Source organism: Callospermophilus lateralis, chromosome 20, assembly GCF_048772815.1.
Source record: "Callospermophilus lateralis isolate mCalLat2 chromosome 20, mCalLat2.hap1, whole genome shotgun sequence".
In the NCBI taxonomy this organism is placed as follows: domain Eukaryota; kingdom Metazoa; phylum Chordata; class Mammalia; order Rodentia; family Sciuridae; genus Callospermophilus; species Callospermophilus lateralis.
In genome coordinates this window covers 19,040,928-19,323,725 of record NC_135324.1, presented here as the reverse complement: position 1 = coordinate 19,323,725, position 282,798 = coordinate 19,040,928, and the positions used below count along the sequence as shown (strand labels likewise).

At 51.6% G+C, this 282,798-nt stretch overlaps 3 protein-coding genes across 9 annotated transcripts in view; all 3 read left to right on the top strand.

Moving 5' to 3' along the window:
- Window positions 1-2,503, top strand: part of Tmf1 (TATA element modulatory factor 1) — a 24,321-nt gene extending 21,818 nt beyond the window's left edge. Inside the window, exon 17 of the mRNA XM_076841049.1 lies at window positions 40-2,503. Coding sequence (XP_076697164.1) covers window positions 40-183 — 144 coding nt within the window. The 3' untranslated portion in view covers window positions 184-2,503. The remainder of the gene's footprint in view (window positions 1-39) is intronic.
- A 5,969-nt stretch (window positions 2,504-8,472) lies between these two features.
- Window positions 8,473-38,861, top strand: Eogt (EGF domain specific O-linked N-acetylglucosamine transferase). Of its 4 annotated transcripts, none has more exons than XM_076841127.1 (20): window positions 8,473-8,654; window positions 9,708-9,909; window positions 10,475-10,528; window positions 11,393-11,473; window positions 12,531-12,754; window positions 13,772-13,863; window positions 14,388-14,496; window positions 17,131-17,225; window positions 17,836-17,940; window positions 20,071-20,177; window positions 22,567-22,670; window positions 27,071-27,163; window positions 27,472-27,543; window positions 27,627-27,713; window positions 28,740-28,808; window positions 32,034-32,095; window positions 33,310-33,429; window positions 34,700-34,802; window positions 36,847-36,942; window positions 38,788-38,861. In XM_076841127.1, the coding sequence occupies exons 5-20, from the start codon at window positions 12,545-12,547 to the stop codon at window positions 38,839-38,841; spliced, it is 1,578 nt and encodes a 525-aa protein (XP_076697242.1). In that variant the 5' UTR covers window positions 8,473-8,654; window positions 9,708-9,909; window positions 10,475-10,528; window positions 11,393-11,473; window positions 12,531-12,544; the 3' UTR covers window positions 38,842-38,861. The 4 variants fall into 4 exon arrangements, with proteins under 4 accessions (XP_076697242.1, XP_076697241.1, XP_076697244.1 ...); XM_076841126.2 differs by lacking the exon at window positions 8,473-8,654 and adding an exon at window positions 9,009-9,089; XM_076841128.1 differs by lacking the exon at window positions 8,473-8,654 and adding an exon at window positions 9,209-9,549.
- A 44,681-nt stretch (window positions 38,862-83,542) lies between these two features.
- Window positions 83,543-261,936, top strand: Mitf (melanocyte inducing transcription factor). 4 transcript variants are annotated; one of them, XM_076841123.1, is made up of 10 exons: window positions 83,543-83,769; window positions 186,769-187,015; window positions 237,579-237,806; window positions 238,756-238,839; window positions 240,734-240,829; window positions 246,459-246,576; window positions 248,668-248,724; window positions 250,976-251,051; window positions 254,230-254,377; window positions 258,379-261,936. In XM_076841123.1, exons 1-10 carry the CDS (start codon window positions 83,666-83,668, stop codon window positions 258,775-258,777), a joined length of 1,557 nt encoding a protein of 518 aa, XP_076697238.1. In that variant the 5' UTR covers window positions 83,543-83,665; the 3' UTR covers window positions 258,778-261,936. The 4 variants fall into 4 exon arrangements, with proteins under 4 accessions (XP_076697238.1, XP_076697236.1, XP_076697237.1 ...); XM_076841121.1 differs by having other exon boundaries at window positions 248,650-248,724; XM_076841122.1 differs by having other exon boundaries at window positions 186,766-187,015.
- Window positions 261,937-282,798: the final 20,862 nt, after the last annotated feature.

Sequence of the window (282,798 nt, the reverse complement as noted above, 5' to 3'; positions counted from 1 at the left end):
CTGTACAGTTATTTTAAAAATTACAAACATATTTTTCAGGATTTGGATCAAAGGTACAACACTATTCTGCAGATGTATGGAGAAAAAGCAGAAGAAGCAGAAGAACTTCGATTAGATCTTGAAGATGTGAAAAATATGTATAAAACTCAAATAGACGAACTTTTGAGACAAAGGCTCAGTTAACTTCTGAAAATTGAATTCCCATCAAACTGAATGTAAACGTTTACTATCTAAATGTAGACTTCCAATAAATTCTTTTGTAGAATTAGGAAATGGAACTTCTGTAGAGTGCAAAAATTTTTTTAAAAACTGTTTTACAGTATGTAGTAATATTTGCAGTTAAATTATTTTATGCAATATTTGAACTTTATTTTTGAAACTATTCTTTAAAGATTTTATTTTTAAAGGCATTTGGCTTTTTTTCCCCTTTTTCCTTTTTCTTTGTTTGCCTGGAATAGCACAGAGATTTAGTACTTTATGTATTGCAGTATGGCCAGGGAAGGAGAATGGTGTTCATATATTATTGTAGATATATAACTAATTGTATCTATGCTTTATATGTTTGTATATATTGAGAACATTTAAAAAGTAATATTAACAAACCAAAACTTTGAAATCTTTCACACTTAAATATTCAACACCTGATTATTACTTGTGAAAATGTTTTAATTAAGTGTTAAAGGAAAAAAGTTATTAAACCTGTGGTTATTAAATTTTAAACTAATTTTTTTCTTTAAAAGTCACACTGACACTGTCTGAAATTTAAAGTGAATGATTTAAACTTTCAAACTTTTTTTTGTGGTACTGGGGATTGAACCCAGGAACACTGAGCCATATCCCAAGCCCCTTTTATATTTTCTTTTGAGACTGGGTCTTGCTAGGTCTTGCTAGGTTGGCCTCTAATTGCGGTCTTTCTGCCCCAGCCTCCCCAGTAGCTGTGATTATAGGTGTGCATCACCCCACCCAGCTTGATTTTTTTTTTTTTTTAATTGAAAACTTACTTCACCCAGCTTCTACACAATTAAGTGTGAACAAATTCTGGCACCTCTTGGTACCTATCCATAGAAAATTGTATATATTTAATTTATCTAGGCATAATCTGATAATGGAAAATTTTGCTTACAACCGTCTGGTGGCATCAGTTAAGACTTAAGTGATTTTGGAGAGGTGTTATTTTACTACCCTTTGAAAAGAACCAAAAGTAATAAAATTATTAACATAATTTACTCTCTAAAAATTGCTGGTTTACATTTTGTAAAGCCATATTTTTGGCACATTGAAAATGAATGATATTATAATGAAATAGAATAATTACAGGACTTGAATAAGGCATTTATGAGTTTGTGAAATTCGTTTTTTTTTTCCTAAAGCTTTAAGCAAACAGAAGTGGGTGGATCTGCTGCAGAGACCTGCTGTGCCCTCTTCAGACGTTGTTTTGTTCTGAAGCTCACTGGCTCGTGTTCTAGACCTTTGGAACACTTTGACCCCTTCTGTGGCAGGAAGTGACGGAGCTCCTCCGCAGCTTCCCTCCTCAGCTGGGGCTGCTCTCTGGGGCTTCAGTCGCCCACAGTGAACCACAATCCAAAAACCCAGATGGAAAAGTGAGTGAGAAGCAGCTTGTTGTGTTAAATGACGTCTTTTGTGAGTGGCACGATGAAACCTGCTGCTTGTGTCCTCCTGAGGACTCGACTCATGCCTTTGGGCAGTGTGTTCACTCTGGTGGGTGGTCCCTAGTGGCCACTTTGTTGGCTCCTGCGGTGCCGCAGTGCCTGTGTTCAGCTGACGCTTGCTTTACTCAATGGCCCCCAGGCCCTGGATAGTGGGGCTGACAGGGGGTGTGTCCAGGAGAAGCTGGGAGTGCTTCCCGAGAGCGGGAGGTGTAGATCTGTGACTGTCTGTGGTGCTAGGCTTCCACCGGGGGTCTCGACCATCCCCCTGGATAAAGTGGGATCACTGTCCTCGCAGATGAACACTAATCTTCAGCTACATTTTAAACATTCGCACTTGAGAACGCAGCCCCCGTGAGCCATGCTGAAGAACTGGAGAGCTCTTCAGGCCGATGCGGGTGACCTCGTTTCTGTTCTTTTTGTATTCAAACTATTTCTGTCACTGGATCTGTGATTTATAGCATTAATAAATATCCTTTTGGTGCAAGTTACATTCATTAGGCTAATTTTCTGTATTTTGGTGGTAAAAAGCAGTCTAATAGCTTTTTGTGAGCTTTTTTTTAATAGTCTGGGGTCTGATGACATGATTTCTAGCAAGAAGTAGAGTGCAGAATTAGAAGATACAGGAAACATAATTTGTAAAATTCTTGTGGAGTGTTTGAAACCAAGAGCTTAGGAATTATCAAGTCGGTCTTTAATATATACGATATAAGAATATTCATTAGTTAAAAAATAAACCATTGCAGAGAAAGGATTAAAATAAAACTCCTATGCTTTTCAACTTAATAGTATCAAATATTTTTTAATCCTTATTAATAAAATCAGGTCACTTAAAATTTTGAAGTGTTCTCAACTGTGTCTTTGTGGTTTTCTTTTCTTTTTTTTTTTGCTACCCCGGATTGAACACAGAGGACTTAAGCACTGAGCCACATCCCGAGCCCTTTTTATTTTAAATTTTGAGACAGGGTCTTGCTAAGTTGCTGAGGCTAGTCTTGATATTCCTATCCTCCTGCCTTAGCCTCCTGAGCTTCTGGGAAAACAGGCACATGCCATCCGGCTCAACTCAGCTTTAAAATGACAAGTAGCTGCTTAAGTCTCTGTATAGCACTACTATTTATCTACAAATTAATAGCTGCTATTCACACTGAATCTTATTGATACATACCTAAGTTGAGAAGGGATATTAAGTCCATTTCTTGAGAAAGCCTCCAGGAGGCAGCAGAATGTCTTACATGTTGGTTGCCAGATTTTGTTTGTCATGAGAACTTCTCTGTATTCTAGTGAAATGAGAGTCATATCTAAATTGACAAAAGTAGTTTGCAAATAGAGGTTTCTGTTCTTAAAAGCAAACGGGCACAACAGCAGCGTAGAAGAGGCCTGGGCTCGTCCCTGAGCGTATGGACAGGTCAGCAGACTGCAGCCTCTTTCCAGCCCCGAAGGCCTCTCCCCGACAAGGGGTGCCAAACCCTGGGATTCGGGTGTTCTGAGTATGGACGGTTTCTGACCTAGGGAATTCAGGAGCTTTTGCAGTTGAGTAAATGAAAAGAATATTCAGGAAAAATTTTTCCTCGTGATCCCTCACTTTGTCATTAGATTTATTAACTAAAAGTTGTATTTGAACATTTACTAAAAGCCTATGATTATGGTACTTAGAAAATAGCAGGAAAAAAAAAAAAGAGAAAGTGACTGATGACTTTAGATATTTCATCTGTGTTCTAATTGTTGTTCATTTCCATAAAAACAACAATTGAACTAATTGTCCTTATTCTAGGTCAGTTTTCAACTCTAAGAACTTCAGTCACATGTTTTGTAGAGGATTAAAAGTATGGCTGAAACTACAGAGGAACATAGTTAACAGTACTGAGTACTAGTCAGTGAAGATGGCATTGGTTTATGAAGATCATATTACTTGGGAACTCATGTTTTAAGGAAATAAGTATAAGGCCGAATTTTCTTTGAGTTACTCTGAATAATGAGACATGCCTGAAGATTTTCTGCTGTGTCTGTATTCAGGAACAGCAGAAAACATGTGTCCTCTGTGCCTCAGTTCATATTGCTCTGTCATGAAGCTCTGCAACTTCAAAGTGCTTTTTATGTCATGCTGAGTGAAATAAGCCAATCCTCAAAAACCAAAGTCCGAGTGTTTGCTCTGCAGATGCTAACTCACTCCAAGGGTGGGGAAGCTAGTGAAGACTCAGTTACTTTAGATGAGGTGGAGGGGAGTGAAGGGAGTGAAGGGAGGGTAGGGGCCTGGGGATAGGAAAGACAGACAGATGAGTCAGACATTATTACCCTATAAATACATTCTGTTGCATGTATACATCACATTTTCTCTTATCTGTTCCCCTATCTATGGACATTTGGTTGTTGACCTTTCTTGGTATTATTTCTAGTGCTGCAGAGTTGGTGAGATTGCTAATCTCTCTTCTATTCCAGATTCTATTTTCAGTTATCTTGGATAAATACTGAGAAGTGTAATTGCTGATCATATAGTAGCTGTATTTCTAAAATTTTTTAGTATATTCCATATTATTTTTCATGATTAGCTGTACCATTTTGAGTAGCTGTTGCCACATTTATCCCTTGCACCTTCTAGCAAACCAGATCCTCTTGCAAGATAGAATGGAAATTAAACTCTCTCTTCTCAGTACTTAAATAATTTTCCTCAGAAAACTCAAAATGCTCCAGTAATCTGCAGTTGTGATACAAAAAATTTACTCTTGGAGCTGTCTGGAATTCCCCTATACTCCCCCAAAGAGAGCTCAAAGTTTAATATTTTAACCTCAAGTAATACTAAGCAAGAAGTAATGAGAGGTTTTCTGTTGCTATAATATTAAAAGTTCTTCCTTCCTTGATGGATCTTGTTGAATGAGGTGTTCCATTTTTGTCTTTCCAAATTATAATCTTAATTTTTAAAACATACAGCATTCAGAAATCTATGTTCAGATGATAGTAGGAAACAGTATTGCATTTCCCCAAGCGCTGCAGGAAATGCACTTAGGTAGGACAACCCTTAGCCACTGCTCTGAAACCCGCATGTCTATGTTTGCCATCAGGTGGACTTTGGTGACAAGCTCTGACCTGCAGAGCTTGGGCCCGCTACGTCATGCCCTCAGTGTGCATGTGCATGCATTTTGCTACAGAAGTGCCGTGTGAGGCCATGGGGGTGTGACCTGGGTGGGGCTCAGTGGGGGGGGGTAGTAAATGGTATACAGCCGTATTCCATAAAAAAAAAATGGAGGAATATATATGGTGCCAAGAATTTTAGGGAAGGAATTACGTGCCTGCAGTTCATCTTTAAACCAACATTTGAAAGTTGGTACCTTTGTCACCCCCAATTCTTTTTTTTTTCAATGAAAAAAAGGTCAAGTAACTTGCTTAAAGTCTTATGGCAAGTAAATCACAAAGATGGGATTCAAATATGTGCTGTTGGTTCCATCCCAAATCCGGGCTTTGATGGGCCCATAACTGTGTGTGATGCTTCTCAGTGTTTTGCTCTAAAATCTGAAGCAGAGAGATAAACTATAGCACAAGGTCAACTTCCGCCAAATTTTATTCCCTTAAATCTTCAGTAGTTTGAAGTTGTGACTGAATCGGCTGCACGGGAGAACCGAAGCTATGTTCCCCTGAAGCTGTCCCAGGTGCCTGGGGGTAGCCGTGAACGGCAGCGGGCTTCTGATGCAATCGTGAGAAGTTGGATCACACAAAGTTTCAAACACGAATGTCCAAGTATTCAGTAGCTCTGGCCCATCCTGTTTCATTCACACCCCAGTGGGCGTCCGTTTCAGCCTTACACATATTTTGAGCAAGTTTCAAACATAATTGGGTTGGTTATATTTACATATGTTCCCTAAATTCTAAGGACTTAAAAAAATCACATCATCATACCTGAAAAACTAATTCTTAATATTGAATACTCAGTCAATGCTCATATTTCCCAAGTTGTCTAAAATCATTTTTTAAAGTTCATTTTTGAATCAAGATGCAAAGAAGACTTGCTCATTGAGGTTGTTGCTCTGTGTCTTGAATCTAAACTCATGGTCTCTCCCTCTCCCTCTGTTTCTACCTATTAGTAGAAGCACCTGAGTCCTTTGTTCTTTTTTCCTGAAGAACTCGAGTTCCCTGCATCTGGATTGTTGCTGGTTGTGTGTGTGATCTATGTGTTCGGTCTCCTCTACCTGGATCTAGAGGCCACTGTTACTTGACTGAGTGCTTCATTAGGTAGAAGTGTGCTATTCCAGCAGCACATGAATGGCATGGAATCCTGTCCTTCCGGTGACCACTCCAAAATCTGTGACTTTACGGAGTCTGTAGGGTGGAGTGCTGTTTTGCCATTCCCTTCCCATCTTCACAGCCTGCATGTCATTGTAAAAAGGGACACTCCACATCAACCATGCCATCACAATTCACTTAGAAAGGGTAGGGTTCTTCTTTGTTTAGGGTCGGTTGTCTTATGTCATCAAAGGTGGACAGGGCAGACTTTGGCCTGTGTGGCTGGTTGGCTGTGTCTTCTTCAGTATGATTATTTGAAGATAGCTGGGCTTCAGTCCACAACAGTTAATATGCGGATGATGATACATCTTGTCCTGGGACTGTTGGCAGATGGCTCCTCCCTTGCCTGATACTTTCATTGCTTCCCTGCGTCCTGAAGTGGGATGCTTCCAGCTCTTCTGCCCACTTCCTTCCCAGACCCAAGATCATCCTTTTTTTTTTTTTTTTTTTTTTTGGGGGGGGGGGTGTTTGCATTTCTTTTAGTGGGAAATGGTTTGTAGAGATCACAGCCTTGGAATAACAGGTGCCTTTTCTGCGGAGTACTTTACACTTAGGCCTTTGTAATGTGGTTCTGGGAGACACTGGTTTTCATGAAAACTTTCATAGAAAAAGTAAGTCTTCCCATTGAGACTCCCAAGCGAGATCCAGAACTACAGGATGCTTACATGTCCTCATCAAGCTTTCCTCTATATTGCAGGCCCAAACTTGAGCTTCAAGGGTACCACCTTGATACACCTACTGGGTTTATTCCACAACACCAACGTTGCCACCAACAGTTTAATTACTAAAGAGTCCACACGGTTTTTGTGATTCCTCCAGTCTGGAGGATTCAATCCACTAAGGATGTAGAAATCACATTTCAGAGTTGCTTGGGGTAGTTCTCTGTCTGGCAGGCCACAACCCTGAAGCGTTTAGATACAGCTGATTAATTTCTCCATCAATTTTCAAGATTGCTTTTTAAAACTGTGTTTTATAATGTCACATATTCACATGGTCCCAAGGCCACGTGTAAATAAGGGTATTCAGTGACGCTGCCTTGTATGTGGGCCTGTCCTATATCCCTTCCTTTCCCTACTGGTGATCACCTTGACTAGTGCTTGTCCCTCTGTGAAATGATAGCAGGTACAGGTGTGTGTGTGTGTGTGTGTGTGTGTGTGTGTGTGTTCGCCTCTTTCCTAGGTGCGTGCAGGTTACACTCCCTTGTACCCTCAGCGACACCTGGCAGTGCGTGGACCCATCCCTCAGTCCTCACACCTGTGCAGCTCTGCCTTGTGTTGTGAAGACCAGATGCTCTAGTTTGGATCTGCAGTGTCCCTCAGAGGCCTGTGGGCCAGAGGCTTGGTGCTAGCATGGTGCTTAGAGAGGAAGTGGAAACTAAGGCAGGGGGGTATGATGGGTCCCCAGCCTTGTCCCCTCCCCTCACTTCCCAGCCATGGTTGACTGGCTTTGCTCTCCCCACCCTGATTGGCTGCCTCACCACAGGTCCCACAGCAGCTAGGCCAATCAGCCATGAACTGAAACCTTCAAAATTGTGAGCCCAAATAAACCTTTTGTCTTTACACCTTGGTTATCTTAGGAATTTGTTACAGTAACAGAAAGTTGACACCATAGTTTCAACCAGTCTCCTATTGGTGGACATTCGAAATTATGTTAGATGTAAACTTGCAGAAAAGTTAGAAATTAAATGTTAACATTGATTTTGGGGGGTAAAATGCAATGTTGAGAATGGGTGTCATAGTAACATAGAATTCAGTCTCATGTTTTAAAAGCTTTATCATGTTTCCTCTAAGTCTGAGTGACCATTCAATATGTAGCCATTAAATATAGCACGATGTAGATATCACAGTAATTCGATTGGTTTGTGTATTTTTGCAATTAGACTAATCTATTTTTAGAAATGTTTCCTAGGTATTCATACACACGTTTTAACTGTACATCACTCTAGTGTAAAAGTGGCTTGTTTACAATGATTTATTTAGAATGAACTCACAGGAAAGCCACATTTCCTGTAATGACTAAAATAGCAGGGTAGCCAACAGGCTGAGAAAGCATTTTTTTAAAGAATTGCAGTCCTGGACTGGGGGTGTGGCTCAAAAACAAAAGAAAACCAAAATTACTGGCCTGGCACCAAAACAAAATTACTGTTCTTATTGATGTGGGTAGGCAGAGTATGAAATAATGAAGTAGTAGTTCTCCTTGGTGTTGGGGATTGAACCCAGGGTCTTATGCATGCAAGGCAAGCACCCTACCACTGAGCTATGTCCCCAGCCCCCAGAGACTCTTCCTAACATGAAGGAGAAATGGATCGCCACTTGTAAAGTGTTTTAGAATAATGCCTGGCACATGTTAAATACTATATATGCTTTTGCTATTATTTGAAAAAAGAAAGAGCTCAGCATCCTAAATTCCTGATTTAGCACAGTACTAACGGAACTCTTAGGCCTCTGGGATCACGTTACCTAACACTAGTGACTTTACGTCTGGGCGTGTTTATTTTTGCCGCGTCAACTTCATTTAGTGGGTCCAGGTTGAGTCAGCGCTCAATGGTCCACTTCACCGAGCTCCGGGGGCGCGGTGCCAGGAGCAGAAGGCCGCGGGGCTGGGCCTTCCAGCAACCGGGGAGGGTATAAGTAAGCAGTGGCCCCTGAAATAAAAGACGGAACCTGCAAAACGAGCTTCAGGAGCAGCTCTGGACTCGCTGCCGACGGGCAGCAGGTGAGAGCACCCTGGGGACGCGCCTGGGCTCCTGGCCTCACCCCGGGAGCGGCTGGGTCAGCGGCGGGCGGTCTCCGCGTGGAGCCCGCGAGGGAAGGAGGGACTCCGTGCACCTGGAAGGGCGCGAAGCCCAGGTCGTCCTCCAGCCGGGGCCCAGAGCCCGGGAGCGCGCCGCCGGGCCGAGCTGGGGCCAGGGCGCGGCAGGGGCCGGCCGGGCGGTGGCACTGGCCTCCGCTGGGGGGAGTGCGGCCCGCGCGGGCCCCGCCGGGTGGGTCGCGGGTTCCCCCCCCCGCGTCCGCGCCCCGCGGCCCCGCCCGCCGCCTGCTCCCGGGCGCCCCCTGGCCCCGCGGCGCACCGAGGTTTCCGGCGAGCGCGGTGGCGGGTGTGGCGACTCCCTCCTCCCCGCGGCCCCGGTCGCCGTCTCCGCGGCGCCAGGTGGGCCTCTCCGCGACCCCCGAGCTGCGCCCGCGCTCTGCGCTGCCCGGCCGCGGCCTCCGGGAGGGCCGAGCCTCCGCGCGCCTCCCCATTCCCTGCCGCAGGGACGGCGGCGGGCACCCCTCCTGGCCCGCCCGTTCCGCGCCTGGCCTCTCGGGCGCCGGCTGGGGCGCGCAGGGCCCCGGATCACGCGGGCCGCCGGCTGCGCGCAGTCGGCCGTGTTTCCCAGGCCCTCCCGGGTGCGCCCGGGTCCCCGGGTGGCGGCGCCCAGGCGGTCCCGGGAGAGCCTGGCCGGGGTCGCCAACAGGGCGCAGTGTCTGCGCGGCTCCAGGGCGCTGGCTGCCGGCCCGCCAGACTGGGGAGGGGGCTGGTGTCGTGGCAGACAGCTGGGGGACCCCGTCCGGGCCGCCAAGCCCTTTCTGAGCCCGGCTCATACCCACCGCGGGACTTGGCGACACAGGTGGGGACCCGGCAATTGGGAGTCCTTGCATCTCAGTTGCATCTGGCTCAGAGCTCTGTCACAGAGCGCTGCTGTGTCGCCACTGTGGCTCCGTCCCTCCCAGGTTTCATCTCTCTTGTCATTTGTTAGATTTCGCCGTTTTCCCTCTCTGCTTCTAGGCCTGTGGAAGTCCCACCAAGGGACCGGGAGGTGGAGGAGGCCAGCCCTGCTGGCTGGAGATAGGCAGCACAGCTCCCAAGGCTGCCCACTGCTGGACCCCCTGGACCATCCTCCTGCACAGCCAGGCACATGCAAGAGGACAGACCCCAGAAAGACTGCTTTCACACACCCGAAGCCGCCACCATTCAGTTTAAGCCAGGGGTAGGTTTCCCATCTGCCTCTTTACATTTTCCCTAAAATCTAAATGCCCAAGTGTTACTTTTCTCCTGGGGTGGGGTTCACGTAGGGCCAGAGCTCCCTCAAGACAATGGACTTACATAACCACAGCTCAGACCTGGATCAAGACATTGAATGATTTTGTTACCCCAAGGGCCAGGCAAAGGGTAGGATAGCCTGTCCACACACCTCCAGGCCACTGGCAGCTCTGCAGAGAGGGGGACGTGTTTGCCCTGCTGAGGGATGACCTCTCTTGGCCTGTACCATCCATGGCTGTGCAAAGTGGGCAGTCACCTTCCTGCTCAACAGCCCACTTTGCTGGCCAGGTCCCTATATTGAGAGCTGGGCCTTGGGCTTGCTTTGAGACCTGCGGCTTTTAGGGACGAAAAGAGAGACTGTCCGGAGCTGGGCTTCCTGGCTAAGCCTCGTGAATTATTTTCTCTCCTTATATTTCCTTTCCATCTGGTCATCTCCCAAACATCAAAGTCTACGTTGGCATGCTCTTGAGGTGATGTTTTTTGTCTGTCTGTTTGTTTGTTTTTTCCAACAGGGTTTAGAGACCCGAGACATCAACAACTTCTGGGTGGTTCTGAGGATTCAAGAGGTAAGTAGCTTCAGTATAAGTCAAGTCATTGTTTCTGTCGCCACATCTTCTTAAGTTGTATAAAATCCCAACAGCAAACGTCATTTCGGATCAGATTTACAACAGGCAAGCACCTGTTCTTCAGGGCTGCCTAGATGAAGACCCCTGCGTTTTCCGTTCTCCGGGGAGGAGGGATGTCTTGGTGGGGGCCCGATGTGCACTCTGACCCCTTGGCCCTGAAGCTCCAGGTGTGTGGACCTCAGCAGCGTAGGCTAGAGGCCTGGAGTCAGTGGAGGCTGATTTGAAAGCTCTGTGGTCCTGTCCCCCCCAACCCCTACTGAGGAGCATGCGGCAGGTTATGGCTCCCTCTGATGGCAGGGCCCTTAAAAAACCACAGAAACCAGAACAATGGGGCAAAGAGGCCTCTGAAGGAGCTGAGAGTGGAGCGCTCACGCCTGGGTTTGTGCAGGAGGTGTTTGAGATCTGCCCCTCCTGGGGGCTGAGTCACTCAGGAGGCTTTGTGACCAGGTCGTGTTCCACAGTGTTACGGCTTTAAGGCCAGCGTGAGTCTGGGGCAGACCGCTCGGTTTCTCTCCTGCTGTTCCCAAGGCATGCCACTCCCAACCGCTGACCTCTGTCCCTGCTGGAAGGTGGGCTCGGGATGTCACCGCCCTTGCTGTTCCCAAGGGACTCCTAAAGTGGGTCTGACTTCCGCCCTGTGCTCTTGGGGTGACTCCTCGTCCCCAGACACTTCCCTAGCACTCCGTACCGCTCCCTATCCTGTCTCGAATGCTCACAGAGCTCTTGTTTTGTTCCGGGTGCATGATCCACCTGTCAACACAGCGGCCCTGTGAAAGAATGCTCCCTGTTATTTTTATTTTACAGGTGGGAACGTGGAGGCCCAGAGAGGTTGAGCAACTTGCTCACCAGGGAGCTACAGCCTGGGGTTCAGGCCCAGGTGACGAGGTCAGTGTTCATGTTCCTGTGCTGTGCGGCTGCCGTATTACCACATTACCTTACTCAGGAGTCAGCTTGGTGGTTTTCGTCAATGAAGTCCTGTTGGAACACAGCCACACTCAGTCCCTCATGATTCTGTGGCTGCCTTCTCAACAGAGGCGCTGTTGAGGTGCTGCCTCGGAAATCCTGCACCCAGCAGAGCCGGAAACGTGTGCTTTCTTCTTTTGAAGAGGTAGTCTGGGGCCCCTGGCCTCATCTGCAGCCCTGTTTTCATCTGGAATGCCTCTCCACTCAGTGGTCTCTCTCTTTGGCCCTAGGGTACAAGCTATGAGAGCACTGGTCTCTCTTGCCCAGTGTAGCTTGGTCTGGGGGAAGTTTTCAGTGTTCTCTTTTTTCCCTTCAAGATTTGGTAATTCTATTCTGTAAAATAAATCAACCATAGTCAACAGGGGAAAGAACATACAGATCTTCTTAGGTGCTAATCAGCACGGCCTCTGAGCCCCAAAAGGGCTGAACCTCGTGTGGAGCTAACAGGGGCGTGGGGTTGGGCTTCTGGGGTGGGGGACGTGGAGCCCCAGGGCTGCGGGGGAGGCTGAGCAGCTATCGAGGGTGGCCTTGCTGTGCAGGCCTCTCCCAGCCATCTGTGTTGATCCCTGCCAGGGGCCAGGCAGCAGACCCACGCAAGCTTAGCACTCCTAGACCCAAAGGGGAGTGGTGGGTTGGAAAGCCGGGACCTGCCTCCGCGTCTCCTGAGGAGGCTGTGCACCCTTCTCTTTACGACAGGACAGCTTCTCAGACTCTGCAGGGGTCTGCAATTTCTCTGACTATCCAACCCTACGTATGTCAAATTAATGTATTTGGGATGTGATGTTCTCCTCTCCCTTTGTGCGTAGCGAGCTCCTACCACGAGGCCGGGCACAGGGCAGGTGTTCAGTGAGCATTTGGCAAATGAGCTTCACTCAGTGATGCAGCGAAGAACGCTGTGATGGCGCTCACTTAGCGCTGGACCTTTTCTTTGGCTCTTCAAGGAAACTTCCTCACGGAGATGGGTTTGTTTTCCGCCTAGGTTGGGAGGCTGCTATGTTAATGCTGCTTGTCTTTGGAGCGTTACTGCGTGAAGTCTCCCTGAGAGGTCAAGATGGGGCTGCCCCCGAGGCCCACAGGGCGCCGGGTGAGCCCCTGTTCGACTACGCCAGCCTCCGCCTGCACCAGGAGCACATTCCCCGCTTCTTGCACAGCAACAGGCACATCGCCACCCTCTGCAAGAAGGACGCACACTGCCCATTAAAGGTAGGCATTAGGCGTCACCCGTTCTGCAAGGTCGGGGTTTGGGCTGGCTTCCTAATTCTGCTGTAACGGTGTGAAACTGAAGGTCGGATTCTGACTCTTGGATGTGCCAGTTACTGCGCCGGTTCATCCCACCACACTTCTGAGTGAACTGAACTTGTCTGAAAACCATGTCCATGCACAGGAGTGACCGTTAGTGTCTAAGCCGCTGCTAAAACGGCACCCAGTCCTGTCTGCACACTCTATAAATGAAGCAAATCAGCTTTTAGGCAGAGAAGAACATTCATCCCAAGTAAAGAATTCGCACCTCTTCCTTTTTCAAGGGCACTTAAGAGGTCCCTTGGCGCTGAATTTCAGTAATCGCTCCTCAGCCTCTCTCCCCAAGCAAGACTCTGAGGTTGGAAAGGCCTCAAATAGGGGCCCATTAAGACGTCTCAGAGGGCCTTGGAGATCAAAGCTGGGCACCAGGAGACGCTTCCTTTCCCACATGCTGGTGCAGGAAGCACATGAAAAGGCAGTTCCTGGAATCCAACCAGCGCTGCTCCTGGCGCCTTGCAGAGGAACCTGGCCCTGCAGCCCTTTCCGTGTCCCTCCGGGGCCTCAAGGGTGTGACCTTGGGACCTTGGGGGTTTCTGCTGACCTTGATTGATGAGCGAAGTTCCTGCTCCATTCAAGTTAGCTGTGCTTCTTTTAGTAACAGAAATTCCAGTGCGCGCATCTGCTCGGTTTGCCCGCTGAGAAAGCCCATCTTTGAAGCCAGAATTTAAAGACATTCTAAATCAAATGGTCTTTGGTGGTCTAGCTAAAGAGCTTGGACGTTTGGCTAGGACAGACACAGGCGTGATTAAGGCAGCCACTGAGAAGCGAGACTGCTCGTCTCGGAATTTACTCTGGGAACATGAATCCTAGGGTAAAATACGACAGTTCTGTACAGGTGTGTTTTGTGAAGGGAAAAATCTGAGCGTTCCCTCTAAGTGCCAGAAAGGAGACCCGTCTAAGTGTGCGTGTTTCCTGTCGCAGGAGCACTTGGAAAACCTGAACTACTGCTGGGGTTACGAGAAGTCCTGCCAGCCAGCGTTCAGGTTTGGTTACCCCGTTTGCAGCCTGGGATGGTAAGTTCCCCCAGGGAATAGATACCCTGCTCCCCGTGATACTCCTGCTCTCTGGGCAGGGCCTGCCAGTACCCTGCTTGCCAGCGAGGCGTTTTGACTTAGATAGTCATTCTTTAGGTATTAGTTTGCCAGTCCGGTCTTGTACTCAACTGACTGTCTTCACACTGGGTGGGGATATCGGTCACTTCCTCTGGCAGAGGGAGAGAGCAGTGCGTGGCCCTGGACAGCACCTCCCCAGGGTAGGCAGGGGAGACAACGGAGAGCTTCCCCGGGATTCTGCAAGAAGCTTCCCGTTAGGGTGAGGTGGGTAGGGTGCTGTCTCTCCTCCTGAGCCCATGAGTCTGTGAATAGCTTCTGCTGGTAGCTTCACCTACAGAGGAGTAGTTACGGGGAAATGATGATAGTATATGCCAAAAAAAAAAAAGAATCAAAGTAAAGCAGATTTCTACAACTTAATGTTTAGACAGAGAACTCCAGCCCAGAAAGAGGTGAAGGGGGAAAAGCAGCTTTTCTTTTGCAAACAGGATGGACAGCGTGGAGGCGGCCCAGGACTTGTTCTGGAAGCAGGCCGACTTCGGGTTTGCCAGGGAGCGGCTGGAGGAGGTGCGCGAGCTGTGCCGGCCCGAGAGCACGGTAGGCGCCTGGCCGTCCCCCGCACCAGCGTGCTTCATGTTACTATCAGTCGTCAATATGGCATTGATCCGGTTGGAATGTAAACACAAGAGAAGTGGCACCATCCAAGGAATCCCCTTCTCTTTGTAGACTTGGGGTTTTATTAGCATCCCCAAAGGCGGGATTCTGTCTCCTTCAGAAGCCCTGTTCTCCTTTCACATGTAGGTCAGATAGGTATATTTTGAGGCAGTTAAAATAGTTTTAGGTTCAGAATCTCCTCCCACCACATATGCTGAAGAAGAGACACTGGTGTCTTTACAGATCCCTTCTCAGGCTGGGCTCTGAGGCACACCCTGTAATCCCGGCAATTTAGGAGGCTGAGGCAGGAGGATCACAAGTTCAAGGCCAGCCTTAGCAACTTAGCAAGACCCTGCCTCAAAATTAAAAAAAAAAATATATATATATATATAAGTAAAACGACTGGGGACATGCATCAGTGGTAAAGTGCCCCTGAGTTAGATCCCCAGTACCAAAAAAAAAAAAAAATAAAAGGTCCCTTCTCAGGTCATCTGGGGCAGAGGATACACCCGGTCCAGGCTTCTCTTTGCTGGACAGTTTGCAGCGAGCTCTCCGGAACGCTGTCCAGTTGTCTCACCAGTGCTGCAGCAGACAGGCAGAGCAGAGACACTGAACCGCTTTCCTAGAACAGAGAACAGGGTCTTCAAAGCAGTTAAGCGGCTTCCTGAGCCCTCAAGCCGCCTTCGAGATTACAGAATTCAAGGGCAGCTGGTTTTCCCGTGTATTTTCCTCCATTCCACAGCACACCCCCGTGGGGAGGTCAGGAGGTGGTGTTGCGTGGCGAGAACAAAGTCGACTCCTGATCACAGAGTTCAGGTCCTGACTTGGATGGACAGGGCACTCGGCCGTTGGAGTTTGTCTCCTCGGCCTTAAAGCCATGCCAGTTTTGTAGCTTGTAGGGAGGATGAAATGAGGTTCTGCTTATAAAATTGCTCAGTGCAGGGCCTGGCTCCCCACAAAAGGCTTGGTGTTATTTTCAAGGTCGATGGTATTGTGACCGTTTACTGCGGAGGTCCCCTATTCCCTAGAATCTAATGGTCCTGAATCCTGGCTTGGGGGCCTCTGTCACCTCCAGGAGTCTGGCAAACGAGAAAAATTGATTCACAAGCTGAATACACGCTCTCTAGTGCTGTTGGGGTGTCCTTGACGAGAGCTGTTGGCAGTTATGCAGAGGGAGGGAGGCCCGGAGTTGGGAGGCTGGGCCCTCAGCTAGACTGCTGCCGGCACCTGCAACAGGCATCTGGCTGACGTCACCACAGTGGCTGGGGCTGGCGGGTGAGGAGGAGAGGGCCGGGGAGGAGCCCGGCCCACCCCGCACAGCTCTCAGGGCCGCTGTGGAATGCCTTCCATGTGCCTGTGCTGAGTGTGATCCCCGTCCTAGTTTGGGGCCGCTGTGATACCCTAGCTTGGTGGCCCACAGCTGCAGTCCAGAGGCAGGAAGTCCAAGGCGAGGAGCCTGGTGCTGTCGGGTTTCCGTCAGGGTCCTCTTCCAGCGTGCAGAGAGCTGCCCATCTCTGTACCCTCGTCTGGTGCAAAGAGGGTGAGGTCCCTTTCAGAAGGGCACTAACCACGCTCACAAGAGGCCCCGCCTGCTAGTCCGTCACGCCGAGGGTTGGGAGATGGAGTCTTGCAGACAGGAACGAGACACCAGTCCCCTGGAATCTTGGGCTCACTGCAGGTTGCAGAACTCCTCGCAGGTCCTGATCAGGGCCCTGTGCTCATGACAAGTTTTAGGAGAAATAACACATCAGCGTTTGCATCTGCAAATAAAACCCAGAGCGGAACCATTGCAAGGTGCTCCCTCCTTCAGCCCAGACCGGTGGCGGGGGGGGGGGGGGGGGGGGGGGGGGGGCAGGAGCGGGCTGTGGCAGCTGACTCCGCAGCTCCTTCATTCAGCTTTTGGGAGGATGATCTCTGTCATCTACTCAGAGCAGCGAATGTAAGGGATGTATAAAAACCCGCGTAAGGAACCTTATTAAATCGTCGTCACTGGGTGTCTCCTGTGTGTGTGTGTGTCTGTGTGTGTGTGTGTGTGTGTGCACTTTTTGTTTGATCTGGCTCGCTGGGAGAATGCTCTTCTCCATACCTATGGGCCGCATTGGTTCCGAGCCCTTCTTTCTGGGTACTGAACTGAACCGCGTGAACAGCTCAGCTGTGACATCTGAGGCCATGCCGAGAGCCTCTGCAGGTTCTGCACAGGAACCGCACCCCGGGAGCTGGTGTGGTCCCTGCGGCCAGGCTGGGAGGAGGGATCCTCAGACACGCAGCTCCGCGCCCTTCCTCCCTCTGTCCTGTGGGGACACCTGCCATCGACACGTCCAGCCCGTTTGGCGAGTCCTCAAAATGGTCATGCTAACGGCCAGGCATGGGGGCCACACCTGTCATCCCAGCTGGTGGGGAGACTGAGGCAGGAGGGTCGTAAGTTCAAGACCAGCCTTAGCAATGTAGCCAGCCTGTCTCAAAATAAGAAAATAGAAAGGGCTGGGGATTAACTCATGGTAGAATGAGCATCCCAGTACCCCCCCCCCAAAAAAAAAAGTCAAAGTTGTGTTTTTCTTTTTCTCGACCTTATTTCAGAGCGACTCCAGTCTGATGTGCTCTCGTTACCTTCAATACTGCAGAGCAACCAACCTCTACCTTGACTTCAGAAGCATCCAGAGAGATGAGGAAAGGTAGGTAGAAGGTGCTTGTAGACGTTCTGAGAGGTCTTGGGTCGGGACTGTCTGGGACTCGCTTCACAGGGAAAGGGTCAGGCTGGGTGGCAGGTGAGGCAGGGATGCTGCACACGGGTCTTGATTTGATCACGGTGGGAATTAGGCACCTGGAGACCCTCATGGGATCCTACTACTTCTGCATGGGTTGTTTTTCTTTTTTTTTTTTTCTTTTCTGCGGTGCTAGAGCAGCCAAGCAAGTGTCTGCCACTGAGTTACACCCTCAGCCCGGCTTTTGCCAGCTGTCCTAAATTTTCTATCATAAATTCAGTCACATCTCACCAAGTGGTGGGGATGCATTCTGAGAAACACACCCCTAGGCGGGTTGATGGCTGTGCAGACGCGGTAGTGTCCGCACAAACAGGCAGCCAGGCTGCCACTCTAGTCTTAAGAGCCCCGTCATCGGTGTGGGTGCTCCTTGACGGGAATGTCATTGCACCAGCACGTGGCGTAGATTCTCATGGACAATGAATTTTGAAATTGGCAATTGCTTTTACTCACAACTCATGGGCTTGAGTCTTGAAAAAGTTTTCTAAACTCAGTTTTTTTTTTTTTTTTTCCTTTACACTAGATTCAAGGAAGATTTTTTCCGGAAAGGTGAAATTGGAGGACACTGTGAACTTGACTCGCAGTTGTTGCTGTCTGAAGGTCAACGCAAAAGCCCTCTGCAGTCTTGGTAACGTGATTTTTTTTTTTTTTTTTTTTTTTAAAAAACACTTGTCTCTAAAATGTTTGCCTTTACTTTGGAAACTGGCAGATTTCAAAAATATCACTTAATTTGTAGATGATTTCAAGTTGTGCTACTGAATTTGCACAGGCCTGAGCTGCTGAGGAGTGATGGTTACAGAAAAATCCTCGGTTGCATCTGCATCAAATATATATGCTGATAGAATAATAGAAAGTAAAGGGAAAGTCACTCAGAAGTGAATTTTATTCACTCATAATTGCTGCATACATTTGGGGGAACACATTTTCTTAAAAATGCACATGCTTTGGAATTTGTCACTGCATGCACAAAGGGGGTACAGTGTGGTTTGAAAGAGTGTACTCACCTCGTGACCTCTCTCCAGGCCCTGGCCCCTGAAGGGTAAACGCTGCCCTGACTTCTACGCTTCTTATTTTGAAGCATTTTCAGATTCATGAAAGTTTAAAAATTAAGCAGGGAGCCCCCGTTGGGCCGTTGCCCCACTTCCTGTAGCAATGACATCTCAGGTGGCACAGCACAAGGGTCAGAGCCAGGAACCTGGCATTGCCACAGGGCTACTCCCTGCACACACGTGGATTCACCAGGCTAAGCAAAGTTGTGCACTGTAAATGTGTGTCGCTGTCTAGGGACCTGTGGCCACCACGGTCAGGAGTGGGATGTTCCTCATTCGGACAACCCCGGGCTCCACCTCAGGGCCACGGAGGCTGCTCTTACTGACAGTCAGCTTTTGTGGTAGAGCATTCATGCTGGCACTCCCCAGAGCGTAACGGGGGCCTGTGTGGTGTTCTGCAGTCTGCAGCCAAGTTCCTCCTGTGACTTAGCAGGTTTGTGCAGTAGGTGGCTCCCAGGTTCCGTTCCTGGTACATTTTGGTGTCTGACTTCATGTAGAGGTGCCCCGGGTATCACTGGGTTAGTATCTCTTGCTCCGTAGCACTTCCTTCCAAAACCTCCCGAGGGCGAACAAATGATCCCCAAACCTAGCAACTTACCCCAGTGAACACTTCCTACTGAGATAGAGCTGCTTCTGAGAGCAGGACTGGGAGCAGCTTGGGGTGTCCCACGAGGTCAAGCTGTTGGCCAGGGCTGTAGCCATCTGGGACTCAGCTGGCCTCCACAGTCCGCTGCTGAGCTCTCTCGGGTTGTGGCAAGCCTCAGCTGCTCTCTGGCTCTTGGCCAGAGGATTCAGTCTTCACCCTGTGGGTCTGTCCCAGAGACAGAGACCCACTCTGTGGGTCTGCTACCCACGGAGCACCAGCGGCTTCCTAGGTCCCAGAGGGGCTTCGGGCCCCAGGATGGAAGCCACAGTGTTTGTCCACCTGGATCTCAGAAGGAGGAGCTCTTGCTTCCGCTGTGTCCTGGGTGAGCCCCTGAGCCACCCCACTCTCCAGGTGGGGAGTAACCTCCACCCCTTCAGCGGGGAGGCTGGAGGGGAATCCTGCTTTTTTTCTGCACTGTGTTTTTAAAGGACCTGTTTGCTGTGAGACGTGATCTCAAGGGACAGGAGGACCCAAGGCTCTTCCTGTTCACGGTGAACGTCTCCTGCCTCCTGCCTGGGACTGTCTTTTGTTTGCAATCAGGAAATGACTTCTGAGAAATAGAGTTTCCACGTTTCAGGGGAGCTGAGCTGTGTCTGCTGTCTTTCTGGGTGCTAGGTGATTTGGGGAATTGGATCTCTCAGAATTCTAGAAGCCTCCTCTGGGAGTCTCTCTGCCCGTTCTTCTCTTTGAGCCTCCTAAGCTACTGCAAATCCTGCTGATCTTCCAACTACTGCACTGGTAGATGATTTAGCCAGCTTCATGTGTAGGGCCATTCTTTGAGTGGTAGGTTCCCGGTTTAACCTCCATTGAACTGAATTTTAAAATCATCTGATTCCTGTTTCAGTGTTAAAGCTGATGCTGATTATATGGATGTCTTCCTGGGTACTAGGTGATTTTTGGAATCTGATCTCTTTTAATAGGTCTGAAAAGCTGCTTGTTGCCATAAGAAGGCTTCTAAACACTAGAAACAGGAGCTACCCAGTGAACAGATCCTAAGTTAAGATGTTGCAATAGGGAGTTTGGAAGAATCCTTTAGAAATTATATCCCAATTCATAATTCCAGGTTTGCTGAGCTACGAACCTATACTCAGCTCAACTTCAGACCCATAGAAGATGGTAAATGTGACATTGTAATTGAAAAACCAACGTATTTCATGAAATTAGATGCAGGTAAGAAGTTAATTTTTCTGTAACTTAAATAATGACTAATGCAGCCTTGATCTGTTTTTGATATATGTATGTAGTCATTTTCTGTGAAGTTTTAAAAAGCAATGGGACTAGTGGTGGATTTGCTTTTTGCTTCTTACTCTGAAGTCAATGAACTAGTTTGACTTTCCTGTTACTTTACACTTTTTGGTATTCTAGAAGAAACCCTCACATTTATACCAAGTGACTCATTCAAAAATCACAAGACGTCGGCGTACTTTCACGTCTGTAACTAAATTCACCCCATCTGGATTCTCAATCTCCTGACTTAGATTGTGGGTTTTTTTGGTGATTGTTGCTGGTGGGTTTTTTGGTTTGTTTTTTTTGTTTTGGGGATTGAACCCAGAGTTACTGAATACTCAGCCACATTCCCAGTCCCTTTGCATTTTTTTATTTTGAGTCAGGGGGGCTTCTAAATCACATAGGGCCTCGCTACATTGCTGAGGCTGGCTTTGAACTTGCGATCCTCCTGCCTCAGCCTCCCGAGGGGTTGGGATTACAGGCGTGTGCCACCATTCCCAGCTGGATTATGTTTTATTACCCTTTTTTTTTTTTTTAAATATAGAGGCCAAGGATGTACCGTGAGTCAAGGAGAAATGTCCATAACCCCCCACCCCGTCAAACTTTCTAATATCGTTTCCATGACTAAAGTGACCTTAAGATTCTTTTAGAAGTTACCGCTGCAGTGTGTTTGGGGGCAGAGGGAGCACTAGCATTCTTTTCCCATTTATGTCTGCTGGCCTGCGTCTCAGCTGGCACGCGTCACTTTGACCTGGTGAGCTGGTTGCCCTGGAGAGGAGAAGCACAGGCCCTAGTCCTGTCTCTGTTCTCCACACTGGGTCCTGGGGACTCTCACAAGAGGCAGGGCACATGGTGAGGCGTGGAGAGCCCGTCCGTGAGTTTTCCCGTCTCTGCCTGCACACGCCGTGATTCTGATGTTACAAAGCCTTAGATTCTGCCATCCGGCAAGTTTGGGTTTTTTTTGAAATAAGAGCAAGTAAGTATGCCACGTTCGAAGTACTGGCTCAGTGAAACAAGGCCAAGACACACCTGGCCTGCCTGGGGAGGAGGGGCGTGTGAGCTGCAGGATGGTGGGGCTCTGTGCAGAGCTGGGAGCTGGGAGGGACAGGCTGAGCAGGCATGTGCCTCTGCTGTCCTCACCGCAGCCTCACACTCCGCCCTCCTTTCTATCCCCTCCACTCTTAGCCGGGGAGGATGAGCGTGGGGTAGCAGGTGAGGCCCTGGGCACGTTTTCCCAGGGTACAGCCTGAGTCTGCCCTCATCCACACGTCCTCCTTGGACCGAGCACTGTCCCTGCATGCTCCGTCCCTCCATCCATGTCCAGAACTCCCTAAGTGTCACCCGGGAGCTAATGTGGCTGTGTGGATGACCCGGGGGAGGGGCACGCATTCTTCCAGAACTTTATTTTTCTTGTTAATTTGAAAATATGCCCTTTGCCAAAATTTTTCTGGGTTAAAAAAAAAAAAAAATGAGCCTTTCCAAACATCCTCCAAGATGCTAGGTTGCAAAGAACTTAATAACTTGCTCTTATTGTCTGGCACACGATGTTGTCATTCACTGCGGAAATGAACTCAGAAAGTTGTCCGGCTTCTGCTCCCGAGACTCCCTGTTTTCCTTTCACCCGGCTTTTTCCTTCCTTGAACCTGCATGTCTTAGATGCCCCTCCTTGGGACGCCACCCCCTGTTGATTGGCAGGATTCAGGTTGAGTGCTGGGTGCTGCACACCCACATCACGAGGTTTTTAATGACTGGCATGAGAACTCGCAGGGGGTGGCAGCTGCAGCCCCTCCACTGTGCCCTAGTGGGCCCTGGCTGGCTGAAGGTCTCACTCTGTGCCAGACTCGGGGATGGACACTTGGAGGTGCCTCCACTTTGGATTCTTGGGGCAAAGCAGGAGCTCAGGCTTAGCTGTTCCCGTTTCCAGCGGAGAAGCCACGCTGGGCCCCTGTGAGCCCTGAGTGGACTGCCCAGCACTGTGCGCCTTTAGCTGGAGCATCCCGGGTCACCTCCTCTCAGCAGGAGCTGGCTCGTGTTTTCCCAGCAATAGTGTGGGCAGTAATCAAGCAGGGCAGAAGGGACAAGAACGGAACCTACCAAAATGCCAGTTGTCCCCCTCACCACCCGTACAGCTGGGAATGTGTCCTGCTGAACTGACGTTTTCAAGAAGTGATCAGAAAGAATAAGGGTTAGTCTTTGTGTTCCTGGTTCCTGACCTGTTTGCTTCCCCCACTTATGTCAACTCCAAGTCCATCCCAGGGCTGGGGACCGGGTGGAGGTGGCTTCCTGCTTGTGCTTGAGGGCTGGTTGAGGTGGACGTCTTTCCGTACACCAGGTATCAACATGTACCACCACTTCTGCGACTTCGTCAATCTCTACATCACCCAGCACGTGAACAACTCCTTCAGCACGGACGTGTACATCGTGATGTGGGACACTGTAAGTACCCGGGTGTGCTCCGCCTTCACCCTGCCACTCAGGATGTGACCCGAGGCAGAACTTCCCCACACAGACGTAACTCTGTCCCCACGTACGTGTGCAGCACACGTACACAGCCTAGTAGCTTGGGCACACTTGACGGTGATGGTGGCATCTGCAGGGGAGGTTGCCCACACCAGGGAGTTGCCCACACCAGGGAGTTGCCCACACCATGGGGGGTCCTCTGTGGTTCAGCTGAGCATCCTGACTCCTGTCCTAGATGCTCATGCCCCCAGGATGATGTTGCAGGCGGGTGGCGGCCTGCTGGCTGGCGGGCCAGCACCTGGCATCTCTTGGAGGGAGTCACAGCAGCCCACACAGCACGGCCCAGGTGCACGGAGGCCAAGTCCCACCTGGGGCAGGTACCACTGCCACGGCTGAGGAGCCTCGAGGCCCAGGGGCCAATACCACCAGGAACAGCTGCATTGGCAAGACCCCCAGATCCCTGCAGGACCATGCCCAGTGCCAAGAGTCACGGTGCCAGGGAAGCCTAAGCCTGGCTCCTCAGCCCAGTGCAGCCCCCTGCCGAGTGTCTTTTTAAATCAGGAGAACTGTTGTCTAGAAACCTCACTGCTGCGGGCCATTGTCATTCCCAGAGGGCACTGGACACATGGTTCCCTGCAGACAAGGAAGAGCCCGGGTCACAGGGCTCCTCTGTGGCTGAGGGGAGGTTGTGACCATGGCCCCCAGACCTTTGCTGGAGTCCGTGGGAGCGGGCACTGTGCCCCAGGGCCTGCGCTCCCCTTTCCTGCTCCCCCACATACGCTCTCTCTGTGTCCAGCGTTGCTGCCCCGCCCCCCATCCATTTCCTGGAAAGGTCTCTGAGCACAGGAAGTCGGTCCCTTCCTGTCTTCTTCCGGTGCGAGTGCTCGCAGGGCGGCCAGGACATCCGTCAGAGGGCCTGCATGGCTCGGCAGGCGGTTTGGCCCTTTACAACAGGACACCTGCCATCCTTGCCTGCCCTCCTCCCCCGTGGACGAGGGACTGCGGTTTCCAGAGGAAGGGAGGCCCGGCCGGCAGGGAGTGCTGGAAGGTGCACGGCCAGCGAGGGGCCAGGGCTCCACTGTGGCTTGGAACCCCCTGGGTGCCTTGTTGCCTTCCTGTGCAGTATGGAAGGACCCACGAGTCCACAGCAAGCTTCCCCCGCACTTTCCAGAGGCTTCCGTTGCGTCTCTCGTGTCTCCCTGGGTGGCCTCGGGCAAGCTGAGCCAGGCTCTGCACCTGGCCTTCTGTGTGCCCGCTGGGGTGGGACGAGGCATGTGGCCATGGGAAGATCATAGCCACCTGGTCTCTGGACACACGAGGTCGGGGCAGTCTGGCCCTGACTGGTGTGGACGGGCAGGGCAGGCGAAGCCACTGGCCTGGGTGGCTGTCCTGGTGTCACCTTCCTTCTCCACTGCCCCGGCATCCGTCACCATCTGTGCTGTCAGTCAAGGGTGCCGCAGTCTCTAGCTGGGCACAAATCAAGAGTCTCCACACAGCTTGTAGATTCAAACAGCAATTCTTTATTCCCGAACTCACACTGGCCGTCTACAAACACGTTCTGGGGGAATCCACGTTCTCTGCCCAAATCCACTCTCCCAAATCCACACTCTGCCCAAATCCACTCTCTCCCAAATCCACTCTCTGCCCCAATCCACTCCGCATGGGCTTCTGTCTCCCAAAATATATTGTCTGACCCTAAGCACTCAAGAGGAACTCAGCAGCAGGATACGCCCTATTCCAAAAGAGGAACACCCTAATCTCCTATTACTAAACCACCCTATTCTAAAGGGGGAACACCCTAATCTCCTATTATGCTAAACCGCCCTATTCTAAAGGGGGAACACCCTAAACACGGATCCTGCCCTGGTCCTTGAGCAAGGTCACCTTTCAGAAGTCCTTCCACTAGACAGCATGGGAGTAAGCTGGCAAGGAATTTGTCATACCTACTTGGCTGATGGCTCCCAGCACAAGGGCCCTTGCTCATGGCTTGGGATGTCCACATGGGCAGCAGGCAGCCGCTAGTCACTCCAGAGTCCAGGCTGCGGGAGCTTCAGGGCAGGTGTGGGGAGCAGAGGGTCTTGTGGGTGCTGAGCTCCTCTGTGCTGGCCGGGCCTTAGGGAAGCAGTGTGTGACCCGCTGTGACCTGCCTCCTCCAGGTGGACGGTATTGCCAGAGCCGGTGCTGACGGCCTCTGGGGAGTCCTCTGCCGTGGACAGGGAGGTGGCTGTAGTTGCTGGTCGGACCTTGGTGACACTTCACATGCCGCCACCAGGTGGCCCATGGGGCCTTCTGGCTCCTGCTTGTCCAGTCCAGCAGTTCAGTGGCTCCCTTCAGGCACACACAGAGGCACTGTCCTCCAGACGCCTCTCTGGGGACACTGACGGGCGCTGGCCTCTCACAGACTAGGAGGTTTGCTATTTCTCTGCACCTGTGAAAGTCACAGAGGGGTGTGGGTCTCAAAAGTCTCCCTCTCCATGTCCACGGTCCCCCAGGGGACGGCAGTTGGCCTGTGAGTGAGTCCCTGGCAGGACTCTGCCTTATTCAATCAATGGGGAGAAGTTCAGTGGTGACGTGTGACGCACGACTGGATCAGCCAGGGTCACTGCAGGTGAGTTGGGCGGCTGCTAAGTGACCACACAGAGACAGGACAGACCTTTCTTGGGGTTCAGTGACGGTTCCTCGACCTCAGCTCCCACAAAGGAGGCAAGAGAGGCAGCAAAGGAGGGAGCTCACCTGAAGCCCTCCTATTTATTAGGGGGAAGACATTTGAGGAAGTGCCACCCAAATAAGGCAAGGGGTCATGTTTCAGGGGGTGGCTTGGCGATGTCTTGGGGTCAGCAGATTGACCTCTTAGGAGGCCACACCCATGTCACATGCTGTGTGGGATCACAGGCAGAGCAAGAGACAAGGACACACATGTCACATGGCCCAGTCAGAGCAGCACGTCAGTCCAGTCCCCTCGTGTGCTCAAACGTGCGCAGCTCACACACACGGCCCAGGCTGGCTCGCCACAGTGACGTGCCTTGTGTGTGTGTGTGTTTTTAACACCCAAAACCCAACAACCCAATTCAGTAATAAATGGGCAAATGAACTAAACAGGCACCTCCCAAAAGAAAAAAAAATGAGTAACAAAAATGTAAAAGAAACCTTCAGCATCCCTAGGAATCTGGGAAATACAAATCAAAACTATACCGTGACTCCGTCTCACTCCAGCCAGAAAGGCATCCATCAAGAATACAGACCACAGTAAAACCTGGAGAGGATACGGGTCAAAAGAACACCCCCCACTGTTGGTGGAACGATAAACTAGCACAACCACCATGGAAATTGGTCTGGAGGCTCCTTTAAAGACTAGGTGTGGAGCCACCACGCGACCCAGCCATAACACTCCTCGGTATTTATCCCAAAGAATTAGCTGGGCATGGCATATGCCCAGCAGCTCAGGAGGCTGAGGCAGGAGGATCTTGAATTCAGAGCCAGGTTTAGCGACAGCAAGGTGCTAAGCAACTCAGTGAGACCCTGACTCTAAATAAAATACAAAATAGGGCTGAAGATGTGGCTCAGTGGGTGAGTGCACCTGAGTTCAATTCCCGGTGACTGCCCCCCAAAAAGAACCAAAGTCATCCTACTACAGAGATCCATGCAGACCCATGTCTATAGCAGCACGATTCATAGTAGCCAAACCATGGCACCAGCCAGGTGTCCATCAACGGATGCATAAACAAAGGAAATGGGGTCTATACACACGATGCAGTTCCACCCAGACATAATGAAGAAGGAAATCCTGCCAACCAATCCTGAAAAGTAAGGGGAGACCGGTGTGTGCCATACTTGGGTTTAATATTGATGTGATTTCTGTTTTAGTCGGGTTCATCACTGCTGTGACCAAAAGACCTGACAAGAACAATGTTAGAGGAGGGAAAGTTTATTTGGGGCATTGTATTTTTGACTTTAGGGTTTTGGAACCCTTTCTCGCTATGACGTGTCTGTAAAGCATGATGCTGTCTCTGACAGTCTTTGCTCATGGAGCGGGGGAGCATGCATACAGATGGTGCCATGTCTGTGCTGAGTGCATCTGTGGCACACGTAGACGTGGCACAGAACACCCCACAGCAGCTGTGGTTTCGGAGACGTGCGAATGCAGGCTGGGGGTGAGCAGAGCTGTTGGCAGCTGCCATGCAGCTGAGAGGAGGTCTGTCCTTCCCGTGCAGCGTGGCTCGGCCCCTGTGCGGCTCTGCTTGTCCTGTGTGCGTGTGTGTGGCTTGTCTGGGATCCCAGCGTGACTCTGTACCAACGGGCAAAGTCGGGTTTTGCAGCCATCTTGAGAAGCCGGCCGTGCCCTTCGCTGACCCTCCCCTGTCCTGTTCCTCTCCCAGAGCTCCTCTGGATACAGGGACCTGTTCTCCGAGACCTGGAAGGCCTTCACGGACTACAACGTCATACACCTGAAGACCTACGACTCCAAAAGGGTACGGGAAGCCTCTCTGTGAATAGCTGTGGCCTGCAGATACGTCATGGGAGTCTCTGTGAGCGCCTACCGTTGGCTTCTCATGTCTCGGTCTCTTTTGTTGTAACTAGAGTTCTTCTTGTTCCATTGACCATATACTTGTGCAAGCCTTTTTATTTTTTGTGACTTTTCAAAAAAAAAAAAAACGTGAATTGTATTCTCTTGGGAATAGCTTGCTGTACAAAGTATTTTGATGCAATAACGGAGATGAGCTTTCCAAGATGACGGGGCTCTCTGTTCTCTTGCCCTTTATCGGGTCTTCCTTCTCAGGTGTGCTTCAGGGACGCCGTGTTCTCGCTGCTGCCCCGCATGCGGTACGGGCTCTTCTACAACACCCCGCTGGTAAGTGCTGCGGGCGGCAGGTGCGCAGCGCAGAGCCCCTGGGCCCTCGAAGGCGCTCAGCCTGCCTCCTGTGCTCCCCCTAGATCTCCGGCTGCCAGCACACGGGGCTGTTCAGGGCCTTCTCCCAGCACCTGCTCCACAGACTGCACATCAGGCAAGAGGGCCCCCAGGTAAGGGTGCGTTCCCTGTGGGTCCTGGGGGAGGCCTGACCTTTCCGTCCCAGTGAAAAGCAACAAGGCCTTGGCGGGGGAAGAAGGACCAGGAGACGGTGTAGCCTGGGCTGGGGTTTCAGATGGGGCCGTGTGATTGTGGGCGTCAGCAAATGTCCACAAAGAGCTGCCCCTTGCACACCTCCTCCCCTGTTGTGTCCCCTTCGGTGGCCACATCTCCCACCTTCTCCTGGATCCCCTGTACACACACACACACACACACACACACACACACACACACACACACGACCCCGGCCAGAAGCCCACGCTGCCGACCCAGAGCCCAGCCGCGGTGTCGGGAACAGATGGGTCTTGGTGGCTGAGGTAGAGGTGTCTGTGGTGACTTTGAACTGACACAGCACGACGGTGCGTATTTGGGGGCACGTTGTGATATTTAGATACATGATACGAAGTGTGATGCTCAAGGGAGAGAATGGGGCACGCCCTCCGTCTCTCCCAGGCGCTATGTCCTGGAGTGTTCTGGTCCTGTCTCCCGGCACGTAGCGATGGCCTCTGTCAAGCCTGGTCACTGCATTGCTGCAGAGTGCTGGAACTTAGTCCTCCTCTTAGCTCGGTTTAGTACCTGCTAACCCACCCTTCTCGTCCTGCCTGCCCTCCCCACTTCCCAGCCTCCGGCGTCCCCTGTTCTATCCCTGCTTCTGGAGATCAGCTTCCTAGCCCACGTGGTGCCTGTCTCTGGACCTCGCTGTGCGCATTTCTTCCATTTTCATCTACTTTGTCCTCTGTGGCAGGGGGACATTTCTTCTTATGGCTGAGTCACATTCCACCGTGTAGACATGGCGCTTGTGCTCCTCCAGGGGACACGCTTGTGGTCCCCGAGAGCCAGGTGGGGAGTCCAGCCAAACGTGCACTGTCCTGGGGGCGTCCTGGTCGGGTTTCTCCTGTGGAAACCGCATCTTAGGTCCAGGTGTCCACCGTCCATCCAGACACATGTGCCATTACTTTCCATTCTCGTTTTGACTACAGGACGGAAAACTTCGAGTCACCATTCTCTCCCGGAGCACAGGATATCGCAGAATACTGAACCAAGATGAGGTCAGTTTCCCATGTGCTTGTTTAAGATCCTCCCACGGGATTCACCGCCTGACCAGTGACCGCTGTGTTTCCACATGGCTTGAGAATCTTCGGTTTGAAACTCTGCTGTCAGGGTCTTGGACATCTTGACGCCTGTCCAGGTTTAGTTGCTGGACTTGACTGGTGGGTGGAAGTCCCCACACCACCTCTGCCCGGGCCAGCTTGCCGTGCTGCGAGTGTCCCTGAGCCCTGGCTGAGCCAGGAGGGCAGCAGCGCTGGAGTCCTGCTGCCACACCACAGCCGCAGTGGCAGCTGTCGCCCTCCAGGAGAGCCAGTGGCAGTTTGCAGGGTGTCTCTGGGAGATGGTTGATGGCGTGTGGCAATGCTGTGGCCCTGGCAGCAGATACAGGTGCAGAGTCTCTGTCCACTTCTGGGACTGGCTTAGGAATTGCTCGCCTCTTGGCATCCCAGTCCCTTTCCGCAGCTCAGGTCACGAAACTGTCTTTCTCCTCAGTGAGGTGGCCGCGTCAGGCCTGTAGAGCTGCGGGCCCCGAGGGTAGCCAAGGGTAGCCGCCAGAGTGCAGCGTGGGCCACACTGTGGAGGGCTGGAGGCAGCTCAGGGCAGGTCTGGGTTCCATCCCAGCCCACACAGGAAACCCGCTGAGCAGCTGCTGAGCCAGGCTTTCAGCAATATAGGGAGGGTCCCTGCCCCGTGGAGCTGGATAGACAGACGAGGAACAGGCAGGTCAGCCTGTGGGGGGACCTCAGGAGCCGGAGTGTGTGCAGGAAGCTCTGCAGGTGCTGGGTGGAGACCAGGAGGTGTGAAGGGAAACGTGGAGAGGGGCCGCCCGTGAGGAGCCTTCATCAGAGTGGAGTCCTGCCAGGGAAAGCCCTCCCGGGCAGAGGTGGGGTGCTCCGGTGGAACAGGCTTCTGTTGTTCTGGAAATGGGGACAACCTAACGTGGCTGCAGCATCTCCAGGGAGCTGGGGATATCAGAGGAGCTCAGCGGGGTGTGGTGCGGCCTGTGGGCCAAGGTCAGGACCTGGACTTTGTTCCAGTGTGAGTTGAGAGCCCTGAGCAGGGTGTGGTGGGCAGGATAGCTTCCCCTGTCCCTCTGCCTTGTGCTCAGCCCTGGGTCCTATGAATAGGGCGGGTGACACGGTGAGGGCTGTTGCAGCAGCAGGTGGACTCAGCGTCCCGGTGCTGCCTTGGAATAGGAAGGCCACCTGGATCCCTCACTGGGCAGCTATCCCAGATGGCCTGGAACTCTGTCCACCGTCCACCACAACCTCTGCCCCTGCCCGGGGAGCTCTTCCCTTGGCTGGGTTCACATCTCAGCTTATCTGTCCTTGCAGGGGAAGAGGAGGAGGGAGAAGGCCAGGGAGGGGAGGAGGATTAGGGAGGCTCAGGGGTGCTGGCTGTGAAGGTGGGGGAAGGGCCTAAGCCTCAGCCATGGAAGGTTCCAGGCGCTGGGGAGGGGAGTCTCCCATAGGGACAGAGCTGTGGAAGGGTGCACTGTGCTGTTTAAGCTCTGGATTCCTAGTGACTTCTTACAGCTCCGGGTAGAAGACAAACACACCCCAGATACACGGTGGCTTATGTAGCCGCGAGTCACTCTGGTGCCAGTCACTCTGGCTGCAGTCACTCTGGCTGTGGGAGTGTGTGCGGGAGCTGGATAGGAGCTGGATAGCAGCTGCAGCCCGGGGAGGGAGGGTGAGTTCCAGAGCCAGGCCCCGGGTGCCGACGGAGAGGTGTGGAGAGCCGAGTGTGGCCCCCAGGCTCTCAGCTTGAGCAGGAAAGTGGGACTGAAGCAGAAGACATTTGGGAAGACCAGGGGGCAGACTTTGATGGATAAAGTATTGACATGGGTCAATCTGCTGTGAGCAGGATGTTCCTGGGGGTCCAGGGGCTGTTGGGAGAGAGGACCAGGTGTGTGAGGGGCTGGGGTTCTCCGTCAGAGGAGCGTGTGCTGGGTAAGAGCCCGGGTTCTGGGGGCAGAAGTCCCAGACTTGAGTTTGGCCCTGCGTTTGCCAGCCGGGAGAGCCTGAGGAAGTTAACTCTCATTTATAAATGGGCTTCGTCTTCATGGTATTTACTGATTTTTTCCTTTCCTTTTTAATTTATTTTTATTTTTTGGTGCTGGGAATTGAAGCCACAGGTTCTTTACTACAGAGCAATATCCCTCACTTAGTTACTTAGACTGACCTTGAACTTGGGATCCTCCTGTCTCGGCCTCTCAAATTGCTGGGATTACAGGCGTGCACCCCTGGGCTGTGCTAGGCTTCGGTGTGATTTTTGTGAGAATTAAGTAAAATGACTTAAAGTACTTACAAATGCCTGCATAGCTGCTTGGGGTGGCACATGCCTATAATCTCAGTGACTTGGGAGGCTGAGGCAGGAGGATCCTGATTTCAAGGCCAGTCTCAGCAACTTGGGGGAGACCTTATCTCAAAATTTTGAAAAAGGGGGTAGGGATATGAAAGAATGGTAAAATACCCCTGGGTTCAATCCCCAGCACCACAAAAAACAAACCCAAAACAAATGCCTGCCCATCAATGCGTTTTTGAAACCTTGGTTTACAGTACTGGTGGTTCTGGGTGCTGAACCCTGGGCCTCCTGCCTGCTGGGCAAGCTCTCCCCACGGAGCCAAGCCAGCTGTCTGGCGCCCTGTAAATGCTGACACTGCTGTGGGTGTCACTTGTGCCCCAAGGCCACGTGACACAGTGCAGAAATCACTGGACGGCGCGACCCACCGCGTTGGGTCACTGTGGCTGCTGGGACCGAGAGAACCCTGGCCACGTTTTGGATACACGTCAATCATGCTTCCACACTTTTTCCACCAAAACATCAGTATTTCCAGAGCCTGGGCTCCAGGATGTCACTGATGATTGGTTCTGAAATGAGACGGTGGGAAGAAAACCAGCAGAATGTCTGGAACATTGTAGGTGGCGGCTAATGCTGTAGCGGTGGGTGGTGCTGTGCGGCATTTGCCCGTGCTGAGCACCTGTGCCCCGGGGCGGACTCCTTTCAGCCTCAGACAAAGCTCTACGCTGGGGTTGGGGGTGGGCGAGGGTGTTCAGAGGGTGGAGTCAGGATTAGAACTCTCCTGAGTTCCGAACAGTGGCCCCGAAGGATACTTCTCACCTGAAGGATGCCACGTGCAAAAGCAAGAAGCTTCAAAACCAATGGAGGAAAGCTAGAAGGGAAGGAGGGAGAAAAGTCCCCACTGTTTTCCGTTTTTCCAGCTCGCCAATAAACTGAGGACCGTGCCTAGGTTTGAAGTCCGCCTTGTGGATTACAAGTACGGGTAAGTGGCAGCCCCGCGTGGCACACGCTGTCCCCCGGCTGTGGTGATGGAGAGCCCTATTCCAGGGGAGCCGTTAGCGCTCGGAGGCCTGGACGGGGTGTCAGACCCCAGTGTGAACACAGGCATGGAGGTGTGGAGATGGTCAGGGCACAGGGCACCTCTGTGTGGCCTCCTGGGCTTACGTTGTGACACCACGGTGTTATCCAGGAGAAGTGCAGATCCAGGTTTTCATGTGGCATTTCTCACTCAGAGCTTCATGGTTATGTAGCTGGGTCCATCCCCGTTACATAGTTTTGAAGGAACTGAAAATGCTGATGTTAAGGCTGATGTTTGGCTCAAAATTTTGAGAAAGTGTCTCCCCAAGTTGCTGAGGCCGATCTTGAAATCAGCGGCTTTGGGCTGATGTCTGGCTCAGAGTTTGCACATCCGTCGGTGTTGAAAGAATGCACATGTGACTTCATGTGCGAGGTGTGTAATTGGATCTATTCCCAGGTGAAGTGTCAGGTGTGCCTCCAGCAAAGGCCGGAGGGTGCGCTGGTGGAATCCGAGGGCATTTCCGTGGTCCAGAGGGCACAGAGGAACTCGCATCACACAAGGGGAAATTCATTTTCGTTTTTAGAGAGCCCTCTTCTTACCCTGAGGCAGTTTTAGTTTGCTGATGCATAACCCTCCTAACGTGTTTTTCATGGTAACGGGAGCAGGCTCAGGCTCACAGCCTCGCCCTGCAATACCATCTACCTGGGTGTGAAGGATGCTTTTTTGATTATATCCATTTATATAGTTTTGTTGATGTCATGCATCACTTGTTTTCTGCATAAGGTAGCTAACAAGGTTCTTTTTAGAAATGAAAGTCCAAAAAGACCAGTGAGGGGTGGGGTTGTGGCTCCATGGTAGAGCACTTGCCTAGCATGCAGGAGGCACTGGGTTCGACCCCCAGCACCACAGAAAAGTAAATAAATAAAGACATTGTGTGCGTCTACAGCTAAAAACATATTTAAAAAATAAAAAGACAAGCGTACTTAGAATAATGTTGAATTATTAGGAAATTAAGTTGTTGATTACAAGAGTATGCTTGAAATTGGCAAAAAGAAAAAGAGAAAATGGAGGGGTGGAGTGTGACTTCAGTCAGGAATGGCACGTGTACAAACGTTCCCTGGAGCCCCAGCCCAGGGCTCCTCCCTGCTCCTCACCCTCTTGTGTTCGGCACGTTACAGAAAGTTCGCGTTCTTGGATCAACTGAGGTTCACGCACAACACCGACATATTCATTGGGATGCACGGAGCAGGTCTCACCCACCTGCTGTTCCTCCCGGACTGGGCTGTCGTGTTCGAACTGTGAGTATTGGGGCTTCTGGGGGGTGGCTACTGCTGACTGTCACTCTGAGCGTCACAGGGTCTTCCCAGGCACCTGGTGCCTTGCGGGAGTCTGGGAGGTCCTCGGCAGCCTGGCGGTGCGCCTCTGAGCAGCTCACCTGCTCACCCCGGCTCGCTCCCCAGGGTGACCCCAGTTTCCCTCCTGCCTGCCTCTCCCACTGCGAGCGTCTCCAGCCGTCAGCATAATGACTGTGTTGAGAGAACCTGAAGCTGAGGATGCACGGCTTTAGTTGGTCGAGCGCTGACTCAGCCTGTGCGGGGCCTGGGTTGCGTCCACAGCACTGGAAAGATTTTACAAAAGAGGGAATCTGTATGTCTCCTGCACGACCCAGCCCTCGCCTGCCGCTTCCTCTAGTGCTCGCTGGCTACCTGCTCAGGAAGTCCAGGCCACGGAGAAAATGCTTGTCAGGGCGTGCCTGTACCTCGGTGGTCACCTTGGGGCATGGTCTTCCCTCCCACAATGTGGTCAGCACCATGTCCCATCTTTGCTTCCAAACACTCTAACAGCAATCCCGGTTATTTTATTTCTCCTCTGCGTATCTGAATATCTTGGTGGAATGGCTTCATTTTTAAAATGAAGTGACTCGTTATTTAAACAGGAGGCTCTGATTTAAGAACCTTGTCATAAACTTCCAGTGCTCTGCGAGACTGTGTGTTGGAGAGGTCTCCAGATGGGGGTGAGTTCGATAGCAATGCATCTCTCCTAGTGGGGGCAGCAGGATGGAAGACGGGAGGAAGGAGAGGAACGTCACCAAGGAAAGGTGGACGTTGGCGCCCTGAGCCTGGCATCAGGCTCCACGTCCTGCCTTGGCTAGCTGGCTGCCTGACCTGGGGTCTTCCACCTGTGCAAAGACGTAACCTGTTTCAAGACAGAGTCAAGTTCACAGGCAGTGGGTCCCACTGAATAAGGCCAGTCCCCTCCGCCCCTTGATCTTACTCTGCTTTGTAAAGGTTAAGGCAAGCTTCTGAGAATTTATTTATTGAGTTCCTTGTTTTGTTGTTTGTGCTGGAGATCAAACCCCAGGCCTGGTGCATCCTAAGCAAGCACTCCACCACTGAACTACAGCCCCAACTCGGAGAATTTTAAAAATATCATCTTTTTCAATGTTGCTGTTTACAAAAGCTTTTACAAGAGCGTATTTGGGTGCTACATGTCTTTTCCACATAGAATTGTGGACTGGGCAAATAAACCCTGGACAAAGCCTGGTGTCGTGACACCTTGTGTCCCCAGATACAACTGTGAAGATGAACGCTGTTACTTAGACCTGGCCCGGCTGAGAGGCATCCACTACATCACTTGGCAAAAGATGGACAAAATCTTTCGTCCGGAGAAGGTAAGATCTATCATTTTATTTTATTATTATTTTTTAAATGAATTCATTTATTTATTGTAATTAGGTATATATGACAGCAGAATGCATTTGGATTAATTCTACATAGTTGTACCATGACTTTTCATTTCTCTGGTTGTACATGATGTAGCGTCGCACCGTATGTGTAGTCATACATGTACCTAGGGTAATGGTGCCATCTCATTCCTCCATCTTGCTGCTCCCATACCCCTTCCTCCCCTCCCTCCCGTTTGCCCAATCACAGTTCCTCCATTTTTCCCATGCCCCCAGCCATTATGGATCACTATTTATTTATCACAGAGAACATTCGACCTTTGGTTTTTTGGGATTGGCTCAGTTTGTACTTAGCATGATATTTTCCAACTCCATCCATTTACCTGTAAATGCCATGATTTTATTCTCTTTTGATTCTGAGTAATATTCCATTGTGTATATATGCCACAGTTTCTTTATCCATTCATCTACTGAAGGACATCTAGGTTGGCTCCACAGTTTAGCTATTGTGAATTGAGCTGCTATAAACATTGATGTGGCTGTGTCCCTGTAGTGTGCTGTTTTTAAGTCCTTTGGGTATAGACCGAGGAGAGGGATAGCTGGGTCAAATGGTGGTTCCATTCCAAGTTTTCTGAGGAATCTCCATACTGCTTTCCAGAGTGGTTGAACCAATTTGCAGTCCCACCAGCAATGTATGAGTGTGCCTTTTCCCCCACATCCTCACCAACACTTATTGTTGTTTGTATTCTTGATAGCTGCCATTCTCAGTGGCATGAGATGACATCTTAGAGTAGTTTTGATTTGTGTTTCTCTAATCATTACAGATGTTGAACATTTTTTCATATATTTGTTGATCGAATGTGTATCTTCTGAGAAGTGTCTGTTTGGCTTCTTAGCCCATTTATTAATAGGATTGTTTGTTTTTTTGGTGTTAAGGTTTTTGAGTTCTTTATATATCCTGGAGATTAGTGCTCTTTCTGACACACATGTGGCAAAAATTTGCTCCCCAAATGCAGGCTCTCTATTCACCTCACTGATTGTTTCTTTTGCTGAGAAGAAGTTTTTCGGTTTGAGTCCACCCCATTTATTGATTCTTGATTTTATTTCTTATGCTTTAGGAGTCTTGTTAAGGGAGTCAGGGCCTGATCTGATGTAATGAAAATCTGGGCCTACTTTTTCCTCTATTATCCTCAGGATCTTTGTTCTAATTCCTAGGTCCTTGATCCACTTTGAGTTGAGTTTTGTGCATGGTGAGAGATAGAAGTTTAGTTCCATTTTGCTGCATATGGACTTCCAGTTTTCCTACCACCATTTGTTGAAGAGGCTGTCTTTTCTCTAATGTATTGTTTTTGGCTCCTTCGTCTAGTCTGAGATAACTATTTATGTGGGTTTGTCTCTGTGTCCTCTATTCTGTACCGTTTGGTCCACATGTCTATTTTGGTGCCAATACCATGCCATTTTTGTTACTATTACTTTGTAGCATAGTTTAAGTTGTGGTATTGTGATGCCTCCTGCTTCACTCATATCATTTTAAACAGTCTAAAGTGTCTGCCTATTAAAGCGGAGTGATCATCGAATGGCAATACAAAGATAAGACTGTTCTTCTCCAACTAGTGAGTTATCATATAGGACCTTGGCAAACTGGATAAAGTTCTAATATCTCTAAGACAGTTTTATGAAATCTGGGCAGAGAAAGGTCGAGTGGATCAGCACAGCAGGAATCAGCAGCTGGTCCTCTGCTGTTTTGGGAAGTAGATTTTACCAGGAGTGGCCACGCTTGTGCTTGTGTTGTTTATGTCACCCATATCTGCCTGGGCGCTCAGTGGAGAGCTGAGTGACAGACTGGGAACCTATGGTCACACGGTCAGCAGGTGGAAAATGTTGATTGCCACTGGACCTTTCTAGAGTTTGCCGACCTCGGATGTGTAGCCTCAGTGGAAAGAGCTGCCTTGGCTAAAGTCCAGTACTTCCCTGGGTGTGAGGAAAGCCCACCCTCAGTAGTTTGTGGATCTGTGTTCTCTTGTTCCCACAGAGTGACCACCCAACTCTGTCTGATCATGAGAAGTTTAACAACTACTCTTTCGACGCAGAGGAATTCTTGCGCCTTGTCCTTCAGGCTGCCGACCAGGTACTGCAACACCCCAAGTGGCCCTTTAGGAAGTCTCACGACGAGTTATGAGGGCGTCGGGTCTGTGGGCAAGAAGAGGTTCTGCCCAGCTCCCACACCCGGCACACCACCTGGCAACACAGCGCCACGGGACCTTTTCCAGGCCAAACTACTTCCAGGACGTTTTGTGTTTTCTAGTCTTTGTTTCATGTGTTTGTTGTGTCACGGCTACAACAGCAATAACTTTGCACTGAAAAATGGACTTTTTTATAGTTTAAAACTGGGTGATTGAGCTTTCTTCTTAGGGATACCAAAGTTTTCAACTTTCTCAGCTTTAAAAACTTGTAACTGTTTTTGTAAAATTTCTTATGACCTGTTGGTATGTGGGCAATTCAAGAATGGCTCCTTTGCTTGCCGTTATCTGTTCATAACGCTGTCAGGAAAGGACACACACACACACACACGCATGCACACACATCGTGATTTTCAGTGCCAGGCTACAGGAGTGTCTTGCAGATCAGTGTCCAGCCCACTCCAGGCTGTGGGCATTGAGCACCTGAGCGAAACCTGCCACTGTGTTAACAGGTCCGCAGACATTGCATATTGCAGTTACGTTTTCCTCAAACGTTAACAACTCTGTGATAAACCCAATCAGTCCCTTGTGGCTGGTTTGCACTGACTCCTGTGGCTGCGGAGAGCGTCATGTTGAATTTGCAGGGAAAGAGTGGTCTCCACCGTGCAGGTATCTGTGGCTGCATAAGAGAGCACATCTACTTAAATCAGCAGCAAGTGTTCCTGTCTGTACAGATTTCAGTGGCCAAACAGAGAGGTTTTTTCCCCTAACAAAATAAGACAATAAAAAGGTAGACATGTGAATTATCCAATCAAATGAAATCCATAAAAAAAAAAAAAAAGTGACATCGATGAAAAAGAATACCAAAATGAAGTTCAACTCCAGGAACCAACTCATTACTTCCTGTTCATGAACTATAAATCTAGCCGTGAGAAGCTGTGGACTTTTTTTTTTTTGCACCGCAGAATGTGAAGTTCACATTGAAGAACCCTTGAGTCATCTAATTGGAGAGTAGTCACTTCTGTTTTTTAAAGTGGGGATTAGCAAATTACAGCAAAATGAAAGAATGTTTTTAAAATTTTTAGAGTTGTTAAAAAAAAAAAAAAAAAGAACATGCAACGGAGAAGTGATGTTCCAGACAAAATGTCTGTATCTAGAACTTGACAGAAGTTTGCTGACGTTTCCTTCAAAGAACTAGCACAAGCTTCTAGAGTAGTGCTATGTACTAAGAGAAGAAGACAGTGCATCACTCTGGGGAAAGCTCCGATTTGACTCTGAAATTCTATAAAAGGAACGACGGCATTATGCATTTTTAAATGACAGGTATTGCCCCAGTTGCTGGTGCGGGACAGAGTCCCCACATGGGAGGACTCGGGTGCCCTGCACCAGGCCCTGCTGTGCCCGCGTCAGGAAGGTAGAGACCTCTGAAATTGAAGTGTCACCATTTATCTTCTTACCTGCTTTTACAACACGTGGAAATGGGGCTCCCCAGACTATTGAGAATTTCAGAAATCTAGCACGATTTCACAGTAAAACTATTTGAATATTTAGCATTTAGAATACATTTTATACCAACAAGAATGTCCGTTTGACACTTTCGTTATGGAATTCGATCAGACTTTTAGGTGGGACCAAAGAAGGTCTTCAAGTTGTTATAATATTTAAAATGTCAAGTCTGATTTTTTTTTTTTTAAGACTTTGAAAGGGATGCATTTCATTGTCCATTTTGGGTATGGCTTTGGAATAAATTTTCTTATATTTCAATTAAATGGCTGAACCATTTTCATTTTCAGGGTTTCCTGTGTCTGAATGTTATCGACTGGCTTCTTCAACCTGGTAGTTGGTAGAATCTAAAAATTAAGGTGCTCACTGATGAAGAATTCAGCTTAATCGAATATTATACCTTACGTTTATTTCCTAGCTTTTTATTTGATGCTTTCGGTAAATGTGGATGGAGCCACTGCCGGGTCCTAGCGCCTGATGTAGGTTCTGGGGGAGGAGACAGATGGGGACAGCATAAGTACAACAGGGTGCCCGGCCCTGATGCGGGCGCGGAGGAGACCACAGCCAGAGAGGGCGGCGGAATCTGGGCTGAAGCTGGCCCTGCACACGGAAGAAGGGTCGGCGAGGTCCTCCTTGAAGATGTCACGTGGCAGTTCTGGGCGGAGGCGCAGAAGGGAGCAGTGCGGAACCCTAGGCAGAGAACATTCAGGAAGCCACACGTGCGTGGCCCTGGGGCAGCAGCAGCAGCTGCGGGGCCAGCTGAGGGGAGGTGACGGGAGCAGAGGCTGAGGCTCCCCTCAGTTGGTTCTGATTAACCCTTGGAGAGATCTGGACCAAGGGTGAAGACCCAGCTCTCCTAGCCACAGGGCGACTCCAGCCCCTGCTGGGAATGGGCTGTAGGGAGTCCTCTGGTCACTGCTGCCATGGTGGGTGGTGTGCTAGGAGGTGCTCGGGATCAACACCATGGGGAGCTGGGTGGGGGGACTTGGGCGGGGCGGTGATTGAGCTATGGAGCAGGCCCAGGTGAGCCTGTGGGGCCATCATCCACTCTGCAGTCCTTCCAAGGCCCCCAGGAGGCAGGGATGCCCACATCAAGAGGTCACAGATCAGGCCCTCTGCAGAGAGCCCTGCAGCGTTGGGCAGGGCACCTGCCTTCAACTGATTATGGGTCTGCCCTGGGGCCCATCAGCAGGCAGCATTCACTTACAGGGGCCTCTGCCCTACAAATGAGCCTCTGTCCTGATGGACCCTCCTGGTCTCCTACAATCTGGAGCAGGGCACATGAGAAGGCCCGGCCCCGCCCCTCTAGCAACTCCGCCCCTCTCGCAAACCCCGCCCCTCTCACAAACCCCACCTCTCTTGCAATCCCCGCCCCTCTCGCAATCACCGCTCCTCTGAAAATCCCCGCCCCTCTCGCAATCCCCGCCCCTCTCGCAATCCCCGCCCCTCTGGAAATCCCCGCCCCTCTCGCAATCCCCGCCTCTCTCACAATCCCCGCCCCTCTGGAAATCCCCGCCCCTCTCACAAACCCCACCTCTCTCGCAATCCCCGCCCCTCTGGAAATCCCCACCCCTCTGGAAATCCCCGCCCCTCTCGCAATCCCCGCCCCTCTGGAAATCCCCACCCCTTTGGAAATCCCCGCCCCTCTCACAATCCCCGCCCCTCTGGAAATCCCCAGCCCTCTGGAAATCCCCGCCCCTCTGGAAATCCCTGCCCCTCTGGAAATCCCCGCCCCTCTCGCAATCCCCGCCCCTCTGGAAATCCCCGCCCCTCTGGTAATCCCAGCCCCTCTGGAAATCCCCAGCCCTTTGGAAATCCCCACCCCTCTGGAAATCCCCGCCCCTCTGGAAATCCCCAGCCCTCTCGCAATCCCCAGCCCTCTGGAAATCCCCAGCCCTCTGGAAATCCCCGCCCCTCTCGCAATCCCCGCCCCTCTCGCAATCCCCGCCCCTCTGGAAATCCCCGCCCCTCTGGTAATCCCAGCCCCTCTGGAAATCCCCAGCCCTTTGGAAATCCCCACCCCTCTGGAAATCCCCAGCCCTCTCGCAATCCCCAGCCCTCTGGAAATCCCCAGCCCTCTGGAAATCCCCGCCCCTCTGGAAAGCCCCGCCCCTCTGGAAATCCCCGCCCCTCTCGCAATCCCCGCCCCTCTCGCAATCCCCGCCCCTCTGGAAATCCACACCCCTCTGGAAATCCCCGCCCCTCTGGAAATCCCCGCCCCTCTGGAAATCCCCGCCCCTCTGGAAATCCCCGCCCCTCTCGCAATCCCCGCCCCTCTGGAAATCCCCGCCCCTCTGGTAATCCCAGCCCCTCTGGAAATCCCCAGCCCTTTGGAAATCCCCACCCCTCTGGAAATCCCCGCCCCTCTGGAAATCCCCAGCCCTCTCGCAATCCCCAGCCCTCTGGAAATCCCCAGCCCTCTGGAAATCCCCGCCCCTCTGGAAATCCCCGCCCCTCTCGCAATCCCCGCCCCTCTGGAAATCCCCGCCCCTCTGGTAATCCCAGCCCCTCTGGAAATCCCCAGCCCTTTGGAAATCCCCAGCCCTCTGGAAATCCCCGCCCCTCTGGAAATCCCCGCCCCTCTGGAAATCCCCAGCCCTCTGGAAATCCCCAGCCCTCTGGAAATCCCCGCCCCTCTGGAAATCCCCGCCCCTCTGGAAAGCCCCGCCACTCTCACAATCCCCGCCCCTCTGGAAATCCCCGCCCCTCTGGTAATCCCCGCCCCTCTGGAAATCCCCAGCCCTCTGGAAATCCCCGCCCCTCTGGAAATCCCCGCCCCTCTGGAAATCCCCGCCCCTCTCGCAATCCCCGCCCCTCTCTCAGTCCCCGCCCCTCTGGAAAGCCCCGCCCCTCAAGCAATCCCCGCCCCTCTGGAAATCCCCGCCCCTCTCGCAGTCCCCGCCCCTCTGGAAATCCCCGCCCCTCTGGAAATCCCCACCCCTCTGGAAATCCCCACCCCTCTGGAAATCCCCGCCCCTCTGGAAAGCTCCGCCCCTCTCGCAATCCCCGCCCCTCTGGAAATCCCCGCCCCTCTCACAATCCCCGCCCCTCTGGAAATCCCCGCCCCTCTCGCAGTCCCCACCCCTCTGGAAATCCCCGCCCCTCTCACAATCCCCGCCCCTCTGGAAATCCCCGCCCCTCTCGCAGTCCCCGCCCCTCTGGAAAGCCCCGCCCCTCTTGCAATCCCCACCCCTCTGGAAATCCCCGCCCCTCTCGCAGTCCCCGCCCCTCTGGAAAGCCCCGCCCCTCTCGCAATCCCCGCCCCTCTGGAAATCCCCGCCCCTCTCGCAGTCCCCGCCCCTCTGGAAATCCCCACCCCTCTCGCAATCCCCGCCCCTCTCGCAATCCCCACCCCTCTGGAAATCCCCGCCCCTCTCGCAGTCCCCGCCCCTCTGGAAAGCCCCGCCCCTCTCGCAATCCCCGCCCCTCTGGAAATCCCTGCCCCTCTCGCAGTCCCCGCCCCTCTGGAAATCCCCGCCCCTCTTGCAATCCCCGCCCCTCTCGCAGTCCCCACCCCTCTGGAAATCCCCGCCCCTCTCGCAGTCCCCGCCCCTCTGGAAATCCCCGCCCCTCTGGAAATCCCCGCCCCTCTCGCAGTCCCCGCCCGGCTCCTCCTTGGCCATCGAGGCCTCACGGAAGGTCCAGACGCGCCAACACACTTGGCACAGCCTGTGGAACAGGCGCGGGAGCCGAGAAAGCTGAGGCCTCGCTGTCCGAGCCGTGGACGGCCCCTGCCGCCTCTGTTCCAGGCCTCTGGTGACCTCCTGGCCTCCCTGGGGGCACCCTTGGGAGCTGCCTGAGGAGGCCTGGCCGTGGGCCTGCGCCCAGCGCTCTGGTGCCCGTGATGGAGCGGCGGAGAGCACCAGGTGGGTGAGGCTGTGGCACCCGTCAGGCGGGGACCCGCGTGGGCACTGGGTGTGGAGGGACCAGTGGTCCAGGCCGGGCTCTGCTGCCCCTGCCCCGTAGCTCTCCCCCTGCCTCTCCTCACGGCGAGGCCACCAGGAGCTGGGCAGGGCGGGGCATCGGACCTGCGCCCCAGAGTCCCCAGTGGAGGCGTCCTGGGGAGGGCATAGTGGGCTGAGTCCCCACAGTTGCCACCGTTGTTCCTTCAGGTCTGCAGACAGGACGCTCCGTCCTTTGTGTGTCTCAGGCTCCGGTTCATGGTTAGGGTCAGGGTCAGGGTCAGCTTTGTCAAAGCAAGAAAGGTCAGAAGGTGGATAGGAGCTTGTCAGTGGAGACCCAGCCGCCGCCCCCCAGTGCCCTCTAGACAAGGTGACACCTGGAGCCACTACTGGCCCCACCCTGCTAGCCTGACTGGTGGGTTAAGATGGTCACCCTTGGGTGTGTACACCCAAATCCAAGCAGGACACTGGGAGGTGAGGGCATGGGCCAGGCCACAGACTCCTGGTGGTCAAGGTCATGGAGGGACATGGAGCACCTGGGAGGAGGGTCCATGGGGCAAGCACAGGAGAGGGTGCCCAGGCTCTCCCCTCCCAGCTGCCAGTCTTCCCTGGCCAGGTACTCTAGGTTGGCAGGCTGGAGGGGTGGGGAGATGGCCCTGGGGACAGCCAGCTGCAGAACAAAGGCAAGGGTGGCCGGCACAGCCGCAGCCCAGTGGCTCCCAGAGGAAGCTGATGAGGGCTGGAAGTACCCCCAATTTGAGAGATGGACAGGGAATGAGCTGTGGCTGAGCCCCTTCCAAGTGCCCTCCCCCAACGTCACTTTCCCCTCCTGTCCCAGAGGACCCATATGGCAGACTCCTTTTCCAGATGTGGTGAAAAATCCCCACAAACCCTCATGCACCCACTTGCACTGGGTCCCGTTGTTATTTTTCTAATTTACAAAACTTTGTAATGTGGTTTCTGGTTTCTCCCAAGGGTCATTACTTGCAAGTCAGGAGAGCCCTGGAGAACTGTCTAAGCAGTGGCCCCAGACGAAGGGACAGGAAGTTCTTGGGGGGACCCCCCCCCTCATTCCTGCTGGAGAGACCTGTCCAGGCCCACAGAGGCGGGCACACTCCTGCATGCGCAGGACAAGCCGCCCTTTTTCATGCTCCCCAGGATCACAGATGGCAGGAGGACCATAGGTGGGGTGGGAATTCAGCATGATAAGGAGATTACAGAGAGCAAAGTTGACTCTGGGTGACCCAGAAGAGGGCCTGGGTGGCTTTGGTTTAGGCTGGCTCTTCCAGGCCTTCTCTGAAGAGCCTTGTGAGTAAAGAGGAGACGGCTCCAAGGGCCGCGAGCAGGGCACAGGCCAGCCCAGGTGCTTCCAAGTCCTCGCCTGCAGCTGCCACTGTGCAGAGTGTTTCCTGGTGGGGGCCAGGTGGGGCGCCTGGCCTAGACTTCTGGGTCCCTTCCTCTTTGGCTGTTCTAACGGAGCCCTCTATCAGTGTTAGAAGGAAGTTTCCCCTCTTCACTGGTTTCCCCCATGGGCTTAGTGAGGTCAGCTTGGGGGACTCTTGGGAAAGGCTTTGCCTCAGAGGGCGGGTGCTTCCCTCCATCAGTCCCGATATCCGGCCTGAGAGGGCTGCGCTGAACCTCTGTGAGGAGAGGGAGAACGTGGAGGAGCCTCCTGTCCCCAGGGCTGTCGGTGAGGCAGAGGAATTCACCTTCATGTCTTGCTTCCAGGACCGTCCAGTTGCCACCCAGTGACAGGACATCTGGCTCAGTGGTCTCCTGGTCTCCATGCTCAAGGCCCCTTCGACCCATTTCCAGCGGTTGCAGACCAGCACTTCCGTGAAGTACCGTAGAAGTGAGTAGCTAGATAAATGAGGTTCGAAGGAAGCCAAGGACTCACGGTCCAGGCCTGTGGTCATGTGCTGGTCCTGTGGCCCTGAGAGCTGCTGTGATGCTTCCAGAGGTCGAGCTTGGACCTCTGTCCTGAGCCAGCAGGAGGCTGTCATGGTGTGGACCAGCAGCAGCTCAGCCCCAGGGGAGGAGCAGCCCTCTCCCCTCATCTGGGGGCCTCCTGCAGGCTGTGGGCCAGGGCTTAGAGGGTGCTGCCCCTCCTGAGCAAAAGTATAACAGGACTTCCTGTGGGAGGGTCACATTTGTGATTTGCTCCCATCCTCTGGGCCTACTCCTTGTGCTACGGTACAATCAGTTATTCACTCAATAAACATTCTCTGAGTACCTACTGTGTACCAGGTCCTCTCCTGGATGCAGGGATCATCAGGGATGATGATGGTTCATATCTGGGACTCTAGGGACGGTACCTGTACATCGGTCAGGCAATGGCAGATGGCTTCAGTCCACATGGAAAAAGTTAAATGGGAGTACCCGTATCCTGGGGGTCTGTAGAGGTGGGGGAGATGGCAGGCACAGTCCCAGTGAGGGGTGACAGTTGGGAAGAGGCCAAGGGACAGGTCCTGTGGTCCTCAGAGGAGCAGCATCCCATGCAGGGCAGGTCCTGCGAAGCTCCTGGGGCTGTAGTGGCCACGGGGTGTCCAGGGCTTAGCAGGTGCTGCTGTGAAGAGCTGGGCAGTCAGTCTTCTGGTTTACAGAGTCATATGTCGTTTGTCACAGCTGCTCAACGCTATCACTGTCATTTAAAACCAGGCGTGGACACAGCTGAGGCCAGGTGTGGGTGCACTGTGTAGTGCTTAGTGGACGTGGAAACAGGATGCCACACGTTTTCACTGTGAGGAAGCCGTGTCCTTTGCTGACTCTCTGCCATTTTGAGTGACAGCTTAGGAGCTTGGCTCTGCAAAGACAGGAGGGAGCCCCGTTTGGCCCACAGGCTGTAGTGTGCACCCCATCTGCAGAGGGCTGCAAAGGCGGCCGGGGAGAGGGCAGGAGAGCAGCTGGGGACGGGCCACAGAGAGAGGGGCCTGCCCGTCATCCTGGGGGCCACCCCGCAGCTCTGTGGGATCCATATCCTGGGCAATGCTGCCTGGATTTTCAGAGCCAGGGTGATTCTGAGCAGTGGACATCACCCAGGGGGGTTTCCAGGACACTAGCTGTGTCTGAGTGAGCGTCCAGAGGCTGCTTCCAGGCCCGCTCCTAAGGTCACTGTGTAGCTTCAGAGAAATCCTTTCCTTCTCTGGGCTTCTGCCTTCTCACCCACAGGAGGAGGCACTGGGGGAGGGGCTGCAGGAGCCTCGCAGCTCTGACAGGCTGCCATTGCTCACTTGTCTCCAGCTCAGTCTGAACTTCAGCACCATGGACAGCGAGCAGGCACTCCCAGGGTGCTGCTGACCTGAGCTGAGCCCACAAACCTGAGGCTTGACCCTTCTCACTCTGTGGCTGCCAAGGGCACCTGGGCAGAGGTTCTGGGCACTTTGTGTCTGGTAGGTTCCCCTGGGGTTGACCAAAGCTGCTAACACCGCCAAAAACCTCCACATGTAGCCCCAGGTCTCCCGCCTGCATCAGTGAGGCTTGGGCCTCTGAGAGGGAGGTGTGGGCGATAGACACATGGAGGACGAGAGGAAATGGAAGGCTCATCCCCTGTCCCAGGGTCAGTGGTCCGTGGGTCCCAGGAAGAGAAAACACTCTGGTGTCTTGAGGTGGGGCATGAGCTTATTTATGAGGGATCTCTAATTTTTTCACGTAAGCACCCGGTGCTACGAATCTTCCTCTTAGAACTGCTTTCATATTGCCCCATAGGTTTTGATAGGCTGTATTTCTATTTTTGCTTGTTTCTAGGAATTTCTTGATTTCTATTCTCATTTCTTCTTTAATTCATTCTTCATTAAGAGTATTGTTCAGTCTCCATGTATTTATATGATTTTTATTACTTGCTGATTTCTGGTGTCGTTCCATTTTGATCTGATAGGATACATGGGCTTATATTGATTTTTTTTAAATTTGCCAAGATTTGCTTTGTGGCCTAGAATATAATCTATTTTGGAAAAAATCTCCATGTGCTGCTGAGAAGGTGGCAAATTCAGCTGTTTGGGGGTGAAATATTCTGTGGATGTCTGTTAATTCCACTTGATTTATAGTGTCATTTAGGTTGGAAGTATCTTTATTGATTTTATGTTTTGATAACCTATTGGTGATAAGGATGTGTTGAAATCACTCAGTGTTATTGTGTTGGAGTTTACCTGGGATCTAATGTCATGAGTATTTCTGATTAGATGACATTTGAGACATACGTACTTACTATTATGATAGCTTCTTGTTGGATTGTTTCCTTTACCAAGATGCGGTGACCATCTTTTCTGATTAATTTTTGCTTAAAGTCTCCTTTGTCATATGTGAAAATAGCTACCCTGCTTATTTTGGAGGTCCTTATAAATGGAACAATTTTTCCGTCCTTTTACTTTCATCCTGTGGTATCTTTAATCTATGAGTCTCTTGTAAATAGCATATAGTTGGATCTTGTTTTTTGATAATTTTTGTTATCATTTTTTTTTGTTTTCTGCTGATCTGTGTCTTAATTGGGGAGTTGAGACCACTAACATTCAGCATTTTTATGGATATGTGTATGTGGCTTCCTACCATTTTGGTTTTTTGCTATGTTTTATCTTGATTTTCACTTAGTGGGTTATTCTTCTATTGAACTTCCTCTATGAACTTTGGGAATTGTTTTTTAGTTCCTCTGTGTGCAGTTTATCTTGGAGCATTCTTTGTAGTGCTGGATTGGTACTCATGCATTCTTTTAGTTTATTCTTGTTATGGAAAGCTTTTATTTCCCTTTTGAATTTGAAACTGAGTTGTGCTGGGTATAACCAGCATTGGATATTTTAATAATCAGTAACCTTGGCTGCTGGTGGTTTTCTTTTAGGCTTGAAATGTCTCATTCCAGGCCTTCCTTGATTTTAGGGTCTGAATTGAGAAATCAGATGTGAGTCTTATTGGTTTGCCCCTAAATGTGACCTCATGTTTCTCTCTTGCAACTTTTAAAATTCTTTCCTTATTTTTACATTAGGTATTTGATTATGAAATGTCTTGGACAGCTTTTCGTTTGACTGGGTCTATTTGGGATCTGGTGACCTTCTTGTATGTGGTTGCCTGTCTCAGTTTTCTGTAACTATCTTATTGAAAAGGTTCTTTTTACCATTAACTTGCAGCTCTGTGTTCTCTTCTATTCTCAAGTTGGGTACTTTAATGTTGTCAGAGTTTTTATATTTTCTGGTCATGTTCTATTATTTTCCCCTTTTTTACATTCTGTGTACACAAGTTCATATGCCCTGTCTTCAAGGCCTGAAGTGATTTCTTCAAGGGCTGAGGTTGTATTTTTACACAATCTAATCTGTTAGTGATGCTTTCAAGTCAACTTTTAAATTGGCTGATTCTGTCTTTCATTTCCAGGAGTTCTCATTGTCTTCTTTTCACTGTTTCTATTTATTTATTAAATAAATACAAACCTCTCCTGCCTCTGTTGTCTTAATTCCTTCCTTGGATCTTCTTTTAGTTCACTGACTATTTTAACAATCCGTTTTTCATGCCATTTTGGGGGGATCGTGTACACTTTGATATCAGTGTGGCCACTTGTTGGGCGACTGTGGATTGGGGAGGAGGTCTGCCTGCCTGCTTCCTCTTGCTTTCAGAGGTCTTGGACTCGCACATCAGTCGAGCTGGGTTCCCCTTTCCTCTTTTGCACCTACGTCCTTTTGTGTGGGATTATCTTATCTGTTCTGAGACTTCTCTCTGTTTTTGATGTGTGAGTCGAAGCCACAGGTGGGACCTGAGATCACTTCCTTGGGTCCTGGTGGCTAGTTTGGGGCTTTGGTCTCTCCAGTTCTTTGAGTTGGAGTAATGTCAGGGCTCAGGTGGGGTTCGATGGTGTGAGGGGTGAGATTCGCTGTTGCTTGGTTGAGATGTGGGTATTTCTGAGCTGCAGGAGTTCTGTGATCTTGAAGGGTCCCAATGTCTTCACAGCCCCTCTTGGAGGGGGTGTCAGGAAAGTCAGTAAAAGAAGTCAGCTTTACGTAAATGTCTGGAGTCCTCTGTGACATCTGTAACACTATGTGCCATCTATATAGGAACGGTAGGCTCAGCATCGAATAGTACCCAAGATTAAAACAAAAACAAAAATATGAACTAGATCAGGAATTCAACAGCAGGAGCAGGTGTCTACTATGTTGTCTAGCATATTAATGACCACCCCAACTTCAATGGGGTGGGAATTGCAGTCTAATCATTAGTTTTGGTTTTTGTCTCTTCCATTCTTTGTATTAAAGTATAGCTGAAGCCTGAGCATCACTAGTTTGTGTGTGGAACAAGGCACACTGTCTTTTGGTTGGATTTAGGTCAACAGCATGATCTATATAACCTGTGAACTGTTAGTGTCCCTGTAGGTTCACCTTTAACAGAACAGGGTGAACCAAACACTAGCAATAACCACTGCAAATAATACACAGCGTTGAAGTAAATACCAGATCCTACCATGAGCTCTTCAACATTAGTTACCACCAAAGAACAGGAATGGGAGGACCAGCAAGCGTCAACAGTAAAAATGATAACCATGAAGGAGATCTGACTTCAAAGTATACAGCAGGTGTCACCTGTATCCTCTGCAGCAGGAATGATTGCATTGGCACCAATGGTGGGGCAGGAATTCGATAAGCCAATTACTTCTGAAAAATGGCAAAATATAGTTGATTAGGAGAAAAGAAAATGTGTTAGGAAGTTAGGAAAGAGTACACCATTTCCAAAAGTGAACAGAGAAAATGCCGAAGAGACCTAGCAGGTGATGTTTATAAGGAAGGAGGGGAAGTACAGAAGCAGTAGAATATTGGGAGAGAGGAAGAGAGAACATTGAAATTTGGCTGTTAGCAGGAGAAGACAAGAGAGAAAGAGAAATGAGAAATAAACCAATGAAAATAATACAAACCCAAACCCAAATATGCACACCAAAAAACTCAAACCCTCAAAAGACAAGGCAAGCTGAGCACAGTGGCGCATGCCTGTAATCCCAGCGGCTCAGGAGGCTGAGGCAGGAGGGTCTCAAGTTCAAAGTCAGCCTTGGCAACCGTGAGGCACTGAGCAACTCAGTGAGACCCTGTCTCTAAATAAAATAGAGAACAGGGCTGGGGATGGGGCTCAGTGGGTGAGTGCCCTTGAGTTCAATGCCCAGTACCGCCCCCTGCCCCCCAAAAAAAAGAACTAAGAAAAAATAAAAAGACAAGGAAAAATAACTACATTACAACATGCTAAAAATGAGAAAAAAGAAGCAGGTGGTCACTGTCCACGCCCGCCGTTCTCTCCAGTTCTCCCTAAGTCGCGTCCTGATGGAGCAAGGGCCAGGGTGGGATCTTGACCCTTCCTGCCTGCATGAGGCTCCTGAGCTGCCCGTTGGAGCGGCCCAGGATTGAAGCCGTTTGACAGACTGGGCTTCGCTTCTCACCAGTGTGAGGTGGGATGGGCTGGGACGCACCGTGGGCCTTTGTCCACAAGGACCAGTTCCGTGCACTCTCAGGGGAAGGCTTGTGCTGAGTTCTGTGAGGGGAGTCCAGCAGGTGGCGCTGCGGTCTCATCAGGCCTGGGGGCATTGATGGGCAGCGGCGTCTTTGCAGGGATCAGATCAACCCGCTCCTCAGGCTAGACCGTAGCCCGTCTCTGGTCATCGTAGTGGGATCTAAGTCTGATCTAGGGCTTTAACAGGTTCCCCACTGCTGTGATAAAGTGCTTGGGATGATCTGCTCACCAGGAGGAAAGGTTAGGACTGAGAATGTATGGTTGGTGCCTACCACCCACAGGGCCCTGGCTTCAATTACCAGCAGCAAAAAATTAACAAGAGAGAGGTTTGTTTGGGATCGCAGAGTCAGAGGTGCCAGCCCAGGACTTATTGGCCCCGTTGCTTTGGGCCCGGGTAGGAGCTAGTGCTGGAGGAAGGCTGCTGCCTCACAGAGGCTGGGAAGCAGGAGAGAGACAGGAAGGGGGTTGGGATGCCACCCTGTGTGTGCCCTGGTGGCCTACGGCCTCTCAGCAGGCCTGTCTTAAAGGTTCCCACTGCCAAGCTGAGGACTAGCCTTCAGCACAGGGCTTGGGACCTCCCAGACCCAAGCCGCAGCATTGGTCTGATGGATGTGACGTGGCTCCTTCATCCACTGAGCCTGTGACTTGCAGGGTGCTGGTTCCTGCCCTCAGAGCTGACCCAGTGGGACATGACATATTGTTCATCACCCAAAAGACCAACAGCACCGAAAACCATTGAGATGCCTCCGTGTTGGGGTGTGTTTAGGATTTTCCTGATTCCTACGGAGCTCAGTTCCGGGCTTCTTGTCCACTTGTAATTCCTTTTGGGTGAATTCACTCTCCAGATCCCCCTGTGCACTTTTCCATCAGATTTTATTATCATTGATTTAGAAGCTGGACTTCCTGATTGTGGATATGACTCCTGCTTACTTATATATGTTCCACATACTTTCTCCCCACAGACCCTTTCTCCCACATGTCCTATATTTTTATTTCATGCTTTGGATTTAAATGTATAGGGGTGCGTGTTTGTTTTCCTAAACATACATACTGGGCTTCCCTCACCCTTTAATTTCAACACGCACGGATTCTATTCTGATTTGAAATGCTACCTGCGCTGTAGTAAATGCTCATATTTATGATGAAATTCACGTTAGATTTTCAAGTTTCACGTGTCTGTGGTCCCACCGTTGGGCTCGGTGCTGGGCTGTGGCTGTGTGACCATGCCTGCCCACAGCACCCTGCTTGCACATGTAGGGCTTTAAAGTACACCTTGATGAGTTTGCCAGGACTGCCTCTGAGCTCTGTTGTCCAAATTGGCTCTTCTGGCATGTTTGTTTATTTATCTCTGTGACATTTAAAAAGTGCCGTGAGAAACCTTGCAGGGTTGGGCGTGGTGGTGCACAGCTGTAATCCCAGCGGCTCGGGAGGCTGAGGCAGGAGGATCGCAGAGTCAGCTTCAGCAACTTAGTGAGGCTGTCAGCAATTTAGCAAGACTCTGTCTCTAAATAAAATACAGAAAAAAAAGGGCTGGGGATGTGGCTCAGTGGTTAAATGCCCTGGTGTTCAATCCTTGGTACAAAAAAAAAAAAAAAAAAAAAAAATCTTGCAGGGACTTGGTTGGAATGGCATTTTTCATCTTTAAAAAACCCAGCTCTCCTCCCCCATGCATGTGGGACAACTCTTCCTTCCTCCAGCCTTTACTGACATGACACGTGTCCATTTAGGCATTTTGAACTGGAGGTGCCGGTGGGTGCTGGCATTCACCTCTGGGCACCTGGCGTTCAAGGAACAAGGGGGGCCAGCAGCCTGGCAGGGGGAGTGTGAGTTGGGAATCTCAGTGAGCAGCAGGTGCACAGGAGCCCAACTGGGGGCAGAGGCAGAATGCTGGTGCCCTTGGAGGCTGCTGTGGTGGCCCCTGGGTGTTCCCGGTGGGGTGTGAGGGCCTCTGCCCGAGCTGCTGCCTGAGGTTAGAGACCAGTGGAGTGGGCTCTGAGCTGCAGCCCGCTGTCCTTGGCCGAGGCCTGAGCAGCCAGGAGGCCCTGAATTCTGCAGGGCAGGGGAGTCAGCACCGCAGCAGGGCAGGGGTGGTCCTGAGGGAGTGGGGTGCAGGGCAGGGCTGGGGCCTGTCTTTCCTGGAGGGAAAGGCAGTGGGCAGACTGAAGGGCAGCAGACAGAGCAGGTGGCAGGCTCACCCCCAAGGCGAGCACGGTGGCCTGGTGAAGAGCGGGGAGAGCTGTCCTCAGGGTCCCTCCCTCTCAGGTCTGATTTCTGCCCAGCAGTGGCAGCCTGTGCTGTGGGGCTCCTGGCCAGCAGCTGCCTGCTGCTCGCTGGGAGCCCCTGGACTTGGCAGCCGCCCTCCATACCCTTCCTTGTGGTCTTGCCCTGTGCACCCAGGCCAGTTCCCTCTGCCCTCTCCCAGGCCCCACAGCCTGCTCTCAGCTCTCCCTGGGTGCTCAGTTCCTGGAGATGGGAGCTGTGACCACCTGTGGTGCAGTACGGGGCTCAGGCGTCTGCAGCAGGTTGGGGGAGACTGCTGGGTCCTCATGGCCCCGGCTGGCCCCCCTGTAGGCCCCAGGGAGCCTTGCCTCCACCTCTCTCCCCTCTGCTCACATAGAAGCAGAACCCTTCGGCCATAGACTCTAGAAATCCTCTCTCTGCTGACATCTGACACTGTTCCCTCAGTCTTTAGACACTTACTGACCAGAGGTGCAGACGGGCACGCAGGCCTGAGCCGACTCTAGAGAGGGCAGACACACAGTGGGGCAGGACTCGGCTGTGAGCCCAGACCTATGTCTTCAGCCTCTCCTGGCCTGTCTCAGTCCACCTGGGCTGCTGTGACCAAGTGCCACTCGGGGCTTGTCAACAGTAGACCTCGGTTTGTCCTACTTCTGAAGGCTGCAGGGCTGAGACCAGGGGTCCAGGGGTCAGGACCATCAGGCCGTGGCTGCCGATGGCTTCTCTCTCTCTGTGTCCTCCCTTAGCCCTGAGTGGGAGAGGGGCAGTTCTGGGATCTCCCTTCCAGGGCACTGACCCCTTCTGGGAGACTCCTCCCTCCTGACCGGTCGTAACGCCATCACCTTGTGGTCAAGATTTCACCCTGTGGACTTGGGGCCACCGCCATCTAGGGCACAGCCATGCCACTCACAGGCACAGTCCTGCTCTCCCTTCCCGCCCCAGGGTCACCATTTTGCCTGTGGATGGCAGAGTGCGTGTGGGCACAGGGAGTCCGTCCTTTCTCTCTCCTTTTCCTTTCTCACTTCCCCAGGATGGTGTCTGCTCCTGGAAGCTGGGACCTGGCCCTTCCTGTGCTGCCCTCTGGGGCTCCCCCTTCTTTCTTCCTCCTCCTCTTCCTCCTCCTCCTCTTTCTGATCTGCATGCTGATTGGTGCTTCAAAGCTGGGGGTCAGCCTGGGAAACATTGCCATGCCCACTGCAGCCTGCCTGGGAGACCTCACCAACCCACAGATAGGAAGGGCTCCAAGAAGCAGGGGACTTGGGCTAGGCCCCCGGAGGCTGACTGGGCACTCAGGCACCCAGCTGTGGCATTCAGACTGGGCACCGTTCCCATAGGAAGGAAGCGAGGGTGTGGCACAGTATAATTCATCAATGCCATTTATAAAAGATTCAGGTGGCCCAGAAATGGGATGATACCTATTTTGTGCCAAGTAATACCTGCTTCCGTAGGATCCAGAGAACCCAGTTAGCTGACGTGTTCAGATATGACAATTCAACCTTATGTTCCTGGCCCTTCCCCAGTGGTCAGGCTGGAAGTTTGCTTCCCAGGAATCCCTCGGGACGGGGCAAACCAGGAAGGCAGTGACCCTACCCAGAAGGGCCCCACCAGGAACCATCTCCACGAGTGTGCAAGGGGCCTCTCGTTACCGTTCACACACACACGCCCCTGGCCTGTCCACTCAGGTCTCAGGGTACCCCAGCCCCTTCCTCTCCCAGGGAGCACTGGGCCTCAGTGCCCACCCTCCCTGCTGCTCCGCTGAGGGGACGAGAGCCGAGCTATAAATGAAGTGGATAAGTGGTGAATTTGAGGAAGAGGCCAACGGCGTGTGCAGGAGGAGAGGGAAGGAGAGAAAGGATGATAAGGACATGATCGTCTCTGAAAGAAGAAACAAAGAGGAAAGGGCTTCAGCCATGTGGTGGAAAGGGCTTTATTTTTGGAGGAAGGAAAGTCTTGGTGGACAAAGTCGGGTGGCCGTGAATTTGGCTCTGGTTCCATCCCCCGAGGGCTCTGGACCCTGGGAGAAGCTCTGCATCTGGGTGTCCCTCCCCATGAAGCGGGAACAGCGAGTCCTGTGCGGCCCACGGCAGAGGTTGCCGTGAAGAGGCAGCACCTCACCCGCTGCACCGCTGTGGGACATGTGGCAGATCTGTGGTCACTGAAGTCCTGTGCGGGAAACACCTCACAGGGAGCTGGCATGGCTCTCCCCCTCACCCAGGGAGACTGTTGACAGAGAAGCCAGGAGCCCACCACAGGCCACTGCACTGGGCTCTCCAAGAGTAGGACCCAGGCACGCCATTGCCCCGAGTTCACCCAGAGAATCGGGGGGCAAACCTTCCAGACTCGGGCACCGAGGGCCAGGACGCTGTTGGACAGCAGGGGGCGCCACTCACTCAACAATGCAGACGGGGGCCCTGGGGCGTGCAGCCTAGAAGGAAAACGGGGCCCAGTGGCCATCAAGCCCCACTGGAAACCGTCAGGAAGGGCCCCTGGTGGCAGAAGGGCGTGCAGTTTCTGCTCGGCATCGGAACTTTCCCCACACGTTATTTCTTTTAATTGTGTCTTCTGCAGGTGACATTCACAGAAGACGAGCCATTTTGGAGTCTGCAGCTCAGTGAGTGTCCATAGGGCTGCGTGACCGTCCCTCTGAAGCCGCATGCGGGTGGCCTTTAGTGAAACTCTGGATGTTCAAGGCATCAAATGCTTGTCATGCGCATTTCAAGCGGCAGAAGGGAGGCTTGGAGAGCTCAGGGGTTTGGCCAAGATTGGATGATGAGTGTCACAGCTCGGGCCAACCCAGGCCGGCCACCCAAGTCCCGCCCCGTGCGTGAGCAGAGGGGCCCCCCAAGTCCCTGTCTTCATGGTGAACATGCAAACAGAGCTTAGGACTTGGCACTTTAAGTTCAAAACTTTTGTCTATATAAATCCACAGAGTTGATTCCAGACCTCTCCCTGCCACTTCTTGTCCCCTGCTGCCCCTGTATCCGAAGCCATGACAATCCCATGTCCCCAGGCCCTGTCTGCTGACTCAAGTGGAGCAAACACACCCTCAGACAGGGTGCCACATCATGTCACCCAGGTGGAACGTGTTCACCAGGAGCTTGGACTGGACACAGCAAAGGGCCAATAGGCTGTCCAGGACCCAGGAGGACACAGTCACTCTGCTCCCAGGGCCTGCTCCTAGGAGGCTGGAAGGCCCAGGTCCTCGGCATTGTCTAGGAGCAGGAGAGGAGCAAGGGAAGCATGTGGGGAGATGATTACTCGGCCAGCAAACCAGGACAGAGCCCGCCGGGGGACGCGGCCGGCCAGGCGGATGTCGGGTGAGGCCGCTGCAGAACTGAGCAGAGGGTTAGAGGTAAGAGAGGGCACTTGAGAAAGAGGGGCGGCCACGTCACGTGACCCTTCCAACCCCAGCCTTTAGCCTGTACCCGGCCAGTCGAGTGCGACTGAGATGGCTGTAAAAGAAGATCCATCTTGAAGCAAAATCTAAATGGAAATCAGATGACTTAGAAGAAGAGCCAGCAGATGACTCACAGAAATACCCCTTGAAAGGGAAAGTGAGCAGAAAAACAGAGAGGCATCCAAGTCAAACACACGGCCTCGTCCAGGGTCTGGCCCCGCCGAAGGCTTCCCGGGACCTGTCAAGTCAGAGACTCGGGACAGTCACAAATGCTGCTTCCAGCACGGCCTGGACGCTCGGAGGGGAGGCCAGGCAGAGGGGTGTGTGTGTGTGTGTGTGTGTGTGTGTGTGTGTGTGTGCGTGTGCACATGTGTGTGCAGAGCTGAGCAAGGAAAACGTGCAGCTGCCCCAAGCTCAGCAGAGGACTTCCAGCTCCTGGCCTCCCCAGTCCTCAGTCCGTCTGCCTGCCGGGCCTCCTGGGCTCCTGCAGCGTGGAGAACACCAGGCCTGTGAGGGGCAGAGAGTAAACACCACCTGCTTCTCGCTGCAGGTGCTGCAGGGGTGGAAGGAGACCCAGCGTGGTGTTGGGAGCAGGAGGGAGGGAGGAGTACTGAGTGCAGGAGTACTGAGTGCTCTTGAGGCCTGGGTTGCGAGTCCGCTTTTCCCTTTCTATCTAGTATGAAGGAGGAGGAAGACTCTCAGAATCTTAAAGGCCTGGACTTGAAGCTGAGTGTTTCCCTGGGTGGCTGAGGGACTCTGGGCACCCAGCTCTTGGTCTTAGTTTCCCTGTGGGTAGGGGAATGGAAAGACTTGTCTTGGTGTTCACGAAGGCGGGAGTTTCAGGGGGACTCAGTACATGAGCCCAGTAAATGTCAGTCCCGTGATAGAAGAGGCGTGGTGACAGGCCCGGAAGACTCCATGCTTGTCAGAGTCCAGCGGAAGTTCGTGGGCAGTCTTTTGCCCTAGCCTCAGCGGAGACGCCCCCTCGGCCTGTCCACCTCCCTGCACCCTCCTGTGTTCAGCGGCAGCTGTGGTTGGATTTGCCACAGCCGTGATTCAGACACCGGAATGGCTCTGCTCTCCGACGTAGGACTTTCTCCAACACGGTGGAGGTGGCCCCACTTCCAGCAGGAAGAGCCTAGGCAGGAAGGGAAGGAGGCCGGGACACCCCAGAGACAATCTCCACCACAGGAGGTCACAACAGGCCGAGGCTCCCTGTCCCGGCCCCTCTGAGGCTCCCAGTGTGACGGAGCCCCAGCTGCCCAAGGCTGTGACCCGGGTGCTCTGCACCTGTTCCTACTCTCACCCCCTCTGTCTTACTCTTCCCCCTCCCTCCTCCTGTTTCCTGGGTCCCCCAAACCACTTGTGCCCACGTCCCTGTCTCAGGCTCTGCTTTGGAGAAGCCCACATAAGACGCACCTTGGTTCCTGGTCTCAGGTCAGGAGCTCTCCTGGCTTTGCATTCTGCCTTCCGCTCCTAGAGCGGTGAGTGTCTCACCCCAGGAGGTCACAGAACAAGGGCTCCCGCGTGCTGAGCTGGCAGAGGTGCCGGTGACGCACACAGGGGAAGGTAATACAGGTCTGGTATAACCACCTTGAGAAAGAGACCTTTCCCCTGAAGGCAGTGTGAGGTTCCATCCGTGGGGTGCAAGCATGCTACCTGTTCCTTCTCTGCGGAGAGAGCAAAGGGAACAGAGCTGGATTCCAGATGGGATCATGTTGAAGGCCAGATGGGACCCACCGGGGTCTGAGCCGCTTCACCACGCACAGGAGGAAGGTCCTTGCTAGACGGCTCCTGGCAGAGCCCCTCAGCCAGCTTCTAGGGGTGCCGAGGTGGGGGTGCAGCATTGATTGCAGGTGGGCTGAAGAGCTACAGAGGAGAACATTTAGGAAGAGGAGACGGGGAGGCTGGGGTGGGCAGGGGGAGGCTATGCAGGGGCACGTCATCTGGGACGAGGCCTGGCTTGGGGACGTCTAATGAAGTGATCAGGACATTTATGCTGGGAGTTAATGCCCCTTTCATGGCCTGGGCCACACAGTGGCCTGAGGTCAGCAGCTCTGGGACCTTTTCTTATTTAAGACTTTTTGTGTTGCTGGAACAAAATACCTGATATTGGCTCAATTATAAAGCAGAGAGGTTTATTTGGCCTACAGTCGTGGAGACTGGAGGGTCCAAACTCATGGCACCAGCATCCTGGCAAGGAAGCCCTGGCTGTACCGTGACGTGGCCGAGGAGCAGGATGGGAGCTGGCGAAGGCCCAAAGAGGCCAAGCCCTGGGTGTTGGCCTCTTTTGCTGTAGGAACCAGCTCAGTCCTGCACGATCAAGCTGCAACGGAGATCAGTGTTAACCCATCCACCAGGAGGGTCTGCTCCTGCTCGAGGCGGGAGGGGACTCGGGATGCTAAAGTGACGCTTCTCGGAGAGACTCAGGTGATTTCAGGGAGAACACGACAGGGCAGGGTCTTCACCACCAGAGCCATCCAGAGGACCTGGGACCTGTCCGCGGTGGAGACCTTGGAGGGGTGAGATTGACAGGAGGCGTTATTGGGGGGGCTCCTGTGTAAACACGATGAACTGCGGAGCAGCCTTACCTGAGATTTACAGTCCCTCCCAGATGCTTGGAAAAGCTGTGGGTCCCCAAGGACCAGTGGGAGGAAGCTCTCGTTTAATTATCTGAAATTATTAAGATCACCACTTAGTGGTGAATGATGGCTTCCTATTGGACCCTCAGAAGTGCTTACTTGTACTTAGAGAGTAATTTGCTCCAGCTTTATAAATAAACCTGGACACTGCCTGAGTCCCTTTTTAAAAACCCCAGCGGGAATACGCTCCTAAGACGACTGCATCAGTGCCTGCACAGTTCTCAGAGGAGCAGTGCGTCTCTACCCCAGCCTGTGGAATTAGTGTTATAATGCTCACCTCTGGGGGTTGGTGAGGCCAAGCGGTGATAACGAGCCACCGGCTGAAGAGCAGACTGTTCCCCGTGCTTTGTGCGCATCAACTCCTTATCCTTCAACAACTCTCTGAGGCCAGAACTATCGTAATCCATAAATGGGGAGACTGAAGCACAGAGAGGTTAAGGAACTTGTCTCAGTCACACAGCCCGTAAGGAACTGACGTGGGATTTGGCCCAAACTGCCTGCCTTTGCAGAGCTCACATCCCAGGAAGCAAGGAGGAGGTCAAATTGGTAAAGATGGTGTGTAATAGAATCCATAGGTGGCAAAAGCCGGTGGTTAGAGCAGGAGAGAATGCTGAGATGATAGCTCATTGGTCATGCCAGGTGGTAGGGTCTCAGGAACGTGGAAAGCTGAAGGAACAGTGTTCTAAAGATTAGGAAAGGACCTGAGGACTGGTACCCCACTCAAGGGGCGCATCCACCGGCTGCCTGTGCCCTGGGTGGGGAGCATGGGGTGGTGAGAGCCTAGCAGGTGGCTTAGGGGGTGTCTGAGGAATCTGCAGCCAGGTACTTGGCCACAGCCTTCTCAACTCCACAACTTGAAGGGCAGAAAGCACCTGTGACACAAAGAGCCACCCATAGGAAGCTCTGAAGGAACCAGTGAGATAGATGCTTGAACGTTTCACCCTGTACGAGACCCCAGGACCCTTGAACAACCCAACGAGTGGAACTGTATTCCCCATGGTCAGGCCTGATGTGGGCAGCAGCTGGATGTAGTTGATTTTTCTAAAGGAAGGAATGGAGGGTACGTGAAGCATGATCTGCTCTGAGCTGATACATTCTGAAGCTGGTGAGAATTATGTGGAGGGTCGTGGTATAGCTTCACTGCTTTTGCCTCTGTTCATGCTAAGTCTCTTTAGAGGGATATGTTTTGATATTTCCTGCACACCTGAGATTGTGATTGTGCCTTTCTGACCTGCAGCAAAAACCAAAAGGAATGCAATCAAGAGCTTCGCGTGTTCTATTAAAAAAAAAATAGAAACAAACGATCGTTAAATACATATCAACACCTGGAGCTAACATCTGGGCACGGGGGAGGCCCCTGGTCTTCACAGCTAGTGCTCACGTCGGCCCCGAGGGCTCCAGGCACCTCGTCCTGAGTTGCACAACTCACCCAAGACTCCGGAAGACAGAGGTTATTACACTTATTTTTCAACATAAAACATGAAAACAGGTTGTGATTTCCCCCAATTCCCAGAGAAAGCCGCAGGGAGCCAGGAGTCAAGTCTCTGGAAAGCGCGTGTGCGGCTGCCTTCGAGAGCAGCCCCGGAGGGCCTGGCAGCACAGCGCGGGAGTCCTGGCCTGGGAGTCCTGGCTGAGCTTGCCCCGGTGCCACGGAGGTTGAACGTCTAGCGGCTGATTGGAAACGGATTCCATCAGCGCCACATCCTATGATTCTCCCTCCCCAGGTTTCCTTATTGCAGTTAAAGGCAAACATCTCAGAGCGAAGCCCGTTTGCAGAGGTCCAGGGAATGGAGAGAGCTGAAGGGACATTTAGGAGCCACACCGGTGGCCTGGGAGGCCCTGAAGACCTGGTGGCCACCTTCCTTCATGCTGTCAAACCTGCACCAGGGGTCTCCCCACGCCCCCGGCTGCGAGGAAGGAGGAAGAGAGGAATTCCACCTGCGGAAGCCCCTCCCAGGGCTGAGCCAGTGGCCCGAGGGTTTGGGCTTGGAGCCTCACGGCTTGTCCTGTCCCTCCCTCCTCCCTCCCCCATGCCATCTAAACGTGGGGAGGGGGAGGTGCGTGGCTCCCTGGATCCTCTCCGCTGGGCTCTCCTCCTGGAAGGGGTCGCCTCCCTGGGCTTGCGGAGGAGTGTCTGCATCTGGTCTTTAATCTCTAGAAACGTCCTTGAAGGGAAGGGTGCGCCCTGTCCCGTGGGCTGCCATGGTCAGGGGCTTGTCCTGATGAGCTGTGTAGTCAGGTCCCAGATGAGGTCCACTTCGCCGCTTCCCCCGCCCCTTTCTGTACCTGCTCCTTGCAAAACCCCACCCACATCATTTTCAGAAGGGACGAGGGATGGGCAGCGATCATGCTTGTCTTTAACTTGCTTTACGTTCTAGAGCCGTGGGTTAAGAGGGGGCCTCGTGATTACACTTGGAGTCGTGTTATGGCTGGGACACAGAAACGCCCGTTAGCACAGGAAATGTTCAGAGTCGAGACGATCAGATCGTGAGAGCAGTAACCCAATCAGTAAATTAATCCACTGGATGGACTGAAATTTGAGAGCCACTACTCTCTGGGTGGTAATTGTGGGCAGATGGGTGCAGTTGGGGGCTTCAGGGAACTGGGGTGCCTTTGGGGTGTGCATGTTGGACACGGCTCCTCTCTCTTTCTCTCTGCTTCCTGGTGCCATGTCCGGGGCTGCCTTCCTCTCTAGTCCCTTCCTCCATGATGCTGTGCCTCACCTTGGGTCCAGAGCAGCGGGTTGTCCTGCCGCAGGAACGAACCTCTGAATCCACCAAGTCCAAATAGACTTTTCCTGCTCCACGTAGTTCTTGTTGGTGTTTTGGTCACAGCAACCTAAAGCTGACTCACTGAGGCTGAGCTGAGAGCAGCCCCTCCGGGCAGAGGGAAGGGGCACTTGGGCTTGGTTCCAGGGGCATGTGGTCTGCTCGGGACACGCGCCCCGAAGCTGTCAGCAGTCCACTGTGCGGTTGTCACTTATTAGTACACACCTGCTCTCCCAGGACAAGCATTGCGTCATGGTGCTGGCCCCCTGGAATAGATGCCCTCTTGTCCCATTTTATGGAGGAAAGAATGGAGACCCAGAGGGCCTGTGGACGTCCCCCTTGGCACAGCCCTGCACGTGGTGACTTGGGATCTGAGCCTGCGTCCAGGGCCCGGGGTTCCGCACTGAGAGCTGGAGAGCTCCACATGCTGGGCCAGCACAGCCCTCACGGTGCCCTTGTGGGACGTGGCTTGTGGCCTTGCAGCGAGGACCATAAGGGGGGTGGGCAGGAGCAAGTCCCCGTCCCAGGGTGGAGCGTGGGTGCTCTAGATGGCAGCACTACGGAAGGCTACATTGGCTCTCTGCTGTTCTGGGCGCCTGATGATAAACCTTAACAGGAATGAAATGAGAATCCTTGGGATTTTGGTGTGAGCTGGAAAATCAAAGGCAAGTGAAAGCAGGTCTTCAGTCCAGACACGAGGCCCCTGAGCCATCGAGCCGAGTGCACACGCGCTCATTCACACCTCACGCTCCACGGCAACGCCCTGCTCCTGATTCTCCGAGTCCTGAGGGGCTGGTTTACCTGGCCAAGCTTTCACCGAGACCCAAGGTCTTCTTTTCAAATTGTCGCTGACGTCACACCTCCAGAGGATGTTTTAATTGATCCGCGTCCGGGTGTATCATGGAGGTAAAAACGAAGAGCTGTATTTCTTCCTTTCTCACCTTTCTAGTGCAACTCTCAAGTACGAATATAGACTGAGGTGTCGCGGCTGTTATAATGACCCACTTTTCCACCTGGGCTCAGATTAGCGCGTTCACAGGAGCGACCCACGGGCTGTGGTCCAGCCTGGAGCCCTTCACTGCTGATTCTGCAAAGCAGCCAAAACTCAGTCACCCCACCTGAGTCTGCCGGGCCGCCTCCCCTGTGCTGCAGGGGTGTCCGAGGGACAATATGGACATGCTTGCTCTCCTGTATTTGCAGTGGAGTTGCAGAGGCCAAAGGGGAGAAGTCCTGCCATAGGCAATCTGTCCCTCAGAGCCCGTCAGCACCTCGGGATCAGGACCCTCTTAGGCAGGAACGCTGGAACTCCACCGAGGGCAGGGTGGAGGGTTTGTTATAATTGTAGGAGCAGATGCAGAACGTAGGAGTGGATCCTGGAACTGCAAAATGCTAGCACAGCCTTGTCTAGAGCCAAGGGTCCAGCTGAGAACCCACTGTCCTCCTCCGTTATTACTTCCTCGTACTCCAGCTCGCTCGAAACCCCAGGCCACATGGCAGGAAAGCCACACGGGGCACCAAAGTTGATCCTTCCTCTGTTCAGAAGAAAAGATGAGCATGCTCTGGGTTTCCTGAGTCCGAATTCCAAGCCTCAGGACTGATGAGCCCAGCTTGATTTATATGCTCAGCCCCGAGCCAAGCCTCTGTGGCCAGGAGGCCAGGTCACATTGCACAGATGTCGCTGCGGGAACTCTAACCATGTGGGTCGGGGGTTGGGCCGGTGCCAGGAAGGGGGCTACGTAGAAAGCCCTATATGTGCTCCTACACGGGCAGTGTGGTCTCATCAGCAGGAATGCTCGCGGGCTGCAGAGAGCTCAGACGGGAAACCACGTCACTAACCTCAGGGCCCGTGTCTGGGGGCCGTCCCAGGGCGGATCAGAGCTGAACCACTTCAGGGCTCTGAGCAGGCCTTGGAGAGGCTCTTGGGCTTCTCCTCAAGGTCACGAGACATCTGCTGTAGACTTCAGGGTTCCACTCTGTCCTCTTCCAAAGGCCTGGGGGCCTGTGTGAGAGCCCTCCTTGTGTCTCTCCCTTATCACGGGAACGCTCTTACCCAGAGCCCCGGGGTGGCAGTGGCCAGTACTGGGTCATAAGCACAAGACTAGCTTCCAGGGAGCCTGGAAAAGGAAGTGTCTGGAGGATTCAGGCTTCAGGATAGGAGGCAACCAAGAGATAAGAGGCTGAGCCTCAGCTGTTGAGAAGCCAACCTAAAGTCAGAAACACCAGTCCACTGCCACGAAGGCGCCTGGACCTGGGCATCCAACCAGACCTTCTGAGCCAGACGAAGATGCAGCCCCTGAGCACTGGAGATGTGGCCAGTGCCTGAGATTCTGAATTTTAAATATTTGTTAATTTTAACTAAGCTAAATTTAAATGGGCACACAAGGCTATTGATTACCATATTGGACAGGGAAAAATTGTAGCTAATGTCCTCTTGGAGGTCAGGGACAGAGCAGGGACATTGCTATGGGCCAGAACCTTCTGAGAGCCTTCATGAAGGATGAGGAGCTTGGCATGGATTTGAGGAGACGTGTGGCTGGGAACTTTCCTCAGAGGGTAGAGCAGAAGGAGATGCCGGCCATTCTCACCTGAGGAGGTGCTAGTCATCAGGTGAGCAGAAGTAGGTTTTTATGGAAGAGTGGTCGGTGCTGAGAGGGAAGGAATTTCATCACCAGCTTCGACTGCGGGCAGCAGGCAACTTCCATTGTTAAGAGGAGGGTGATGTCAGAAGTGGTACCCAGGATTTAACCTGGTGATGGGGAGGAGCATGGGGAGACGGCGATGAATTCAGTTATGGTCGTCTTTGTCATGTCGGGGCACACGTGGAGGCGATTTTGTTGCTCATTGGGGCAAATGGACGAACCAGGCTCTGGCCAGGGGTGAGCCTCCAGGGAGAGACTCTGCTTCCACCAAAACACCCTCTATGGAGGGTCACTTTCTTCTCCACCTGATACTCCTTCAGCACGGTCATGGTCACCTGCTCACAGCCAGGACCCTCTGGATTACACCGGACATGGAGTACACAGCACAGGGAGGAAGCAGAACAACACGCTTTACAGAGGAGATCGAAGGGGACTGGGAACTGGTCAGAGGTCATTGCAGTACATACCGAGGTGACTACTCCTGAATTCCGAGAATGGTGTGCAGAGATAAAGATGCCAATGAGAAGTTGTCCCCAGGGGACCCGGTGACGTCAGCCCATGCCAGGTGAGAGCTGGGTCCTGTGATGAGCTCACTGCCCCACACCTCTGGCTCTCAGGCTCTTGCATGGCCCCTCCCACATTGGCTGGGCTTAGTCAGGTGACTTGTTTGGCCAAGGAGACCTGAACATGCAGCTGAGGCTGGATGTGTTTGTGTGCATGCACCCACCCACGGCGCTCTGGCCTCTTGGGACCAGCTACCACGCTGTGAGGAAGCGCAGGCTAGACCGCTGATTGCAGAGAGGCGGTGGACAGAGAGTGGCAGGATGTGACCGCCATCTTGCTACAGTCCCAGCCTGACTCCTAGCTGAACGTAGGTACAGGAGTGACCTCAACAGAAGACCCACTGAGCCAAGCTCACCCCAAACATTGATGAGAAATAACAAATCTCACCGCTGTTTGAAGCCAGTGTGCTTTGTCAGGCCCAATGGATAATGGAAAACATATCCAAATGAAACGTTCAATAGGTCCTTGGTGATAATGACCAGAGCTCAGCCTAGATATCCTAGCCTTAGAGAGGATCTTGCCACACATGCATGTGCCACGGTTTGAGTGTGTCCCCCAAGGCTTGGTCCCCTTACAGTTTGAGTGTGTCCCCCAAGGCTCAGTCCTCAGTGTAATGGTGTGTGTGTGTGGGGAGGATGGAGCTTTTAAGAAGTGGGGTCCAGAGAAAGGTCACAGGTCTTAGGGGCTCCACTTCTAAGAGTGGATCAATGCTGTCTTGTGGGGTGGGTTGCATCTGGCAGGACTGTGTTAGATGGCTCAGAGTGCTCAAGAGATCCAGAGTGGATAATAGGAGAGAACGGACACGGACAGGAAGCCCAGTGGAGAGGGAATGGACCCTGGGATCCTACGGGGCCGACTTGAACTTCAGCGGTATCAGTTACAAGCTGTGCAACTTCAGAAAGTTACCAAGACACACAGGGAGTAGGAGAAGGAAAATGACTCAGAGACGTAAAGCCGGAGGGAGCCCATGAGAGAGACAGAAAAGAACCACGTTAGACCCCGTCTTCCTGAACAAATAGGACAGAGATTTCAAAGGAAGACCAAGTCAGCGTCACGGCAGTGAACAGGTATCGTTTAGGGTTAGGGTTTGCGTGTTTATTAAATCCGCAGGAATCGGCCCAGGCAACGTTAGTAGGGAAATCTTTGAAGAGAAGGATCAGGCTGCTGTGACTGATTGAGACCCAACGGAGGAAAGGAGATAAGGCAGTGTCCCGAGGTCTCCTCTGCCCTTTGTAATGTCAGCTGAGAGCCTGGTGGTTAAAAACAACAGAGAGGCTGAAACTTCCTGTGGTCGGGCGTCAGCTTCGAGCAGAACCAGCAGAAGGAGGGACCATGTGGAGAAAACAGGGCGCATTGTCCACGTTGTCCTGTTGGGAGGAGTGAAACCTCAGGATCTAATTCTCCAAAGTCATTTCTCTCTGGAGAGACAAACAACTCAATACTGAAAAGAAACAGTGTTTTGGAACATTGCAAAACACCCAATAAAACCAAGAGCTCCAAAAGCCGTCATCAGCTAGGCAGAGGTCTCCCACTCCGTTCCCAGGGCTGGCAGGAGATGAGGCCAGTCCTCCCAGGAGGGGATCCCACGGCGACAGCCCTAAAGTTTGTGTCTATGTTTTCCTGCCTATTCTTCATTCTTTGGTTTGTTTTGGTCCTGGGGATTGACAGAGTTGCTTACCCACTGAGCCACATCCCCAGCCCTTTTTGTATTTTATTTAGAGACAGGGTCTCACTGAGTTGCTTATCACCTCACTAAGCTGCTGAGGCCGGCTTTGAACTCATGATCCTCCTGCCTCAGTCTCCTGAGCTGCTGGGAGCTGCTGGGATTACAGGGGTGCACCACCGGCCCATCTCACCCTTCGGGTCCATCAGCACCCCGCTGTCACTCCATATGTTTCAGGAGAATTGATTTTACTTCCCCTCCAGCCTCTACTTCAGGAGTGGAGGGAGTCCACAGAGCGTCACCTCTGGTGGCAACAGTGGTTAGTTCGGAGTTGGGTACGTATCCTGAGCCAAGCTAATCGGACCAAATCAATGCTCATTCCACATTTTTCATGGATCCCTGACAGAGATAGGCTCTCTTTCCTGGGGACATAGATGAAAGATGATGGGTGCTTGGGGCAGCCAGATGTCAGCACTGACAGAGAACTTGCCTAGGAGTATGCAGCAGGCACATCGTCTCTGCTCACGGGTGCCGTTGTGCCTGAGCTCTGCAGCTGCACAGACCAGCAGACATCTTTTCTTGTCGGCAGGCGTGGTGGTGCACACCTGTAATCCCAGTGGCTCAGGAGCCTGAGGCAGGAGAATAGAGTTCAAAGCCAGCCTCAGAAAATTAGTATGGCCCTCAGCCATTCAGTGGGACCCCATCTCTAAATAAAATATAAAAACAGCCAGGATGTGGCTCAGTGGTGAGTGCTCCTGAGTTCCATCCCTGGTATCCACCCCCCCCCCCCAAAAAAAAAAAAAAAAGACTTTTCTTGCTGAGGCCAGTCTTGCCAAGCTCCGGCACCTCTGGGGACTCACCTGAACCCAAGACTGGTCAGCTAGGAGGAGAGCACCAAGGCCCAGCCCACCTGCCTGCCCCACAGGGCTGCCTCCTGGCCCAGCCTCCAGGTGTGGTCAAGAGAGCTCCTCTAGCTCCCAGTGCAGCAGCCGGGGGTGAGGCCGAGGCGAGAGCGCGCCAAGGCAGTGTGTGAGCTTCAGGGCTCAAGACTAAGGAGGACCCTGACGGCTCCCTGCAGGAAAGGAGGGGACACCAGTGGGTTGGGTTCCTGAGCCACACGGGATCCAGGAAGGTACCTTTTCAGTGACGCAGGAACTGCTCTCCCGCGAGGTGTGGGTTTGCTCCCAGAGCGTGATTTTCACCTTGGCATGTCGTCTTGCCTGCGACAGTCAGGGTGTGGACTGTACTCCAGAGGCTGGGTGTCAAAGGCCACTGGGAGGCTGTGGGGCCTTTAGGAGGTGGGACCTAGGGGTGATCTTCAGGCCACTAGGCTTGTGCCCTCAACATGGCCCATCCCCTTCCCCTTCTGCCTTTTGGCATTGAGCGGACTGGCTTTGCTCTTGGACAAGCTCCCTGCCATGAGGAGCTGCCTCACTACAGGCTCAGAGCAATGGGACCAGTCCTTGGTGGACTGAACCCTCCAGAACCGTGAGCCCAGACAAACCTTTTCTCTCCCTAAGTTGTTTCCCTCAGGTGTCCGTTACAGCGATGGAGGCTGACTGGCACCAGGGTGGCACAAAGGCGTGTTCTTCCAGCAGGTCCTTGGTGGTTGTACATCTTCCTCAGCCTTTATTTGGAAGCTGCCAGAGAATAAGCCAAGAAAAAGGGAGACGTGAGAGATGGGGAAACAGAGGGTGTCGTCTGGAAGGTTAGCCGGGGGTCAAGCCTCGAATGCAACCGTGCAGCAAGCTCAGAACAGTCAGCCCAGATAGGGTCAGGAGGACAGGGAGGGCTGCAGGAGCCAAGAAAATTGATAATAACAACCACAGTAGGCAAAGCGCCTGTTAACACCAGCAGAAATGGGTTTGTACACGAAAGGAGGCGTGCTTATACCAGGCTGAGGGATATTTGCAGTCATAAAAATGAAGACACAGACTAAGGTTCAGGGGAACAAAGAACTGTGTCGGAGTGCGGAGAAGAGGAACACGGTGGTGGGATGAGCCCTCGGTAGCGCGCAGTGAGGTCGGTGGGCACCTCGAACGGGTAAGGCGAGAAATGGCAGTATGTGTGCGATTTTAGAAATGGGAAAGTAAATAGTGGAGGAGGGCTGGAGAGTTCAGGGAGGGGTGCTTCTGGGGCCGGCAGTAGGCACATTATAAACCTTCAATGACTGCCTGTGTTAGACGTGCAAAGACACGCACATGCGTTCCTCTAATAAATATTTTAACAACTTAGTTAGAAAGTTTGTGGAAAAACATGGTCTGCAGTGCATGACAGGGGAAGTGGGAGGACCAAGCTGCTGAGCCAGAACCTGCAGGCCTTCCCTAGGGCAGGAATGGTGGCAAAGGGATGAACCTGCTGGAACCTCTGTACGTGGCGCACCACCTCCTGCTCAGGGCCTGCGACAGGTTAGGGTGACAAGGGCGGGTGCTGCCATCTCTTCTCCCATAGCCACTGTGCCAGCGGCAGATGGTGTCTGTGGCTGTCTTACACCAGTAGCTATGTCAGGTCACAGTGTCTCTCATGGCACAAGGAGGAGGAGTGGCAGCACCTTTGCTAGAACCCTGGTGTCCCTAGAAGCCTCAAGAGGAGATTGAGAGCTGTGTTGCCAGGACAGTGGGTCAATTCCACAGGGCTCTTCCAGTTCTGAGACTCCTCAGAGAACCGGCATCCAGCCTCCTGTAAGATTCCACTTATCCTGTATTAGTCTGGGCCCTTTGAGAAGCTCGCTAGGACAGGATTAGAAGTGCAGTCATTTATGGCTCTGAGAGGAAAATGGAGAGGCTGGGAGAGCCATCAGACCCCACTACAAATCTGCCTCAGTGCTGGAGAGAGGGAAGGTCCTGGTGCAGTTCTAAGGAAGTTCTGCAAGGCCATTGGGCAGTCCTCAAACTCATGTCACCCTCCAGAGGAATTCTGTGCCTCCCAGAAACAGGCTGCCTTAGTACCGGCTCTGCCTCCTCACTGGTGATAGGCCTTGGCTGAGTGCAGAGATGTGCTACAGAGCATGGAGCCGGGGACCTTAGTCCACTGTGCTCCCTGCAGTGGGAGGCTGCAGCTTACCTTTCCAGGGTGGCCACATCCCACCTGGGGAAATCAAGAGTTGAGCAGGTCTCAGACCAGCTGGTGGAACTAGAGAGCTAAAATCACGGGTGTGACCACAGGGTGACAGGGCAAGACTGGGAAGCTGGAGAGTGGGCCAGGCAGGGCCAGACCTCAGGCAGCAGCAGACAGACTGGTGTTTTGTTTGTGTACCTGCCAACATATTGTGATGACCATGGGCAGAGCTGCATGAGGAGAGAGAGCTGAATAAAGACCTCCAATGGGGAGAGCTGTGGGGGAGAGCTCGGGGGGAGAGCTGGGCAGGGAGAGCTAGAAAGAAAGAGCTGGGCAGGGAGAGCTACATAGGGAGAGGTGCACAGGGAGAGCTATCTGGGGGACAGCTGTGCAGGGAGATCTGGGCTGGGGGAGCTGTCTGGGGAGAAGTGTGCAGAGAAGGCTGTCTGGGGAGAGCTGCACAGAGAGAGCTGCACAGGTAGACCTGCATGGGGAGAGCTGGATGGAGACAGTTCCATGGAGAGAGCTGTCTGGGGAGACCTGGAGAGTAACAAATTTGTTAACCTGAATTTGGTGATAAAAAGAAGGAATTTGAACCAAGAGCTAGAAGGACCCTCGAGGACTCCAGAGCACTGACCCAGCAGGTTCTGTTCTCTTCAATGGCTCAGATGGATCTGATTGAATTGGTGATCACAAGAAGCTACAGTTAGTGACTGTTCCAGCAACACAAACTGTGAGTGAGACCCACTGGGCATTTGTTCTTATGTGGTGAGCATTCAAAGCAGTTCTTGACCCTTGGTGCTTGCACTGGTTTAGCTTTCACAAACTAGCTAGCACATGTGCAGACACACCCAGTGAGCACTCCCAGGCACATCGGACATTTGTACAAATAGCCAGAGAAATGCAGTTCCTTCTTCCGGTTCTTTCAGAGCAGCAGATATTTGCTCCCAATGTTAGACAGTGTACTTTCTGACTCTCGTTACCGCTTTCCCCAAATTCATGACATAACTGACTTCCTATTTTGAGCTCCTCTGTGGCGTGGTGGTTTCAGAGCTGGGCGGTCCTGCTCACTAAGATGAGTAGAGGCATCATGTTCCCGTTGGGGTCAACTTTGTTCATTTAGATACATCCATGGATGCATCCCAAAGCAGGCGGGTGCCACTGACGCAGTTGTCAAAACAGAGACTCCGCACAGCAGCCCCGTGTGACTGCGAGACCACTGACGATTCTGCCCTGCAGCTCCATGTGCTGGGAGTTGTGTCTTCCTGCTTTCACGCCCCAGTGTCTGAGCCATAGCACAGGATGGTTCCAAGGCTGGTCTGTGTATGCTAATTAGTTAAGCACCCCAACTCTATCTCCCAAATGTGCAGCCCACAGGAGCGATGAGGAAACTGCACAGGAGAAGTTACCCGAGGTCACGCCGTGAGTCACGGGGTCACATCAGAGCAGAGCTCCTGGCCGGTTCTGTGCCTCTGTGTCTGATCACACGTTCAATATGCTCCCACGCCACCCTGCCAGCAGTGGTCTCCGCCACGTCCAGGCCCTACCATCCATCAGCGTCCTTGGCAGAAGAGTCGTCGCTGTCATCCGAGTTCTGAGTGAAGTTCGAACGACTCTGTCACTGATGATTAAATGGCACCACATGGTTTTGCTGTTGTTTTATGGTTCTGCCTTCTGAAAGTAAAAAATAATACAGAAACGATGTTCTATCTCCCACCTGGGTGATCATGGTAAAATACTTACCTGACAATCTTACCTGTTTGTAGAGAAGAACTCTGCTGTCAAAGAGTGGCTTGCCGAGCAACCAAAAGTACTGGGAAGAGCTCTCTAAATGACAAACTCTGTGCTGGTCCCTGAGATGCTGGCTGGCCTCCCAGGTAACCTGACTTCTGCAAGGCTGTGTGTCAGGTGCCCTGGCCACCCACCTCGTTAGCACTAAGGAACGTCTGGGGAACCCGCTGGCCACGTTCCCATCTCATGTAGCACCCCAAGGACACGCACACACACCATGTTGGGATTTCTAGATTATTTCCCTCCCCAGGGAGTTGTTTCTTCATGCTTCCTTTGGACTCTATTCCCAATTCTGTTGAAATAAAAGGTGACTGTGCTGGTGACGTGTTGCACTGGAGAGGAGAATTTTGCATCTGAGTGAAAAGGGTGGTGCTCGGTCTAAAGCTAAAACAAGAAGGGAGAAGATTTGGCAGAACTCAGCTCCTGAAGCTCTTGTATCACTGTAACCCGTGAATGTGAGCAGTTCAACAAGTGCCTCTTACTCCTTCCTCTTATCCGATGATCCCTCCTGACGTTCTCCCCGTGGGGTTGGCCTTAGCTGTTTGAAGGTGACCCCCACTACCAGAGCAGGGAGAAAGCCAAGCTGAACTCCCCCCCTCACCCAGGCAGCTATTTTATGGTTCATCTTTAGTGTTCAGAAAAAATATGTAAAGACGTTAATGTATTCATCTGAGGAGTTTTTTTTTTAATTATTCATGAGAAAATCAAGAAATCAAATAACATTTTACTATAGGAAGTATCGTGGGGAGAAAGGAACACTCTTCTGTTTTTCTTTTAGAAGGTGCATTGACAACGTCTGCCCTCACATGCTCGCACCCTCACACAGCTGAGCTAGCTTCTTGGGTACCAACCTTGCACACGCATACTCCCTCTCACATCCTTGTCCTCCCACATGCCCACAATCCTCAGACACCACTTATCCCTGAGTAAAATGGCCTCCCAATCAGAAAGTCCCGTTGAGAGGTGCACATGAGAGGTGGATTTCTGTTAACACCCTCCCTCCCATCTCTTCCATCCTTCATCTCAGTATGGACACATAGGTTCTTCCTTTGCTCTGGGGTTTCTTGTTCCGTTGCTCAGGTTGTGTGCCTTGGCCACTGGGGACCCTTTCAGGTTGTCATCTGTCTCCCCTGAAGACTCACCTCTGGATGAACTTAGGTGTTGGGACAGTGTCATCTTTGAGTCTGCAGAAGGGAAGGTGCCTTATCCATAGATGTCATTGGGCTGGGAGCTGCAAGTCCAAATATACTTCTGAGTTGATGGATGCTCTAGTGTGTGGCTGCATGTCCTTGTGCGGCCTTCCAGCAAGAGGCCTTTAGATCCTTCTGGAGCAAGCCAAGATCTTTCCTATAAAACGAAGCCATATTTCCACTAATTCAAGAGACTACATGACATGTTGGTCTTGCTCCCTTGACAGAGACTCTTATGCACACTGAGGTGAGCCTTCTGTGGCCTGCTCCCTGCTCCGCATCCACCACTGTCTGCATGTCTGCCAGAGCTGCTGACCCCAGGCTCTTCTGGAGGGACAAGGGTACTGGGGGCTGTCCCCACAGGTGAAGAAGCAGAGGGTGACTGTGTTTGAGACAGATTGAATTCCCAAGCCCAGGTTCCCCTTCTCTACAGTGGAGATAGCAAGTCAAATGGCTTTACCACAGTGTTAGTGCCCAGCGGATCCCAGCTCCTGTTGTGTCCAGCCCCTCCTTGGCCTTGGCTGAGGAGACATGAGAGAGTGAAACCCGTGGACACCCTAGCCAAGCATCCTGTGACAGGAGGGCACAACCCAGACGCTCTCTCAGAAATATGACTGGAGATTACCAAGAGGGGAAGACGATGCTTTCAGAACGGGAGCTGGGAGGTGGACCTAGAGAAGCCACTGGGAGCCACAGGCAAGGTCGCTGTAGCCCACGTCCACCGCCCTGACCACTACCCTCGGTGGCCACTGCTCCGTCTCTCCAGCTTACTCATCTGTCTATATAATGCTCTTACTTTTGGCTTTTGAGCGTGTGTGTTGTGTTTGTCCCTGTGTTATGTTCGGTTCAGACAAAACTGTCCCTGTGATTCCAGGCAGCTCAAAGGGAAGACCCTTAATAGAGGGGACTGGTTATGCAGACGCAGAAAGAGCTCAAAATGAATCAGGGGATAAGAGATTACCAGCAGCATCAGGGAGCTGGTGACGGCCCCAGGGCTGGGGAGAGAAGACAGAAGTCACCAAAGCCCAGCATGTCACCAAGAGGCGAGTCACCAGGGCTGAGAGGAGAGGGGCTGTCCTGCAGAAAGGGAGCCACAGAGGTACTTCACGAGGTAGAGAGCGAGGTGCTCCTCCCAGGCTTCAGGTTGCACCCGTGTCTTCCATTGGCCAAACCTCCTGAAAGCCAGAGGCCGCGGGGCCTGAGGATGGAGGACCCAGGAGGGGAGCTGGGGGCAGAGAGGCTCACAGCCAGCAGGGCCCAGCCACAGAAGCACCTGGGGGGCGCTGTGTGACATCTGCTGGAGATGGTGGAAGCAGGATCCGTCAGCCAGACAGGTCTTACATCTCCGGAGTATGACTGTCTCTTTGAAGATGGTAGCCGTATGGAGAGGAGCGCTGGACTCCCGCAGTCAGGTTCAAGAGAACAGTAAAAGGACATTCTAAACTCAGAGAACTCCACTGCTCAGGTCTAAGGTTTCACAGCTGCCACCGGATGACTCGGAAGATGTCCAGGGTTTTGCTTTGGCCAATCTTGATCAGCAATGTGATCAGCCTGCTCTCCAGGATCTGGAGGGAGGGTCAGAGGAGCTACCTGGGAACTGATACGGGTAACTGCACCTGAGAGGGACTCGTCTGCATTTTTAATCTGGAGGATACTCTACAGCATTCAAATAAGCATCTGCACAGGACCCAGATTGGAGATAGGTTCTGAATTTTGATCATATTTTACGCAATTGCCTTTACCACCCTCCCAGTCACTCTGGGGTGTGTGTGCATGTAGGATCACATCTTAATTAACATATCAAAGCAATCGAAAAATCAAAGTCGGTCCTGACATCCTAGACTACATTTATTCATCCTGGCAGCCTCAGGACTTGTATCCACTTGCAGATGCTACTATTGTATCTATTGTATCCAGTTGCAGGTGTTACTGTTGCCTCCATGTAGATGTTACTATCCTATCTACTTGTAGATGTGAATGTTGCTTCACCTGTAGAACACTACTGGACACCACTTTGCCATTTCTGTTTCTTTCTTTCTTACTTTTTTTTTTTTTTTGTACCAGATATTGAACCCAGGGGTGCTTAACCAACGAGCAACAGCACCAGCACTTAAAAAAAATATTTTATTTAGAGACAGGGTTCACTAAGTTGCTTAGGACCTTGCTAAATTGCTGAGACTGGCTTGAACTTGCAATCCTCCTGCCTCAGCCTCCCGAGCCGCTGGGATTACAGGCGTGCACCACTGTGTCTGGCACGCTTTGCTATTTCTGATGCTTTGTGCAGAGTTGGATTTCCACAAGGCTGACTATTAACATTCTGTTATTTCTGAAACCAACTAGTGAAATGATCTGGATCTCAGCATCTGAAATTACTGCAGGAGTGCATTCCAAACCTCATATTGACTCTTCCTGACACCTGTACAGTTGCATGTACTTTGCCTCAAGGAGTTCACCTATGGCATTATTATTATTATTATTATTTTGGGGGGGCAGGGTACTGTGGATTGAACTCAGGGGCCCTCAACCACTGAGCCACATTCCCAGCCCTGTTTAGTATTTTTGTATTTATGAGTTGCTTAGTTCCTTGCTTTTGCAGAGGCTGGTTTTGAACTCATGATCCTCCCATCTCAGCCCCGAGCCACTGGGATTACAGGTGTGCACCACTGTGCCCAGCAGCATATTTATTTTTAAACAAAGTTTTGCAAGAACTATCCTCTTTCTGACAAATCAGAGACTTCCTGAATGTTGGGCTGAGCATCTCACTGGATGTCCGTGGAGCCCGGGATCACCATAGTCTTGGACTTCATTGCTGGCAAGGTATTCATAATTTGTCCATTTCATACATCTGACTCCAGAAGTCACTCTTTGTTGTACAGATGTCATCCGATCTGCATTTTTAGGTGAAATCAATCCAGCCACGTGGGTGTAGGTCCACCTCGTTTTAGAAGGCCGTGAGGATGACCCCAGTTCTCCACCTTCTTGTCCCACTGCCTGCTCCTGAGCCATGGCTCATTTTCACACCTTCAGTCAGTGAGCCAGGCTCAGGAGCAGAATCCTAGTGGGGCCCCTGCCAGACCCAGCGGATCCTCTTTCTCCATATGCACCCAGGATCACACCCCAGACAGCTGTGTTCCTACACTTGACTTCATCTCATATCAGAAGGACAAGGGTGGCCAGGCACATGACCCACTAGATGCCAATCCATTTCCTTCTCCCTAGAATGAGTTCGGAACCCGAAAAACTTCTCACTGGGGTTGGCTTGATGCGCTAGACCAAGGAGTCTATGTAGCAATTTTGGCCAAGGGTAAGAAGTTCTGGAGCCATCAAATGTCAAGAGAGGAAAGATCAAAGCAGATATGGGGAGAAAGGCCAAGAAGAAAGAAATCCAGTTGAGACTTTGTAAACCCTTTCGTCATCTTCCCTTTCCCTGTCACCCCTGTTCCAGCCTGTGGTAAACACCTTCCTACCTGCTGTTTCTATGAAACCAGCTCTTTCCTGTTCTATGTATAAGTAAGATCATGCAGCATTCATCTTTCTGTGCCTGACACATTCAGCTTAGCACAATGTCCTCCAGTGCCCTCTATGTTGTCATGGATGACAGGGTTTTGCTCTTTTTTAAAACCTGAATAGTTTTCCACTTTACATACATACATGCCACACTGTGTCCATTTGTCTGCTGATAGACACTTAAGTTGCTTCTGTGTCTTAGCTACTCTGAATAGTGGACTTGGGAGTGCTGATGTCTCTTCTGGGTACTGATTTCATTTCCTTTGGATAAATACCCAGAAGTGGGGTTGCTGGATCATATGCTAATTCTCCCTGAGTGTTCCGAGGAATCTCCAGTTTTCCAAAATGACTGCACTTATTTACATTTCCACCCACTCTGCACAGGGGTTCTTCTTTATACATCCCTGCCAACATCTTGCATCTTCTGGACACAGCAGTTCTAACAGGTATAAGGTGACATCTCGTTGTGGTTTGGATTTGCATTCCCTGATGATTAAAGATGTTGAGCATTTCAAAAAGTATTTTCTAATCACAAGAATATATTATTGTACTTCTTAACATTTTATTGAATTTATTTTAACTGATGTGTAAAAACATAAAAATTATACAAAATAATGGGGTATCTTGTAACATTTGAATATGAGTACATTGTATAATGTTTAAACCAGGTTAAACATATCAATTTCATCAAATATTTATCCTTTTTTACCACATGCACATAAGATAGAGCACTAATCTCTAGGATATATAAAGAACTTAAAAATCTTAACACCAAAAAGTCAAATAACCCAATCAATAAATGGGCCAAGGAACTGAACAGAGACTTCTCAGAAAATGATATACAATCAATCAAAAAATATGAAAAAAAGTTCAACATCTCTAGCGACTGGAGAAATGCAAATCAAAACAACTCTAAGGTTTCATCTCACTCCGGTCATAATGTCAGCTATGAAGAATACAAACCACAGGCTGGGGTTGTGGCTCAGTGGTAGGGCCGTTGCCTAGCACATGCGAAGCGCTGGGTTCCATCCTCAGCACCACATAAAAATAAATAAAGATATTGTGTCCATCTACAAATAAAAAATATTTTGAAAAATAAATAAATATAGGCTCATGGAATACAAAATAGTTTGCAACTGGCTTTAATCTAGCAGCACATCCTGGATGCACAAACCTCTCTTTGTTTTCCAGCCAGGAAACAATGACCCAACGTTAAGAACGAGCATCTGTTGGACAAGTCATGGGCCTCTCACTGCTGAGCAAGAAGGTCTCTCTGCTTCAAGAATTTTATGTCCTGTTGAGGTAGGTGCCTGGTTCCTGGTTCGTCACGGTTGTGGGAACTTAGCGAGACGTTTTGGCCTCATGGGTCCTGTGTAAGCATTTGTGTTTTCCTTTTCAACAGCAAAGCATAAAGCCATGTTTGGCTGTACCTGTGGATCCAATGCTAATGGTACTAGGATTTTTGGTGTGCAAGCAACAAACCCCAATTCTCACCTAAGTCGGAGGAAGGAAGGAAATGGAAGAATGTTGTGTAGTTTAGAGAGCAGAAGGAGTAGCGGAACAGCCTGCCGGGGCAGGAGCCAGGGTCCTTGGCTGATTCTGCAGCAGGAGCTCCTGGGCCCACTCGCTGGGGCTGCTCCTGATACCTCAGCCCCACCAGCCTTCCTGGAGGGCGGGGGGGTCCCAGTAGGAGGTGCTTACTGGTCCGGCTCAGTCAGCAGCTCTCCTCCTTGACAGGAGGGACCTGGGCAGGGGTTGATTGACAGCCTCACCAGCATCACCTGGCATGGGGTGGGGCCTTCCCCACAGGCACTGGGAGGCCAAGGGAGCTGAACAGTCAGAAATGAGGGCTTATTGCTGAGCTGTCTCCTCCTTTCGCTCCCTCTCCCCGTCTTTCTCTTTCCTTCCAGTAGGAATTTGCTGAATTTTCTGCTTCTCTTCTGCCTGACAGCCAATGGCAGGCACTGTTCAGCAGAGCTGATGGAGTCTCAGTGCCAGAGGGTTTCCGAGCTGATGGTACCTCTGAGCAGAGCGAGGGGCCAGACCTCCACCCGCAGCCTTTAAATGGTGGAGATCATCGCGTGCCCTTCATGTTTTCTGAGCTGCAAACTGGAAACTCCCAAATGTCCATGTAGCACTGCTTGTAGCAAGGAAGGAGTGGGGACAAGGGAGATGACCAAGAAGGGACTGTCCAGTCGCAGCACAGCCCTATCACCCAGGGACTCAGCCCTTTTGTTTGGTTTTGTGTCTTTAATGACACAGAGCTTACAGACACAGAGGGGAGGCAAGGGCTCTCTTTCTAGGAAAATGCACATACGTTTCTCATAAAACCCTCATAAATATTTCGTTCTTTGCAGATTCAGGAGGAGTTAACTGTGGATCCAGGGGTCATTTGTTAGCATTTTACACAACTTTTGACATGATGGAATCGTGTGTGATGCAATCATTAAGAATGAGTATATTTTAAACGTGAAAAGCTGTTCAAAATATGTGGAGAAAAACAGTCCCAGAACCTGGCCTATGGTATTCTCCCTTTCAGAAGAATGGAACTCTCTCTCCTCTCTCTCTTTCCCCCTCTCCGTGTGTGTACATATGTGTGTTAACTTTAGGAGCAAGTTTAAACTACTGACCCCAAGATACTAAAAGTGTTTTTCTTTGGTAGGTCAATTGCAACTTTTTTTTTTCTTTATTGTAGCATTCCCAATTCTTCAAAAGCCAATATATTATTTGGGAAATTCTTAAAAAGATACAGGGAGGGCTGGGGATGTGGCTCAAAGCGGTAGCGCGCTCGCCTGGTATGCGTGCGGCCGGGGTTTGATCCTCAACACCACATACAAACAAAGATGTTGTGTCCGCCGATAACTAAAAAATAAATATTAAAATTCTCTCTCTCTCTCTCCCTCTCTCACTCTCTCTTTAAAAAAAAAAAGATACAGGGAAATATATGCTCTGATTGATTATTGTTCAGCCTCTTTAATCTTATTTTTGGAGATGTGATTGACACAGAAAAAACTGTACGTGTTTATTGTGTACAATTTTGTAGACTTGGAGATGCATACACACCTGTCGGTCAGTTTCTTTAATTCCTGTTGCAAGGGGCCCTGCTGGCTTCTGCTGCCCTTCTCTCTCAGGGCACTTTGAATACATTCCTTTCTGCTGAAATCCATCGACTTGTTTCTCCAAAAGTACAAGTTCACTCAGGCTTCTGTATCTTCCTCAGGTCTTTTTTTTTTTTGGAATGATATGCCTTTCCATCTAGTATCATCCCTAGTGGTAAACCATCTAAAAATCGGTATGCTAGTTTCTTCTCTCTTTTCTTTCTCACTTGAATTTTTTTTTTTTTTTTTGATCATGGAAATGTCCCCAACTTACACGCAAGAGATGACTGCAGTGACTTCCTGTAACCCATCTTACAATTTCAGCAGTTGATCATTTAAAAAAAAAATTAAATTGTTGATCAACCTTTATTTATTTATATGTGATGCTGAGAATCGAACCCTGTGCCTTGGACATGCCAGGCAGGTGCAGTTCCGCTGAGCCCCAGCCCTGTCTTTTATTTTTCAACTTTCTTTTCAGTGATTTTTTGGGAATAGAAAGAAAAGAGTGATTCAATGACAACTCCAAGACATCCCATCATCTCACCCATAAATATTTCATCAAGATAGCGACATTTGGGCTGGGGATGTGGCTCAAGCGGTAGCGCACTCGCCTGGCATGCATGCGGCCCGGGTTCGATCCTCAGCACCACATACAAACAAAGATGTTGTGTCTGCCGATAACTAAAAAATAAATATTAAAATTCTCTCTCTCTCTCTCTCCCTCTCTCAATCTCTCTTTAAAAAACAAAAAAGATAGACATTTACTGAGTATCATTCACTGTGTGCAGTCCATATCCAAACTCTCTCTTTTCCTCAGCGTGAGATTTTATAACTGGTTTACTTGAATGAGGCTCCACATACATTTCCACCTAATGTACTTAAGAACTATGTCTCTCTTTTCCCCCAAATTTACCATTTATTGATACATAATTCACATACCCAATAGACCTCTTAAGTCTCCTTCAGCCTGTAGCAATTCTTGTTTTTCCTTACTTCATGCTATTAATTTTTAAAAATTATCATTGTTATTATTATTGCAGAATTTCTGGATGTCTTGTAGAATTTCCAGATCTCTGGTCAACTGACTGCATTCTTTGGTGCCAGTATCCTGTTCCTCTCACTCATTCTTTTCCTGTGAATTGGAGGTTATACCTAGGGGCTTGATTACATTCAATTTTCATGGGACTTAGGTTTCTCCCCTCTCCTTTTCTTTCTTTTTTTGGAAGATCTAGCTTAGTCACATTTCCAGGAATTCTTCCTCACCACCCACCCTCAGGGGCTAGTGTTGCTCTTTTCCTGGACACGAGCAGAGTTACCTGTCTTTGTGGTGCATTACATTATGCCTTTCCTGTTTCTTTTCTGTTTCTTTTTCTTGGTGCATATTAATTATTCAGAATGGTGGGTGTCACTGTGGACTATTGGTACATGCACATAAATAATGTGATCAACTTTGCTCTTTGGTAACTCCCCTTAACCTCCCTTCCTCTCTTTTCCTGAACCACTTACTCTATTCTAATGATCTCTCATCTACTTGAAAGACACCCCAGCTTTCTTCCCTAGTTTTTATATATAAGAAAATCACACAACACTTGTCTTTGGATCTAGTTTTCTTCACTTCATGTGATACTCTCCAGTTCCACCCATTTTCCTGAAGATGACAGCATTTCATTCTTCTTGGTGGTTGAATAAACTCCATGGTGTGTGTGTGTGTGTGTGTGTGTGTGTGTGTACCTCTTTTCTTTATCCACTTACCTGCTTATTGGCACCTGGGTGGGTTCCGTAACTTGTGCTGTGATAAACATGCCCATTCCTATTTCTAAAAAGGCAGGAGCCCTGTCCCCAATACAGACACCATACACATGTCATTGCCTAGCGTACACTGCCTGGCACAGGTAGGTGCTTTATAGAGAATCCTGAGCTCCGTGGACGTGAGGGGACAACCATAGTCCAGCGATCAGCTGCTTAGCTCTGCTGTTCTCTGTGAGGCTTCTCACTGTGCCGTCCGTCTCAGCTCCTCACTGTGAGCTCAGGAGGGCAGGGATGAAGGGAAGTTCATTTTTGTAGCTGGAGTGCGTAACACAATGCCATACTCACACCTAGCACCTGTTCAAGGCACAGTGACCTGGAGTCCCTTGTTCATCCGTCCCTGCAGAGTTGCTAGGAGCGCCAAGAGGAGGTTTCATGATAAGTGTACATGAAATGTTAAAGGTGGAATATTAATAATGATAACTGTAGTTCATTCCTCTCACACCTAACAATCACAGCCCTCGGTTACAGTGTACAGAACTCTTGATGCATCCCCTGTTTCTAGAAGGGGTATCTGCTCTCAGCTTTTAACTCAGAGAAATCACAGAGAATGTCCATCAAGTAGCCAACTTTTGTTATGGGATCAAGGTCTGGCAGCCTGTAGGATGTTATCCACCTACAGGAGCAATGGCTTCTTAGGGTGATGATACAGGGGCTGGGGTCACATGCCCACTCCCATGGGAGGCACATGGCTGCTGTAATGCATAATCCTGGGAGGTTTTTCTGAACAAGAACCGGATGAGACTGATGAAGAGGATCAGGGGAAAATAGCTCTCCATGTGAACCTCAAAGCAACCTCAGCTCAGGGCTCTGTGCCCTCAGGTCTCTCTGGAAGCTGCACTTGGCTGGAGGCAAGTTTGGGAGTGCTGGCTTTCCTGACGGGTCCCTCCACCCCCCCACAGTTGAGGCTGATCCCTATGTCTGGCAGGTGACTGGTGTAATGCATAGCATAATGAAGTGTTTCATTGGAGTTTGAAAACGTTATCATCCTCGGTTCTAGCATGGGGTCTGTGACAGTCTTCAAAAGGTCAAAGGACCAGCATTTTGCTTAAGTTTGTGTTTTCTAAGAAGAGGGTCTGTAGCTTTTCTTGGATTAAAGAGCTTCTGGTCTGAGCCAAGAAACTAAGAAGACTCCAGTGTCCCTCCTCCACCTAACGCTGGACAACAGTTTGTTATTGTGCAAGAAGTTTAGTGTCTCTGGCCCACACTCCTTAAATGTCTGTAATAGCTCAGTTTTAGTCAGATTTTTTTTATAGCTGTGACCAAAAGACCCGACAAGAATAATTGTGGTGCATTGCATGACTTTATTTGTGGTTCATGGTTTCAGAGGTCTCTGTGCATAGACGGGCAACTCCATTGCTCTGGGCCTGAGGCGGAGCAGATCATCATGGCTACAGGAAGTGGAGGAGGAAAGCAGCCCAGGACAGGCAATCAGGAAGCAGAGAGAGCTCTGCTCACCAGGGACAGAATATAAACCTGCAGCTACACCCCGGTCATTCACCTCCTTCAGCCATACCCCACCTGCCTGCATCACCACCCAGTTAATCCCTGTGGGCAGATCAATGCACAGATCAGGCTACAGCTCTCATAATCCAATCATTTCACCTCTGAACCTTCTTGGATTGTTTCAGACCTGAGCTTTTGGGAGGTCACCTCACATCTAAACCCTAACAAGCTCCAAGTTATGCAGACCCATCCTCCCCCCCCAAACACCTAGATGGCGGGCAAGCAGAAGAGTTGAGGAGGCAAGACCGCTCACTCCCTCCCGCTCTCCTCTTCCTCTGGAGGGAAGCAACCCTTCTTCACTTCTGACATCTGATTTCCAGTGGTTTCTCTGTCAAGGAATAGCCTGCTGCCCTTAGGGGGGCTTCTGATATTCTGTCCTAGGGTTGCCATAGTGCTGTTAGAGTAAGGGACCTAGAGGGAGGGTTTAGAGGACTACATTTTATTATGGGATTTTGGCAATTGCTATTGCAATAGAGCGAGTGAGTCTCCTGTACTTTTCCTATTCTTACAGAGAGCCTCAGCTCTAAAATCAACCCATCCCTTGGGAGACATTTTTCTGGTGTGAAATTAAAATGCTTTATTTCACAAAACCGGCACCTCCTAGGATATCATCTTCTTAGAGTCTTCTCCTAGGCTAGGCATTTCGTTTATTACTTCTGGAAGGACTAACACAGAGATGTTAGTGGGGAAAAAAAACTATCTTCAAGATCAAATTAAAAAACAAGAAGAGGATAGCCATTGAGAAGATTTTTATTATTATTATAAATCACTCTCACATCTGACCTTGCAGCACCTTCTAAAACAGACTTCCCAATCTCCTCTTCTGTAGATGAGGACTCCGGGTCTTCTAGGAATCAACCGGCGTCCCTGAGGGGCAGGGCACTCAGAAGGACCGCTGATGTCAACGCTGAGCCTTTTCTACCTCCAAACGCTACCCTCTGGCTCTGTCCCGCCATCCAGAAGGCTCTGACTCAAGACGTTTTTTATAAAAGGAAGACATTTCCTGGAACTAATCGGAGGGCGAGGCTGTAAGTACCAAGGAGCTGAAGCCGAGTCTTTTATTCTACTACCTGAGCGCTGGGAAGCTCAGAAGGGGCACGACAGCCTCCTTCCAACTCCCAGCCGACTGAGAAATTGAAAGCAGACGCTAAGGACGTCGTTTTGTAACTTCGTGCCTTTTAAAATCGACGGGCTCTTTAAAGCGCTGCTTCAGATTAGAGGTGGCTGTCGGATAAGGCGGGGAAAGAGCCGCTCGGCTGAATGTTGTCCTAAAAGCCCACACTGGGTTGGTTCCAGAAAAGCGACGCGCAGGAACAACTTCTCCAACTGTGTTTTCATTCCGCAGTGAAGAAAGTTCTGACCCTGAGCTCCAACCCGAGGACAAGCTGACAATGTCGCAGCATCCCAGAGACGCGCGAAGACCGCTAGGAAGTCCTTTAAGTTGAAGACAGACGTGCATGCGGAAAGTTTCCAGGACCCAAACCCTTCGCTATTTTCTTTTTAAGACGAGGTCCCGGCGCGCCCTAGCAGCTGTGCACCCCGGAGGAGGGGCGACGGCGAGGGCGAAGGCGCAGGACGAGTTCGCTCTTATTAATATTAAACAGCCGGGTCTACCCTTGAAGCAAGTGGGGAGAGGCGGCGAGCGCTCCTGACATTGACAGTGAGTCCAAACAGGAGTGGCGCTGGCGGAGCCCACCACGTGGCCTCCCGCCGGGCCTTCTGGGAGCTGTAGTTTTCCGGGGAGCCGCGGCCGGGGCGAGCTGGGGTGCCCCGCGCCGGCGGACTACAGGTCCCAGGCGCCCGGGCCGGGAGCGCGGACTCGGCCGGGCGGGCTGCGCGGCGCTGCGCGGGGCGCGCGGCGGGACCCGGCCACCACCTCCCTGGGCGCCCCGCTTTGCCCTCGATCGGAGCGGCGCGGGGCCGCGAAGCCGGAGCCATGCAGTCGGAATCGGGGATCGTGCCGGATTTCGAAGTCGGGGAGGAGTTTCACGAAGAGCCCAAAACCTACTACGAACTCAAAAGTCAGCCCCTGAAGAGCAGGTGAGGGTGACAGCTGGACGGGGCGCGGTGGCGGCCGGGGCCGCGCCTCCACCCGGGGCGAGGAGGGCTGGCTCCCGCGTTTGGGACAAGGACCCCGTGCCCTTGCGCGGTCTGCCCCGCGGGCTGCGGGCGCTGCGGGCGGCGCACCTTCGGAGTGGGAGGGAGCGCCCGGGGCCGGGCCGCTGTCCAGGCGCGGGGACCCTGCTTGGAGGTGCGCGGCGGGGACTGGTGGGGGCTGGGGAGCGCCCGGCGCCGGGTGGGGGAGGAGCGCCGGCGGGATCGCTGACCAGGTGCGATGGGGGGCAGTTTTGACTGCGCCACTTTGCTCAAGATCCCAATGGGATCGGAGAGGGAAAGCTGGGGTGGCCGGTGAGCGACGTTCCACGGAGGCCATCAGCTCGCCTGCAGCCTCCTCTTAGAAGTCCTGCCCCTTTGGGAACACCGGCCTCTGGCGGACTCCAGGTGCGGTCCCCGCCCGCCGCTCACCTGCTGTCGCTGCACGCGCTGGCGGGAGGGGCGGGGCGTGTCCCCTGGCCAGGTGCAGCTGGGGCCGGCCCGCGGACCGGGTCTCCTGGGGCAGGGGCGGGCCGCTGCGCGGTGGGGGGCGTTTACCCGAGCGGGTTCCACTTGGCCGCGGCGAGTGGTTTTTTGGCTGAGGACTTCCGAAACTTCTCGGGAGAGGCGCGCAGCCGCTCCCCATCCGGCCCACCCCCCAGCGCCCACCCCTGGCTGCCTCCATCCCCACCAGTCTGGCGGAGTTGGCGGGGCTTCTTCCGTTCTTTCCCTACTGTGGACACTCGGAGTGTTCCCTAAGAGCTGGTGATCACTTGGGGCTGTGACCGAGCGAATGGTTTATTTCTAGCCCTCTCCGTTGTGGGATTGATAAGGCTGTGACGGCGAGCCATCAGGTCACAGTAGGGCGCCCTCTGAGTCTGCCCTGCCCCTGGGGATGACCGGGGCCTGGGTGAGGGGCCCAGATGACAGGGGCAATGAGGGCAGTGGAGTCAGCGGGAGGTGGACCAAGGCTGCCTCTGGAGAGAACCTCATGGAGAGGGGAGCCAGGTGCCATTCCTTCAGGGGGTGGCAGGACAGTCCACTTAGGGAAGGGGATCTGGGAGGACAGGCAGCTGCCCTTGCAGAGACAGCCTGCTGGCAGATGCTTAATGCAAATTGGAAGGAGGTCTCCTGTGCAGTTAGAGGCATGAAGCAGCCTTCAGTTGGTGGATTCTCTGCATAATGGCTATTTTGTGTGGGAGCTTAGATTGTGTGTGTTGGGGGCTGGGGGCTTTGCATAATATTGTGTAAGGGGTATTGTTGGTCATTCTCATTGGGGCTTTATCTGCATTCGCTGAAGGGACCAGTGTTTTACTGAGCGGTCATGCTTACATGGCCAGAATGAGGGAGCGGGCGTGTGTGAGTCCTGAAAGACAGGAATTGGCCGGACTGTTGGGAACATTTTTGATGGTAGCTGATACATAACATTAAATGAGTTCGAGGGAGTGAGGAAAATACCATCTGGAAAAACCCAGATGAGTGCCCGTAATGCTCCCGTTTAAGAATTTGGGCCTGTTCTTTCTTAGAGTCAGCAAAAATTCCTTGCCAGGGTGCACATTCTGGGTAGCTGGCTACCCTGCACGCGTGAGGAGAGGTGCGGGACGTGGGAAGTAGCGGATTCTCACATCACTGATGGAAACAGGTGTGGGACACAACGGTATGGAGAAGGAAGACTAAATTTAAAAAGGTTGTTGGAAAACTTGTCTGGGGAGCAGACTCATGCTTCTAAATAAGCCGGTTAAATAAAATCTGTGAATGAATGCGCGGTCTCCGCATCTGTTGCGCGACTGGGACACCTACGCGTTCCTCTGGGTCCTCCCTTGCTCTTGCCTTACCTCTTTGCTAGGGCACCTGGCTGCTTCTATGTCCTGGCTGGACAAGCTACAGTTCGAGGGTTAAGACTGCTGTGGCTGGATCACCTGCCCATCGTGTTCTCCAGATGGCCCCTTGGAGTTGACGATCAGTCTAGAATCTGTCCAACAGGTGGAACCACCGCCATCAGCCTCTGCCTGGGTCACTGCAGAGGTCTGGCAGGTCACCTGCCTTCCGCTGTGACACTTTCAATGAGTCTTTATTTTAGCAGTCACAATGTCACTGTTGAAACCAATTTTCAACCAGGGATGAGTCTTACCCTTACCTCCAGGGAGCAGCTGTGGGCCTCTGGAGACATCTGGGATGGTCACTGTGGAAGGGGGTTGTTATTGGCCTTTAGCAGGCAGGGGTGGCGCTGCTGTTATCCATTCTGTGTGCACAGGATGGCCCTCCCACAAGGACGTATCATCTGGCCCCCAAATGTTGATAAAGCTGAGGTGGAGAAATCCTGGGTCCAAACTCAAGCCTGACCTTGTCATTCACTGCTCAAAACCTGCCACCATGGTTCCTAGATTTTCTCAGTAAACTCAAAGTCTTTAAAATGCCATAGGGTGGCCTACATGGTCAGGCTGCCTGTCCACCCTGACCTGCTGTCTTGCTGCTCTCTTAGGGCTCCTCATCTTCCACCATTCTGGCCTGCAAGCTCTTCCTGGGGCACTCCAGGGCCTTCCTATATCACGCTTGCCTTTGCCTGGACTGTCTTTGTCCAAGCCTCACTCCCCCCAGCCTCAGACACTCCCCGGTTCCCATCGCACCGAGGGTGTGGCCTTCTGGGCCACAGAGCCCACAATGCCATCCCTCTCAACTCAGTCTCCCCGCCCTCTGTTTTTTCCATGTACTTGTAACCTACTGTATAATTTTCCAATAAGTAATGTTTATTATTTGTCTCCACGCTAGACCGCCAGCTTCAAGGAGCAGGATTTCTCTCTTCCTGTCTGACTGTTGGGTTCTCAGGGCCCAGAATGGTTTCTTGAGCTCAGTGCTCTGATATTTTGGGCCCAATCACTCTTTTGTGGTGAGGGCTGTCCTGTGGACGGCTTGGCGCTCAGTGACATCTTTGGCTTCCTCCTGATGGAGGCCAGCAGTGCCTCCTCCGCCAGATGTGACAACCAAAAGTGACTGCAGAGTGGCCCAAAGTCACCTCCACTTTAGAACTGCTGATATAGGATAATACCTGGCAATGAATATTGTTGAGTGTACGTGGCCTTCCTTGGTATCCCCCATGGGGCAAGGTATTTGGTTTCTGTTTTTGCATTCAACAGGGTGTTCTTTTTTTAAAAAGATGCCACCAAAGCATGCTCCAAAGAAGAACTTATGTGTTCTTCACAGAGGCTTAAGTGAAGATATTCTCATCTATCAAGAGGAGAGACACAGACCCTTCCTAACTCAGACCTCCTTGAATTTAGAAATGAGAGATTGTTGGGTTTAGGTTCTCGGAACCCCCTTTGGGTCACGTGGATTGGCCGTGCTGAGCTGGAGGGAGATGCTTACTCTGAGAAATGTTCTAGAGAAGAGTCTTTTGCACTTTGGTTCCTCTCACAGGGCAGAGGAGAAATGTCAGAGTGAACCCAGAATTCCTACACTGGCCCTAGTCATGCCAGGGACACAACCGTGGGGCCATGGTTGAACTCCCACAAGCAAGAGAACTCTGGGTCTTTGGATGGAAGGACATCTTCAGATGTGCAGCCCCGTCTCCGGGCCCTTCCGCTTGATTTTCCTGGTGCAGAGGTCTGTGGCTTTGTAATGGCTAATGCCCTCTTCCTGGGCAGGCTTCAGAATTGGCTTAGTCAAATTCCAGCTTCTTCTTGAGTTGGTAGTACTGTTTTAAACAGCTGTTAATGAACTTCCTGCAAATTACAAGTGGAAAGTAAGTGAGTGTTGGGTTGGTGCTGCCAGGACAGGGTACAGCAGTGGTCCCCAGGTGCTGATTCACAGAGCGGTAGGTGCTGTTTGCATGAGGGTCAGGTCACAGACGTATTTGGGCAGAAGGCCACTATTCTTAATGCTGAGGTTTCCCTTTCTGTGTTCACCCTTTTATGAAATAATGATCCAGTCTTGGAAAAACACAACTTCACTTTCAGTCTTTTATTGGTTGCTGAAAGTTTTCTTGATTTTTTTTTTTTTTTCTGGTCTGCCCATCTGCAGGGAACTGTCAGCAGGGAGATCAGAAGCTGAGTTCCGGCTGTCTCTGCCTGTCCAGTCAGGCAGGGGGATGACCTTTAATCTTAGCATCCTCATCTGGCAAATGGGGGTCTGCTTCTTCAGTGATCTTGAGAGCAATACTATGACTTTCACAATTTGGGGAAATTATTACCTACCCAGGTGCCCAGCTCATAGTCAGTGCTCAGAAAACGTTAGCAGATGTGGTTTTTTTTTATTATTATTACTTAGTGAGCTCCGACATTCTGGACTGTGTTTGTTTTTGGTTGACTGTGGCTAGCTTCTCTAAGGCCAGTATGGTTATGCAATAAAATCCCCTCAATTCAGCAAATTTATGTTTTTGCTTTCCGTCTAATGAAGTTTTCAGATATTTTTTTTTTTCACATTTTATAATTTTGACCAAGTCTGTAAAAATTCCTTTATGCTGGTTAAAAAGAAAAAAGAAAACCTAACAATTATGATATCAACACACAATTCATATTCAGCACATAACTTTTCAAGTCCTAGCTCATGGAAATTAATACAAATAATGATGACTAACATTTATTTAGTAGGCTTTGTGTGCCAGGCCTGTTCTGTTTTTAATTACATAAAACATATTTAGTGTTTGCAAAACTTGCGTGAGGTGCTAATAGGAAACAAAAACAACAAGGGTACTAATTTTAATTTAGAAGTGGGTAACACCCCGCGCTCTGGTCCCCTGGCTGTGTTAAACACCGACTGTGTGATTGTGCAGAGCTGGACGACGTGTCGCGCGGTTCCTTCTCCAAGCTTTTAGTGGGTGGGGGACAGAACCCATGGACCCAGCTAGCCAAAGGAGCCAGTGTGGGCTGGGGGCGGGGGCAGATGGCATCAGCAAGGGGGACTCACTAGAGGAAGAGAAGGGGCATTCGAGACCTTCTTCAGTCTCAAGTGTGAGCCCCCTAGGAGGCTAAGCCCAGACTGCAGGTGGCAAGGCTGGATGCTCGCGGGCAGGCGGGTTTAGGGGGAGCCACGCTCCAGGGTTGTGGCCTTGGCTTTGCCACTGGTCACTACCTCTCTGTCCAGAGGCTTGGCCTCTTGGTGGGTCACCGTCTTTACTGGCAAAATGGGATCAATAGAGCCCATCTTCTTAGGCTTGGATTTGAAAATGAGGCTCAGTGTGACATCTAGCACTTTTGGTAAATGATGCCAGTTCTTTCTTTTCCAGTAAGATGTCACTGTGATGGTGATTTTTCCCTCTTCCTAACAGTAACTGAAACAGAATCATGTAGCCAAACAGAGAGGACCAAGGTGCTCCAGCCTGCAGGGGTTCCCATCTTATCATGCAGATTAGTTTTGTCTGATGAGATGGAGCACTTGATCAAAGTGGGACCCTGAGTATTGGTTCAGTGTGTTACTGGAGATTTCCTCCTCCCAGGGACGGCTATTTATAGGGCTTCTTAAAGCGTGTGTATGTTTGGTTTCCTTTGAGTTCTGCACTGCAGTCTGTACAGGCTGATGTTTATATCTGCTCCAGTTGTGCAAGAAGTGGAAAATATCCTTTTTTTAGAACAGGTCACATGTGCTTACTGTCAGGAATAGGACCTCAGTGTAAAAAAATGTATCTTGGGACAAATCAAAGTTACTAAATTTCTCCCCCCAACCGCTTTGTTTCAGAACTGGCAGTATTAGGATAAATAATAGGGGAAAAAAAACCCATCAAAACAAAACACCACCAAACCCTTGGCTACTTGTGTGTGTGTGTGTGTGTGTGTGTGTGTGTGTGTGTGATCTTGCAAGGACAACAAGCCAGGGTTTCATCTTTTGTGTCTGTGTGTGAGTGGTGGTTAAGTATAAAATGAACTTTACTATTAGATTTGGTAAGTCCGAATGAACTTAAAAAATATGTTTGACTCTACTCCAAGTTTGCAATTTTTGGAGAAAATAGTCTAGAAGGCAGATCAGAGGTATTAAATGCAGTCCTCAGAGGCTTTAGCATAAAGACGTGTTTGTAGTTTGTCAGAAGGCCCCTGTGAGCCCAGGGATCGAGGTGCCCTACCCAGGAGGGAGCCTGCATCCTTGTCAGGGCAGAGGAGGATGAGAGGGTTGGCGGGAGGAGGTCTGGGCTCTCCATCCGCTCTCCATCGGCAGGCGTTTCAGGAGACCAGGTTTGGCTTCTCAGTGTCAAGTTCGTTTCTCAGGTGGTTTCTTTCTTTTTTCTTTTTTTGCTGGGGATGATCCAGGGCCTCCCGTGTGCTAGGTGAGCAGCCCCCCCTAAGCCACGTCCCCAGCCCCTCAGGCCGTTTCTTAAGCTTGACTTTCTGATTTCTTTGTCGTTCTCTCCTCTCCCTCTTGGGCCCCTGAAGCATGCCATGGAGAAGGAACAGGTAGAACCTTGGGGTGTTCCTGGGACACACCTGTCCTGAGACTTGGAGGCATGAGGCTCCCTTCTTCCCTGGGGGCTCCTGCAGCCTCTGCTCCAGCTGTTACAGGTGGTGGCCCGTCAGAGCTGGAGGTGGACTCTGTGCAGGCAAGAGGGATGGTGCTTTGGAGGAGCAGGACTAAGGGAGAGAAGGCGGCACAGGGTGCAGATGGTACCCGAGGCCAGGGGCACCCGCAGTGCCCTCTCCAAGTTGCTTTTCAGCCTCCCCTCAAGCACTCCCCGTAGAAGCAGTGACTTTGAGGTCAGAAAGGCCCGTGTGTTTGCTTTCCTCCTTCGCTCCCTCCTTAGAACAGTGACTGGCAGGCAGCGCTGAGGTTAGGTGCCTTGCTGGCCACAGGAAACCCAGTGGCAACTGGGCAGGCTTCTGTCAGCATGCGCTTCCCACCAGGCCGCGGGCACCTCCGTGTCAGTCATGAGCCAGAGAAATGCACGAGATCATGTTTGAAGGCTTTGAAAACTAAGCAGGGTGTTCTTGGTAGAGTGGACTGAGAAAGGGGCCAGACGATCAGCAAGGCCGTGGTGAAGATGTGGTCTGAGGCCAGACCCGCATGCGAGGCAGAAAGACACAGACCCTGGCCCTGCTGTTCATTAGCTCTGTGACTTTAGACAAGTTGCCCAACCTCTCTGATGCCAGCACCTGTTCCCTCTTCTCGGGGTGGTAACTGCCTTGCAAGGCCGCTGAGAAGATAGCAGGGAATGTACCTAAAGCAGCTCCCTTAGGTGGACACTGCGTAGGTGTCCCGCGGGACCACGGGACTGCCTTAGGGAGGTGTGAGTAGTGTTGGCAGCTTGGCTGAGTGTCTCCTAATGTCAGGTGAGTCAGAGTCCACGCTTGTTTCTGCAGAACCAACCCTGGGTCTCCGTGTTTTCATTATCCTTCCTTCCCTCCAAAGCCGTCGTGCCCAGGGCCCTCCCTGCCTCTCCACTGGGGTCATGACTGGCCACGCCTAGCCCAGGGATGGTCTTCACGCTGGATTTTTTCTTCTGGGGGGTGAGGGAGTGGTCCAAGGGACCGGGTGCAGCAGCAAACCCAAGATGGCTTCCACCCAGCGCCCATGCCCACCGGGGCATCTGGTGGAGAGCACCTGATTCCTGTCCCTGGCCTCAGCCCTGGACATGCTTCGCGTCCTCCCTGGCAAGAGTGCCAGCGTGGGAGCAGAAACGAAAGAAGAAGTGCTCCTCCCACACGGCAGCCCAGCACCGCCCACCTGGTCTCCACGGGTGGTGGGCTGTGCGGTGGAGGCAGCCTCTCCGAGCTGCGGTTGAAAGCACTTGGACCCCACTAGCTGTCTTGTCTGGCTCCCCGACCCGCAGCACGGTAGCTCTCCTGGATTGTGTGAGATCCACGCTGAGCGAATGACGGGTCTGGAGAAGCGCTGTAGGGTCCTGTCCTTCTGTGAGAAGTGGCCGCTCATTGAGCAACTTCAGGGAGGCCTCTGTGGCCTTCACTGTCCCCACCCACTCCTTTCCCCAAGGGGCATGACTCGATGAGTCACTCACCCAAGGTCCTCTGACCCATGTGGTCAGTTGTCCCATCTGATTGGGGGCAGCATCAGAAAGTGCTGGGCCCCATGGTCAGTGCTGCATTGCGTGTCCCTGTAGAGGGCATTCCCTTGCAGCAGGACTTGCCTCAGTGGGAAGAAGACGCGGGGCAGAGAAGGCTCACCTAGCGTGGGGGGTCCTGCATGAAGTCATGCAACGTCGGAGGGACAGGAATACTGCTCACTTGGGCGCCTTCGCTGTGACATGTTCCTAATGACTAATGGGTTCTAAGAAGCACATTTTCAAAACGCACATTGCATAGTTGGAGATTTGACCCCTGGTGGAAGGAGATGCACCTGGGTTCCTCTGGCAAGGAAGAGGCCTCTCCCAAATTGGTGGGGACGGCGCTCTGAAGTCAAGTCCTTGAACCAGCTCGCAGGTGTGTCCGTCCGTGGTCAGGTTGTACTAATGGCCTCGCTGTCAGAAGGAGCAGCTTTATTATTGTTTTTCTTCTTTAGCATTGGAGGCTTTTCAGCAAGGGGCGAGAGTGTGATGCCACCCTTAGCTCTGCTCTGTGGCCGGACCTGCAGAGCAGAACTGTCCAAACCTAGGCCATCGACACCCTGGCCCTTTGCAGCCAGTTCCTGATGCCTGTGGCCGAGAATGACCACGGATAAACATTCAGACGGTGTTGGCTGGTTAGGGTCATTTACTGGCCAGGGAAGAGCATGACACTGACTGTGTGCTCTTGCAACTTCTATTTATTTATTTTTGAAGGCAGGGTTTGTAGTAGCGCATGTGAAGCAATCCCTGAAAGTATAAGCAATCAGCTGGCGTGATTCCTGCTGACACTCCAAATGAAAACGCGCCCGTGTGCAGGGAGGTTCACGTGCAGACACCTCGGGGAAGGGGGGGGGGACCAGGTCGGGCGCTGGCTGATGGTGTGCCCAGCAGTCAGAGTGCAGACTTTTTGGAACCAGACTGTGCATCGTCAGGGCTCAGTCATTTCCCTCGGTCATCCCCTAATCATGCTTTTATCTAGGTGGGTGCCGGATGAGTCAATGCTCAGCCATAGCACCTCGGAATGCACCTCGGAATGCACCTCGGAATGCAGCTCCAGTGACAGTGACCATTTAGAAATGAATGAGGGGGCCACCCTCCTTGCTGGGTCCCAGGGTCAGCGTCACTAAGATGCATGATTTACCGGGAGCCAAGTAGCAAGGCCGCCCCCTGGGGTCTGTTTTTGGGGTGGAGATCTCTCCCTGCTGCCCCCCTCTCCCGTCTTGGTCACCGGTACCTGACGTCTTTCTAAGTGGTTCTTGTTGGCCGCCGGTTCTTCCTGGCGTAGCTCTCCGAGTGGACGCTTCTATTTCTCCTGTTGATAATCTCTTTTCCAAATTCTTGTCACATGCCTTTCACATGCCTTTCCAGCCCGCGCGGTTCAGTCCCGCGGCCCCAGGAGTGAGGAACTTGTCACAGGGTTGGTTACAGGGAGGGTCACCCTGGCAAGGCACAGCGAACCCCTGGACTTGCCTGGCTGCTGCCCTGATGACTTATGCGGACCTGGTTAACTTACTTTCTAGAGAGAACTTTCCTTTTTTAAAAAATTGTAACCAGCAGGCAGCTCTTATCCACGGTCGCTGATGGCCTCTGGTCTGACAGTACCCACCACACTCGGTTCTTTTTACGAAGCGAATGCACTGTGGAGATGTGGGATTTGTGGCTCAAGCAGGACGGCTGTGATCCTCAGACTCGAGTGCCACAGGGGCTTCTGGGACTGACTCAGGAGGTCCCAGGTCAGGGCTGAGGATCTGCACTTCTGACAGGCGTCTCTCTGTGGGCCTGGAGTGGTCACACCCGGAAACCATGGCTCCCAGGTGCTGCTCAAAGAACTCGAAGCAGAAAGCATTGTCAAGATGTGGGATGTCAGACATGTGTATTCAGGCCGTCCCGCCGGAGGGAGGTGGCAGAATACTCGAGCTGACCAGGTTTGATCAGAAAAGGAATCTGTTGGTTAAATCACAAAATGCCAAGGACGGGGACAGCTCGGATCCCCAAGGTGGGGTCTGTTTCTGGAAGCGTGACCTCGGAGGGACCCTCTCCACCAGGACTCTGCCGGGGTGAAGCCCGAGCCGACGGCAGTCACCTGACTGGAAGACAGGGTGGAGAAACAGGGAGACGGCGGTTTGGGTCCCTCCGCACGGACCAAATTGTTTTTCACAAAATTTCTGCTGAATAAAATTTGAAATACGACTGTCAGCCTGTTTTCCCGTCTTTAATGAATTCCAGACCGTCTGTGGAGTGTGGGAGCTTCCAAAACAGAGGGGCGGGACGGCTGCCATCGGCCGATTCCCTCTGGCACGTGAGTTGTCCGTCCGTCCCTCTGTTCCGGGGCAGACTCTGGGAGGGAGGGGCAGGGTCAGCGCTGGGAGAGACCCCTTATCTGCCACCCGCCTGCTGGGCTTCTCCAGAGGGGAGACGCTGGTCGCCTCTGTGGCTGGCTAGGGGTCCCCAGCCATCTCTGAACTTCAGACTGATGGTCACTCCAGCTGGGCCACCTCGCTGTGTGTCTTCAGTGGCTTGTTCTTGGGTCCTCTGTTTGGACACAGGGCTAGCAGGGCATCAGGGGTGGGCATGGGATCCTGGATCTAGGGCAGGCATCCTGATTAAAGGAAATGTGGTGCAGCGCTCGGCCGAGGCCGGTTCAGGGATCCCTGGTTCCAGTGACTGTCCTATCCATGTCACCAGTCAGGTGTTTGACTTGAAATGGATTTTAAAGACCACTTGGGCAGCGTAACCCAGAGGGAATGACTCGAAGGCAGTGGGCAGCCAAAGAAGAGGATCCCCAGGAGCGCGGGGGCCTGCCTACCCCCGGCTGGACAGTCTGAGCAGGACCTTTGAGCTGAAGTGCCTCCCATGGTGGCAGGATGCCTGGGAGGGAGGTGTTCAGGGCGCCTGGGCCTCCTCCGCGCGTCCTGATGGAGGTGCTCTCTCTCATCACGATGCAGATGTGGCTGGGGGCGCCTAACGAGAGGCACCAAGTGGGGTGCACAAGGCCCGCGGAGCTCACGGCGTTGCTGTCCCGTGTGCGCCCTAACTGCCTGGCTCAGCTCTGGACGCCAGGGACTGCTGTGTTGAGTGTGACCTTCATCTGACACCAGCCCAGAGGCCCTGGGCACTCCAGCTGCCGGATCCGGGTGCCTGGGCCCTTCTGGGACCTCCCTGGGTAACAGCAAGGGTGGCCATTTAGGAGACTAGAATCTGAGCTTTGAGCCCCCACCCCCGGCAGATGGGACGGTTTCTTTTGCTTGACTGTCACAAGTTTCCCTGTAAACACCTGTGGTTAGGCTCCTTGCTGGCAAAAGAGGACGGGACGGTGACCTGAGTGTGACCAGGTCCCGGGGGGTGCTTCTGGGCATTGCGCCTCTCTCTGGATGCCTTCCTGGGCACAGCGTGGGCCTGTGGCGTGACAGCAGGTGCTGAGTCAGCCTCCGGCTCCAGGACTCCAGCGGGTGGAGAGGCCCTGCCTGTGATGGGGATGCGGTGGCCGCTGCTGCTGCTGCTGCGCTTTGCTTCCTGGGCTGCGTCACTTGGGAGTTCCTCTGCTGTTGGCATCGGGAGGCCCGTTAGGTAGAGGACGTGGTCAGTGCTCCTCACAGCCCCGCGGCTCTGTGCAGCACTGCTGGCTCCCGTGCCGGTCACTGTGAAGTCCCCAAGAGTCCCTGCACTCTCCCCTGCTTCAGCTAGCCCCAGCCGCACGGTTGGTTCCGGTGCGCGTGGGGTGTTCGCAGCACGTTTTCAGACCCTCTGAAGCACGGGTTGTAGCCCAGCACTCCCTGGCCCACGTCCCCAGCCATCGAGTGCGGTCTGCACAGGTACGGGAACGGATCCTGCCGAGGCGCGTGGACACGGGTTGGGTTCTGGAGGCAGCTCTCTCAGAATCGTGCACCCTCTGTTCAGCCTACGAGTGGTCCCAGCTCCTCATGGTGCAGTAGGTCCCATTCTGAAGGTCCTACAGAAGGACAGTGACAGTATTCCTTTTTCACGTGATGGAAGTAAACAAACAGTGCAGCCAGAGACCCTCAGGCTAGGTGCTGCAGGGTGAGCACCTTCGGGTGTCTGGAGAGGCCCTGGGCACAGGAGAGGGTGGGCCACCTGCAGGGTCTGGTGGGAGAGTGGGCTCCCAGCTCTAGGTCCGCTGTGCAGCTGGGCCTTGGGAGTCAGGAGCCACACTGGGGTGGACCAGCCACGGGGGGCGGGGGAAGAGGCACTGGGAAGCTCTCAGGGTCAGGTGTGCTTCTTGGGCATGTAACTCGGTGGTGTGGAGAGATCTGCCTCTTTCCTCTCCTTTTTCAGAGTCATGTTTTGGGGATTATTTGTAGTATCCTCTGGCAGACTCAGTTTGCCCTGTGAGGTGCAATGCTATTTGAGATTTACTGAACATGCGAAGTCAGGAGACAGAGGTGAACAAGAAGGGTGAGCCCGAACCTCTTACCACCCTTGGTAAATGGGTGACTGCTGAGTGATGATCACATCACGGAAGGACAGGGAGGCGTTTGGGGGAGGGGAAAAGAGCCAGTTTGAGGGTCATATCAGCTATCAGGAGAAATAAATATATTTAAACTGATGTTCACTGAAGTTAACCTCTAGCGGTTACTTCACTTGGAGGCTTCATATGGAAAATCACGTATATTTTAAGAAAGATCCAGGCAGTCATTGTAGCATACACCTGTAATCCCAATAGCTTGGGAGGCTGAGGCAGGAGGATGGCAAGTTTAAGGCCAGCCTTGACAACTTGGCGAGCCATAAGAAACTCAGTGAGACTCTGTCTCCAACTAGAAAAATAAAAACAGGGCCTGGGGATATGGCATTCCGGGGCTCAATCCCTGGTACCCCAAACCAACCAACCCAACAACCAACCCCCAAAACAAAACAAAAAGAAATGTCAAGCGTGAGTTAGTAGGGGTGACGGTCGCTGAGCTGCTGTCTGGGCCCACTGCAGACACCGGGTCAGTGGGCCTCGAGCCAGCGCTTCGAGGGAGTCCAAGGCCGGCCTCCGTGTCCCTGTGGTCACGGCATCTGTGTCGGCTGGTCAGTGCAAGGCTTTGCTCCCTGTGTGTCTGTTTAAAGGTACCACTGACCATGCTGCCTCGGGGCCTCCTCACTCACCGCTGCCCACTCGTCCTCAAGCCTGCGTCTTCCGCACAGGAGCCGCCTCAGCCTTCGGACGCTCAGCTCTGTGCTGGGGCCTTAGGACTAGTGGAGTCCCCATGAGAAACACTCAAGTGCAGAAAACGTGTCCTCAGATCACCTGTGAAGAGAGCGCTCGGGCTCGGGACACCCCGAGCACCCTCTGGGGAGACCGCCGCTGTCTTCCTGGACCTCAGCTGGGCACGCACCTGGCTCTCCATGCCCCGCTGACCTGCGGGGTCCACCATCAACCGAAAACGCTGCAGGTGTTGGGTTTTGGACTTTGCAGGTTCATGTGAGCAAGTAGGTGAATTTGCAGACGGGGAATCTGTGAATAGTGAAAGTTGACTGTATTAATTTTTTTTGTTTTGTTTTGGCAGCTATATTTTTGTAGCTATTCTTTCCCTGGTCTAAAAAGCTCACTCACTGGGAAGAACGTTTTAAAACACGTGTGCTCAGACATTGTGGATCAAACATGAAGCCACGGGAAGACAGCTCTTCCAGGAACCTGACCTCACATTTTTACCCATTTAGAATCCAGGGGAAGCAGAGGATGGCTCAGGAATCCCGCTTGGGCAGTTTCGAGGTCCCCAGGTGTGGCTCACTCATGGTCTAGAGTTTAGAGGTGGTGGCCTGGCTTCCCCGGGGACGGCAGCTTAGCCCTTCAGAGTCCCCGTGGTGAACGTCCCCAGAGCCATGTTAGGAGTGCTTGGAATTCTGCGGGAGGAGGAGATTGTTTTCAGTGGCCACTTCAGGTGGCAGAGGACACAGATCACACAGCTTAATAGCAACAAAGAAAACACAGGAGTCACCACCGTGATGACAGCATCAGCGCCTGGCGTTTCTAAGGCCCTGGTCACAGGTGTCCCTGGATCAGCGCTGCCGACGGCCCTCTGGGTTCTCAGGTCTCCCTGGGTGGTACCAAGAGGGCTCTGCTGGGCGTGTGTCTGTGTCCCTGGTCTGTCCTGGCCTTGGGGTGTCGAAGACTCCTGTGTAGTCTCTTTCACACTTTTTTCTATTAGAAAAGTCAAGAAACTGAACGGCAGAAATGACAGGTTCACAGCTGCCCCTCTCCACCATGCGGTGGGGGCCTCCGTGGGGGGCGGTTCAGAGGCAGGGGCAGGGAGGGGGCCACCCCGAGGACGCCTGGTGTTGACCATGGAATGAGGAGCACACTGTATTTCCCATGAAGTAAAGACAATGGATTCAGGGTGTGGTGGAGCCTTCGAATCCAAAGTAAATAGAGCTGTCTGTTGAAGATGCTCGCGGCCTGCCTGGCTGCCGGGCCCTTGGTTTCCAAAGCTGTTTCTGATGAAGGAAGCGAGACGACGGGGAGACGGGTTGAGAACTCTCCAAGGGAGGTAGCAGAGGATGAGCTGGTGGGTGCCCGGTTGTTTCCAAGCACAGGGTGTGTCCCTGTGGGTTCTCCTCAGTCCTCATTAAAGATCTCTGAATGTCTCTACCAGCGACTCTGGGCTGTCCCGTCTACCCACCTCCCTCTCCTTTGCTCAGTTGTCTTCTCCGAGGTCCGCCGGACCTGGACTTGATGATTGCTTTTCTTGTGGGTCTTCCTGAGTCGCGGCCAGTGGGTTCCAGTTTGGACTGTTTATCTTTGCTGTGCCAGGGCTCTTGAATCAACGCAAGGTTGTGTAAGGAGGCATAATTGGTCTTGACATGCGGCTGTTCGGAGCGTTAGTCACCGCAGAGCACGGAGTTAAATGTTTTCAATCAAGGGCTGTCATGATCTCGCAGAGAGGAGGAAGTGATAAAGATCCTGGTGGATGGCCTTCACGGTGAGCCCTGCGCTCAGAGGGTCCCACAGCGACGGGTTAGATCCCTGGAATAAATGTCACGCCTCCTTCCTCCTCGCGGGAGAGGAGAAAGACCAACGATAAAAATGAAAAAGGACCCAGTTCTCATTCAGACCAAGAAACACCACTTACAGAGGAACACAATATCTTTATTTTATTTACTTATCTCTTTGTTTATTTTTTTGTGGTGCTGAGGATTGAACCCAGTGCCCCTAGGCAAGCCCTCCACCACTGAGCTATGGCCCCAGCCCAAGAAACGCATAATGTGAGCCAAGTTTCCTGTACCTCTGCTACTGACCCCTTATCTCCCGTGTGTCTGTGACTCCCTGGGAGGTGTCATCCTCAACAGGGACTCCTGGGCTGAGCCGTAAGCGGGACCAAAGCCTCAGCCCTGTGACCGCCCTCCTTGGCGTGCCACCTGGGAGTTCTTGGCCACGCTATCAGAGGGCCAGCAGGGCTCTCTTGAGCACAGAGCAGGTCTTTACCTATGGGGTTGGTTTTATGGAGAGTTTTGGGGAGCATGACTCATAGGGAAACTATGTGCCTGCTGCTTGGGTTTCTCCCCAGACGTCTCCACGGCCAGTGACGGAATCCCCACCTCTCCACGTCTCCGGGCCCCTGAAGATGTTGGAGGTAGGCTGATTCTTGCTGCGGTGGGCAGTGGGCACTGGGGTGTTGTCTAGATGCATGTTGGTGGTCACTTCCGACACCCGAGGAGCTGCCTTCTTCCCGGGCTTGAGGCTGGGCTGGAGAGTCCCTCTCCTGCTCCCTCGCCAGCAGGCTTGGGTCTGAGAACCGCAGAGCGGCACACCTTTCCTTTCCTAGAGGGCGTCCCGACAAGGGTGCTCTTCATTGTCAGAACTAAGTACGCCACCGACGGCGTCATTTTGTCCTCCCTCATGGTATCTTGTACGTATCGGTCATCATTTCCATCTTCTCACTCTTGGTGACGTTTCCGGGGCTGGAGGATTTGGGGAGCGGAGACCCAGTTCCAGCAGATGCTTTGCACCTTTTCCTTGAAGGGATCCTGGGAGCTCCTCCCCTGCTCTGTGAGGTGCTGGATTGATCTGCTGTCATTTTTCACAGAATCTGCAGATAAGGAGGCAGTTTGAGCGGCAGCCAGGTAGCCTGTTGATGTGGAGTCTGCTGTACCTTTCATGATTACCATCATTAGCACCGCCCTCCTCCCTGGCTGGATTCCCTGTCATTTTAAGTAGGCAGCAATTACTGGTTTGCTAAAGAAGCCTGCTCCTGCTGCCAAGGAGCCTATTAATTATCACTCCATCTCTAATTCAGCCTTCCTGGTGTTGAGAGGGGTGTGTAGCGTGTGGCAGAGCGGCCGCGATCGCATCTCTGCAACCATCTCCCTTCCGAGCCGCTCCAGTGGACTCCATGTCGAGGCAGAGGGCCCAGGAGGCCCTGGTGAGTGCGTTCGACTGTTTTCTGTTGGTCAGGCCTGGCGTGGCCATCTCTCCCTTTGATTCTGACCCTAGCACAAGCTCACGGTTGGCCTTTGTGGTGGGCACTCAGCCCTATTTCCGAAGTGTCTCTGAACTAAAATGGGACACCTGGAAAGTACACGTGGTTTGGACCCGGCTTGTTTTCCCTGCTTGTGCCGAGGAGCCCTTGGAATTGACCTGCGTCTGTCTTCAAGAAGGAAAAGCAGAGGATGGCCAGTGGGACCAGCGGAAGGGGGTCGTGCGGCACCTTTTCATTTTTAGCGTGTTGGTGTTTATTTGACGCTGGCCCTGCTCCTCACGGTCCAGGGATGGCGACGTTGCCCTGCTGTGTGCATCCTTGTTCGGTCCCTTGTGGGCACTTTCTGGGGGTTCCCTGGGTCTCTTGATGGGGTTTGGAGAGCTTGCACTTCTCCTCCACTGGGCGTGTGGTTCTTGGCAGCGCTGGTACGTGGAGGGCAGACGCCATCTCTGCAGGGCTCCGTGTGCTCGCCCGACCTGCGCCTCCCGTGCCTCTCCCCCTCGCCCCGGGGTTCTTTCCCCTCTTGGGTGATTCTGCACTTGTACTTCTCCCACCCCGGCCGGCTCCGCCAGGAGTGCTGATGTCACCCACTTTCTTACATGACAGCTGGTGGGGATTTACAGAAATCGTAAAGTACACCACTTCCTCCTCTGGCTGTTTTCTGGACTGATTCCTGCTCTTTTGAGTTTGGTGGGAGGATGAAGATTTGGGGAGAATTTCCTTGTCTCGAAGCCCGTGAAACACTTTTCCTTTCTCTGTTGCTCTTCCAGGTTTGGTGCTTGGGACGACGCTGGTGACCGCGGGCTTTCTCGCCCGTGCCTTGCCCTTTGGACTGTCTTCTCTCCTGGGTGAAGGCTTTTCAGTGCTTCCCTTAAATAAGTTTCCTTATATAGAAGAGTTTTACTGGTCTTTGGCCAGCTCAGGGGGTTACCTATAGGGTTGGTCTTGGGGAGAGTTTGGTTTCATGGAGAGTTTTGAGGCCCTTCTGAATCCAGTGCCCAGCTCCCTGCACTCACTGGGATGAGGTGAAGCGTTCTGATTCATTCATACCAATTGTTTTGAGAGCCCTGGGCTCCCTGAGGAATGCCTCACTGGCCCCCCCCGTTCTCGCGTAGCATCCAGGTGCTGTTTGTGACGGTCTTGATGGCTCGGCCCTGGCAAACGCGGGCTTCTCTGCATTTCCACTCCTGGCTCCGGCTGGTGGAAGCTGGGCCCCGGGCTTTCCCATCTCTTGCCTTGTGGGGTGGGTGGTGGCCCGGGAACCTGGTCCTGGGGCGCGTGGGCAGCCACCTGGACGAGCCCTGCTCAGTGCTGTGATCCGCAGTCCCGCGGGAGCAGGGATGGGCAGGGTTCAGCGTTTGTTCTTTCCCGGGTGGCGTTTTGCTTATTTTGTGTGTTTGGAAAAAGCAGCATATTCAAACTGCTGAGTCTCTCTTTTCCCTGGAATGGAAACCATTTGGACTATTTCAATGAGTTTTAGCTAAGATTTGTTGGTTCACAGTATTGGTTTTGTTTTCTGGTGTCCTGTTTAGAATAAGGCCAGAATGTGTCTTTTTCCTTTATGGAAATAAGGGCTACTCGGTGCCGTGGCATTTAGGAAACCAGCGTGAACTGGGGAAATCATATGTTTGCCCCACAGAGTCTAAATAGAGAGTCTTTAGTGAAAATGATAGACATATAAATATTTCCATCTTGGGTCATTTACTTTGAAACACTCTTTTTTTCCCGACTAAAGTATTTTAAGATTTTAGAGCAATAACATTCCCTATTTAAAAACATAAATTAACTATTAATTAATTTCTTTCACATTTTAAAAGAGGACAACATTATTGAAGGGAAGCATCGTGGGCCATATCGGTCCCCAGGATGCACGGTGGCGGTGGCAGGTCCTCTGCTTTTGTCGTCCACGATGGATGGACTCACTGTAGCCTCCGGGCCAAGGTTTGGATGAGGAATGGAAATAGAATCCCCTTATTGTTAGCACCGTGAAGTGTGGAGTCAGGTGTTTGAGGATGTGTTGCCATTGTTTGACCCCCTGGGACTTGGCGCTGTGGGGTCTGTGCGCACGTAGCCCTCACTTGGCTCTAACGTTGCGATGGTGAGTGGTCCGAGATTTGGAATGGCCTTGCTATCCAGAAAATAGTTCAGATAGCCCTGTGGTGTTGATTGAAAGTCTTTTCAAAGTTTGGAGAAATAGCATAAAAAGGGGAAAGAAAGAAAAAGAGTTGGTCAAATTGTTTGGGATGAGCTATTTTTTAAAGTTTGGATAGTTGTCTAGGTAGTGTCTCTAGCATAAGAAAATGGGAGAAAATGGGAGGTTAGTGGCAGAGGGAAGGTGGGACAGGGAAGCACATCATGAGGTCCTGAGAGGGCCTGTGGCCAGGCCTCGGTCAGCAGCATGTGCCACCAGGGGTGTCTGTGAATGTCTCTGTTCATAAGTTTGTTTTTTTTTTTTTGGTACCAGGGATTGAACCCGGGAGCACTTGACCACTGAGCCCCATCCCCAGCCCTGTTTTGATTTTATTTAAAGACAGGGTCTTTCTGAGGATGGCTTTGAACTTGAGATCCTCCTGCCTCAGCTTCCCGAGCCTTTGGGATTACAGGCGTGTGCCACCACTCCTGGCTCCGTTCCTCATTGTATCCCAGCGGCTAGCGCGGGCTAGATCTTGCATTTCCTCAGTAAATGTCAAGGGAATGAGTGAGTGTGTTGGGAGGCCTGGGTGCAGGCCCCACTGGGCCACCCACTGTAGGTAGCAGGCTGTGAACTCTCCCTTTATCAGGAATCTGTCTCTTACTGTTTCCAGTGAAGGGTGGGGACGAGGCCCGGGAGAGTGGTGGCCTCTGCTGCTCCCTCCAGGGGCTGCCCACGGTGGACGGTGACTGGCCCCCAGGCCTGGCCCTTGTGAATTCAGTGCCCAGCTCCCTGCACTCACCAAGGATGCAGTAGTGGAGCTGGTCTGTGAGGTCCCTTCCCATCTCCCTTCCTCTCTGCTTTTTGATACCACAAGTCCAAGTGCGCGATGCTCCGTGAAGCTCCTTGGTCAGCAGGTGGTCAGTTAAACAGAAGCAGTGCTGGGCGCACGCACCAACAGGTTTTCTGGTGCACTCAGCACATGTGGGTAGAACTCAGTGAGTGGGTCCAGACAGAATCTTCCCGCCAAGAAATGATGTCACATGCCGTTTTCCACTCTTGCCCTCTGAAGCAGATGACCACCGAACATCCACTGTGCGACGGACACTGCGCTGGTGGCAGGCCACCAGCCCCTAGGATGTGGCTGTACCTTCTGGTAACTCACAGTGACAAGAACGTGGGCCTGGACCTCTCCTTGTTCCTTTAGGACCCAAAGACGGAGGGGTCAGTCCTGAGGGACCCAGGGAGTAGCAGAGTCCCCAGGAAGTGAGCTCTGCTGAAAGACCACTGCCCGGCGAGGGAGAGGAGGCACACGGAGGAACATGGCTGGGCACGAGGAGTGTGGCCGGCCTCATGCACAGTGGTAGTGCTCTGGCGGCCAACTGCAGAGTGGATTGGAGGGTGGCCAGACCTGGTGTCCAGAGGCCAGCTGGGATGGTGCTGATGAGTGTCTGTGAGAACACACACTGCAGCCTGGAGCTAGGCTGTGACCTTGGTCACAGGTTCCAAGGGCAGTGAGGGTGACAGGCTGTGCGCACGTTGTTTGCCGGTGACAAGTGATGCTCACTCGTTCAGCCCTCGAGCCGTGAGGTCTCCCTGTACCAAGCACCTGGGGAACGTGGGGACTGACCTGGTCCCTGCTCTCGGGAGCCTCTGCTCTGAGTGGCCCCAGTGAGGCAAGCCGTCAGTGGTGGATGCAGGGTACTCTCTGAGGCGAGAAGCACAACTCCAATGCCCACCCTGCCCCAGACCGTCCCTGTGCAGACTTACAGTCCGACACGTACTCGCTGTGCCCCGGGGTGTGTGCTGTGGGATCAAGGTAGTAGGCAGGTGAGCCTCAGGTCCACGCGAGCGCTGGGCACATCCATGTGCACGCTTGGCAGTTTAAAACCAGCCCTGTCCCCTGCAGAGGTGGACGAGCACCTGTAGTCGGGCAGAGGGGCTCTGCTGCAGGGAAGGCTCCAGGTACCCTCCTGTTTCCTGAACTCGGACGCCCTTCGTGGAGGAAGGAAAGATCCCTGGGCGCGGAACGGGATCTTGAGGCTGGCTCTGGGGGCTGCTGCTCCTTGGCCTTCATGCCTGTGCCCCAGGTTGTGCTGGTGCTTGGACTCACGTCCAGGAGCAGGATGGACGGACATGGGATAGGTGGCATAGAGCACAGAGATGCTTGGGTGAAGAGAGGTCAGTAACAACCTCTTCCCCTGTCCCCCATCTGGCTCAGAATCACCTGTGGGGTCAGCGGCGAATCCAGGAATCCAGCTGGACGGTCTGGAAAGCCAGTCCAGGGGGAGCCCCCGGCTCCAGCATGGCTGCTGGCCTTGCGGGGGAGGGGTGTGTGTGCACTTTGTCCATTTTGGTTGGCTGGAAGGGGCAGGGGACTGCTGGGGCTGGAACTCTGGAGTCAGATGCCCTGGGTTCGAGTCCCAGTGGCCCTGATTAGTGGCTGTGTGACTTTGGGTGAATGCTAGGTTTCTCTTTTTCTTCACCTGTCAAGTGAGTGCCCCATGGGAGGGCTCTGTTAGATGACCGGCCTGCGTCTGTGCCTCTGCACACTTGCTCTGTGGCATTGGGCAGCTTGTTCTCTACGTCTTAACTTCCTTATCTGTGAGAGAGTAATGATGGTCACTGTCATCGTCCCCACCTTGGAAGGGTGAGTGAAGACTTAGCTGAGGTCGTGTGCACGGAGGGATTGGCCGGCACTCTGTCCCTGGCTGTCCGCTCTGCCTGTCATCCGGACACCGAGCTTTCTGAAACGCTCTGCAATGCTATGTGATTACTCCTCTGTTCTTTTCAAAAGCTACTGCTTCACCAGATACATTTGTTGCTACGTGTTTGTTTTTAAAAAATCTGATGACTCACAGGTGCAGAGGAGCACACCTGTAATCCCAGCCGCTCGGGAGACTGAGGCAGGAGGCTTGTGAGTTCAAGGCCAGCCTCAGCAACTTAGGGAGGCACTAAGCAACTCAATGAGACCCTGTCTGAAAATAAAATATAAAAAGGGCTGGAATGTGGCTCAGTGGTAGAGCACCCCTGGGTTCCATCCATGGTATAAACAAAACAAAACTCACCCCCGTCTCAATTCTCAATGAGTTTTTGGGATTGGAGTACATTTGCCAGACAAAATACTGAATGTCCATTCAAGTTCCAATTTCTGATAAAGAATAGGTTTGTACTAAATATTAGACCAAATAATTATTCTTTGTTTGCCATAGTTTAAATCTACCTGGCCTCCTATCCTGTTTATCTGGCCCCTAGATCAGGAGTAGAACAGCCCTGTGTTCTCATTTTTTCTCAGTTACCCGTGCCTGAATGCTCACAGGACTCCCGAGCACGTATCTGAAGAGCTACAGGCTAGTGTGTCCTGGAGCTCTGCCTCCCCATCCTTCAGCCCTGAGAGGGCCGTGGACCATCAGGCTGAGCTGATGTTGTCACCTGGGTGCGTAGCGTGACGTGGCTGGCGATTCTGAAATGTCCCATGTTGCTTCTGCCCAGAGGGCACTGCGAACAATGACACATTCATGGCTAGGTGTGCATTCCAGAGAATCCCCAAAACCTCATCATCCTGGAAGGAAATTACCTCATCGCTCTGCAAGTCGGCTACCGGGCAGGGCTGTTCCTGTGGTCGGCCTGGTTTTCCAGGTAGGATATAAACACGTTGAGTGGTTGGGTTAATAACTTGGAGCGATTTCATTGTACTTAGAATTCAAATCAATTTTTGAGTAGATTTTTTTTTTTTTTTTTTTAAACTGCTTGACTGTTTGGAGGCTTTGAAAGAATTGTATTTCAATGCACTCGGTGTTCACTGAGCATCTGCGGCGCACACTGCGAGAGAGAGTTAAAAGTGTGCTTCATGCCCTCAGAAACCTTCTTGGTTCTTGGAGCACCCAGAACAGGAACGGCGGGGCAGCAGGCACGGTCGGCGAGGGCAGTGTCCAGGCGGGTAAAGCCGGGTCCAAATGGCGCATGCATGTGAGAGGCGGTCGGCTTGGGGGCTCTGGAGTAGAGGGAATGGGCTTTGGCGAAGTGGCCCCGAGTGCAGTAGGCGTGGATTCTTAGAAGTGGCTTCTTGGAGGACAGTATTTGAGGAAACCATGCAAAGGTCAGGGTGATTTCATTTGGAAAGTGAAACGTTCTAGGCGTAGGCTACCAAGAGCAAAGACCTGGAAGTGGCCCCATTTTGAAAGCAACCCGTGACTGAGACGTGACAGGAGTCCATAGGACACCCCCGGTCACTGCCCACCACCTCTTCTCCCGCGTGCGCCTGTTTATGGTGTCGATTTACAGTTGGAAACTTTACGAGGGTGGGGCTGGGTGCATTCTCTGTTGGTTTCCTAAATGTCCATCACACACCTGCTGTCGCTACCCATGTGATGGCCGGAGGGACTGGGGCGATATTAGGGACTGACTCAGGTCAGCTGAGGTCACTGTAATTCAATCTGAGTTTTCTTTTCCCTTTTTTTTTTTTTTTTTTATCTCTTTGAAAAGAACACTTGCAGTGATCTCTGACTCAAGTTGGGCAGAATCAACAGCATAATTCCACCACAAGCTCTTGACCTTGAGCCCTTGCTGCCGTGACATTGAGAGCCAGGGCGCGAAGCCGTTGGGTTCACGGTTGTATTCGCAGAGCTTAGCCCAGCTCTAGACCAGACCCCTCCGGCCCAGCCAGGCGGTGCATAGACACTCGGCAATTACATGACTCCGTGCGTGAAAGCATCGACGGTGAAGGGGCAGACTTTGGGGTTCCCCCCGCGACTGGTGTTGGGCGTCTGTGCCCACCTTCCCAAGGTCAACAGCTGCACAGGGCTTGGCATACCACCGGGCATTCAGAATAGGCGAGTCTTGGGACTCCAGCATACCTGGACCCGTGGCCTGTGAGACTTTATTCAGGTTGTCTTTGTGTAAACGAAGACTCGGAGATGTCAGCATTCTTGAACTGGTGTGGGCTTGATCTATTGGGCTATGACTGATCAGGCTTATGTGGCTAGAGTGGCCTTTTCATTTCTTCTCTTTCCCAAAGTGAGCTCCCATGCCTTTCAGATCCCCCCAGTTCTGTTCATTCAGAAGGAGTCGGGCAGGCGTGGCTTGTCCTAGCAGAGTTCATAGCGCTCTGTCTGCTTTGCAGAATGGAACAGTTGGGTGGGTGGGGGGGGTGGATGAAATGGAAAGTAAGTGTGAATTTCTCTAGAAGGAGGAGAAAGCTTTCCTAACTCCATAAAAAATAAAAACAGGGCTGGGGTTGTGGCTCGGTGGCAGAGCGCTTGCCTCGCATGCGTGAGGGTTCGATCCTCAGCACCCCATAAAATAAATAAGCGAGGGTGAAGATATTGTGTCCATCTACACCTAAAAAGCACCAAGAAAGAAAGAAAAGCAGCAGTGGGCTTTCTTTCTAAAATGAAATGCCCCCAGGTGGCTTTTCCTGGGTCGGCGTGTTTGATTCGCAGGGAGGGTGTGCGACACTGTGCTGTGTGCGTGGTGACGCTGACTCCCGCAGGTGAGCTCAGAGGGGCACACGGGCAGTCACACCCTGAATCACATGAACTGAACCCTCGAAGGAGTCGGGAAATCTGATGCGGACCATTTCCCAGCCACTTGTGATCCAGGAGAAATAAAATCAGGAGATGGGGAGTGAGACCCAGTGGCCGACCCTTCATCTTCCCCGTGGTGGTACAGGTTGGCTGTGTGACCTTTGGTGACAAGTTAGCTTCTCCCAGCCCTGAATTGGAGATCAGCTCGGGTTTCAGGTGGTGACGTCGAGTGTCCCCTGTCCAGCTGCAGACGTTGCCGCTACTAGGTCGGCGGGTAGCAGAGGAGGCTGACTCCAGAGGGGACCTGCAGCTTGTAGGCTGGGCTGTGCTTGGTTGGTCACTTGACCCGGCCAGGGTTGAGTTTCCTCATAGGTAGATGGAGTGGGAACACCATTGCCGCGTGCGGTGGCCGTGTGCACTACGGAGTTGGTCCTCTAGGAGCACCTCGCATCCCGAGTGCCCCCACGTGGGTGCCGCTGTGACGTAGAAGCCCGAGTCACAGGGGCAGGGGCTCTGGGCTCGTAAGCGGGGCCGTTGCCACACGCCCAGCCACGAGGGAGTTTCAACTTCTCTGAGCCTCCGTGCCCTCTCTTCCCTAGTCGCAGTGGCAGGTTCTGTGAGAAGTCGGTGGGACGGTGCCTCTGCAGACTGCTTTACCCAGGACGCCGCAGCGACTCATAGCAGGGACACGGTGGGGACCTGCCTTCAATCACAGCCCTTTCCTCGATGTCCGATTCCACTGCGGGTACGCACGCCTCCGTCTCCTGTAGAATCCCGCTCTGGGGTGGTGTCCTCACGCTGTATGGAACTGAGTGTGATGAACAGGTGAAAAGTAGGGGCGAGGGGTGCGGTCACTGGTGGCGTACGTACCTACTGGGATCTTTTCCCCAACTGGAAAACATCCAAAGTCTCACAATCACGTGTGCATGGCCTTAGAGGTCACAGAAGGTCAAAGCCGGGGTTGACGTTAGGTGGAGGTTATGTCCATAGAAAATGACTAACAGGGACCAATAGGAGCTGAAATTTCTAAAATACGGGGAGCAGAGGGCTGTTCAGGTCGCCTGTTTCCTTCTGTGACTGGGACTGTGCTCACAGGGCGGTTCTGATGTGGCTTGAACCTCGGGCAGCGGGTCCCACCTGGGAGGGATGCTCCCCGGCCCCAGGAGCGAATCTGGCTTCCAGCAGTTTCCACTTCACTGGGGTCACTGTGGCTGCCGTCTCCGCACTCAGGCCTTTTGTTGTTTTCAACGCGTCTTCAATTTCAGCTCCTTTTTTTTCTTCTTTTTTTTTAAGAGGGCAGTGTAGGAAAACCCAGTGACCCCACAGGGCTCTCAGTGGTGAGAAGCAGGCTTTGACCAGCCTTCCACGGGGAGCCCCATGTGGAAGGAAGGTGGGCTTTGGAGGCCGGTCACAGGCGTGGAGCGGGTTAAGGAGGACGGTGGACTCCCGTGGGTGCTTCCGGGAGTCCACTGGGGTGAGGTCACTGTGGCGAGGCCACTGAGAATGGCATAGTGCTGAGCAGAGGGGACACCACCGAGGACTTTCCTGGTCCTCGAGGAGGTGGAGAGACGGGGTGGACCTGACGGGTGCCTTGCACTCGGGGCGTACGGGTGCAGCAGCAGGACAGGCCCTGGTCAGGGTGGAGTTGGTCTGTTAACCTGGTTTGCATTTGCCCGTGCGAACCCTCATAGCTGACTAACCCTTGTCCACACCAGCAGGGACATTAACTGGTGGCTCCCTGGTGTCAGAACCAGCCCCTCAGCCGCTGCTCCCGAGGCTTGTCACCTCATGGTCACCATACGGCTGCTGCTCCTCCAGGCATCACATCCACTTTGAGAAGAGGGGAAAGGAAAAGGAGGTGAAGCCTGTAGCAGAAAAGCACAGACCTCCCTGGAAGCCCTGCTCAGGCAGCTCCTCGCATCTCATCACCTAGAATAGCCTCAGGTCATCTCCTGGACCGACATGTCGCTGCCCAAGCAAATTGTGATTCTGTGTGTGCAGTCGGTGTGCGTGGTTCAGCCGGGCCTCCGCTGAGGGCTGGAGGGTGGCCATCTGGATGAGGACCTCCCCTGGGCACATTTTCCCTCCATTCTGCAGTGACCTCCGGGCCTTAACGTAGGGACCGTGTGTTTAACTCTGTGCTTTTCTCCGATACCTGAAAACACACGCAGCTTGGTCACCTTTAAAATGTGTAAATATGTGTTCTTTTCCACCCCGACTGAAGTTCCAACCTGGAATATACACTTGGTCTCGAATTTACTCCAAATCTTCCTTATTCTTGAATTCTTGGGGGTGGGGGGAGCTCTCTAAGTTGAGAGCAGATGTGGAAAATTCCACTTGGTGCTCTCCAGCTGATACGCCAGTCAGGGCGCAAGGCCTGATGGAAAAGGCCACGGCCTCTGTGGCTTTTGTCTCAGGAAGGGTGTAATTATTCCGTGTTGAGAACTAGAGAAGGGAGATGTTTGTTCATTCTTTTTGAAGGTAACATTATTCAGGGAATTATAAGATGCAAATGTTTGCCCTCTGCTGCGGTTCAGTTCAGGATGCGCTCACCACCTAATAGATGTGGGATTTCTGTTAGGGATTGCTGTAGCTGAGAGTGGATCTGAAGATAAGTAATGTCCCTTCCCTGCAGTTGAGCAGCAGAGATTTTGCAAAGAGCCTGGCATCTATGCTGTGTGATCCTGAGAGCATTCTTTAACCTCTCTGATATGCTTGGGATGAGACAGGAGATTTTTTTTTTTTTTGTACTGGGGATTGAACTCAGGGGCACTTGACTACTGAGCCCCATCCCCAGCCCTATTTTGTATTTTATTTAGAGACAGGGTCTCACTGTGTTGCTTAGCACCTCGCTGTTGCTGAGGCTGGCTTTGAACTCAGGATCCTCCTGCCTCAGCCTCCCAAGCCGCGGGGATTACAGGTGTGCACCACAGTGCCCGGCAGGAGTTACCCTTATGGCCTGGCATTTACACATGCAAAAGTACCTTGGAAATAAGGGTGGCTGGGGCGGACCAAAGGACCCAGGGAGATATGGTGGGTGCAGACCAGGGAGGATCAGCTTCTGCTGGAAGATGGTCCGGGGACGGGTGAGAGGTCCATGGGGCCATGAGGTGACCTTTGGGGTAACTGTGAGCAGCGCCAGGCTGAGCAGGTGCACGGAGCGTGTGTGACGGCTTCAGGGGTTTACTGTTTCCCAACAGGACTTGAAAGTGTGAGTGAGCTAGGTTTGTTCTGGAGGTGATGGGGCGCAACTTCAGACTCCCCCCAACATTCACAGACATTCAGTTTCAGTAGAAGTGGAATTTATGGGTCAAAGATTGCAAACCTTTAACATTTCCACGGATGTATAAACACAGACTTCTCCTGCTGAGACACTGTGGATGCACATGACTCCTAAGAAATACTGAGTCGTCTGCGTCCCCTTTACCTGGTGTCCCCAGTGGGTCAATGGATGGTGGCATCACAGCTGGGAAGTCACTGAGACTCTGGGGGAGCCCGTGGCTGTGTGAGCTGGTCCACTCCAGTGTGGTCTGGGGGGGAGAGCGTGGGGAGGAGCGTGGACACTTGGCGATGGCGCTGGGGTTTGAGGTGGTCACAGTGGACCTGCCAAGCACAGAGGGTGACGAGAGCAGAGAGCGCTTGTGCAGGGGCCCAGCCAGCAGGAGTCGAAGGACACCGCTCCATCTGACAGATGCATGAGACCTAGCAGAGTCCAGGTGCCGTGGCCAGGGCAGGTGGGCAGGTGGACGCTCCAGGAGGCTGGAGAGCGCGAGCCCTGCGTGGAGTGATGGTTGGCATTACCGCGTGGGCAGGCGGCCAGCGTGCCTGCTGTGTTGATTCTGCACAGACAGGAATCTAGTTGTTATGTGAGGTCTCTCAGCTTTTAACTGTTGCCGAACACAGAGGTGACACAAGACAGGAGCCATCTCGTGCTCCTCGGGGGCGACATTCTCCTCCGCGGTTCCCACGCTCTCTCCTGGGCGGATGCTCAGGGGCGTCTCAGTTGTCTCTGCGGCCTCACCAGTTGCCCTGCAAACTTCGTGGTGTGACCCAATAACTGCTTGACCTCCCAAAGGTCAGAGAGTTGGCTGGGCTCAGCTGGCCGGTTCTTCTGCTGGCCTAGCTTGGGCTCCCCGGGGCCCTTGTTAGACGTGAGCATGGGGCTGGGGATGTCCGAGGTCTGCCTTGGGGCCTCTGTGTGGTTCCAGGAGCTCTCGTGGCCTCTGCATGTGGCCTCTGCAGCTGGCTGGCTGGACCGGTGGCCCGGAGTTCCCGGAGGGAGGGTTTCAACAGGGGACACCTAAAGGGGACCTGCCAGCCTCTTCAAGACAGGGACCCGGGTTGCCACCGCACCACTCTCGCCACGTCTGCTTTGGTAGAACAGATGGCCCGGGTCCACCACGGGAGGGGACCCATGGGGGTGGGAACCCTGGGAGGCTGGGTCATCGGCCACCTGGGCCGGAGTCAAGACGTGCAGATGTGGGAGGTGCTGAGGTCCAGGGCGGTCCAGGGCGGTGAGGAAGATGAGCCAAGCTGCTCTGCCTTTGGAGGCTGCGTAATGCTGCCTTTTATAAAACCAGTAACAGTGACCCTGGGAAAACGTCGTCTTTTCTCTTTTTTTTTTTTTTTAAACAGTGGCCTCCGTTGGGAGCATAATTCATCTCTATTATTTGGTTTCTAGTCTTTTGAAAAACCACTCTCACTGAGGGCGACGACGCTCTGCCTTGGTCGTGGGGAGGACATGCCCTCAAGGATGTGGCCGGGCGGCTGCTGCTGCTGGGTCCACAGGCGTCTTTTCAGCAGAGGCCCCTCCCATAAAGTCTGTGGAGTCACCACGGGTCTTCATGGGCCGGCGCGGATGCCGTCCGCGTACCCCTACCATGTCCTCTGGGTCCTCCTTCTCTAAGAACTGGCTGCGGAAATGGCAGGGCACCGCCCAGAGTGGGCATGCAGAGCCCGAAGTCCAGGAACTGTTAAGGGTTTGGAGATGACCCCAGCAGGGCTGAGAGCAGCCGGGGCCCTGGTGGCTGCACGGTGTCGCGCACTCAAAGCCAGCCCTGCTGAGACCCTGGAACATGTGTGCGAGAAGCTGTGGCAGAACGTGTCCTTTGCAGTTGACGGCCACTGGCTTTGATCAAATTCTCATTCGCTTTTGACACTCAAAAACTTTCAGGGCCACCGCTGAGATGGACAGATCAGAAAGGGTCAGCCCAACCACTGCCACAGACCCTGCAGACGCCGGTCTCAGCTTCCCGCTGTTGGGCCCTTCTGAAGTCCAGCAGGGCCCTGCAGGAGGAGGGCAGCACGTTCCCTGTGGGCTTCACATGCACACAAAGCCCAGTTCCTCCTCCCGCTGAGCTGTTTCTGAAGCCTCCAGAATGCACTGGTGGTCTTCACTGGAGGCCTGCTAAGTTCACACGTGATAGACACCAGCACAGTTCACTTATGGTCAGGATCTGGGAGTCCACATCACGAGAAAGTGATTGGTGGACTCCAGACAGGTTTGGCATATTGCACAACTTCAGCGACCGTGTTCGGATCACCGTCTGCAGGTGGCAGCCCCTGAGGTGTGCAGTGCACAGCCCGAGCAGCAGTACCCGGAGGCCCAGCCCTGTGAGATACTCGCTGTGTTGTAATAACTTATAGAGGTGTTTGTGGAACTGATTTTTAATAATACAGAGCCACTTTGAATTACCTATTTGGGTTCCTCACCCGTAGCATCATAAGCTCTTATTTTTTTTTATCGTGTCTGTCAATCGGTACACGCGAGGCCAAATTACCCTCACACCCACACACCTGACCCTTTTAATAGAATAATAGCAGCTAACCTTTATTGAATGCTTATGATGTGTGAAGCCCTCTGCGTGCGCTATCTAATTTTATCTCCACAACAACCCCATTAGTTACTGTTGTTCTTCCATTTAGCGGATGAGAATGCCTAGATGAGCCCTGGTTGCATGACTTACCCTCAGTCACACAGCTAATTAAGTGACAAGCTGGGACTGGAGCCCAGGGCCGGCTCATTTCCACACCCAGCAGCGTGGCGAGTGTGTACCGTGCCTTTCTGGGGTGCTTGCACGTGGCGGAGTTCACTGTCCGAGCTTGTGACCATGGCCTGTCTGGCTGAGGGTCACTGCCCTGCACCGTGACCGCTCCCTGGGGTCCTGGGCGCTCTTCCCGGTGACCACCAGTCCTCGCACAAGTCTGGGTCTCCTTTTCGCCATCCGCCTGAGGGAGTCCGGGAACGTTCACTCTGCGTTCACTGAGCAGTCACCCTGGGGGTCCGGGCTGCCTGGGGTTGGCAGGTCCCGGGGGACAGACTCCAGCGTGGTGTCTCGGCACAGATGAGAACAAGGCCCTGAGCAACACCCCCCGACTCCCTGCTGGTGACGAGGCCACCGCTCGCCGCCGACCTGCGGAGGAGGAGGGAGGACGCTCCTGGGCCAGCTCCTGGGCCTCGATCCTCCTCCCAGGTAGCGAGGGACATTGGCTTTCCCGTCAGCGGCATCCCCCAGATTCCCACGTGAGAGCGGTGGCTCCTCCTCCTGGCATGGAACACGCTGGTTTGGAAGCAGAGACCGGGGGGTCCTCTGCACGGGGCTGGGAGTTCTCGTCTCTCCTGCCCACGGGTGCAGCGTTGACTTCCAGCACTGGGACAAGCCCGTCTGCTGATCTGGGCTCTTCACGGCTCGTCCTTCACGGTGGACAAGCCAGAAGCAGGGCGAGGTTGTGTGTTGGAGCCCTGCAGCCAATTAGTTTAAAAAAAAGTGTGTGTGTGTGTGTGTGTGTGTGTGTGTGTGTGTGTGGTCTGAAGCCGAGTGTCACGGAGGACAGCTTAACACACACCTGTCAAGTCACCCGCGAGGGCACTTACCCATGTGGACTGAGGTTTAGGGACTCTGATGCTCTCCTCGTCCCCGGGGTCTGGGTTGCTCCGCTCCCCTGTGCCTTGGGTGGCTCCAGCACCATTTGGGAACTGCTTGGGGATGTGCCAGCAGGAGGAGGGGGATTCGATTTCTCTGGGTCCTCCGTGATCATTTCCCGCTGCCCGTCTCCCCCACCTCCCCACCTTCAGGTGTGTCGAGGGAACTCTTCAGTGTGCCTCTGTGACTAGTGCTGCCTGCTGTCCACCAGAGCTGTGCGTTAGCTGTGCCCCGTGGGCTCCCATCTTTTCCTTGTGGTGGGCACCGAGGGAGACCCTGGAAGGTCCGTCTTTTACGATGCCCACTGTTCTCCGTGGCAGGCGCAGGGAGGAGCAGCCTGCTGTGTGTCCTGTCCCCGGGATGCACCATGACATTCTCTGCTGGGGGGTGGGCATTGCGCCGACGACGCAGGTCAGCGACTTATTATCCCTCTTTACTGCAAATCACAGAATTTAGTGCAAACATTTGTGAAGTTTGTAGGGGCTGCTTTTGGGAGAAACAGGGAGCAGAATTCTTTAAGAAATCATTTGGAGGCTCTTCAGGGACCTTAGAGTAGGTTTCTTGGTACAGAGAGTGGCCACAAAGTGGGGGACTTAGTAGGTTCATAAAAATGCCAAGGTTTTAACCTCAGCGATGGATCCCGCTTTCCTCCTTCTCCTTAGAGAAATCCCTTTGGGGAGAAAGCTGACCTGGACACCGTGTCCTGGTGCAGCCCTGGTGAATAGCTAGTGGGGTGTGGAGAGGTGGGGATCATGCAGGTGCTCTGGGGGGGCTCTCCCTTGTGGTCTGTCATCCAGAGCACAATTTGGGAGGCAGGTCCGTCTTGGGAAGGACTTTCCTAAGGTCGGAGAGCGATTCCAGGATTGCACAGTAAAGGAGTCACATATTGTGGTGAGTCCCTCTGAGGCACTGTCTCCGTGGCGGGTGGTCACCGGAGACGCCCAGGTACACCGCAGGACCCCGTTTGGGCATCTGGTCTGGCTCGTCAGGGCTCTGGAGCTGCCTGGCTGGGGTTGGCTCGGGCTGCTTGAAGTGGGGGGTGCCTGCTCTCTTAGTCACAGGGCTGCACCAACCCTCATCTTCCTGCGTGTCTCCAGGGAAGCTCGGTGCAGGCCGAGAGGCTCTGGCTGTGGAGCTGGGTGTCCTGTGAGGGGCTGGAGCATCTCAGGAGGGCTGAGCAGGGCGAGCGAGTGCAGCCGTGAGTCACGGGCGTGCTGGCATCGCGTCCCAAAATAGCAGCAGCAGCAGCAACTTATTAGCAGTAACTAGCATTTATGGACAACGCTTCCAGCGTGCGAAGTGCCTTCCGTGCATTATCTCATTTAAGTGGGAACAGCCCCAGGAGCTGGGGCTACCTGTATGTCAGCTTTCAGTTGTCATCTCAAGGTCGTGGGGTCGCTAAGAAGGAGAGGGGCCCCCCTCGGGTCTCTGGGGGGGGGTGCCTGCTCGGGGCACCCCAGCACCTTCTCCCTACCTGAGTGCGCTTTGCTACTGGCTTTTTTTTTTTTCCTTAAAGTGACCTTGCCATCAGTTTTCACCTGGTGATTTAGGCTCCAGTGACCCAAGATTTTCTTTTCTCACTTTTCTGAGTCGAGGTTCCGAGTGAGAAGGAAATTCAGTGTGGAGCACTCGTCTTTGCGTGTCTGGCCTGAGATCACGCCCCCCGCCCACCATTGCACAGAGGGAAAGCAGGGATCTCAAGCCTGCCATCAGCTCCTCAGGAGGCCGAGGCAGGGGGACGGTGGGTTTGAGGTCAGCCTGGGCAACTTGGTGCGAGACCTTGTATCTAAAAAAAAATAAATAAGAAGAATCTTAGGAGGCAGAAGATTGGAGGGTTGGGCAGGAAAAATAGACAGGTGGACACACCCAGGGTGATACCTGCCTTCCTGGGAGAGAAGATGAGTGTGATTTAAGAACGCAGGTCAGAGGTCAGCTGGGTCATAATCAGTGCCATGGCTGTCTGTAGGAAGAAAGAGCTTCCGGAATCACATGAGTTTGCAGACTGTCGTTTTTTTTTCTAACTCCCTTTTGGGGAACGACAAAAGCCCTGTCACTTACGGAGCGCCTCCTGTGGCACCTGAAGCACTGTGTGGGTCCTGCCACCACGTGGGGGGCTCGTCTTCCTCCCCAGGTCGTGGATGAGGGACCCCGTGCTGCCGTGTGCAGGAGGGGAGCTTCCAGACGTGGACGATGGTCTGCCAGGGCAGTCCTGGTGACCCACGCCGAGCCGGGCCTGGGCCGCGGGCCCTCTTCTGAAAGTCCTTTGCGTGAGTTCACACTCGCTGACGTGACCCGGCCCAGGTTGCAGTGTGACCGGCCGGCGGAGGCTCTGACGTGTCCGGCCGGCCGTGAACCTTTCTCTTTCCCCGTGTGGCTCACCGTGTTTGGCTGCAGATTCTCCTGTGCTTTTAGAGGAAGGGAGAGTGTCCCCGGGTGCCTTTGGGGACATGCCAAACAATAGAATCGGTTCCTCTGACTGCTCTCTCGGGCACATTTTGGGGACACAAGCTATTTCCAGAACAGAGGAGGGGCTCCCTGAGGGTCCGGCTCCGTCCAGCAGTTGCCTGGTGCTGACCTGGGTCCTTAGGGTGGCACTGAGGATGGGCAGCTGTTCCCGAGCAACTTGACTGTCATCTCAGAGAAGACTGTGGAAGCCATGCATCCAAATGTTTGGGGCCGGAGTCTCCCCACCCCAAATACTTCTGGGACATACCTCTTGGAAGTGTGTGTATTGGGTAAAAATCCATTGAGCTCCAAATGAAAACCTCCATGTGAAATAGCAAGGGAGACTGATTGGCTCATTTAGGTGACGAGTCTGGGTCTTTTGGCGTTAGTTTCAGGGTTGGTTTGATCCAGAAGTCTAGAGTTTTTGGAATGGACCTGGTTTCTGATCCAGTCCACTCTGTCTTTTTGGTGTCTTGTCACTTTTAGACTCTTTTGTTTTTTGGTGCTGGGGATGGAACCCAGGGGTGCGTAAGCCCTGAGCCACATCCTCAGCCCTTTTTAATATTTTATTTACAGACGGGGTCTTGCTGAGTTGTTTAGGGCCTCGCCAAGTTGCTGAGGCTGGCTTTGAGCTCATGATCCTCCCGCCTCAGCTTCTGGGATCACAGGCGTGTGCCGCCACACCCGCACCTTTAGGCTCCTGTCGATTCCACGGCATGTCAGGATGTCACTCCCAGGGCGACTTATTCCCCCTCCACACTGGGGACAAGCAGGAGAGGTTGGGAGACTGTGGCTGATTTCTGCAGGCTCTCTTCCCGCTGGCCCTCTGGCTAGACTCAGGTCATCTTCCCACTCGGGAGCTGATGCCTCCAATGAGGAGAGGGCTTTAGGCTGAAGTGGGTTGCGGTGGGTGCCACGTCCAGAGTCTAAGGGGGAGTACGCCTCAGCAGTACTGGATCCTAGAAAGAGATGTGGTTTCCAGCACAATCAAGGCCAGGTACAGATTTAGGTAACCGAGACCTGGGCACAGTGATGTGTTTTCCCTGAGTCACTCACGTCAGCAGTTGGGTGTGAAACTGGGTTTTCAGTGAATCCAAGACTCCACCAGCTGAACCTGCTACAGGGCTTGTCTCAAGCTCCTCTCAGTTTCTTACTAGTATAAGCCACTAAGAGCCAAAGGAGGGGTTCTCCTCCCGTTAGCGGGTGGCAAAGTCTCTGTTTTGGTTGTGAATTTGTGAAGCATTACATTGCATGTGTATCTGGCCAGCGGTTTTCTTTTCCGAATGCCTTTTGGGTGAGTGGACCTGAGGTTTCATGAGAGCAGTATAACTTACCCCCACAGTCTGTCTGTCTCTCTCTCTCTCTCTCTCTCTCTCTCTCTCTCTTACTGATCTCAGTATGATTTTCTTTGCTTCTGACACTGGGCTTCAGGCCTTAATAAATAAGTGACATGTTTCTGAATGGATCTCCTAAATGTCTGACGTTACCTTTTCTACAAAACTTACACCACTAATAAAAATAAAATAGCTGTTATTGAAAGGCGTGGACAGCAGGGGTGGGGGGAGGTGCCTGGGCTGCTGGGTGCTGACTGTGGTCACCGGGTGCAGGCACCCTATCTGTATTGCTGTCCCTTGTCACATCAGCCCTGTGAGGGTGCAGTCGATGCCTCTGTTTAGAAGGGAAAACTGAGGGTAATAGGGTGTGCAAGCGTGCATCGGCAGAAAGCTGCAGAGCCAAAACCTGGGCCCCAGTTTCTCTCATCTGCCGTCCCCCTGGCTGGCAGAGCCAGGATGTTAGAGTTTGTCTCACCCAGTGTTAGGTTTAAAATTTCCAGGAAGCTGCATCATGTCCGAGGTCTTTCTGAAGCTAACACTTCTATGTTCAAGTGGTATTTAGGGATTGGAAGAGTGCTTACCAGCTCGGAGCTTGGAAATTCCTAACCTGGGGATCTCACCATGAAAATCTGTGTTTTCTAGAATAGACAAAAACAATTTTGAAAAAGAAGAACAGGTTGGAAAAGTTGGAGGACACACTTTCCTGATTTCAGAACGTCTCACAGAGCTCCAGCCATCAGACAGCGGGGTACCGACATCGAGGCACCACAGGATGGAGGAGAGAGCTGGGGACCAGCCCTGGCCTAGGTGGTCAGAGGACCCTGGACTAGGCTCCATCAGGAAAGGGTGGCGACTTCAGCCAGCAGCGTTGTGCAGACTACCTCCACACACCAAGAACGAAGCTAGCTCCTTACTCTAACCAGACACAAAGGTGGACTTGAAATGGGTTAGAGACTCCAGTATGACCCCAAACTATAAAAACCCTAGATAAAACGTCAGGGGAAAGGGTCCTGCTGTTGGAGTTGGCAGTGAATCTTGGATAGGGTATCCCAGGGAAAATGCATAAATGGGACACGTGTGCATCAAAGGACGATCACCCAGATGCAGCCGCAGCGTGCAGAATCCCATCCCGTAGGGTGATCCAGAATACAGGAGGAACCCCTCCCTCTCCACAGCAAAACAGCCAGGAAGGCCATCAGAACCACGGGCTCCAACAGGCCTTGCATAGATGCGTCTCCAGAGATGATGCAGGAGAGGCCACAAGGGTATCGAGCTGTTGGACATCACTACTCCTTAGAGCAACGCGCGTCCAAACCACAGTGAGGTATCGCCTCACGTCCATCAGGGAGACTGTGATGTTTTTAAAAAGGAAGATCATGAATGTGGGTGAGGATGTGGAGAGGTCGGAGCCCATGTGAGCGGCTGGTGGGTCTCAGAGCTCGTGAAACTGCTGTGGCAACCAGCGTGAGGCTTCCTCAAAAATTAAAAACAGAACTGCCGTGTGACTCAGCAGCCTCCCTTCTGGGTGTGCGTCCAACGGAGTCGAAACGGGGTCTCGCGGGGATGTCTGCACACCCCTGCAGTTGACAGCTGTTCACAGCTGCAGGGGCTGGGACCAACCCCGACGTCCACCAGCCGATGAAGACGAGCAGAAGGCGGTGTGTACCGTGGCCGTGACTCAGCCTTTAAAAGTTTGGAAATCTCGCCACAGGCTACGACCTGGATGAATTTCCAACCATTGTGCCGAGTGAAATAAGCCAGTCACCAAGAGACAAACCCAGGCTTGGCCCTCTGGCGTTCCCCAGTTGGGGCAGGCGCTGGACAGGGAGGAGTTTCAGTTTTGCAAGATGAAAAGCTCTGGGAGATCCGCTTCACAGCGGTATCCAGGTATTGACCCTCACCGAACTATATGCTGAAAGTGCTTAACAGGGTGATTTTTGTGTTCTGTGTTTTCTTAGCACAGTTTTAGAAATTTTGCATCTGCCTCCTGGCACGCATCGTCTTACTGCAGTTGCAGACTCCGTGCCCACACATGAGGCTCACAGCTACGTGTGAACGGACCTACACTGGCTGTCCACCAGACAGGGAATAGGGCTCCATGTCTTTAAAACCGTCGGAGCTCCCTCATCAAAGCCCCGTATCTAGCTTCTTGTGGAAAGCTGGAGAATCTGGAATCTGGAAACCTCTAGTCTGTCCAGCCACCCAAAGGCCGGAGCTGGAGAGCGGGGTGGGCAGGGCTGGAGCGTCCAGCTCTCTCTTCCTCCTGTCTCCTGCCTAGCCCAGGACTTCCTCACGTAGGTCAGCTTCCTGGCCATGGCATGTGCAGGTTTGACGTACCAAACTCCAGAACTCCCATGTCTCCGATAGTACTGCACCACGCTGGTGGTCACCCTGCTGTCCCACACTCCCTCTTCCTGAGTCACTAGGCTGCAGGTGCCTGCTCAGTGCTGGATCTTTGAGTCCTGACCCCTGGCTTTCTATAGGGGCAAATATAGCTCCAATGCCCTTTTTTTCTCTGCCATTTGGCAGGCAGCAAACGTTGTCCTGTGGGTCACGTTCTAAATATAGATGTGTTAAGTTTCAAATGTGGAAGCGTTCAATGGGTCTCTAGCCAGTGTGCTAATCAGGGGAGGTGCTGTGATTGGCGTCCGTCCCTCCCATCCCCAGGATTGTGAAATGCGGCCTCTGCCGCTGTGATTCACCCTGTGATGAAAGAAACCTCACCCCCTGAAGAGCTCTGAGTTGTTTTTCTTCTTGCAAGGGTGGTGCTGGTGGTCCCCGGAGCGACGCCGCTTAGAAAAGACAAATAAAGACAAATACGGGTTCCTAAGTGTACTTTACTGGTGCTGGATTAATAGCCTGGTGATAAATCATGGTTTTGCAAGCAAAAACAAATCATGTTTTGTGCTTTTTTTTTTTTTTTTTTTTTCTTTTTTAAATGCGCAAGCTGTCCGATAATGCCTGTCTGTAGAAAGGGATCCAGAGACCCAAGGGGCTGCTGCCTCTCTGGAAAGTTAAGTAGGGTCCCTCCTGCCAAGCACAGGAACTTTGGCTGTTTGAAAATTCAGATTGGCTCCATTTTGACGAATCTTGTATCTTTTACATCTTAACGTTCTGTTGCTTTCTGAGATAGGACGGGTGGCATCTGGTGCAAGTGGACACAAATACTGCAAGTGCTGGTCATGCAGCTTTCAAAGCCGCCCGCCCTGTGATATAAGCGTGTGCATTCAGGGGCTCTGCAGGAAGCCTTGCCCGACAGCCTGGGCTGGGCCTGTCTCATTTGTGCAGTAGAACTTGGAACGTGCAGTTTCACACTTTGAATGATAGTGAACAGCAGCAGAGGAGGCCTTGGTTTCTAGGAACAAAGGTTTTGGGGGAACGTTCTGGAAATGGTGCATGGCTAGTTAAGGTCCCTGTGCCCCGAGAGCGGCTGCTCGAGTCCTTATCTAAGCTTGCTGTGAGCGAGGCTGCCGTCAGGCACAGCGAGTGTCTCTGTTTTAGAAGAGACGGGACCCTGGTTGGAGGTGTCCACCCCAGTGCAGGATCTCAGAGATGGACTGTGGATGGAGAACGAGAACCGAGCAGGCCCTGCTGGGCAGGCTGTGCTGCCCACGGAAGGGCCCACGGGAGGGCCAGAGCAAACCCCGTGCCAGATGTCGGGAGCTGCTCTCCCCGAGTTCCATGTCTCTGCTTTTCTCCATTAAACTGGTCAACAGCAGCACTCGCTGGTAAAAACGGGAACAGCAGCCCCTGCAGCAGTCACGTGCTCCATGTTCTCCCCTTATCTTCTATGATTCCTGGGCTCTTTCCCTTCCTCCCTGAGCACTTGATAAGGGATGTACAGGTACATATATATTTTGGGCACTAGGGATTGAATCTAGGGGTGCTTAACCACTGAGCCACCTCCACAGCACTTTCAATTTTTTATTTAGAGACAGGGTCTTGCTGAGTTGCTGAGGCTGACCTCAAATTTGCAGTCCTCCTGCCTCGGCCTCCCAAGCTACTGGGATTACAAGCGTGGGCCACTGTGCCTGGTGATAAGGTTTTTTAATTTAATTTAATTTAATTTTTATTCTCTCTCATCCCCAATTCTACCCTTGTAAAGAAATCCATCTTTTAACAGCTCAGTCTGCAGCCAGCAATTCCTTTTGCACCCTCGTGGGCTAGGTGTCTAGACACATTCATCTGTTTAAATTGTTATAAAAGTGGACTCAGGCTGTGGACAACGTCCTGTAGCGTCCTATTCTCCGGTCATTACCTGTTTTGTGGGTGTCTTTCCAAAGAGGCCCATTGAGCTCCAAACCACTTTACGTAATGGTCTATTTGGATCACTCCAGAGTGTGAGTCGATCAGAGCCTATTCACATAATCCCTCATTGATTGATTGGCAGTGTTTACATTTCTCCTCCCACTAAAGTGAATCCCGCTGCAGGTTTTAACCAGCTTTTAAAGGCCCTCACTTACCCCTGTGGGGAGTTTGGAGGAGGCTTGAAGAGCTTTTTGTGTTTCATTTTGCTTTTGTTTTTGACCTGACAGTTTCATCTTGATTTTTCTGCTGAGGTCTCTAGCTTTTCTGATTTGCTGATTTCCCTCTTGGAATCTCCGTGGTTGGGCCGTCTGTGCTCTCCTGCGGAATTCCTCAGCCTCTGCGCTGCTGGCACACTGGGCCAGGTCGTCTTTCCTTGTGGGTGGCTGTCCCAGCATCCTGGGCTTCTCTCCACTGCCCAGCGTGTCCCTCCATCCCCTCCAGGTGTGAAGACCAGAGTTGTCCCCTGCACTGCAAAATGTTCCCTGGGGAGATGCCCCCAGCTGAGAACCTGTGCACGAGGTGTGTGCAGAAGGTATTGAAAATCCAGGTGTGCGGGCAGGAAGTGGTTTTCTTATATTTTCACCCCGTTTGATAGCATGAGCCCAGGGCCACACAGTGGTCACACACAGCATGAAGATGCTTGGGTCAAAGGTGGACCACGTGTCTGACAGTGGGCCCGGAGGACAGTGTTGGCCAGGGTACGCTGGAGCCACCTTCGTTGCGTGAGTGTGCTCTGTGACAGTCGCAGGGCATGGTCACCTGGAGATGTGTTCTCAGAGCGCCGCCCTGTCCTTGAGCAGCCTGTGGCTGTGCCGCAGTGAATCTCAGGGCTGTGACCCCGTGGAGTCTCAAGCCGGCTCCCGGGTCCATGCTGGCCCAGGAGTGTCCTTCTGTTCCTGACACTGTGTGCCTGGACGGGGCAGCACCGGTGCACGTAGAGCCATGGATGTGAGACGCGATTCCATCGTCGTAACGGAACCTTTTCCTCCTGGTAAGGTCTGTGCGATTGACAGGTACCCGTCCTGCCAGGGCAGGCTGTGTGGGCAAGTGCGCGGGAGGTGAAGGCACCAGGTAGCCCCTGCGTCTGGCCCTCAGTGCAGTGGCCCCACCTGCGAGGACCCCGGGGTCTGTCCTTGTCACGTGCTGGGCTGTTTGTGTCTGCACATCTCCTCACACTTCCCAGCAGGCTGTTCGGGGTGTGAGTAAGACAGGCTGAGCCCACGCGGGCATCCGGCCTTCAACCAGAAACACGACCCTCAGTAGAGTCTTGGGATCCGGCTTTGCCGAAGTCAGAGGCGTGGAGTCTTGACCGGTGCCTTTCCCAGGCAGGTGGCTGGGAGGACCACTGGGCTGTGAGGGCTGGACAGGCCTCTGCCATCACGGCAGGCTGGGACGCCGCAGTCAGCTGCCCTCCTTGGTTGCCCTGGGGTGGGGGCTGGCTCAGCAAGGTCAGGGGCGAACGAGGAAATTCACGTGTTTCAAAGAACAGCAGTGAATTGGAGGTCTGTGCCCTTGTAATCTGTTAATTCGCGTGTGCGTTCCCACCCAAGGAGCTACTGCCAAGGTCAGGAGTTACGGGTTCTGGGCACCATCAGTCCCCCAGAAGCACCTCCTAAAGGAACTCCCAGCCTGGGGGTTCCCGACTGTGCCTGGCCACTGCTGGGCTCTGTCCTTTGAGACCCAGTTCTTCCTTTGGATAGTCCACCTGTGGGGGCTCTTGTGTGCTGCAGCTGTAGACAGTGAGGGCTCCCTGATCCTGTGTGCAGAGGCCACGTGTGTGGGCACGGCCACGTTGGAAAGTACCTCTGCTCCATGCTTAGCGTTTAGGTCTTCCCCGTCTGGGGCCTTGGCCGCCCCAGATACCCTATGCTCATTTTCAGTACGTGGGTGGTCTGTGCGGGGAGTGGAGTGGTCCACGTCCTGTCTTGTTAGCTTTATTCTCAGATGTTTGAATTTTTTAGTGCTGTTGTTAATAGATTTTTTCCTTCCCCATTTTCAACTGTGAGTTTCAGTATATTTTAATAGATGTCATGTAGCGTGCATTAAAATGAGCATTGCCTCTTGAAGTCTATGTGGAACACTTTGAGCTTTAAAAAACAAAATATTATGATCGCTTTTCATATTATAAAGGGATCACGTTTAGTTTTTAAAAGACTTTTTTTTCTCATACAGAGTTAACATCAAATCTCATTTCAAGTGCACGTACTTAAAATTATGGGGGTACAGTGCACGTTTTTAGAAGGTCTGTGATTTCTCTTATGTTTTGTTCATGTGGGGGCCACACCATGTTTTGTAGAACATTTTATTTATATCATAAATAAAATCCACAGGTGTGACAAAATATTAAGTGGGGAGTAAACTTTTCATGCCATGGATGTCCCGCGACGTGATGTGACACATGCCATCTTCTACAGACGGCCCTGAAACAAAGCCCAGCATAGACTGACTTGTTACTGGGCCACATCTGTTGCCTTGACAACAAAGCAAACATTGCAGCATCCCTGGGCAGATGCCAGCCACAGAGCTGTGCCCTCCGGATCACGTGGCGAGACAGAGGCACCAGACATCCCCATGGAGCGAAGGCTCCCCAAGGTCCTGCTTTGTAGGAGGCTTGCAGAGTAGGCTTCTCTCCCAACATCCAGGCTCCAGCAGGGGCTGGTGTGGTAGGTTGAGAACCTGTTGTAATAGCCACGTGCAGGAACTTGCACTGTATTTTAGTCCAAACGACACACCTCTGATTATTTGTCTTTCTTCAAACCAACTCGAGGCCGCAGGTGCTTGCTTGGGAAAGCGCATTATATATCCCTGATGCAGTTGCTGAAGTTTGGAGAGCTGCAGGGCACCTCGGATACCAATGTTTCTGCGCAGGGAGCTTTGTTTTGCTTTTAAATCCGTGTTCTCGTGTATCGTACGTTTTCAGAGAGGCGTTTCCCCACCCCGAGTGCACCAGTCACAAGTCATGTCGTTGGTGGTTTGCTTTACGACAGCATCAACTTTTATGCCAAGGATCACTCATTAAATATTCCTGGAGAAGGGATAGATTTCAGGAAAAATGAAAGATCCTTTTGGCTGGTTAGGAAGGATTTTCTGTTTTGGTCGGCTCAGCAGGGGAAATTGAGAGCAAAAAATGTGGTTGCTGCCTGAACCTTTTCAAGTGGGGTAGGCATGATGGTGGGGTCCTTAGGGGTTCAGGTAGCCCTTCCTGACCTCCTGCTTCCCGGAGTCTCACAGCCTGCAATGGTCCTCCGTGGTAGGAACTGGCTGGTGTCTGTTCTCAGTCTTGATCTTGACATTACCGCGACTTGGATCACACATTCCTGAACAGTGACAGTCCCCACAGAGCTGAAGACTCATTTCTTGGGTCCGTTTTGGTGGAACTGACGCTTTTCCTCTGTAACCTGGGCTCTCCATATCTTCATGGGCTGTCAGCCGTGTGGTAACGCAGAGAGATACAGATCAAGGGCTCCAGGGCTGCGGGCCGGAGATTACAGCGCGAGTACAAATGGTTGGTTGCAGAAGCGACGTTCGTTTTAGATTCCTGCCGAGGGCTTTGAACTGGTCACAGATAGAGCGGGGACTCCTAGCTTCTAGTTATTTGTCATCCAAATTCAAGAGCAGAAACCATTTACATCTTTCCTGGCTTCGGTGGGTCTGAGTTCCTGTTCTGACTTGCCCTGCTGGGAGCCTGGCTGTGCCGGGTTCCTGCCTGTAACGGACCTGGTGATGACTGGACTCCCCATCCGTGAAGAAGGGTTGCTGCTCCCCTAGAGCTCAGTTCTGGGAGAATTCAAGGCCATTTGATAGAAAAGCACCCAGCGCAGTTCCTGGCTCCATCGTAGCATGAATTAGGGGACCCCGGTGGACAGACTTAGCGGGCAGACTTGGTTCGATTTCTGCGTGCGCACGTGCCAGCTTCACGGTGCCAGGCCAGTGATGTAGATCACTTAACCTCCGAGTCTTGGTTTCCTTACAAGCAAAACGGGGATGATCCTATGTGTCATTCAGCATTGTTGTGGGGGAGATGAGAATGTGTTTAAATACAATGTATCATTCTTGGCATCCAATAAGCATTCAGCAAATGAAAGCTACTGCTATGGCGTTTCTTCTTCTTGCTGTTTCTATCCTGATTTTACTGACATCCACGTGCCGGTATTTTTGCTCCTATTCCCACAGCCCGGCCTCTCTCCTCTCCCTGGATTATTACAGTGGCCTCTGACTTGTCTTCCCGTGCTAGTAGGAGATACCTCCTGGTTTGGCCTTGGCCACCTTCCCCAGTCTCCCAATTGCCTCTGTAGGATGTTTTCTGGACCTGAGTCACAGAGGGGCTTCATTCATCCCTAATATACGTGTCTTGCCCTCCAGACTCAGACCTGCTGTCCTGGGAGGGAGGTAGGCTAGGTGCAGGGCAGCAGAGGTGACACCCGTGGGGATGGCCATGGTCATTCTGCACCCCTTGTTTGGGGGTTGCTTCACTATTGGCTGCTAATCATCCCACCACCTAGAGAGCCCCTGCCCTGGGTGGTCCATGCCCATGACTGGCCCCTTCTCAGGTATCTTGTGATTGGCCCCATAAACATTACCAAAGTGAGAGATCCCACGAGCCCCGAGTGGCACCTGGGTAGGAGGACGTTGGGGTTGTAGGTGGGTCTTGCAGGTGTCACTGGGTCTTCCGTGCTCCTCGGCTGCTCGGGTACACGTGGGCGCAGGTGTCTCTGCCAGGATCTGAGTGAGGTCGGGCACCGGATCCCCTGTGGGAGCCGCCCTGTTTGTCTTTCCACAAGCCCTGATGTTTATTTGCAGTTGTATTTTTTGAGGGAAGTTCTCTTTACTTCTAGAAGTCCTTTGAGAAACCAGTCTGCACTGGTCTGTGTCTTAAAGGCTTTTGGAACTGAGGCTAATGGTTAGGAAGGAAGAGTCCCTGTTGGACACCGCCGAGCTCTGTGGTTTGCCTTTAGTAATTGTTTTGGTACGAAACGGTCTGCTTGGATTTGTGGGAAGTATCACGAAGTACCTAATTTCCCTCAAAAAACATGTCAGACTTATAAAAAGAACTGGGTTTAGTTAAGCAACTCATTTTTTAAAAAAATATTTTTTGGTTGCAGACGAACACAATACCTTTATTTTATTTATTTAGGTGGTGCTGGGGACGGCACCCTGTGCCTCTAGGCATACGAGGCAAGCGCCCTACCACTGAGCTACAGCCACAGCTCAGGCAACTCCTTTTTCTAAAAGCGCGTCTGTTCTGGCGGAGGCTCCTTTCATGACCGAGAGCAGGTGTGCGTGTGCCCCCCGCAGCCCTGCAGAGGACCAGCGAGGCCCTGGTTTTCCGTGTGTCCCTGGAAAGGACCTAGAACTGCTCTTGCAGTTTTATTTTCACCAACTGTGTTGATCCGAGGTCTCACAGTGACTTTACTAACCACAGAGCTTCCCGCGGCGAAGAAGGGGCGGGCCGTGGGTTTGCGGACGGGAAGTCCCTTTCTCAGAATGCTGTGTTCATCCTGGATGAGCCAGGCTGGTTTTTCCAATGTTATTTCTCATTTCTGTTCTCATCTAAATAAAGAGACCCCGTGGGGCCGGGGTGGAGGCTCAGTGGCAGAGCACTCGCCTGGCATGTGTGAGGCACTAGATTCCATCCTCAACACCACGTAAAAATAAATACATAGAATAAAGGTATTGTGACCGTCTGCGTATAAATTTATATATAGATTATAACATGTAATATACAAGTCTCGTATACATATGAGACTCCATGTGGCAGGTTTTCTCCCTGCTGTGCTTACGTCGGCTCACCACCAGGTTTCGTGGCCCTTCTCATGTGGTCTGAACCACTTAAGTAGCTTACGTCCGTACGCACCAAGGAGGAGGTTCGTGTTTCGGTCCACAGGACAGCCAACTCCGCTGAGCTTCCTGAAGTCCTCAAACTTGGTCAAGCTTTGCTAAGACAGATGCCGAAGTCCCCTCCCCTCCTCTAGCTCTTTCATGCCCAGCATTTAATATATTTTTGTGGTTAAATCTCTTTAACACTCTACATGTGCACTGAGTGTCACTCTGATGTTGACTCTTTTTGTTTTTTTTAAACTCGGATTTAAGAACGTGTAAGTGCACAAGTGCAGTTGAGTTTATAGTTTCAAAGTGGATTGATTTCGTAGCCATGGAGGGTTGCTATTCGATCCTGATACCTCTGACCTCAACTTTTTTTTTTTTTTTTTTTGGTACCAGGGATTGAACTCAGGGGCACTTGACCACTAAGCCACATCCCCAGCTGTTTTTTATAGTGTTTTATTTAGAGACAGGGTCTCACTGAGTTGCTGAGCGCCTTGCCCTTGCTGAGGCTGGCTTTGAACTCGCCATCCTCCTGCCTCAGCCTCCCGAGCTGCTGTGACCACAGAGGTGTTCCAGTGCACCTGGCTGCCCTCAACTTTTTGTTCTGTTTTCCGAGGGCCTCTGTGGGCTCTGAGAGGGGCCCCGGGGCATCCCTGGGGAGGGATTCTGAGATGGAGGAGGACACGGGCGTTGGCTGTCTCATGGCCGATCAGCATGACGCCACCTTAGACTTCAGCAGCTGGCACAGTGTCCCTGGAACTGTAGTTGGTGTGCAGTGCCTTCGTTCTGCCCGGCAGAGCAGGAGGGCACCTGGATGGGAGGGGCGGGTCAGCCTCTCCGGTGCAGATGTGTGGCTGAGGGTCCTGCACTGTTTTTCAAACGAGGCTCGTCATTTTCTGGGTGTGCTGAGGATACAGATGTTGGAGGGCTCATTGCTGACTCTTCAGGTTCGTTCTGTTTAATAAGAAAAACTGAGTCATAATTTTGTCTCGTTGCTCTTTAATGAACTTGTAATTTGGTTTTTCCGACTTAGCTAAGCAATTCAAACCAGAAACACAGTGTGCCTGTGCCACACGTTTCTCAGCCTCCTCTCCATGTCTTTTCCAGTTTTTTCTTTTTTCGTTCTTGATTAAATGGAACCTAGAATAACTAGAATTTTAAAGTACACCGTATTTTGATGGTCACTTGCAGTTTTAGATAAGGTTTTCATGGTAACTGGATGGTTTCAAGCTGCTCCACACATCCCTATAGTGCTGGTGGAGGAAGAGCGGAGGCCCCCGGCCCCCCGCCGGCCCCCAGCTTCTGATGAGGCACCGTCACCGTGGCCTTCCGCTCTCTGGGTTTCTTGGAGAAGAAGGTTGTGGTCCTGTGTCTTTGTTTCTTGTCACCTTACTCTGGGCCATCGGGCAGGGAGAGTGTCGTGTTATTCACCATGGTTCAGGAGAGGCAGTAAGACGCATGTTTAGAAGAATCCACATGGAGTTGTTATCACTGAACCCATGTCATGTGGACCTGTTCCCTGAAAATCTACTTTGCAAAGAAAATTTTAGATGCCGGATGTCTTAGCAGCCCTGAAGGCATTTCTTACATCGAGTGGTTCATTTTACTATTCTCTTAACACACTTAAAAAAAAAAAATCGGGTATTTATTTGCAAACAAGAAAGATCTTGAACTTTGGAGGTCAAGAATCAGCTTATAATTTGCAGATAAGGATCTTTTCCCAGAAAAACACTTAGCCCATTATAGGTATGTGCTGGTGACCACAAGACTCACGGGCTTTAGGGGTGGGTCCTTGAGCCCATAGGCTAAGGGCCCACGTGCAGCGGCCCCCCTTAGTTTTTAGACTGGATTTGTGGCCATGTCCGAGGAGGACGATTGTTGCGGGGGACATGAGACAGAAGCGTCAGGTGTAGGGGGAGGCAAATGCTCTCTGCCGAGGCTTCTCTATAAATAGCAGGATTCTGAGAGTTGAAAGATGCAGCTCTTTTACTTAAAACCTGGTGAGCCTCCGAACTTGTAATCAAAACCGCAATTATTGTTAGTTCGGCTCCGTGTGTAATTAAGACAGGAAAAAAATACCAGCCAGCACGATGAGCAATGTGAGGAAACTCTGAGGCTCTGCTTCCTGGTGGCGAGGTTGACACACCCACCCCGTCTCCTCCGCGGCTGCAGATCCTTATCTGGCTGTGGAGCCTGTTGGGAGTCCTCGGCCCAAAGAGAAACAGCCCCAGTGGGTGCCTGTCTAGTCTTGGGGAGGCCCTGCCAGTGCGGAGTCTCTCCTGTGTTGCCTGGTGGTCACATGGCTCCGCTGCTGTTGAGAGCTCCCACGCCCCGTGCACAGCTCTCTGGAGCCGTGGTACCGACACCTCCTAACTTGGGAGCGCTCAAAAGCTGCCCGCTGGCCTTGGGCAACCTGAGGACCTCCTCCTCCTGCAGTCTGACTCCTGGGGAATGCAGAGGTGTAGTCCCAGAAGGGCTGGCCTGAGCCCTTGCTGCTTGCAAGGATTAAGGATCCAACGTCAAAGGTCCAGGGCAGATTCACCAACGGTGCTTACCTCACGTTTCCCTTCTCAGAGAGGGGTGTTCACAGAGACCTGTGTGAGGGGGAGCCAGCTGATCAGTGGAGGGCAGTTCCTTTCTTCTCACCCTGTGGTTAAGGCAGGGCCCTTCTTCCTGAGCTTCTGTGGTGGACAAGCCACTTTGATTCCCTCATTTGGGTCAGGGTTCTCTCTCCCGCCTCTGACCTCATGGAGGCAGTTAATCTTCCAGTGACCCACTTAGGAGCCCAGTGCTTCTCTGGAGCACCCTTTTGACCTCCGTCTGCATATCTGGTCGCTAAGCTCAGTGATGCTGAGTGCCCGTCGAATGAGTCGACTTTACATTTGATGGCGTTCTGTTTAGTGATTGGGTGTGTTAGAAAGGTTGGGAAGCTGCTCGGAGAGTCTCTGGAATTTTGGGTACCAGGGATGGGACCCAGGGGCACTTAACCACTGAGCCACATCCCCAGTCCTTTTATTTTTTATTTAGAGACAGGGTCTCCCTTTGTTGCTTATTGCTTATTGCTAAATTGCTGAGGTTGGCTTCGAACCTATGATCCTCCTACCTCAGCCTCCTGAGCCGCTGGGATTACTGGCATGAAATTTTTTCTTGATATGAATATATATAAATAAAATCCGTGTCCTGTTCCTGGACTTCCTTCTCCTGAGTAATGCAGTCTACCTGGACTGACCACTTAACATAGTTGCCGTGGGCAGCGATCCTGGGGATTCAGTGGGAACTTAAACTCGGGTAACCGTCCACACTGAGTGCAGCTGGATCCTTTGAGAGTCAGACGGAGCAGTCTTCACCTTCCCTCTGGGGGAGCTGAGGAGGCTGGGAAGCGGGATGAGCGGCACCCTCGCTGAAACAGACACGGCGTCTGTCCTCGTCCACCTGCCAGTCTGTGGAGGAGGCCGTGGTTGACACGATCACAGGACAGTGAGCCTCCATTCACAGCTGGAGGAGAAACGGTACGGACCACGCGGTTGTGGGTGAGGGAGAGTCCTCCTAAGAGGCTGAAGTTGGCGTCGATGACTCCAAGAGAACCCGGGGCACAGAGCAGAAGGGAAAATCAGGTGTGAGAAGCTGTGGGGTGGGAGGCAGTAGGCTGTGCTCCAGGAACCCCGAGCAGCCAGAGACTTGGGCCACTCCATGTGGAAGGTGGGTGGGGGGTGGCCAGGGGCTGGGAGTCCACCCTTGCAGGACTTGACTGCCTGGCGAGGACTCAGCTCCTCCCCTAGGGGCAGTGGGGAGCCCTGAGGGACTCCAGGGTGGGGTGCCTGTGGGGATTAGCAGGGATGGCGCCTAGTGTCAGAGTTGCTGTTGTGCTGGGATGTGGAGCAGGGGTCGGGCAGAGATGGGTGCAGCAGGGTGGGACGGGGGACAAGGGTCAATCTGGGGCTCGCGCTGTGTGCGCTGAGGGGAGCAGGCAGCACAGGCCCCAGGTGCCCGTGGAGGGGACGATGGCTCTTCAATCCCCCGCAGCAGCAGCTGGCTGCAGCGTGGTCCCAGCCAGGGCCGCCTGGCTTCTCCCCTGACCTGTCCTGCTCGGCCTGCGGGACTGCCTCACTAAGTTGGAGGCCAGCCTGGGCAACATCGCAAGACCCCATCTTAAAAAAAAGGAGCAGAGACCCTCCTACCTTCCACGGGTTTCCCTTCACCACTTTTGCTTAGTCTTTATTCCTGACTAATTATGGAACTTCTGCCCTGGGTTATTCACGGAGATTCAGCTTCCGGTAGCCTTCCTTTTTGATTGAGAGGAGACGAGGAAGGACCATGTTGGAAATTTCATCTTTTGCCTTCTGTCTCAGCGCCTTCTGTATTTTTTATTTGTGCTGGTATTCGTTGTAAGCAGTTTGCTGAGCTCCTCCATCCTGAGCCTGGCACTGATGGGCCAGGAGTACAGGGTCTTACTGATGAAGAGCTATGCCCAGGTTTTGCCATCTTGTTGCAGGATTCGGGAACGGGAATGGCAGGCCGTGTTCGGGGGTGATGGTCTGGTTCCTGCTTTGCCGATTCACTCCTTTACTAAGCCTTGAGTCACAGTTGATGTTAGATGTGATTAATTTGTTCTGTTCAGTTCCTGAGGCCTTTGATAATGAATTGGGCATGGCAAACCGTGCTTGCCGTAAAAGACGTTCCTGGATTATTGAACAACAGGAGACTTGGCAGCCCAAAGATTTATTTGGTGGCACTAGGCTTTAGTTTTTGAAATTAAAAAGTAGAGCTGGTATTCACAACGACTTGTTAAAATTCAGTACAGGTAATTGAACCCAGGACCTTGTGCATGCTGGACAAGCGCTCTGTCACTGGTCACCAAGACTTTTCTTTTTTAAATTTTTTAACTTCTTTTTTCTTCTTAGTTGAAGATGGATGTAATACCATTATATGTTTTAATGTGGTGCTGAGGATCAGACCCAGTGTCTCACATATGGTAGGCAAGTGCTCTGCCACTGAGCCACAACCCCTGCCCCAGAAGAACTTTTCACAGTTGTGATCTGTGATGGAAAGATCAGTTTTGATTTAATTCCTAGAAAAGACATGTAGTTACAACATTATCTGTATGATAGGTAGGGCAAGCATCATGTTGCGTGAGTTCTTTTGGAGTCTTTTGTAGGATTTCCTTATGAATGAGGATTTTTAAGTTTTGGGGTACCAGGGATTGAATCCAGGGGCCCTTGAACAGTGAGCCATAATCCCCAGCCCTATTTTGTATTTTATTTAGAGACAGGGTCTCACTGAGTAGCTTAGTACCTTGTTTTTGCTGAGACAGGCTTTGAACTTGTGATCCTCCTTCCTCAGCCTCCAGAGCCACTGGGATTAGAGGCATGGATTTTTAAGCTAATGCTTGCTTAGCCAAGGGCCACCATGAGGGAAGTGTGAGATCTTCCGCTTGCACCTTAGACAGGTATTTGTTTAGCTCCTGCAACGTGCAAGCCAGGTGCGGGACATTTGCACATGACAGAGGCAGAGCCAAGTTCCTGCTCCCAGGGAGCTTACAACCTACCTAGTGTTTGTGAAGCATGCAATAGATGATCAATAAACGGCAGCTCTGTCACCACCTATACTGTGACAGGTGCTGGTCATCTAAAATGTGCTCTGAGATGGTTTGGGAACTTTGTATGAACGCAGGGATGTTGGCATCTTCTGCACATCAATTTTGAATTTTTACAGCAGAGGTTGTCACTCCCGACCGCACAGTAGGATGACCTAGGGGCTTTGAAAACACTGAAATTCCCAGCATACTCGGCTGCCCTCAGAGATTTGACTGGAGCTGGGGCACTGGAGTGTCTTTAAAGGCTCCCGGGAGGCTCTGATGGGTAGCCGGGGTGGGGACTCACTGCTGTAAAGGTGGGGTCTTTCCCAAGCACTTACACGTGGTGGGTAAGGGATAGATTTGCTGTTCAACACCAAGGAGCAGAGCTGGTGTGGGAGAAGAGCTGTTCCGTCAGCCAGGGGTCCAGCAAGTGTGATGGGTTTCAGAACAACCCGTGCCTTCGGAGATCTAGCGGACGGGCTGTGACATCAAGGCTATGGTCCATGTCCGTCACCTTAGCAAGGCACTTTACAACGCACAACTCGGTGTTCACTCTGTGAGATAAGGGTCTGGCTAACTGTGGTGAGTGGACCCACCAGCACCAGTGTCCTGCTGTTGTGCCTTGCTGCATGAATGGTCTGTTAGCAGGATGGCCCTGGGCTCTGCTGCCTTGTCCTCCTGCCCCACAGCTGGGTCAGATGAGTGATAGCCATTTGGCCAGGGCCTGCCACCCTGTCAGCTGGCCAGCGCACAGCTAACTCATCCTGAGCGAAGGACGGTGAGGCCCCTCTCACTGGCCTGGTCCCAGCTCTCATCCCAGGGGCCCGGTGGCACTGAGCTCCTGTCCACGGGCAGCTGTGGGGTTGCCTGCTGGTTTTCCACCGTTTCTCCTTCCTCTCTCTCCCTCCTGTGCTTTCTGCCCTCTGGCCACCCTGAATGCTCCTGGGATAAGCCAGTAGAAGCTTTTCAGCAAGCAGCGGGCAGCACCAGAAATAGACCCGGGTCCCCAGGAGAAGAGAAGTCGAGCAGTTTTGGAAGGAATGGGTGGAGAAGGTCCTGGCTCTGTCCCACAAGGACTCTTGCCCTCATCCAGGGTTGCTGGGAATGGGTGGTGCCACCCCCCAGGCATGGTGCAAGGAGAAGCAGACCCTGTGATAGAGATGCTTTGAGGAGGCGGGGCGCGGTGGGGAGGGGGAGCATGGAGCGGGTGTTCAGAGACCGCCCATTGGGACGTTTGCTCTCCACATCAGAGTGTGGGGTCTCCAAGCCTGCTGTGTGTGTGCAGCCCCCCTAAATGAACGCTGCTTTACATTGCCTGAGTTTTCTCCCCGTGGTTATTATTTTATTCTCACAATTTGTAATTATTTGCTACCTGGATTACCTCAGTCATTCAACATGTATTTTTAGAAATAGTCCCATTTTTTAAAGAGGGTGTGCTGAAAATATGGGTAACCGAGCTCTGTGTACTAAGAGTTAGGGATTGAGTGACTGTTTCTCTCTGTGTTCGGTGAAGAGCAAGAATTGGGTCATGCATGGAAATGATCTGATCGGCTGGTCTCGTCCTCCTCTGGCGCGTCCTAAAATCGCTCTGCCATCTCCCACTCGCTGGATTGAGCAGGCAGCGGGTGTCAGGAGTTTCGGACTGAGGGAAATTGGCCCTGCAGCCAGAGACGCTTCGTATCTGGACTCCACGAAGCCTGACTCAGGCAGGGTTTTCTATTCCTGGATGTCACTCTTGAAGATGAAGATGTCACTCTTCCCAGACAGTCGGCGAGCCTGGGGAAAGATAAGGCAGAATTGAAGGAAGATGGGGTCTGTCGGGAGGCAGGATGCGCAGAAGCTTCCTGCGCCTCTCTCCCTGGTGCACCTGCACCTCCCTGCTGGAGTGGGCTGGGTTCCCACACCTTGTCATTCTCCCTCCCAAAGACACTCCTAAGTTGACCTGATGTGAGGCACAAGCACAGGGGTTCTGATAGCTTTTACTGCTGCAAAGACCTAGGACAATCTCCCTTGCTTTCCAAATTGCTCTGTTTATTAATGGAAAGACAGACCACCTCTGCTGCTCCTGCATGTGACCTTGGACCATGCTGGGGTTTGGGTATGAAGTGTCCCGTGAAATGCCCACTTGGTGGACGCATGATATCCAGTGTAGCAGGGTTCAGAGGTGGAATGATGAGCTATGGGAGCTGGAACCCCAGCCGTGGAGTAATCCATTGGATGGATGGATCATTTAAATGGATCACTGGGTGGTAGGTATTGGGGGTGGGGTGTTGCTGGGGAGGTAGGTCAGTGTGGCCGTGCCTTTGGGGAGTTTATTTCGTCCCTGTCTCCTTGGTTTCAGACTCTGCTTTCTGGCCATGAGCTGAGCAGCTGTCCTCCACCACGCCCTTCCGCCATGAGGTTCTGTCTCACCTCCGGCCCAGAGCAATGGAGTCGGCCGACCATGGACATACACCTTGTCTCATCTAGAGTTCCTGACAGGTGTTTTGGTCACGGCAATGTAAAACTGACTAATTCAGACCACAAATCTCTTGAATAATCACAAGTTTTTTGGAGTTACCCAGATCCCATATATCTGAGATCTCCTTAAAAGGTATAAAGTTTACCATTTTCGGTATAAAGTATGAATGGACTATACAATGCTGTTCTTTCCCAAAACTAGCAAGTCAAGTAGAATTTATTGAATTATGTTCAGTGGAAAATCAGTATTTTTAAAAAGATGGTGTTTTTAGTTGGTGTTATGAACAAAAAGTGAGCGTGGTCAAGGATCTTGGAAGTCCAAGTCAGGCTCCGCTAGGCATGAGAGGTACACTAGTCCTTTGTCTTGTGGGTGACCGTTAGGAACTACAGAAGCTGAATGGAGAGCCACTGAGCCCTGAAGGGTCCTGGAAGAGAGCGGGTGCTCACTGGCAAGGTGGTTCCCTATTTCACTGACCTCCTGCCCGTGGGAAATGGTGGTTTGGTCGGCTCATAGAAGCTGGGAAGAGTTACACACCATTGGTCAGGTCACTGTGTCCGCGGGCAGCTTCTTGGTTTCCCTCCTAAAGAGCCAATTCTCCACCCCTGAACATCTTCAAAATGTGACGAGCTGTGTTGGCCTGGGCTTGTGGTGTGTTCTGTAAGGTCCCGCCTAGAGCTGGTGGGCTGGATCGATCCATTCATTCACGGACTTTTTCTCATTCCGTGTTTTCAATCTCTTGATTTCATTGCCTCTTCCCCCCACTTGTTTTGGCATGGTCTGAAATCTTGACGTCTTTGTACACCAAAGCAGTGAGCCGGTTCTAATCTACTTCTGGATACAGAGCACGGTGAAGGTTTCTGGGTCTCTGCTGCCTGGGGAGTCACATAGGGTCCACGGATTCTCCCAGAACAGCCCGTGGTGACTCCTGCAAAGCCTGGCCAACCTGGGACACTCACCAGGAGGGATATATTTTCAGTGTGAGCTGCCGAGTATCAGGACTTGGATTCCAGTTTTTCATGTTAGGTGGAATAAAAGATTTTACTATGTTAGGAGGTCAAGGTGCTGTGAGTCTTGTGATAGTAGATTGTCACAGGTGTGGTAGGGCCATGGGGAACATGGATGCTCTTCCTCTGTGGTCACCTGAGAGGCTTCCTAAGGTGGACAGAATAGTTGGTGCTTGTTCTGCAGCTATTCCTATAACAGTCCCAGTGACTGTGTTCCAAAGGCCACCTGAGGAATGGCCCTCGTCTTGCATGGACTTACTGTATTTTTCTTCTCTTTGGTCTTTTGGTATACCCAATGGGTTTTATGATTTTGAAAGCCTATTGCCCACTCAAATAGTCCTAATGTATTTATTCTAAAAAGCATTAGAAGTTGCAATACATTGTGTACAGTAGGTCCCCCGGGGGTGAAGCTTTAAAATACTCAGAAACCACCATATGCACCCAATGGGTGTGTGTGAGAGCACAGTGAACTTGGTTTGGAAAGATATATTGAGTTCAGAAAAACAGTCATTTTTTAAAAAGAGACAGGGGAGGGAGAACAGGCAAGACCACAGATGATCTCACATCAAATCCGTGATTTCTTATTTCTGGATGACTTTTTAAAATCTGAGCGGGCAGACCTGGGTCCTTGTTCTTCTCTGTCTGTGTTTTCCTGCAAGCTGGACATGTAGCTCATGGACAAGTCCAAGGACCATTTCGCACACGTTGGGGGAGGGGTTGAAGCTCTGGGCTTCAGTGCGTTTTCCACGTTACATCTTGTCACCTCCTTGGGGATGTTTTCAGGAACGTGACCATCATGCCCCGCCTTGCATCTCATCTGGGCCAGGTCGGAGTGTGTCCCTGTGCATGGTGCCCCGGGACAGCTCTCCCACATGGACCTATCTGCAGTAGTTACCATTAGGATAAAAGTTGACTGGTGTCCAGCTGAGTTTGGGTTTTGGAAATTGAGGTGCAGAATCTTTCCCCTGCAGCTGTCTTCCATAAATGCCAACTGCTCTTCTTTAAGCAGGTCAAGTGTTAAAGTCCCCCATGGCTCCTCCTCACCAGGGCAGAGTCCTCCTTCTTTCCTGTGGCTCCTGCACGGTGGTCACTCGGGTCTGAACCTTGGCATCCTCGTGGAGCTCCACACGTCCCCTACTGTGTGCCTCACACAGTTCTCCAACATGCCCGACGGTATCCCTCTGTTCTCTCCCCCCCATCCCTCCCATCTGCCGGGAAGCCCCCCTGTTGCCCTAGTAACCTAGACATTACATAGCTGTCGAGAGAGTAGATGAATGAAGTGCGCTTTGGGCTTTCCCTCCATACATCCTCACTGGATGCTTAAAACCATTTCGTGGAAGACACCCGATTGGGAAAACAAGACTCTTACAGATATTTTTATGAATGGTTTCATAAAATATTCAGAGCATTTGGGGCCACCGGTATCTTTTAAAATCAGAGAAGTGAGGAGTTTTCTGGGACCAGGGAAGTAACTTGAGATTGATTCCATGGTGTTCGTAAGTTAATTTTCTTGTTGAAATAAATTAATTAAAAATGTAGTTGCACGTGGACAGGGCGTCTGAGCAGCCCCGGGTGTGTAAGTGGAAAGTGGTGTCCTCCACCCCAGTCTTACCTGATGGATAGGTTAACATTGTGTTTATGTGGATCAATCCTACCATGCTAGGAGGAGCAGCCACACTGGCTGAGCTGGGGTGGGCTGGGAATGAGGGCTCACACCAGGTGAACCGTGTTTTAAATGTGCCATCTGAGGGGCACGGCATCCCTCCAGTGTGAGCTGTTTCCTGCAACCTTCGTCCTCACAGGCCCGTCCCCCAGAGAGGCTCAACCTTGCCTCTCCTCCTTCCAAAGACAGCAGCTCAAAAGCCATGCTAATTTAAGCCCTGCTCACTGTCTGGTTGCTGCACCTGGGAGAAGGGAGGTTCAGGAGTTCAGAGGCGGAAACTGCTTAGGCAGGGGAATGTGCTGCTGTGGTTGCAGGTCTGGGCTGGGAGCCGTGACTTGTGGATTTCCAGTGTGACAGATGGGCCTCATGTGGCTGGGTCCCAGTGCCAGGCCCAGCCCGTCCAAGAAGCTGACAAATTTCTCCGGGAGTCGTCTTCTCCTGAAGGTGGCCTTGCTCCTGCCGCTAGCACTTTCTGTGTTGGAAGAGGGAGCTCAGAGAAACCTAGGTGAGGTTTCCAGCACAGTGACCCCGGCTACATGTGCGTCTTGAACCCTGGAACCTCAGCCGGCCCCAGTCAACCGGGACTCTAAGTGTGAAATCCACGTCTCATGCAGATGTTGAGTAGGAACAAAATGTGAAATGGCTTATTAATAACTCTCAACGTGGGTCAGTGTTGAAGTGATATTTTGACATGTTAGCTTAAACACAATAATAAAATGGATTCTACCTATCTTGGTTTCTTCCTTCTTTACTCCTGTAAAATTCAGCCAGACCGACCTAGCTCATTTTATGTCTGTTGGACATGCTGCTATGGACTCTCCCAGAACCATGCATGGAACATTTCCAAATTACACTTTGATTTTTGAGTATTTATCTTGAAAAAAAAAATCGGGTCCGATATGGAATTGAACCCTTGGAATGTGTCAGTCAGTCTCTTAGTAACTGGCAGCTTCAATGTAGCAACAGAAACAAGAGTGGGATTTTTTTCCCAGTTGTAAAAAATATTCTAGAAACTAAAAGCTTTGCAAAGCTCAGAACTCACTCTCATTGTATTATTTTTAAACTCTGTTCTAAGTTTCTGCCAGTTGCTGCCAGGACGAAAATATTCTGGTGTCTGGTCAAACTTCTTTGCAAACCCAAGGGATGTGAGAGAATTGGCAGAGGAGGAGATCAATGTGGTCGGGATCCGTGGACAGAGAGGGCAAATGTGCAGGGCTTGGGGGGCCTTCGGCCACTATGGTGTGGTGCTGTGGTGTGGGGCCACCCTGCACCCTCACTCTGGGAAGCAGCACGTCAAGACCCCCCCTGGAGAAGCTCTGCTTTTGTGCAGTAAAGGAAAAGCAGAAATACAGAAAAGGAACGTGTGGAAGGCCACTTCTGCCTCCAGTTGTATTGTTCAGCATGTTCTTTTCTGTGTGTGGGATGGTGGGCGTGCGTGTGTGTGTGCGTGTGTGTGTGTGTGTGTGTGTGTGTGTGTGTGTGCTTGGAAAAAAAAAAAAAACTTAAATGGGGTTTTCCACCACTTTTTTTTTTTTTCTTTCAGCGAGTTGTAGGATATTTTCCAATCCTACATTTTCCAGTAATCTGAGTTCCAAACTCACAGCAATGGGGTACTTTTTTTTTTTTTTTTTTTTTTGTCAAAGGTGAGTCAAAAACCAGGAGCCTGGTTTTTGAATGCTGCCTGTCACACGGCGCTGGGTGTCCTTAAATAATAATAATAATAGCCAGGAGTTCATTTTTTCCCTTGGGTGGTCGGAGGGTTGGGGCTGCCCGGCTCCCGCCCGTTGCTGAGGCCCGGAGCTCAGAAGCGTGGCTGGGGTGCACTGTGTGGAAAATGCACTCGGGAGGGAGCGCTGGCTAAACGGGTTATAAATAGCATCTGCCTGACGAGGCTGGAATTTTCTCAGCTTCTGGAGACATCGAAGCCTTTGTTTTGTGGGTCGCTGCCCTCCCCCACCCCAGGCTTGAGTCACACATAGAACCTGAAAAACTAATGAGGTTGCTGAAACTTGAAGTGGAGCTGGCCGGCCGTGTGGAAGTGGGTTCAGGTGGCCCCTGCACCGCAGTCCTACCTGCGCACTTGGCATCCACCGGCCCAGCCCTGGGGTTTGCTTTTTTCCTTCCCTAGGCTCCAATGAGACCAAAGTTGAAGAGACGTGTGCAGACATCAAGGTTACTATCAGGATCCCGACTTCTTCATTTAAGTAGGGAAAAGTACCCTATTCAAAAACTCCAAAGGTCAAGCTGGTTTCTCGTGAGAGGGTGCATCCCTCTCTCTCTGTCTTATAAACATGGTTTCTGCATCTCATCTCTATGATGGTGTGAAAGTCTAACCTGCGTCTGGCCTGCTGCCTGTTGGAGCACAGCTCTGAACGAAGCTGAGCTAGCTGGCCCTGGCGTAGGACAGGCTCCTGTGCGGTGCCTGCTCTCAGATGTGTAAGCAAAGGTGTTGTTCCTTTCTTGGATTGTCTTCATTCACCCAACCAATATTTCTCGTTCCTTCCTGCTACTCTCATAGGTGCTGGGGAGATAAAGTTTAGAAATCTCCACCTTCAGGGAGCTTATGTTCCTTTGGAGGAAAAAGACTGGATCTAACCAAGGCAAACAGAAACCGAGCTCCCGGAGGAGGCCCATCTGCTGAGTGTGAGGCGGAGGATACCGGGGTGGGGGCTGTGTGTCTCAGCCTGTCCTTCCCCCTGGGGCCGTGCTGCGGAATGGTGACTAAGTCATTTTCCAGGTTTTGACCCCACACACCCACACAACACAGAGCCCTTGCCTTTCCTAGTCACTTCCTCATTTTCTGATTTTTTTTTTTTTCGTTTTCAAGGTCGCCTTGTGCACCCCCGGCCTGCTGCGGACCTGGGGTTGGTTCATGGGTCTCCTTCCTTCTCTTTCCAAGAGTCGGTCTGCGCTCCTCCGCTGAAGCCCTTGGGGAGGGCGTGTGGTTGCATCTGAGCTGTGGTTGTGGTCTCAGCCGAAGCTGCTCCAGCACAATACCGTGGACTGTGTGGTGTGGACAGGAGACGCTGACTCCTCACAGTGCCGATGACTGGCAGGCTAGGGCTCAGGGTGCCACCGGTGTGATTCCCCTGGGGTCTCTCTTCCAGCGTTTCCACCTCCCGGCTGGTCCTCCCCTGGGGGCAGCAGATCTCTGTGCCCTCCTCTTCCAATGAGGATGCTGATCCCACTTGAGGGCCCACCCTCGTGACCTCAGCTCTATCTGATGACCTCCTGAAGGCCCCGGGCCCAGACACCGTCATGCTGGGGGTGGGGGCGTCCACTTGGGAATTGCGGGAGGACGTGAGCACCGTCTTCTGCGCTTTTCTTTTTCTTCTGTAAATATGGGCTTTGGTTATTTCACTTCTTTTAGAAGCAGGGTCTTTCCCCAGACCTCATCTTCTCTAAAAAGCCAGCGTTTTGTGGACTGCACTGAAGTGAGAGCAAACGTTCCCTTCTTCCTCTGGGGTCCTTTGAAGCACTCTCAGGCCACCGGTCCTGCCTTCCTAGGCACACCGAGTGGCCCACTGTGATTTCTTTGGTGACTCAGAATATGCCCTGGAGCCTGTGTTTTGGCTAGTAGAGTGGCCACAGTGTGGACAGAGGCCATGGCTGCATATCATAAGGGGGCCTGAAATCATCCCGTTTCCCAACAGTTACCACATTCATGTGAATGCCTAAGCAAAGGTCAGAACGGGAGGAGCCACTGTTATTTGTGGCTCAGTAAGAGGTTTGATATTCAAAGTCTGTTGGCCTTTGTCAAAGCCTGGTCCCGCCAATGGCTGGGCCAGACCAGGAGCCATCCAGAGAGAGACACCAGCGGAAAGAAGATGATCTGGAGGTACCTGCGAAAGCCCCACTCTCCACAGGGGGCAGTTCTGTTGTTCCCGCTGTGTCTCAGCAGGAGTTTCCGCTGCTCTGAACCAGCTTCATAACCAGGGGAGTCTCACAAGAGCATGTCAATAGCTGGGGCCTGGCGGGAGGCAGGCCTTGGGGTTGGCTGTGATGGCTTGCTGGGTACGTATGGTGACCACTGTGGTCTCAGGTCCAAGTTCAGCCCTGTCGCCTGTTCTGTGGAAGTGGACTTGGGCCCTTCCGTGGCGTGGAGTCAAGTCCTATCAAGGACAGGTGCTGCAGAGGCTGGAGGAGGAGGGGGCTCCTTCCTGCAGCTGGTGGGCATGCTCACCTGGCTTCTGCCACATTCCAGTTCATAATTTCATGTAGTAAAATTCCATCTTCGAGCTACAGTGTGCTCTGCGCTTCTGGCTAGCCCCGGGCAGGGTCCCATCAACAGAATCAGGTTCTGTCTTGCATTGTGTGATAGTTGGCTGTCACTGTAATAAACACCTGAGGTAAATAGACTTAGAGGGAGAAGAGGTTTATTTTTGTTCACAGTTTAGAAGCTTTAGCCCATGAGTGACTGGTCTCATTGCTTTGGACCCACGGTGGCACATGGCAGGCGGAGAGCATGGTGGAGCTGGGAACAAAAGGGCAGAAAGAACAGACTGGGTTCCCCAATTGCCTTCCAGGACCTGCCCCCAAGGGACCTAAAACCTCCCATTAGGCCTCACCTCTTCAAGGTCCCACCACCTCCTAATCGAGCCTTTAAAATATGGCTTTTGCAAGACGTTTCAGGTTCAAACCTGGCGCTTTGCAAGATGCGTGTGGGCAGAGGAGGGGCCCAGTGGGCTGGAGTAGAGGAGATGGAAGAAGAATGTCTGCTGCCCAGATCTGGGTCAGCAGGGGACCAGGATGGTCTGAAAGCTTGCAGGGGCCTGGGGTGCAGGAGCATGGCTCTGAAGTCCCTATAGCAACACCTCCCCCAGCTTTCATCTGGCAAGCTGACCGTTCTGCGCTGCCTGGGGGCTCCAGGAGCCATGGACCAGCTGCTGGACCAGCCGATGAGTGGCCCTTCAGCGCTGGGGCCTGGCTGCAGAGCCACAGGCACTACATAGATAATCACAAGCTGTCGAGGGACGCGTCCAGCCTGGCTTCCTTCTGCCCTGCATCTTGTGATAAGGCCCCATTGGTTAGTCTTGGTTCCTCTTTCTGTGTGAATCCCTCTGCAGCAGGGGCTGGGCAATTGTGAGACCCAGACAGAAAGAACAGGTCAGGAGGAGGTGCTTGGAGGGTCACCTGGCTTCAGGTAACCACAGGTGAGGCCAGGTGCCTTGCTCCCAAGAGTGTGCACCTCATTAGACACAAACACAGAGGTGGGCTCTCTGACCCCCATTCATTAACTCTCTAATGGTGGATTTCTTTCTTTTTTTTTTAATATTTGTTTTTTAGTTATAGGTGGACCCATTTTTTTTTTTTCATTTCTACGTGGTGCTGAGTATCAAATCCAGTGCCTCATGTGTGCTAGGTGAGCGCTCCACCGCTGAGCCCCAGCCCTAGCCCAATGGTGGATTTCTTACACTTGTATTATATGCACCCTGGGAAAATGTACTACGTGTTCTATTAAAGAATAGTTGACTCTAAATACACAATAGTGAAGGGGAACTGCTTCGCGTGGCTGCGTTGTGGTTTGGAACAGTATGATGTGTGCAGAGATGGAGGCACAGGTCGTGGGGGGACAGTGGGACGAACTGCTGCAAGCTGCACTCAGACGAGCCAGCTCAGCCCCGGGTCAGTGAGCTGATCACCGTTGCTGCTGCCCAGGTGCCTCCTTCCTGTGCCCTGTAGTCACTAGCCCTCCCTGGGGACCCAGCACCTGACTCCTAACAGCGTATGCAGGCTGTTAGGATGTCTGCAGTCAGGATGTCCAACCTGCAGGTCATCTCCAGAGCCTGCACCTGTGGCCGTGATGATGTTGACACCCGTGCAGTGCCCTGTGGGGGCTGGGTCCACTTGTGGTCAGTGCTGTGTACTCCTTCGCCATGACAGTGTTGGGATCTCTATCCATTCTGCTGTTGGTGGGCATGTGGGGACGTCGCGAGTTGGGAGCTCTTAATAATAACGAGGCTCTAAGCACTTGTTACAATTGTGTTTAAATTCTTGAAGATTAGGAGATGGCAAAGGGACAGGTCACAGGCACCAGCTGAGAGCTGGACAGAGAACACACCCACCGTGTGATCTTGGTCTGGTTCTGCTTGTCCCCAACCTGTCCCCTTATTTGTAATGCACACACTGATTCTGGTCTTCATGGCTTTAGGAAAAAATGGGGTGAGATGATGGGTGCTCTGCCTAGTGCCGGACACAATCACTCAGAGAATGCAAGTCGCCGTTATTTTATAATTTGAAATACTGTGGGTCGTTGCGAGGCGTCACTGTGGTTCACCGTGTCCTGTTGCTGGTGCAGTCTCCCTTTTGGCCTGTGCAAGGAGGCTGGATCCTCACACCCCCTCGCGTCCCCACCCATGGCTGCCTGTCGCATTCAAGCTGTGGGGATGGATTGCACGGGGAGGCTGGGAGGGCTGTCCGTCCTCCTGGGTTCTCCTCCCAGGTCTTGCCGTGGGCACCGTGTTCTCATTTGCCGTCAGGCTCTCTTGGTTCTCCTCCACGTCGCCCGGTGAGCCAAGCCCTGGGAGTAAGGGATTTGGGCAGTGTATTTTGGAGGTTTGTGTTCCCTAGTGACCTGTGTGTCACACTTGTGGAAATATGGAATCAGGCATTGGGCTCTGCTGGCAGGACCCCTCAGTCACTGTAGAGATGACAGTGAGAACTCAGCTCTGGGACTCGCAGCTTGGCTGGTGTCCCTCTGTGCTGCCACTTCCCAGCTCTTGTCTTCTTCACTTCCCAAGGGCCGCAGTGTTAGCTGGCCCGTCTGCGCCTCTCCAGGGCAGTCATCCTGGCTGAGGCCCACAGGGTGCGCTCCCTGTTTTGTTATTGTGCGCCTAGGTATGTATGCGACATCTGTTTACATGTACCAGGGATCACAGCTTACAATGTGCATATGATTCATGTGTAAGAGGTGCATATTACATAGTACACATGTAAGTATGTGTGTGGGCATGTGATTTCTTGGTCTTCATGTCGTTTACACGAGATGGCAAATTTGCTGTACGTAGGCTGTATAGACCTGGGTGTCGGTCAGTGGTGCAGGCCCCTGAGGACCTCCTGCTCACTAGAAGCACACCTGGGCATCCCTGACGGGCAGCTCGTGACACCTGGGGGTCCAGAGCTGCTCTGGTCATCCAGCAGTCGTTTGGTCCTCCTGCCAGGCATGGGCTGGAGGCTCTGTGGGCTCCAGGGGGCAGCCTGAAGCCTGGCTCTAGGAAATCTGTGTTACCAGCGCCATCTAGAACATCCTGGCCCTCCAGTGGTTGTCCCCAAGTGACCACTACTGGCTCTGGGCTGCAGGTAAGCAAGCCCTTCAGCCTTGAGGGCCCTCTCTGTAGCACTTGGCGCTGGGCTTACGGGGCTTTGACGAGAGACGATGGGATTGTGTGTGTGCGGTTGCAAAGGTGGTATTTTAGGATGCAGAATAATTTAAGAAGATTGGCTAGCATCGTTTGTCGATAGGCAGCTGTTGTCATAATAACCCGGGATGGCCTGTATTGCCCTTAGTGTGGTCAGTCAGTTTTACGTAGGGATCACATTTAATCAGATTTTACCTAGGCTGTGTAGGACGGCTTTCGTGTGGATTATGTCAGCTCACCCAAGATAAGGAAACCAGTGGCAGCCTAAGTCTGCGTCATCTTAGTGGATTAAACATAACAACAACAAAACCTCACCATGCCGGCTCAGACAAAAAAACACGTTTCTGCAGAGCTGCAGGCACATAGGTGGAGGAGGTGGATATGTGGAGACTGTATTCTGTAATAGATGGATGTAAAATCCCCGTGGTCTTTAGATAGAATGGTTCTGATGGTGATTGTTCTGCTCAGGGGACAACCTGTCATCAGTGGCAACGTGACCCTGACTTCTACTGTGACATCTGGGAGGATTTGGAGGGAGGCACAGATCTGGGCCAACACCTCCCCGGGATCTGACACTGTCGCACGCTGGGACTTGTTCCCTGGTGCTTTGCCTGAGTCAGAGAGAAATTCTGCAGGAAGCAGAACTCTTTTTTTTTTTTTTTTTCTCATTATCAGATATAGAGCAAAGACATGGGCGACTGGATCGAATAACAGACTCTCCAGGGTGTGGTGTGGTGTGAGTGTGTGTGTGCGTGAGAGAGTGTGTGTGCATGTGTGACTGTGTGAGTGTGTGTCTAAGTGTGTGAGCTGGAGTGTGTGTGCGAGAGTGTGTGATCTAGAGTGCCCCTCTAAGGGTGCCCACGACTGGACTGGATCGTGAACTTTGAAACCTGAACGGAAACGGGGTTGGAAATACTGTAGCCGTCGGACAAAGGAATCGTAGCTCTGCTGAGTCTAATCCCATGAACCTGGGCTTGCCCACCGCGTGTCTCTCTGAGCATCTGCTTGGGTTCTTACTTCAGTTGGCTAAGGATTCACTTTTGTGCAAGCGCAGGACAGTGATGGATGTGGAGTTAGCCGAGAGGCCCTGGTGAGCATGTGCACTTCCGGGACAGCCACGGGCCACCCCTGACATTCCCCAGGATGACTTACGATGTGAAGCACTGCCTTGCGGGTTGCCCTGAGCTTTCTTACCCATGCCCTCTGACCTTTCTGTCTATTCAGTTGTGACATTTTGGACCACTTGCTTCCTAGACAGACTTTCAAAGAATGAATTCTTTGGATTTATTCATTGTTTCAGTTACTGATTAAGCATCGACTTTGTGCCAGTCTCTACGTTAAGCACTGAGAATCTAGCAGTGACAAAACAGTGATCCTGTCACTCCCTTAGCTAATAGAAAAGAATCCACACGTATAAGTATGTCCGTGCATGCTCACAGACATGCAGTCACAAACCGTGAGCTGGAGATTGCCTCCTGTGTTCCTGGGGTCCCCTGGGGCCACTCACACATGCATTGCTCTGTCCTGTGGTGGTGGGCATGTCGTGATGCTGTCCTGCTTCTGAGTGCTGTGGCTGACAGTCCCAGGTGACCCTGGCAGGTGGCCTGCCTTGCAGCCACTGATGCTTGAAGATGGCCTCCCCAGTTGGTGGTGACAGGAGCCTCAGGCTTGAGGGACCGTAGTGACCATTGCCCTGGATCCATGTTCCCTTTTGGGATGACACAGGAGCATTAGAGACCCAGTGTGCTCTTGGGGTCCCCTGGAGGGCCTGGGCCTTCCATGGGACGACGTTCTAATCCTGAGCATCTAGACGGGTGTCAGAGGGGTCAGATGGTATCGAGTGTGTGAGGGCTTTTCTGGGCCCAGGGCCCCTTACTTTCATCAGGTGCGACTGAAGCGGCACCCCCTTTCTCCACAGAAAAGTCTTAACAGGCTTCTCCAGAATTCTTCACCATGGCTGATTTTAGGACTGTAAGCGAAAGAGTCTCTGCAAAAGAGTCCAATGTAGATAAACTTCCTATTTTCGTGTCACCCTGTTTTACTTGGCCACTGGCCGGGAAGAAATCAGCACTCCGGGTGCTGGACACCCCCTGGCTGGACAGCCCCTTACTAGTTTTTCACAAACATATCCAGTGTAGTAGTCTGTAGAAATGTGTAAACCAGGCCTCTGGCCTTGAGCTGGGCTTCACAGAGATGTCTACATTTCTAAGATAAGAGGAGTTACCACTGGGCTCCATGGTAACAGCTGGCGGGGGGAGGAGAGAGAGGGGAGAAGATGCTCCCGCTTCTCAGGTGTGGTCCTTGGAGGGTTAACTTGCCCAGAACAGTGACAGAAAAAGCTGCTTTTATGTGAACTTCTGCAGCTGTGAGCTTCTGAGCCCCTCCCCTTACACGCTGGGTGTAAAACTCTGAAACTCCCTGAACTCGGGGTTCAGGGGATTGATTGATTACAGCAGAAGCTGTGCCCCCTGAACCTGGCTGCAGCCAAATACAACTGTTTCCTCTGTCTTCGGTGCCTTGCGTCGTCTGTCCCTACCACACTACAGGTGGTTCACGGCCCCCCAGGTTGAAGAGCCCCTGTGTGGTGGCCCAGTGAGCCTTCTGCAGTCAGGCCCGGCCCCAGCCTGGGCTCACCTCCTGTCCCCCCTTGCGCGTCCTGGCTGCCGCTAGCCTGGCTTTCCCGTTACTGCTCCAGCGTCCCCCACCATCCCACTGGGGTGCTCGGCACCTGGGCGCCCAGCCTGCTGCCCTCCCACAGCTCAGCACCTGCCTCCTCCCAGCCTTGCTCACGAGGCACCTCTGGGCCTCCCCGCCCTCTCCGCCTCCCTCTCCTGCCCCGACTTGGCCCCCTGAAGCTTCTTGACCCCACAACTCAGTTATTTATCAAGCTTATCCTTCCCACTCCCCTCCCTCCCTGGTGCTTCCTGGAAGTGGGGATTCTCGCCGTGCTCACTGCTGCGTCCCCGCACCACGAACAGCGCCTGGCACGCGGCGGAAGGTCTGTGGGAGCTGCCTATGGGAACACTGAGGTCCCTTCATCCCTTCCAGAGCGGGTGGCCTGGAACCCACATCTGGCTGATTTAGATGAGATGCCTCCATCCCTCGCTGGTCATCGTGTCCTGACACTCAGGCCTCGTGCTGCTGTACGTTGGCCTTTGACGGGTCTCTCTGTTCTTCCTCCGGTTTCCAGTGTTCCCCGCCGGCCTTTTCTTCTGTTTTGAGTGATTTTGTCTGTGTGGTCTCGCTGGACCCTGGACTCTGGGGCTTCTCAGGTGAGACAGCGGGCAGGTGTCCGGGTGTCCAGCGCGAGGTAGGCACACAGCGGAGGGCTGACAACCGCTGACAACTCCTAGGCCCCCGTTGCAGTCACTGGTGATGTCCCAGGTGGTCGTGCAGGAGTGGGGCTCTGCGGAAAACTCCTGAGACCCTCTTGGTCCTCCCTCCTTTTCTGTGCTGGGTGGCCGCGGCTTTCTCCCCTGCCACGCAAAAAACCAGACAAGACGGTCCCAACGCAGACGCCGCCCTCTGCTGTGTGCCGGGACGTCGGCAGTCACCTCTTCTGCACTTCCTGTTTGAGTAGCTGGCACTGGGTCCCTTGCCCGGGTCCTCGAGGTGTATTGCATCACGCTGTCCATTTCTGGTGAAGGAGAGGCCTTGGGGCGGGCATTTCAAGGTGTTCTCTTGTGAATTTCTGGGTGTCCAGGTTGTTTGCCGGCCTTTTACCCCCCGCTGCCAGTGTGAGAAACGTCCTGGATCCCACAGTGGACCTGTCTGGACAGTGTGTGCAGGAGGACTGTTGAAGTCACCTGGCGGGAGCCGAGCTCTAGAGAGGCCAACCTGGGGCTGAGTGCATCAGGGAGGGGCTGCCCAGCCAGCAGGGAGGGAGGGACGTTAGGGGAAATGGCAGGAGCAGTACCCGCAGGAGCCAGAGCCAGGGTGGTGCTCAGGGTGTCCGACTGCCCAGCCCCCCAAAGCCCTGAGCTGGTTGGCGTGTCCTTGGGCAGAGCTTGGTGTTCCTGTCCTCCTGGGCCGTCCACTCCTGCTCCATGAGCAGTGCTGCCGAGGCCTCCTGAGTGAACACAGTACTTTCACCCTGGTGTGTCTTGGGATCTCCATGGGCCAGGCATCTGGGACGCTGGACTGGGCACTTCGGGCTCCGAGTCTCATGAGGTTGTGGCAGATGGTGAAGAGGCCACAATTTCAGGACGAGGACATCATTGGTGGGTTAATTGACACCCCTTGTTATCATCCTCCTCCAGGGCAGGGGACAGGGCTGGACTGGGGTAAGGGACGTGAGGCCTCCAGCCAGGGCCACGCAGGTGCTGGCCCTGCCGCAGAGTGACATCAGTGTCTGCTGAGCTCGTGTGGGTGGGAGGCTGGCGTGACTCTGCATTCCCTTTAGTGACTCTGACTTCGAGGTTGACTTCCTAGACAGGTGTCACCTTAGCTCCTCTGACATGGATCCTACCGCCCACTTCCTCACTCCATTGAGACTCCGTGGACTCCCTTGGGTGTTTCTCCCTTGTCACCTTTCTTCCCCACCCCAGCACTGAGCTGAAGGTGTGCCACCCTGTATCCCACCTCTCTCCTGCCTCCTGTGCACCCAGGAGGGGTGCCCCGTGAGGTCTGCATACCAGTGGACTTTGAATCACAGATAAAACAATACTTCTCCCTATCGCAGGAATGAAACCTTAAAAATTACAAATCTATCCCAAATATGGGGCCAGCTTGCATCGAAAAGTTATCTGTGGTTTCTCTAAAACTCAGATTTTAACTGTGCGTCTGGTAGTTTTTCTGGCTGGATCAAGAAATCCTCGGGCCTGTTATTTTGCAGCATGTGAGGCACACTGTAGGAGCTCCATAAATGTTGGATGAAGAAAACGGTGAATAAATGTTCCTTTCCCCTGAGCGGCTTTGCAAGCTGGGTCTTCTCATTCTGCAGACCTGTTGATCCAATTCTCCAACAAGGTTGCCCGTGGCCCAGGCCAGATTGTCCCGCACCAGAGGACAGGGTTTGGAAAGCCGCCCCTCATCTCCTGGTGGCTTCCTGTGTTCTCACTACTCTGTGCTGCCTGTCTGTCCTCCTGTGGCTCTCAGGTGTGTCAACCGAAGCCTGAACTCTCCCAGGAAAAGCTGAAAGAGAGTTCTCGGAGGTGCTTCGGGTCCCCGGAAGACCAGATGGAGTCTGAGCCGTGAGGAGCCAGGCACCCGTGTGGGGTAGAGCTGATCTTCCCCTCCAGACCTGTGGCCTCTGCGCTCAGGCCAGGCTGTCCTGGTGGGCAGCACCCGAGGCCACGTCTCTACCCTAGCTGCCAGGGAGCCTCAAGGGTGACATGTGACTTCTGCAGTTGAAGCTCTCTCTGAATTCGTAAGACCTCAACTTCCCACCAAGTGTCTTAGGACCTGCGGGGTGGCCTAAGGAGGGCACTCGGTGCCACCCGTGCACTCTGGTGGTGCAGTGCCCACAGAAGCTTCCAGGTGGGCCCTTGCCCTCCGCCTCGTCTGGGAGCTGCGCTTGCGTTTGCACCTCCGTGTCCGCAGGGTGCTGAGCCCGCCCTCCTGGGCCTCTCGGTGCAACAAGCAGAGAGGAGCCTGTTCTCGGGGAGGGGGCTGCACCAGTGCCTTTGATTCTATTCACGGATACGGCCAGAGTTTCCCATTAAGAACGTTTAGAATAAAACAGTCTCAACACTGGACAAATATCTGAGAAAACTCCCTCGTCTACAGTCTGAGATCCAAGTCTTGAACGTCGAAGGGTGAATATTTTTTTTCTGATACCTCATTGGGCAGAAATCCCTGACCCGAAATGACACGAGGCTATTTACAGCCTTCATTCCAGCAGTTAGTTGAATATTCATATATTTCCTGGCAGGAGTATCGATATACTTGGTTATGAGCTGTTGCTCTGCTCTCAAGGGGGATGGCATACTGTCCGTGACCTGCTGTCTCTATGAAATCTGGAAAATTCTGATGTGCAAGACTCATCCATCCCCAAGGGTTTTTTTTTTTTTTTGACGTTTGTGTGTGTGTGTGTGTGTGTGCACATGCATGTGTGTTTACATATTTGCATATACATATATAGCAAGTTCTAGAAGACTACATCCAAAACTGTCAACAGTGATTACTTTTAAAAGAAAGGATTGATGCGGAGACAGAAATTGATTTATGCATCACAGTCCTCAGCATTTCTGATAATTGTTGTGATAAAACAGTTGCCTTTTTCCCATGGAAGGAGATAGGATGGGGTCGGGGGAAATCTGACTGCCCTGGAGGAAGTAGTGGTAATGCTAACAGATGGTGTGTGGCTAGGCCTTGCTGAGCATATCAGCTCCACGTTGTTCACTACTGACACGGACCCAGAAAAAGTTAGGCGCACCGCAGCCAGCCGGCTGCCTTTGGCACGTGCCGGACTGGCAGGGAATTCACGTCAGGAAGGCACTGGTTTTTGCTAAAAGAAATCCACGGCGGCGTCCAGCAGCGTGGTGGGTGAGTGGAGCCGCTCCTGTGGGTGATGGGCCCGACAGCCCATGAAGCCTGAGGATTACTCACCGCCCTGCTTTTGCAGAAGTCCTTCACAAAAGGCAGAGGCGAGCGTAGTCACTGGGGCTAGCAGGTGGACAGCAGAGTGAGCCCAGCGAGGACCGGGAGTGTTGGGCGTAGCTCTTCCTCGACTCTCAGCAGGCTGCTCTTCTTTCCGAGTTAGCCTCCGGGATGGCCTCCCAGGGTAAGTCTGATTTTGCCGTCGGGGGCTTGACGTGTTCGTGGCAGAGGAGGTCTGACCAGCTGACGCCTGAGTGCGGAGTGGACTTGTGAAGGGTGCTGTGAAGGTCATCTGCAAGCCCACGCACAAGTGGCTGGTGTGTGGAGCACAGTGGACTGGACCAGAGCCCTGCCTGGCCCTCTTCTGTTTAAGAGGAGGTTTCTGGTCGGTGAGTGTGGCGCAGCCTGGGTGGCTGTCATCACGGCTTCATGACCTGTCATGATGGTTTCCAGCTGAACATTTCCTGATTATTATTATTATTATTTTTGCACTGAGGCAGTGACATGTGTCAGTCAATGTGAAGTTTATTTTCTCCTCTTTATTTATTTATTTTTTTTAAAACTTTTTTCAGTTGTAGATGGACATGGTACCTTTATTTTACTTATTTATTTCTACATGGTGCTGAGGATCCAACCCAGGGCCTCACGTGCTAGACAGTCTCTCTACCACGGGGCTTCTACCCCAGCCCCAGCCCCTGTCCCCTTTTTAAAAAGAGACTTTATAAAACTTTGAGCTCTGGGATCCTTCTCTCGATTCTGACTTCAGAGAAATGTTGGTGCTTGAATTCAGGAAAAGTGAGGGCTTTCCAAGCTCTTACACGTGAGCTTTGTCGTAATTGCTCCTCAAATTTTGAAAATGCCACTCCTTCCCCACTGGCTGTTGAATGCCCCCTTTTATTAGCATGACTTTGGGAACAAAGTCATGTGTTTTTTCTTTTTTCTTTTTTTTTTTAAGTCTAACCATGACTGCTTTGAAAGGCGGATTTCACTCCGTGGCCCCTGCTTCTCTTCCTGGGTCCAGGACCGTCCAGGGCCTTCCCTTGTGTCTGCTGGGCATGGGGCCCTGCTGCGTCTCGTCAGCCCCGGGCTGGCTGTTCTCCCTCACTCTTCCCCTCCAGCTCTGGGAGGTCACTGCAAGAGGCAGGGCACAGCCGCAGCTCACGGCTGATCCAAGACGGGGGGTGACATCTATGTGGGGCCCGGCAGGGCCCTCACCTCCAGATTTCCATTCAGTAATGTTCAGGACCCTCGAAAGAGAACATGGATCTGCCCTCTGCGCAGACCCACATCAGGAACGATTGAAGTATACACAAATGTTAAATGAAAAAAAAAATCACATTATACCTTTAAAAATGAAGACGCTTAGGTCCTTGGCGCACAGATCTCCCATAGAAATATCTGTGCCCTCTGGAGTCTGCAGCCACGGGCCATGGAGCTGGAGGGCAGGCTGGCCGGTCTTTCTGGACCATCGGCAGTTCTCGGGTATTTGTAAAAGCAGCTGAGATGCCACAGTCAAGGCTTGGGGAGTTGTGCTGCCATATGCAGGGGCCTGCTGTGGAGGAGACTGTGAGATGAGATACCAGGCGGCAGAGACGGCTGCCTGCTGGGGTGGACGCACACCACAGCCCTGGGCCCTGCTTCTGTCCTCCTGGGGACACTGGTCTTCGGCCCTCTGCTGTGAGGTGCTTGACAGCTTCCCTCAAACCCAGCCTTTTAAGGAATGGCCCTGCAGGTGCAGGAAGGTGAATGGCCCAGGTGTTTGAGGCGAGTTGCTGCAGGGCCAGCGGGCACCCTGCGTCCACCACAGCACAGCCCAGGAAAGTGCTCTTATCTCCCATCTGGAAACGGTCAGAACAGGACAGTTAGGGTGTTGCTTGTTTTTAAGTAACATGAAGGAAGCGGCAAGACTTGGTGGATGTCAGGGATTGAGTGGTACCAGGAGGTGTGACCTTGGACCTTACCAGGCGGCCCTTTCCCTAAAGAGAAGGGGAAATCGGTGATTTCAGAGCAAATAATTCTGTGGAGGAGCGATCCAGCCTGTGGTGAGGTGGTCCTCTTGCCCACATTTCTTCTTGTTTCTCAGCTTCTCATTGAGCAGTGAGAGGCTGGGACCCCAAGCTGTGTGCTGCTCCTTGGGGACCTCACTTTGCAGAGAGAGTGATAGATGTGGTTCACATGTTGGAAGAGAAAGTTCAAGATTGGTCTTAAGTGCACACACACAGTACGTAAACAGATATGGGTCTATCTGGGCATGATGTGCCTGTGTGTCTGTATATACCCTGCACATAATTCACTAAACACAAATCCATACTCACAAAACAATCTTAAAATAACTCAGCTGAAAGAAAAAGGAGGCAGTTTTCATGACAATGAAATGTGCGTTTACTACCCTCTATTCAAATACAGCTTTGTTGGCCTAGTTAATTTTGGTGGCGTCATATTTGAAAAGGTGGCAGCTGAAAGAGCAGAAGGTAATTCTTGAAGCTGTAATTTGCAGGAGACCGATGATAATACAAGGCCATTTTCTTTTCGGAATGTGCTATTTATATAATTCATATTTTTAACAAATCTTAAGAACCGGAATGAAAATAGTAATTAATCTTAAGGGTGAGAAATGTTGCAGCTCTGCTAAATTTGGAAGCTGCACAAAATCCTCTTGGTAATTAAGCCCAGTCTGTTGAGTATTGTCATTTGTGTGTCCCAGAGCACAGAGCTCAGCAGATAGCACATGCTCAGTTAAGGCCCAGGGACCGCGTCCGTTGATAACACTTTGCTTTTTGTCTCAGAAAAGCACCCTGAATGTGGAAGTAACGGGTCAACTGTAAAATCAAGTTAGGAGAAGCAGGCTGGGTGGGGTAGTGTGAAGTGCACGGGCAGGTATTCCCAGATTATGGAAAAGAGACTCAAGGGACAGCACCCAGACATTGGCATGTGTGATGACGAGTGACGCATTTTTTTGTCTGCATTAATTTTCTACAGCGAGCTAGTTCATTGCTTGGAGCATGATATGTTAAGGTTGATGTAACTGTTAAAACTCCAGTTAATGAATTTTCAGTACATAGGCTGCACATTTACTAAGGTGTGTAACGTCCCCTCACATCTAGTGGCTTTGAGCGGAACTTACAGCCCAGCCAGATTCATTTTTTAAAAACAACATTTCATGTCGATTCCCAGTCTAGGCAATTCTGCTACCCCTCAGCGTGTTTCTTAAAATCGACCACAGGGGGTAGAGGAGAAACGGGATCGAGAGCACTGTATGGAAAAAATCTGAAAAAAGAAACGATGGGAACCTAATAGAAACAGTGGGCAGTTTTGCACGTGTTAAACGGCTGTGTGATGTACCGACGTGGTCAGCTGGGTGCTTTGCCTTGAATACGCCCAGGAGGGTGCTCCTCGGGGTGGCCTTAGGAGGACTGCAGCTCGTGAGCCGTGGAGAAGTAGGAGGAGGAAGGAAGCGTCTCTGGAGCTGGCCTGGCCGTAGCGCTGGATGGGACGTAGTGGGCGTGGTGCCCAGCACATGTGACCGTGAGGAATGGGTGGGTGGGTGCACCCAGGGTGTCTAGTGGGCACAGTCATGTGTCAGCACAGCAGCCTCCGTGGGGTGATGCCCAAGTTGTTCCCTAAAAACTGCACTGGGACAAATCTGTGTTTCTTAAGTGGCCTTGTGGCGGAAGGGGGCACAGAGACAGGTGAAGTACGGCTGTCCATGTCCCAGGTGTGTCAGGAGCTCAGTGTGGAGCCAGTGTCCCTGTTCCACCCCCAGCAGGTCCATGGAGGATGTGAAGCTGGTCCCCCTTTGTTGTGACCGGGGACAGATGTGGGACAGTACTCCTCCCGTGGAGGCTGTGTATTCTTCCTTGGCAGCCGACCAGAGGCACCAAGTTCCTAATCGTCCACAGCTTGCAGTTCCATTGCCAGATGGACTGTCCAGTAAAGCCAGTGGCCTTGAACTTGGAGCATCCTAGGTCCTGGTCAGGGAGTCCACCCTTGAACGTAGGCTCAATAGTTACTGGATGCTGCTGCGAGAAACCCTAGTTACAGACGGAGCTCAGCCTGAAGCAAAGGGCTCGGTCCATTTCTCTGGACCTCTGCGACAGCGAGGGAGGACGGATCTGTCATGCCCAAAGGAATTTTCCAGGAAGGAAATGCTTCAGGAAGGTAGGAGAAGGACACCCATCCAAAGGGCCCGTCGGCTGAGGTCCATTCCTGAGGCCATTCAGACCAGCGGGAGAAATCTGTCCCGCTAGATTTTGATAGGCCTGAGCGTTTGTGTCCCCGGAGCCCCAGCAGTGGCGTGTGCTAAGTCACCTCAGTGCTCATGAACCCTGGCTGTGGGGGTGCCCGTCTTGTGGGTGTCGCAGGGCCCTCTTTATGAAGACCAGGGGGAAGTGTCTCTGGTTTCAGTACCACAGATGACGGCTCCTGCACAGCTCTGGGTTTCTGTCTTATGGACACACTTAGTCACGGTCTGATCATACCTTCTTCCTCTTCATGGCCACAGATGTGTTTGCTTCCAACCCTGCTTTTTTTTTTTTTTTTTTTTTAAATTTAAACCAAGAGAAAACCCACTTGCCAACGTGTGTGTGCTTGAATTACCAGCATCTGCTGAAGGGGTGGATCTGGACACAGTGGGGTCCCATGTTTCCACGGCAACCGTGGGATCCAATGGCGAGGTGCCGCCATTTTCCTAGCCTCTGTTCAGGCTCTTTTGCTCTTTCCCCTTGCCCTCCTGAGCTTTGGAGACGGTGAATTCTAAGCCTGTGGCCTTGGCTTGATCTCTGAGACTCACTGCATCTGGTTTTCTGAGATTCCTCCTAGCAGGACCCCCTCCTTGGCTTCTGATGACATGTGGGTGCTCAACACTGGTTCCACAGCCTCACCAGGCAGGCGGCCATGTGCTGGTGACACCACCCTCTTGCCTGCCTCCCCCTCCCTGTCCCCCTGTGAGGAGCATATGCCTCTCCTTGTCCTGGGCTGTTGGGTTTCTGCCTGCTGGTTCTGTTACATGGGGACTGGAACTCACGTGCCACTCGGCCTCCTGTGCCACCTGCCCTCTGCAGGAGAACAAGCCTACAGCTGAGAGGTGGGGGAGGGGATTGAGGGGACCCTGCGTGTGCCTTTCATGTGGCACCTTTGTATCGAGGGGCTGTAGTTTGAAGGTGGCGAGATTTCTCTAGACAGCAGAGACGCGGATACCCTGGTGGCCTCCCAGGGAAGGGGAAACGGCGGTTTCTCCCGAGTCTGTTTTTCCATAGCCGACTTCATGGCAAAGTCACTCTGGCCGAGATGGGCTGGCCCAGGGACGCTGGAAAGAGCCAGGGCTTTGTGAACACTGTGTCTGTCACCAGGGCTGAGGAATCAAAACAAGACCTTTGTCACACGTTTCCTCCAGCGCTCGTGGAGGATTCCAGTGGGTTCCGTTCATGTCACCTCTGAGGTCACGTGAGGAGTTTAAAGAAGCTACTCGTCAGGGCCTGGTGATGAAGAAGATGGAGGGGCGTAGGTTGTACGTTTCTCTGTCCTTGGCAGTCTTGTGCCTGGCTGGTTCCACAGGGGAGCTGGTGAGAGAAGCCTTCTGGAACGTTCCCATCAAGACGCGGTCATGATGGTAGAAGTGGTGACCTCTGTGCAGCTCCTAACTGCAGCCCCTTCTCACTCCGGAGCAGCCAGCCCAGGGCTATCGCTGCCTGCCTCTAGAGTATGCTTGTCACATCTTTGGGTGATTCATGAGACTGCATGGTAATATGGAAATGCATAGGGACAATATTTTGAAAGTCAGCTTTTTGCACCAGGACTTAACTGGGCAAAGATCCTCCCAGAATGCCTTACATCTAAGAAGATAGCTGGAGGGCCCTAACATACCTCGAGGTGTCGGGTGCTGCTGTTCTGCAGGTGAGGCCATGGTTAACGTCAGGGTGTGGTGATGATAAAGTTAATATGTATTAGCCAGGTGGGGTGGTGTATGTCTGTGATTCTAAGTGCTTGGGAGGCTGAGGCAGGAGGATCACAAGTTCAAGGCCAGCCTCAGCAACTTAGTGAGGCCCTGAGCAATTCAGCAAGACAAAAATAAATAGTAAATAAAATAAAAACTAAACAGGGCTGGGGATGTGGCTCAGTGGGCACCCCCTGGGTTCCGTCCCCAGGCTGCATGTCTGTGCCAAGCGTCCTTCTCACCATGTCTCATGGCCTCTGGGGATGGACAGTTCTCATCCTGGCTTTGCACGTGAGGAAGCTGAAGGTCCAAGGGGCGGGACAGCTTCCCTCTGGGTGCCCAGCTAGTGACCGAGAAGAGGTGCTTACCTTCGCACCTGTTCTCCGCGACCCCAGGGCCTGGGCTGGGTCCCCTCATTCCCAGCACGTCCTGGCAGAGGTGGGAAGCTCGTACCTGGTGTCTCCAGCTTTCTGCAGCAGGACTGTCATCGCCCACCCGTGCCCGCCTTGGTGGCCAGTGCACCTCGGCGGCCTTGCGCTCAGGACGTCCCCTGGGCTTTCTCTGAGGCCCTCAGGGCACAGTTTCACTCTGTCCAACCCCGTGGGTTTATCCTCAGCTCTTGGGATTCCAGACTCCTCTCCCCTGGGCCAAGCAGTCACCTGAGTGTGTCTTCGCCTCTGTGAGTCCTCTCCGGGAAGAGTCTGCGGTTTTCATACGATGCCCAGGGCAGTACTGGACAGCAAAGTTGAAGATATTATTGTTGATAGGATTCTTCTCCTTTCCCCAAATCACAAGAACCTGGAGGGAAAGAGCGTCTCTTCCTCTTGCTCCTTTCCCTGGGTGAATACAGTGATGTCTCTGGGGGTGTCGGGATGAAGGAAGGAACTTCCGACGGGGTTGCAGGACCTGGGGTGGGGAAGGTGCACCCAGATCCAGCCTGTACCGTGGATGGAGGTCCCGCTTTGCAGACCCTCTGCCAGTGGCGTCATCTCTCCGAGCCCCTTGTTCTCTGTGGTCAGTGAGCATCCTCACAGTGTCCCAGGGTTGCTGTTGAGAACTAGAATAAGGCGTTGCCCGCGAGCTGCTCAGCGTGGGTCACATAGATGCAGGCTGTTCCTGGCTGCCCTGGTGATGATACGCAAGGACCTTTGAAACGGGCCAAGGGAAGCAGGTCTCACAGTTTTCCTTGTGACTATGGTAGAGGTACCCAACCTTCAGAGGGAAAGGAGAGCGTTCATGCACTCTGGGTCTCAGGTCAGGACCACCCGCGGTCCACCCAGCAGGTGCTGGGCAGCTCTCTCTCTGAAGTGGTGGCCTTTGACATCCTTTCTGGTGGCTTCTCCTAGGCCCCAGCTGGCTGGGGTTCCACAGACGGTCACCTAAAACGCCAGCTAATGGAAATTTTGTGATGTGGGCACTTTGCCCCAGAGGGTTTAGACATATGCTTTTTGTGTTTAAATCAACAGAAAAAAGTGCAGCTAAAGCTGGCCTCGTGGGTGATTGTTGAAGTGGCACTTTCTTGGCGTGTTCTCCGAACCCCTGCACCGGGCCCTCCCTCTCCCTCCTCTGTGTGTCCCAGGTTCATACAGCAGGTCAGACAGAAGGCAGGGACCGGCTGGGCACCATCGTCCATTTACCCAGTGAGGATGAGGGGACATACAGGCTCTTCATCAGGGCCCAGCCAGAGTGCACACTGGCAAGGAGCAACGTTGAAACGCACCTGGTGACTTCTGACCTCTGGCCCATCAATGTGCACTAAATATGGAAAAGGTGGCCCGTGGTTCCTGACCACAGGGCACACTGAGCCGGACCTGAGTGACGAAAGAGAGGACTCACACTGTTCTCATTTTTCTTTTCTTTCTTTTTTTTTAAAAAATTTAAAGCTTCTGCTGTTTATCAGTGGTAACTCTGACCTTGGCTGAGTCACTTGCAAATATTCTTTGAAAACAAAATCCTGAAAATGGACAGCACCTTTCTTCAGAATCACCCAGACTTGGAAACAGCCCGACTTCCACTGGAGGGAAGATGAGCTGTGGCGGGTTGTGTAACAGACGCTGGTCGGCTGTGAGTGTGAGCAGCCTCTGAGGCCTGCAGCTGTGACGGGGTCTCAGGACACTTGCTGTGGTGTGGCGGGGGGCGACCTAAAGCCTGGGTGCTGTGGGATTCCCTTGGCACAGCGTTCCAGGAAAGCAGAGCTCCAGGCCCCGGAAGCTGCTCAGTGGGGTCTGGGCGTGTTGGGGACCCGCAGTTTCCCTCTTGCCCCTAGTGGTGGTCACATGACTCTGCATTTCAAAGCATACTACCTTGGGCCCCCAAAGAGGAATTTTATGTTTATAAATAAAAACAACATAAAAGGGGCCATAGTATCCACCCAGCACTATCACAGACAGAGAAACGTTGCTTTGTAAGGATGAGGACAGAACCCCAGAGAGGTCATGCGGACCCCATGGATATTTATGGGCTACCTGCAACCCTGCAGTGCTTCACGGAGCATCTCCTGGGAAATCCCGACCCCTGCACTCCGTGCCCTGACCTCTCCTCGGTGAAGGTGCACAAGCAGCCGTACGGTCATCATAAGGTTATCGTTGTATTGTGGACTGCCAGCAGATGAGGGACTGTCCAGCTGGGATTTGGGAAGATTATTAAGGCAGCGAGGAATGTTTGTCAAGGAATGGTCTTGAAGAGTGGCGGTCCTCAGTGTGTGTGTGTGTGTGTGTGTACGTACATATCTACTTTTAACTGAAGTAGCGCAATCCTGCAGAGCAGTGCGCAGATCTCACACACGCTGCCCGGTGGGTGCTCACCACCGATCAGCTCCTTTGTGAGAGATGGGGGTTGTAGCACCAGGGCTACCTCCTCTGCACAGGGTGGCTGCCCAGGCCTCCTGCACCCTGGGTGGGTCATGCCTGGGCTTTATTCAAGCCAACAGAATCACGGGGCCCGTTCTCACACCTGGATTCGTCTGTAGGGTGCCATGTTGAGCTGCACCCTTTCTTGTTTCACATGTTAGCAGTTCCTTCTCCCTGAACGTTGCCTTCTGTCCTTAACAAGCATCTGATGTGGCCACAGGTGCTCTGATCTGAGCGGCGTCACCCTGCATGTCACAGCTGCTTGCTTTCCGTACACCTTTCGGTTCCACATGTGCACCCCCAGAGGTGGGATGAGTCGGTTGCCAGGCGTGCTCACACCGAGCCTCGGCAGGCAGGGCAAGCCGTTTCCCAGAAGTCTTTGCACGGGCGTATACACCTGGCGGCGGCGTGTGGTGTTCAGCCCTGCCCCTCACTGACGTTGGGCATGCAGCGCTCCTGCGTTGACTGACGAGTGTGCGGCTTTCTGCACAGAAGGGGTGCTGTGTGCCAAGTGTACTCGAGGCTGGAGAGTGATCCAGACAAGGGTGTGAGCTAGAATTGGGACACCAAAACGGGCAAGTCCAGGGAGGACACATGGCCCCTGATTGCATTGGACATTCTTTCACTGTTGATTGATAAGCCATTGATTCTCCTCAAGTAGTTGCCTGAGAACAGCAAGCCCCTGCCTTATGGAGCGTTCTCTGAGGGGTGGACTGGGGGAAGCACAGAGCCGGGGCCACAGGGGAACTGCGTCAGGTGACCGTGAGGACAGAGGAGGTGTGGTGACAGATGGGACGTGACAGCACCTGCTCCTTGGAGGGCCAGGGCAGGAAAAGTGAGGGACCCGGCCCTGGTGGTTCCAGAGCGGTCATGACCGCATCAGCTCTGTCCTTGCTGTGCTGTTACACCTTGAGTCTCCAGCTCTCCTCCCTTCCCTCCCGTTCCTTATTTTTAAGGCTTCTCATTAGTAAACTCTTCTTAAGTATGGGAAACCATCGATAAGCTCTTCACTCCCCGAGGTGACCACCACCTGAATTCTGTACTAATCATGCTATTGCTTTTCGTTAGTCTACCATCCAGGGACACGTCCCCAAATTGTGCCTGGGACCACATGGCAATGCCGTGTGCTTTGCCCTCCGTCGCCCACGCCACGTGGGCCACTCACGCTCACTGCTGTGCCGAGGTCCCCAGCTGATGACCTGTTTTCTCTTAACCTCTAACCTCTTGACACACTGAACTGAGCACTACAGTGGACAGTAGAGTCTAGCACATCTGCGTACCGCATCCCACAGACTTGGAGGGTGTCTAGTGAACTCACCGAGACTCTTGGCTCATAACTTAACACTTAAAAGGCCTCAGGCACTGACCCCTGCTCTGGAGCAGCCCAGCAAGAGGAGTGTAGCTGGCCCTCCTGGTCCAGGCCCCAGCCCCTCCCTAGGAAATCCCAGCTGAGAGTCTCCCAGCTGACAGGTGGGGCCGGCTCCACGCTGACTTCAGAGACTGCGTGGCTTTGTTTTATCAGAGACATTCTCGTGGCTGTTAGCCTGTCACTGCAATAGAGCGGCCGCTATTTCTGGGCCGCCTTTAATCTTGTGTCCACTGATGGGATCTGACGCAGTCCTGGTTTCTCTCCATCGCTGCATCCCTTATTTTGCTTATTTTAAAGAGCCCGTGTTGTTCTTCTCTAAAGACATCACAGGTGGAGACTTATAAGGACTCGGGGCCCCTTTGGTTTTCAAATTGGAGATGTGCCTACTTGACATATAGAGCTTTCTATTGTGGCACTAATGACATTTGGGGTCAGGCAGTCCTTGCGGGGGCCGTCTGGAGCACTCTAGGATACTTAACATCATCCCTGGCGTCGACTCTCAAAAGGCCAGCAACACCCACCTCCCCAACTGCAAATATCAAAACTGTCTCCCGCACCGTCTGATGGCCCTAGGGACAGAGCTGACCCTGGCTGAGAATCAGTGCTGTGAAATCTAAGCGTTCCGTGACAGGCATCAGCTGCTGTGACTGAGAGAGTCCAGGCCCCAGCCTTCCTCCCACTTCCACACGGCCCCCTCCCAGCGGCCCCCTCCCAGCGTGGACGGTGGGTGTTTTCTTTTGCCTTTGGCGGTGGACTTTCCTTGGTGCTGGAGATCAGCCTCTCCTGTTATGAGGGCCTTGGTGGTTTTCCTCTGTGCCAGGCCCAGGTCTGAGTTCTTTCTCATGGATCACAGGTTCACAGCTAGCCCACTTGCCAATCTTTCCCTAAACGCCCTGTGAGCTTGGAGGTGGTCTTTACTTCACAGGCCTGGAGAGATCACCAAGCTCAAAGCACTTCCTTTCTTTTTTATTTTTTAGTCGATGGACACAATATCTTTATTTATTTATATTTATGTTGGTGCTGAGGATCGAACCCAGGGCCCCACTCTTGCTAGGCAAGTGCTCTACCACTGAGCCCCAGCCACAGCCCCTCAAAGCACTTTCTAATTGCTTCCATTCTCCTTATGGGAAGGGGAAAAACATGCATATTTTTGCATTGTTGGCTTAAATTCTATAATAAATGTGTTAATAAATCAAAGTAAAAACTGCCAGTGAATGATGTGCCTATTAGAAACACATTTTATAGCATTATTGATACTTTGACATAAATTTGGGTTAAAGAGTGTTAGAAGAAAATAGGCAGAATTAGGTAAAATGACTGGAAGTTTGAGCTTTGGAATGGAAATGTAATACATTTGAATTAAAATATATTCATATAACTACCAAGTTATTGCCCCTGAGTATAACTAATGCAAACTCACTACATGTGTGTGGATCCCAAAGCATTATGATTGGCTCCACCTAGTGTGGAAAGTATTATATAGCTGGCCAAAAACAGGACGAAGAATCTCTGTTGGTACTCCATGAAACTAGAAGAAACCAAAGCACAGCAAAACTGAGCCGCTGGTCACTCTGTGCCCCAGAAGGTGACACCTCTGGGGACATCACCTCAGTGGGGAGAGGCCTCCCCGCAGGTTGAAGTGCCTGCCTCGGGCACTGACCCCTGCTCTGGAGCAGCCCAGCAAGAGGAGTGCAGCTGGCCCTCCTGGTCCAGCCCCGGCCCCTCCCTAGGGAATCCCAGCTGAGAGTCTCCCAGCTGACAGGTGGGGCCGCTCCACGCTGACTTCAGAGACTGCGTGGCTTTGTTTTATCAGAGACATTCTGAAAAAGAACGGCCGCTATTTCTGGGCCGCCTTTAATCTTGTGTCCACTGATGGGACCTGACGCAGTCCTGGTTTCTCTCCATCGCTGCATCCCGTATTTTGCTTATTTTAAAGAGCCCGTGTTGTTCTTCTCTAAAGACATCTCAGGTGGAGGGACATGTAACAGGAGCACAGTGGAGTGGGGGGCCTCGGAGGGGCGTCCCAGGGAGCAGCCCGGGAGGGGCTCCAGTTTCTTGGTAGCAGAGGCCAGCGTTGAGCATCTGGGGGTACTCTCATCAGAGTACCCTGAGATGAAGGAACCCTAACAGCCTTTCACCCTGGGGCTCCCTGGTGCCTTAACATGGGCTGGTTTGAGCCCTTCCTGATTCCCACACTTCCCCAAAGAGTTCCAGGTTTGCCCCTTTTCGACGAAGGCCATCACACCCCAGGACTCCCCGAGACCCAGCTTCCCCTCCAAAGCCTGTCTGAGTGATTCTTTTTGGAGTAAGTCCTCACTTCTTCTTAACAAGTATAAACTGCGCTGATGTTTTTTTTTTTTTTTCCTTCCTTATAATCTCACGTTGTCTTGGTCTGTTTTCTAGCCTGATTAGATTATTTGAGGATATCGATTCTGCTTCATGTTTCTCTCTAGTGAGTGCCATTCACTTAACTCGGCTTGGCGGAAACCTTTAGGGAAGCCTGCTGGATTCTCTGTTTGGTTTTAAAAGTCAGATCCTGGTCACAGGTGGCTAGAAAGAGGGCCAAGGTCATTAACTAAACCGTTCAACACTGGCAAGCACTCGTTGAACGTCGTCTTGGTGTGGAATTGTACCAGCTGAAGGGCGAAGGGGTGACCGAGGCAGCACGGCTCACCTTCGAGGACCTCAGGGTCCAGCATGGGGAGAGAGTGCAGGCATCGAGGCGCCTCCCCACGAGCTAGTCAGTTGGAATGCGTTGGCCTTTGTGATGGCCGGGTAGTGGCTTGAGCTTGACACAGAGCGCCGTCCTACAGTAGGAGACAGTAGGCTACAGGTCTTCATGTTTGCACGGGGTGATGGCCTCACGCCCCACCGTCCCTTAGTCACTATATTTAAATAAGAGGATCAATAAGCAACAGGTGTGATACGCAGATTGAGGCACATTTAGGGTGTGGCAATATGACGAGGGACTCTCCATGTTCCTTGGCTTCTCCTTCCCCTTGTAAAAAGGAGGCAGAGACATGATCTCATTGCCTTTTCAAATATTCAGGTTTCCAAAGACGCACCTAGAAAGGAAACCGCACTGGGGCTGACCTGGCATGAGGAGCCAGACAGCATGGTTGTCCCCGGGAGCGACCTTCTGGTGGCAGAGGTGGCAAACCCTTGCAGTTTCCACGTTGTCTGTTTGAATTAGTGGTCCGAGCCGTCAGCTACCCCAAACATTCCTGCTAAGAACGAGAGGTCTGCGGTTCATCATAGACGTGTCTTAAACACACGCAGCACTGCCTAGGTACAGTAGATGCTCACTTATGAATGTTGGGTGAATGGTTTCTTTTTTTTTTTTTTATGTTGTTTAGTTTTCAATGGATCTTTAATTTTTATTTATTTATATGTGGTGCTGAGAATCGAACCCAGTGCCTCACACATGCTAGGCAAGTGCTCTACCATAGCCCCAGCCCCCAAGTAAAGGGTTTTTAATGACTTTTCTATTTTGTATTCATGGTTTTCTGCTTAGAAATAAACCGCTAATTTTTTGTTATGAGCAGCTAGATAAGCCCGCAACGGAGTGCTCATTACTCTACCTGTATCTCCTGGCCTGTGACGTCTGGAAGTTAATTCATACTTAGTGTTACAGGGAGAATTGGACAGCTTTCTTAGTTTTTCAGGATATGGGACTTGATATTGAAAGCAAAGATGTCACTTATCTTGTCTATTACTTTGTGGGAGTATTACTGGAAATCGCATCGACTACTGTATAAAATATCAGTTATTTCAACTTTTACTATGAACACAAATATCCACTTTGATTATAGGCAGGACTCCTGGAGTGTGAATTAGGCCCAGAAAGCTAATGTGCGTGGAGCTCATGGTGACTGATTGGATCTAATCAACAGACAGGAAGGATTTTTGTGCAGATACGACTTTTCTCGTCTTTAAATCCTGTTGGCTCAGCATAGCTGAAACAGGATGTCATTACTGTGAGAGTATTTGAATGCTTCGAATGTTTGGGAAATTTGGCTATTAATGCAGATTAGCATGAGGTGATCTACTGAGCATGGAGAGGTTTGATTTATTCCAGTTTCCTTACTCAAATGCATGATTTCCTGCTTGACCCTAGGTTGTTCACATAGTAGATATATGAATTAAAAACACAGTTGACACCTTGAACCAACACAGAAGGTCCCTGTACTAGACATCTTTTTTTTTTTTTTTTTTCCAGCTAAGAAAACCATTGAAAGGCAAAGTTTATTATCAGAAGTCAAGATGGCACCATCTTGGTGTTTAGTTATCCACTATGAACATGTCTGCCCATTTGTCTCAACCTTTCCTGAACTTGCATGCATTTGAGACCCGTGGAGCCCCTTCAGATACCAGGGTTCAGCTCCCAGTTGCCCTAGAACTGGGAGTGCTCTGAGGCTGGGCGGCTGAGTTTGCTTTGCCTGACGGAGTTCTAGAATAGTCCTCGTAACTGGCGTTGCCGTGATGGGTGCTGCTTTTCAGCCTGTGCCAAGTGCTTCTCAAACCTTACGCCAGCCAGCCGTCACGTTGGTCTGTGAAGTGGGTCATCTTAATGCTTTGTGCTGTAGGCGCAGATCCTGAGACCCTGAGGTTAGACCTGTCCCAGGTAAGACCGGGATTGGTGTGGTGTGTTCACACGCACACACGCACGCACGTCTACAGTGGACCACCCTCTGTCTTCTTCAGTTGGAGACAGGTGTAAGTTTGCATCCACTGGGGAGACATTACTGTCGTTCAAACCTCACAGTGGGCCTCCTCTGTGGGTTTGAGCCCCTGCCCAGGATGCTCACCACACCTGTGCAAATCGAGTCCTAGCACTGTGGAGGCTCCCCCAGCACCTGAGCAGTGGCATCTGGCCTGCAAGATACCTCTGCAGTGCGGCTCCCTTCCTGGCCCACGGGTGGGGCGTCACAGCTTGACGGTGGGGACGTGTTCCGATAGATGTGCTGAGGCCATGCTGCAGCGTGGGGTCACGGAGCACACTTGAGCAAACCCGGCTGGTAGAGGCCGAACGCTCAGTGTGCCCTCTGCGTATGGAGGAGAGCTGCGGAAGCCTGAGTCACAGGAGGCTGTTGTCAGGGTGCAGGGCCCACTGTGTTGGAGTGAGCTCTCTCCTCGCTGCTAGGGACTGAACCCCGGGGCGCTTTACCTCTGAGCATGTCCCTAGCCCCTTTACTTTTTATTTTGAGCCAGGGTCTTGCTAAGTTGCTTAGGGTGTCATTGATTTGCTGAGGCTGGCCTTGAACTTCCTCCTGCCTCAGCCTCCCAAGAAGCTGGGAACACAGACGGGCACCTCCCCTTTGCCTAGGCGCACTGTTCTGGACGTAGGAGGGAACTCTAATAATAAGCAGTCCGTGTTGACAGAACCTAAACCAGTCACACAGTCCCTCACGATCAGGTCTTAGAACTGTGCATGTGTGTGTTTTCACATGACTGGCAGCACCGGGGGGGGCACGTCACACCAGCCCATTGCACACGTGGCCACTGCCTTCCGCCCTGATGCTGTGACGGCTGCGCGGTCCCCAGGTGGGGAGAACCGTTGACCTCTGCTCCATCTCGAGGGATGACCATCTGTGCTCTTGGGTCAGCTGAAGTGTCCTTGTTTGGCCCATGACTATTTAGTTTATGACTGAGACTAGACTATGTGGCTGACGGAGTTGCCCTTGCCTCCTTACCTCCGCCCCTTTCTCCCTCTCCTCCTCGAGCTATAAAGGACTCCGTGGCCTTTGAACTGCTGGTCCTCAGTGCCCCTTAGGTGCCAGTACAGGAAGGGCGGACCCGTCTTCCTCAGCAGCCAGGACCCAGCCAGGTGGCTACTTCCGGGTGTAGCGCCGAGTGGTGTCTGCCTCCTGCCCGGAATGAGCACCCAGGCCACAGACGCAGACGGTGACGATGACGGTGCCCTTCTCTGTTTTGCTCCTGACCCCTCTTGGAGGAAAGACAGAGATGTCGCACGGCTACTGGTGCCTTGATTTTTCATTATATTTAAAGTTACAAACAAAGAACCTGAAATGCACATTTTTCTTTTTAAATGGGTTAGGGGTTAGGGAAAATACTGCAGTTTTCAAGTTCCAAAGTGGAAGGTGGGCTGCGTTGTGACCTGTGCTGTGGGCAGCTCTGCTCTTCCCCACCCCTCCCACACACTGGCGACAGCCTTATCTTTTCATCTTTATTTACCTTGATAAGGAAAGCAAATCGCCTTTTTACTAAATTTCCCCTTTGGAGAGATTGTCGAAGCAGCGTCCTCTCCACCGGCCTTGTGCTGTCTCACCTACTTGGCTCCCGCTGCAGATTGTGGCCTGCTGATTGCCAATCCCGGTTGACATTCACTAACAGCAGAGAGCCCTCTGAATCTCCTCCGAGGCGGGGGTGAGCAAGTCTAGGTGAACCCTGAGAGTCTGTCGGAGAGCTCGAGGTAGGGGATTATTCTGTTGTATTACTTTTTTTTTTATGTGCAAGAATATAATGATTACAGTAAAGTTTTTCAATTAATGAAAGAAACACGAAAAATAAACCACATAGAAAAGAAGGTAAACTTTTTTTACTTACATTAATCAAAAAATAAAAATATTGCAATATCATGGAAGGAGACTCACGTTTGCTCTCCAAAATAATCTTCAGTGAAGCTGTGATAATCAAGTGGATTTTGTTAAAACAATAGCAACGTAACAACGATATAAGTGACCTTCTATGAACTGACTTTTCCTCTTGCAAACACTCGCTTTAGCTTTGCGGGAAATTTGAAGACGGTGGTCTGGAAGCCGTGACTATTTCCGGGTAAGGTTAGAGATCCCTCTTGTTTATTGTCATCCAACGTTGGCACTGTAAGTCTGGCAGATTCTTCTCTGGGGACATCTGTGGTGTCTGTGGTTGACTTTCGAGGTGCCTGTAGGTCTGGGGCTAATAGGTTCACAGTCCTGCTTCATGATCTGTCCATGGACAAGAAACCACCTAGTGATGGGCTGGGCAGGCCTCAGTCCTTTGGCTCTGGATCCGCTGTGGGCTCTACCAGGCTGTGGATGCTGAGCACCCTCAGCCAAGAGTGGATGTCCTGTTGCTGAAGAGCAGGGTGGCCTCGTAAGCACAGAATGTGGCCCTTGGCCATGCAGAAGCAGCACCATCCCACGGCGGCTTGCGGTACAGAAGCCCCCTCAGGGAAGAAGCTTACGCTCTAGAGTTCTTTCACATGAAAAAGTTTTTCTCGGGGCTTGGACCTTATGATTCCAGGAGAACCTCTGCTTTTATAGAGCCGAGAAAGGTCCACATGATTCACAGGTGAGTCAGGATACCTCCACCTTCTCGTCACTCAGGGGAGTGGTGCTGGGAGAACTCTGGGACTTTGTTTTCTTAGTTGGAAAACAGCCGTAGGAACCCTCGAGCCAAGGTACTGTTGTGTACACCTCTCCCTCAGTCATTGCTTGAACATTCCTTCACTTCAGACAGAGTCAGAGACAGCCTCCTTGTGGACTGTACTTTTATTCTCAGGGTAGATTTTCTCTCCGGCTTGTTGCGTAAGCATATGAACATTTCTTTAGGAACGTCCCAAGTCGGTTTTCCTGGGGGATCTCAGTCTCTTCTGCATATCCTTTTCAACCTCCGTGGGCTTCTCTGCGTAACAGGAGCAAGCAGCTCTTTCAGAGGGTGCCTTGATACCGCTCTTGCAGGGAGATCTCTTCTTGGTAGGAGAAAAGAATCTTAAGAAATCAAGACGAGAGAAAAACATGATCCAGTGGGACTTGAGAGTTATGTCTTCAGGTGGCCACTTGTAGTAGACACTTCAGGTGGTCACTTGTGGTCATTACAAGTGTCCTTCAGTCATGCTGCGACAGTTTCAAGTTGGAACGGTGGGACCAGTTCTTACCCACGCACCCCGCCATGAAAATGAGCTGCGTCGGCCACTGAAAAGCCTCCCAGGAGTACAGCTGCAGGTGCCCTTCCTGAGGCACTAAATGCCATGCCCAGATTACACTGTGCTGACCTCCCTGGCCTAGCTCTCACCCGTCCGTCCATCGCCCCCCACCCACATAGCCCTTGAGCTCTGACCAGACACCAGCCACTGCTGAGGGGCTGAGGACCAGGAGTCCTGCCCTCTCAGGACGGAAGACAACAGAGTTAGCAAATGCAAGATTACAGGTTGGAGTGAGCGCTGTGAAGGAAGCACAGGCAGCGGGGCCGGCCGGGGAGTCCCTCTGGGGACTGGACGCCTCCTCTGCAGATGTGGGCCCTGGAGACCTCATCTGTAGAGGCTGCCGGAGGAGCCACCAGGGAGGGTTGTTGTGGAGGCTGGGGGCCCAGGCTCCCTGCCCACTCAGCAGGACCTGTGGGTTGCTCTGCTCGAGGCACTGAGAACGGTACCTGTCACCCGCTGGGTGAGTGTACAGACGTTTGAGTTGAGGGGCCTCTGGTAGCCGCAGACTTTCCCAGACTCAAGCATGGTGGTGGCAAGATGTGGGGAGAGGACCCGTGTCGGCCGGGGCAGGTGCTGCTCTGCCTCATCCCGAGGCTTTCTCTGCTCAAAGCAGGTCCAGGGTGGTCCCCAGTGGACCCTTGAACAAGCCAGAAAACACATCTGACTTCTTTATCCTACAACTCACTTGTTCCAATAAGTGGAGCTGGCATTCTGGACTCTTGCTGTCCACTCATGAAGAGAGCATTCTCAGAGAAGAGACTGTGTGTGCCTACATCTATTGTGATGTTATATTTCGTATCAGTGGCTCCCAAGTTAGACTCTTGTGAAGTCCTTTGCGAAACACAGAATCCCTCACCAGGCCCGTGGAGGATCTCACTCACTCACTTGTTGGGGAAAGATCCTGAAGCTGATGCTCTTAGGATCCGCTCACTTGTTTCCAGGGCAAGGCAAGGGGAAGGCTTCCCAGGTCAGGGAGCCTCAGCTGGGAGAGTCTGCAGCTGTCCAGCCTGGGCGGGGCCCCCTGGGCTGTGTGTAGGAGGCGGTCCCGGGCCAGTGGGGCGTCCAGCGTGTGGCGGTGCTGGATGGCAACCTTTGTCAGGCTAGTGAGGAGAGGCAGGACTTCCCTGAGAAAACCAATGGCCATTGAAAGAAAAGTCAGAAGGAAGTGGTGTGCTTCTCAGGGCGGTAGGACGTTCCCTGCCCTTCAGATAAGAGTTCTGAGGTATGATAAAGGGTAGCCGTGCTTTTCTTCAGCTGCGTTTTGCACAGGACAGTAGGTAAAACCTCTCATCTCTTTTCTGACCCCTTCAAAATAGAGATGGAGGTTTTCCTCCCAAAAAGATTCCAATTTAGCTTCCCAAGAAAATGTTGGCCATCCCTTGAACGGTTGATATTTTAAAATTCCATTTTAGGTAAGTTCGGCTTTTACAGGGTCAGTGAGAATTCTTGGGACTGTGGTTTAGTCACTGCAGTTTAGGATGGGAGTAGTGATTAAGATTGGAAATGCATCGAAGCACAGGTGATATCTATGTTCGGATTTGTTTTATTATTATTTTTAAATATCATCCCCACCCTTCCCCCCACATACTATCAATTCTTTGCTTTAAGTTTAAGGTTTGGGTGAGTGTGTGTGCGCGTGTGTGTGTGCATGCGCGCATCCATCCACACTCACGTGTGTGTACAAACTTGGGGTACATGTGTGGGCAGAGGAAATGGGCACGTGGACTTGTTACACACGGGAGCTCGATGTGTCTTAGAGATACCTGTGGGCGGCTTCTCCCTCCAGGGAGGGAGCAGAGACCCAATGGCCATGGTCACTGGTGGTGTGGACACTGGTGGAGTGATTGTGAACATTTGTGCTTCGTCTTCAGAAGGAGGCAGTGTGCACAGCACTCCGTGAACTTTGCAGAGGGTGGCAGGTGACATAAGGTGACATACGGTGTGTATGTCATTGCTGTGTCCCAGAAGAGTCCTAAGGGACACTAGTGCCTTCCGGATCTTTCTCAAATGCCACTATTAATTGAAACATGCCCCTTAAAAGTATTGTAACTTCAACATGCATGTCAGTGGTCAGTGGACATCTGCCTTGGGTGGTGGAGAATCGAGAAAAGAGCCAGGCGGTGGCTGGCAGCACTCCCACCACGTGTGCCACGTGGCTGGAATTGATACCACTGGTTTCGTGGTCAACCTTTGAGAGCCCATGGAGGGCACAGATTTTCCCGTGAGTAAGCATGTCATAAATCAGTTTCCACTCTAAAACGTCCCCAAGTGCTTTGTAAGTTAATGCGACCTCCAGTAGTGCCCGGGCTCTTGCAAGTCCAGCTGGCTCTTGCAAGTCTTGCTGGGATGATTCCATCCTCTTGATTTCCTGCACGTATATGCACTCTCTCAGGACCGTTGCAGTTTATTCTGTCTCCTATCTGGTTCTCAGCAGAGCTGCCAGAGAGAACTTTCTAGAAACTCAATGCTGTGCCCACCGCTCCCCTGCTTACAGCTTCTTGATGGTTTCCTCTTATCTTGGAGCAATGTCAGTGCTCTTTCCCTGCCCATGGGGTCTTGTGGGTCTGGCCCTAGATGCTGCTTCGGTCCAGATACCAAGACGTCCCTCGCTGTGTCCTCCAAACACGGGGCCCTCCTGCTGCCTTCCCACCTGGGGATTCTAACTGTGCTGCTATCACCTGGAAGACTCTTCCCACCCCAGTGCTGAGATCTCAGCCCAGGTTCCTGCGAGGGAGGCCCTCTGAGTTTTCGTTTTCCGCTCGACAGTCATACTCACATTCATACTCTTGGTCTTATGGAGTTATTGAATTGTTTCCCACATTCAGGGCTGAAAACTCGGAAGCGTTTACACAGCACCTGGGGCATAGCAGGTGTTGCGTAAAAATCTACCAAACCAAAGAATGAATGAAGGAACAAGGAATGAAGACAATCTGTTTGGCTGATAACACTGGCTGGGTAGTTCCTGTTATGAAGGGGAATTTGAAAGGACAGTTTCGTGGCCCTGCGGAATCAGAGTTGGGTGATAGCTCCTGGGGACCGCACTGTTCTCCTCTCCTTCAGGTTGGAGATGGGCTCCCAGGCCTGGGCAGGTGGAGGAAGTTGCCCAGGATGCACAGCTAGTCATCCCCAGATGTCCTTGTTCTGACCTTTGAATGGTGGGTAGGGAGAAACACACACCTTCTCACAACCCTGAGAGGCATCTCTGGTGTGCTGCGTCTGTAGGAGCCACATAAATATTTGATATTATCGATGTTGTCATGTCTGCATTTTAAAGGTTTTTTTTGTTTTGTTTTGTTTTTGTTTTTTTGAGAACATGTATTGCTGTTTTTTCCTCTTGTATACCAGTGCGCCCAGAGTCAGACAAGACGACGGTCTCGGGCTCCACAGACTCGGGGCTGGAGGTGTGTGGGTGCTGAAAGAGGGTGCCCATAGTCAGACGCACCTTGTGTTTTACTGCCACCAGAGCCAGGCAAGGGCGGCCCTCCCTCCTCTCCTGGGGTGTGGGGGTGAGGAATGCTGCCTGTCAGCAGGAGGGCATGCCCAGCCTCCCCGCTGCAGAAATGCTCATGCCTAGATGCAGCACGCCAGAGCTGGGTGCTGAATTGATGCCTGGCATCTCCCAGGTGAGAGGCTGGGGAGCCACCCGCCCTCCCTCCTAGATGCTGTGCGTCCATTAAGTGTTAAAAATTCACCGGCATGTGAAATCACCCCTCCTTTCAAGTTCTTTAATAAAGGGCAGCCCCCCGCAGGCCTGAACCGGTACCTGAGCTGGGGAGGCTAGCTCAGCCCCCCGCTGTGCTCCGGGGCTGCAGGATGGCTGTCTGGGGGTGCCTGGGTCCTGGAGGAGCCCCCTTTTGCAGGGTGAGGCTGCACTTTTGTCCTGCAGGTACTGTAGGTACTGGATTAAACAGGTCTGCTTTTGCAGACAGACACCAGGCACCGTTCTAGCGTGGAGCTGTGTTTGGATTGGAGTTTCCAGGGCCTTATCAGGAGCCACCCCTAGTGACACAGCCAGTGCCAGAACTAACTTTGACTTTCACTCTTCGCCAAGGGCTTGCAGAACACCTTAAAGGAGAAAAGATGGAGGCGCTTAGATTTCAGATGTTCATGCCATGCTCCTTTGAAAGCTTCTACCTGTAAGTCAAGTTTCCTTCTGGAGATGATCCCGGGCTGCTTTGAAGGAGCGATTGCCTTTTCCTTCTGGGGGAAGGGGGAGTCAGAGGGAATCATAAACACGGGAGCCGACACTCTGGCTGTGTCTGGGATCGGCTGCAGCCATAACTGGAGGGTGGACATGACATGGGCGAGTACTCATTTGGGGTGGGGGGCGTGGGGGGTGGAAGTTCTAGCCAGTGTCTTTGCCTTCTTGTTTAAGACAGAATATTGATCTTAAATCCATAGATGACAAAAACTGAGGGCTTGAGGCACCTGAGTTAGATTAGAGCTTGATTTCTGATGACAGGCAGACTGCAGCCCAGCTTTGGGCTGAACAGGAGAGAATTCTCTTCTGGGTACAGCTTGCTGGCAGTGACAGTTCTCAAAACTGTCAAATCCTCTGTAAGCCCTTTGGATTTTGGTCTTCTTCTCTCTCTCTCTCTCTCTTTTTCCCCACCTTGATTATGGAATAGCCATAGTTCTGCATTGATAAACATCTCATTTGTATTTTGGGATATTGATTTTTTTTTTTTTTTTTTTTTTTGGTTTTCTTTGAGGGGAAAGCAAAACATCCAGACATCAGTCTTCCGCCTGGCCTGTAAACGTAGAGCAGGTATGAAATTTGAAGTTTTAGAGAAATGCTGAAGCAGAGCCATACTAAGTGGGTGACCCCCACCCCCCAACCCCTGCACCCCCCTTTAGCATTTACTTTCACTATTTGGTGATAAGATTTGAAAACAATGCTCAAGCGGTGTCCCTAAGTGAATAGGCATTCAAGCAAATCGATGTATGCAAAACCCACCTCTGGGGCTTAATAATTATTCACTGAGCGTTCCTGGGTCATGGGAGAGGTTCTGCTGTAGCCAGGGAGGCCCTGTGCTCAGCAGCTTGTGAAGGTGTGTTTCAAGGCGGCAGGAGTAGTGGAAAAACACTAGATGTGGCAGAACTATTTTTAGCATTTGATTCTTAAAAATAAAACCCCCATCAATGTATGTGTGGGCTAACGTCCATCAGTGTCAGTAGATAGACTTTAAGAGGCCTCCTAAAAGGTAGTTTAAAAAGTGGTTTCTAATTTCTTGTGCTTCTATTTTTGCTGAAGTTGGCTTTTATAGATACTCTTGTCTGTATTTTTTTTTATTCTGTGTCATTAAAACAGTTAATTGCTCATCTCTCTAAAATGACACAGCATTTTGTGAGCAAAGTCTATGTAATTAGGCATTTAAAATGTCATTATGCTAGAAATTTTATACATCTCTGCCTTAGAAATCAGATAATAGCTGGGGAGATGACGTCTACTTTTGTGATTCACCTCCTGCAGGAATGTTTTCTAGAACTTAGTACCTTTTTCTCCTTCTTCTTCTTTCTTTTAACATTTCTTTAGTTGCACGATACCTTTACTTTATTTTTATGCAGTGCTGAGGCTCAAACCCAGTGCCTTACATGTGCGAGCTGAGCGCTCTGCCACTGAGCCACAGCCTCAGTGCCCTGAGGACCTTTCTTTAGTACTAATTTTGAGCCAGTTAATGAGTGGTACCGTCAGATGAAACTTACCCATTCTGAGGCAGCATAAAGACAGTAGTAAGGCCAAACCTGAATTTATACCCAAACTAATTCTTGATTCTGATTTTTTTTTTTTCCTCAGTTAACTGAAATATTTGCCACAGGAGCATTGCCTCCCGTGGGAACCCCCGAATGCAGTTCCCAGCAAGGCGCGTCTCACAGAGCGGCGCTCTGAGCTGTTGCCCATGAACTTTCTGAGCAGGGCCCACTCTGCCCATTAATTGTCTGTTTTGTGTTTTCCTCTGGGAAAGCAAAGCCACACCGTGGTGGAACGCCCTTTGAAAACCCTAGGATGTTCAGGCACCTCTTGAGGAACTGAAGCACGTTGTCAAAGGACTCCTCGTCTCACTCTTACTGACCACGCAGTCGGGGGCTCCTTCCCCAGCATCTTCCCTGTGGCAACACCACGGGCTTTCTGACCCCTGCTCTGCAGAAGGGGGAGCTAGGGTTTGGCCAGGTAAACTCTGCTGTCAGTCACAAAGCTAAGAAATGTGGGGTCAGCTTAGCTGCCACCCAGACACCCCAGACCCAGGGCTTGTTCTCCTACCTGTTATGTGTATATCAAGCACTTTCTTTGAAATACTGTGCGAATCCGAATGTCTTCCTCTGCTTTTCTACTGAGTGAATTGCTGCCCTCCCCATCCTCTGATGAACAAGGGGACATGACTCCTCTGGATGGCCCAGTTCTTCTCTGTCAGGTGGCATCTCCTGAGGCAAGTTCACCACCAATTTTAAGGAAACTGTTTGGGGAAGGAGAAAATCCCTTTTAAATAAAGGCCCGTGGGTTGGTTGTGAGATCTGTCCTGGTTTTGGAAGTCTTAAGAGTATGTGCGGGACCAGTTCCTCCTAGGGTTAAGGGAACAGGTGGAACCCTGGGGCTGAGTTCCGTCAGTGGATGAGGCCAGTTTGCTTCTTGCCAGAAGGGACCCTAAAACTGTCATTGGACTCTATGGGGTGGCATACTTGTTAGAACAGAGACACCAAATTCACTCACTGAACCAATGTTTATTTTATGTGACTGTGTGCTGGGGATCCATGACCTGATAAAACATGTGAATACCTCTGCCCTCACTGGAGCTGGCTCCACTTGGTCACGAAGGGCCGGTACCTGCCACCTTCCCCCTGCAGGCGGGCCCTCACCCTCATGGTCCACTCTGGCCAGATCTAAGGAGACCAGACAGCTAGTACTAAAAGATGGGTGTACCACATGACATCTCTCCTTAAACCTCATTGGCAAGACTTAGGAGCAAGTTTCACTCCCGGAAAACTGGGAAATATTGTGCGTGGCATTGTACCTAGATAGAATCAGGAGGAGACAGGAAAAGGAGGACTATGGGTGGGTATCCCTAATCTGAAAATATGCAGTCTGAAACTTTTGGGGCACTGACATGATGTCATGAGTGCACAACCCACAAGACCTCTCGGGATAGATGCCGGCCAAAACGCAGGTGCAGTAAAGATGTCCTACAAAGTTGCCTTCAGGTTCTTTGCGTAGGGTGTTCATGAAGCACACCTAGATGGCACGTTTAGATTTGGGTCCCCTCCCCAAGATGTCTCACTGTGCATCGGCACATGTTCTGACATTCGAAGCTTCTGAAATCCAAAACACTTCCGGATAAACATTTTGGATAAAGGACACTCGGGCTTTGAGCATGTGCACCACGGATCTTAGGATGAGATTTTATCATCCTGGTTCACAACTACCGATGCTTTCTAAAGTGTCACCGAAGGCAGCCAGGGTGGCCCAGGGCCTATCACACTGGCCTTTCTGAGTCAGCCTCCAGGGTTGCTCTGGGTCATCAGAGCTCCAGGTAGGATTAGACCCAGAGGCAGAATATCGTCCAAACATTGTGTCCCTTCTTCAGTTTATAGGATGGTTCCTTGTATTTGTTCTGAGACCCAGAAGATTCCAGACTTAGCTTCTATCAGTTTTCCCAGCTGTAGTGTAAAGGGAGCTGTTTTACCCTAGTAGTGGCACCCAGAGACCCAGGCTGCCTCTTACTGGGTGTCCCAGCTCCAGTCACTCCCTCATCAGTACATCCCTATGACGGGGCATGGCTGCTAATGCTCCTTGCCCAGCCTGCTTTCCCGGTCTGGAGGCAGAAGGAGCGCCTCATCTGATGATCAGAGACAGGAAGCCCGGTCCCTCCGTCCTCCCTCCCTCCCTCCCTCCCTTCCTTCCTTCCTTCCTTCTTCAGGGGCACTTGTCCACTGATCCACACCCTATTTTGAATCTTAGAGACAGGGTCTCACTGAATTGCTTTCCACTTCCCCGTTGCTGAGTCTGGCTTTGAACTTTCCATCCTCCTGCCTCAGCCTCCCCAGTGCTGGGATGACAGGCGAGCCCTGGGAAGTCTGGTTCTTTAAGGTGGAACGGGCACTTTCCTGAAGAAGTGGGATTGTGTGGGGGCAGGGATGCATAATGTGGGCTCGCCCTAAGTCCTGCCTGCTCTTGGTAAGGTTGCCTCCTAGGCCCTAAAGGTGCACCTGTTTCCAGCTCTTTAAATCAGAATTTGCACTTTCCTCTGGATTTCAACACAGTCGCAAACCTTGCCCCTGGGTGGGTATGCCCTAGACATGCAGCCCTCGATGGGAACCTGAAGCCTTTGGATCTTCTCCAGGCTGTTACAATGTTTCCTGGCTGCCCCAGGACTCGGGTCATGATCCCAGCAGGGGTAGAGGGGCTTTCTGCAGTTACAAGGTTTCTCCTAATCATTGCACTCATGCAGAATTCTATCACTAAATTGTCCCAGTTGGGATTTTTTTTTTAAATGCTCTTTGAAGAAATATCGCAGGTGGGGCATCTTGCCATGCTGTAGCAATACACGTACCTCACGAGGAGAGCTTTTACGAAGCCCTTTAAAACACGACAGCCGATGAGAACCAGATTCCGTAGTTGGACAGAAGAAGCAGGAATTTGAGAGTGTGGTCTAGCAGAAAGAAGCTTGATTTGGAAGACGGAAGACCTGGGTGTGGGCACGGCGTTCTCCCTGCCTGTCCCTTATAGCAGCGTGGCTCTTGGAATGTGGAGAACGCCAAGCCGCAGTGGGCTGGGGTGGAGACAGTCATGGCCATAAGGTGAGGGGAGGACAGAGTCCATGTCCTTGGCTTAGAGCAGCTCTTGGTGAGACATTGGCATTGTCCTTGGTTGGAGTGCAGAGACTTGGGAAACCGGGGAAGTGACAATCACCAATTTAACATGCAGAAGTAACGGGACGAAAGCCACCTAGAAGAGCTCATGTGTTAGAGAGGGCACTCCGCATGGCTGACCCTCCCTGCCGCTTCATGGTTTGTCAGGCAAGCCCCCAAGTGCATTTTAATTTTATGGGTGTGTATATATGTGTATAACCCTGTACAGATGTATTACATGCACCAACATGCACAGAAATGATGACGTAAATGTAAAGAAATGTTCTCAGGTTTCTTCCTGCGCCCCAGGGTACCATCTTCTTTTCTCCTAGTGCTGGGGAGGGAGCCCAGGGCCTCATGCCTGCTGGGCCAGTGCCCTCCCACTGAGCCACAGCCACACCCCCCACCCCAGGGTGTCCTGTTTTGATTCCTCCTTCAGACACTATTGATACATTGGAAGTCTATTAAGGCACCTTGATTTGGGTGTGATCATTCATTGAGACTCTTACTTGGACCCACTGATGGTCCAGGTGAGGAACAGAGAGAGTCCTGAATAGACACTGAGCGTCTCTGGTTTGTATTGACTGGTTGGGGTCTTAGTGTAGAAAAGTAAAGATTTCAGATTTCAACCTCCATATGACTGGTGGTTCCTAGTTTTTAGAATCTTTTTCTCTTTTATACAATGAAAGGTAGGACGCTCCTGAGACAGGAGCACCGTTCAATTCAGGCACCATGATGGTGATGTCCCAAATGCATAGGGGCACCTGTGTCAGAGAGCATGCAGATGTTGGTTGAAGGGGGAGAGGGGAGCAAGACGTGCTGTCTTTTCCAAGCCCTTTTTATATTCTCTGTATCAGAAAAATGGAGTATGTATCACGTGAGCTGGTAACGTTTCCAGAAAAAGATCTTTATTTATTCTCATGTCATCTAAAACCCAGGTTTGGGCTTGGGGATGTAGCTTGGTGATGACCTGCTTGCCTGGCATGTGCAAGACCTTGAGTTCAGTCTCCGGGAGTCATAGACACACACACACACACACACACACACACACACACACGTGGAGTAAAACCCAGGTTTGGTGAGTCCGGGTGTCCTGGAGTTCTCAGGGTTCCACAATAGACTGTGGTACCTGGTCCCTCCGCCGGCTCATACTCCCAGCTGTTGTAAATCCCACAATGAGGGATGGTGGTGTCTCCTGTCGGTGCGTGCTTCCTCTATCCATGTTGGAAGAGTCACCCTGAATCACCATGGTGGGGACAGTGTGGTACTGAGCACTCTGCAATGGACACCAAGATTGTCACTTAAAAAACCACATCCGTCACAAACTCGATTCCTCCTGTGGAAGCGCTTTCGAAACCTTCAGACTGGGTTTTCTCTGGCAGAGCAGACTGGTTGGGGGCAGATCTATGGAGATCCTGCCATGGGTTCCTGGGCTTGTGATACAGTAGCTGTGCCATAACCGTCAAGATCCGCGGGGGCAGCGTCTGGAGGGATGTTCTTGACTGATTCCGCAGCCCTGTTAGCAGGACTGAGTGTGCTTCTTACTCCTTCCTGTCTACTCAGTGAGTTTACTTATGCAGAGGGCTCCAGGTGCTGGCCAGCCCACGGAGGCTGCACACTTCCGGTGCAGGACGGAGGGCCTCCGGGCTGCAGAATTGGAGATATGGGCTGGTGTGTCTCAGCGCTCCTGCCAGACAGATCTGTTAGTTTCTACCCGAGGCTGCGTACCAGATAAGATGCAGAGAATTTGTAGATAAGATGCCTCACCTGAACTGAAATCAGAATTCTGCAGGAATGGAACTGGGAGATTTAATTTTAGACACAGCTCTCAGCCGTTGCAGCCTTTTGTCCTTGGGAACCCCTGTGGCTTAGCCTTCCTACCGGGGCCTGAGGTTGCTGCGCCTTCTGGTGCCCTGCACTGTGTTTGTAAGAGCCTCTGCCCTGTCAACCCAATGCCACTGTGGTTGCTTTAACTGGGGGAAAATGCTGGGATCCCTACTTTAGGGCTCATGAGAAATTGTAGCTGAAATCACCTCCTTCCTCCATCCCTGCCAAGCTTTGTCAAGTTCTCAGAATTAAACAGGGATCATCTGACCTTTCAAAGACATGTCTTCCGTGGTCCAAGCCTTTTTTTTTTTTTTTTTTAATTGCTTCCTCTATCAAAAAGAAGTAGCATGTTCATGGCTTAATATAATTTCTACCACTGATTTTTCCAGTCACTGTGCTAAGCTTTTTATATCTACAACAAAGCTAAGTCCTCGCCACAGTGCCGAGGGGCCAGTACACTGAAAAGCTCTTGATTAATAAGGAAAACCCAAGTGCAGAGAGACAGGCAGACAGGGCCTCTGTCACAGTCAGTGGTGGAAGGGCTGTGCCCTGCCCAGGGGGTCGTGGAGGGGGACGCAGGAGAGGCCCCACCCTTCCCCCAGCCTTTCCGGGTTTCAGTGACCAGATTGCTGACGTGGAGGATCGTGACGTGGAGACCAGAGCAGACTTACGTGGTGAATGAAGGGGTCTTGGCACACGTCAGGTGAGGGGTGATCAGGGAAGCCGGCGTCTGGGGCATTGTGGAATATCTGATAGTTTTGGTTGTTGATAAAGGCAGTGGAATGGATTATCTGGATTTAGGAATATGCCAGCTTATTCAGAGGCCCTGTCCAATATTCCTACACCATTCCAGAGAAGCAGGAGGCGTCGAAGTCTAAGAACCTACACTCAGCAGTAGGGGCAGGGACTCGGTGGCACTCAGTGGCCACTCCTGGACTTTCCTGCTTTCCAGCCACGATGCTGAGCCCTTTGCTTTAGCCCGTGACCCTGCAGTGCACTCGGGAGGTGGGTTTTAGAGAAGACCAGAGAGGTTAAGTGGCTCATGGAAAGCAGCACTGCTCAGCCTTGAGTGGGCTGGAATTTGAGCCTTGGAGTCCTCCTCGGGTCAGCGTGGAGCAGTGCCCATCCTCAGGGGAGGTGCACGACCCGCTGCAGCAACTCAGGGAAGGGCCACCAAGGGCCTTTGCCTCTGGGCCCAGCTTTGGTTTCTGAAGGCGAGACGTATACCTTCCCACGTGGAACCAGATCAGAGCCCAGTCATCAAGGTAATTGACTTGATTTTCAGGCGTCTCAGAATTAGGCAACCAGGGTTTAGAACGTGAGATTAGCAGCCAGGTATTCCCAGCACCTGGCTGAAACTATTTGTTGAATAAATGACCTTTACATAATCTGATTAAGAGGAATCAGACTCATGGAATTAGGATTATGGAGGCAGGGTTCAGATTCATGGGCCCTGGATGGGTTCAGTACACTCAGAATTAAATGCACTCGGACATCTGTCCTTGTGTGTCATCAGAAGCTTTGGCATCAGCATCTCATCACCTGGAACAGCCTCAGCTAAACCACGGCTTTGAGTTTAAAGCACTGGGCTGGGCTCATTCGTCCCTCTGGTGTGATGATGCGCAGATGTCCTCATGTCTGTGAGGTGACAATGACAGATTCAGTTATCTCTATAAGATGGAGAGCAACCGCCTTGCAGGGTGTGTGTGTGTGTGTGTGTGTGTGTGTGTGTGTGTGTGCGCACGCAGTGAACTGACTAATGCTTCCTTGGCACTTTTTTTTTTTTAAATCCTGAAAAATTTGTCAACACTGTCAATTAGCTGAGCTACAAAATATATTTGCTATATTTTCTTTCATGGAGTTTCCATGTATTTGTACGGGCTCTTGCATAGATGTGCATCTTTCCTCTGAGGAGAATATCTGAGAACGGGATTTAAGTAACATTGTTGACTTTCAAGTATGCAGCCTTAATATGGTTTGTAACTAGCGATTTTAATTTGTCTCCGGAATGCTCTACTGTTAATTGAAAGGATTTTCCTCCCCGTATCACAGCCAATGACTTGTCCTGGGCAGCTAATTAGTGCGATTATTCCACAGCTGCATTTGCTACCACACAAAGGTTTGCTCCTGTTTCTATCAAAAGGATCAGCCTCCCTGGGAATGTCAGGACCTGACAGGCTTTGAATAGTAAGACTACTTTTTTATTTTTTTATTTTTTTTTAATTTTTAAATACCTCTCCCTTCTTTTCTCAGCTTAGGAGAGTACACTGAGCTTTGAACATGTACAGACTCAACGGAGGGAAAGTACATTTTCTTCTGATGCTCTTTTGGTAGGGCCTCAGCCGGTGACTGGGTTATTTCGAGTGAGTCGAACAGCCCGGGAGCATTCTTATGGTGCAGAAGGGTGCATGATATTAAAGTAATAGACATACTTGTGGCTTAGGAAAGGCAGGGAAGGAAAGAGGGTATGGATCTTTGGGATGCTACAGACTTCCAGGAAAACACTGTGTTGGCCACAGTCCCCTTGTCCCCTCTGTGATGGATCCAAAGTTCTTTCTTCCTCCAAATGACGACTTTGGTCTTCACATTCTTAAACCAGTGTCTAGTGACATGTATTTTGCCACTGAACAAAATATTATGGCTTAATAGTTTAGAGGCTAAAAATTAAAGAAAAATAAACTGACCTGCAGTTCCCCTCTCAGCCTGGTCACCATGACTGTCCGTCACATTCCTGGCGATCACTCTGTGTGTGTGTGTGTGTGTGTGTGTACTCAAGCACACATCATGGTTCCTCTAGATCAGGGTGCCCATGCACGCCTGAGTCCTGCTTTCTAATTTACTCTTTATCACATGTATTTCCTACTTTGCTCTGTAGTTGGGCAGTTTTTTTTTTTTTTTTTTCAATAAGCCGTGTTTTTTTGACTTCATGTGTTAGGGTTGACTCATCCTCGGATTCCAGGGCACATCTAGGCGATTTGGCAGAGTGTGCATTTGTAAGGAGCTCTGTAGTGTCAGCTTCCCATTTACTTAAGGAAAACTGTCTGGCGATGAGCTTCCTGACTCTAATTGAAGGAGCATTGGTGGAGCTTCTGGATGACCTTGGTCCTTTCCTTGAAGGTTTGCAGTGTTCACCAGCAATGGCCCCCAGAACAATATCCGTACACTTTTTCTTGTGGTGAACATTTAAAACTTTGGCTCTTACCTCCAGGGCTGTTTCCACCTGTGTTTCTAACCGTATCACGTCGCCTAGACTCAGTCCCATCAGCGAATGTCCCTGCACTGTCTGTGAACGCCACAGGAGGCAGCTCGGCAGGACCCCACCACCCTCGGCAGGCCCGCTTGTCCCGTGGTGTAAATTGGCAAACTGGGGATAGCACGTCTACCGTGACACTTTCTGGGACACCTGCTCCCCCCGCAGCACGTTCTGCCTCCTGCGGAGGAGTCTGAAACTTTTGCCTTTGCGACTTCCCAGGGGGTCAGTGACGTGGAGGCCTCAGCCGGCCCTTGGTGAGAAGGCGAAGGCAGAGCTGGGGTTTGTACCCAGGCAGGGAAGAGCAAGCCCAGATGTGTCCCCAGACGAGCTGACCTGAGGTGAACAGTCACTCCAACGTTTCCCAAGTTTTAAATGAATGCCCTAAACCGAGGTCTTAGAATCCTATCGTAAGGAACAAATAGTTAGATTTCCCACATGACGGTAACAGCAACAGTAGACGTTGAGGGAGGCAGTGCTCCCGGGGACCCCTTGTACCAAGGGATTTGTGTGTGTTGTTTTACGTAATCCCTCAAAGTCCCCAGGAGGCAGGGCCTGGAGTATGATCGATGAAGGGGACGTGAGCAGGCCAAGTACAGCCCCTGCAGGGCGGCCAGCGCCTCTACTCCAGGGGCAGTGACTAAGGCAGAGACAGGCGAGACCACTCGTCAGTGTCACAGAGCTGTCAAGACAAGGCAGCTACAGACCCAAAGTGGGAGACGTGGGGTGGGGTCTTTAATTCTTAGGGCAATGATTTCGACTCAGGGAGCCCCAGACCATCAGTAGCAGGACACACAGAGCACGCAAAGCAGCGGACACACCAAGAAAGAGCAGAAGAAAAGAGGCCCCGAGGAGGGTGTGACAAGAACGGGGCTCGTCTCCTGCTCCCTTGCCCACTTGGGGTCCAGCTCAGGGGTGACGTTCTCGTCCACCTGCTTCTTTCATTAGCTATCAGAGAGCTGTTTCCCCACGATAAAGCTCGCCTTTCCTCGAATAGTTCCTTCTTAGTAAACTTGTTAGACATCCTCAAGGTATTTTGAAGGCATCTCTGAGTAGTTGGCTAGATGCTATTATTTAAAAAAGCAAAGCAAGCAATTTGTGTCTGAATCTGGGGTCTGGGGTGCCATCAAGATGCATGGCTCCTTGGAAATGCATATGGCGGCACTATATTTGGTGGAATGAAGGGTGTGTGGTATAAAATGTCAAAAAAAAAAAAATTAATCAGCTCCATAGAAATGCCTAGATGCAATCAAGCCGACTTATTTTAATTCAACTACTGATGACTCAAATCCTGTCACCTCTTGATTTTCAATTATGTGGAGTACCGTCGTTGTAGGACTTGATTATAGGCGCGCAGGCTCATTTTGTAGTGTGGTGCCATTTAGGACACCCCAAAATGCAAACAAGGGGTCTCATTAGGAAACTAAGTGCCGTGTGCCTTTTGGTCTCCCTACAGCAGTTCTGCGGAGCATCCCGGGGCCTCCAAGCCTCCGATAAGCTCGTCCAGTATGACATCACGCATCTTGCTACGCCAGCAGCTCATGCGTGAACAGATGCAGGAGCAGGAGCGCAGAGAGCAGCAGCAAAAGCTGCAGGCGGCCCAGTTCCTGCAGCAGAGAGTGCCCGCGAGCCAGACACCAGCCATCAACGTCAGCGCGCCCACAACCCTTCCCTCTGCCACCCAGGTGCCCATGGAAGTCCTCAAGGTACGTGCGCGTCATGCTTGCGGAGGGACCCAGACCTCCTCCTTTTTCCATTTTCTGGATTTTTTACTTCTCAGATTTTATCCGATCATCAAAGTGGTACTTGTAAGCGTCACCTCTGTGGGTTCCAACATGCCTTTGTCTTTCAAAAGAAGGGTGACTCTAACTGGGACCCTCCATAGGCAGCATTCCAGCAGGAGTCCCAGGTGGGAGCAGGTGTTCTTAGAAGAACCTCCTCCCAGTCTTTCTTTGGGGAAAGTTTCAAATCCTAAACGTTATCTGAAGCGGGCACCATCTGATAACTTGCCCAGGCCCCTTCTTGTTAGATATGGCATACAGTATACGTTCTACGGCATACTGCAGTCTTCTTTTTCATTTAGTCACGGTTGTTGGCTGTTGAAACTCTTAGAAAGGGTCTGCAGGTCCAAAGTGGTGGGCGAGCTTTCGGCTCCGTAATAGCCAGGCTGTGTAATCCTTTTACTGAACTGAGTCCTCTGCTTTGGGTCTCTTTGATTTCTTGCTAGAGTAGAGACGGCAGGAGCTCGTTAGCCTCATTCTGTCCGGGACATAGAGCTTCCTAATTACTCAGGAAAGTTGTAACAAGTCTAAGAATAGTTTGCATCTCCCATGTGTCTTCCACCTCCCGTGGGGAGACACCCCTCGCTTCAGGATAAACATTTCAATTTTTTAGGATGATGGGTTCAGGCAAAGTTAAAAAGAAAACGGGCAGCGGAACTTCCTTACTTTCTAATTTTTACCCCCCCCCCCATTCACCTAATTGATTCTTTCTGAAGAGTCCCAAGTGTTACTGTTCAACAAACAATGTGAACTTTACGCACCGGTGATTCACTGTTGGTCTTTGGGTTCATTCGTGGGAGCAGAAGCAGCAATCTCTGTGTTTAAAGTTTACTCTTAAAGCAAACAGAGCGATGATGTGGTGTAATCAGGAAGCCGCAGGTGATCCTTCCCAGGAGGGACCGAAAGGATTCTTCAACACCAACTTTAAAGTCTGTTTACTTTTTATTTGCAGAGTCTTTTAAAATGCTGTGACAGTTGTGGAATTTATTTTTTATTTTTTTTTGTGTGTGAATTTCTTGATAGAGAAGTCAACTGAAACTTTCTTAGGGCCCAAAGAATCCAAACTGCTTCCCATGGAATTTTAAGAATTTTGCTGAGATGTGATTGACATTCTGGATATTGTCACCACAAGGGTATCTCACTTTTCTTGTCAAGTAAAAATAAGGTTTTTGCTCTGGAATCGATTATACCATGAATTTTAGATTCTGCTTGGATGAAAACTGACACTCTTAAGGTTTTATAGATAAAAGATTTATGTGGTTTCGTGTTTGCAAGAGTCATAGTTGTTCTATGCATATCTTGGGGTATTTAAACTAACAAGAATTAAATAACAACGAGATATGGAGAAATATGTCCATTTTATTCATTATGATCTACTTTTTTTAAATTTGAAGAGCAAATAGGAGAGGAGATGAAGTGAATTCGAGCTCGTTGTGGTTTATAGCCAATTTGAAGGTTCTGTTTGATGCTGTATTAAAATAGATCACATTGAAGTCCATTTTCCTATCAGGACCTCTGCTTGTGATACAGGAGAAATTTGCCCAAATACAAGTGTATGGAAACACCATTTCCGTATCATTTAAAAAGGTGACATTTTTAAGAGTTTAAGATGTGATTTTGGAAAACTATTCTGCATTAAATAAATGTAAATAATCTGCCCATTTTTTCCTTCACGATGCTGTGTCCTGGCCGTCCTGGGTTGGGCTGTGGGCCCCTATTCAGGAGTGTCACAAACACAAAGAAACATGAAAACTGGGACACATCGTATGACCAAAAAATGAGCAATTGATGAATTTGTATTCATGCTGAATAGATTTTATTTCTACTTAATTTTTGTGTTTTTAAGACTTTGATATGTGAACTGGTGAAGTGTGTCATATAAATGAAAACAGAAAGTCGTTGGTTTTACCAGCTGGGTGGTTTGTTTAGCTGTTTAGACGAGTTTTAATGCCGTTAAGTGAAGGGCAGAATAGAAAGATGTGATTGCATCCATGTAAGGTGATGTCCTAGGAAAGGCAAGTCGCGTTTCCATGTAGAATTTCCCTGTACGTGATTGCTTCAGATGCTAAAGTCTCAGTGCTTTGTAGAAGTAGTTTGTGTATCTTCAACAGCTCTCTGTGTGTGAAAATACTGAGATATTTATTATAGAAATACACATGTGGGAAATCTGGGCTTTTGTCTTCCCTTTTATAGTTAAGTCAGCACAATTTTGTGACGCCAACGACTGAAAGCAAAACCGTAACGTGCTGAATCTTGGGCCATTCTCTGTGAGTATGTGACATAGGTACCACCGAGTAACATATCCTCAGGGTAAAGTCTGAGCAAACTGTTCCTTCACGTCTAAAGGTTTAAACTAGTAACAGTGAACTCCATATGAGCAGATGGATGTGCTCTACACACTGCAGCGTCTGGTCCCATCTCTCTGATTTTGAACCTGGGGGGAGAGAGGTTGTAGTGCACTTGTCCCAGATGCCTGTAGTTACCGGCGTTCTGCAGTTGGTGGGATGAGGTCAGAGTTTTTAAGAGCCAAGTTAGGGTTTTCAGGTTAGTGCCTTTCTTTAGCAGAGTTTTACTTAAATTAGGAAGCTCTTTGAATTGTGTTGAAAAATTGTCTATGTCTGGTGACTCGCAGGAATTCCCACGGGAGGTTGGAAATTCACATCACTCATTTCTCTGCACCTGATCAGGTTTCATCTCTGCGAAGCTTTGCAGGGTCGGCATCTGGCCTCTGTATTGACCCTTTGCTTGTGGATTAATTCCTCCTATTGGCTTTTATGTCGGGTGACGTGGAATGATGAGTCTTGTGGCTGCGTATTTGGTTAGTGGAGATGTTCCCTGGCTTTCTTAAGAACAGGCGTACCCAACTGGTAACTGATTTACGTGTGCGTCTTTACCGTACGTGAACCGCCGTGTGGAATGTGGAATGCGTTTTTCACAGTAGTGAGCGTTCCCATTTGTCAAATTGTGGATTAACACAAAACATTATTAGGGACCGTTAAGAGACATTTTTTTTCTGTTTGTTTGTTTTTTAAAGATGTTGATGGACAGCATGCCTTTATTTTATTTGTTTATTTTTATGTGGTGCTGAGGATCAAACCCAGTGCCTCACCCATGCTGGGCAAGCTCTCTGCCGCTGAGCTACAGCCCCAGCCCCGAGACATGGTTTCTTAAGGGCTTTGTGGGCACGGCACTTGTACAAACTTGAGGATTGGAATTTGATGCTTCGTCTTTCAAACAACAACAGGATAACCAAGGTCAGATTTTGGGACACATCAGGCCTCGCAGCTAAGGATGCCTCCCGGTCCTGACCCCCAGGTAGCTTCACCTCGGGGTTTGCTCCTGTCTGCGGCAGCTCCCTGCCTTGGATGGACCGTGGAAGTCCTGGTCGCCTGATCTAGGGATGACAGGTCCATCCAGGTTTCTTTCCCCAGCATGCAGCCGGGCAGGTCGGAGCTCAAACACACGAGCGAGCGATAGTGTGCAGACATTTCTCTATGCAGAAATTCACAGGGAAAACCGGGCCCCTCCCACTTTCTCTCCTCCTTTCCTTCTCCTCCATCATTCCTTTTCTTCCTCTTTCCATCTTTCTTTCTGTGTTTGAATTCAAGAATTCAGAGTCCTCATGTTCTCTGTGGAATAGGTTGTACATTGATTTTTTTTTTTCTGTTCTCCTTCAGAGAAAGGTTATATAAATTAAAAAAAATATAAATATATACTTTTGTTACTTTAGAGTGTGTTTTATCATAAGTAAAGTACCTTATTATTACATTTTCACTCTTTTCTGAGTCATCTCAGGAATTGGGCACCTGTCTCTGTTTCTGCTTGTCAAGGGCAGGAGTGCTTTTTGCCAGGACTCTGTGCCAGGTTAACTCAATCCGTGTGGGCATCTGATTGGTGGCTGTATCCTTAACACTGCAACCCTCTGAACAGAGTTTAGTGAGTTGGAATGGAAGTCCCACTTGTTATCACCTTGTTGTACAAATGCTGTATGTCCTTGAGGTCTCTCCAGGGAGGGGAAAAGTCGATTACTATATTGCTGCTCTTTCTCCATGAATCATGAAATTCGCCTGGAATAGAGTTTTCCAGGTGTGTCTCAGTTTGTAGGTAGAGTGCAGAAACAAGGGAGAGGGCTTATGGAATCATGTGGGCTGAGGGGTTCAGGGCTGCTGGGAGGAGGCTCTCCCGCCCCCACGGTGGACTGTGCTGAAGATCTATTTGGCCTGGGGTACGGGAGCCGGGCAGCCTCTCTGACTGCGGGAAGCAGGAACAGATGGGGCGTGTCTCAGATCAGCTTGCCTTGGTCCCCAGATCTGAGGTTTCTTCTGGTACCGTATTCCCTTCTGGGCCCAGTCGTTGCAGTGGATCTGTCAACCTCCGCCTCAGGGGGTGTCTGTGACCTCCGGTGTCCTTTGTTTCTGAATCCAGTGCAGTGTCCACAAGGCTGTGTCCTCAGAGAAAGGGACTCAGTTTCCGGGTTCCACACACAGCTCTTCCTCTTTCCAGAGACCCCGTTTCCCTGCCGAGTCTTTGGCTTGTTCAAGGTCACATACGAAGTAATTTCCTTTTTTCTTTGAGTCACTGTTTTTCTTTTTAGTAGTTGCAGGTGGTACTTGTTAACTTTTAAAGGTACAAACAGCAGAGGAAAAACCCTGCCGAAGCACCCTCAGCCCGCCAGGCTGGGCAGGCCCCTCGCCGTGTCCTGAGAGCAGCTTGGCCGTTGTGGTGCACGGTGCGCCCTGCCTGCTCTGCACCCTCTGGCCCTGCATCTCACACAGCTTAGGGACCCCCGGGGCGAGGTTAGTGATCTCGGGGCACCGCTGCCCCTCGGTGGTGAAGTCAGACTGAACACAGGCCGAGAAGGGCAAGGCTTGGTCAGTGCTTACTGATCAGTGTTGGGCTTGGCCTTTCGGTGCTGCTTTTAATGACCGGCAATGAAACGCTGGCGGGATGAAGTCCTCTGGCTTGAGCTTTCAGGCTGTGTCCACTTGAAAGAGCAGGCCAGGAGGAGCAAATGCCCACCGCAGAGCAGTGGACCTCACTAAGCCGGCGGATCGTCCCCGGTTTTCTGAAAACATTGGAATACCAACTCCAACCGCATTTTCCATTGGTGATGTTTGTAGTAAATGGGGACGATTTCTCCCTGCGTGACCGTGACCACAATGCCATTGTTTATGTGGCTGAGGGGCGGGACAGAAGCTGTCATTGGATTTTACCAGGTGGTGGATGGGCCGGCTGTGCCCCGTGACCCCTAGCCACACAGCCACTTGCCTTGAGGTATGAGGGTCTTCACCGTCGTCATCGCTGACCTCCTGCTACCTGACAGGAGGCAGACGCTGGCCACTCGTCACTCCCCCCCGTGGGAGGAAGCCATACTGACTGCCCTGTCTTCTGTCTCCTGTGCAGTTCTCGGGATTCCCTGCTCCTGAAGGTGAGGGTGGTATCGCAAGATCACCAGGGTCTGGGACCCCGAGCGCGGGCAGAGACGGGGGTGCCTGGGAGCCGTCATTTCTTTATGATATGTAGAGCAGGCATCCTCAGCAGGGACGGGAGGTCCCCCACGGAGAGGCACTGGCTCTGGGAGGGCACACAGGTCATGCGTACTGCAGTAGCCCGTGACCCTTGTCAGCCATGGTTTATGACGGGGAGGTTAAAACTTCGTGGAGGTGACTGGAGCAGAGGCGGTGAGGAGACCCACGTCTGCGAAGGCTCCTGGGGCAGGTGCTCATGGGAAGAAGGTTGGGATCCGTCCTGTAGAGTGAGCGGCAGCTGTTTCCCCTCCTCTGGGCTCTCCTGTGAGTGTGACCCCCACCTTCTGCCTGGGCTGGGTCTCCCGGGACAGGGGCTGCCGCTGCAGTCACAGCCAGCCCAGGCCAGCAGTATGACTGCTTTAATGCACCCCTGGCTGGGAGGGAGGTGCTGGCCTCGCCATCTCAGATAGGGGAGCTGGCACAGAGACGCTCAGCAGCTCACCAGACGTCACCAGGGGAAGGGGAGAGACGTCAGGACGTGAGCTGGCTCCGGAGCTCCGTGGCCACCAGCGTGGCTCCTCTCTGAGAGGGAATGGCCTGAGGAACTTCAGGGGAGACCATGACGAGCCTCCGTCTCTCCAGCGGCAGGAGCCTTGGCACATAGCACATGCTTATTACCTTCAGGTGTGTCTTTAGACCTGCTGCACCCTACGGATAGGTGGGAGGAGCTGGCCTCCACATGGGGACCTGGGGTATACAGAGGTCAGTCGCATGTTGGGCTCCACACCCCGCTCTGTCCACTGTCCGCACACTCAGCTGGCTCCTGGGACTTCTGCAGAGCTCAAGGACCATGCTAGACAATTCTGAATAACCACTGGTGACAAAGACCTTAGAGAAGCAGGAGGCTGCAGAGAAACTTCCGGGGAGTCTCTGGAGCTTAACGGAAAGATACCTGAGTTTAGGCCTTTGGGATTAGAAAGGGCTGCTCTGTTGAAAGGTGAAAGGAGTCTCCACAGCAGGCCAGAGGAAAGACCCGGCTGTGCTTTCTCCTGGGCGGAGAGCCCGCCTGGCCACACTGACCATGATGGTGAGTTTTGGTCTGTTGATAGTCATCACTGTGGGTTGAGGAGCACTTTCAAGCCAGGCGCAGTGACACACACTTGCAATCCCAGCGGCTCAGGAGGCTGAGGCAGGAGGATCGCGAGTTCAAAGCCAGCCTCAGCAAAAGCGAGGCGCTGAGCAACTCAGTGAGACCCTGTCTCTCAATAAAATACAAAATGGGACTGGGGAGGTGGCTCAGTGGCCGAGTGCCCCCTGAGTTTGATCTCTGGTACCAAAAAAAAAAAAAAAAAAAGCATTTAGTCAAGGTTTTTATGATGGAGGCTGACAGTCCCAAGTCAGGATCACTTACGTTCTAACAAACTCCACGGCTCAGCTTATCATGATCCATACGCTTTACCTTCCATGTATTCTGAAATATTTTCTGTTCTGAAATATCTCCCAGACTCGCATGCTTCTTTAAATAGGAATTCCCGGAGCTGAGGCTGTAGTTCAGTGCCTGCCTTGTATGGGTGAGGCACTGGGTCCAATCCTCAGCAGCACATAAAAATAAATAAAGAAGCTGTGTGTTCATCTACAACTAAATAAACATTTTAAAAAATAGGAATTCCCTCCTGAAGTTCCGACTGTGTTTTCAGTGTTTCTGCCCCATCTTCGCCCTTCGGGATTGGGGCTTTTGCTGTGTTTTAACACTTAAAACTGGAACTTCACTTCTGTTTGCTCTGAAGTGAATGTCACCGTGACAAGATCAGAGTGTCCTTCATTCATGTCAGCTATGTGATCCCAACCGTGGAAGAAAGGGCTTAGATCTGAAAGACTGGGTTCTGAACGAGAGCGATTGTGGGCATGTGCAGATTCTAAACGTAACTTGGTCCTACCCAGGTAGGTGGCTGCGTCTGTGCTAAAAATACACGGACCAATGCAGTGGCTTCGCTCGGGGGGCACTGCAGCAATCGGGGCCAGCGAGCTGGTGCTTGCCCTGTATACGTCTGCTTTTATCGACTTCTTTGGGCATCAGCTTGAACTTTAAGACAAATGTGGTGTCCCTAGCCTTTCCGACGCGGTTTATAAAGCTGTCTGCTTTTGCGGGTTGATTTATGTGAGAAGGAAGTGAGTGCATCAAAAATCTAAGCATCCAAAGAGGCTGCTCACATGGAGAAAAGTCTTACGAGAAGAATCGCTTTAATCTCTGATTTAAAAAATACTGAATATCCCGGAAAAGGGTCTAGAGGATTCTAAACCAAATTGTCCCTGCTGTTTAGGTGTGGAGTGGTTCAGGCATGGGCAGAGGCGGTGGCCGAGGCTTTGTTACCATTTTCTTTTCAGTTGGAGATGATGCGCTGGTCTTCTTCATGGAACTGAGCCCGTGTCTCCAACATGCTCTATTTAAGAGTCTTAGTGAAGTCCGGCTCCCCCAAAACCTTTGGAGCAGGACATTTCTTCTGTCAGGTGAGTATCCCAGACCAGGGCACATTATGCACCTAAAAGAAATATAAGAAGGCGTGGGGAGCCAGAAATTAAGAACACGAGAAAGTATCTGGAGCCCCCGCCCCATTCTGTGTCATTTTAGATACTAGTTAAGGGGCCCAGAGTGGAGCCCAGCCGTCCCCTGTCTTGCCACCTAGCATTACTGTGTTCTAATCTCCCCTGTTGGCCCTGGGTTTTATATAATTAAAATTTAGGGCTGGAAATTTCGTCGAGACTTAATTAGAAGTGACAAACCAGAGACATTCCTGCCGGTCGGGAAAGGCTTAAGACATTCTTATTGGCTGAATGACAAATATGTAACATTTTTTTGAACACTGCATGGTAGTTCAGAGTGCCTAAAGGTGACAAGATTAGCTCCGTTTTTCTAGTGAAGTAGTAAAAATTAGATTAATAAGTACCAGGCAAAGAACCTTTTCTTTTTTCTTTTTTTCCCCCTGAACAAAATCTTACCTTGAGTCCTTCTGGCTGTGGAGACTGGTGCCTTAATTAGCCACATGTTCTTTTACCTCCTGGGAAATAAGTGCGGGATGAACTTGGGATCAAGACGCAGACATACACTGACTTAGCACACGCCGCCCAGTAATTCAGCGAGGAATGTTGGTAATTAGTCCTGCCTCTTTCAACTCTTGGCTTATTTTATAAAACCGGTTGATTTAAAATAATGCCTGCTGATTTATTGCCCACACGTTTCGAGACGGGGACTTGGCCCTGGAACAAAAGCGAGATTGTGCAGAGATGGAAACGTGCCCTCCTGTGGCTGCGTTTGCACAAATTCCGAAGGGCCATCGACGTCCCCTATTAACTTTGTTGCATTTTCTTTCACCCCATTCAGCCTTTTACGGGGCTGGCTTTTGTGTCTTGGTGAAGAGAAAGAGGGAACAAATTAAAAAGGAAAAAAAAAAAAAGAGTCCACTCCTGGAGGTTTTGAATGAGAGGATTTTGTCAGAGCGCGTTGGCACGATGTGGTCTGATGGAATTTAGTGGGACCCTCTGTCTGCGGAGACAGGCCACAGTCATGCCTTTGGGTCCTCTTGTGTAGTTAAAACCTGTTGGTATTTATGACAGCAGGGTCCATCTTCAAAGATGGAGTTGGTGAGACCAGGACTCAGGGCAGCAGCCTCGCAGCCTGGGCTTGTGCTCACTCAAGTGCCTGGATATGCTTTGAGATGGGACCACAATCAATATCCCTGTTTGAAAATATGACACTGGCCTGGGTCTAGTACTTCAGTGACTCTGAGCACATTCCCTGTTCTCTTTGGACTTTGCGGTCTCCATCTGCAAAATGGGGTAATAGTGCCTGCCTTGCCGAGTTTTGAGAGGTCAGTGAGAGAATTCCCCGAAGCAGCCCTGTGCCATCACACAGAGCGTCGGCTGCCTTTGCGCTTTCACGTTGTGGAACATTGTCACTAGAAATGGTCAGAAGAACCCCCTGCAATTAATTTTCCTATGTTTCATGTGACCAGTGCCTGGAGGAGACCATCATTTCAACTGCAGTCAACATACCAGTTATCAAGATCTTTCACCCTTTCTTTTCATTAAGCCTTTGAAGTAAGCTTTTCGCAGGCTTCAACATTAGGTCTCTATTTCCTATCTGTAGCACCTCAATTCAGACACTACATTTGCATCAGAATCACCCCGGGCTGAGATTTTATGGAATTTGCAGTTGAAAAGGTGTATTCCTAGACCCAAGTTGTTTCAAAAATGTATGAAATTCCCCAGTCACTGACTCGAGTAAGTGTTTAAATCGAGATTGAAATGAAAGGGAATAAGAATCCAGTTCCTCAGGCTGGACTGGCCACATTCTCAGGACCCAGGAGCCAAATGTGGCCTGTGGCTTTCAAAATGGACAGCACGTAACATTTCTCAGTATTTCATCATATTTTCTTTAGGTTTTGGGGAATGGAATGGTTTTCCTGGTTTCTTTCTGAGCGCAGGAAAGCTATTGACTTAGGAATGTCCATCTTGTATCCCGCTACTTTGCTGAATTCATCGACCAGCTCTGGAAGTCCTCTGGTGGTTTTTCAGGTCTTCTGAAGATAGGATGGTGTCTTCAGCAGAGAGATGTGCCCTCTTTTCCTATTTGTGTCCTTTTAATTCCCTTCTCTTGCCTGATTGCTCTGGCTCGAGTTTCAAGAGCGACATGGAATAGAAGTGGTGAGAGTGGACGTCCCTGTCTTGTTCCTGACTTTGGCGGAAATGCTGTCAGTTTTCCCTGTTCAGTGTGGTGTTGGCTTTGGGTTTGTCCTGTGTGTCCTTTATCATGTCCAGGTAGGTTCCTTCCATCCCTGGCTTCTCCAGCGTTTTTAACACAGGGCTGGTAGATGGACAGAACTCAAGAGAGGACTCTGCTTACTGTTGACGGTAAATCAGGTGGCACTTTACGCGTCCCCCAGACATGGTATCGTTGCCTTGGCCTGCAAGTTGCCATCTCCACGTGCCACCTTGCACCTCCTCAGCGCTGTGGTCTTCTCCTGCCCTCGTCCCCACCAGAGGAAACCAGTAGGCCGGAGCTGGTCGCTGTCTTCTTCCTCATGACTGGGAGGCCAGGCAGGCTGGCATCTCACCTCTGCTCCTATTTTCCTGTTAAAGCAGCCAGTTGTAGGAGACAGCAGTGAAATCAGCCTTGGGAACAGGGTGTTGTGGCCCCTCTCCACTAGGTGCCTTGCACCCTGACCCCTGCATGGTGACAGCTCTCAACTTGTTAGTCCCATGTGTTATTCACGCTCAGTCCCCACAGGTCACACCCACTGGCTCCTGTCCAGGGTGCCACGATGTGCAGACCGTGGAGGTGTGAGTGCTGATTCACATGTTTCTTATTAGTGTGTTACAGGGCCGCACAAGGGTGGGGTTCCTTGTTCTCTATGCACACGTGCACACAATGGGACAACACAGTTTGGCCAGTGTCACGCCCCACTCTGTCCCATTCCTCTACTTTGTCAATGTTCTTAGTTCTTGTTCTTGGTGTAAAAAGATATTGCAGTTAATCCCAATTTCCTCTTTGGATGCATTTGGCAGTAGCTCAGTTTACTTAAAGGACATTGAAAAACCGTTATTTATTTTCTTTGTGACAGAATTGCGTGTCTGACTTTTATTCATTCTGATGTTGCTGAATCCATTCCCTTTCTTGTTGTTTAGGAAGTCTCTGTGCAGCTCATCATTTGGTGAAATAGTTCTTCTCCTGTTCTTATTCACCATGTTCCTGAGTTTTCTGTTTGATAGTAATTCCCCCCACTTATCAAACCAGGAATCATGCACCTGAGTGTTGGGGAATGTTTTGCTGTGCGCTTCGATATTCCTGATGCAAACAATAAGTCGATTATGTTGGAATTAGCGCACTGTGTTGGAGAGCTTTAGTGTGCTCTTCGTACAAGAGCCTGTAAGGTTGCATTCTTGTGTGGTTATAGGCAAGAAAGCCAAGAGAGCAAAGACATCAACCACACTGGGACTCGGAGATCCATCCTGCCCTCAGATTGCATAGTTTCCTTGGTTTGGAGTCATATCTGTTTCTCAGTGTTTATAATTTATTTTAACATTCACTTATCATCTTCAAATAATTTTAGTAAATACTGATGCTCTCTCAAAATGATTCTGGTTTCCCAGGTTTGTGTTAAAATCTCATACTGAAGGAATGTTTTCAGCTTATTAATTGGCATAATCCTGATAGAATCTGCATCGTGGTGTGATGAACCTGGGTTGTTGTGCCCGTTTTGTTCACACTTGGGACTAGAAGCATGTTGTAGACGGGGAGAACAAAGTGAACCTTCCGTAAGGACATTTAATCCTCCATAAAACCCTCATTCAGCTTGACACGAAGCCCAGGTGTGTAGAGCTGAACCTGAACCCTGCTTCTCATGAGGCCTCTCAGTGAGGAGCTCGGGGTTCTCCAGGGGCCGTCTGGGGTCCTGTGCTTACCCCAGACCTACTGAACCAGAGAGTGTGAGCTGGGGCCCAGGATCTGTGTTTTAACCAGTCCTCTGGAAGATTCCAAAGCATGCTTAAGATTCACAGCTGTAGAAACCTGAAAATTTGTAAGGAACGTAAGAAAAATGTGGAGACGCAGATACCAATCAAGTCAACCCAGTTTCTTAGCGGAGAGTCTCCTTCGATCCTAGGCCGTGTTCATTTGTGGCAAACCTCTAACGTGACAAGGACTCAGGGAGGAGGGAAAGGAGGATGCCAGGTGAAGGGGCATTGCCTGGCGTGGATCAGAGGAGACGGCAAGATGCCCCCAGCTCCTCAGGGCCAGGGGTGTGGGTGTGTCCCAGTGAATGCAAAGTCGCTGCCAGTAGCTCAGTCCTTTCAAACCTCCAGGGGCCGAGTAGAGGACGGAGTGGTAGTGAGAAACTCCAGAACCACTGGCTCTACAGCAGTGGCTCCATGTGACGCTGTAGAGACCACAGGGCCTTTGAGCAGCGCTGAGGTCAACAGATCCACGTCCACAGACACCTGTAAATCCAGCCCATCTCACATGCCTTTGTGTAATAAGGGCCCTGCGGCTGCATGAATGTACAGATTGATACCAAAACTACGAACTTCATTTCCCCTGGTCTTAGGCATCTTCTTGATCAATGAAAACCAAGAGCTCAACTCCAAACCAAATAGGGCCTTGCAATGCTTGACTTTTCAGAGTGCTAAAAGCTCCTTGGAACGTGTTTTGTTTCGTGGGGCACTGCTAGGTTCAGAGCAGCACTGAGTAGTTGGCGTAGCTTTCCCAGGTGTCCCCTGGGGCCCATGGGCTTATTCTCCTGGGTTATGATGTGCTCCCCGCAGAGGGTACCCCTGTCACTGTTAAGGGACCTGCGTGATCGTCACCCAGGTCTGTACTTAGCATTGGTTCATCCTTGATGCTGTAGGCTCTGTGGGTTTGGAAAGACGCATGATGACATGTGTCCCCTCCCCGTTACGGTAGCATGCACAGTGTTTTTTTCATTGCCTTAAGGATCCTCTAAGCTCTATCTTTTCCTCTGAAGTAAAAAGCCACTTCTTTTTAGGATGATTTATTTATTTATTTATCACGTGTATTGGCCACACTTTTGGAACCTACTCTTGTCTTAAAATTTGGACCCCGTTAAACGGTAACTAATGAGCCTGCAGACCTCCAAGGTCCATGACGTCACCAGCAGCTGGTATCAGAGGTTCCTGCTGGTGCAGCAGCAATCTGACCTTAACAGGAAGCGGTTTTCTTTGTTTCCTCTTCTGTCTTCATCTTCTCTCTGAAGATAGTACATCCAGCCTATGGCCTGCTTGCCCTGCTATTAGGATAAAGTCGACGGCCGTTAGCTTAGGTGGCTCCACAGGAAAGACTGACCCTGGAGTCCTGACCACATGCCCAGCATTGAGAGAGGCCCTGCTCCTGCGTGGACCATGGGGTGCGGTTTGCTTCAATCAGAAGACACCCTTCCGTCTCCCCATCTCCCTCTTGTTCTCAAGGTCACCCAGCAGATGTAGAAAGTCAGATGCCCCCTGACATGCCCCAAGAGAACTTCTGCACCTCAACCCGAGCTAGACTTGACTTAGCTTTTCTGTTGGGTGTTCCATGTTTTGATTGAAATGCATGCAGAGGACTGGCACCCGAGGCCCTGGGTGACTGGGCGTACTTGCCGTCTGGCTGCAGAGGAGCTGCGGGAGGACCCGGCCTCCAGAGTTCTGCACCACATTTTCCGTATCTGCACCACAGGGGTAGTGAAAGGCCTCAGAGCTGGGGCTGCTTGGGAAATAAGTGCACGAGCCTGCCCAGAACTCAGCACAGTGCCTAGCACAGCAGCTATCCGTGCCACCTGCTGCCACCTGCATTTCAACCAGAGACATGCGCAGAGGGCTAAAAGGTGATTGCTTTGGCAAAAGGCACGGGAAGGCATCCCACCTGTAATCTGCAGTCAGTTTTCCTGATCTGTATGGGATGTCTGCGGATTCTTCTCACCAGTTACTGTTGAGTTTTCCTTGAACAGGGAACTTTTACTAAAAACCTCCTGGTCACACAACTTCTCTTAAAAGCAGCCTTTTTATTTATTCATTTATTTTTGACGGGGGAAAAGGGCTAGTGAGATGCTTAGCACAGATTTTAACTTCCTCCTATGATAGACTCATTCTCTGAAAATCTTGGAAATTGTTTTCATGACTAACTACCATTTGTTAACTCTTTATCTGTAGAAAATTCTGGGGAAAGTGGTAAAAACTGGGATTAAATATTCAAGGAAAATTATTAAAGACCTTAGGCTCTGAAAATGCTTCCTGATTCTGAAATTAAGCTGAAAAGCCAGTGCTTAGGTTCCGGAGCTCAGATGAAACATGAGTGACCCTGCAGGAGTCTATTAATGGTTAGCTTTCTAAAGCATTATTTTTAGACAAGTAGAGATTCAAAATGCATTTAATCACAGCCCCGGCATCCTCAGTCCCCCGGGGCCACTTTATTGAAACAGGTGACCAATGCACACAAGTGGCCTGTTGAGAGTTTTCGTCACTCCTGAGCCGTGTTTTGTATTTTACTTGGAGGCAACGTGTGATCACCCTGCAGAACCGTTCGTCTCTCTCCTCCACGCGTCTTGACACCTTTCCTCTGGAACTTCCTGCCTTCGTCACCCGAGTTGGCCATTTTTTGTCTCTAGTCTAAGGTCCTGCTATCCCACTCTGACCCCCAAGGCTTGCAATTTGTATACAATTTCCATTTTCTTTGCAGCAACAGGATACCTCCAGTGTTCTGTCTCAGTAATAAGTTCTGGATGATCTTGCTGTTTACCCTGTTCTGATGGGACAGTGCCTGCCGCCTGAGACAGGACCGCTGTGAGTCCCGCCACACTTACCCCTTCACAATCGCTGCCACAGCTGTGAAATCCAACACACACACATGCTCTGGGCCCAGCCTCTAAGCAGACCTGGTGCGCGTCCTGGGGAAGTTGCCTTTCTGGGCCTGTCTCTCCACTGGCGTAACCCAGACTCCCTCCACCTTGCTGTGACCTGAGTGTGACAGGAGCCCACCTGCAGGTCACAGCACTGTCATTTGTGATAAGATGAAGTGGCAAAGGGCTTTAGAAACCCTTGAGGAAGCCTTGGGATTGGGGTTAGAAGGGCACATAGGTTGCCGGGGTGTGCGTCATGCCTTCATTTCCACCACGGCTTAAGTCACTGGTCCCTCCTTGAGGGTGACCCAGGCCACTCGGGAACACCTCTTTGATTGTTGCTGAGATGTGTCACCAATGAGACCGACTGTGCTTTGCTAGTTTATAACAGCAGCATGCATCTGGGCTCTGACGGCATTTCTGAGACTTCGCTGCAGGCCTTTCAGGTAGGGATTGAGCCCAGGCTTGCAATACATGACCGGGGTCAGCCAAGCCACCATCCCCTTCCCACCGACACCTTAAAATCCACATGAAATGTTTAATTCAGCTTTAATAAATCTCGAATGCCAAACTCTGTCTCTGATGCAGTTTGTGGTTACAGAATACTCTACAGCATATGTTTTCCCCTTTTATTAAGCAGAAAAAATTCAGAGGCTGAGGATGTTCCTGTTTGTTAAGTTTGTCCACTGCTGTATGTGCTCTGCCCTCTCCCTCAGTGTACGTGTCAATACTGACTCTCACTCTGTCCCTGGGAGGGGATCGTGTGCGTTGACTGTCTCTCTCTCAGGCTTTCCCTTCCCATGGCCCTGTTCACCCTCCCTGTCTTCTTTACTGTGGGAAACCCTCTTTACGGATGTAGTCCCTCTGTCCACTCCTCTTTCTTCCCTCCTTCCCTCCCTTGTGCAAAGTCTGGGATCACGCCGTCCGGCTTGCCATCCCAGCTTCCTTACAGCACCTTGAGCAAGTGGCTGGGTCTGCAGTGAAGCCTCAGTTTCCTCATCTGTAAACGGGCCCACCCTGGTCTGCACCGTGAATCCCTCCAGTGTTACCACTGAATGAGCAAGTCGCGTCAACACAGCCGAGTCCCTTCTGGTCCGTCTTCTGTGGCGTGCTGGTGTTTGAAGTGGTCAGGGCAGGTTTGTGTCTGACCCAGACAAGGACCTCGGTGAAAACACATCTGGGGTCCTGCAGGCTGCGTGGGATCGGGCTGCAGGAAGCGCCCGGCCTTCCCTGTGCTCTGCTCCTTGGGGATCGGGGGAGGCAGAGGAAGCAGCTGTGGACACTGCTCTCCCTGTTGTCCCATGCGGTCATCAGGACAGCTGCATCTAGGATCCAATGTTCAAAACGCGATGACTGTTGGTGGCACTTGCCTGTGGAGCAAGCAGGGAGTGGTGGGTCTGTGTCTCTGGGGTGCTGGCTGTGATGATGGTGGAAACCGAGACAGCCCTTCTGCAATTACGGTTTCCTGATTGTCATTCTTGCCCTGGTCCCAAGAGCCCAGGGGCTTCTAGGGGACAGGCCCTAACCTGACTTTTTCCTATGTGCCTGCTGCTCAAACGTGTGGGTTTTGCAGAACATGATTTTTGTGGATGGGTACTGGGGATTGAACTCAGGGGCACTCAACTGCTGAGCCGCATCCCCAGCCCTCTTTTGTATTTTATTTAGAGACTTGGTCTCACTGAGTTGCCTAGTGCCTTGCTTTTTTGTTGAGGCTGGCTTTGAACTCGCCATCCTCCTGCCTCAGCCTCCTGAGCCGCTGGGATTCCAGGCGTGTGCCGCTGCGCCCAGCAGCACATGATGTTTTGAAGGCTGGCTCAGAGGAGTCACCAGGAAGCAGCTGGGACAAGGAAGGGGCCTGCAGCAGAAGCACCAGTGCGGCTCCTGCGGTGGCTGCCCTGGAGTGCAGTCCTGAGGCCAGGGAACAGGGGACAGACCCATGCAGTAGGTGGCCACCACTGTGACCTCTAGGTACAGGGCGCTTCTCCAACACTGAAAGCCTTGCTGCCTGTGGAGGTGCCCTGGGCACAGGACCATAGCTCGGGTCGCGGTGCTGGGGTGATGGATGTGAAGAACAAGTGGGGCTCCCCCAGAAGGTGGCATGAGAAAGTGCGGCCGAGGAGCAGCGGCAGAGCACGCTTGGGACCAGGAGGGTGAGGTGCAAAGAGGAGGCCAGCCAGGCCAGGAGTGCTGGGAGGAGCTGGGCGGGGCAGGGGTGGGGCAGGGGGCAGGGCAGAGCTGGGCGGGGCAGGGGCGGGGCAAGGGCAGGGCAGGACAGGGGGTGCACCCTGCAGGGGTGGGCAGGGCAGGGGCATGATCCGCAGCAGGTTTTGGGGTCCACTGTGTGTTCCTCTGTTCCCCTCTTAGGGAAGGAGAGGGTGAGGCCTTGGTCTACAGGAAGATGGTGGGACAGGAGGCCTTCAGAGTGGTTGAGGGGTAGGCGACAAAGGCCTCCAGTCCACAGGTCCTAGAAGACCCAGCAGAAAGCCCTCGGGGAAAAGCGTGTGGGGTGAAGCAAAGGGAGCCATGTGGATGAGGGTGGGGAGGAGGGCAAGTGCTGGGGCGTCTGGCCCAGAAGGAAGGTGAACATGGTGGCGCTGGAGGAGCCGGTCCCCACCAGGAGTGGGCACAGTGTTCCCAAGCCACATCCTGCCCGCCGCCTGCTTTTGTAGAGCTATTTTTAGGACACGGCCATGCTAATTCATTTTCTCAGGGGCTGGCGGTTACTTTGACCCCACAGGGCGGATTTCAGGAGGGCAGCAGAGACCTCTGGGCCCTGGGGCTGAGCGCGACTCCTTTTGGGGCCTTTGTGGGCAGAGATCACTGACTGCTCAGAGGTGGTGCTCCTGGGAGTTGGACCTTGGGAGTGGAGCTCTGTCTCCTGTTCACCTCTGTCCTGGGCATTTCACCTCGTGTCCGGTGCCTAGTAAGACCTCGAAAAGGAGCATTCGTTGAAGTAATGAATAGATGAATGAATGGAGCCAAGTCTGTTTGATCCCCAGCCTGTACTGGTTAGGCTGATTCTGTGCTCGTTACAGCCATTCTGTGCCCACTCTAACACAGATGGGGAGCGAGCGTTAACATGTGAAACAAGTTAAGCAAGTACTGATAAGGTATGGGGCTTGGTCTTCATGTAAGGATAAGTGGCAAACAGTTTCCTGTGACCTTGTGGGACTCCTTGTTCATAGAGGAGAGAAAGTCTCGTCAAATGCTCACAGCATTTATAGTTTCTGTGAGCCTCAGACAGGAGAGGGACACAGCATCCTGTCCCTGGGGATGGGACTCAGAGGAGGCTTCTCAGTGTTCACCTGTCCTGGGATCTGAGGAGTGAGTGCACTCTGTTTTGGCAAAGAGAACGTGGGCAGAGTTTGGGGGGCAGGAGGAAGTGCGTGTGCAGAAGTTCCAGGAGCTCCGTGGGAGAGCGCTCGCCTCGCGTGCATGAGGCCCCAAGTTCGATCCTCAGCATCACATTAAAAAAATAAATAAATAAAAATAAAGATATTTTTAAAAAAGCTTCTGTGGCAGGAGAAAGTAGCGACGGACACAGGGAAGTCTAGTCTTCCTGGAAGTGGGAGAGAAAGGGATTTGGGTAAGGATTGGATCTGGAGAGACAGGAATCTTGTGACCAGAATGAGGAGAGTCTTTTCCGTGGAGAGTGAAGACTGAAATTGAGCTGCAGTTCCTGACCTGGTGGTCAAGTCAGCGTTTCAGCCGGGGAAGGGTGGCCTCGAGAGCTCCGGAGCTCTCCAGTGGAGGACTGGACACAGGAGAGAGCCCCAGGAGATGCGGGAGACCAGGACCAAGGCTCGGGCGCTGATGTGGCAGGAGAGCTTCGCTGGCCAGGGAGTGAGACATGGGAGGGCGCCCGCGGGATTGGCCCTTGGCCTGGCCCCTGAAGGAGCAGAAGCGATGGCCGCAGGCTCAGTTTTGTTGAGCAGTCTGGGAGAGGAAATAGGGACGAGCGTGTCCCGCGCCTCATTGAGAAGTAGCCATCGAGCGACCGTACGTTGGGAGTGTGCCCTGAGCGGAACACACAGAGCCCTGTTCTCCTGGAGCTTACGCCGAGCGGTGAGATGGACACCTGGCCACGCAGTCTCCCCGACACACGTGGGAAGTCCATCGCAGGGGCGAAGAGGCACAGAGGCAGTCCTGAGGAACTGCAGCAGAGCAGGACGGAGCAGGGTGAGCCCAGGGGAAGACCGCGCACAGGAGGCTCACGGGAGGCCAGACCACGATACACAGATCTGCAGACCGCCTCGAGGACCCTCCTCCATCCCAGGAGCAGTGGGAAGCCACGCGGAGCTGAGGCGGGGTGGCCAGCTGGGGCGTTAAGAAGTGTGTCCTCGTGTCTGTGGAGAGCGTGCGCCTGTTACCTCTCGGGCCTGGCCTGGGCAGGCAGCCCTGAGAAGGGTCTCATCTCAGGGACCGCCGCTCCCCCTGCAGAGATTCATCTCTGCTCTTTAAGAACGGCCAGCTCGCGTCAGCCCGTACCTGGGCAGAGGAGCATGAGCGAGTCCCCGGAAGCCTCCTTGGGGAACGTTCCTGGGGACCCCTGTCCTCCTGGGACAGTGAGAGTCGTTACTTCAGGAGGGAAGACTTTCTGGACCGGCCACAGAAGGTGGAGGGGGACACACAGATGGCTCCTAGCGGAGTCTTTTTCCAGCCACTGACTTGGGGCCTAGCAGCCTCTGGGTGTGACGCTCCTGAGGTCGGCCAGGGTCCCCCCTGCAAGGCCGAGTGTTCCGGAGCGCCCCCTCCCACGCTCTAGGAGCCCGTTCCTCGACTTGTCTGCCTCCGCAGGCTCCTGTCTTCAGATTCCATGGCCCAGACACCCTTGCTATGAGGGGCATGCATGAGTCCCTCCCAAGGGGTTGCATATGAGCAGGACCCAGCCACTGCCAAGGGACAGGGGAGGGGAGAGTGATGGACTTCCACAGAAGCCGTCGGGGGCACCAAAGCTGGAAGCAGCCACCTCCTCTGCCACCCCGTCTCAGAGGCCCCCACGCAGCCGGTTTATTTTGGCCTCACTAATAGCCTTCCTTCCTCCATGGAGCTACCCAACCCCTCCCCGCCCCTTTTTCGAGAGAGCAAGAGCCTCCTTAATTAGTTCTGCATGAAATGCGGGTGCTGGTCCCCGCGCCCCTCCCTTCCCGGCCCTGCTTAACCGACACCTCCCACATGGCTGTGCTCATCTGGTTGACTCATGAGGTGGCGCTGGCTGGCACCTGGCAAACCAGTGACCTGCTTCCCCCTGGAGTTGGCAGAAGTGGAGGAGCAGAGGGGGAGGGACGCAGCCGGCGGCCTGCCCTCCTCGGAGTGGGGAGCATGGGTGGGATGAGGGGAGGTCCCGCCTGACGACACAGGGACGACGGTGTCACGGGGTAACTGGGGGCAGCAGCCACAGCGATCGGGATGACGGACGCAGGCCAGCGCCGCCCAGGGAAGATGGGCCCGTGGACAGAGGGCGTGGTGGGGCCAGGTTGGCCTTAGGAACTGCTTGTGAAATTCCCAAATGTGTCACCTGCTGAACTTACCAGAATGTACCGGGGACAGTCACACTCAGGAAAAATGGGCTTAAAATGCATCACACACCAGAGGTAGCCGTTTGTGCATTCCCCCAGAGACCTTGTTTTCAATCAGAACCACAACAAAACCCAACCAAAACCCCAAGGCGGGTGACCAGTGCGTGAGGGCCGCTGAGCTCTGAAGGTTGTCCCACTTGACTTTCCATAGCCGGGCCCCTGGGCTCAGCTACAGTTTCAAGTAGCATACTCCTTTGGCTTTTTAGCCAAAATTCCCCCCAAAATGAACCAATGTGATTTTTTAAAAATAATCGGATATCAGACTACCTCTATGTATATTAAAATTTGTGGTATTCAGAGTGTTTTTTTTTTCTAGATGCAAATTGGGTATGATTGATAAGGTCAGTGCTTGGGGGTCTTTAAAAAATTACATAGTTATTGTTGTTGTTATTTTTGTAGCAGGAATTTAACCCACGGGTGTTTGACCCCTGAGCCACATCCCCAGCCCTTTTTTATTTCTTTTTATTTAGAGACAGGGTCTCACTAAGTTGCCTAGGGCCTTACTGCGTTGCTGAGGCTGGCTTTGAGCTTGCGATCCTCCTGCCTCAGCCTCCCGCGCTGCTGGGACCACAGGCGTACACTTCTGCCCCTGGCTGCGTTACACCTTATAGCCGTTTTGACTGTCTCTGTTTTGCCAGGGTTTAGGTGAGTCTTGGCCTGAGAACTTGGGCTGTGGCCATGATCCTGCTGACCCTCTCTTCTGCTGGTTGTCCACCTGCCCCAGCCCAGCCACCCTGTTTTCTTTGAGATGTGCTGGTCAGAGGCCATGGAGAGTGGGTAGAGTCTGAGACCCTGGAGCTTGCTGTTGCTTTTTGTTTTTTTCTGTATGGCCCACGGTCAAGTAATGAGCTTGGGACAGAACCATAGGTCCTACCCTGCAAGGATCACGCCTCTGCCTACGTTGTCACCAGACGGGGAGAGTCATGGGTCCCGTCCATTCTGAAAACAGGCTTTTAGAACATCCTCCCCTCTCCAGTTCCGAGGTCCCTGGCACCACATGGGCAGGACCTGGAGCTTCTGCGACACAGTTGGGTGTGTGGCTTCCCATCCTGTCCCCAAGTGTCCATTGGTGCTCATCCGGTCTTGTGTCCCTCCTCACAAGTGGTGGACAGACCGGGACGCCCTCATCTCTGCCTGTGTGGGAGCTGCAGAGGGACCTGGAGCCCGCCGCCAGGCTGCATGGTGGGCAGGAGCTGGTAGGGCTGTGCTTTGGTGGGAATTGACCTGCAGCCTCTGTCCCAGGGTGGTAGAGAGGGGACTTTATTTCTCCGTTGTCTCCATTGGTGGAAAGAAAAACACAGGTGGCCGCCCGGGAACTGAGGCGTCTTACGTCAGAGTCCTTAAACACTTCCGGTTCCGAGGCGGTCCCTGGGCTGTCCACTGTGATGAACGGTCATCTCTCTGGTGCCTCCTCCCTGGTGTTGTTTGCATGGATTCAGAGGCCGTGAGAGCCGACGGCTCGCTCCGCGTGTTTGTGCTCAGAGCTCAGTTTGAGCGTCGCGGTGACATAGACCTTGCCTGTCTGGTTTTCCCTGGGAGCTCGGCCTCTGGAAGAATGCAGACACTCACTCCGGGCTCCGGAAACAGCTGTGGGATGAAGCTGCCCGCGTGACTCTCCCCACACCCCTTGATCTTCCTGGGAGAGTGCCCCAGCTCTCCAGGGGGCTCTGGGGACACTGGGCTCTTCCTCCCCGGGAAGGGTTAAACCGAGGGCTCTTAGGTTATTTTGGTATAAAATTGGTCCCTTTGAAAAACCCGCCTGAGGCTCTTCAAAAAAAAATATATGTGTTTCTGGTTTGATCTTCAGACAAAAATATACTTTAATTACTGTGCAGTCTTTAGTCACACCCATAACCTCTGGGACTGACGTGGTGACACATGCAGTTCTTTGTCTCTGGCGAGTTATTGACTCTCCTTTCGACTTGGTCATGGGCAGTTCCTGATGGGTAGTTGGAATGGCCTCTGGCACACTTTCATGGATACTTTTTTTTTTTTTTTTTTTAAATAAATTGCAGGAAGCACAAACTCAAATGGATTTGATTCTGGAATCTAAAGTAAATTTTTTGATTAACAAAGTTATACAAGAACTATATGAATGCAATAATGACATTTTCTATCATATTTTAATTCCTTCCAATTTTGTTTGTGGACATCTTAAGCTGTGGGTTCAGTCTTCAAAGAATGGAGGACCCGGATTCCCCTTTGAAGTTGACCACCTTTTGTGGGTTTTAGTTTCAGTTATTATGAAGCCATAGAGATGAAATTTAATGTGTATAGTAATGGTGATCGAGAAGAGCAATATTCAAGCTTGGTAATCTTTGGGATATCCTGGCGAGCTTTTACGAATAGATGTAGCTAGGCTCCGACCTGGGGGAGTGGTGGTGGGCTTGCCACATCTATTTTAAATGTTATTTTATTTTTCATTTTTTGGTACTGGGAATTAAACTCAGGAGCACTGGACCACTGGGCCCCATCCCCAGCCCTATTTTGTATTTTATTTAGAGACAGGGTCTCACTGGGTTACTTAGCACCTTGCTTTTGTTGAAACTGGCTTTGAACTCGCCATCCTCTTGCCTCAGCTTCCTGAGCCACCGGGATTACAGGTGTGAGCCACCACGCCCGGCTGCCACATGGATTTTAAAATAATTCCCAGGTGGTTTCAGATGGTTTGCAGAGTCACTGGGCCCAAGGATCCAAAGTCATGGCTGATTTGCCTGTTGACCTATTGATTGGACTCTGTCCTGGGATCTGAGTCCTGCTTCCTAGCCTGATTTGCTGAGGGATGGAGGGTACACAGGAGGGTGGACCGGAAGCCTTGAGCCTAGCACATCTTGGGTGCAGTAGAAATGTCGTGGATGAGGTGGCAGTGAGATCCGGCTTCTCTAAGAACACCTGGTTTCCTTTTCTGCCAGGCAGGCTTGTCTCTGGGGGCTTTGCTTCTGAACTTGGCCTTTTATAAAAACATCGTGATGAGCAGGAGCGGGTGGTGGAGTTGCCGACTCCGTTTCCCCTGCAGGTGGAATGCAGAAACGCAGCCCTCTCAGGTTCATGCCTTCTCCTCTGCCCTGGTTGGGCAGCTGTCCTGGCAGCCACGGGGCTGTGGACTCACATCACCTGGGTTCTGATGTGCTGTCCCCAGGTGACCCAATGTGACTTTGGAAACAAACTCACCCCCGCCTTCCCCAAGAGTCTGAATTTCCACCGGGAAAAAGGCGATACTAGTACTGGTGGCTGTCAGAGGAGCACGTGACGTACCGTATGCTCCTGGGCTGTGAGCACTCGGGCCTGTCACCTGCTGCTGTTACTGTCATTGCCCCCAGGTTTCTGGGAACAACCCCCAGGCTCTGGCCGAAGCCATTTCCCACTGTTGTTGGTTCATTGATGCCTGCCTTCGCACTCGATGGAATCTTTCTTACTCGTTCATTTCACGAATGTGTGTCGTGGGCCAAGAAAGGCCCTGAGGACACTTAGTGGACAGACAGGCAAACTAATGATGCCTTAAAGAATTGGCAGCTGATGTCATTAGTTGCACCATGCACCGTGCTGGTGATGGGAGGAGGACCCGAATGCACATGGTGTTCAGATCTGGGCATCGGCCCCACCTGGGGGCTGTGCAGGGAGGACACCTGCAGGGCTGTTGGGAGTTTGCTCTGAGGGTCTTCTCCTGGTCTGTCCTCTGTCCCCACATGCACTCGGCCATGTCCTGTCCAATCAGTGAGGCCCACTGGTCACTGCCTCCGGGGACGTCCTCTGCTGCTTCCCCTCCCCCTCCCTCCACACCTGCCGCCCCCTTCCCAGGACTTTCCTGGGGTTCCACTGTTGTCCCTGTCAACTTAGTCTATTCCCAGTGGCAGTCGCCCCATAGACTGTGGGTATCATGAGAGGGGACCATGCACTTCCACAACGTGTGTGCCCCCCTCTGGGGACAGTCCCAGCGTGTAGTACGTAACCTGTGGAGCAGAGATCTCATGCGGTATGCTGTCTCCCCTCGCTTCTCCGTCAGGTGGCGGTAAGGTGTGCTCACCTCGGGGCTGGTGGAGGACGCGGGACGATGCTCTCAGGTGCAAAGGTGGGCGCGTGTGCTCCTAGTGCAGTTCTGACGCCCGCCGGCTGTGTTTGTAAAGGCAGCTCTGCAGTGGCCTAGACCACAGGTGGCAGCTGCACCTGTGGGGGTGCCTTCTTATGTTCAGGTTGGGTCAGTGTCATTCCACGGTTCCTCCCCCTCCCGTCCCTCCTCCTTCCCTGTCCTCTTCTCCACTGACCTCTGTTTCCATTTCCCACCTTGTTTTTCTCTAGTTTCTGCATCTAAGAGAAACCACCCACCCTTGGCCCTCTGGGCTCGTTCACGTAGCCCGTGTCCTCCAGCAGTGGGTCCCACCTCTGTGTCCACCTGTAGAGACCCATTGGCACAGCGGAGGAGGGGGCGTAGTGACCACTGGAGGGCAGAGCGGGGTGAGGGAGGAGGCAGAGGAGGGAGGGTGAGGTGGAGGTGCTGGGAACTGAGTAGGAGCGAATCACGTGCCGTGCGTGCGTGAGTACATCCAGGTGGACCCCACCGTCGTGTCTGACCACAAGGTGGTAACAGAAGCGTTAAGAAGGGAAGCGGCCCGTCTCCTGCGTTCTGGCACAGTCAAGGTGAGGAAGGTATTCTTGTTCCGCTGCCTCTCGAGACCCTCTTCCCCCAAGCTCAGCTTTTCCCTCGTCTCCAAGCAACAACCGATTGGGTCAGTACCATCTAGACTGGTCCATGTGGCTGTGTTTTGGTGAGTTGGGACGCAGTATGTGGTGCTGGAGGAGGGTCTGCGGCTTGCTCTCTGCGCAGTGGACTTGACAGTCGCTGGTTCCTGGCCCAGGGCCAGGTCCCCTTCCCTTTATGTTGCCAAGTAGCACTCTGGTGGACGTGCCAGAGTGGGTTGCCCGTCCACCTCCTACTGGACATTTGGGGTGGCTTCCAGTCTTGGAATATGATAAATTAAGCTCCTGAGCACAGTGGTGCAGGTCTTTGTGTGGATGCGTATTTAGGTTCTTTGGGTGGATACCTGGGAGTGGGAGAGCTGAGTCATGCAGCAGGTACCTGGTGACTTTTAGGACAGCGCCAGGCGGTTCTCCAGGGCAGTCTGACCATCCTGTAGCTTCCCCAGCCAAGTGGGAGAGTCCATTTCCTTTCTTCCTCTGCTGCTGTTGGTCTTTCCATTTTCTGAGGGTTGGTATGTTGATGGTTGTAGAACACAATCTCGTGGTAGTTTTAGTTTGCTCTTCTGAAGGGCCTGTTTGCCATCTGTGTATCTATCTATCTATCTTTTGCCAAAGTGCTTGTGCCAACCATTTGCCCATGAATGTATATTTTTAAACTGAGTTGTCTTATTGTATCCTGGGAGTTCTTTATTTGTTCTGGATCTATCTGGATCTAGGCTTTGCAAACATTTTCTCTCAGTCTGTGGTTTTTCTTCTCTTTCTTTTAATAGGGTCTTTGGAAGAGAGTAAGTTTTTTAATAGGGTCTTTGGGAGAGGGTAAGTTTTTTAATAGGGTCTTTGGAAGAGAGTAAATTTTTTATTTTGGTGAAGTCCAATTTATTTATGAGCCACTGCTGGTGCCAGGTGAACTCTTTGTCTACACCAAGGTCAGAGGGTTTTCTCATGTTCTACTCTAGGAGTTTTATAGTTTCAGGTTTTATGACTCGCTTTGGATTGATTTTTGCATATGATGTAAGGTATGGGTTGAAGTTTGTTTTTCACGTGTGGATATTCTGTTGTTCCCACATGATTTGTCCACGCACTGCCCTGGTCCTCTGCATGGGTCCGTTTCTGGACCACTGTCTGTTTGTCTGCGCTGACACCAACTCCACACTGTCCTGATGCAGTGGTCTTCTAGCAAGCCCTGAGGTTGGTGGCATCTGCCTTCCAACTTGCAGTTCGCTATTTTCTGTAGTGCAATGAAATGGTAAGGGATTGGTGCTTGGCGGCAGCTTTTGAAGGGACAGGTCTGAGCCTTGCTTCATTGGTCTAGCTAGCAAACACCCGATTCTGCTTTACCCGTCTTTTCTTTCTCTTAAGGTGAAGTGTCTGAGGCATTCCAGAATTTCCCCAGTAGCCAAGGAGCCAGTCATGGTCAAGGCCACCTGTCTCTTCTTTTCTCAGTCTTATTCTACGTGATTTGATGCCACAGGGACTTCACACTGAAGCCTTGGCACTGGACTGGTCAGACCAGGGCAGACTCGGCTGTGGAGCCCACCCAGGAGGAGGGTGGTGGTGGGTTTCTGTTGTCCTGCTTTACAGGAGGCCCCACAGCAGGCCGTCCAGGAGCGAGGCTGGCTTCCTGTAGACTGTTGGGTGTCGTGCAGCAGGCGCTGACGACGCCTCCCTTTTCCACCCCCCCCCCACCGGCCACACGTGCCAGTGAGCACTGGTCACTGTGCCAAAGGCCCTACACAACGGCCCCCTTTGGTTTCCCCGTGTCAAAGCGTGGCAGGCACCTCTATGCCTGGTTTCCTTGAAGAGGGGACGAACCCCTTGCCCGCGGCCACCCAGTTGGGCGTTCGAGCTAGTGTGAGCCCTTCCTGCTTCCCTCCACGGCCCGACCCCTCCGCAGGGCACCATCAGACCCTGAGCACTCAGGGCCGGAGGGGCTCGGACTTCAAGTGGAGCTCAGCCAGTCCGTCCACCTCTGGCATCCCTGCTCTCGGCGTCGGTCACCTTCCCGTATTTGCCCACTCGCCCCGCTCTGCTTCTCCCTGGGGCCTTGGCGTAGCATCCAGGCTGGACACGAGGCCCAGTGATCACAGAAACGCCTCCACAGTGTTTGGTCGTGTCACCCAAATAACTCTGGGGTTTCCACTGAGTTTTCTACCAGTTTAAGCAGTGAGGGAACATTCCAGAAGGAGCCATGACCTCCTTGGGTGCAGGAGCGCCGTCTCTCCAGAGTGGACTAGTGAAGACGGTGGTCCCCGTGTGCTTTCCTGGTGAAGTGGAAAGTGACACCTGCCCTCCCATCACGTATCCCTCCTCCATCTGTACCCAGGTCTCCAACTAGGGTTTCCTCTTTACCCCCGCCCTGTTCCCGTGTTTCAGGGGGAGAGAAAAACAGTTGGACTCTAATAAACAACAGAGGTCATTACTCTCAAACATTATATGAAAATAATGTCAATAATATAAAAATAAAATAATGGTAGATATTTTTTTTGTCCCATGTATGCACGGGGGCTGGTTCCCTCTCATGAGGATGTGGGAACAGGAGCTCAGAGCCCAGCTGCCAATCATGCAGGTTCCTGCAGGTTCCTGGAAGACAGTCGGAGCTTCATGGTTTTATATTCTCCTTTTTTTGGGGGGGGGGCACAGGAGATTGAACTCAGGGGCATTTAGTGATGAGCCAAATTCCAGTCCTTTTTCATATTTTATTTGACACACGTTTTCCTGAGTTGTTTAGGGCCTCACTAAATTGCTGAGGCTGGATTTGAACTCACGATCCTCTTGCCTGAGTCGCTGGGATTACAGGCGTGTGCCACTGCGCCAGTGGTTTTCTATGCTTTTGTCTGGTAATTCCACTTAGGATTATTTATTTTTCTCTAGAGGAGCAGAGAAGAAGCACCTCTCTGAGAACCTCTGTCCCTGCGTGAACACAGTTTCATAAGATGTGTGTCCGAGTTAGCTCCTTTACGCCATCAGTTCTGCTTTTAAATTGAGATTGTTTCCTTGGTACTATTTGTGTACTATGAAACAAGTTCTTAGAAAACATATCTTTGATGCTTCTGGCGATGGGATGTGATGATTTCCTTTGCCAGCTGCTAAATTCTGTTAGGGTTTCTAATCACTCTTTTGAGAGGTGGTTATCAATTAGAAACACAAAGTTGAAAGACAGGTGATCAATGGAATAGAAGTATTGACGACATAAATCACAGGCCTGAGATCAGTACCCAGAAAGAACTCCTAGTTATCCATTGTGATGGGAGAGGAAAGTAGATGGGAGAGGAAGCCAGGGATGCAGCGGGCCGTTGGTACAAGGCCGACCTGATTTGTCTTGACGAAACTGCAAACTGAAGCGATAAGTACATGCTGTTAAAGTAGGTGGTTAAACGTGCTGGCCGACCCCAGTGAAGCCGCACACTTGGCTGGTGGGAACCGAGACTGTACTAACCCTTTGGGGAACGGCTTGGCGACATTCGGTAGAACTTTGGTTGTGTGTCGCCTGTTAGCAACGCTCCACTTCACAGTGTATACACCAAGGAGACCAGGGGAGGCCCAGGGATGTTCTCAACAGCACCGTGTGTGAGGGCGGCACGTTGCAGTCGGTCCACGCGCCCATGAGCAGGGAGCAGAATGGGTAGAGCCGCAGAGGAAGTAAGTGAACTAGACCTGCGTGGAGGTCGCGGCAGAGGGCAGCCCGCAGGGCGCCAACACGGGGCCAAGAAGGCAAGCAGCGTCAAGCCTGCCGCCCATCAACATGGGATTTTTAAAGAAAATCACACGTGTTCGTCAACTTTTTGTCACTGTGACCACGATACCCAGCAAGAAGAACTTAGAGGAGGGAAGCATTCAGTCCTAGCTTGGCTGACTGTACTGCTGTGGGCCGGGATGAGGCAGAGCATCATGGCGGAAGGGCGCGGAGGAGGAGGAGAGCAGCTCAGGACATGGCAGCCGGGCAGCAGAGAGAGGGAAGGGGACAGGGCCACAGGCAGACGCACCTTCCAGGGCTCACCCCCAGCGACCCACCCCCTCAGCCACGCCCCACCTGCTCAGGGACCACCCAGTCGGTCCATGCAGGTAGGATGGACGGTGAGGCTCCGGCTCTCACAGCCCACTGGGCTCACCTCGGGATGTCCTGCCTCTACAGGAGCCTTGGGGACCCCTCACCCCAGACCAGAGCATCACATGTAGTCCTTCACAGATGCGGGGCTGAAGATGCCCGTGAACATGGCTGGACTCCAGCAGCAAGCTCTGGGTAGAAGCTCCTGGCGGGGAAGGGACGCATGCTTGGAGGGGGGCCGCGGGGGGCTCCTGCTGGCTAATGTTCAGTCCACCGCAAACATGGCGGCAGTTCAGCTTTTTTGTTCTCGGGGACGGGAAGATGTCTTCTTATTGTGTGCAAATTTTAAAACTTAAAAAAGGTAGGAGCAGTTTAACAAAACAAGGAGGGACTCCCGGAGTGTCATCAAAGGCTGCTGCCACCTGCTTGCGCGGTCAGCTTCTCCTCGAGGTCAGCTTCTCCCCATCCAACTGCCCAGGGTCTTCCCATTGTCTGCCCCGTTGCTGTTTCCCCGACTCTGGAGTCACCTTCTAGAGGGCATCTTGCCTGGGATTTCTTGACAGTCCATCCCTACTCCATGTCCCCAAGGCAGTGTGGCAACGATTGCAAAAGCCACTCCCAGAAATGCTGGTCAGCCACACAGACCTGTTGGACCCCGTGCTGGGGAAAATGTGTCACTGGCCACGGGCATCCTCTGCTGGTGATGGGCAGCATCCATCCAAAGGTACAGCAAGGCTGGGCGCCGCGGCACACGCCTGTAACCCCAGGGTTCAGGAGGCTGAGGCAGGAGCTTGCAAGTTCAGAGCCAGCTTCAGCAGCGTAGCAAGACCCTGTCTCAAAATAAAACAGGGCTGGGGGTGTGTCTGGTGGTTAAGTGCCCCCGAGCCAGGGTTCAATCTCTGGTCCTCCCCCCCCCCCCCAAAAAAAAATGCACAGCATGTTTCTCTGTCTCAAAAGCCCTTCAGAAAGCTCAATAAGGGTGCAGCGTGTTCACAATGCCAAGTATTCATTCTGCATTACTGATAATAGTGACAATTGGGAACAACGTGAGTTCCTGCTGTCTGGAAATGATGACACGATTTTATTAATGAATTAATGGGGCACTGGATGACTACATTTAAAAAATTTTTTTGGTTGTTGATGGACGCAATAGCTTTAATTAATTAACTAATGAATTAATTTTTATGTGGTGCTGAAGATCAAACCCAGTGCCTTACACGAGCTAGGCAAGCAGATGCTCTACCACTGAGCTGCACACCCAGCCCTGGGTGACTACTGTGAAGAAGACAGAGACCTAGGTGTACCCATATGAACTTGTTGAGGTCACGTTATTATTGCTTTAAAAAAGCAAGCTGCAGAAAATACACACCGGGTAATCAGGTGCTCACTTTAAATGCCCACGTGGTATGTATATGACTGTATTTTATTGGATTCTATTTGACTTAGGCTAGAAATAAAGAGAATGCATGAAGAACAATTACTTCTAGAGAGTAAAAACGATAGAGCGGGGCTTTGGGTTTTATATCTACGTTTCTTTTCATTTCAAGGTTTTTCAGTGGGCTTGTTTTGTCATTGTGTCGTGAAGTATTCCGGCATTCTTCCTGATGTCTCGGTGACATCGCTGTCTGAGAACATGAAGGAAGCAGGTCCTGTGCCAGGTCTTGGTGTGACACGATGCTCTTGTTTAGGAGATGAGTTCTTCCTGTTCTGGGGAGACTCATCTGACCTCCGTTTGTAGTGTGAGGTTCTGAGTGTGAGATTCTGCAGGACTTGAAAGCACAGCCCGGGTCATGGGGCAGAGCTGAGCCTCCTAGTTGGGTTGGCATGAAAGGGACTCGGGTTTCAGCCCTGGAGGTGCCGGATCATGGGCGGAGGGTCCGGCTGCCTCTTGGGTGCGCTGCTGCGGTCAGTGCAGATCCAAGCAGCAGCACAGCTCACTGGATAGAGGGCACAGCCCGCAGGAGTCTTGCTGTGTAAACTGAGCCCTCGGAAGGCATTAGTGATGTGATAAGCAAAGGCCCTTGAATTGCCCGGGTGGTACGCGTGCTCCTCTGTCCACGTTCAGGGTGACGGGAGGCAGTAACAGCGCTGGGAGACGCGACATGGATTTGATGTCACTAAGGGTGACCTGATGGACGATGGCACTTTAAATGAGAAGGGCAGTTGTCTTGCTTTTTGAGATGCGAATTAGCAAAATGATTGTTCTTGGGAGGTGCTCTTTCATGTCCTGCCCCTCTGCCTGCCCTCCTCCCGTGCCCACGCTAGATAGACACACACACACACACACACACACACACACACACACACGCACACACACGCACGCACACATGCACATTAAATCTTGCCATCAGAATGGAACCCCATGGTGTTTCAGCCGTTTCACAGTGTCCGGCAGTGGAAACTGTCCAGCCCGACCCTCCACCGTGCCACTGTGTGTCACTCCCTGTTCCCCTTGGGAACACTTCATCCACATGAGGCATGGGAGCCTCACCTGCCCACTGGAGCCAGCACTGGGCAGATGTCATTGCTGGGCAGCGTCCCAGGAGGAAGTACTAGAGAAGGGTGATTGGCGAGGTCTGGGTGCTCCTTCAGGGGGTGCACTGTGGTAGCTGCTGATTGTTAATGTAGCCCAAGACTTTCTTTTCCAGCACTGGAGACCAGTTGTGGAGTACATCCCAGGGAGACCGAGGGTCTTAACCTGTAGCCGCAGTGACCAGTTCAGGACAGGTCATAAAACCCAGCACTGGAGCAGACGTCAAGGGGCCATCTGCCATGAGTAATGTACCGTCCAGTCGTGTAGGTTCTGAGGACATGGGAACCCCGCAGGAGCGCACATCTAAAACTATGGCATCTGAATGTTGGGTCTGGGGTGAGAACCTAGAATGAAATCTTATTAGCCCTTGCTTCTCTAATTAAAAGTCATTGTACTTAATTATGCTTGTCCTTAAGTGACTTAAACATGGGCACCATCCTCACACCTTTTGAAATGCAGTCATCTAGGTTTTGGATGGAGTGATTTAAATCTGGGATTAACAAATTGTTAAGTACTTTATATGGCCCATCTTTTATGCTTCTTTACCTAGTAGTAACTAAGTAGTGCTGCTTTTTCTTTTAATATTGGGAAGACAAATGAAGACCCAAGTAATAGTGTCCTTTATCTAACCTGGGCAATTGAGGTGCCTCCTGAGGATACTATTGTCTCATAACAGTGAGCAGGTGGCTCTTAAAGTTTTTAAAGCATGAAATTCAGCTTCATCAGGCTCTCGTCTCAGAATGACATTCTCCTCTCTTGGTAGATGTTGAAGTCAGCTGCAGAGTTTACAAGCATGTTCTTTTAGAATTAAAGGACGTTCTCACAACAGGAAGACACAGTGCTGTATTAGCCAGTAAGTCTGTCAGCCCACCATTTTGGATGGTAGGACTTGCTGTCTCCTGTAAGACTGTGGCACCCTCCCTGGTTCATTTGACATGTGTTTGTCCCATGTCTAGTGCATGTCAGGGGCTGTTCCAACAGGACCCAAGAATAAGGGCATGTGCCCATTGTCGAGGGGTTTTTAGCAAGCAGTGGTTTGTAGCCTGCAAATGGATGGGCACAACGTGCCTGGGAAGCCACAGGGGGCTGCTTGTGAAATAATGAGCAGAAAGGGTCTCGTGTGTGCTCATGTTAAGTTATTGGCTTTTAGGTTGGTGTGCTGGCTTGATGACTCGGTGAGGAAAAACCTATGGTGTGGTTTACCGTCCCTGATTTTGATAGATGGGGGTATTGGCTTGATACAGCTTCTGCCATCTGCTATTTTGGTGTTCTTTGCCTGTAAAATCAACCTTAGTTGGAATTCTGCTCTTTTTTTTTTTTTTTTTTTAGATATATTTTTTTTTTTTTAGAGAGAGAGAGAGAGAGAGAGAGAGAATTTCAACATTTATTTTTCAGTTTTTGGCGTACACAACATCTTTGTTGGTATGTGGTGCTGAGGATCGAACCCGGGCCTCACGCATGCCAGGCGAGCACGCTACCACTTGAGCCACATCCCCAGCCCTGGAATTCTGCTCTTAGGTGGTTGGTGTCATAGTGTGATGCACAACAGGCATTGTTGGGACAAAGGAGAGGGTTGGGGGATGCACAGGAGGGTTGGGGATGCACAGGAGGGTTGGGGGGATACATAGGAGGATTGGAGGGATGCACAGGAGATTAGGGGGATGCACAGGAGGGTTAGGGGATGCACAGGAGGGTTAGGGGATGCACAGGAGGTTAGAGGGATGCACAGGAGGGTTGGGGGATGCACAGGAGGGTTGAGGGATGCACAGGAGGGTTGGGGGATGCACTGGAGGGTTGGGGGATGCACAGGAGGGTTGGGGGATGCACAGGAGGGTTAGGGGATGCACAGGAGGTTAGAGGGATGCACAGGAGGGTTGGGGGATGCACAGGAGGGTTAGGGGATGCACAGGAGGGTTGGGGATGCACTGGAGGGTTGGGGGATGCACAGGAGGGTTGGGGGATGCACAGGAGGGTTAGGGGATGCACAGGAGAGTTAGGGAATGCACAGGAGGGTTAGGGGATGCACAGGAGGGTTGGGGGATGCACAGGAGGGTTGGGGGATGCACAGGAGGGTTGGGGGATGCACAGGAGGGTTGGGGGATGCACAGGAGGGTTGGGGGATGCACAGGAGGGTTGGGGGATGCACAGGAGGGTTGTGGGATGGACAGGAGGGTTAGTGGGTGCACAGGAGATTAGGGGGATGCACAGGAGGGTTGAGGGATGCACAGGAGGGTTAGGGGGATGCACAGGAGGGTTGGGGGATGCACAGGAGGGTTGGGGGATGCACAAGAGGGTTGGGGGATGCACAGGAGGGTTGGGGATGCACAGGAGGGTTGGGGGATGCATAGGAGGGTTGGGGGGATGCACAGGAGGGTTGGGGGAATGCACAGGAGGGTTAGGGGATGCACAGGAGGTTAGAGGGATGCACAGGAGGGTTGGGGGATGCACAGGAGGGTTGGGGATGCACAGGAGGGTTGGGGGATGCATAGGAGTTTTGGGGGATGCACAGGAGGGTTAGGGGGATGCACAGGAGGGTTGGGGGATGCACAGGAGGGTTGGGGGATGCACAGGAGGGTTAGGGGATACACAGGAGATTAGGGGGATGCACAGGAGGGTTGGGGGATGCACAGGAGGGTTGGGGATGCACAGGAGGGTTGGGGGATGCACAGGAGGGTTAGGGGATACACAGGAGATTAGGGGGATGCACAGGAGGGTTGGGGGATGCACAGGAGGGTTGGGGATGCACAGGAGGGTTGGGGGATGCATAGGAGTTTTGGGGGATGCACAGGAGGGTTAGGGGAATGCACAGGAGGGTTGGGGGATGCATAGGAGGGTTAGGGGATACACAGGAGGGTTGGGGGGATGCACAGGAGGGTTAGGGGGATGCATAGGAGGTTATGAGGATGCATAGGAGGGTTGAGGGATGCACAGGAGGGTTAGGGGATACACAGGAGGGCTTAGGGGGATGCACAGGAGGGTTAGGGGATACACAGGAGGGTTAGGGGGATGCACAGGAGGTTATGAGGATGCATAGGAGGGTTGAGGGATGCACAGGAGGGTTGGTGGATGCACTGGAGGGTTGGGGGATGCACAGGAGGGCTTAGGGGATACACAGGAGGGTTAGGGGGATGCACAGGAGGGTTGGGGGATGCACAGGAGGGTTGAGGGATGCACAGGAGGGCTTAGGGGACCCAGGTTTCTCAGCGTGGTCCCCTTATCTAATATTCCTCTATTCTTCCAGTGGCATGCTCTTCCTTGGCCATCCCCTGCCTTCCCTCTCCACTACCCGTGTGTTTTGGCAAGGGCTGCCTTCCCGAGCAGAGCCATTGGCAGAGCTCTAGCCCCCATCCCACACTGCTCCGTCCGGGGAGATTAAGGGAGCTGTTATTTGGGGCCACCCTTCAGGCCCTCTGTGGGGTGCAAGTTAGAAGACGCCTGTGTGGAGGAAGCCTCAGCTGGGCCGTTGAAACCGCTTGTCATCTTGCTGGAAGTCCGAGTCTGTTTAAGGTCATCTGCACTTATCTGGCATGGCTATCATCTGAGATGGAAATTTGGGGCAGAGGATATTGGTTTCATGCTGTTGCTACCCCTTTAGTTTTTTTGTTTTTCTGAGTGGTTGGTAGTTTAAAAAACACCATGTGGGGCAGGGTCTTGCTGAGAGTTTGGGAGAGAGCAAAGAGCTGATGTGCACCCTTGTCTGTACCTGCAGCAGGGTGACGGAGTGTCGGCACATGTCAGTGTTGCTTCCAGGACAGCGGTGCTCCCTCTGAGTCTTTCATCAAGAGGGTGAGAGTTTCACCTGACCTGCTCAGATCTGGGCGGCCCACTCCCAGGGCTGCTCAGAACAATGAAGGGTCACCCGCAGTAGGACTCTCGAGTGCTTTTGGATCACTGGAATTGGGCACTTGGGTTCCGCGTGTCGGGGGCATGGCGTGTGCTTATTGTGTTGAGTTGCTGTGTCTTGGTTTCCCAGCCGCAGGCTCCCTGTCCGCCATAGAGCACCCCAGCGGATGTGCTGCAGCCCTGAGTTCTGTATCAGGCTATTTCCAGCGGTGACAGCATTTTCCCTCCTTCCAATAAACAAAAAAAAAAAAAACCGTTTCCTTTGCAATCCAGACAAGACATGAAATAAGTGTCACCTCACCAGGAGGAAGCTCATCCTGGGTTCCTGAGGTGTCTGTGCCACTGCTGAGGCCAGATGAGTTTTTGTGCCTTTTCTGAAATCTGCTACTAGGAGTGGGTGGGGGATTGGCGCCTGTCTTTTAGGGCAGGACTGTTGCCAGGGACTGTCTCCTGCCCAGCAGCATGTTCAGCACCCCCAGGCCTCCCCCCCAGATGCCAGCAGCAGCCCTCCAGCCCCACTCCTGGTGTCTCCAGACACGTCCAGCCCTTCCTAGGGGCGGAATGGCCTGACTCTGAAAGCCACAGTCCTCAAGGGTACGAGCACGTGAACATGAACTTGGCCTGGACCACCCTCCCCCTGTCCCACACCTGGCCTTCCAGTTGCAGCTCTCTGAGGACAGAAACGAGGTATTCACTCCATGTTGGGGTCCGTCCCGTGGCCAGGCGTGGATAGAGGGAGCGTAGGAGGGTTTGCTGACCCATATGTGTGGTCCTGGGGGTGGAACCCAGGGCCTTGCACCTGCTGGACAAGCGCTGCACCACGGAGCCACGGCCCCGCCCTGTGTACCCAAGCCACACACTAAGTGGGTGTTTCACAAAAGGGTGCCATGGACATTTCTCTTCTTCCCAGCCTTTCTGGTGGTGGCTCACAGTTGGATGTATGGCAACTGACATTTCAGGGATACAGTGGCCTCTTTTCTTTCTCATAAAGACATCACTATATCCTACCATATTTTAACCTTTCCCTTCAAAATCCCATGATACTTAGACGCTTTTGGTTAACAAAAATTCCTATTGAGTCTGGAAGATTCCTCTGGCCGGCCAACCCCGTCCCCTACCTCTCCCACAAAACAAGAAAGAGAAAACATCATCCTTCAATTACCCCAAAGTCCCCCAGGGTATTTTCCCAGAATAAACTTGGACTTTTTCACTTGGACTTTCTCTCTTGTTAGTCCTGCCCTTATCACCCTTGACTGGCGAGGGTGGCTGCTGCTTCTCAGTTAGGAATCGGGGACCCCTTAGACCCCTTTGACCCCTTTGACAGGTGAGAGTGGATTTGTAAAAGGCGGCTCCCTGGTGATGCTGAACAGCTACTGCAGAGCTCTCTGGGCTGCTGGAAACCCGCAGCCTACTGCACCTGGACCCTGTGCTTGCAGACCCACAGGGGGAGCCTGTTGCCTCCCAAGGGAGGGACGGCAGTGGTCACTACCTCGCTTGGTGCCAGAAGGGCTAAGCAAGCAGGTCCACTGAGCACTTGGAAAGGCCACTGGGCACCTGGGAAGTACTCAGTGGCTGCCTCCTTTCCACTCTTGAGTTCTTTTTCCTAAATACCAGGACTCCCAACATACCCCCGATTTCCAACTTCTTAAAACTTCGACCTCCGTTCTCAAAAGAAGTTCTCCATCTTTCTCTTCTTTGTACCCTTCCTTCCTTATTTTATTACAAAAAATTCCAAGTGGCACTCTCCCAGCCACGCTTGTGGGACTTTTATGGCTATATCCTATCTTTATAGATCTTTGTACATCTGCAACCCGTTTTAATCTTTCTGAGAATTTGCTTTTGTAAACGATGGTGAATCTTTTTTTTTGCAAATTATATATGTATTTTTTTTTTTTCCTTTTTGGTAATGAGGGAAAACACAGCTCCCCGAATCCCCTGTATCAGCTAAGTTTCAGTTGGTTGCAGTTTTTATCTGACAGAAACGTGGATGGTTGGCGGTTTCCTTTGGAAGAAGGAATCCTCATTCCAGCCTCTGTTTTGATCTGCAGAGGTCAGTGTGGGTTTCCTTCTGCATCCTCTGCTCGGGTTTAGAAGATGTTTCTTTTGCAGCTAAGACACCCGCCCCTGATTGGTTAGTGAAGGGCCTGGACAGCCCCAGGCACAGGAAGGTACAGGGATTCAGGCCTCAGCGGCAGCAGGCTTGCACATGCCACCATCGCCGCAGTTCACAGATGGACCGTGTTTACTAGGTATGCTGTCCTGCAGTGTTTCCTTCCATGGAAAAAGGAGATAGTGACAGAGGCCACACTGTCATCCCAGCTTCCCCGGAGACTGAAGTGGAAGGATCCCAAGTTCAAGGCCAGCATCAGCAATTTAGGGAAACCTTTCAAAAAGGGCTTGGGCTGTCGCTCAGTGGTCGAGCTCTTCCTATACAAGGCTGTGGCTTCCTTCTGCAGTACCGGAAAAAAAAAAAAAAAGAAAAGCTTGCCTAGTGTTTTGGTTTTGTTCTGGCACTGGGCACGAACCCAGAGACTCCTCCACTGAGCCACACCCCCAGCCCTTCTGATTTTCTATTTTGAGAGAGGGTCTTACTGGGTAGCCGAGGCTGGCTTTGAACTTGTGGTGGTCCTTCTCAGCCTCCCGAGTCCCTGGGACGATAGGCGTGTGCCACCAGGCCTGGTCCTGCATACGGTTTTAGGGGTTGGCGGTTCCCCGAAGCCCAGTTCAAGCATCAGCGACTGAGCCACACTTGCACGAGAGAGAGAGGTTGGGGGGAGCTTGTGTGGTGCTCCTGGCTGCCCACGCCCCAGGCTCCGAGAGTCCTGTTTCTGCCCTGGCTCCTACATTCTCCGTCCCTGTCTGTGTCTGAATTAGCTGAAGAGCTAAAGGGAAAGTGATGCCTGAGAGAGGGTGAAGACGGCCCTGCCCGCCCCGCTCCTCGCCTCTCCTTCCTGGCGGCCTTATGCTCTTGAGGGGGCTGAGCTCAATGAACTGATCTCCTTGATTGTGAAAGCCGGACTTCTAAGGGAATAATAGAGAATGCTGTTTCCTTACTGACCATTGGCTGTGTGGATGTACTTTTCTTTTGTTCTCTCTCTCACATTCACCAACAGCTGCCAGGAAGTTAGTATCCACGACCAGTAGGAGTCTAAGGTCCGAAACATTTTAGCAACTCGCCCAGGATTTGAACTCAGATCCAGCTGAGGTGCCAGCGAGGTGTTTGACCACTCTGAGCTCTCTGCCCCGTTTCTCTTTGTGTGGGCCCCGTCCTCAGCTTGGGTGACCCTTGCGGGTACATAGGAGGTATTTTATAGCTGTGTGCATCGTTTGTAACTTCTTCATGGGGGAGGGAGGGAGGGAGGCCTGCCGAAGGGTTGCATAGGAATTCTTTAATGTCTGCTGTTCTTAGATGAGATCTGACACAGGACAGGAAGCCGGGGACAGCACCCAGCAGCTTGGATCCTTTTCCCACCAGGCACCACCATGTTGCTCACATCTGGCCACAGGGCCCCTGTCCTCTCTTGCCTCTCAACCCTAGCACCCCTTGAGTGACGGTTTGCAGTGTTTGTCAGATGTCATCACTTCCCTGTTGCAAACTTTCTAAAGCCTCCTATGGAGGGCAGAGAGGTTCCTCCCGGGGCTGTGGGGACCACAGCATCCAGCCCTGACGGCCTCCCAGGACACGCAGGGCCTGGTCCTGCTCCGGCGTGCCAGCTTTGTGGCTGCTGATCTCGCTCTTTTTCCTGCAGCTGCCAGGCTGCTTCCCGCCTGAGCCCTCGGGGGCGTCACCAGTGCTGGCTGCCCGTCCCTTCCCGGGCATTCTCAGCAGCTTCCTTGTTTACTCTCTGCACACACTTGTCCCTGGGTGAGATTCGGCCTCTTTGGGGGTCACTTGATGCTTGTTTTTGCTTCCCAACTTAAAGGCGACTCTTCCGAGGTTGGGGCTTTGCCTCCCCTCTGCTCATCGTTGCTGGCTGCCAGTGCTTGGTGGGTGCTGTTGGCATGGGTGCTGGTGGCATGGGTGCTGTTGGCATGGGTGCTGGTGGCATGGGTGCTGTTGGCATGGGTGCTGGTGGCATGGGTGCCCGTCAGGAGGTGGGCCTGCCCTAGGGCCTGGCGCAGCGCTGGCAGCCAGGTGGAGCCGCCGCCCGGCTGCTGCTGTTGGTGGGTCGGAATAGCGTCATTGCATAATGCATAAAGCAGGCCCGAGGGACTGCCCAGACTCCACGGGTGCTCAGAGACCCCTCGGACCCCTCGGTCTCATGACACGCGCCCTGGAGTCTGCTAACAGGAGGCAGCTGCTTCTCCCCAGTTCTCGGTTCTGTGGACTTGACCTTCATACCAGCAGCGCTCGGCGCTCCTCTCTGGCGGGGCCTTTCTGACTGACCTTTTGCTTAGGCCCCAGGCAGTGTGTCCATCTCTGACAAACCCCACCAGGGCCAGTGCCTTCAGAGCGTGGGTCCCTGTGAACACAGGGAGCGGCCTAATGATCCCTAATACCCGATAAACTGGGAACAATGGGCTCATTTGAGGAGGAAGGCTAAGACAAAAAGACGTCTGGACTCAGAGGCCCTCCTAGGGGGGCCGTGGAAAAGTTCTAGCACGTGGGATGCTGCTCCGTAACTCCCCGGGGGGCGGGGACCCCGGCCAGCCTCACAAAGGGCCATTATGAGGCCCCACTGAGCCGGGAGTCACAGCCCTTTACGAAACCAGAAAAATGTGTCAAATATTATACAAACACGGACTGTCTGGGCGCCAGTGTGAGACCAGGAATTCCATAACCAACAGGGCCCTCCTAATCTGATCAAATACTTCAAGAATAAAGTGACCCAAGGCAGATCTCACCATTGTGTAACAGCTTCTCGGTTTTATTTGTTGCTGGCCAAATGCTCAATGGAGTGATTCATCTGTTTTCTATTCACCTGGACCCATAGGCATTTATTTTTGTGGCATGTATAGTTTACCATAAAATTAGTGCCTCCCCTTTATGGAAATTGTAGAAGAAATAAGTAAGACACTAGCCCCTTGGCTTCATCGTGCAGGGAGAGTCTCCTCTAAGGCTGTGCTGAGTGACTCTCCGTGAGCTGGGTTTGGCTTGTCTGTGGCCTCGGTGTGTGCCAGCTACAGGGTAGACCCTCTTCAGAGAGGAGGTGTGGGGTGTCCCAGGCTGCAGTGTCCCCTGTGAATTGAGAGCATTCCTGCTCCTTGAATACTTCATAAAGCCTGGACACCAGTGGCTGTGTGGTGGCCACCTGTATGCACCTTCTGCTGCATGCACCTGTTCTCATCAGGAGGCACAGCTACCCCGGGGGCATCTGGCAACAACTGGAGCAATTTTTGGTGGTCTCCACTGGACTTAGGGGTGCAGGGGCTGTCAGCCTCTAACAGGGAGGACAAAGCACTACCAAACATCCCCCAGAGCACAAATCGGCCTCCAGCACAAAGAATTACCTGGTTCCCTTGGTGTCAAGGCTGAGAAGCCCAAACTCTGTGGCTGTCTCATATCTGAATCTATGGTCTGTTCTGACACATTTATTTCCAATTTCTTAATATTAAAAAATTAACAAGCGACCTCTCTTGTAAAGGACCAACCAGATAGTAAACATTTCAGTCTTTTGGGGACACGTGGTATATTACTTAACTCTGCTCTTGTCAGAGTTTGGAATTAGTTGTGGCCTATGCATACATGAGTGGACATGGCTGTGTGCCAATAAAGTTTTATTGACAAAAGCAGACTGTGTGCCCTTGGATGCTAGTATCCCCACACCTGTTACAAACGTTGCTCTGACGGGCACCCTTGTTTCTTCTCCCCTGTAGCCGGTGATCTCCCCAGGAAAGTTCTAGAACGGGGAAGTACTGGGTGGGTGTATATTTGGGATTTAAAGGTTCATATCATTTTACGTCATTTTATGTGTTAAAGTTCTACCGATTTCTCAGATGAGAGTGTTCATTTCCAGTGGCTTTCTAAGCATACTGATGCCACTGCCATTCGGTCAGGTTTAGAGCCACCTCTGGCGGTGTGGGGGTGAAAGGGTCAGGCGGGTTTGCAAATCCAGTGTCCCCCATGGGTGGCGGGTTGGTGAGTGAAGCCGGCCAGTGCTGGTGGGCACGAGGAGAGTGGTGGGCATGAGGGGGATGGAGAGCAAGGGCCATCAGGTGCCACCTGGCCCACCAGGGTGACAGTCAGTGTTACTACTTACTCTTGTGTTTGCAGAAACCCCAGAGACCCGAGTTTGGGTCAGAAGGCTCCCAATTTCTAATTGTTGGTGACAAATCCATAGAGCTGTAAATACCGGGTAGGTGGGTAATCCCACCTGTGGTCTGTGTCCCTGCACTACCAGCTGGGGGCCTGCCCTCTAGCTGTGACATGCTGGACGGGGGTCGGGGGAGGGGAGGGGGTCTGCAGGAGAGACGAAGGCAGACCCCCAGGCCTGTGGTTGTGTGTTTCACGCCCTCGGGGCCCCGTGGCTCCTTGTGGTCCTCGATGAGGACTGGCCAGCCGAGGGCTGACCGTGGCAGGAAGGAAGCTTTCCCTCTTGGAGTAAGTGGCTGGCTGTGGCTCAGCTGCTGGCCTGGGGACCAGCTCCTCCTGCGCTTTCTGAAGCAGCCGAGGTGAGCAAGGGACTGTCACCCCTCATTTCCTGGAGGCTGCTGCAGTCCCAGCCAGCAGCTCCCACAGGCACCTGCATGGTCTGGCCCTGGGCCTCAGCTCCTGGCCTCTGTGCCCTTCAGCCTCGCTGTCCTCATTTTTTCCTTGATTCACTGAAGATTTGCCGAGTGTCCAGTAAGTACTCCATGTGGTGGGTTTGGATCCGCAGGGCTGCGATTGTGGGTAGATAACATCAAGCTCTGGGCTTCAAGTTACTCTGTAGGAGGGGAGCCAGGGAATCCTCTAGCAAAGGAGACTGAGGAGGAATGTGGAGGAGGTCAGCGAGGCCCAGGGAGCACATGGAAGGTCCCCAAGCAGAGAATGTGGATTCTCCTGCTGTTCCAGCCACTCCCTCAGACCCTGGGCTTCTGGCCGTGGCCAGGCAGCTCTCACCCTTCCCCTTGTCCCAGCCCCGCCCACCAGCATCAGATCTGGGCTCACAAGTCACCTTCTCTCTGCGCCCTTCAGGAACATCCTGTGGAAGATGCTCTCCCTGCCTGGCATCTGGTTGGTGTGCAAGGGATAGCGGTTGAACGAAAGGAGATTATGTGACTAACGTACTAGAGCCTGTTGCTTAGGGCAGGTGGCTTCCTGGGCCTGCAGGATCACATCCCTTGGGAGCCTGTTAGAAGTGCAGGACCCATGGCTCCATCCCAGACCTACGGAGCCACGCTCTGCAGGAACACGGTCCCCCAGGGATTTATCTGCTCATAAGACTTGCACCCATTCCTGTATTTAGTTCTCTGTTTCTGGCAAGAGGGTGACAGTGAAGATGCTCTCAATGCTGCAGCTCCAAATAAGAATCTAAAACGCTCAAAATCGGATCTCTTCAAGAGCTGTTTCTGTAGTCAATCAGAGGTCGTCACCATACATTAACAGCCAAAACAGAACTGCACAGAGACTTTCAAGAACATCTTGCATGGCTACCCCAGTGACTGTCTTAGCAGAATTTTGATTAACCTAAGCTAGGGTTGCATATAAAATTCTTCATGTCTGGCATATGGCAGAGAGTTTAGAATGAATGGATACTGATCCTGTTTTTTATATTTAAAAAGCAATCTTCCTATTTACTAAGAAGGAATTCCTGATTGTTTGAAATATTCTTTTAGATGTTGATGGATCTTTGTTTCATTTATTTATTTTACGTGGTGCTGAGAATCGAACCCAGTGCCCTGCTAGGAAGCACTCTACCACTGAGCCACCACCTCAGCCCTCAGGAATTCCGGTTTGACTAATAAATAGCAATCTTCCTGTTTGTTATTATTAAGGCCGTTCATAATGACTGAAAGGATCCTCAGAGTGCAGGATGCTAAATTCATGGTTTTCTCTTCAAACAAGTGGTGACTAAGTTAACCGGGTCTTCTTTCTTCTCCCCTGTAGAAATTTGCTCCTGAAAGTGATGTTTTTATTCCAGAATGATAACTACACCACAGAGAGGTAGCTACCACTGTCAGATCTGTCCTGCTTCTATCTGGCTGAGATAAAACTTGTTCTTTTTGTTCTCGTGATTTTTGGTTCAGTCTGAGAGAGAAGAAATAACCTGTTTTTTTCCTCTTTTATTTTAATTTTTTAATAATTTTTTAAAAATTTATATGTGACAGTGGAATGCCTTACAATTCTTATTACACACATAGAGCACAATTTTTTATACCTCTGGTTGTATACAAAGTTTATTCACACCAATTCGTGTCTTTATACATGTTCTTTGGATAATAATGTTCATCACATTCCACCATCATTGCTAACCCCCTGCCCCCGCCCTTTCCCACAACCTGTGTTTTTGAGTTTCCTGAAGATAATACCTTTTATTCTACCGCCATTAAATATTGCTTATCCTGCAGCCAAAGCCTGCCTACCTTGTAGCTTATAATAAGCACCCTGTTACAGGTCATTAGCTTGGGATAAGAGACTTGCTAGGACTTTTTGGTAGGACTGGTCTAGTTGATTCTATTATAACATCAGATTTGTAGAAAAGCAGATTTATTTTCCTTTTATCTGTACACAGTTACAACTCTTTTTTTTAAAAAAATGTTTATTCTAAAATTTTATTTAAAATGTTTAAAGTTATAGGTGGACACATTGTGTTTATTTTATTTTTATTTGGTACTGAGGATCAAACCCAGTGCCTGGGAGGTGAGCGCTCTACCTCTGAGCCACAACCCCAGCCCCGCAGTTACAACTCCTGTCTCTGATTTCAGAAGCCCACAAAGTGATGAGGTAGGAAGGGCTATCTGAGTGTCTGCAGGCCAGGGCTGAGAGGCCATCCATGTGGGTGCCGTGTGCTCGTTGGGACATGAGCCCGTCTCTTGGTTCACACGGGTCTGTCTTTCCCTCTCTGCCCACATAAAGCCCGGGATCAAAATTGATCCCCAGTGAAGTGTGTCTGTCATCTTCCACCCTGGCCAGGGTCGTGATGACCTGGCTCTGGGTTCTCACCAGCACGTCTGCTTCTTGTCTTTAAGATGGGGATGATGGAACACACCCTGTCTTCTTATGTGGAGGGCATCCAGTTTAGACAACAGTTGGAAATACGACTATAAGATCATGTGTACGTACTCTACTCCTCCTTATAAAATCACCCCGTTCCTTCCTGCAAACCTTGAAAAAGCTTCTGTGTAACAGGAAAGCTCAATTCTAGTTTGGTCAGACTTTCCTTAGAGAGCAAGGGTCAGCGTTTCCGATAAGAAGCCTGACAGTAGCTCGTTCAGGCTTTGGGGGCCAACACAGGCTCCCAGGGTACATGCCCCCTTTCCTCATTTTGGGGTACTGTTCAGCTGTGCTGAGGTGCAGGTGTGACTGTGTGCTGACAAAGCTTTTCAACACTGATGCTTCAATTTCATGTGATTTTCATGCATCGTGAAATGTCAGTCTTCTTTTGATTTTTTTCAACTATTTGAAAACGTAAAATCCCTCTTCTAGGGGCTGGGGTTGTGGCTCAGAGGTAGAGCGCTCGTCTAGCATGCACGAGGCACTGGGTTCCATCCTCAGCAACACATACATGTAAAATAAAGATATCGTGTCCCACTAAAACCAAAAAATGAATATTAAAAAAAAGAGATCCCTCTTCTGTTGACAGGCCATACAGAATCAGAGAGCTGGCGGGGCTGAGGGGCAGCCCCTGAGTGGGGTGCCTCACTCCTGTGTGCCCTTCCTCCCTGTGGACTCTTTATTTTCCCTTGTTGTTGGCACCCCCCTTGGCTGCTTCTCCCTTCAGTCAGGATATGTGTCCTCGTCACCCTCGTTCTTAGTTGAGGATTCCTCCGCACAGATCATACAGAAGCGAGCGTCCCTGTCCTAGAACTCACGTTCTGGGCCTGTGCCACCTGTGGTTGGTAATGCCACCACTGTGGGATGGAAGGGGGCCTGGGTCCTCATCAGACTGCCGCCCTGCAAGGCTTGCCCCCGTCGCTTACGAAAGCCAGGTTCGGGCGGAGCTCAGTTGGCAGAGCACTTGCCCAGAGCCCTGGGTTCTAGCTTTCTGTCTCACCATTTTTTTTCCCAAGGGTTATGATCACATAATTGACTTATTGTAACTTGATATTTAAAAAACGTTTTAGAAAGAAGGTGGTGGGGTCATGGTAGTGAGTAGCCATTGATTAATCCCTCTGATGTCCCCTGAACCTACTGAAGAACACATTTTCTCCCTCCACACGAGGGACCTCAACACTCTGTGGACTTGTTGGAAAACAGTGAGATCCATCCTAAACTGAAGGGCTGTGGGAATCTCCATTCAGTTTTATTCAAATTCTGGGTAAGCAGAAGGGCAGTCCACCTGCTGGAAGGTCTTCTGCCCCGGCAAGTCCTGTTCCCACAGGATGGTGGCATTTATAGCGGAGTCTTACCGGGACAGGGATGTACTCCAGGATCTCTTTAGAATGAAACTGATGGAGAATGGCCTGTCAGCGTCACTCAGGAAGTGGCAGAGCTACAGGGAGGTGGTCAGGAGGCGATCCAGTCCAGTTCTTCCATTATCAATTCAGGATCTGAAAGAGGGAAGGAAACGGCAGAGAGATAGGGGCCATAGCTAGAAGCAGAGTTCCAAAGCCTTTGGATTTTCACGCTGCAACTCAGATCGCAAGCAGAATTCATAACGAACACGATTGGTGTCAGTAAATGGAGTGTTGGGATAGTGTCCCAGTTTTGCTTTACCGTCTGTGCTTCAGAGAGGAGCCGTACTGAATGGTGGTCAGCCATTACTATCTGAAGTCCTTAACACAGGTGTTTGGTTTAAAGGTCCAAAACGTGGGTATTATCAGGAAATCATAAAGATGTTTCTGTCCTCTGTTATACTATGTGCAAGTTCTCATTTGCGTGACTGGTTGACTATTTCAAAATCGATGAGAGCAAAGTTACTAAGAAGCTTTCAGTTTGATGGCTGAGCGGGTTTACCATTGGGAAGGGCTGGAGAGCCGCATGGTGCTGCTGGGGGGTACCAGGGACCCCCAGGATCTTCCTCCAGCATGCTCTGCATGAGGGTCCCACTTGCCACCAGAGTCATGCCTGGTGTGGCCAGGACAGACGGTGCCACCATGCTGACAGTGTTCTAGATCAGGTTCTCAAAGTGTGACTGGAGAGCCTGGGGACGTCCAGGACCCTAGCAAGGCTCTGTCCCTCAAAACTGCTCTCGGAATGAACCGACCATCCTCCACTTTCCCTCCCATCCCACGGCAGGCTGGGGAACTCGCAAAGGCTGCGCCGCAGGCCGCGACAGTGTCACTCTGACACCAAGGGGCATGTGGCGGGTATGACCCTCCGTTTCTGGAGGTCTCCACTGTAATTCCCAGAGGGTAAATATCAAGAGGCACATGGACACAGTCCCTCTGAAGGCCTTAAAGTGTCCTAAGATACAACCCTGGTGGAGTGCTGTGGTGGGTACTGCCTGTGCCTCGTCGGATGGTGCAGACACACCTGTGCGGGCTCTATTACGGCTCCCAATGAACACAGGAGACACGAGAGCTGGGAGGAGTTAAGGACTGGCCACAGGACACTGGAATAGCAGCTGGAAACCCAGAATTGGAACCCAGGCCTCACATTCTTAGCCACCTGTCCCCTGAGGTATCAGGGACTTCGTCTCTCAAAGCAGCAGCACCAGACGATACCTAGACTTGAACAGGACTTCCCAGAAGCAGAGATGGTAGGCCTCCGCCAGGGACTGTCCGTCAGGCCCTGTGCCCTTGGACTGTAGGAAACAGAGCCTGTCTTGGGGGTTCGGGGGCAGAGCCCAGCCCCAGCTGTGTTTGATTGGGGTCATGCCACGTGGAGAATAAGACAAACAGCTGTCCGTTACTTAAACCCAGAGCATTTTACTTACAAAAAGAAGCTGGTGTTGCCAGCTGCCCTTGAACCGCTGGGAGCCCTGGGCTGGTCCATCACAGAGCAAGTGGGCAGCAGTGTGGCCCCTCTGAGCCTTCTCAGGATGCGCCCTCTTCTCGTCACCGTCCCTGCCGCCCCAGTCCCTCCTCACAGCCGCCACGTTGTCCTACGCATCCTGCTGGGAGGCCGCTGCCTTCACCTGAAGGCTTGGACACTCAAGAGGCCGAGGGCAAGAGGATGAGGGAACCACTGGGCCACCGAGACCTGCATGTGTGGGACCTCCGTGACAGGGCCCGGCCAGGAGCAGGTGGCCTTGTTCCTGAGTGAAGCAGAAACTCGGGTTCATTAAGGACTAAGGGCCTGTGGGTGAATTGGCATCTATTTTTAAACGTGCAGCCCTTTCTTCTCCAAGTGTCAGTGAGCAGAGCACGCTGCGCCCGCCGCCTCTGTTTATTTTTGTAGTGTCTGTTGTCCTCATCATTATCATGTCTGGACCCTTTATGGAGCTCCGAATGTCTCCGAGACCTCTGTGTGGCGAGGTCAGGCACTGGAGAGAGTCCGAGGTGGTCATCTCCAAGGACGTCATGATGCTGAGTATTTGGACAAAATTAATAAATGTAATATTTTTATGCTTAAAATACTATCTTCCCATTTCAACAGTGACCATTAGGCCTGTTCATCATTATTTTGAAATATATGTGTGTTTTCCCTCTTGTTTTGGTCCTGAGGACTGAACCCAGGGCTGCTTAACCACTGAGCCACCTCCCCAGCCTTTTTTATTTTTTAGTTTGAGACAAGGTCTCGCTAAGTTGCTTAGGGCCTTACTAAGTTGCTAAGGCTAGCCTCAAACTTGGGATCCTCCAGCCTCAGCCTCCTGAGCTGCTGGAATCACAGGCGTGCCCGCACCTCCCCCCCCCCCCCCCCCCGCCAGCTCTGCTCTTTTCTTTTTTTGGCCTCACCTCCTTTTATGAAGGAAATGCTGTCTGTTTTCATATGGGCTTGTGTTCAGCGTGTTCTATGATTTGCAGTGCCAAGCACATAGTAGTGCATGATGATCCAAAGAATAGACACATAAATGCATCAATTATGTATAATGGTAACCTGTTGTTCTCTAGCTCCGAGAAGAATACTAGAAAATTTGTAGCAAACATGCCCATGCTTCCTAACTTGAGGGCTCCATTGGGAAGTCCTTTCTTTTTTCCTACAGGAAGAAGCATGCAGTGCTGTGTGTCTCGCATCTGGCTCAGGGCAGCCCCCTCTTCCTGATGGGGGGGGGTCGGTCAGCAAGCCCTGGGTCCACCCAGCTAAGAGCTCCCTGCACAGAGACCAGGGCGCAGGATGAGGCTGCTGAGGTCGAAAATGCAGCAGGCCCTCCTCTGTGAAAGAGGTCTTCTTGTACTCGGAAGTGGCAGTGTTATGTGGCCTTAAAAGGTCTCATGTGCAGCAGTAGCTTTTGGGCACCGACTGCCCCAGAGGGGGCGCCCAACTCCTAACCTATTGCTGAAAGAGAAATGCCATTGTCTATTAATACCACCGGAACGAAAGATGAATCCTGAATCGGCCTTGATCTGCCACTGAGCTGGACTTTGATAGCTCATCCCTTAAAAAGCTTCTTTTATATCTAAGAAAAAAAAGCGTGACGTCAAGCCAGGGGGAAAATTGATATCAATATTTAAGACCAAACTCATACGGCTTAAAAAAAAAAAAAGCCCCTTGTGAGGATGGTTTTTACATGCATAGCTAATTAGCTTAGGTTGTTATAAGCAGGGCTGGGAGGTAGGCTTCGGGCGGCGTCTCGGCCGCTGGTCATGGTGCTGGCCTAGGCCAGCCAGTCTTGGGGTTGGAGTCCCAGAAAGTGGAGGGAGAATAATCTGCCGTTTCTCGCTGGATCGGGGCCACTAGAACGCTGTTATGCTGGAAATGCTAGAATATAATCACTATCAGGTGAGCATTCTTCTTGTTCCTCTTTGGTTTCTGACATGCCGGTTGACTGATTCACCTTTTTAATGTGGCTGTAGTAAGCACACGGTGCTCAGTCAGGGCAAATCCACTCTTTCTAGGATGTTTATGGTCTGATGCAATGAGAAGTAATTCAGGAGAGTTTTGAACAGGGTCAATGGTGGGGTTTATTTCCCCGGTGTGTGGCTATGTGATCTCCATCTCCTGTTCATACTGTACCCCTTACAGTTAAATTGTGTCTATCAGGGAAAGAAAGAGTCACTTTAAATTGAAGGTCATTGATTTTTTTTAAAAAAGTAGTTATAATTCTGCATTAATGTTTCTAAGGATAAAAAGTATCTGGGTGACTTAGTCATGACTTTAAAAACTCATACATGTGTTTAAGTGTATAAGTTTTAAGTGTGTTTTTTTTTTTTTAAAAAAAAAAAACCTGTTTAGCGTGGAGTTGTGTTTTTAATTGAATTCCTTTGTAATTAAAATATTAATCATTCAGATTAAAGGAGGAGGAGCTCGGCCAGCTGATTTAAACATTGAAATGTTTACATTCTACAAGCTTTTTACAGTGACTTTTTAAGGAGTTTTGGGTGGATTATTTTGTGTGTATATGTGCGTGTGTTTCAACAGAAAGCTGTTCCCTTTGCCAAGGAAAGTGTGATACACTGAATATGCATATGTGAGACTGTGACTTTGATCTTACTACATGTTTTCAGGTGCCTTGGAGACATGTTAGCCTTACCGATAGTTGCAAATACTTTTAATGAGTAGACAGAGAAGAAGGGCACAAGGTTTGACAGAGATGGGAGTTAATTAGCAGGGAAATAAAACAGAGTCTTACCCCCGAATCCTACGTGTTGGACTTTAGACTTCAATAATATCGGAATCCCTTACCGTGGTGCCTGGTACCTAGGGGCGCTTCCTAGTTTGCTCTAGGTGGCCGGTCCGTCTGCTGGGCTCCTGGAGGACAGCCGTCCGCCGCTCGGGAATAACCGCTGTCTTCTTTTCCCTCCCTGGCTGTGCTCAGGTGCAGACCCACCTCGAAAACCCCACCAAGTACCACATACAGCAAGCGCAGCGGCAGCAGGTCAAGCAGTACCTTTCCACCACTTTAGCAAACAAACATGCCAACCAAGTCCTGAGCTTGCCATGTCCAAACCAGCCGGGCGACCGCGTCATGCCACCGGTGCCGGGGAGCAGCGCGCCCAACAGCCCCATGGCCCTGCTCACGCTTAACTCCAACTGTGACAAAGAGGTAAAGCATCCTCCTCTCTGCTCCTCCTCCTCCTCCTCCCACTCAGTACCTGTCTGTTGCCTCCTCCTCCCGCCCTGACCGTGGGCTCCCTCGCTTATCCACCCAGCCTCAGCCACCAGGGCCTGTCCAGATCCTCCAGCTTCCTGTTCCCCGTCTCTGGGTTGCGGGGTTCACTGCCCCTGACAGTGGCCTCCCCAGCAGGGCTCTGCCTCCCTCACCCCATGCCCTCTTCCCGTCCCTGCCCTCCAGCTCAGGGGGTGGCGAAGATGCAGAGGGGTGACAGAGAGGCGGAAGAGGAAGAGCAGAAATAGAAAAGGTGTGGGACAGGCGGCAGGGCCGGGCGGCTCGCTGTGAGTGTCTGGAATATTATTTTTATTTCTCCCTGAGTGAGAAAAAAAAAAAAAAAAAGATAAAAGAAACAAGCAGCGTTGGTGTGCCAGATTTGAAAAATACGGCCCATGAGATTCTGACAGACAAACCAGGGTGGATGGCTGCCTGCGTCGGGTTTCATGATAAAATGGCCTGTTACACCCACTTTGGTAAAGGCTGGATTGGAGATGAGACTCAGACAGACCTGTGAGCTCATGGTCACATCAAAATGGGAGCACAGAAATCCCCGAGCGGAGAGTGGTGGTTTAATGCCTGTTCTTCTTTCCAAATTCTGAGATGATGAGCCTCGTTTTTGGTGGAGCTTTTTCCTGGACTCTGAAATGTTCAAGTTCAGAAGTGACTTTAATCACGAGAAGGACCATGTCCTTTCCCTGTGTCCAGATCTGTCATCTAGCAAGATGACTGGCCCAAGGTCCCCCTCACCCCTCTGTCTCCGGGTGGATCTACCTCGTCTGAGAGCTTCCTTCATCCTGTTGTTCTGCCATCAGCCTCGCTTACACGTCCCCACAGAGTCACCTGCAAATCCAAACCAAGGGCTCTTCTGTCTTGTGTTTTGCAGGGGTTTTATAAGTTTGAAGAGCAAAACAGGGTGGAGAGCGAGTGCCCCAGCATGAACGCACACCCACGGGCTTCGTGCATGCAGGTAGGAACCGATTACCGCCTTCCTGACGAGTTCAGGATCTTCACCTCCACTGATTTTCTTTCTTTCTTTTTTTTTTTAAGTAGAGAAAGCTATGAACAGGGCCACTTTCTTCACAATAGCTCACCATTAAATAATTACTAGATATATATATCCAATGTATGTTTCCCCAACGTTGCTTTGGTTCATTAGAAAGTGCTTAGGTGTGTGAGTTTTAATAAGTAAGACATAAACACTCTTTATTTGTGTACCATCATCATTGTGTGTTACACAGGTTGGTAGGGTAGCAGGGTAGCAAGATGTGTCACTTACATTAGCGTATAAGTGGAGTCTCCCAGAACACACGCTCTGAGACATGATGGATGTAATAATACCTAATGGCTGTTTTCCCAAATAAGAAAAGTTCCACTACAGCATCCTGTTTAATGAATAAATTATGTGACATCTATTTAGATGTTTATGCGTATGCGTACAGAGATGCCACAGAGAAAGTAATCAACAAAAAGAATTCTTATGTTTTGCTTTTCAATTTTCGGTATTAGAATATGGGACATTTTTGAGATCTGTAATTTTCTGGATTTCCCACTATCTACTTGTATGATTCTTGTCAGGAGAGGAAAAAAATATATGAAAAAAACAAGCACATTAAGCGCACTAATGTTATTTTCATTAAAACCAATGATGATTCAGTTAGAAATCATCCATTAGAAACAAACAAAACTAGTGCCACCCAGAGATGGGATGTAACAGAATGCTAGCAGTTTTGCAAAGTTGGCTGCCCATCATGCTTCTGAGGGATCACTTTGTAATTCTCACATTCAGATGTCCACTCCTTTCCTGACAGTGAATACCTTCTGTGGTTTATCCTGAGATCTCCCCAGAAGTCAACAGGACGGGGAGCATCATTAGCCCCCAATTCAGGCATTGGCGTATGGCGCCTCTTGGGCACTGGAGACTCCACCTTAAGCTGAGAAGTGGGAGAAGCAGGACTCTGTCCCAAGCCCATGACGTGGGAGCTCAGCATTTTAACAGGAGGCCGAAGGACCCAGGGCAGCATCCCTGTGCCTTCTGAGGTCCCCTTGAAGAAGCTCTGTGCAGACCTGGGCACACACACGGCACCCGGCTCGCCCACGTGGGCCGTTTACAGAGAGGTGTCCGCAGGCTTCTCTTGTAGCTGCCGCAGTGCACATGTCATCGCTGCTGTTTACCATCCTACCTGATGCTTGGGTGCCTCAGGGATAAGATTAATGTAGTGGGAGTACGTCGTCCTGGGGGCTCCTGGGGGACAGTGCTCACTGGCTGCCCTGCAAGGAGCTGGTCACTCTACACACCACTGCTGATCCGGGCAGGGCCAGCCAGGGTCCTGAGAGCCACAGTGTCTACACGGCCTCCAGAACCAGGGGCTGAATTCCCTTCTGCCTTTTCCTCCTCCAGCAGGGTATGGGAAGGGAACAGGAAGTGGCAGCTGTTGTTCAAGAAGAGGCTGCCTGCCATCTTTCCTGCTCAGGAAAGGCACTTCAGCATAGTGGGGAAAGCCAGGGGCAGACTGTGGCTGCAGCCGGCTTCAGGGTGTGCTTCTGGGCAGGCGCTTCTCCATCTCACCCGGGTGGTTACTGCAGTAACAGCACCGACCCCGATAGGGTTGTGTCCGGGTGCATGATGTAGCCCATGCAAATCCCTAGGTCAGCCCTGGGCACCTGGGACCCCTCAGATGATGGCCACAGATGCATAGCGTCCTTGATGTTAGTGGTCCTGTGTTTCCATCTTACTGGGGAGAGGACGGTCACTCTTAGGATCTAACTCAACAGCATTATCGCTTTAGGTGGGACAGGTCCCTTTTGGGGTGTGTGGCACAGTTTTTGCTCATTTCTCTCTCTCCTGTGGCTTTTTCCTACAGATGGATGATGTCATCGATGACATCATTAGCCTGGAATCAAGTTATAATGAGGAAATCCTGGGCTTGATGGACCCCGCCTTGCAGATGGCAAACACGGTATTGATGTCTTGTTTTTTTGTTTGTTTTAGAAAATCTTGAGATATTTCCATTAATCTCTCCCTTTGTCCTGAACACTCATGGTTTTGGGTTGAGTTCTTAACCGATTCATTGAGAAATTAAAAATAACAACATCAAAGAAAAATGGAGAATTATCTTAGTTCACAAATAAGCGACCGTGACGCTGGAAATGAAGGGACTTTCATGAGTTTTTCGGGCTCCCAGGATAAAGCTCTGTGTTCTCTGGAGTCCAGGTGGGCTTCCTGGGAAGGCAGCCTTGCAATTCCCCATGCCCTGCTTGGTGCTCTCCCTGTGGTTCACAGTGGCCTGAAGACGCGATCCAGCTTCCAAAGGGGGCTCCTTCCTGTTCCCAGGTGGTGGGGGGCGTGAGGTCACCCTGCTCAGCAGCACGTCTTCCTCCAACCTCAGTGCAGCAGCCGTGGTCAAGGGGGCTTGGGTATTACTTGTAGCCCTCGTGCGTGGGACAACTTTGCTCCACAACTCGGAGCCCGGTCCGTGTGTTCTTTTCCCAGCAGCGGGAATATACTCAACACTGCTGAGCTGTGCACCTAGAAATAGCAAAGAGGGTAAATTTCATGTTGTGTGTTGACTTTGCCACAATGAAATGAAGACAAAATCCAAACCTTCCAGTAGTGAACGGCCCCAGCCAGGGCAGAAGAGGGCCTTTCCTGATGCACACCAGGTCCTCAGTAAGCAGAGTTGTATATTCAGCATTTCCTATTTCATCTCAGTCCAGTTCTTTAATTCATTTGCTTGAACTCTCATGTTTGGGAGGAGGACTCCCCTTGGGACCTCAAACCTGCTTCTAGCAGGTTTGTGTTTGTCTGTTTCCCACCGTGGAAGCCCACCTCCTGATTTTGGTAGAACCCGATGCCTGGCCATTTTGACACATGTTCCTGTGCCACCTTCCCAACTCTCTTGGAACCTCTGGAGTGTCCCTGAGATGCCACTGCACGTGGCAGCAGCTGGGATCCGAGGGTGGGCATGAGCAGAGTGCCCCGGAGAGCTAGCACTTGGGAGCTCACGAATGTGCCACGGCACGTGGGTGTGCTCACGTCCCCACGGCCGCAGTGGGCCTCTGGTCCCAGAGCGTGGCCGTGGGAGGGGTCTTTCTACCAGTGGTCCTCACTGACTACCTGGCCACACGCAAGAGGCCTGTAGAATTGACCTAATTTCAGAAATTCTTCCTTTTTTTTTTTTTTTTTTTTTTGCAATGGTGAGGACCTGGGGAGACAAATGATCCAACCTCCTGCTGGGCCCATGAGCCTCCCCCTGCGTGTCCTCACGCCCGGCTTCTCAAGAGGCCTCTGACAGAGGGTCAGCACAGCGGTTGGGCTGTGGAGAAGTGGACCGACCTGGGTTCAGAACCAAAGTCTGCTGTCACTTGACTTCTTGACGTCCTGTGTTCCCTTCCTGTAAAATCGGGCTCTAAGTCATACCTGCCTGGCACAGTCATCTTGCTTGATAACGCACAGCATTTATCACTGGAAGCATAAGTCATACTCAGTGAGATCCCCGGGATATCGACTGTGATCTATTTGTTGATTGACCTGGTGTTCAGGGAGCACTCCTAAGTACCAAGCTCTGTTCTGAGAGCACCATCACTGAGTATTCAAAGTGTCCCTCACAGTGGGGGTCTGCCGTCCAGCTGGGTCCTGGCTTGCATGACTCTTCCATGCGACGACCCTTCTGGAGATAGTGGTAGTGACCCCCCCACACCCATGCCCCCTGTAGAATGGGTGCCCGCATGTCCTGGGTCAGGGCCCCCGGGCATCGGGTGCTGCTCTCCCTATCCTGACTGCTCCTGGATGCTTTCTGAACCTGCTCTCCCTTGAGTGAACCTGCAGGGGTGGGTGCTACAGATGCAAAGGTGAGGGGTGCCCGGTTACCATGGGGCTTGCCACCTGGAGGGGGAGACCGTCGCCTTGAGTGGACAGTATGACAAAGGAGCAGGGCCATTTCCAGGTAGGCAGGATGCTCTGGAACCAGGTGCAGTTCCCCGCAGCCACCGCAGAGGCTCCAACTTCACCCAGCCTCCACTTCTGTGCATTTCCACACCAGGAAAGGCAAAGTGCCGCCCTTCCAAGTCTTACCACAAATCATCGAGGCACTTTGCTATCCGGGGAAGGACCGTAAAACACAGGGTTTGGGCACCCAGGCTTGGAAGCAGGGCTATGCATGCGTGCTCTGTGGTTGTACCCCCTCTGCCTCAGGGTGTCACCTGTAAAACGGGGATAAGGATTGCATCTGCCACAGCTCATCAAGGTGAGAACTATGACTTCATCCACAGAAAGCAGTCCCAGCCCACTGCCCCCACTGGGAGTCAGCTGCTCCCGCCCTCCCATTCTTCACAAACGTGAGGGATAGTCATCTAAATTAAATGACCAAGCTGCTTCCACCCGTCCCCATTTTCATTTCTCTCCCACAGAAAGTTTAAATTCAGTGTTCTTCATGGTAGGCGCTTTTCCCTTTTATTTGATTTTTTGAAATGCTTGATTTCAAGTTAACTACTTAACAAAAAAAGTGGAAGGAACCCAGAGAGGAAACTATCCTAAGGGAATTGACGTCCAGCAGTAACTATTCTGAGAGCACAACGGCCTCTTGTCCCTTCACCAAGAAGAAAAGTCCCTGTTTGCTTGGGCTAACAGTGTGCAATTGATACTCGGGGAAGGGGGCCGTCCAGGGAGAAGAAATAATAATGGCTCACAATCATCATTTTCTTGGGAAAATATTCATTTTGGTGGAGCCGAACATTGAAGAACTCAATTCAGACCACAGGCAGGGTGACCTTCTTCCTCCTTCCCAGTGGGACCTGAGCTGTCTTCTGTGCGCCAGCTCAGGGAGGGACCCTCATCCACCGAGTCAGTGCTCCAGAAAAAACCAGAAGACGCCCCTTCCTCTCAGTTCCAAAGGGGTCCTTTTTGATGTTATTTTGATGTTAACTGAGTTTATGGGGGAATTTTTGTTACCAAGAAGGGAGGCACAGAATTTTTGTTTTTGTTTTTTGTTTTGAAAAAACCCAGGATAAAACCCAGAATCAGTTTTTAAATATGCTGAATAGTTCTCTTTTTTTAGTGGGGGGAGGTACCAGGGATTGAACTCAAGGGCATTTGACCATGGAGCTACATCCCAGCCCTATTTTGTATTTTATTTAGAGACAGGGTCTCACTGAGTTGCTTAGCGTTGAGCTTTTGCTGAGGCTGACTTTGAACTGTGATCCTCCTGCCTCAGCCTCCTGAGCCGCTGGGATCACAGGCGTGCGCCACGTGCCTGGCAATATGCTGAATAGTTCTTAAACCTTCTGAACTTCTTAAGTGTGTATGTGTCTGTGTACTATAGACATATAAAATAGGGTGAGAAAATGTGTTCCCCTTCGGGAGAGGTTTGGAATCAGATGACTTGGGTGCCTCTTTTCCAAGCCAGCTATCCATATCACTTGCCGGTTATTTTCCCTAACAAATCGTCCTAATGACAGGATTGCCTGTTTTGCATCTGATTTGCATATGAAAAATGTAATACCTGCCGTTTGCATTTCCCGAGGCAGGGGCATGGTGTTTTCCCGTTAGCTCATTGCTTGGAATCTTCAAGTGAGGTCCTTGATTTGTTAACATGCACAGTTTCCCCCCGAATCTGAAACTCCAGCAAGACAGGAAAGAGGCGTGAGACTTGGGACCCGTTAGTGGGTCCGTTAAGTCCCAGCTCTCTGGCCATTTTCAGGGCTCTGCTGGGATGTGGGAAGGGCTTTCGCTTGGTGTTAAGTAGGACAAGAAGGAGCCTGCATGCTCTGGGCAAGGTGACCCTGAGAAGGTGACCTATTTCAAACAGTGCCACTTAGGGGAGTGACAGCTAATGGTGAAAGCCACTTTTTATCAGTGACTCCTCCTTAGCTGGAAGGCCCTGCAGTGGGGGTCAAGGACATTTAAATCAGCTCAGTGTGTGTGTGTTTGCATGTGTGCAGGTGAGGGGTAGTTTATGCAGTTACAGTAAATGTCACCTCAACAGGGACACAGTGGTGCTGGGTCCTGCTGACCTTCCTGTCCTCTCTATCACCCTGCTCCTGTTGGAGCCTGTGTCACCGTATCCTGCCACAAAGGCTCTTACTTGGTGCACACCCTGCTGTCTAGCCAGGGGCTTGATCCATGGGCTGATTTAGATCCATGGGTTGATTTAGAAACCATCCTTGGGAGAGATGCAGGTGGCTCTCAAGGAGGGAAGCACAAAAGGTTCCATTTTTATCTCCTGATGGTGATTGAAAGGGCGAATAGTACTTCAGATTGAGCACCCCTAACTTGAAAGTCCAGGAACCAAAATGCTCCAAAATCTGAATCTCGTTCAGTGCAAACACGAAGCCACAGGTGGAGAGTCCCTGAGCGCACCTCACGGGGTAGACCACAGGCAAAAGACAGGTGCGCCGAGCTATTCTGTAAACCTGTCCACAGGCAGTGTGCGTAAGGCGTGAATGGAACAGAGGTGAATGTGTTTGGACACAGGTGCCATCTCAGATGCCCACTGTGCACATGCAGATGTGCCAAGGACCCAAACTCTTCACATCTCAGCATTTCAGATGGGGGCTGGTCATCCTGGGTGTTGGGCACAGCCTTTACTAGACACCTGTTGGCCACTAAATGTTCCCATCAAACGCGAATGTTTTCTGAACTTACTTCCCTCTCACGTGGAGTCTGATCCAGCTGCGATCCAGGGTGGGAGGGCTGTGTGACCTGGAATCGGCAGCGTCTGCCTGGAAGGGTGTCCTTCCTCGCTCTTCCTGCTCGGTTGGTGTCACAGCTCTACTTCAGCCACTGGGAGAGGCAAGGTCTTGGGCCTCTTGGGACAAAAAAGGGCGAATAAAGCCACCACGTCCAACCAGTGACCAGGAAATGCACATCCCTGCAAAGGAAGTCAGCGCCAGGAAAAATGAGTTCTCCACCTTGAAAGCAGTTCAGAGCTAGAGGGAAAACCGAGGACTCTTGAACTAGCCTGGAACACACATGCTCCTTTCATGCTTTTTTGAAAGTTCTTTTTTTTTTTCCTTTTTTTTTTTTTTTTTGTCTTTTTATTAAAGTCTGTGGCTCCCTCTGGTGGATTTCTGAAAAATTTCAGTTTCAAGGAAATTTCTTTAGCAATAAGAAAATCATTTTCCAAAAAAAAAAGAGAACATTTTAAAAATTGCTTTTCCTTATAAAAGAAAGAGAAGAAGGGGGAGGTGATAGAAAGAAGTAAGAAAATTGACCTTGACCAAGAGCTCGGTGAGGGGCAAGGCTGTCCCCAGAGCCCGACTTCATAGCCATAGGAACCTGTGTGCCACCTCCCCAGTGTCTCCAGGCTCCAAATAAAGCCACCAGCGAGGCAGCTCGTGTTATATGGTGTGAGACTGCCCCTTCGTCTTCCTCTCTGTGACTAATACCTGTGAGGGAAGAAAAAATACTTTCGTCGTATTTCCTGTTTGAAAGAAATGTTTTGCCTGCCTTCCTTCCTTCTTCCTTCCTTCTTCCTTCCTTCCTTCCTTCCATCATTTTCCTTTAGTAAAACCTAAAACAGGATGTGAATTTTATCTGAAATACTTGGTCATTGCTCAAGGGTTTATATGTGTCCTTGTTTCTCTGTCCAGTTACCCGTCTCTGGAAACTTGATCGACCTTTACGGCAGCCAAGGCCTGCCACCCCCTGGCCTCACCATCAGCAACTCCTGTCCTGCCAACCTCCCCAACATCAAGCGGGAGCTCACAGGTACGTGCCCAGGGGGTGGGCATCTTATGGGGGCTTCCTGTTGCCTTCCTCGCCAGACATGGGGACCAGTGCAGTAATGTCTAGACCACCGTGTGTGACCCATGGACCTGTTTCTTGGGGTCTCTGAAGTCGTTAAAATGTGGTGTGAGATTTTAAGATGGAGGATTTATACATGGCCCTCCTGGTTTCCAGGGGTTCCTGAGATACTGGGGATAGGGACCCAGTTGTTGCCAGGCACTGGTCATGGTCTGCACGTGCGTGCCCCTTGGGTCAGGGGGGGCAGGCAGTTCTTCCCCTGCAGACCTCTGTGCCCTGCCTGGCAGTTACATCCCTTGCCAAGGCCCTGGTGGTGCTGAGTTTGGGAACCCTGCTCTGCATCTCCTTGACTCACCTGGAACCCTCACATGGGCTGTGCCAACAGCGTATTTCTCACATCGTCAGATGCCACGTGGTTTTTTTTGCTGGATCACGTGCAAAAGGTTTATTACATGGCAGGGGGTGAGTAAATCATAAAATGGAGCCATTAGGTTGGTTGTTCTTGGGGCAGGTGTGAAATTACCCATTGCCACTTCCAGGGGAACCGAGGCAGGAGGTGCTTGGAGCTGGCCTTCTGCCCTGGTGAGGCTGGCCCTGCTCCGCCCATTTCCACCCCACGTTCCCCGCCTACTGCCACTGGAGTGATGAACGAAGAGTGGGGATGTGGACTTGGGGGAGAAAATCCCTAACCTATGGGATTGTGTCTTTCAAAAAGAGCATTTCAAAAAACTGGCTGAAGACAGGTTTTTTTTTAAAAAAAAATCATTAATTGGGGTTTCAATTGAAATAATGAATGAATAAAACTATCCAAAGCCCCAAACCCAGTAGGAACCGCAGCAGGAGGCAAGAGCAGAAAGAACAACAGAAGCCCTCGGGGCTCTTGAAGAGGGGCATGGAGTAAAAGCCACCGGCCCTTCCTCCAGGCAGGGAAGGTCCAGCAGGGGAGCTTCTTGACTCAGTTTTCATGTGGCCAGGCCAGTTTCAGTGGCTACGTCCACCCTCCCAGTCTAAAGAGGCAGCCTCTGCGTTATATCTGCGTATGGGCACAGAGGCCCACGGGAGCCTGCACACAGGGACACGCGGGGAGGCCCCCGTGGCAGACACCTGCAATGTCACTCAGAAACAGTCTCCCCGGACCTCTGTCATGCACACAGCGTTTTGTCAGCTGAGTTCCCCACATGTTGGGGCAGCACGGACCCCACACATGCGTTAATAATGAGATAGCCGTGTGGGTGCACCTCCAGGTCTTGCTGTCTCAAGGTAAAAGGACAAACTGGTGGTGAACCATTTCACCCTTCCTCTCTTCCAGGAGGCAGACTGAGCTCTCTGAGGCCCCGACGGGTCAAACAGAGCGTTTGGTTTTGATGATCTGGGTGTGAGGCAAAAGGCCAGCCCCTAGCTCAGAGGCCTGACCCGAGTGTGCAAGTAGAACTTCCTCAATGCGGTTGCCACCGGATGCCTCCAGGCCCCTTCCCTGTGTACATTTTAGAGACTCAAACTGGTGAATAGTTGCTCCCAAGAGTCAGTGAGCGATTCTGTTTTGGCACATTCTGACAGAACCTGGCTCTAAGTTCTCAGTGTATGTCCACTGAGAACCCCTGGGAGGTTGTGGAGGTCCAGCATGGGAGCTTCTTGACTCAGTTTCCATGCCGGGGGGTTACAAGGGCAGCAAATCAAAAACCAGAAAATGATTTGGCCTGAAAAGAAAACTTGACTCCTGATGATGGAATCCCAACAGCAGATTCCCGGTCCTTTATTTTTGCTCCCACTAACACTGGAACATGTGGGCAGCACCCTGGGGACCATTGTTACCATCTTGGTACCCATTGGTGGAGGCTGAGTTTTTGTGTGAATCAGATCCACAGTGATCCGAAAAAGCGCAGACTCTTTTAAAGCCCTCATTTTAGAAAGCGTGATCGTACTCGGAGTGCAGTCAGCCAAGCTTCTCTGTGTGTGTGTAGAAAACGAGATGTTGTGTAGGTGCGTCGTGGTGCCCCGGACAGTTCCAGTTTCTAACAACTTCATTCACGTGCACAGCGTGTATTTTCCCCACAGAGTCTGAAGCGAGAGCCCTGGCCAAGGAGAGGCAGAAGAAGGACAATCACAACCTGAGTAAGTAGCCGTTTCCCTTCACGTTGCTCCACGTCGGAGCTGGCCGCGCATCCCTCGTCAGAACCTTGCCGGAAATCGTGCACGATCATTGATTTCTGGAGCTGTCAAAGCCGTGGGGGAAAACCGTATCTCAGAGAAACCAGGGTGTGTGTTTCATCTCAGGCCAAACTGAATTCCGCATTTATTCTCGCATTTAGTTTCCAAAGACTTTGTTTTTCTGTGGATGTTTGAGGTAGTGTTTTTTTTTTTTTCTTTTTTGCAAGAGGGGGAATTGATCCCCAAGTACCCCATTATAAGTGATGCTCACACTGGAACTTATTATTACAAGTGGGGAGCTGGGACCTCCTTCTCCAGGGAGATGAGAGAGAAATAGAAAAGAAAGACTTCTGGGGGTCCCTGGGGGAGGTCACCTTCCCAACTTCCCACCGTACCTGTGACTTTGAGAAGTCCTGGAACATGCACAGTGCCTTTGTGTGTCTAATTGACTCTCCATTAAATCTTTAGACCTTTTCCTCTGAAAACTTAAATTCCTGTTTAATACGTGCATGTGAGGGCGGTGGCCGAGGAAAAATGAGGTGTGGCCTCGGGTGCAGGAGGGAGTGTAGGTGAACTTCTCATCTCATAACATCACACCTCTGCTTCCTAAGCTGATTTTTAAGAACATGAGCCATAAATTAACACTTCCTCCTTATAAGAAATGGTGGAAGCTGGGTGCAGTGGCACACACCTGCAATCCCAGCGGCTCGGGAGGCTGAGGCAGGAGCATCACAAGTTCAAAACCAGCCTCAGCAAAAGTGAAGTGCTAAGCAACTCAGTGAGACCCTGTCTCTAAATAAAACAGAAAATAGGCCTGGAAATGTGGCTCAGTGGTCGAGTGCCCCTGAGTTCAATCCTCAGTATCCCCCCGCCCCCCAAAAGAAAATGGTGTGTGTGGGGGGCAGGTCCTTGAATCCCAGGGACAGGCTCTGTGTTTCCATTTGACCCAACAGGCACTAGTTAGAAACATTTGCTATCTCATATGCCCTGCCATGTCACCCTCCTGCCCAAGGAGACAGATTAATTGAGTATGCAACTAGGGGCTTGGGGGAAGAACCCAGTACCATGCATGCCATGGTTAGTAGTGCTGGGCTTCAGTTCCAGGACCGTGCCCTCTGGTGTGTGGTGATTCACCACCGTGCCTACTGAACACTTGAAATGTGATCAGTCCAGACTGTGCCGAGCTTTGATTATAACATACACTTGGACGAAGCTGGGTGATCCCAGTGACACGGGAGGCTGAGGCAGGAGGATCGCCAAGTTCAAGGTCAGCCTTGGTGATTTAGTGAGACCCTGTCTCAAAAAAAAAAAAAAAAGAAAATGCTGGGGAGGTAGATCAGTGGTTAAAAGCCCCTGGGTTATACCCTAGTACCAAAAAGAAAAAGAGAAGGAAAAGAAAAGAAAGAAAAAAAGGAAATAACTTACAAAGTTTTATATTGACTCCCTGTTGTCATTATGGTAGTTTAGTTGTAGTGGGTTGAGTAAAATATTATAATTAATTTTACCTCTTTGTTTTGAACTACTTTAATAAGGCTACTAGAGAAAGGGCTATGCTCCATGAGCTAAGAATGTTTTTTTTTTTTTTTACATGTTTAAGTTGTTAAAAGGAAATCAGAAGAAGAGTGATATTCATGGTATGTGAAAATCACATACGATTCCAACTTCCCCATCGCAAGTAATTCTAATGCTTTTGCTCAGTAGCCTTGCAGTGTAAAAATCGTATTCAGTGGATTCTATTTTGATTTTTGTCAGTGGAAAATTGTGGGGATTCATTTTCCCATTAGCCATGGAACTACCTGCTCAGTTTGGGTCCCGGGGAGCAGGACCTCCCTGTGTGGTGCTGTGAGCATGCCGAGCCCTGCTCCCTGGAGGCAGCTTGTAGTTCGACAGTTCCCTGCTCCGGCTGGCCGCCCTCTCCAAGGCCCTGACATCTCCAGGGAGGATTTGTCCCTTGTGACCATGGGCAGTAATTCTGATTTCAAGGTGGTTATAGGGTCAAATGAGAAATCGTACGTCTGACAGAGCTCTGTCTCCAAGGAGCTCGTTTTAAAAGTGCTTCAGTCTCAGTGCCCCAGACACGTAAGGACAGGGGGCCCAGGTTTGGGTTACACGGTCCCGACCTGGGGGGTGAATATGCTCATAGCTTTAACAAGACGTGCTGCCTGCCTCTGTGGTGCTTTTCCTAATCGCCCTTTCCTGTGCTCTCTTCTTCAAGTTGAACGGAGAAGAAGATTCAACATAAACGACCGCATTAAAGAACTAGGTACTTTGATTCCCAAGTCAAATGATCCGTGAGTACAATTGCATGTTGATCTGCGTCATATATTTTTTTGTACCTTCATGTTTTCTCGTGTGTGGCAAAAAAAAAAAAAAAAAAAAAAAAAATGCAGTTAGAAAACCTAGAGTAACCCAGTATCCTCTCTTCCTTTGGTTCCCTTTCTAAATACTTGCCTTTGTTTATTTTCCACCAAAATAAAATTTCAAGAGAAATGCACTGAGTTTTGTGGGTCAGGAATTGGGCTTTCTGAAGCCTGAGAATCCTTGCAGACACATTCTGAGCTACTGAGAAAGAAAAAGAAAAAAAAAAGAGAGAAATTTAGCAGTCATGCAGTACAAGATTTGTGGTCGATGTGCTCTTGGACATTTACGATATCTCCAAATGGGCACTGATGAGCAGATACGGGAAATTTCAGGTTCAGTGGCATTCAACAGATAAAAGGTCAATTGTTTTTTTTTTAATGAAAACCTCCATATTCTTGGTATGTTTTACCAATCTAGGGGAAAAAAAAGAGTCCTTTTAAATCTTCTTATTAAGTACAAGTCAGCTAATTTGAGCTGCTTTAGCCTTGGGTCCCCCTCTCAGAGATAACAGCTGTGAAGATAATTCTCCCAAGTCTTACAGCCAACCTGCAGCATCAGCAAATACAACAACAAATACACAATTTTTATCCATTAGAAACTGGCCCATTTGAAGTAAGGGGCCGAGCCATGTGTACGTTTTAAGGCCCCCACATGCACTCTGTGAAATCATCCTTCGAATATGACCTTTCAGCTACCTAATAAAAGATAAAGAGGCAATCAAGTATCATTCATGCCAGGCTTATTACATAGGCTATTCACATGATTGTCGGGGACTTGGTAGCTAAATAAGACTGTTACCTCTTGTGACTTGGACGGACGTGCCAACACGGTGTCCACCTTGCGCTCTCTGCTTTCCTAGGTTTCCAGGAAAGACATTTTCAAACTGGAAATGTTCCGATTCTCAGTTTGGCAGCACAAATCTATCGTACTAAAGGGCTGTGACCTTCATTTCTGACAGTCAGTCTTGCATGGTGGTTGAAATTGAATTCCCATTTTCCTGTTCGTTATCAGCTCTCACTTTTTAGCATATTCTTTGAAACCGTAGCATGTGAATCTCTTTAGTAACGTCTTATGAAATTATGGGGCTGCAGTGAAAGTCCTGTATTTGCATATCTTCCTTCTCCACGGTGGGAGAAAACTTGGGTGTTTATAATCTGAACGGATAGGGGTCCTTGGTGGTCAGCATTGTTTTAAGAGAACACGGACGCTGACCCCTATAACCCAGGTGGTGGTTTTCCCCGCCCAGGATTCCAGGATGTCCTCGGGGGCTGCTATGGAGATGTCCTGCCTGATCAGTGTCCCAGCCCCTTGTGGTGCCCCCTGTCCCCCAGAGCAGCTCAGTTTGGGTCGGTTTTCTCTCCTGGAGATCTGTGTGCACTTTCGGATAAAAAGGGATTTCTCTCTGATGGCCAAGAGGTGGGAAACCCTTCCTTTAAGCCCAGAGACGTAGTTGGTTGGTTGGGTATCACAAGGGGGTTACCCCTGGCTAATTGGTTGGAATCAGTACTTCTTAAACATGGAGGGGCAGTTCCGTTTGAAAGGTCCAAAGCTCACCTCCCGGCCCAGGAGGCGCATTCCACCCTGGTCACGGCTCGCTGGTGCTCAAGTTCCTGTTACTTTGGTTTTAGCCTGAGCAGGAGTCTCTGGGCTCACTCAGGGTCTCTCAGGACACCTAGTTTGCCATCCTTGAGACCCCAGGGTCCACCCCGGGATCCATCCCAGGGAATTCTCTAGTTGTGGCTCTCATGGGAGCACTTCTGTCTTGTTCTTCGTCTGGGACACGTGAGGATGGATTACTGGGTGGCTTGTTTAATGGGCCACCCTCCTGTCCCACCTGGCGCTTCCCACCTGCCCTTAGCAGCTGCAGGAGGTGGGGTAAGGTGGTTCTCCGTGCACCCCAGGGGATGAATCGTCTCACCATTCACGATTGGCATCGTTAGGATGACAATACGTAAAATCTAAAAGACTTCAGGTTGATTTCAAGTCAGGCAGAAGTAGTATTTACATAGATGTGGATCATTCTGTGTTTCTTTCTGGAGTGATTTAAAAATTCAGTGTGCTCACCTACATCTGAATGCCCTGATTTCCTCACTGGTTGGTCCAGCAGAGCCAGCTGACTGAGCGCTGAGAGGCCCCGCTCAGGCGGCCTTGGTGGGGATTCCCGGTGGCCTCCTGCAGGCGTCTGAACTTGGAGAACTTCCTTCCTTCTCGGGATTCACTTTCCGATTTGGCAGGAAGGGGCCTCTGCGTGCCCCTCCATGGTCTGAACAGTGAAGTCCAGGTTGAGCCGGGGTCTGAGCCGGGGTCTGAGGCCATGGGGACATTTCTCAGCCCTTGGGCTTCAGTTTCCAGCCAGTGAGACGGCACATTTCCACCTCTCCATCGAGAAGGTCCTGACAGAAGGAGGCATTGGACACTTGGGAAAGTCCCCGCAGGGTCCCGCTCTGAGAAGACCCTAGGTGCTGTGCTGGGCTCTCACAGGCTGCTGTGTCACCCCACTTGGGGTCTGGACTTCTCAGAGCAGTCGATGTGACGTGCCTGTTGTGAGTCCAACAGTGTAGCCAGGAGGCCACTCAGACCATGGGGTGCTGTCACTTGGAACATGAGGAGAGGGGTGCCGAGAGCGTCAGGTGGCAGGATAGTTCTCCATGAGCTCTAAGGACGTCCACTTATGCCACAGTCATCAACCATACCGCCCCACAGAGTCATCTCACTTTTAACGGTGGCTTATTCTGCCCAAGGGAATGACTTCATGGTCCTAGAGACCTGTGGCCATTAATATAGGGTTTGAGAATATCGACTGGGTATGCAACAGACCTACGTGTAAGTCTCGCCGCCCTTGTCTGGTGGCTCTGAGACTAGGACAAGCTGAGTCATCTGTTCCCACATTTGTCCCATGTCCCTACTGTCCCTGATGTGTGTCTGCGTGGAGTGGGACAACGTACACAGGCTGTGGAAGCATCCGGCATGTGCAGTTTCCTCGTGGAAAGTCGCCATTGCTGATGTGCGTTTGTGATGACGTCTGAAGATGCCAAACGCTTTTGATGTTGGCTTTTTCATGGAGCCTGGCTTCCTGACGAGGTCTGCTTTGTTCCCTCTTCCTCGCAGAGACATGCGCTGGAACAAGGGAACCATCCTGAAGGCATCCGTGGACTACATCCGGAAGCTGCAGCGAGAGCAGCAGCGCGCCAAGGAGCTGGAGAGCCGGCAGAAGAAGCTGGAGCACGCCAACCGGCACCTGCTGCTCCGAATCCAGGTAGAGCAGCCCTCGGCTCGGCTCGGGGCTGCCGGTGGGGAGAGGAGCCGCACCCAGGAAGGGCGCCCAGCCCCAACGCAGGCTGCTCCAGTCCTGCATCCCGCACTCATGCATTTCCCTGCTTACAAGGCACACTGGTCCCCCACCATCACTACTGGCTTCCGCGGTTGTTCTTGGACACGTGGGGAGCGGTGGTTTGGAGTGGCCCTTTGTGCTGGTTCTTGGTGGAAGTCTGGGCTCTGCCCTCTGGCTTCAGCTCCCAAACTGTCACCCAGTTACTGTGGCCTGTGGAACGTCACAGGTTCCACGTTTTTCTGGTTTTCGTTCTTGTTGGTTTTGCCATTTAGAATGTCCCCAGGGGCAGTGCAGAAGTGCCCTCCAGCGTTCCCGGGGTGGAGAAGTGTCCCTGTGGTGTGCATAGGGGTCAGATTTACTCCCTCCAGGCCTTAGTTTCGGTGTGTGGTCTGAGCCCAGTATTAGGGAACCTACTGTGTGTTTTAAAGGGATGTGTCTCGAATCAGAGACACGCAGAAGCCAAGACCCTGTAGGTTGCAGGTGTTGTGACAGGCAGGGCCTAAGCCCGCCCTTCCCGCAGGAACAATGGTCCCACATTCGCTCCTTCTGTTTGCAGGACTCTGCAGAATGGACTTGCCAGAAATAATGAGCACTGATTGTGCCTGCTACATAAAGGATGCCCTAGTACTTCTTGGGTGGTAGGAGCAGTCCCCATATTTTAAGGACCTGGGGATACCCAGAGGGTCTAATAATTAGGACACAGATCTTAGATTAGAGGTGTGCATCTGACCACTGTCCCCCCCCCCCGGGAGTGCCTGCAGCACAGCAGGAGGGACATGGCTGTGGACCCTGTTTAGGGCTGGCTCTGGGACTCCTCGCAGGTACTGGCCTCTCCTGCACAGCTTCCCGTGACTGTCCTCAAGCGCTGTCAATGACCAAAGACCAAAGTGGAGCTCGGAGGCGGTTAACTTGCTTGCCTCCTTGGCCTGCTCCGTCATGAGAGCCTGGGACGCTGCGTCTTCTCCCTGAGTAGTGGTCTCGTCATCTCCTTGGATTCCACGGCAGCCCCTCCGGGAGTGGCTTAAGGGACAGCCACCTGCAGCATGCCCCCTTAGAGGACCGCGGTCCTTGTGGTGTCCCTCCTGGTCATCCCTCTTCCCCACCCTCCGAGCGCACCACATTGGTATAAGTGCTGCACTCCCATTGGCTGCCAAGGTCCTCAGTGTGGGGCCTGGAGGTGGAGGGGGCTCTCCTCCAGGGTGGGGTTTTAGAATCCAGGTGCCCTGCAGGTTGTGGGTCCTTTGGAAATCATCCTCGCTTCTTCGCCTGCTTTGGTTCTCACTGCTGGTCTTAGGTCTCGCCCCCCCAACGGGACCCACAGACGTGATCCCTGTTCCTACCGAGTAGACCTACTTACAAAAGCAGCTGATCCTGATGCATCATTTCCTTAAACAAGTAGTAAAATGTGATGACGGTTTTGGAAGAGAAATTAGGTTTTGTTTTATTTCAAGGTTCCAAAGATGGGTATTCATACATAAATATCACGCAGTGCCACAGGTGCATTGGAAATTCCTTGGTGACGGTGCCTGGGTCTTTCCCTCAGTGACTGTGGGCCACCTTTACCACTTCACGATGTTGCAGGAGATGCTATTAATCCGGAAACCTCTGCAATGCGCTGAGGCCAGAGTGTTCAGAAGAGATTTTCCACCTTATTTGGAAATGAGTAACTGCTTTCATCAGCTGATAAACATTTTTAATTCAACAGCAAAGGTGTGCAGTAAGGCGTTTGCTTCTCTTGGTCCAATTTCGTTGACTGGTGTGGTTTTTGGAAAGACACAGGCTGGTAGGAGGTGCTGCTGGTGGCCTGTGGGCATGAGACTCAAGAGCAGTTTCCGCTTGGGCCTGAGGCCTTCCTTTCATTTTCGTCCCAAGCGATGCATGCAAATATCTTCACATGAGAAGGAGCAGGAAGCCTCATTATCAGTGGAACTGATTTTATTAAACAGCCCAGGGCCTTAACAGGAAGCCTGGAGAGGCTCATGCTCCCAGAGTCTGTAAAGGAACATGCAGGCACTCAGGTGACATCCCAAGCTCTGGTCCCCTCCGTGCGCGGTTTCAAGGAAGCCCAGCAGACCCTCTGGTCCCAACGTAGCTGAGCCTGACTTTCCAGGCACATAGATTCTAGCTCATGGGCAGAGGTGGAGGGGCCAGGTCCTGTGGAGAGCCTGGGCCTGCTCTGGGGGGCCAGCTGGCTTGCTTTTAACGCACATCCTGTGTTTCTTCATTGTGGCATTGGGGCACGGGACAGCCGCTGCACACAGAAGCTGACTGCTTACTGGACACCACTTGGGTCCCTATGGTTTGCTTTAGGAGCCTCCCATAAAGGAAGGGGCAAAGGCCTGCTCCAAGGCTATTTGGGGTTGAGGTCCTGGGGAGTCTCTGACATTGGGAAAGATATTGGACAGCTAATGCTATGCTGGGTGGCCTAAGCCATGGACAGTTACCATCTCTGTTCTGCAGGCCACGTGTCCAAGATCAGGGCAGCACCGGACTGGTTTCTTCTGAGACCCCTCCTTGGCCTGCATGTGGCACCTTCTCCCTTATGTCTGGTCCCAATGGTGTCTGGGGTCTGGTCTGTCCCACTTGACCCCCTTTAGCTTAGTGACCTCTGTCTCTCAGGAGTCATGTGTCAGTCCTGGGGCTGGGACCTCAGCCTGTGAATTGGGGATGCGCGTTAGCTCATCAGAAGTACGTGAAGAAGGTGTAGGAAGCAATTCTTCGTTTCATAGGTGAGAACCGAGTTGTTGAATTCAGAAGGAACAATGTCCCCTCGCCTGCCGTGGTGAGGATGGCTGGGCCAAGCTCTGCAGCCTTCCGCCACCCACGGGAACCTGCTCAGCCTGGGCCGTCACCTCTAGACACTGCCTCTCCTGGTGCCGTCAGTGTCTGTGTGGCCCTCACTCCATCCCCAGGCCCTCGGAAATCCCTTCCTTTTCTGTTAGGTCCAAACAACTCATGGAGTATTTAGGTCTTAACCTCCTGGTAGACATTTGGAAAACAAAAATCATAAAAATTGAAAGGAAAACATCATTTTAGTTTTATTCTTAAATCATCACAGCGCTTACCGATGAGATGTGTCCCCGCTGGGCAGCACCAGGCTTGTGGACTCTGCAGCAGCCGTCCCTGGCCTCCCATTCCACATTGACCTGCATGCGTCCTCGTCACAGTAGCCCTGTGAAGCCACTTTCAGTGCTGGGACAAGAGACTGAGTGTGTGTCACGACTCACACGAGGCTGAGAACTGTCTTGAGTTTGGCAGTTCTTGGTGGTCGCACCATTTCCCTTGAAATCTTAAACTATGTTCAGCTCCCTGTGCTCCCTGCAGCTCCCTGGGTCCCTCGGTGCGTGACCTAGGGACCGTGAAATTCTATGACCATTTACTTAATACATTCTTTTCATCAGGTCACATGTTAAAGTTTTATTTTTATACTTTTAGCTGATCCTCACTGACAACATTAATGTCTCTGAAAGTCTGTTTTTAATACATAATTGAATCCATCTGCCACCTAAAAAGTCGTTTCATATACGACTGGTGGTTACCGGTACTCTAGGAAATGCAGAGTTTATTAATTTTAAAGAGCAAACAAACTTTCACTTTGGAAACTTATTGTTTTCCCTTTGTCTGATTTTAATAGACTATTTTTTAGAGGAGTCTTAGCTTCACAGAGAAAGTAAGGGGGAGCCAAAGAGAGGGTCCAGATGCCCTCTCCATACCTGCACAGCCTCCCCCACGGCAGCACCCCAGAGTGGAGGGCTTACTGGTGCACTTCCTCGCCCTCCTAAGCACTTGGTGACGTGCGTTCCCTGGGTCTCCCTGTGTGTACCCACCTGTGTCTGTGTTCGCAGAGCCATGGGGGCTGGTTCCCTGCCCTTAGCGTCCTGCCCGCGTTCCCCTGTGCCAGTGTGTGATGTGGACTCTTCTTACAGGAACTCGAGATGCAGGCCCGGGCTCACGGACTCTCCCTCATTCCATCCACGGGTCTCTGCTCCCCGGATCTGGTGAACCGGATCATCAAGCAAGAGCCGGTACTGGAGAACTGCAGCCAGGACCTCCTGCAGCACCAGGCAGAGCTGGCGTGCACCAGCCTGGACCTCACGGACGGCACCCTGGCCTTCAGCAGCAGCCTGGGGCCCGCGGCCGAGGGCGCCCAGGCCTACAGCGTCCCCGCCAAGATGGGGTCCAAGCTGGAAGACATCCTAATGGACGACACCCTCTCTCCCGCCGGGGGGACTGACCCACTCCTGTCCTCCGTGTCCCCGGGAGCCTCCAAGGCCAGCAGCCGGAGGAGCAGCATGAGTATGGAAGAGGCTGAGCTGGCGTGTTAGCGCACCTGCCCCCGCGTCCTCAGACGGCCCTCTCCCTGACTGGGACACGCGGCATTCCCCGGAAGGGGTTTTCTTGATGATTTTCCTTTAATATGAATTTTTTCCATGCTTTATTGATAGCCCAGGATATATTTTATTTTTAGAATTTTGTGAAACGGACCTGTATATTCTATTTTACAACTCCAAATGCCTCCAAAGTGTCGTTCAGCGCGTGTGTGCAGGATCTGTGAACTGAGCTCCGGCCGACGCCCCCTCCCAGCCCGGAGGTGCCTGTCGGGGCTGCGTCTGTCCATCCTAATTCAGGGGAAACTTGATTTGAGATTTTCATGCCTGTGACTTCCTTGGCAATTCAATGTAGAATTTAATTGAAAGAATGTAAAGCAACCAAAAAAAAAGAAAAATACATGAAGAAAAAAAAAGAAAGTTGTGCATCCTAACCCTTCTCCCTTTTATAAATGTACTGATTCATTGGTACTGCCTTAAAGACACAGTACCTGGGAGCACCCTTCAGCCTTTGTTCTGCAAACTATTTAAGGAACTAGTGTAGTCTGCAAAAGACCAAAAAAAAAAAAAAAAAAGAAAAAATCAAAACAAAATGAAAGAAAATCCACAGCAGTCATTTTCCTGAGGGTCGTCCGTTAGCAAGTGGAACTGACACCAACCCAGATGGCAAGGTGGGAGAAGGACCTCTGGCCAGCCGCCACCCACTCCCCTCACCTTGCAGACGCAGCTTTCTTCCTTCATGAATTAATAGGCGCAACCCAGCTTTGTCATCGGATGCATTTCATTTTGAAATGGAAATGAAAGTCCTCTCAAAGTCCATTGTTGAGCACTGAAAGTTTGTTGTACTTATTTTCTCTCATTTTTTTTCCCTTCGTTTTGGTTTTTATTTTTTATTTTTTTGCTTTTGATAAGACAACCGAACTGGGCACATTTCTAATTGGCTTTACTATTTTTATTTTTAAATTATGTTTTAGTCATTTGATTTGTACAGACTCTTTGTTATCATCCTTCTTTTCGATGTTTGTATTAATTTGTAAGAATCTGCATCTGAAGACGACGAGTTTTCAGTATTTTTACAACTCTTTGGTGGTTTTCTGCATTCTTTGTACACCCAGGAAAGAAAAATTTTATGCAAGGTCTTGTGTTTAAAGAGAGCTTTGCAAATATTTTGTATATTATAGGCTCACTCAAAACTGTTTTTCAACACATTTAAGATAGAGTATTAATAGGTTAAAACCAGGCTTTCTAGAGAAAAAAACATAAACCTATGTATTTATTTTTAGGATATAAAGTAGCAATATTCTTGGAGACTGATAACCATAGAGTTACTATGCCCTTTGTGGTCCTTTAAATTGGGGTTTATTTCAGCGAACATGCTGGATTTTTTAAAAAAGAGAGAAATACTGTATCGGCAAGTTACTGTTACTCAATAACAATGTTTTAACAAGCAGCCATGTAAAGTTAGTTTCCGTGCATTACCTACTTGTGTAGCCCTATGCAATGACAGTAGTGTTACATCTGTCCAGCCTAGATGTCTTACGCAGTGACACTCAGATGCAGTCAGGCTGCCAGGGGCCTTTCTCAGAAGCAGCCTGCAGTTGAAGAGCCCGTGGCGCAAAGCATATCCATTCAGAATGAAGTGCCTTACACACAGCGTCGTCTGCTCTGGACTAGCACTGACTGAACTGTGACCGGGAGGACGCTTCCAAGACGGCATCCGGAGTGAAGAGGGTCTTGTGGCACGGTGCCTCTGAAGACAGCGGAAGAGCTTCCAGTTTCCTTCAGATCTTTTTAACCTGAAATAGACTTTAGTGCCAACCTATTTCATCAGGAAACCTTATTCAAGGGGGTCTTCTTTAAAAAAAAAAAAAAAAGTGTTTCAATGTCAAATATGAATTGGTGACGGGGACGGAGGGATCAGAGAGCGCGATCGCCGGGTGTGTGGACGATGGCTTAGGGAGGAGAGCCCACCTCTCCGTCCCCGTGCACGCTGGCCGCTGGCCACCGAGAAGACCCTTGAAGACGTGGATGATGCTCTCAGTTTTATAGCTTTATCACTGAAGGGGGCCGGGACGCGTGGCTCCCATTCTTTCAGCCCTCTGGACTGTGTCGCCTTTTCCTAGAGTAGTGATGAGCCTGCATGAAGAGCTCCTGTGCCGTAGTGCTCGGACAACAATCGTAGAGTTGTCTGCTGTTCTCTTCATATTTATACGGGGGGGAGGGGCTGGGAGCAAGAGCTAAGGTGGCAAAGCAACGAGCTGCTTCTCCTGAGCTGATCTGGGGGGCTCTTAACGATGCAGCGAGGCTGGCTGACCCACGCCCAGGGACCGTGGCCGTGGCAGAGCCGAAAGCCTCTGAGAGAAAGCCTGGCATCCTGCACCTCCGGCTGCAGCGGGGCCCCAGTTCGCCACCTCCTGCTCCTGCCTCCTCTTTCCTGCTTAAGGGGCATTTCTGGGAGCACAGGGGGGCGAACCCAGAGGAACGCTGCAGCCGGCTGGTTTTCTTTCTTTCTTTTTTGCCAAACGGAGTGTGAGTTCGCTTTAGGGACTAGCCAAGCCGAGAGGCAGTGGTTTGGGCTCTTGGTTTCAACAGGAGGATGATCCACACCACTCCCCCCCATCCCTGGGTGCAGAAGTGTGACTCAGGGTTGGGCCTCCATTTGGAGTGACCAAAACACCAAAACTGTCCCCCTGCCCGTGGGTCGGGCAGTGGAAATACCAAACCTTCTGTCTTTGCCAAAAGCTGAAACAACCAACCTGGTCCTCTGGAGAGGATGACCAAGTTCTTTCTGGTTGTTTCCGAACAGTAAAGCAATAAGAACAAATAAAACACGTAGGACGCTAAAAGATATCCAATAAAGCACAAGGAATGCACTTACTAATATTTTTGTAAAATGCACTGGGGAAAGGTTGATGTTGATAACAGTATAAAGAAACCCTATTTCTTGATAAAAAATAATAAAAAAAAAACGACAAATGACTGTCTCTTGCGGACGCTTGGTACTGTAATGTTAATAATTATCACTGCTGTTGTGTGCAGCAATAGTTTCTGTATGGTCCATAGCACTGTATCTCATGGATTGATATTAATGTATCCAATGAAATAATCGAGCTGTTGTTCTTGATAGCCTCATTAAAGCATATGGTTTTTCACAAAGCAGTGGCCGGTCGTTCATGCTAATTTTCAGCATTGTTTGCCTCATTAAAAAAAAAAAAAAAAAAGAGTGCACATTTTTTTCTCTGACCTAATGAATAACAAATTACCAGAAAATGTTCAAAATGCCAATCGCCCCCCCCCTTTTTTTCCCTGGTTTTAAATGCCACTCTAAGATGTTACTTTTTGGTTAGAATCATTTCTGATTACTTTATAACTTGCACTTAAGTGAACTATAATTATGCAGCTTTATCCCCCCTCTGAATTTGGGGGAGATTTTTGAACTCCCAAATGCCAAGAATACATTTTAGATATAAGAGTTTTATTTAAAATGTTTTCGGTGAGAGGTGGCTTCACAAAAAGAGAAATTGTCAGAGAATCCCTTGCATATTTACAGAAAAGATATTGGGTTTTTAAATACAAATTTACAATAATGAAAGCTTAATATACCCAGTCTGCCAGCTCCTGACTGGTTTTTTTTAAAAAACACAGTACTTAAGGATCATTTGATAAATGTTGGATTTGAATTGGGAAGTGTCAGACAAAACACGTCTTTATTCCCTAGCTAGACCTTAAACTTCTGCCCTTTTAAAAAAATATTCTGGCTTAACCTCTGGAGAAAATGAGCAAGAAGCTTCCTGCAATACCTCTGATCTGACTGTCAGCTTTTGCTCAAGTTTGATTTTTTTTCCCCTCAAATTATAATATACAATAATTGAAGCCTTTCTTTTTCAGAGTTATTTGAATTATTTATATTTCCAATAGAAATATGACTGTGTGATGTCTTAAAATCGTGTAAAAAATAGGAAGATCTCCTACATGAACAAGGGAATTTTCGGGAAGAAATCAAGAGCAGGTAAGTTGGAAGTGGGGCTTTTCATCTCAGGAGGGGATTCGGCTGCTCCTGCCCCAAGTCTGTGCCCATGATCTGCCTGTTCACACTCACTCAGAGGCCTGCAGACCCAGTCGGCAGCTGTACACCTGCACACACGTCACCGTGGGTCACCTGCTTGCCAGAGGTTGTTTGCAACCTTCCTGACTTCATTTCACATCCTCAGACTTACATTTCTTAAAGTTTATCTTAAGCCCAATTCACTTTTTCAAAATATATATATATATATATATCTGCGGGGCGTAAAATGGTGCACACCTGTAATCCCTGTAACTTGGGAAGTGGCTGGGGATTGAACCCCGTACCAGAAAATAAAAAATAGAAATCCACAAAATGGCCAAGCGGGGCTCCTCGCTAGCATCCAGATCTGAGCCTTTGCCTGTTTCTGCCTGTGGGGTTTCAGCTTGTGCGTCTCAGCCTCCCTGCGTCTCCGTGTTTGATCTGCTCCCTGGAGACAGTAACAGCAGCACTGCTGCTCGGTGTTCTCGTGAAGACCACGTTGCCGCACTAGAAGGTCTGCCGGGCCGCAGGTAGGAGATGCTCAGTAAGTGGCAGCTGTTTTCCTATGATGTCATAATCACTTTGACTCAGTAGCGCACCACAGCTGGATGGAGAAATGCTGCACTGGAGCCAAGGGACGGAAGTGCAGCTGGACCTCACGCGGGGGAGGCTCTGGGTTTGAACCGCGCCAACACTACAGAATAGCAAGGTTTGTGTGAAGTGGCAAGGTGACAGCAGTTGCAGTCCACTTTGGAAAAGAAGACGTAGCTCTTCTCATCCTCCAGGCTTAGAATATTTTAGAGAATCCAATGAAAAGCCAAGTTTATCACACTTAGCACAAAAAGACCTAAAATGTGGGTGTGTCCAGCCTGTATGGTCAGCACTTCCTGTTGCCATGGGGCTGACTGTCCTCTGCTGTCTCAGAACCTGTCTCTCGGGGCTGCAGTCTGTACTCTGCTCCTGGGAGAGCTGTGGTCATGCTGCTTTTTGAAGGACCCTGTCACCCTAACTGCACCCTGCCCGTTCACCAGCCCCATGGTGCCGAGAGGATTTTCAGGGGTCTTTTTTCAACTGCACCTACACCGGCTGACCTCTCGGGGACACCATCTGAGGAGCTGATCTTCAACATTGAGCTGCACAAACATACCTCTAAACCACCCCGCTTTATTGTTTTTTGCATGTTGAGATGAGAAGCACAGCCAAGGAGCTTGTCTAAGACAGCAGTGGACACTTGGGTTGTCCCCAAGTTTGGAGGAGGTGACGATGGTTTCTTCATTCCTCAGTGCCACATCCGGGGTCGGCGGTGATGCTTCATGTCTGACCCACACTACATGAGTCATGGTTGCCTCTTGTACAGACGATAATTGAAGGAGTCTCCATTATTTTTTGTTATGTATCTCTGGTCCCAAGAGGCACGTATTTTTTTAAAAAAATAACAACTTAAACGGACAGAGAACAATCTTCATATTAAAATTGTCAAGGTCCAGTATATATGTAAACTTGAACAGCATTAATCATATTTGTATTCAATATTTATCAGTCTTTCCACCCCATTACCTACACCAGATATACTGGAAAGTAATGGGCATATACACAAAATCAGATAAATCTCCGCAACATGTCTAAATGGTAAAGACAGTTTGCTTTTGAGAAATTTGCATTTTAAATTTCTAATTATGGAGGCAGTTGAAGATATATTCAAATGGGTGCAATTGTCACTCAAAATTCCTTATATATTATTCAGACAGCAAAATCTGTGGAGATAGAAACCACTCAAAGAGTTCCCCAAACTTCACTTTATGGAACTAGTTCTACAAGCTGTTCCCAAAGTTGCTTTGAGGAATGGGGGTTTGGAGGTGGGGCTGAGGGTGCGGGTGTGAAATGCTATAGTTAAATCTTGAGAAAGTTAACTTTGGAAAATGCTGGGCTAAGCAAATTTGAGCAGATAGCTCTAACTGCAAGACTTCTCACATTCTAAAATATGCTAATGTGACTTGAGAGTTTTGGGACTGGGAATGGTATGCAAAGTTTCCCATCCTGTGGCCAGAGGGGAGGAGAGAGAAAGTTTGTGTGTGTGTGTGTGTGTGTGTGAGAGAGAGAGAGAGAGAGAGAGAGAGAGAGAGAGAAGCAGAGATGCATGTCGGTACCTCCAAAGAATACAGTTTGGTAAATTCTGAAAATTTTACACAAATTATATGGAGTTAACAGAGACAACTTCTTCCGAATGCAGATAGAATCCATTCTCATTAAAAAGGTATTATTCCTAGAAAAAAATTAGCTTAGGGTTTCATCTCTGATAAATTTCTGGTTAAGGAAACTATTACCATTTAGAAAGTATTCTGAGTTTTTAAAGTAACATGTTTTCATTTTCAACAAAGTAACATTTGTGGCCAAGCACAGGTTTGATGTACCTTTCCTGTGGATGGTTAAAAGGTAAGTCTTGAATATCGTGCGTCTCCCAGCCCTTTAAATAGGGACAGCCTAGTGTTTGAGAAGCAGAGCAGCAAATTTGGCTACAGCATAATTGGTTTTAGTTAAGTTTTTACTCATTTGTTTTTGGTGGAAGGACATTAGGAAGAATCTTCTGGTATTTAGAACTGATAGGCTCTTGTCAGCGATTTCCTTTGTATAGGGACATTTTCTAACAGATGGACCAGGTCTTCTCTCAGAAGTTTGGTTGTTCATTGGCTGAAGGCTGACCCACAAAAGGTGCATTGATCCTCATGTAAGCTGCAGTATGTAATAGTAGCACAAAGATTATTCTAGAATCAACCCTGAGCAGCACCATGAGCATTTCTTCTCCACCCTTTACAGCTGAGATTTGAGATTTCTGTCAGGGTCTTGTTTAACTGCATTTCTGAGCTCCCACTCTTTGCCTGGGAACAAGTGGCCAAAATGAATTTAATGCAGGGGATGTTCCCGATGGCACAGTTAGGCTGGTGCCTGCCTGGCTTGGAGGCATGCGTGGGATTCCTGTCCCTCACTGTCTTGACTCTGACCTCCTCTCTGCAGGTGATTTTCTCCAGCAGGTCCCCTCCAGCAGGTCCAAGGTCCTATGGAAACCCAGCCACGGTGGCAAAGTCCCCTGTGAGTAGTTCTGATCCCACCTACGGAGACATGCTCACCATGGCCCAAAGATGACCACGCCAACTGGCCAGGTCACATCTGAGTTGTGCATCCACCTAATCCACAGGGACTTGGGGCCGTGGTGTTCCTGAGAGTGAGGACGTGGATTCTGGGCAGGCAAGACTGTGCCTGCTCCTGCCATCATTTCAAGAAGATGGGTCAGGCCTGCCTTTGTCATCTCTCTCCCCTCCCAGAGGTATCGTCCTGGGGTTTTCCTCCCTTCCACAGGTGACGGGAACAGTAGACAGGGAGGTATTGGGTCCTAGGTGCCCGGTCCCCTCTTCCTCCTCACCCATGGTGACATTTTATTAAACGGCTGTCACCCCACCCTCAGTCCTGCACAGGTTTGGAGCACCTGAGATCCAGGCTTCACGGTAAGATGTTCAGAGGACGCGCTACGCACCGCTGCCCTAAATATGCACGGACTCCCAGGGCCTTCCCAGAGGCCCCTGGGATTGCACATGGCAGAAGCCACTCGATTTAACCTACACCAAAAAGGGGGATGTATCAACTGACGGAACAACAGGCTCCGGGGGGTGGGGTGCAGCTAGGAGTGTGGCCTCAGACACCCTCGAGAGGGCTTCATGAATCCCGCTGACTCCGTGCCCTGCCCCAGCTCAGCTGGGCTTGCCTCCACTGACTTCATTCCTCGGCCAACACCCTAGAAGGTGGCAAAGTGGCTGGTGACCCCAGATACACCTTTGCCATTTCCACCCAGCCTGCAGACACTGCTCCTGTCCCCCAGAGTCTCACTGGTGAGAGTCGGTCAGCCTGTTGGATCCTGCACCAGTCATTGCCACGGCGTGGGACAGGAGGACAGGGAGTCTCATCTCCACCAGGCCAGCCGGGGGACAGGAGCAGACCTGGGGCCAGGCAGCCTCCTCCCAGGCCCTTTCTGCCTCCATAGGATGCAGACTAAGTTGGACCTCCCCAGAGAAGACGGCACTGACCGCCCCACGGAAGGGAGGCTGCGTCTCCATTTCCCTCCAGAGCCGGGGCTGGATTTCTGCCTGCCTGCCTTTCTTCCTCTCCTTCCTCTTTTTTCCTTTCTCCCTCCCTCCCTCCCTCCCTTCCTTCCACCAAGTTGAAGTGCCTCCTTTCATTTGCTTATAAAATATTCATCTGTGATCTCAGGTCAGGGCCTGATAGTGACCCCACAATTATTGCCAATATCAATACAGTGTTATGTTTTTTTTAAGACTCGGCCAAGTCGCCAGGTGGAGGGCACCTGCTTGCTGGGACTTCGGTGTGTGAGTAGGCTGTCATATCTCATATCTCGTCATGTTCGGCCAGCTGTTGGGGATCCCAGGGCTGGCCTCTCCCCTTCTCCGTTTCTGATCCTGGGCCTTCTGTGTGTGCTGCTCTCAGCCTCGTGGTCATCTTTAAGGTCGTGATTACACCCAGCTACCGTATCACGGCATCCCTGGGGGCTTAGAGAGGTCTGGAGGTTTGGGTCCCTGTATTTAGAGGCCCTGACAGCAACCCCCTTTCTCTGTCCAGGGAAGTCACTGTCAATCTTATCGGGAACTGTGTCCTGTAGAGGGGCAGGTGGGCCTGTGGACCTCCTGAGCCACTCCCTCTGAGCCGTGCGCAAGTGGCAGGGCTTTGGCTAAATAGGAATTTTCCTCTCTAGTTTCCTGTTTTTCCCGTGGACTTTGGCTGATAGGAGCTGCTGGGTGCGTGAGCTGGTTAAAGAAGTTTTCCTAGGATTGAAATGCAGGCCAAACTCCATGGGTTGGTGGGTTCTGTTGGTGGACCCCCTGGGAAACCATTCCTCTTTCGACATATGGAGGGAATTTTCCCAGGTCAGTCTAACTCCCGGAGTGGCTGAGGTCGGCCCAGAGTCCTATGAAGTGCTGGGGGGTGAGAACTTTAGGTTTTATGAGCTGAGAGTTCGTATGAAGGATTTCAGGTTGGTGTGAACAGAACACCAGTGAAAACAGATTTCCACAGTTTTCACTGATGAAATTCAAAGTACAATGTTAATAGTAATTGGGTATAATTTGGGGAACACAGATCTAATAAGAAGAATGGAATCATTTTTCGGGAAATAACTGTTCGCATGACTTGGTGTTCTGCAGGCTCAAGTGGTTTGGGGAGTTCATCTGTAAAGCCACTCTTGGCTCATGGCCTGTGTGAAGAAGGTAGCCAGCAGGTGCCAGGATGGTGGACTCAGCTGCCCAGGTCACAGTCAGTGCCTGTGCGCCAGCTCTATTTCCCATTGGCCTGTCTGCTCCACAGGAGGGCAGGAAAAGATTCACCCCCCACCCCGGAAAAATGTCTCTTCTTCCAGATGGAGGAGGGGAAATGGACCAGTGTGTTGAAGGAGCCACTTGATGAAGGAATCTCTGGAATAGAGGAAGTGGTTGGAAGAGTAATGTCCAGACAGGCGTCAGGCGTGTGTCCAAGGTCGAGCTAAAGACTGTCCTCCTTCCTTTCATAAGGAAGCTTTGAAATCACCCTGATTCCCCTCATCGCCTTCCCCTGGGGTTGTGCAACCTGACTGATGGTGAGGAACGTCTGATGGTACCGGTGGCTTCAGGGAAGACGGACAGGAAGGGAGGCCAAGGGGACAGGGATCGAGAGGACAAAGAAGGAATCCACCAGTTATGGAATGTCCCTGTACAGATACGGCACAAGGAGTCCTGTGCTAATTGAAATAATAAGAGAAGGGAGATCCATAGAGAAAGTGGATCTGGGGGCAGGGAAGTGGGAAGGTACAGGGAATGAGCTGGGTGAACTGTGTGATGTGCATCTATGATTATGGCATAACGAATCCATACTGTATAGGTATGATGCACCAATTAAAAAATAAATAAAATGAATGTCCGTGATGGAAAGAAAGGAGGTTCCTCATGTTTGGCAGAAAGACTCCTGTGATTTTCAATATTTAATTTGCTCTTAAATTTTTTATCTCCCAAACGTTAGATATTGTCATCTGCGCTTTTTGATGAAGCTGGTATATTGACAGTTCTTAGCCAAGTCCCTCTATAGAAACTCAACATTTCAGTCTGTGGTCAGGTAGGATGTAAGAACGAAGCAGTTGTCTTGAGTTTAAGTTTCTGTTTCAATCATAAAAATTAAAATTGTGCCCGACGCACAGGTGGGGCCAGATTGGGCCTGCGGGCACGTGGTCCAGCGCCTGGCTGTGGGAGAGAAGTTGCTCCTCCATGTCTGTTTGCTCCCCTCCTTCTGGTGCTGGAGTAAGCTGGGCTTGAGCTCAGCACAGAGCCACATCTGGGCTCCGCTTCTCCCAGCCTCCCCTGGGGACCTGTGCACCTTGTCATGGAATCCTGCACGGTGGCCTGGAAGCTGCCCCCATTTCTATCATCCTGCTGTGCAGGAAGGAAAGGGGACCAGACCCAGCCTCCTGGACCCAGAAATAAATGCTCTCTGTAGAGTGTGGTGGCACACGCCCCGTCATCTCCAAACTGCTCCAGGAGCAAGGAGGAAACCGCTGTTCCAAGGGAGGCGGGACCTTTTCCTGTGACAGCTTAACTGCTTGCCAAGAGACTGTGTCCTCTTTACACAAGAAAGTGAGAAGCGCGTCTCCTCCTCTTCCTTCTCCTGCTCCTCCTTTCTGTCCACCATAGTAATTTGTAATTTGCTCTATTTCCTGCTGGCCTTATGATTCCATAATATAATGAGCTTTTTTTTTTTTTCCTGCATCAACAAAAAACAATTGAATTCAATTTTGTGGCATGGATAAGAACAGTCAAATTAGAATTCAAAAGCTCTCTGAAGATTCGTTATGTTTCCTAAACAAAGCTCATATGATGTCGTTTTTTTAAAAAATATTTATTTAGTTGTAGATGAACTCACAGTATCTTTACTTATTTTTATGTGGTGCTGAGGATTGAACCCAGTGCCTCGCATGTGCTAGGCAAGCACTTTACCACTGAGCTACAGCCTCAGCCCCGATGCTGTTGTCTTTTTGTAATCATGGAGAAAGCAAAACACACAGGAAGTGCATCTTACTACTTTGGTAAGTGAACCTGCAGCATATTTATTTGTTTATTGAGATTCTTATAAGAGACTGGACGATAGTATTTAAATGTATTTCTTTTGAACTTTCAGATGAACTTTTCTAATCGTGTCTAGTTTCAGAGGAGCAATGGCTGAACGTGGAGTGTGATACCTACATGCGGCACAAAATTATAAACTGCACAAGAAGCAATCAAACCAGTGCAGAAGCTGCTGCCGGTACTGGTTCCCTAGCCAAAGAGGGCTGTCGGCTGTTGACCAGATCCCTCCTGCCCCCAAGGGTTGACATCTTGCAGAAGGCTAATGTAAGAAGGTCCCTGCCCCCTGAGTAATGTGTGACAGCACCATAGCTTTCTTTCTGTTTTACTCTCTTACACCCAGTTTGCACCAGTGTTTCCAAGCAACAAGGGCCATGATCAATCTCACGGCCTTTAAAAATTGAGCTCAAGGGTGGCAAACACGCAGACCCCACTTCCGCAGGCCCTGAAGCCACTTCCTCGGTAGCTGTTGATAACTGCTTGTCTCAGGATCCCTTTCTCAGATTGGGCATGGTTTCACAGTCCACAAAAGAGCATTCTGGGACTGGGGTGCCGCTCAGTGGTCATTGTGAGCCTAGCAAGCTGCAGGCCCTGGGCTCGTCCCCAGCTCCAGGCAGCGGGGGCCCTTGGCAACGGGGGCCCTTGGCATCCACGGCTCATGGATCAGGTTGCTTCTACAAGTGGAAGCTAGGCTGCAGGGCCCAGCTCCCTCCACTGGGAAACAGCATTCATTTGGGAAGGAGGGTTACCTGCCCCATGAACTCTCTGACCAAATAAGATGCACTGTGGTGCGCCTTTTAGCCCCGTGTCGGGGTGAAAGATCAGTGGTTCTTCTTCCTGAGCCTCTCCAAACAGGTGCCATGTTTTAAGACCTCGTCCACCCTCAGTGGCACAGGGCTGGACACGGCTACGTCTCCGTCTGGATCCAGGATGTTTCATGCCAGTTGTTCATCTGACTGTCATTTAAACATCCCTCACCTTCATCAAAGAACCTGACACATAATAGGTCGTCAATAAATAGGAATGCGCGTTCATGCGCAGGGATCCAAGGAGTCTGTGTTGGATGCCTGTTACTTTTACTTTTTAAAAGAGACTGGTGTTTATTTTCCATAACCTCATTTCCATTTTGCTCAAGTGACTGCAGAAGAGCATCCACGCCCCTCGGAGGTCCCTCCTGCCCACTCAGAGGTCATTCCTGCTCACTTGGTGGCCTGTGCAGTGGGAGCTGCAGACAGTCTTCAGCGGCTGGCTGGGCACTCCCGGTTTCAGCATGGGACTGCCCGAGGGGCACAGAGGGCACACACACCCTCGGCTCCGTCTGCAGCCTCGGATTGGGTGGCTGTGACCTCGGGAGCTGGAGCAGTCCCACCCCTGAGATGCCTCCTGGTCCAGCTCTCTCAGCAGCCCCTTCTTCCCTTTAGCCTCTGAGGGTCTCTGTGGAGGCAGAGATCAGGTGTGGCTGCTGAAGGTGTCACGGGGACCCCTGGGGCCAGCCTCCACCACGGCAGAACCACGGAGCGAGCCCCCTGTGGCGTGGGTGGCAATGTCCACGTGGCGCTGGGGAGAGTCTGGGTTGTAGAGCAGCCTCCAGGATACTGCTGACGTGAGGTGCCTGGGTGACAAGGGCTGACGGTAACCTCCAGATGACGGGCTCCTGAAAGGCCACCCGGGTCCAGCTGGTGATGACTCCAGGAAGGAAGTCATTGGCAACAGGTTGGCTCCAGGGACAGCAGCCAACTCCAGTGCCACCGCCGGCCAGCACCTGGAGGCCACGACCCTGACGTCAGCAGGTCTCAGCAGCAACACTGGCCGGAGCTGCCGACAGGACCTCCTCCCAGGGCCTCTAGCTGCCGGCTTCTCCTTCTGCAGATGCCTGGTTCCATCTGGAAGCCAAGGCTGGTGCCACCGAAGTGGGTCCCTGCTGCAAGGAATTTGAGGACATCTCCTTCACTGTGCAGGACACCAAGGGCTCCAGGCATGGTGACAGCTCCCTTTCACTTAGGCGGGCCTCAAGCATGATGTCATCTGGAGCCCTCCCTGGGCTGGAAAACCTGTTGCCTCCTGAAAAGAACTTCAGAACTCAGAGACACGTTGGATGCTCCCGTCCCAGCGACTTCCTGGACAGGGTGTGTCGTTTAGAGAGTAGTGTTTTTTAAAAGGCAGACATCACTGATAGGGTCTCGTTTTTAAGGAATGCGTCAGGACCACAGCTTGCTGTGAAGGTGCCTTCGTGTAGCAGTGGGCATTAGATGCTCCTGTTCGTAAGCAAGAGGTATGTGCTTAAAGGCACTGGGAAATGCTCTTCATTCTGTGGTTGAGGAATGGACCCGGAGAGGCTGGCTGACCTCAGTGACCTACAGGCCGCCCAGCACCTCCCTAGCCTGGCCTCCTGTGGAGGAAGGCCAGCAGAGGAGAGGGCAGACGCTCTTTTGAAGGACAGTGTGTTGGAAAAGATGAGACCAACAGGCCTGGAGAGCACTCCACTGAAAACACGGTTTGTCACGGTCTTGAGGGTCACTCCATGCCATGGGGTGCCCATGCAGAAGCACTGAGGCTGGTCAGAGATGGACAGCAGGGGACCAGGGGCAGGAGCCTCCTTTTGGCTTCCACGGGAAGGAGTGGGCGAGGTGGGCCATCTTGCTTGGCACAGGCTGGTTGGAGCCACTTCTGTGGCTCAGCAGTGTGGGGTTCTCAAGGTGTCAGTACCCGGCCAGAAGGGGGGCAGGTGGGCTGGCCAGGACAGTGAGAGCCCAGCAGGGGAGGTGCCTGGAGGTGGTTTGCATGTAAACATGAGCCCATGGGAGGAGGACTCTTCCCAAAGAAGGTCAGAGTGTGAGGGTGCAAGGGGCCAAGGCTGGTGAGTCACATGCGTTACCAGGTTGCCCAGCCCAGGAAAATGCCCAGTGTGTTCTCAGAGGACAGATGTTAAAGTATCAAGCTGAGAGCGGTGGGTGAGAAGCACAGCCATTCACCGTGCAGAGGACACGCGCAGTTAGCTGGGGGAAAGGAGGAGGACGGGCTGGGGATAACAACCTCGTGGGTACAGGGTCTCCTCGGGTGCAATGAGAATGTTCTGGAATTAGACGGTGATGGCTGCATGGCTCCAGGGGTCTGCCGCTGAGCCGTGCACTCTCAGGGTGAAGCGCATGCATCATGAGTTTAATCTTGATTTAAAAGTCGGAGGAAGAAGGGGAAGTAGGCAGATGTAGGCAGAAGTTGACGGGCGGGAGGGGGTGATTAAAGTGAGTTTGTCCACCGGTCTCTTGCTGGAAAGGGGTCCTGGGGCGCAGGAGTGGGTCCAGAGGGGGTGTTGGAAGGAAGGCACGTGGCAGGCATGTGAGCTCCAGGTGGGGCTCTGGGAACCAGTCTGTGCCCAAACCACGAACGTGAATATCGAAGACAAGGGAACGTTAAGTCAGAAGCAGAAGGGAAAAGATTCTCACCTTTCTCTTGACTCCGTGCCCTCAGAATCCGGAACACTCGGTGGTGTTCATTCTCAGCTCCTCAAGAATGACCTTGGCTGTTTTTCCTTTTATCAAGCAAAACATCAAAAAGGGCTCAACTTTATCTGCAGACGAGATACAGTTGCTGTAGCACATTTCCTCCACGCAGGGTGTGTCTGTCCAGTTTGGTGGTTCTCATGGGAAGGAACAAACTTCCAACCGAAATGATCCCTTGTTGTTTGACCTCCGACCTTAGCCTTTAGCTGGGGACGCTAGATTAGGCAGTTGAGTGGAGTGGGGTGTGGGCAGCAATGCTGTGTCATGAGCCCCTAGTTAAAACACACTGGCCGTCAGCGTCCTTGACACCGAGTTCTGCCTGGACACCCTTCACGCCCACCCACGCACACACATTGGACACACATCTGTATCCACACACAGATGTGTGTGCGGAAGCAAAGCAGAACGTCCTTTCTGAAGTCGGCTGGGCAGTCGGAGCCCCGTGCCACTCCATGCAGGGTGTTGGTCTAAGGAGTGACATTCTTATACTCACAGGGGGGTGGGGACAATCAGGACGGTGGCTGGAGCCTCCATAAACCTAACTGTGCCTCACCGTATTTTGCAGTTAAAAAATTCCCTTCCTGTATCCATTTCAAGAGGGGCGCTGATGCTGCTTGTTCAAAACTTGTTGAAAGATGGGTGGCTTACAGAATTCTAAAGCCAGCTGGTACAACCTCCTAAAAAGGCTTCTCAGTTCTAGGTGGAGTCCCCCCAGGGAGGTCACAGGGAAGAGGCTCATGAGAACTCCACACCTCTGACATTGAAGGTCTGTTTGCTTTTTCGCTGAAGTTGCCACACGTCCGCGGAACATGGGGTTTTGAGTTTGAAGGGTCTATCACTTAGCGCATGACCTTGGCCAAGGTTTCTGAGACTCCTCACCTCGAGGATGGAGGTCGAGATGCCTGTCGCTGAGGGTGAGTGACCTCAAGGAGAGGGCTGTACAGAGCCCTTGTTTCCACCCAGTGACACTTGGTGGCCGTTGTCACTCCCCTTCAGCTCTGTTAGTCCCACAGTGGATTTTTTTATTGTCTTCTCTTTTTCCAAAATAACTGTTATTAGCCAAAGCATCTTGACTCATCATTCCAAAGCATAATATCTCAAAGGACATGGGTGGGACGTCCTTTTTCTATGATCAAAGGCAAAGTGTGCAGCTGGGTTTCCTGAAGGAAAGGCCAGTGCAGTGGCCCCCGGGTGTCCACGGGGGTGGGCTCCAGGATGTCCTGTGGCTGTTGAGTCTGTGGGTGCTGACGTCCCTCCAGGAGATGGGCAGTGCTGGCCTGTCACCTCCACCCTCCCCTCCCCTTGACCCCACCTCCAGATTGCCGTCAGCCTACAACAGGCTGCTGCAGGAGAAGCCCCTCTACTGTGCTATTTAGGCAGCGAGGACAGGAAAAAGCTGTTCCTTTTGGTTTGTGTTTCTCTGATCCTAGAGGAGTTGAACATTTTTCCATACACCTGCTGATTGGTTGTATTTCTTCTGTGAAGTGTCTGTCCAGTTCCTTCGCCCATGACAGCTCTCCGACCTTAAGGGTCCGTGGAAAGAGAGCGGGCCACTGGAAGTCTTTATTCTTATACAGGGGACACCCAAGGGGAGGTTCCATGGAACATTCTATCCCCCAAAGGGCAAAGGGGTAGGATTACAAAGGAACAGGTGAGTGGGGCTCACCCCCAGTGGGTGAACCCTGCTCCTGGAGCCACCCCTGGTTATCCGGGTGACTGCGACCCACACTGAAGCCAGTAACTGCTCAGAACCCGGTGCGCCAGGACTTAAAGCTGTCTGCATCCAGGGCAGCTTCCGACACCTTAATGTTATTTATTATTTATTTATTTTTGGTGTTAAGTTTTTAGTTCTTTGTATATCCTGGAGGTCAGTGCTCTCTCTCTGAAGGGCAGGTGGCAGAGATTTTCTCCCATCCCGTAGGCTCTCTCTTCACATGATTCTTTCTTTTGCTGAGAAGAAGCTTTTTAGGTTGAATCCATCCCGTTTATTAATTCTTGATTTTACTAAATAAAAAGGTAGGCAAAAAAAAAAAAACTGTTTACATTCAGTACAGAAATATTCTTAAAAAATAAATAACTTTAAGAACCATGGTTGCTTGAACACACGGGGCAGACGCCGTGGATTCTTTGGGCCAACTCTTGTTTTAGTTTGGTCAAAACTGCTAATGGAACGTTCTCTGTGTTTGCAGAATTTTTGGCAGGACCCAGGCAAGTTCTGGGCCACATGGGCCGTCCCTGTGGTGGTGAAGACTGGGCTTGAATTCAGCACCCCCCACTCACCACCCTCCCGTCGCCCTCTCTCAGCCTCTTGGCCTCATCCGTGAGCTGCTGTAGCGGGAACCCCGTACTCAGGCCGCTGGGAAGCCCAAGGGATTTGAGCGTGGGTAAGAACCTTCCCTGTCACACGGTGACCTTCCGTGGGCGTCGGCTCCTCCCCAGCAGCAGTGGCGAGGTAATGTTGAGGGCTAGGATCGTCCCTCATGAGCCTGGAATGCTCTGGACGGGGCTCCCTGGGCCTGCTGGCCAGTGTCCCCCTGTGGACTAGCGGGTGGCATGAGATTCTCTCAGCTTGGTGGCTGGTGTCCGAAAAGGAGTAACCACAGAGAAAGTGTCTCAAAGACCCAGGTGGAAGTCTCATGGCCTTGGTGACCTGGCCACAGACGTCACCAGGGTCCTGCTGCACTGCACTGGTATACAGGGACACAAGCCCTCTCAACGGGGGCAGGGTGGATGGCACCATCGGGGGGTGTGCCGACAATTGGCAGTGCTCCTTCTTCCTCTCGCTCCCCATTTCATCCACGGCTCCTGTTCCCAGGTTCTCCTGGTGACTGGTCCCTCGTTACTTCAACAGTCCCGCACCCCAGGGCTGGACCCCAGAGCGTCCCTCTTTGGTCTCTGCTGCTCCCGGCACACCCAGGCAGCGCCCCTGCTGGGCCTGCTCCAGGCCCCTCACACCGTCCTTGGCCCTGACTCCATCTGCGGCAGGTGGGTACCAGGGGAAGGTCATTAGCACTCAGCACAGAGCCCGGGAGACGACACAGCCCCAGCCGGCTCTATGGGACCGGAGGACAACAAGGACCTGTGGCTGCTTCCAAGTGAGACCCTGGAGAGGTGGCCAGACCTTCAGACACGGAGATGCCCTCCGGCAGGAGAGGGTTAAGGAGCCACTTAGAAAGACCTGGAATTACCCAAGGAAACAGACGCGGAAGGGTCTTTCAGGAAAGAAGGAGAGAGACTCTTCATTCCCTGCCCCGGGTCAGTCACCAAGGCAATGTCTGGCCTCCTAGGACAGAGACAGGACCCCAGGGTAAACAGCTGGAGACCCCAGATCATGCAGTCTGACCTTCAGCCTCCTTGATGACGGTGGGTAGCCTCAAGGTAGAAATGGCCCAGATTTAGGACAGTGAAGTCCCTCTGCACATCTGAGGACCCAGAGAGCCATCCACGTTCACGGCACACATTTAAGGCTTCGTGTTGGTAGAGGTTTCTGGAGAGGCGGGTGTATCCAGTAGGATACCGTGTGACACTGTTTTCCTTACAACCAATTCTGGTTTCTGTTGTCGTGAAATTTTATTCTGTGTGGGACTTTTGTCCACGATATTGAAGGGACACTGCTGTCAGGCAGAAGGAGGAGTTAAGATGGGGGTTGGCATCCGTTCACGTCAACCTCACCGAGACCTGCAGTATGTCAAACGCCGTGTTGGGGTTAGAGGTCCCAGGTCAGAAGGACATGGCCTTGGCCCTTGACAACGGAGCTCACGTTCTGATGCTCTGGAGCAGGCAGGATCTCTCGCTGTCCCCAGGTCAGGTCTTAGGCTTGTGGCTGGACACAGGCTGGAGTGTGGGAAATCTGGTCTGCTCAGGGCAAGGGTGCACTTGGATCCCCCACCTCCAGACACACGACCACGGTCCGTGACAGCTCCTCCTTCCCTGCGGCATCCACTCACCCCCTCCGTATTCTGGGGTGGGGCACGTCACCATTGCATGATCTGTTTAGACTGAACTGCTGACTTCACAGTGATCCCCGTCCACACAGGGGTCGAGGGAATAGCAGGAGCACTGATCTCTGCTGCTGTTCCGTGTCATTGTAAGACAGTTGTTAGGAAGACGCACTGGGTCTAGTGTCACCTTGATCACGGGTTCACGAAGGCAGGGTCCCCTGTATAGCGTCAGGCTTAATGCCACGGGCTCCTCTGTTTGTCCCCATGAATCACCTTCTGGGACCCACACAAATCAGGTAACAAACATAGAACTAATGTGACATTCGCACAAAACACCGCATTGGTTCCATGCGGTCGACCCTATTCCAGCGACACCAAGCCAAATCAGGTTATTGTGAGGTGAGTGAGTGGTGGTTTAACACCCCGATTTGTAGGTGGTTTTGTCTGAGCCTGGCGTATTATTTACACCATTCACAGCGGGTTCAAAGATGTACTAGGTGCACTGTTTGTTTGGTGTGGCCGCCCGTCTCTCCCCATATCCACGGAGACACACTCCTGAATGAATCATCATTCCCTCCGCGGAGGATGCCCTGGACCATCTTCCTACCAGGTTCTGAATGGTGACATGATTTTTTCTTGATAGCTGATGTTTTTTGATAACTCAAGAGTTACCCTAAAGCAACATGCATTATGAGACTTGAAGAACCAAGACTTAGAAGAAGGCAGAGCAGCATCCAAGACCAGGAAAACTTGAAAGTTGCCTAATATTATTATAAAGGGAGGTTGAGGCTCTCTCTGAACTGGAGAGGGTCTCTTTGGGAGCAAGCACCTTTCTGCCCGAGGCCTCTTCTCCATGTAACTTGGGAGCAGTTTTGAATCTTGAGGCTCAGCTCACTGTTACCCCCGGGAAGACCTGTGTTGCCGAGAGCAGCCCCTCCGAACCACCCACCCCCTCACCCTGTAGGGTGCTGTCTGCTCTTTGTCTTCCTGTATCTTCCTGCAAGCCACTCTCTCTGCCCCAGGTGTACGTATGATCACCTAGGACCAGCTCCTATTGTAGCTAGCTTCCCTGGTGCGTGGGGTACACCATGGCTATTGAAAAAAAGAAACAGACACAAGATTATCCTTAGGAAGAGGAGATACGGCCACCTTCTAACCTTTGCCCTCTGTGCAGGTGCCATGGTGGAACCCAGGCCATCACATTACACCCTGAGGTAGGAGCCAAGTGTTTGGAATGGTGAACTACAAATTCAGGTCCCCGATCAATCCATAAAACTGCCTCATTATCTCTGAAGAGTCCATCTCTGACCTTCTTCAATGTGAGAAATACAGAAACTCTTTAAGGCACAATCAGCCTTCGATACACATAGCAACCAGTCCAGCATATGCACCTGACCCACCCATTCAGGACAGAGGCCAGTGGCAAAGAACTCTGGTGGCTTCCATGGTATAAACCAGCTGATTCGCAGCCATGGTTAAGGCTGGGCTGTTGAATCTTCTGCCAGTTGCAGCTAAACCTAATTCTACGTATCATGCCCTGTTTATTCCATGCCCTTAGTTATGGTCTATTATCATCTTTTCATTCTGCTTGTTTATTATCCTCTGATCCTTAACATGGAATCTCCAGGAGGGCAGAGATCTCTGGGGTCTGTCATTAGAACGCTTCTCGGCTGCATGTTCGAAGAGTGAATGAACTAATTCTTTAATTTTTTTTTTTATTGCGAGATAAAATATTTTGAGGATTGCAAATCTGGAGGAGTAAAATGAATTCTATTTGGAGGACTAGGGCTGGCAGAGGAATTGACAAAAGTTTTTCTTTTCTTTTTTTTTTTCCCTCCCAGACTTAAAAAAAAAAAAAAAGAAAAAAACCTGATGAAATTAGCGGTAGATAAAAATTCATTTCCAGATTCTAACAAGGACTCACAAACAATGGGGAGAACATATAAATAGAGAAGCAGCTTTATTAATAATCCTTTGCGACTCTGTTCGTGATCTTCTGGTGACAACCCTACCGGAGGCGCTCTTTATCAGCCACCGAGGCAATTTAGATGCTGTCACATGCCTTTCTTGATATATACGTATTAGACATAAAGCAGTTTTCTCTTCTTTGGCTTATTTTAGTATATAATTAAAACTGTGACTGTCTGCTACTAAGCAACGGAGCATGGCCGAGGTTGATCACATCCTATCACAAAGATAGAAAGAGGAAAAATAATAAAAATAATCATACACATTCCTGCTATCGGCCTTCAGATCTTAATTATGTTTTAACTCCTTTGTTAGACCAAAGGCACTGCCTGTTGGCATTTAAAGAACACCCTCACTTTTCTGCCAGAGTTCAATCTAGTTCTTTAATTTGGATCCCAGTCCATTTGTGGAATTCTTCGGGTGGCATTTAAGGTCATTAGGGGTGATGGACGCTGAGATAGGAGTCGGGCGGTGCAGTTTCCATTCAGCCGTCAAACTGGGCAGGTGCGTGCAGGGCGCAACCAGGTTCCAGACTCTGAAAACGGAGGCTGGGGTGGGGTGCGTGGGAGCTGGGGAGGTGGGTCTGCACCCCCGGAGGGTGGGCGAGTGCCCACCAGCACCCAGCAGCCCCCACCCTGCTCCTGGGGGACCACCTCTTCGGCCCAGCTTCAAGCGCACATTTGCAGTGTCTCTTGCTGGAAGTGGACCAGCTCTGGACATGCTCAGAAGGAGCCCCCCATACTTCTGTTCTGGTTCCTCCTCCTTCAGCTCCCTAACACAGCTACAGTGAGCTTACTCACTGCCTGCTCACCCCTCTGTGACTGACTCCCAGCCCTACTGTGTTCTGGGCACCCTTCGGGGTTCCAGGGCCATCGCCGTGAGCAACACTAGCACAGCTGCCCAGGCAGATCTGCTGGGCTTGGTGCAAGGTTAAGCCTGGAGCCCTCTCCCCAGACCATTTGATCTCCACGCCAACCATTAACAAGCGACAGAACATGCCCCGTGGCAGAGCCAGACTCCAGCCCCACCTGTGCCTGGCGTCCTCTCCGCCCCTCACCAGCCATTGAGCACGTCACTTAACGTCACCCGCCTGCGTCTCTTTATTCTGTAAACCCAGGACCCTATCTTATGGGTTGTGGGGAGAGTAATGATATAATGAATGAGTCCCTTCTGCAGCACTGATTGGCACTTAATCCACTTTACAGGTCAGTAAGGAAAGTCACAGAGGCCACAACTGGCCTCTATCTATTCTTCTGCTGAAAAGTGGGAACCCACAAGCACCCCGAGTCTGTGCCTCATGGGGAGCCCTTGGTCTTACTTCAGTCTTCTAGCAGGTTCCTCCTGGAGGGTCAGTTTCCTTCTCTGCATTCTGGGCAGGGCCATGCCAAGCTCTGCCCCCATCTGCCCTGCTGTGATGAGGCACCTAGACCTGCTCTGAAATCCTGGGGGTGGTTTCACAGTCTCTGCTTCAACTGCTGAGAGTCGTGTCTGCGTGGCTCTCACACGAGGCTGTCGGGCTAACTTGTCAGCTTGCCACAGAACTGCTGGCTGCCGGACACCTGTGTGGTGCTCCTGTGGTCCTGGCCGGCCGGTCCCCTTGGGAAGATGGTCGCTTTTGCCAGTTTGCCTCTTAGAGGAAGAATAGAAGCAGTAGCTGGAACTTGAAGCCTTCTGCTGTTCCGGATGCTCCGAGGATGCTTGAGTTGGGGGTGAAAACACTCAAAAAGCCTGGCACAGAATTTGAGGCTACCCAGCCGGACTGGAAGGGAGTTATCTAAACGCAGAGCATCTCAGCCAAGCCATAGCCAGGTGTCAGCTCGTCTTAAGGAAACTGAGGCATGACCCCAAACCCTTTCTCCTTGCTCTCCGGGGTCACCTCTGGGGTTCCTGATAACCTATCGAGGTGGGTTCCGTCATGCAATTTGGAAAACAGTTCATCCTGGAGAAATCTCCTAACTACAAAAGGGACATGGTGGCTTCTTTAACTCAGCTCAAGGGATTCCATCCCACCCTCGAATTGCACAGATCAGCACAGGTCCTCCATCTACTGACCAAGGGCAGGGACACGGCCCTTCTCTTTCAGCATCAGCTGTGGGATGGTCTCACCCATAAATTTCTGACGACATTAGATACTCAAGAACCCAAGGCAACCCAAGTTTCTCCTGGTGGGTGGGTAGAGGGATGACGATCGGTCCCTTTCACAGTCACACAAGGACTTGGAGAAACAGGCAATTGGGGAGGCAGTCAAAGCTGCCCCAAACCTTTAGGAAATACGTCTCTGCACGCAAACTGTATGAATTTCTCGGTCCCTGGGGCAGAGAAGACAATTCTTAAGAGAACATCATTTCCCCCACGCTCTTACAATCCTCCTCCGTATTAAGCCGACGCTGACGTGGCCCCTCGTCTCTGTCCCTTACTCCACATCTGCACTCTGCCTGGCCCTGCGTCTGCGTGCCCAGCCGCTGGCACCAGGTTCATTCCTCTATAGCACAGAAAGACCCACCGCCAGCCGCCCCAGAACGAGAGCTGGAAGGGGACGGGGACAGCTGGCGATCTGCTCCCTGAGCCTCCAGTCCATCCTGGGCTGGTCACTTGTGAGCAGGACAAAGACCCTGCAAGACTAAAGTGCACTGTGAGAGGGCCACCTGTTGCCATGTGCTGTTATTTTGGGTGATCTCTGGGATTCAATTTTCTACGTAGTGTATCTACTCCTGGTATCTCCGCCGTCAACTCTTCAATAGATAGTCGTAATGGTTTAGCTATGAGGTGTCCCCAAAAGCTCATACGTGAGACAATGCAAGGGAGTTAAGAGGTGAAATGATGGGGTTATGAGAGCCTTAACCTAATCGGCACATTAATCTCCTGATAGGGATTAGCTGGGTTTAACTAGGAAGGTAGGGTGTGGCTGGAGAAGGTGGGTCACTGGGGTGTGCCCTTGGGGTTTATGTTTGTCCCTGGTGAGTACAGCACTCTCTCTGCTTCCTAGTGCCATGTCCTGAGCTGCTCTCCTTCTCCACACCCTTCGGCCATGATGTTCTGTCTCACCTGGACCCAGAGCAATGGAGCTGGCCACCCATGGACAGAGATCTCGGAAACCATGAGCCCCCAAATAAACTTTTTCTCCAAAAATCGTTCTCTTCAGGTCTTTTGGTCACAGCAGTGTAAAAGTTGGCTGAAACAAGCGTTAAGCATCAGCTCTGTCACACCGACATCCAGCGAGGACTTCCCGGGAGAGCGGTGCGCAGGTCACTCTAGTAGAAGTAGCTCCCTCTCCGTCTCCTGGTGAGTGGAGCTCCCCCATCACTTGGCACCAGGCTTCTCCAGGTCCATGTCTCTGGCATCCTGAGGCCGGCCCTTTGAGAAGCAGATTTTCAGCAGGATCTGTGGCTTTCTGCTTGTCCTCGATTGATCCTGTG

Bases quoted from the DNA above. Each gene is read 5' to 3' on its own strand.
- Mitf (XM_076841120.1), top strand. From the start codon at position 83,666: ATGCAGTCGGAATCGGGGATCGTGCCGGATTTCGAAGTCGGGGAGGAG. The intron at 83,770-186,765 runs GTGAGGGTGACA...GTCTCCCTACAG, and splicing joins AGTCAGCCCCTGAAGAGCAG to CAGTTCTGCGGAGCATCCCG. The intron at 240,830-246,458 runs GTATTGATGTCT...TTCTCTGTCCAG, and splicing joins CCTTGCAGATGGCAAACACG to TTACCCGTCTCTGGAAACTT.
- Eogt (XM_076841127.1), top strand. From the start codon at position 12,545: ATGTTAATGCTGCTTGTCTTTGGAGCGTTACTGCGTGAAGTCTCCCTG. The intron at 20,178-22,566 runs GTAAGAAGTTAA...TCCGTACACCAG, and splicing joins TTTCATGAAATTAGATGCAG to GTATCAACATGTACCACCAC. The intron at 32,096-33,309 runs GTAAGTGGCAGC...GGCACGTTACAG, and splicing joins CTTGTGGATTACAAGTACGG to AAAGTTCGCGTTCTTGGATC.